The following is a 288,251-nucleotide window of genomic DNA, read 5'->3' on the forward strand; positions in this document are numbered from 1 at the left end:
CAAGTGGCAATCAAAAGATCCTAGTCTAATAACACAACACCCATAGCATAACCCCAGAGAATACAGGCACTCCCACCTAGTCTTCTTTAATTTTCCTGCAATATGAGTTATAAAAATCTTTTTTGTTGTTTCAGTTATCAAATAACTATTCAACCATATGCATGTATACATCCTCTATAAAGAAAGATGAATGCTTGCCAGGCATGGTGGCACACACCTTTAATCCCAGCACTCGGGAGGCAGAGGTAGGAGGATCGCTGTGAGTTCTAGGCCACCCTGAGATTACATAGTAAATTCCAGGTCAGCCTGGGCTAGAATGAGACCCTACCTCAAAAAAAAAAAAAAAAAACATAAAAAGAAAGAAAGAGGACTGGAGAGATGGCTTAGCAGTTAAGTGCTTGCCTGTGAAGCCTAAGGACCCCGGTTTGAGGCTGGATTCCCCAGGACCCACGTTAGCCAGGTGCACAAGGGGGCGCATGCATCTGGAGTTCGTTAGCAGTGGCTGGAGGCCCTGGTGTGCCCATTCTCCCTCTGTCTTTCTCTCTCTGCCTCTTTCTCCCTCTGTCTGTCACTCTCCAATAAATAAATAAAATTAAAAAAAAGAAAGATGAATTCTTGAAAAAATATACTCTATTCATACAATATTTTCTCAACATGATTTTTTGCAGACAATATTTTTTAATGATAAAGGAGGCTATCTTAGATGAAGGTAAAGTTTTAAGAACAACATTAAAGTAATTAGAAGGAACATTTAAAACACAAGTATTTGAGAAATATATCATTATGTGAATGGAATAACCACGGAGACACACCATGGATTTGAGCAAAAATGGAATATTGCACCCAATTTAGTTTACAAGCATATAGTTTAATGTCAAATGTAATCTATATTACCTGTAGCCATTTCAACAAATTAAAAATATGAAAGTAATTTTAAAATGTACAATCAGGGCTGGAGAGATGGCTTATCAGTTAAGGCGCTTGCCAGGTTTGTTTCTCCAGGTCCCACAAAAGCCAGATGCACATGGTGACACATGTGTCTGGAGTTTGTTTGCAATGGCTAGAGGCTCTGGTGTGCTCATTCTCACTCTCTCTGTCTCTAATAACTAAATAACATAAATCTTTTAAAAATGTGCAATCAAAGAGATTCAATGGAGGGGGCGCAAGGGAGGAAAAAGGAGGGAGGTGAGAGCGGATTATGATCATGCTATATTGTGTGTATGTATGAAGGTCAATAAAATCTTACAGAAAGTGCAATGAAAAGAATTTTTCAGGCCAAAAATAAATTTACTAACAACTGCTATGGATAGAACAGTCTTCCTGTGGTTAAGTGGAACCAAAGTGTTGAAAAACACAGAATCACTATAATTCAACTGACTTGGCAAATAGCCTAATGATTATATCACATTAAGCACTTTTAATTTTTAAAATTTTTTATGAGAGAGAGAATTGGCATGCCAGGGCCTCCAGCCACTGAAATCAAACTCCAGATGCATGTGCTATCTTGTATGTATGTGCAGTTTTGCACACTTGCATCACCTTGTGCATTTGGCTTACATGGGATCTACAGAGTTGAACATGGGTCATTAGGCTTAACAGGCAAGTGCCTTAACCACTGTGCTATCTTTCCAGCCCTCATTAAATTTTTAAGACCTTTCTGTAAAGGGCTGAAAAATTTGACCTCACATAATAGAGAGCTATAGAAACATAATCTCAAAACAAAGAATCACAAATAGTTTAATTTTTGTTTTTACTTGCAAGCACACAGATACAGAAAGAGACAGAGAGAGAGAACCAGATGCTAATGAATTCTAGATATATGTGCTACTTTGTGTATCTGGCCTTGTGTGAGCACTTGAGAACCCAACCCAGGGCCATCAGGCTTTGCAAGCAACTGCCATTACTGGCTGAGCCATCTCCCTAGTCCAGCTAATACTTCAGATACAAATGTTATTTTTTATAATATAATTTTAAAATTTATAATATAATGTAATTTAAAAATAATAGTTGCTATGTATCATCACACATAAAACAGAAGAGGTCTTATTTAATAAGAATAAAAGTAAAAGTTAAGAAAGTCACAAAATTAAAGCCGGGCATGGTGGCGCACGCCTTTAATCCCAGCACTCAGGAGGCAGAGGTAGGAGGATCACTGTGAGTTCAAGGCTACCCTGAGACTCCATAGTGAATTCCAGGTCAGTCTGGGCCAGAGTGAGACCCTACCTCAAAAAAAAAAAAAAAAAAGTCACAAAATTAAACAAAAACAGCACATGCAAATATGAAAAATATAAGAGAAAACTCACTAGGCAGATCATTACTCATCCCAATTAGCTAGAGAAAAGATGCCAAAAGCTTGACACATGTACAAAATCAGAAAGATAAAAACAAAAATTATAAGATAATTCTCATAACCGATCAATATGCAAATTAATTTGAATTGTACAATTAAAATAATACTTGAGCAGGGTGTGGTGGTTCATTCTTTAATCCCAGCACTTAGGAGGCAGAGGTAGGAAGATCACCATGAGTTTGAGGCCACCCTGAGACTACATAGTGAATTCCAGGTCAGCCTGAGCTAGAGTGAGACTCTACCTCAAAAACAAAATAATAATAATAGTTGATTAAAGCAAAGATTAATACAGTGAAACAGGAGCGCTGTAATGAGGACTTAACAGTCATCAAAAGAAAAGATCTAGATGGCCGTCAACAGAGGAGCAGACAGAAAAAATGTAGTTAATAAACATAATGGAATTTTTTTTTCAGTTGTAAAAAATAATTTCTTTCAGTTTATAGAAGAAGTCATATTGGGATGGAGAAATGATGGCCCAGTGGTTAAAGGTGCTTGCTTGCAAAGCAAGTTTGATTCCCCAGTGCCGACACAAAGCCAGACACATAAAGTGGCACATGCATCTGGTCGTTGTTGGCAGTTGCAAGAGGCCCTGTTGTGCCCATTCTCATTCTCTATTTCTCTGTTTGCAAATAAATAAACAAAAAGTTTTAAAACAATAAAAAGAAGTCATTTTGTTTGAAGGAGTAAAATGAATGTAACTGGAGATGTTCATATTAAGTGAATTCAGTCAACCTCAGAAAGATAAATATCACGTTTTCTCTCATTTGTGGGTTCTAGTCTCTATAGATACATAAAATCGTATGTGTACAGATGACATGAAAGTAAGTATCTATCTAGTAGAACGAAGAGGAGAGGGGAGAAATAATAGGGTAGCAAAGTATGGGGGAAAACGAAGGAACAAAAGTAAAGATCTGCAGGGAAAAGTGAAAATATAACAGACCTTGAAGCAAGAAAAATGAAAATTAAATTAGAATTATATTCTATTTTCTAGGGCTATAGCATAACCTAATTTTCTTCTCTGTTTTTTAACTTTTTTATTGACAACTTCCATAATTATAGACAATAAACCATGATAATTCCCTCCCCTCCCCCACTTTCTCCTTCACAAATCCATTCTCCATCATATCCCCTCCCGCTCTCCATTAGTCTCTCTTATTTTGATGTCATTATCTTTTCCTTCTACTATGAGGGTCTTGTGAAAGTAGTACCAGGAATTGTGAGATTCTGTCTCATTTCACTGGAATCAGGTAGTGTTTGTCCTATTTTGAATTAGTTTTATACTCTACAGAATGTAGTGCAGCTCCCGCTGAGACATCTTTTCTTCCCAGTCTAGAATTCTTGAAACCTGCCTACTACATTTCAACACATTGTTTAAATTTGACTTCTTACAATGCATTAAGAAACATAATGCAATACTTTACTTAATTTATTAAATTGGCATTATATTAAAGTTGTAATTTTCTAAATGGATTCTCTATTGCTAAAAATGTCTTTCTTTTAAAAATGCTAAATATTTGGCCGTGTCTTAGTATTTACTGACTTAAAAATAAGGATAAGGAAAACATGGTCTTATAATTGAGTACACTCTGTTACCAACTTTTTGTTTGTTTGTTTTGTTTTGAGGTAGGGTCTCACTGTGCCCCAGGCTGACCTGAAATTCACTATGTAGTCTCAGGGTGGCCTGGAACTCACAGCGATCCTCCTACCTCTGCCTCCGGAGTGCTGGGATTAAAGGCGTGCACCACCATACCCGGCTGATACCAACTTTTTTATATAGAACATATAATAAACAAAATAGAGATGGGGAGGGGATATAATGGAGAATGGAGTTTCAAAGGGGAAAGTGGGAGGAGGGAGGGTATTTTTTATAATCATGGAAGTTGTTAACAAAAATTTGAAAAAAAATAATAAAATAAAATAAAATATACCCATAAGGAAGTACTGTGGGAATAAATAAAATAAGATGCTTCAGGCAAAAACTGTATGCCATGATTGGCACATAGTGCCTCATTAAACATGTTTGTGTATGTGTGTGTTTGTACAGCCTCGGAAGGACGTTGTCAGTCCCTGAAATAGGAAAGAAGGATGATAAGCATTCTTTCTCCGTGTAATCAATTAATGTAGTTCCTTAACCCTTTCCAGTAAACATGTAAACATACTGATGGATTGCCTCAACACTTTGCAAACTTGGCAAGCAATCTTCCTCTGTCCACAAAAAGGCAGAAACTAGTAGAGTTTTGTGCTTAAGTGTTGTTATCTAAAATTTATGATCTTTTTGTTTTGTTTTTTCAAGGTAGGGTCTCACTGTAGCCCAGGCTGACCTGGAATTCACTATGTAGTCTCAGGGTGGCCTCAAACTCATGGTGATCCTCCTACCTCTGTCTCCCAAGTGCTGGGATTAAACACACGTGCCACCACACCTGGTTAAAATTTATGATTGATGAATGATATACAAAAATTTATACAAACTAATCTGAATTATCTGTAAGACATGATACAGACAATCATAAAATGTAATCTGTTAAATGTAATTGCTGTGAAATCTGAGATAACAAGATAACAATTGTAAAGACATGATAAAGGACTTGAGGAGTGGTAGCAATTGCCTATCATGTGCAAGGCCCCAGGGTCAATCCTCAGCAGCCTCCACTCCCTACTCCCTCTCAAGAGATTAAGGTGTATAATTTACACTTCACATGATTAAATAATCATAAAAAGGCTATATTTTAGCTGGGTGTCATGCCACACATCTTTAATCCCAGCACTCCGAAGCTGAGGTAGAGGATCGCCGTGAGTTTGAGGCCAGCCTGAGACTATGTAGTGAATTCCAGGCCACCCTGGGCTAGAGGGACCCTACCTCAAAATAACAACAATTACAACAACAAAAAGGCTATGTTTTCTTATGGCAGAAAGCATAGAATTTTTTTTAAAAGTACAATAGTCTTTTCAACAAATGATGCTAGGACAAAGGTACAGGTATAAATATATTTCTGCACATACCTCACACCTTACAAAACATTAGTTAGAAATGGATCATAATATCCCTCAACTGATGAGTTGATAGTGAAGATTTTCTATTCAGCAGTAAAGCAAAACAAAACTATGAAATTTGCAGGGAAATGGATGGATCTAGAAAGGATTATACTTAGGGAGGTATCCCAGGCCCAGATAGCCAAGCGCCACATATGTAGATCCTAGCTACAAATGTTTACACTTGTATGTGACTTGGAATAAAACTTGATAGCAGAAGCCAGTAGACTAGAAAGGGACTATAAGGGAAAGAGGAGTGGGGAGGACTTAAGGGGATGGTATTGTATATATGTAAGTAGATGAACAGATTACTGGGAGTGGAAAGGCCTAAGTGAGGTCAGGGGAAGAGATTGAGTAAAGGAAGGGTTGGGAGAGGGTTAATCAAAATCTAAGAGGGTATGAATAAGCTGTATGGAAACCTACATTTTTGGACAATGTTGTACCCAGAAGCCATAGATTGCATTTCAGTGCCAGGGATGGATATCTTCCAGTGAGTTGTTGGCCAGGGAGGTCCCTGATACCTCCAAGACATTACAGGTCATTGCCAAGGCTTTTGGTTTCCCACTAGGAATAGATGGTAAGACCCTACTGCTGAAGACTCCACAGGCTTGAGCTGCAAGGTCACTGAGAAATCTTGCCGGAGCTGAGCTGAAAACCTCTTCCCTATAGACTAGCTGACAGAAAACTGGAAAAAAGCTATGCTGCTTGCAGCCCTATGGGAGAGAGAGAAGTCATCAGTGGAGATAAACAACAGTGAACACTGCAAGCCTTATATTGGGCCAGCCAGGCCAAATAAGCCAATGGGTGCAATAGTGGTATGTCTGTTATGGGGGAAAACAACTGCTCTCTAAGGTGGACTGGAGGCCTGCTCCACAGGAGGAAATAACATGCCTGATACTGAAAGCCTACAATGGGGAGGTCATGAGCTCCAAGGGTGTAACACCTGCTAGTGTCTGGTTAAATGTATATATTATGCTCACCAAACTGCTAGGTAGGCACTGCTCATAATGTTCATACCTATATATTAATGCTTCTCTCACTTTTGGTTAGAGAACCTTCTCTTTTCAGATGGCAGTGACCTCTGGGGTAACCCAAAAGTCATCATAGTTCTGAAAAGAAGTGACAGAGGAGTGCTCAGCACTCCAAGGTTCAGGGTCCATTGCAGAAGAGGTTGTAGAAAGAATGTAAGAGTCAGAGGAAGAGTATGATTCCTTACAATGCGGTCTCCCAGACACAAAATGTCCTGGATATCCATGACCTTGCAGTGCCTGGAACTACCTACACAAGACCCTCATAATAGAAGGAAAAGATCATGACATCAAAATAAAAGAGAGAGCCGGGTGTGGTGACACACGCCTTTAATCCCAGCACTCAGGAGGCAGAGGTAGGAGGTTCGCCATGAGTTCGAGGCCATCCTGAGAATACAGAGAGAATTCCAGGTCAGCCTGGGCTAGAGTGAAACCCTACCTTCAAAAAATAAAATAATAGCTCTCCCTTCCTGACCCCTGGCCCTTCCTCCTCTCCCGCCTCCTTTGCTTGTGGCGCTGCGGCTCGCAGAGGAACTCCAGGCACGGTGATGGGGTCCCGGGCCTCCTCGTTATTGCGGGACGAAGAGCTTGAGGAGATTAAGAAGGAGACTGGCTTTTCCCACAGTCAGATTACTCGCCTGTACAGCCGGTTCACCAGCCTGGACAAAGGAGAGAACGGGACTCTCAGCCGGGAAGATTTCCAGAGGATTCCAGAACTTGCCATCAACCCCTTGGGAGACAGAATCATCAATGCCTTCTTTTCAGAGGGAGAGGACCAGGTAAACTTCCGTGGATTCATGAGAACTCTGGCTCATTTCCGACCCATTGAGGATAATGAAAAGAGCAAAGATGTGAATGGACCAGAACCACTCAACAGCCGAAGCAACAAACTGCACTTTGCTTTCAGACTATATGATTTGGATAAAGATGACAAGATCTCCCGTGATGAGCTGTTGCAGGTCCTACGCATGATGGTTGGAGTAAATATCTCAGATGAGCAGCTGGGCAGCATCGCAGACAGGACAATCCAGGAAGCTGATTAGGATGGGGACAGTGCCATATCTTTCACAGAATTTGTTAAGGTTTTGGAGAAGGTGGATGTTGAACAGAAAATGAGTATCCGATTTCTTCACTAAAAGGGCAGAGACACATTGTCCTTGCTTTCTAGTATTTAAGAACTGGAACCTAAGCATCCTCTTCTTCTCCAGCCCCACCCACCTCACCTTATTATCTCCTTCCTCCCAGGGTATGGCTCTTGCATGACAGCCCCAAATCTCTTCTGTCCACATAAACCTACCTTTGGTGTACAAACAGGGTGTTACAGAGTGGTGCCCTCAGTCCATGTCTGTTCAGGATCCATCACCAGCAAGTGCATCTCTCCCTGTTCAGCTGCTGAATGACATCTGTCCATCCAGTTGAGGACATGGGAGGGACTCATGCCAAGAGCCAGCTGGCACAGCTTCCAGTGGCTGGAGACTGCGGCCATGCTGCCTTCCCTGCAGTGAGGCTTCAGCGTGCTCCTGCATCCTTCTTACACATCCTTTGCTTCCTACTTCCCTGCCACACAGCCTTTCGTTCGCTCCTCTTTATTGCGCCTTGAGATTCTCTCGGTTGTACTGGAAACTCCAGGCTCTGCTGTTAAACCCATTTCTGACTTGGCAGAATAGTTCAGGGGCCTGGCACTTTTGTTCTCTTTCACTTAGTGGGTCTCTGAGTGTTGCCTTTCAAGGAACTATTGAGTATCCAGTACTTCTCTTGGAAGAATGAGGCTCTGTCTTGGTCCCCTGCACAGCACTGTTGTCAAAAGGCTTTTGGGTGGAGATGTCCCTCTTGGAAGGTAGCCTTTAGCCACGTTTCCTAGGTGGCTTCCTAGGTCACTCTACCTCCAGCCGCTGATTCTCTGCTTACATCCTTACACGCCTCCTTATGCAAGTATAGTGTTGGTGATCCCGAAAAGAGGCATTGCCTGCAGGTTTGCTTCACTTTGGGACACCGTCTTCACCAGTGACTGCTGACGTGTGCTGGGGAACTGCTCATGGCAGAGTGAACATGGAGGTGAGGCACCCTGTAAAGCTGCCTGCATCCACTCTGCAGCAGACTAATGTGCTACAGAAGTGCCTGACTTACCCCAGTGCAAAGAAGGAAAGATTGTCCTCAATGTCCCTAACATTTTGTTCAAAATTCTTTGTGAGTTTGAGACATGCAAACGATAATGTTGGAAGCCATATTCAGCCCCTAACACAGGTCAGAAACATTGAATGTATTATCTCATTAGTTTCTTGGTCACATGACCTCCCTTGCTCCTTGGGTAAACCACTGCAAATCCCTTAGAAGCTCAAATGCTAGCACTGGTGGCACTTCCTAATATAGCAGTACAGGTCTTTGAGTAAGCTAGAGCAACTTTTCTGCTAAAGTCAGCTTAGTGTAGACTTCGTGGAGTCAGGCTCTTCCCACCCTGTGTCTGTATGAGTCTATTCATCTATGTGCCCTTGGCTGGTACTTTCTCTGATGTATTACTTCCTTGCTTGCTTGTTTCCTTGCTTTGGAAGGCTATCCAAGATATGGAAACAGTTATTCAGCAATTAAGTTGCTTAAAAAAAATGGGTAAATGTGGGAACCGGGGATTGGCCAGGTTGAGGGGCTTAAGTATATATGAATGAGTAATTCTTCATGAAATATCAGTCTGACTTTGTGATCAAATAATGTATAGGAATTGAATTGTCTGATACTGATGTGTTATCGAGGTACGTCAGAGGCTTCTTGATTTACATATTTAAGGTTCCTAAAATTATGCCATCCCTTTGGCTGTATAGCAAACTGTTTTAATCCACAGTTGTGCCTTATTGTCCCATTAATTGTGTTCCTCAGTCCATCAATAAATACTTGTGGTTAAAACAAAAAATAAATAAATAAATAAAATAAAATAATAAATAAATAAATAAATAAATGACAGACTAATTGAAAGGGGGAAGAGATATGAAGGAGAGTGGAGTTGTGAAGGCGAACATGAAGGGAGAGGGAATTATCATGGCTTATTGTCTATAATCATGGGAGTTGTCAAAAAAATTAAAAAATGTATCATAAAAAGAGCTGGAGACAAGCTAGATACAGGGGTACATGTATGTAATTCCATCAGTCAAAACACTGAGGTAGGAAGAACAATATAGTTTCAGGCCAGTTTAGGCTAAAAAGAGAAACTCAGTCTCAAAAACACATCAGGAGGATCTTGGGTCATTAGGCTTTGCAGGCATGTGCCTTAATCACTGAGTAATCTCTCCAGACCTGGCTTAAACATTTTTGCCCAAAACTGATGTGGGCTTTTGTCCTCAGCATAAGATATGACATTTACACACAAGGTTTGGCTTCAGGCTGTACTTTCAGCTCTCCTATTATTCTGCCTCTGTACTCAATAAGCTTTTGTCCAGTATTTCCTACTCACAGGGCATCACATGACATAACAGAAAAACTGGAGAATGTTGTTCATAAGAAATTGAATTTATATGAAAAACCTACCATCTACTAATTATAAAAACAGGAGGTAATTACTTAGCTCAGGTAACAGAATTCCATGTTCCTAATAAGAGTTGAGATTTAATTAGTAGCTTGAGATTGTGTAGATATGACGTTTTTTGACATTTCACTCATGAGAAGCTGGATTTTAGGTAAATTGATCGGTCACAGAAATCATGAAGTAAGCTTCGGCCAAATTGACTTCAGAAGTAATATTTAATTAAACAATTTCAGGTGTAGCTTTTTGGTTTTGCTAGTTTAGAAAGATTAATTTCAGATGAAAACCTCATTCAGCCCTTACTCATGAGCTATCTCTGCTACCTGGGCATGGTGCATGGTAACACACTTGAGAGGCTGAGGCAGAAGGAGCATGAGTGCAAGGTCAACCTTGGGCTACATAGTGAGGCATTGACTCAAAAATTTAAAGCTATCTCTGTTACCCCAAAGACTTGTTAAATACACATGAATAAGCCACCTGTCCCAGACTAATTCTCTAGGTTTGGGATGTGAGCAGGGAAACTCTAGTTCTAATGTACTTCCAAGTGATGTTGACGCTGCCAGCAGGGGACAGCACTCACAGAAAGAAATGACAAACTAACTGGAGGTTGTTATTTGGAGGGCATCACAGCACAGAAGGGGACTTTATGCATGGGTTAGCATTGACAAAATCAGAAACTGCCTGATAGACTGCTGGGAAAGTAGCTTAAAGTGTTTGGAAACTGAAGACCCATGGAGGGGAGTCCCAGCAGGAAAGACAGCCCTTATAAACAAAGCCAAGGAATTTGGTATATCACTACAGGCTTTGAGTACTAAAGGATGTGATCAAGCCAAGAGAGAAATAGTAATAATTTAACCATAATGCTCCTTTGACTCCCATAAAATTTAGTGTTAGAATGGGAAAATGGCTCAGTGGATAAATTGTTTGCGGCACAAACATGAGGACCAGAGTTCAGATCCCTGATGTGGGTGTGACAGTCCTCCTGTAATCCCAGTGCTCAGGAAGTGGACATGGAGATCCCCAGGGCAAGATGGCTAGCTAAATTAGTTCGTGAGCTCTGGATTCAAGTTGAAAGACCCTGCCTCTCAGCAAATTAAAGTGGAGCACATACACACATGCACACCCATATACATACCCCCCCCAACACACACAGCAAAAAACAAGAAGACAATAACAGACTTCAACAGAACTAAGAACAATGATTCCTAAATGATTGTTTCCCAGACAAGTGTCTGGCAGTGGACTGCACAGAGATCCTATTAGACATTTTATATTAGACACTCAAGACAAATTTAGTTAATGCTGTCAAAACATTTACATAGAACCATTTCAGGTTTTTCTTCATTTCTACTTATAACTAAATATCTGGGATAGGAATATGATTGATTATTCTAAGCTGATTTTTGACATTTTAAAATCATACATAAGCCCAAGGGGTAGAAATTTTCATTACTTAGGTATACTTTCAATAAATCAAATGACTGGCTTATATAATGTATCTAGCAGAATTTGTTCCATATTATGAACAAAAAGAACATTGTGAATGGATATTCACAATACCTCAAACACCTTTAAGTTTTAGCATGGAATTAAATTCATCATGATAATAATTTGCATTTATGAGTAAGTATATTGACATAATGTTCATAAGTACTTCTAGACAAAGTAGAAGATGCAGCTAAGAATAAGAGTTATGAGTAGAAAAATACATATAATAATTTAAATAATTTAAAGAAAATTCATGTTCTAAGTACAACTATGAGATAAGAATTGACTTTGCACTGTTTAATCCAAAGCTATAATTCAATATTGATGTCATTCAAACCCCTGTATGGTAGGTCTAGTCTGGGAGGGGTACCAGACATAAGCAGCATCCACAAAGGGGAGATTGTGTTTTAAAGATTGTATATCACAGAAGAAATATGCATGTTCTAGAGTTGTTAATAACACAAGTGTAAACACCCAATTCACATGAACAATAGGTAGAAGGGACAGTAGTGTTCAGAAAACAAAGGAGGTAAATACCCAAAGCCAAACAAATGTAATAATGAAAAATCATGTGAACATCAAATGAAGTATGTACATGTTTGTGCATGTACATGCATGTGTATGTGTGTTGTTTGGGGGAGTTTGGGACTCATTTCAGCATATAACAAGTTTCCCCCATAGCAACTAGCTTAATTCTAAAATAAGCAACATGCAAATAAATAAAATTCAGGGGGAGAGAGATTCAGCAAGATGAAATATGAGGGCTGGAGAGATGGCTTAGCGCTTAAAGCACTTGCCTGCAAAGCCAAAGGACCCAGGTTTGATTCCCCAGGACCCATATAAACCAGCTGTACAAGATAGTGCATGCATCTAGAATTCATTTTCAGTGGCTGAAGGCCCTAGTGCACCCATTCTCTCTTTGTCTACCTCTTTCTCTCTCTGTCTCCCTCTCTCTTTTTCTCTCAAATAAATAAAATGTTTGAGAAAAAATGTACTAAGTGAAGGAAAACATTTAGTAAAAGCTGATAAACTACTAAGACCTTAATTTTCCCTTCTCTTCTTCAAAGTATATCTACTCATTGTAAAATATGAAATTCGATAAAATACAGTTAAGGAAACAGATCCATTTAAACTTTATTTTCTCTTTCTCCTTCAAGCTCTTTCAGTCTCTCCATCTCTCTTTTTCCTCTCTGTGTCTCTACAGACACAGGACAGGGAGAAATTATCTTTTGGCATGGAGAAATGTGTATTTGTACATTAAAGATTGTGAAGTCTTTTTCACAGTATTCATAACATTTACCATACACAGATTATAAACTAAGACACTAGCTCCTACTTGTAGTAAGTAGACATTTCTCTTTGTTGTGGTTGCTGTTGTTTGGTTTTGATTTTTTTTTTTTAGTAGGATCTAAGTATGTAGCCCAGGCTGGTCAGGAAATTATGATGTTGATCAGACTGGCCTTGAGCTCATGCAATCTTCCTGCCTCTGCCTCCTGAGTGCTGGAATTACAAGTATGCACCATTATGTTGGGCTCCCAACGAGCTATTTCTTACCTGAATTAGTCTTTCATCTTTCCCTGCCAAGCATTTGCTAAAACAAATAACCTACTTGTATACTGTCTGGGATTATTTTAAGAAGAAAAGAATATGCAATCAGGGCTACCTCTTCTGAGGAATCAACAGGGGACCAAATAGTCTAGGGAGATGAATTCAATGGCTATTAAACCTGTCTTTGCCTTCTTGCCCTTGGTTCTTAAACAAAGCATTTGTTCATTCACTTGATTATTCCTTTTGTACTCAGAAGATAACAGCAGGAGAGAAGTTGCAAGGAACAGCTCATTGAATGATATGAAAGGACTTTGTTAGCCTGGGGATATGGCTCTGTGGGAGAGTGCTTTCCTAGCACTCATGAAGCCCTGAATTTTTCAACATAAAATGCTACATTTGATAATTTCTTTAGAAATTTAATTATTGCATATAACTTATTTGTTTAATTATAGTTCTATTATACAAACCAACCCTTAACCATAAGAAAATGTAGCCCGCCGTGGTGGTGCACACCTTTAATCCCAGCACTCGGGAGGCAGAGGTAGGAGGAGCGCCGTGAGTTCGAGGCCACCCTGAGACTCCCTAGTGAATTCCAGGCCTGCCTGGGCTGGAGTGAAACCCTACCTTGAAAAACCAAAAAAGAAAAAAAAAAAGAAAATGTTTATAAGTTACCTTTTAGAGGTAGTATAATCTTGTTTTAGGTTACTCTCAGGAAAATCTGTCTCAGACTCCAAACTGATATCCTTGCTGTTAGAAAGTACTGTGATTTCCAAATAGAAGAAAACAGGCTTATTCCATGTAGTCACCTGGCGAACATTTATTGAAATTACTGAAATGTATGAAAATATAGTTATTTTCTTGAAAATTAAGCACACAGCAATCTCTGGCTATGAAAACACTTATGAAAGAAAAAAACCAGAAAAGAATGAAAATAATTTTCTTCCAAAAACCTATAAACTTAAGTGGCAAAATCTACTTTCAGACATAGAGAATAGTTTGTGATTTGTGTGTTCACATGTGCAAGTACAGCATATGCATTCTTGCCTTCCAGCACGTTTGAGGCAGACAGAATATTATGTATGTGTGTGTGTGTTCACATGTGTGAGTAAAGCACACACATACTTGCCTTCCTCCATGTTTAAGGCAGAGAGAATATTATGAGTGTGTGGTGTGTGTGTTCATGTGTGTGAGTACAGCACACAGCTCCTTGCCTTCAACCATGTTTGAGGCAGCAGCTCTTCGTCACTGCTGCATCCCCAGGCTGGGCCACAAGCTTTCAGGCAATTCTCACTTCCCTCCCTAGGCATGTTGAGATCACACACTGTAGCACAACTGCTTCCAGCTTCACATGGGTACTGGAGATCCGAACTGAGTTTCCTAAGCATGCAGAGCAAGGGTTTTACCCGCTGAGCCATATCTCCAGCCCCGGAAATAAAACTTTTTCACGGTGCTGGGGATGGATCTTGGGGCCTCGCTCATGCTAAACATGGGCTCTACCATGAAGCTATATCCTCAGACACCTAAAATAATTCCATTTCTCCAGTCTGCAAATCACATGTGAATTATCTGGATGGATAACCTGTTTCAAGTTTTGGAGTACACTAAAATTGTTCTTTTTATAACAAAAGTAATGCTAAAAATTTCAAAAATGGGCTTGGCGTGGTGGTGCACACCTTTAACCCCAGCACGTGGGAGGCAGAGGTAGGAGGGTCACTGTGAATTCAAGGCCACCCTGAGACTACAGAGTGAATTCCAGGTCAGCCTGAGCTAGAGTGAGACTCTACCTTGAAAAACAAACAAACAAACAAAAAAATTTCAAAAATGGAAGGTAAAAAATGGAAGTCTTTTCCCAATAATGATTGAAGATTTTTCCCATCAACAGAGAAATAAGCCTGTTTCCATGTTCATATATCTAGACTTCCCCCGCTGGGCACTAAGTTATAGTAGAAGATTCAAGAAAGTAGAAATTTCCAAAGTCCTGGGAAATTTAATAGTTCAACTTCTTCTGGTTGTAATGATAACCTATAAGAACCTTAAGTTACCCAACCAGTTTCTCCTTGTCCCCAGTGCTCCATGTTCTTCAGTGCTTGTCTGCCATCTTAATGCCTAAGTAGCAGGGTACAGAACATTCATCTATCTATTCAGTCTCTTCCTGGCCATGTGGATGTCCATAAAGGTAGAGTTGAAAACTTCAGTACTCTCACAGTTGAAGTTTGATCACCAGTCTACATAGGACTTTATATCATCCTGTTAGTGATCCTAACACTGGGGCTGGGACACTACATGTTAGATATTTCCAGGAGGAAAGCCTTCAACATGTGTCCAACCTAAGCCAGTCCTCTCATTTATTGCTGTCAGAGAGTTACTTATAATTCTAGCCTAACATACATGCAAATGAATGCCAATACTTATTCCTTCACTGAATTATTTGAATATGTGCTTTATGTCAGTGAATATTAAAAAACAATTGCCCTGAGAAGAAATTAAAGTTAAAATTTTTATTTTATATTCAAAGGTAAAAAAGACTGTTACAAAATTATATAGCTGTATATGTAAGCAGAGCCAATTCAGGACCTGAATCTATATCTAGGTGTTATCAGGACAAAATATCTACATGAAAAATATAATCTGTCCCCCAAGAAAATAAAAAAATTAAGAAGACATTTTAAGGGGAGGAGAGATTGCTCAGTGGTTAAGACGCTTGCCTTCAATACCTAATGACCTGTTTGATTCACTAGTACCCACGTAAAGCTAGATGCACAACGTAATGCATGTATCTGGAGTTCGTTTGCAGTGGCTAGAGGTCCTGGTGCACCTATTCATTCTCTCTCTTTCTCTCCTTGCAAATAATTTAATCTTTTCTGAGAAAAGCATTCTAAATTTACCATTTTGAGTAAACTGCTCATGAGAGCTTTTATATCAAAATACTTTCCAACTGCTAGAACAAGGACAAAAGAACAAAACCCAGTAAAAAATTCTAGGCATGTAACATGAACCTGTTGTGCTAAACCACTTAGATTAGGCACTATTTTTGTTAAGAAATATGTGGTGGTACATGCCTTTAATCCCAGCACTGGGGAGGCAGAAGTAGGAGGATTGCCAAGAGTTAGAGGCCACCCTGAGACTACATAGTGAATTCCAGTTCAGCCTAAGCTAGAGTGAAACCCTACCTTGGAAAAACCAACAAAAAAAAAAAAAAAAAAGAAAAAGAAAAAGAAAAAGAAAAAAGAAAGAAATACTGAATTGTCTCTGTCCAAATGCTTTTTCTTTTTATTGCATATCTTAGTGAACAAATGTAAAATTGTAAAAATAAATTATGATGGAAATAAAAGCCCATGGATATTTTCATTCACATGTTAAGTGACCTTACAGATTTTTTTCCAGAGTGATGTTGACATTGTCGTTCTCCCTGAGTGACAAGCATCCAACTTTCAAACACTCATGATAGAAAAACCGGCAGTTAGGCCATCCTTTTGACAATAAAACATTGGGCTAGATATGGTGTACATCTCTATAATCCCAGCACTTGGGAAGCTGAGATAGGAGAGTCATGAATTCAGTGCCAGTCTGGGCTACATTGTAAGATCCAAAGTCATAAATGTTGGGGAAAATGTTTTTGTAAGTTGGAGTCTGCTGTCATGTGAAAGATACAGACAAGAAAACATTTTACAGTTTTCTATACCATTGGCTAACTTGTAGTTTACCTATCAATATAGAAGGCAGCTAAGTGCATGAGACAGTCTTATGTAACTTAGACATACCCGCAACTAGTGAAGACATGTGGCAGTAATGAATGCATCACAAGTCTTTTATTTTAGTTTTAGTTTGTAACTTACATCTAATGCTTCAATTTGAAAATTAACAATTCATAATCATCTACTTGGACTTCAAGAAGATTTTGAGGACTGGAGACGAACTGCAGTGGTAGAGCACTTGCCTGGCATGTGGGTTTAATCCCAGAAGCACATGCACACACAGAGAAAAAAGAAAAGAAATGGTCAGCTGTCTGATGCTGTTGCAGTGAGACAAATTCCTATCCCAGAAAACTTCATTGGAATGTGTGAATGAAGAGTAAAATCAGCCAGGCATGGTGGCACACATCTGTAATTCCAGCTACTTGGGAGGCTGAGGCAGGAGGATTCCATCTTAGGTAATATAATGGGATCTATATAAACATTAAAATAAGGAAAAAGAGTTAGTATTGTAGCCTAGTTATAGAGCACTTGCCTAGCATGTGCAAAGCCTTGGTGTTCTCCCCCCACACAGGGGTAGGACTGCTATATTCCGCTTCATGCTAAAATATTTTTGTATTTGATGGTGGTGTCCTTTGCGCAGATAATTTTTTTTAAAAGGCAGGGCTTCACTCAAGTCCAGACTGACCTGAAATTCACTATGTAGTCTTAGGATGGTCTCAAACTCATGGTGATCCTCCTACTTCTGCCTCCCAAGTGCTGAGATTAAAGGCATGCGCCACCACACACAATTTGTTATGTGTCCACTAATTAACTCTTGAAGTGGATATCCTTCTTAGGTTCCTATGGATCTAGTACAATTATGTAGATCTAGATTCCACTTCAGGTTTTTTTCTACCTCCTTTGCTTCAAGAGTTACTGTCTATAAAAACAGTAGCTACACTTTGCATTCTGCATGGTGAAAAGTTTAGGCCTATCTGTGAGTTCACTAAGGAAATAATCACATATCAATTTTCTATGCAAAGGCTTAGTGAAAAGTAATTCTACAGTAGCACTCACAGTAGGCCAGGCTGGCCTTGAACTCACTGCAATTCTCCTAATTCAGTCTTCCAAGTGCTGTGGTTGCAGGAATGGCCCACAGCATTCAGCAAAGAGCATGTTTGAGTATAAATGTAAGTCATCTGATGAAACAGCATGTAACTTGAAGAGCACAGGCTGTGCCCTAAAGGTGTGAATGTCTGCATGGGGACTTGGGTCTGCTGTGGACAGAGTTTTGGGGCTTGAAGACCTCATTTTGCACCTCAACAATTGTTTATTTTTGGTATGAGAGATGGAACTCAGGGTCTCTCACTTGACAAGCACATACTCTACCATTCAGTTCTTCTCCCAACGACCCTAGCATTTTATACTAAGAGTGATACATAATGTTCTGAAGTCTTCATAGCAATATTTTTGTGAAGATCGACTGAGCTGATTAAACATAAGAATATTTTATAAACTGTAAAGTGCTACACAAAATTAGAAATAGAGTAATAAGTATTTATTAAAAACACAAAGTTCTATTTCATTCATTTATTATCTTGAAAACTGGGGAGATTTAGAATGCCATTTTACTTTTAGCTTGATTCATTTTATTGGACCTTTGTTATACAACTCAGATTTGAAGCAAGTATTTTCTCTTCTGGATTTAATGAAAGAATATCATATGTATTGTTTCTTTAAAAGTGTGCATATTCCACTCTTAATATTTTTGGGGGGACTGTTTTGAGGTAGGGTCTCACTCTAGCCCAGGGTGACCTGTAATTCACTATGGAGTCTCAGGGTGGCCTGGAACTCACGGCAATCCTCCTACTTTTGCCTCCAGAATGCTGGGATTAAAGGTGTGTGCCACCATGCCCCACTTCTACTCTGGAAAGAAATATAGGACATACTTTCCATGATATAGCAATGGAAAAAGACTTCCTGAAGAAAACCTCAGTAGCTCATGATCTCAAACAGTCACTCAACCAATGGGATCACATGAAGATGAAGAGTTTCTTTACAGACAAGCATGCAATAAGCAAAGCCAATAGATTACCCACAGAATGGGAGAAAATATTTGCTGGTTATCCAACTGACAGAGGCCTAATCTCTAGAATCTACAAGGAACTCAAAAATCTAAACAGTAAAAAGTCAAACACCCCACTCACAAAATGGGGCAAAGAGCTCAACAGGCAGTTCACAGAGGAAGAAATACAAATGGCAAACACACACTTAGGAAAATGTTCATCATCCCTAGTCATCAGGGAAATGCAAATTAAAACAACTATGAGATTCCACCTTACCCCAGTAAGGATAGAAAAATTCAAAAAATCAAATGAACATAAATGCTGGCAAGGATGTGGAGAAGTATGAACACTCATCCACTGTTGGTGGGAATGTAAGATGGTACAACCACTTTGGAAAGCAATATGGAGACTCCTGAAAAAGCTGACTATAGAGATACCAACAGACCCAGTAATTCTCTTAAGAATTTTAATCAGCTTCAAACAAACCCGTGGGTTTGTGCTTGCTAAGCAAGTGCTGTACCACTGTGCTAAATCTCCAACCCCGTCAACTTTTATTGTATGTTTGTATGCAATTGTGTGTGCGTGTTCACTGTGGGGGTACATGTGTGTGTACATCCATGTGAAAGCCAGAGGACAACCTTGAGTGTTGTTACTCAGCCATGATCCCTTTTTGGAAACTAGTTCTCTCATTGGCCTGGAGCTCACCAAGTAGGCCAGACTAGCTGCCAAGTGAGTCCCAGGAATCCTCCTGTCTCCACTTTCTCAGTGCTGGGTTTACAAATGTACACCAACATACTGGGCTTTCAAAACCCATAAGTTCAAGGCTGGAGAGATGGCTTAGCAGTTAAGGTACTTGCCTACAAAGCCAACGGACCCAAGTTTGATTCCCTAGGACCCACATAAGACAGATGTGTAAGGGGGCACATGCATCTGGAGTTCATTTGCAGTGGCTGGAGGTCCTGGCACGCCCATTCTGTCTCTCTCAGATAAATAAATAAAAAGATAAATTTTTAAGAATGGGTTCTAGAGATTATGAGGCAAGTACTTTACCAACTGAGCTATTTTTCCAACTTTGTCATACTTTTTAAAGAAAAACATAAAGACCACCACACATAAAGACAGACTGTCATCTTGATTTAGAAAGCAGTTATTAAATATATTTTGGGATTGAGTGGGAATATTATTCAGTGACAAACTCCATGCATAATGTGAAGGAGACCCTGGGTTCAATTCCTAGCAAACCTCTCCCCACACACATATGCACACATGCACACATACAGACACACACACACAGGCTAAATATCTTCTGGGAAAAATCTAGAGAAGATTATTGTACCAAAAGTTAAGGACATCCAATCTGAAGTACATAAAACCTTCAAATAAAATCAAAGAAAAGCCTCCAGGGAATCCTCAAGTCAAGGAAGGTGTACTCAAAGCTTATTTAATAGAGAGAGGAAAGAAAGAGCTATTACTGTAATAAGAATCATTGATGTGAAAGAATATAAGAAAAGTGTCAAGGGAGTGAAGCAGGCAAGGAAGATAAGACAGCAAATGTACAAGTGTTCCTAAGGGAGAGAAAAATTGAAAAAAAATGCTTTATGAAGAGAGAAAAAGGTAATAATCTTCAGATATCCCTGAAGTTACATGTGAAAGAGTAATCTATTACCATGTCTCCCTGACACTAGATTTAAGCTCCTTAAAGCAAGATACCACATCTTATTCATTATTGTATTCTCCATTCTCCAGAGCAACTAACTTAGTTTGTAGCTCACAGAAGGTGTTCATGGGTGGTAAGTTGAACATGAAAAAAGTGACCTGTACTGAAGCTTACATGCTGGCTATGAAACACAGTGAAGGAGACAAAGACAAACAAAACTTTAAAAATAGTTTTATTTATTGACTTGTGTGTGAGACAAAAAGAAGAGAGAGAAAGAGAGAGAGAGAGAGAGAGAGGTCGAGTTTGAACAGGTCAGGGCCTCTTGCCACTACAAATGAACTCCAGACACATGTTCATTGTGCATTTGGATTTACATGGGTACTAGAGAATCAAACCTAGGCAGGCAGGCTTTGCAAGGAAGCATCTTTAACCACTGAGCAAATTTGCCAGCCCTCTTCTATAAATTCTTAGTAATACCATGTGCTAGGAAGGCTCCATGGATTAAAACAATGAATCACGTGTGTTAGGATTTTGCTTTTCTTTCCAAAAATACAGCCCAGATCTTTCAAGCTCAACATTAGAAGAATTTTCAGATGATCAAGAGACAGGCAAACCATGTGGTCCTGTCATTTTTCCTAGCTTAGCCTTGTCTTTGGGATCTTGAAGCTATATACTATTGAGACAAACATACTGAGGAGGAATGGTGGAAGATCCTGCTTTTGGAATTCTGAACCAAGCACAGACAAATGGCCTTCTCATGGTTTCCTGCATTACAGCTAACATAGTCTATCAAAGATTGAGGAAGGGAGTCAGCTGGATTGGTACCTACCTATAACCTCAGCAAGCTGTGAAGCAGAGATAGGAAGATCACTTAAGCTCAGGAATTTGAGACCAGCCTGGACAATATGTCTCTAAACAAACTAGCAAACTAACTAATTACATAAATAAATGACAGGAGGATGTGATTAAAATGCTTCCTATACAAGCATGAGGCCCTAAGTTCAGATACCTGATACTTATGTAGAGTTTGGGCATGGTTGTATATACCTGTAATTCTAGAGCTGGGGAGACAGAGACAGGAGTGTCCCGAAGATTTGCTGGCTACCTAGCCTAGCCAAACCAGAGAGCTCCACATTCAGGGAAAGAACCCCTTTCAAAAATAAGGTGGGCAGGGGCTGGGGAGATGGCTCAGCAGTTAAAGGCACTTGCTTACAAGGCTTTCAGGCCCAGGATTGATTCCCCAGAACCCACATAAAGCCAGATGCACAAAGTGGTGCATACATCTGGAATTCATTTGCAGTGGCAAGAGGCCCTGGTATGCCTATATAATCTTTCTCTCTCTAAGAAATAAATTTTTTTTCTTTTTAATTTTTATTAGCATTTTCCATGATTATAAAAAAAATCCCATGTTAATTCCCCCCCACACTTTCTCCTTTGAAATTCCATTGTAACAATTGTTTTTTTTTTTGCAATATTAATTTTTATCTAATCTCAAAGCATTTTTCACATTAATTACAATCTTATAAATTAAATAACAAAATTTAAACAAAATAAAAATAAGATGGACAGCAATTGAGGAAGGCACCAGACATCGACCTCTGGCCACCATGTGCACACACTACATACAAATCCATGCAAAACAAAATACATTTAAAAATTGAAGTGGAGAGCTAGGGCTATAAAGTAGTGAGAACACTTCACTTACTTAGCATGTATTAGGCGATGGGTTCACTATCCAGTTTGACCAAAAAAAAAAAAAAGATTAAGGGTTATAAAAAGGGAAATAGTCAAGCAGTGTTGTCCAATCTACTCCAGTGGCTGAGGCAAGATGATTGCTTGAGCCCAGGAGTTTTGAGGCTAGTTTAGGCAACACAGTGATACTAGGCAATGAACCTAAATAACAGCATGAACTTTCAAAACCTGCAATGAATTGATACAACTCTCCCAAATCCATGTACTACTTTGGTGTGTTGTGAGGGGCAGTTAAAAAACAAACAGATATTATCTGTGTCCTTAGTTCTTGACTTCCTCTTTGCTGCCATATGATAGATGAGGGGCATTATCTTTAATAGTTATTACTTAATAGTATACTTCTAGACACTCTGCTTTCTTGACCTTTAGAATAAAATCTCATATCAATTCTGGCTCACTAGGTAAAACTATCCTGTCTAGGGACTACACTCTTTCCTTGGAAATTACCAACAAGAAAGCAAATTCTTTAGACAAGACTCTACTTGCAGGTTTGAGGACATTTCAAAACATTTGCATTATGACAAGACATTTGGAGATGGTTGCATCATAGCGTTCCTCTGAAGATACGCACATGAATAGTCATAGTATGAGTGGGAAGATTAGCTCCATACCATGGAAGTACAGCTCTTTCATTTATAACTCGAGCAATGGACTTTGTATATATTTCAAAAATAATCACTATAGAAACCTAAAAGTGGTGAATATGTTCAGCTATCCCACCAAATTCTATATACCTATAATCCAGAGGAACAAAAAAATTGTGTATATGCAGGTTCAAAATTGATCTCTTTTGAAAATCACTCTGGTTAAAACATTTATATTAGTCAGCTTGTCAGTACTGAAATCAATAATTTTATAATGAAGTTAGTTTAGCTCACGGTTTTAAAGACTAGAAGTCCAAACAGAATTGTACAGATTCTGGCAAGTGTCCTGATAGATTGAATCACATCATAGCAGGAAGGAGAGGGAAAAGCAGCTCCTCGGTGCTCTGAAGGGCCTCCTGTGTGCTACTGTAATTCTACCATCACTCACAAATATTATCTCATGGAATCCTAATAGCAATCTCCCAAATTAGAAGCTATTATGCTATTTTATAGGTGCAGAAATGAAAACACAATGGTTATAAATTAAAAGTATATTTGTAAGCTTTCCATTACTTAAAAAAATTCCTCATGATAATCAGCATTTAAAGGGAAATGTTTATTTTGGCACATAGTTTTAGAGGTTTCAGTCAATGATCAGTTGGCTTTGCTGCGTTGGGGCTGTGACAGCATATCATGGCAGGAACCTATGGAGGAACCAAAATGCTCATCTCACAGCCAGCAAGTAAAGGAAAGAAAAAGCAAGAGACTGGGGTCACGCAAGCCCCTTCTTGCTTTTGAGAGCTTGTTTGGAGGTTCTACCAGGGGAACGCAGCTACTCATATACACTTGACTTAAGACCCATCCTCCTGTATTCGGAGAAGGGCGTCCTCTTGGACCAACCACGCAGCTTCGGGAGGGATGCACGTAGAATGATGAAGGAGGAAGGGGACACCGGCCTAGCCAGCCAGATCAGCCGAATCAAGCCTGGTTATCAATGGGGTGACAGATATTGCAGCCAGATTGCCCTCACATCCCCCTTCTTGCTTTTGTTTAGTTGTTTAATTTTTGTTTGTTTTATGTGTTGTTTTTGGTATGTGCTAGGGATTGCTGAATCCTGGGCCTCATGCATGTATGCTACCAATGAATTATACCTCTAGGTCCCCAAGTACTCAATGACCTCCCGCAGCACCCACCTTTAAAGTTTCCACAACCTCTCAACTGGGACTAAGCTGAGGACCATGTCTTTTACTCATGGGCCTTTGCGAATCCTTCAGTATTCAAACTATAGCAAAGCCTGTTCATCACAAATTTTGAGTTAAATTAGATTAAATTTAACCTCATGTAAATCAGTCAAGAGATAGTTACTGAGAATTTATTATGTATAAGCCTTATGGTGTCTCACAGAAGAAACAAATTAGTATACATTCTCTGTCCACCAATTGCTTCCCCTCTAATCATGCAATGGAAAAAACACTTCACTAATGAGGAGGTCACTCATAAGCAGGACAATAAGCTCAGATGACAACAGTGAGATAGCAGCAGACATTCAGTCGCTTAAGAAGTGAATAGCTAAGAAAAAAAAATGTGAATAACTAGTGAGGGAAAAGAGGTAATGAATATGAAACAGTATACTCCCTGGGCATGTTGGTTCAGGTTGAAAATTCTCAAGCTCCTTTGAAAATTGAATTTGCTCAGTTATATTGAGTCATTCATTCAAAGACAGCCTTAGGGGAGGGACATTAATTAGAACCAATTTTAACAGATCCAAATGCCACACAGATCACATTAAAAAGCAGGAGAAGGTGAGGAACAGCCTCCTGTGTTCCTAGACAGGAATCCTTCCACAAAGATCAAAAGGCGAAGGCATTTACAAAGAGAAGCTATATCAGAAGGTAAGGAGAGTATGAATAGAAAGAGCCCAGATACTCTAAGAAGAAATAGAAAATTCGGTTTGGCAATATGTTGTAGTGGCTAAACACATGATTTAAGTATCAATGCTGGTTCTGCTGAAGAAAGTTACCTGACATTTCTGAGCATCAGGTTTTCTTAGTTGTATACTTCCTTGTATAGTGACTGTGTAGGTTAAATATGCAAACACAATCACAAATAAAATATCTAAGAAATGATGAGTACTTAGTAAGTCATTCTTATTGTGATCATTCCATGATTTAAGGGATTGATGTTGAATTTAATGAATAGTTGGCAATTCATTCATGTCATTTTAAACCAATAGAACTTTCGAGAGACTGAGGTAGAAGGATTACTGTGAGTTCAAGTCCAACCTGGAATTACAGAGTGAGTTCTAAGTCAGCATTAGCTAGAGTGATACCCTACTTCAAAAAAAGGGGGGAGATTCAAATATTCAGGTTGAAGAGATGACTCAGCAGTTAAGGCACTTGCTTGCAAAGCCTAAGGACCCAAGCCAGATGCACAAAGTAATGCATGTATCAGGAGTTCATTTGCAATGCTTAGAGGCCCTAGTGCACCCATTCTCCCCCCCCCCCGTGGTGTCCCCCATAAACTCAGGTGTTCTAGGTTCCCAGCTGATGGAGATTTGGGAATTAACGCATCCTGGAGGCAGTGTATTGTTGTGGCAGTTTCTCCTTGCTAGTGTTTGGCACACTCTCCTGTTGTGGTGATCCATCTGTTGTTGGCCAGGAAGTGATGTCCACCTTCTGTTCATGCCATTGTTTTCCCTGCCATAATGGAGCTTCTCCTTGAGTCTGTAAACCAAAATAAACCTTTTTTCCCACAAGCTGCTCTTGAAGGCAACAGTCTGCCTCTTTCTCTCTCTTACTCTCTAAAAAATAAATCATAAATAATAAATAAATATTTTAAAAACCATAAAATGCTATCTGTAATAGCAGTTCATAACTGGTGTATCCCCACTCACAAACGGGAACACTGTGGGAGTTATTAGGGAAGGTTTTTTCAATATTGCAATCACAAGGAATGGGAGTGGTGGAAAATGATATCTGAGATGAGTGAAGACACTAAAACTACCAGCGAAGTTCTGCACACATCAGTTGCAGAGCACTTGCCTACCATGTGAAAGGCCATGGTTCAATCCTTAACACCAGGGAGAAAAAAAGTCCCTCTGGACAAACAGGAAAAATGTGTTTACAGTGAGCTGAATCTAGAACCAACTCTATTTTAACTATAAAAAGCATCCAGTTTTTTTGCGGGGGTGGAAGTGGTTTTAATATAAATGTTTCAGAAATGTGACTATTATGGAAATTTAAGAAAGAATGTTTTGCTTGGAATTTTACCAAGGGTAGTTTGCTATTTTAGAAATAAGTCACTTTTTTTGATACATCACCACACTTATCAGTCTATTCATAAGTCACAGGATGTGCATTAAAGCTACATGTAGATACAAGCCTTTAATTTCTTTATTTTTGGCATCTAATGCAGTCCTGCCTGGGCATTTTATTACATTACATTTCGTTACATTATACTACATTACATAACTTTGCTTTTAATTATCTTATAACTAAACCATTATATTCTAAAGACATTATTTATGTACATACAACATATTTATGCATGCTAAATAAAGGCAGGTCAAGATAACACAGAATGCATTATAAATTATTTGCTATTAAAACAGCAGTGGAGCTGGGCGTGGTGGCACATGCCTTTAATCCCAGCACTCAGGAGGCAGAGGTAGGAGGATCACTGTAAGTTCAAGACCACCCTGAGACTCCATAGTGAATCCCAGGTCAGCCTGGACTAGAGTGAGACCCTACCTCGAAAAAATGAAAATATAAAAAAAGATTGGGTGGGAAAAATAAATTTCACATGATCACCACACATACACAGCATAAGAATTCATGTTTTTTCTTTTGTAATATCTTGTAGATTAAAGAAACAAGAGAGCCAGTATCCCAACTCAACATCTCTTCTTACATAGTCTACAGTTCTGAGCATTTTACAAACATATATACATTTATTTATTTATTTGCAAGCAGAGAGAAATAGAGCGAAGAGAGAATAGGCACACCAGGGCCTCCAGCTGCTGCAAACCAACTACAGATGCATGCACCACTTTGTGTATCTGGCTTTATGTCGGTACTGGGGAATTGAACTTGGGTAGTCAGTTAGGCAAGTGTCTTAACTGCTTAGCCATCTCTCCAGCCAAGTTGTGAACATTTTGATTAAATAATTCATGCACTTTATTTAAATTGGAGAATTATGGCAGTATATTGTTTGGATTTCCAGACTTCAGATGGGAAACAAAACATAGGTTCCAATCCTAAATAATCCTTTAACTTTTCTTTTCATGTGAATATGTTTTATTGTTCTTTAAAAGGCTTCAGAGTGGTTTTAAGTCAGGATGCACACTGTTCATTTGTCTGACATTTCTCACCATGTCAAGCTGGCTTCAGCTAGCAATGCTTCACTAAACACAAACGAAAAAAGTTTTAGTTTTGAAAAAAAAGTCCAGATCTGACAACAATAAACATTAGTCTAATTTAAAGCAAAATAGGATGTTTCATGTTCCTTTACACACCCTCCTCCTCACAGAACCAGGAATGTAATTCTCCCAGCTCAGGCAGGCACTGTTATTGATGGACACTGCATGCATGCACCCTCACATGCACATGCATGTGCACCCCCCTCCCACACATACACACAGACAAAATTCAGAGTATGTCAAATGAAAAAGATTTTGTTCGTGTTTGGATTGATCAAAACCCCTGCAGTCAACAGTTTACAATTTAAAGGGTTAGATGTTCTGATTGTGAGTCTATGTTAAAGGAATCTATTGTCATTCAAAAAATAAGAGGCCCAGGCATGGTGGCACACGCCTTTAATCCCAGCACTTGGGAGGCAAAGGTAGGAGGATAGCCATGAGTTCAAGGCCCCCTGAGACTACATAGTGAATTCCAGATCAACCTGAGCTAGACTGAAACCTTACCTCAAAAAAAAAAAAAAAAAAAAAAAAGAGGATTTTGGATAGTACCATCGTTATTTACTTTAAAATTCCAGAAACAATATCAAAAAGCATTATTTTTCATTTTCTGGAATGAGAGAAGAAACTACATATTTGCATTGAGTTAGAAATCAAAACAACTCCAACAATAAGAAATAGGCAGTTCACATAGCCAGCCAACCTGAGGTATCATCAGTGTGAGACAACATCCCAGTCCATTCCTATTGACCTAGCTAATAGCATAGAAAGCCTATGGCTCTGCACAGCAAATTTAAGTGGGACATGATGACTTGAGGCCTGTATTCAGGGCCTTAGAATCAGGATGATTAAGTATGTGACATTAAAGTGAAGAGTTCAAGAGCTCCCGATTGTGCCCCTCCGTGTGCTTTGTCAGTGCAGCCTGGTCACAGCAGTCACCACAGATAAGAGAACAGCAGCTTCTCCAGATCAGCAGGCTTATCCCAGCAGAGAATTTGCAGGTGTTACCACTACACACATCACAAGCTACATAGCCCCTTTGCTATTCCCTATCACAGCCTGTGGGCACGTACTTAGTACACATTACTAGTTCTGACCTTGACTTTCCTTCTTCCTTGGAATTTTTTAATCTCTAAAGAACCCAGTAGTAACAATGCCATCAGTGGTTAAACTGAACTGTACAGATAGGAAGCAGCTTGTAAAATAACAAAAGGCAGGTCTCAAGACCAGAATATTTTGAATTTGATGTTGTTCCTTTGACTGAAAATGCAGAGTACAAATACGTTCTAGAAGTACTCATTTAACTTCTATAGGTCTGTTTTGTAATTGGAAAAACAGTGACTTTACATGAATGGTTGGACCCAGCTCTGGACCTTGTATGTTTCCACAATCGATATTATAGTTAAGATATGTCCACTGTAACAGTAGCATGACTACTATGCGGATAACCAAGGACTTTCTGAGTGAATGTGAGGCCCAATCCACAGAAGGGAATTCATGCCTGGCATATGAAATCCTGGTCAAAAGCCTGGCTTTGTGGCACACACATTTAATCCTAGCATTCAGGAGGCAGAAGTAGGAGGATCCCCGTGAGTTCGAGGCCACCCTGAAACTACAGAGTGAATTACAGGTCAGCCTGAGTTAGAGTGAGACCCTACCTGGAAAAACAAACAAAAAAGCCTGATTCTGGTAGTCATAGGCTCTAGGGGGAGGGAGGGAGGGAGGGATGAGAGGTTCCTATTCTTGTTGTTATGCTAAACTGACAGGTTGTCAAACTTCCTTCTAATAACTTCTCTCTATACCTGTTGATCAGTGCTGCTCTTAGTTTTGATCACAGGTTTCTTTTTGCATTGGACAAAGGTTATTGCAGAGATGCATTGCTGGTGAAAATGCTGAGTGTGTGATTATTGTGTGCTCAACCCTATATGGGATATCTATGTTGTCCGGGAAGCTCAGGGAATATCTTGGAAGAGGGACAAAAAGAAGGCAAGAGCCAAAGTCCGGTAAAAATGTGATAGAATGATGTCTTCTGGACATGACATGGCTGTCACACTCATGAATTCACAGCAACTATTTTTTTTTAATATGCATAGGATCAAACCAGTCAACATTGCATAATAGATGGAAGAGGTAATGAGATTAGCTATCAGCACTGTATGGTTGCTGGGAAAAAGGAGTCATGTTTTTCAGGGATAAAGTCATTGGTAAGTTGTCCATGCTCCAGTATATAACCCCCTCCTCCATGCTCATACAAACAACCCTAAGTAAACTCAATGGTCACAAAAAACAAAAACATGAAAGTGGGAAGAGGCTAACTAGGGAGAATAAGGAGGCTGGTACTAGTGGGATTAAAGAAGGACTGGGGTGAATATGATGCAAATATATTATATATGTATGAGGTTGTCAAAAAGAAAATAGTGACTTAAAGTATGTATTAGTTACTTTTGCATCAATGTAACCCTGATTAAAATACATGACAGAGGGCTGGAGAGATTGCTTAGTGGTTAAGGCACTTGCCTGCAAAGCCTAAGGACTCAGGTTCAATTCCCCAGTGCCCATGTAAGCCAGATGCACATCTTAGATGGTGCATGTGTCTGAAGTTTGTTTGCAGTGGCTAGAGACCCTGGCACACCCATACTCTTTCTCTATCTGCAATTCTCCCTCTCTCTTTATCAAATAAATAAATAAATAATTAAAATATTTAAAATGTATATTAAAGATGGATGTGGTGGTGCACACCTTTAATCCCAGCACTCGGGAGGCAGAGGTAAGAGGATAGTCATGAGTTCAAAGCCATTCTGAGACTACCTAGTTCCAAGTCAGCCTGGGCTAGAGTGAGACTCAACCTCGAAAAACTGAAAAACCAATATATACGTGTGTGTGTGTGTGTGTGTGTGTGTGTGTGTGACAGAAAGGGGAGAAAAGGTTTATTTTATTTTGGTATCATGACTTCAGTCCATCATGGCAGAGAAGCTATGGCAGGTGTAGTTTAGTTTGTGGGTGGAAGCATGTGTTCACATCATGGTGGACCAGGAAACAACCTAGGTCTGAATCAGAGAAAACTTTCAAAAGGTCCACCCCTACTGACTCATCTCCACCAGCTCAGCCTTATCTCCTAAAGGCTCCACAGCCTTCAAAATAGTATCACAACTGAGGGAACCAACTGCTCAAAACATGAGCCTATGGGGGAACATTTCAGATTCAAACCACAAGTTATATTATTAATAACATATGATTTCTCCCTTAATAGGCTGTGATCCTGAAACAGAGCTTTGCTGAGGATAGATTTAAGTAGTATTTTCCAAAGTGTGCTCTAAAGAACCCTGGTGTGTAGGATAGACATTTATGGGTGTTAATAGATATCTAAAGTCAATACACACACACATTAGTTACTTGTCTAGTTGATGGGATCAAATACCTGACCAGAAGCCACCTTAGGGGAAGAAGGGTTTATTTTTGGTTTGTGGTTTGAGAATACAGCCCATCTTGAAGGGGAAGGCCTGGCAGCAGGGGCAACTCATAGCTGGCTGGATTAGGAAATAGAGAAGAAAACCCAGATCCTTGGCTTCTTCATATTTTCCTTTTTATTCAGTCTAGGACTCTATCCTTAGGCATGGGGTTGCCCATATTCAGGATATATCTTCCTTCTTCAGAAAAACTTCTCTGGAAACATCCTCACAGACATGCATACAGGTATATATCATAGGTCACTTTACATCTAGTCAAGTTAACAGTGAAGATTAATCATCAGAACATATTTGAGAAAGCGTGGGGAGAAAGTATCACATGTTGCTTTGCTATATGTGGTGTGTGTACAGATGTATGTGTGTGTGTGCACATGCATGTGGAAGCCAGAAATTGATGTTAGGTATTTTCCTCAATCGTTCTTCACCTTATTTTTGTTTTGACACGGGATCTCTTCACTGATCCTGGAGCTCACTGATTTGGCTGGATGATCATCTTTTTTTTTTTTTTTAAAAAAAACTTTATTTTAAAATTTTCGTTACAGTTGCATTTTTTTTTTACTTAAGAAGTCTACTGTTTACTTTCTCAGGATTAAAAAAAAACAATTAAGATTCTAAAGAATTAAACAACAAAGGAATGTCAAGGGACAGACACAACTGTCCCATTCTTAAGGGTGTAATAGCTATTCCAGTTTAATGTCTAGCTTCAAAACAAAATTAATTTTCTTATTTCTAAATGAAATAATGTACAACCACCATCTGCATCTATGCGTGTTATAACGTTCAAACACAAAGCTTCGTTTTAAGCTTGGTTAAAAAAAAGTAACAGGAATGATGGCCGACCTTAATATGTAGTGTATACCTTACAGGAAATATTGTTAACAATCATAACACAGTAATAATGCCATTAATAGTGAAGTCCTCAATTTAGAATCTGGAACATTCTTCCATCAAGGGGGTAAGGGGAAATTCAGTCCAATGAGTCTGTCTCAATATCTTCATCTCTTGTTTGCTCCACTTGTATTCTCTTTTCAGTAACTGGATTAATGCTTTGAGCCCAAAATGAGATATATTTTTTATTACTGTAGATTACATGTTGTTTGGTGTTCTGTCTCCATTTGTTCCTCCTGCTTGCGTTTTCAATCTGCTGCTTCTTTCTCATGCTGCCCTTTCAACATATTCCTCCTGTGAGCAGTCGGAAAGTTTCTTCCACCCTTCCTCTTCTTTTCACCTTCTTGATCATCTCCTTCCTCTTCAGAATCAGAAGTTGATGCAACCCCAGTTTTAGGTAAGTTTTTCCTTTTTGACTCAACTTCTTTCTTCCCCTCTTTTTTATCTGGTTCTTTTCTTGGCTTATCCTCTTCCTTTTGGCCTTCCTCTTCCTTTTTAAGTTGCTTTTTAGGTTGTTTTTCCTCTTGCCCCCTTTTCTTACTTTTATCTTCATCAGCAACCATGTCACTCTCTGAAGGACAGGGCTGTTTTACTATTTTAGGTCTGTCTCTTGGTTTTGGAATCTTGACCTCCGTAGCTGCAGGTCGTCCTCTTTTAGGACTCACCTTCAGATTAACAGATGCTGTTGCTGCTGTTACCACTCCTGCCTCCTCAGTTTCTACTTGTTTTTCTGCCTTTCTCTCTCTTCCTCGTCGGGCAGCTTTTGGAGTGGTTATGTCAATAGCTTTTGTCATATCTTCATTGCTGGCTTTTTCTTCATGATCAGTATCTTCCTTTGAAACATTAGTTTCTTTTTCTTCCACTTCAACATCAGATGATGCATTTGATTGTTTAGTTGATGTCTGCTGACTTGAAAATTTCACTTTTGGATTGTTATCTATCTCCCATAAACCTTCATTAAATCCTTTTCGTTTATTTGGTTTGCCATACTTCTCCTTATTCTCTGAGTATGGAAATATATCCTTTGGTCCTAAAAATGCAGTCTCATGAGTTCCAAAAAAGAATATGGGTAGTTTGTTTGTAGTGGCTTTACAGCTCCATCAGGAACTTCATCTACCCGAGCCGGCCAATGAGGGTAACCTTTCATCTTGGTAAAGATGAGGTCTCCAGGTTTGAAATCGCGAGTCATCTTTCTGGGGGCGAAGCCTGGGGTCCTGAAGCCAGAAGGTGGTGAGCTCGGGTGGGGACCTAGAGGTGCGAGGGCGGATGGAAGCCCAGGATCGGGGGGGCCGGGGACGGATGCCTCGGGGTGTTGAGACGCGGCTGCTGCCGAGGCGCGGGTGCTGGGGCTGCGGTGGCGGGCTGGCCGCCTCTGCCCGCGTCCACGAGAGCCACCTGCGCCACCAGCTGCCGCAGAGGCGTCTCAACGGCCGACACTAGCCACCGCCACTGCCGCCGCCGCCGTCGCTGCGCCGCTCTGGATGATCATCTTATCTCTGCTTTCTCAGTGCTGTGATTATAGTCATATAACTGTGTGCCCAGATTTTACATGGGTGCTGGGGATCTGAACTCAGGTCCTCTTGCTTGCATTGCAAGTACTGCCTTATCAGCTGAGCCATCTTCACATCTTCATGTTTGTGGGGCTGGAGAGATTGGTCAGTGCTTAAAGCACTTTGCCTAGAAGACCTAATGACCCAAGTTTGATTCCCCACTACCCACATAAAGCCAGATGCACAAAGTGGTACATGTATCTGAAGTTAGTTTGCAGTGGTTAGATGCTCTGGCATGCCCATTCTCTCTGTGTGTCTGTCTCCCTTCAATCTCTCTCTCTTATTGCAAATAAATAAATAAATAAATAAATAAATAAAATGTTTGCCATGCAGGGGATCAAATATAGAACATTATGGATCTTGGGTAATTACTTTGCCAGTAAGTTCAATTACAGACCCAAGATTTCTTAATTTTCTTATTCAGCTTGAGTATTATAAACTTTTTAAAAAATATTTTTTGTTTTATTTATTTATTTATTTGAAAGTGACAGACAGACAGAGAAAGAGACAGATATTGAGTGGCCTCCAGCCACTGCAAATGAACTCTTGATGTGTGCCCCCTTGTGCATCTGGCTAATGTGGGTCCTGGGGAATCGAGCCTCAAGCCTAGGTCCTTAGGCTTCACAGGCAAGCGCTTAACTGCTAAGCCATCTCTCCAGCCCCTGTATTATGAGCTTTTGATAAAAAAAAAAAATGCATGGAATAGCATTCCCTATTTTTATTTGAGCACACAATCTTCCCTCTCCGTATACATTGACAATCTTATGGAGAGTAGTGTTTCACATAGTAGGTGTTGTGATTGACTAAAGTCATGTAGGGAATTTCAGAAGTTTTTATTTTCAAAGAACTAAGTTTCCATGGTGAATTTTCAGGCATTACGCACGCAAAAGGGAAAACAGTTTTGTGTAGTGATTCTCGTGTCACTTACCATGTAATCCTAATTTGTAAATTCATGTTGACAAAAGGAAAGAAGAGGTTAACCAAAGAGCACAGATTAAAACATGTGATACCTATGAGTCATTTCAGAATGAAAGAGTGAAACAGAGGCTCCATCTTCATATGAAAAGATTTGTCACATTTCCTGTATGTGTGGGGAAGCATGGCTGGCCTATTCAGTCAAATTTGAAAACTGATTGTAGTAGAACAGCGAATGGTATAGATAGAACTACTACTTCAAGAGGACATTAAGTGCAGCAGTTAGAATAGTTGAGATATTAGAAATGTTGTTCTGCTGTATTTGGGGAATGGGCCAGTGATAGAGACAAGCTAAATAAAGAAGACAAGTGACAAGATTATCCCTATGTAGAAAAGAGAATAATTGCTTTGACCAATGATCATCTTAAAGGTCATTTGGTGGAAGTTTGCCTAATTTGTTTGCTATAGGTTTGTCAGCATTTGCTTCCTACCTCCCTCCCTCCTTCTCTCACCCCTCCATCCCCCCTTCTGTTCTTCGATATTTGTGTGAGGGACTGAATCAAAGGCTTTGTATATATTAAGCATATGGTCTATTATTGAGGTGTCCGCACCCTCTCATAACATAGGGAGTCCCTTGCAGCAAAAACAATAGCAAATTCTCTATTTTACCAAAAAGTGTTAAGTTCCTGCATGCACAAGTCATTGAGGTTGGTTTCTGGAGAATGAGTGTGGGACATCACCCAGGACTCAAACTCATTTACTGTGAATGGGACAAATGTGAAGTACAGAATGTATCTATGACGTGTGCTAGTTAAAGTGCATGTTTTTAATCCATTAAATCTTGAGCTATAACATATAGTTTACAGAAAAAGGAATTAGACAAAGCAAAAATTTGACATTGCTCAAAATGATTGTGCCAGGCTGGGCGTGGTGGCACATACCTTTAATCCTAGCAGCTGGGAAGCAGAGGAAGGAGGATCACCTTGAGTTTAAAGCCACCCTGAGACTACATAGTGAATTCGAGGTCGGCCTGAGCTAGAGTGAAACCCTACCTCAAAAAACAAAAAAATAAAACAAAAAAAAAAAAATCAGGAAAAAGGGACAGTACTAGATGAAATAAGACTAAATACCCCATCAACTGGATGCACTGTGAGATCCTGGATTGGAGGCTAGTTTGGAGAATATAGTACTCAAGGGCCTTTTGTGTCATTAAGAGTATATGTGTATATGCATGTGTATACATAGTATTTGTTATATAAAATAAAATTCTATTGAAAGAAATAGGTGAACATTATTGACTACAAAATAAATCAGGCTACAAAATAGCACACATAGCATAAGTAGCTAAAATTGAGAAAAACAATTGGAAAGCTATTAATCATTTATGTTCAGTAGAAATTTAACACCCCCATACACATATCTGTGTGTGCATATGTATATAGATATATATACTTTATTTTCATGGGGAAAGTTCCTGGGCTCAATCACTTCCAACCATAGCCTCCTGAATAGATGGAACTATAGGAACAGACTATCCTGACCAGAAAGTTTTTATTTATTTATTTTGTTTGTAGTATCTAAATTCCACAAAGAAAGTTCACTAATAAAGGGCCTACCAAATCAGAGAGCCAGAGCCTCAGAGGCCTCCAACACCTCATCACTGAAGGAAAATGAACCCAACATGGCTCAGGGAAATTTTGTGGAAGAGGGGGTGGAAAGAATGTCAGAGCCACATGTTGGGTCTTCATATGCAGAGACATTTATCATACCAATAACTGTGGGCTAACTCCACAATGCACGACCCATATACCTCAACAAGGAGGGGCCAATGGGGGGGTAGGTCACGGATGAGCCTAACAATGGTACCAAACTGCCTGTATTTGCTGAATAGAAAACTAATAAAAAAATTAATTAATTAATTTTTTTAAGAAAAAGGGCCAGTAGGAGCTGGATGTGGTGGCGCATACCTTTAATCCAAGCACAGCCCTCAGGAGGCTGAGGTAGGAGGATCGCCATGAATTTGAGGCCAGCCTGAGACTACATAGTGGATTCCAGGCTAGCCTTGATTAAAGCGAGACATTACCTTGAAAAAACAAACAAACAAACAAAAAACAAAACAAACAAAAAATAAAAAGGTCAATAGGAGCAGATAAATAACATACATGCCTCTTTGGTGGTTTGATTCAGGTTTCCCCATAAACTGATGATTCCAAGCTGTGGTGATTTAAGAATTGGAACCTTGTTGGAGGAGGTGTGTTGTTGGGGGTGGGTTTATGGGTATTATAGCCAGCTTCCCCTTGCTAGTATTTGTCACACTCTTCTGTTGCTGTTGTCCACCTGATGTTGACTAGGAAGCGATGTCCAGCCTCTGCTTATGCCATGTTTTCCCATGCCATAATAAAGTTTCCCCTTGAGTCTCTAAGCCAAATTAAACCCTTTTCTTCCAGAAGTTACTTTGTGCCAGCAACATCAAGGTAACTTCAATAGCTCCTCAATGAAAGGAATTTTCCTTTAACTTATCAGGTTGTATAATCATGAGGGAATTGGAAAAAAGCCAAATTTTGTAGGTTCTTAATTCTGTGAGTAAATGCTTGTAAAATATTTCTGTTTCTTGGGTTGGCGAGATGGCTTAGCACTTAAGTGCTTGCCTATGAAGCCTAAGGACCCTGGTTTGAGGCTCGATTCCCCAGGACCCACATAAGCCAGATGCACAAGGTGGTATGGTACATGCATCTGGAGTTTGTTTGCAGTGGCTGTAGGCCCTGGTGCACCCATTCTCTCTCTCTCTCTCTCTCTCTCTCTCTCTCTCTCTCTCTCTCTCTCTTTCTCTGCCTCCTTCTCTGTCTGTCTCTCTCAAATAAATAAGTAAATAAAAATAAACAAAAATTTTAAAAAATATATATTTCCATTTCTTTCCACAGCTATTACTCCATTCCTCTAAGTCAAGTCTAAGAGTCTTTGACAAGATGCACATCAAGTCTTTCCTTTCTTCTAAAGACCATAGCAGAAAGTATTTGGGCTGCTTTCATGGTTCTAGGAAATCTGGTATGTAAACTTTTCTCTGAGGGCTTACTTGTGAGTACCCCAAGGAAGAGGCAGTAATAAATCCTATGGGCTAGACTTGACATTCACTAGAACTCACTGAGAAGGTTGCTTGGTCCTATGTTGTAACTCTGCACTTTCTCTTGCTCTTCAGATACAGTGGGCTGTGTTTCAGATCACACTTGAGCATGCAAGCATATCTGGACAGAGCCTCAGCACCATTTATCTTGGGGACAGGGCCTGACTGACATTGTCTCTGCCCAGGTAGCTGCCTGTTCACAAATCTCACAGGTTCCAGCTTCTCACATGTGGCAGGATAATCAGCCCACCTAGCCTCTGCATTTCCATACAGAGGGTATACTTCACTTTGGCCTCAGTCCAGTGAAGTAGCTAGTTGAGAATTTTCAGATTGTGAGACTGATGCAATACCTATGGTGTTAAGAAGGCAACAAGTTGAGCATTTTCTTCTGTATATATAAGAAACATCTTCAGGGCTGGAGAGATGGCTTAGTAATTAAGGCACTTGCCTGCAAAGCCAAAGGACCCAGGTTCAATTTCCCAGGAGCCACGTAAGCCAGATGCACAGGTGGCACATGTGTTTGGAGTTCATTTGCAGTGGCTGGATGACCTGCTGTGCCCATTCTCTCTCTCACTCTACCTGCCTCTTCCCCTCTCTCTCAATAAATAAATAAAAATGAAATATTTTAAAAAGTATATATCAGATGCTGGACCAAGTGTGCTTTATTGATGGAAAAATTCTCTGGAAATGTACTTGGTTTTTGAGCTAGATTTGGAAATGTTTGAGTATAGGTTATAAAGACCCTTGAATGGAAAGACAATGGAGAGCCTATACTACTAATACTAGCTTAGAAGCAGAAGAATAAAATACAGTCCTAATATTTCAATGTTATCTGGGTATAGTAAAGGACCTTACTCTTTCTTTCCCTTTTTCCCTTGTTTTTTTTTTTTTTTTTTTTATAGTTTACGGTAGCTTGGAATTTACTGTGATCCTCCTACCTCTGCCTCCTGAGTGCTGGGATTAAAGGTGTGCACCGCAATGCCCAGCTTGTTTTTTTTTTTTTTTTTTTAGCTAAAAACCTGTATTTTTAAGTCTAATGTAATGTTTAACAACCTGCGGTTAATCAAACATTAACTTAGGTAGCTTATCCAAATGGATCTCGCCCATCAGGGCATCACTCGACCACTGAGCACATGGTCAGCCTTTCCCCTCCTTTTCCATCAGGGTTCCCATAAACTGCCTGCCAAGGGTGGTTAATTACAGACCCGAGTCACTGCCCATACACTTGGTTTCAAGTTATGTTTGGGCTGAGGTGGCTTAACGGTTAAGGCGCTTGCAAAAGTCAAGGAGCCTAGGTTCGATTCCCCAGTACCCTAGGCGGCGAATGCATCTGGAGTGAGTTTGTAGACCAAAGGCCTTGGCGCGTCCATTTTCCATGTGCCTTTCTCTTTCAAGTAAGTATGAAGCTCCTGTCCAATCCAACTTCCAACCTGATCGCACATCCCAGTTGGGTTGGAAATCACCCAGGCCAGCGGACATGTTGTGGAAGGGAAAAGCGTGCGAATACGCGCGCCCTGGGCACTTTAGCCCTGAGTGAACACCGCCTGCCCGCTCCAGGCCCAGGAACTGCGATGTGGCTCGCGGTTAAAGGGGCCGCCCACGGCGGGCCAAGCGGCCCCAGTTATGCGCGAGCGTGTACTGTGGCGCCGCAGCTAGACCTCCGCGGCCACGTGCAGGTGCGGCGGGGGCTCAAAGGCAGCGCGATGTTTGTTTTTTTTTTCTCAATTTTTATTAACATTTTCCATGATTATAAAAAATAATCCCATGTTAATACCCTCCCTCCCACTTTCCCCCTTGAAATTCCATTCTCCATCATATCCCCTCCCCATCTCAATCAGTCTCTCTTTTATTTTGATGTCATGATCTTTTCCTCCTCTTATGATGGTCTTCTGTAGGTAGTATCAGGCACTGTGAGGTCTTGGATATCCAGGCCATTTTATGTCTGGAGGGAGCATGTGGTAAGGAGTCATACCCTTCCTTTGGCTCTTAACATTCTTTCTGCCACCTCTTCCGCATTGGACCTTAAGCCTTGGAAGGTGTGATCAAGATGTTACTCAGTACTCCAGTCACTTCTTTCCAGCACTATGATACCTTCTGAGTCATCCCAAGGCCACTGTCATCTGAGAAGAGAAGATTCTCTACCCAAAGTGAGAGTAGTGTTAATATAAAGGTATGACTATTAAGAGAAGTGCTTACTGGGCAGTTTGACTAGCATAGTATATACATTTATCCAGACATCAGCAGATGTTACACCCCTAGGGTTCATGACTACCCCTGTTTTAAGTTTTCAGTATCAGGGATGTATTCCCTCCCATGGATCAGGCCTCCAGTCCAATTGGAGGGCAGTTGGTTTCCACCATGATAGACATGCCACTATTGCACCCATTGGCTCATTTGGCCTGACTGGCCAATTATAAGGCTTGCATTGTCCACTGTTGAGTATCTTCACTGGTGGTTTCTCTTTTTCCCATTGAACTACATGTAGAATGGCTTCTTCTATCTTTCTGTCAGTTGGTCTACATGGAGGAGGTTATCAGCTCATTTCCAGCAGGATTTCTCAGTGGCTTTGCAGCCCAAGTATGTGGAGTCTTCAGCAATAGGGTTTTACCACCTATTCCTGGTGGGAAACTAAGGGCCTCGGCAATGGCCTATAATGTTTTGGAGGCATCAGGGACTTCCCTGGCCAACAAGTCACTGGAAGGTACCCCATCCCTGGCACTGAAAATTTTCTAGCAACTGTCTACGGCTCCTGAGTATTCTACTGTCCAAAACCGGAGGATTCCATATGATTTATTTATATCCTCTTAGATTTTGATTAGCCCTCCCTCCACCTTTCCCTTACTCAAACTCTTCCCCTGACCTCACTTTGGGCTTTTTCACCCCCATTACTCTATTCTTCTACTTATTATATATACAATACCAACCTATTAAGTACCCTTCTCCCTTCCTTTCTCTTCCCTTTACATCTCTTTTTACTGGCTTACTGGCCTCTGCTACTTAGTTTTTTTTTCCTTCTCACACAGAAGTCCAATCATCTGTAGCTAAGATCCACATATGAGAGAGAACATGCAGTGCTTGGCTTTCTGGGCCTGGGTTACCTCACTTTGTATAATCCTTTCCAGATCTATTCATTTTCCTGCAAATTTCATACCTTCATTTTTCTTTACCGCTGAGTAGAACCTCATTGTATAAGTGTGCCATATCTTCATTACCCACTCATCAGTTGAGGGACATCTAGGCTGGTTCCATTTCCCAGCTATTATAAATTGAGCAGCAATAAACATGGTTGAGCAAGTATCTCTAAGATAATGAGATGAGTCCTTCGGATATATGCCTAGGAGTGCTATAGCTGGGTCATTGTTTTTTGTTTTTTGAGGTAGAGTCTTGTTCTAGCCCAGGCTGACCTGGAATTCCCTGTGTAGTCTCAGGGTGGCCTTGAACTCATGGTGACCCTCCTGCCTTTGCCTCCTGAGTGCTGGGATTAAAGACATGCACTACCATACCCAGCACCTTTTTCCTTTCCTTCCCTTGTGTGTGTGTGTGTAGGGTCTCTTGCTGCTGCCATTGAATGCTTGCCTGGCTTTATGTGGGTGGCTAGGGAATTTAATTTGGGCTGGGCTGGAAGGATTTGCAAGCAAGTACTTTTGACCATCGAGCCATGTCCCCAGACCTAAAGACCTTATTCTTTAGAAGAAACTTCTTTTTTTTTTTTTTAAAATTTTTAGAGTAAGTGAATTATTCTACTTGACAACTCAGATTTAAATATAGAGGATCTTCAGGATACAAAACAAGCTCCACTGACCTTCCAGAGAGAGATAAAGAGACAGAGTGATTATGAACTCTTTAAAAGCAGAACATAAAGTTTTGTTGAAAAAACCTTGCTTGTAGATAAGCATACATAACAGTATGCTAGCTTTACGAGAGTTAAAATGTTTGGTTAAGGGCTGGAGAGATAGATAGCAGTTAAGGATCCAGGTTCAATGCCCCAGTATCCATGTAAGCCAGCTGCAAAAGGTGGCGCATGTGTCTGGAGTTTGTTTACAGTGGGTGGAAGCCCTGGTGTGACCTTTCTCTCTGTCTGCCCCCCCCCCCCCGCCTCTTTCTCCAGTAAATAAAATATTAAAAAAAAAAACTTTTGATTGAGATTAAATGCCATATTTTAGCCATTATTTCTTTGGACCCACCAATCAGTCAATGTTGAAGTCATGGATTATACCTATGCAGTCTAGGAGTTTATTTATGGTGCTCATATGCTTAAATGAAACCCTGTTTATGAGGATTTTTTTTTCTGACTAGTTAAGACTTTAAGACTTTGACTGGAGAGATAACTCAGCAGTTAAAGGCAGTTGTTTGCAAAGCCTGGTTGTTCTAGCTTTAATTTCCCAGAACCCATTTAAAGTGGTGCATGCATCTGGATGGAGTTTGTTTATAGGGGCAAGAGGCTCCAGAGGGCCCATTCTCATTCTCTTTTTTTCCCTTTCTTCTTTCTCTCCTTGCCAATTACTAATAAAAATTAACAAAAAAAAAAAGATGTTTCATTTAGTTTTTGGTTAGTGGAATCTAAGGAAGTAATTTTGGGAGGGTCTTCTAAGAAAGTTCATGGGGTTTATTGTGTTTTGAATGCTGTTACAGTCAGCTCCTCATTGCTGGCAGAAAACACTCAAACAAAAGCAACTGATGGGAGGGAAGTTGTTTATTTTGGGTGACAGACTTGACTGGAAGCTCCATGATGGCAGGAGAAAACATGGTATGAGCAGAGGCTGGACATCACCTTCTGGCCAACATCAGGTGGACAATAGCAGTAGGAGAGTGTGCCAAACACTGGGAAGAGGAAAGCTGGCTATGAGACCCATAAGACCACCCCAGCAATACACTGCCTCCAGGAGAATCCAATTCCCAAGTTTCTACCAGCTGAGGACATAGCATTCAGCACACATAAGTTTATGGAGGACACCTGAATCAAACCACCACAAATGTAATATTCCCCATTGATTCTTGTGTTTGAACACTTGGTTCCCAACTAGTAGTGCTGTTTGGGAAGGTTGTAGAAACTTTAGAAGGTGGAGGCTTGCTGTAGGAAGTAGGTCACTGGGTGTGAGCCTTGAAGTTTTTAAGCCTGACTCCACTTTCTGTTCATGCTCTTCTCCTGTTCATCCTGACTAGCTGCACTGTGACCAGTAGCCTCCTTCTCCTGTTGTCATACCTTCCTCACCATGATGGAATTATTCCCCTTGAAACTGTAAGCTGAAAAAAAAACCCTTTCCTTTCTTAAGATGCTTCTGGTTAAATATTTTGTCCCACAAATAAGTTTTGAATGTAGCAACTTGGTACCAAGTAGTGGGACTGTTGTTGTGATAAACCTGACCATGTATTCTGTAGGCTTTTGGAAGTGGTTGATGGGAGGATTGTGGAAGAATTTCAGTCTCTGGGCTATAGAAGGCTTACAATGTTGTAAGCAGAGGTTAAGAAGCCATTCAGGTGGGAATTTGGAAAACAAGAATGGTGAAACACAGTCACAGTCTGCTTCACGAGGTTTCAAAGGGGAACAAGGACTCCATCAGGAACTGAGCTGCCGGTAATTCATGTTATATTATGGCAAAGAAATTGCATTCTGCCTGTGTCCTGAGAACCTAAGTGAGGTTGAACATAACAGTAATAGATTAATTTTACTAATTTTTTGGAGAATATTTCAAGGCAGAATAGCATTCCAGTTGTGGTGGCTAGTATTGACTACTCTTATTTGGATCTGCAGTGAGATAGAGTAATAAGTAGAACAGAAAAAATATGAAAAATGTGGTTTGGAAGGAAAGGCATGTGAACAAGTTTAAAGTTCTGGACAAGAAGACTCCAAGTGACCACACACCTGTGATTGTTAAATTAAAGAGATTAAAGAAAACCTCACTCTCTTCATTGGGACTATAGGAAAGGTGCCCCATGGGTAAGACTCCACCTACTGAAAGAAAGCTTTAACTTGTGAGAACATAAATTCTTCTGAAAAGAAAGCCTGAAGTGGGACTGCTGAAGAAGTTTCCTGCTCCTGGAAAGCAACTGCCTGGGGAAGTGTTACCCTAAATCAGCAGACAGAGGTCATAGAGGTCTAAGAGGGACAGGTTTCATCCTGAACTGGCAGCAGAACTTGACATCATTGTCTACAAAGTATTGGAATTGCAAGCATGGAAAAAGACAGGATTGAGAAGGTCATAGAGTCAACTCTATGGTTTCAAAGAGCTACTGAGGCTGGGAAATGTGAAGCAGGGTCATATTCACTGCAAGGAGACCCTAGAAGATCAGTGAATGAAGCAGTAAAGACAAAGCCTAAGTTTTCTTTTTTTTTTTTTTTTTCTTCTCTTTTCAAGGTAGTGTCTCACTCTAGCCCAGGCTGACATGGAATTCACTATGTAGTCTCAGGGTAGCCTTGAACTCATGGCAATCCTCCTACTGCCTCCCAAGTGCTGAAATTAAAGTCATGCACCACCACACTCAGCCCCCAACCTAAATTTTAATGGAGGCCCCAGGATGTTGGAGATCCTGAACCATGGATATGTGCCAAAGAAATCTATAGACTCAAAGCAGAGCTAGTGCAAGACAGAGGCTATGTGTGCTATAGGCAGCAGAGCTGTAGGGGGAAGGGCTATCCAAGTGTTAGATACCAGACATGGAGCTACAGGATTTGGTGTTTGCCCTGCTGGGCTTGTCTTTCTTTAGTCCAGTCTTTCCTTGCTATGTCCCCATTCCTCCCTTTTGAAAGGGAATGGTTACTGTGTGCCATCATGTGTTGGAAGTATGTAAATTGTTTTTTGATTTTACAGAAGGTCCCGGTTAAGAGATTTCTTGAGTCTCAGAATTGACTGGATTTTTTAACAGTGTTAAGACTGCTAAATACTATGGAGACTTTGGGACTGAATTCATTTGTTACACAAGATAGCCATAAGCCTATGATGGCCAGGGATGGAATTTTGTGTCTTGAAGTAGAATGTCCCTCATAGGTTCACGTGTCTCAGCACTTGGTCCCCAGCAGGTGGTGTGGTTTGTGGAACTTTTAGGAGAGGCAGCCATGTTGGAGGAAGTGGGTCACTGGGTGTGTTCTTCAGGTTTGATCACATGGCCTCACTTCTTATTTACTGTTTCCTGACTGTGGATAAGTATGACCAGCAGCGTCACTCCTGTTGCCATGCCTTCCCCACCATGATGGAATGTAGCCTCTGGAAACTATAATCCAAAATAAACTCCTTCCTTGGGTTGCTTCTCCTCAAGTATTTTATCCCACAAATGAGTAAAGTAACTAATACAGAGGTGAAGGTAAAGTTTTCTTTGCCAGAAAAATGGATTAGATAGCTAGAAACAGTCATAGTGTTTTCAGTGCCTTTGAACAACAACAACAAAAGCCCCCATCCTTGCATATGAGTTTGGAAAATGTACTCCTCTGGGTACATGCTTCAGAATATACAGTACCCACTCACTTTCCTTTCTTTCTTGCTTGCTTTTTTTTTTTTTTTTTCCAAGTAGGGTCTTGCTCTAGCACAGGATGACCTGGGATTTATCTTTCAGGGTAGCCTCGAATTTATGGCAATCCTACTACTGCCTCCCAAGTGCTGGGATTAAAGGAGTGTCCCACCACACATAGCCCCACTCACATTTTGTTAGGTTCCTTTGCAGTGAACTTCACAATCCTATGGGATGGCTTTGACAGCTATACTGGATTATAGAACAGGAAAGGAATTCATCCTCTAAAGGCAGCATGACCCCTGTTGACTATAGGTGTCCCATAACACCCCTGAATTGACTATTTCCAGAATGACTTTATATGAGAGAAAAATAAAATTTATTTAAGCAGCTGTTGTTTCTGATTTTTTTAAAAACAGCAGCTAATTGTTAGCAAATTAAAATAACATGGGACAGGTGTGGTGGCACATATCCCTAATCTTAGGAGGTGGAAGCACAGAGACTGAGTTCGAGGTCAGTGTGAGTTGGGCTGCATAGTAAGTTTCAGGCCAGTATGAGCTAAAAGGTGAGACCATGTCTCAAAACAAAACAAAACAAATAAAATTAAAAAAGATGTGGTGTGTTTTGAGGAGTGCTATCATTTATTAAATATTCCTTGAGAATTATATGCCAGGCATTCTGTGATGTAATAAGGACAGAGCTCACAGTATAGGCTGTAAAAGATAGGTGTGTACATGCACAGGTAATTAAAGCATACTGTCATATAGTTGTTTAGTTTGCATATTGCATAGAGACATCTGGCAAACAGCAAGTAGGGGACTGCTTTGACAGACTGCATGCACAAGACAGGGGAATCCTTAATTCATCTTCACAAATGGGGTGCAGGTATTTTTTTTATTTTGAGAGTAACAGAAAGATAAAGAGGTAGATAGAGAATGGGTGTGCCAGGGCCTCCAGCCACTGAAAATGAACTCCAGATGCATGCACCCTCTTGTGCATCTGGCTTACATGGATCCTGGAGAATCGAGCCTCAAACAGGGGTCCTTAGGCTTTACACCAAGTGCTTAACTGCTAAGCCATCTCTCTAGCCTGCCTGTATGATTTTTAGACTCTGATTCAAGCAATAATGATGATGATATTTTAGTGTAGTTTTGTTCAATGCTTTTCAAACTTATTTAACAGTAGTCTTTTTTGAAAGATATTGTCATTCAGAAAAGCACAACATTGGCCAGAAGGTTTAAGAGGTCACCTCCTTACACTTACACTAGATATAGAAGAAAGTATACCAGGTAATTTAACCATACTTAGTATAACAGAGGTGGGCACAGTGTGCTTAGGAAGTCCTAGTCAGGTTTTAGAGAAAGCTTCATGAAGGAACTGATGCTTAAGCTAACTCTTAAATATTTTTATTTATTTACTTATAAACACAGAGAGAGAGACAGAAAGAATGGGTATGCCAGAACCTCTAGCCGCTGCAAACAGACAAAGATGCATGCGTCACTCTCTGCACCTGGCTTTTCATAGGTACTGGGGAATCGAACTCAGGTCATTAAGCTCTGCAGGCAAGTGCTTTAACCACTGGGCAATCTCTCCAGCCCTTAAGCTAACTTTTTGAAGGATGATTCCCAGAGGACAAAATGGGCAAGAGCATGTCATGCTAAGGAAAAATCCTGTGTATAGAGATCTAAGAAAGCATGTCGTATTCCAGAGATAGCAAGCAGTGCACTAAAGGTGGAGAGTGGGAGAGGGGAGAGTGGGGAGTCTTTAAAGAGCAGGGCGATGGGAATAGACCCTCTTTGGAGGATGTAAGGTTTATATGTGCTTGGAATACCCTAAAAGAAATAAATATAAAAATCATATGAAATGTTAGTACTGAGTTAATGACAGTGAATTGGGATGACAAGAATAAAGAGAATATTTAGTAAGTAGAATTAATGGCTCTAGGAGAGGACGGAGGAGAAAAATTAAAGATGATTCCTAGGTTTCTCAGAATACGTCAACTTATGATACATGATCTTTAGCACAATAGTGCCCTTTTTAATGAGTTTTGCAAGGTCAGGAATAGATTCTGAAGAAAAAATGATGAGCCAAGTTTCAGATATATTGCTCTTGAAATATGTGTAGACTGTCTGGGTGGAAACGCCCTGGATAAAACTGACAACATGGATCTTGATAAGTGGTAAGAATTCTGTGGAATTTGGTTGATAAGAGATTTGAGGGTCATGGGTGTAAAAAAGGTAGGTGAAACTTGTTGATGTGACCATCTAGGACTCAAAGAGTGTGTTCAGGTTCAACATAAAACTCTGGATAGGTTCAAAGAAGAATTTGGGTCCACTATAGCCTCCATGGCACCAATATCTTCCTATTAAACTTTTAGTATCATAAGTATTTTCATGAGTTCCAGGCCAGCTTGGGCTACATAGCAAGAATGAGACTAACCTGTGCTATACTGTGAGACCTAGTCTCAAAACAAATAAAACAAAACAAAACATGAATGGGGAGAGAAATGAAAGCATAGAGAATATAATTCAGTTAAAAGTAGATTAAGTCATTGTCACTGAGATATAGTTTGGAGCCCTATCAGGAAGTCTGGAAAAGTAAAAAAAAAAACAAAACAAAACACCACAAGTTCAATATTTATCTTAAAAATTAAAGTTATTTATTTACTTACAGTGCTAGGGATCAAACCTATGGCCTTGTTTATGCTAGGCAAGTGTTCTAACACTGAGCCACATTCTAGACCAATACTAAAGTTAGTATTATTTTTTAAAAAGAGAGAGGGGTAGGGGGGAAAGTGAAAATGGGTGTGTTGGGACCTCTAGCCACTGCAAACGAACCCCAGACACATGTGCCACCATGTGCATCTTTCTTATGTGGGACCTGGATAATCACACCTGGGTCCTTAGGCTTTGCAGGCAAGTACCTTAACTACTGAGCCATTTCTCCAGTCCAGTAAAATTATTTGATAAACACAAATATGAGGGAAACTACAATGAAATGTTTTACTAATTATATTCTATTGCATACATTTAAATGTGACACTTCTTGAATAATCAGTGAAATAAAATTCAATCGACAGTACTTTAATTAAAAAAATCTGGGCTGGAGAGATGGCTTAATGGTTAAGGTGCTTACCTATGAAGCCTAAGGACCTAGGTTCGGTTCCCCAGAGTTCACATTAGCCAGATGCACATGGTGGCGCATGCTTCAGGAGTTCGTTTGCAGGGGCAGGAGACCTTGGTGCACCCATTTTTTCTCTCTCCCCTTTTCTGTCAATAAATGAACATAAAATATTAAAAAAATTGAAATTGGGGCTGGAGAGATGGCTTAGCAGTTAAGCGCTTGCCTGTGAAGCCTAAGGAGCCCGGTTGGAGGCTCGATTCCCCAGGACCCACGTTAGCCAGATGAACAAGGGGGCGCACGCATCTGGAGTTCGTTTGCAGTGGCTAGAAGCCCTGGCGTGCCCATTCTCTCTCCCTCTCTCTCTCTCTGTCACTCTCAATAAATAAAAATGAACAACAACAACAAAAAAAAATTTAAAAAAAATTGAAATCTTTGCTTTTGAGTAAGTTGCTAAGCAGAATTTGAAAAGGAGACAAAAAACATAGTTGTAAGGAATCTTACAGGACCAGTAGTTACCTGTGTGACCAAAAAAACCATCAGGAGATTACGCCGGGTGTGGTGACACATGCTTTTAATCCCAGCGCTCAGGAGGCAGAGGTAGGATCACCATGAGTTTGAGGCCACCCTGAGATTACATAGTTAATTCCAGGTCAGCCTGGACCAGAGTGAGACCCTACCTTGAAAAACAGACAAACAAACAAACAAAAAAAAAAAAAAAATCAGGAGATATAAAGATTTATTCATATAAAAATTAATTTTTCTTGAAACTTCTTTTATTGACAACTTCTATAATTATAGACAAAAATCCATGATATTCCCTCTCCTACCCCACTTTCCCTTCACAAATCCACTCTCCATCATATCTCGCACAGCTTTTTTTTTCAAAAATTAATTTCTGATTGGGAAAATTTACATTGCCTCTAGAAATGTACTTTTTTGGGGGGTGGTGTTTCGAGGTAGGGTCTCTGTAGCCCAGGCTGACCTAGAATTCACTATGTAGTCTCAGGGTGATCTCAAACTCATGGCCTTCCTCCTACCTCTGTCTCCTGAGTGCTGGAATTAAAGGCATGCACAACCACACCCAGCTAGAAAATTACTTTTTTAATTGAGAAAAGATGATTCACTTCTGCAATAAAACAGACAAACAAAAGGTCTTCAGAACTAAAACTGTACATATATATTGCTGGTATTAAAACAATTTAGTTTTAGCTTTACTGAAAAAAGAGGCTTCGACTGGATAAATCATTTATTTACAAACAGGTTTTTCCTTTTTTTATTAACACATTAATTGTACATTTCTATGGAATACATTTTTAAAATATATACATTGTATAATGATCATTTCTTTATAACTAGTTTATTGAGCAACATAAAAATCACTCCCATGTTTAGTATAGCAAGGTAGAGGAGATTTTCTAGTGCCTTTTATTTCATGTTTTTCTTTTCCTTTTTGTTTTTTTGAAGTAGGGTCTCACTCTAGCTCAGGCTGACCCGGAATTCAGTATGTAGTCTCAAGGTGGCCTCGAAACTCATGGTGATCCCCCTGCCTCAGCCTTCCAAGTGCCAGGACTAAACACTGCACCACTACACCAAGCTCATTTTTTTCTTTTAAATCACAGTGTCTGGGACAAACATGAAAACTGTTCAGAAATGTGATATTAAAAGCAGGTAAATGTTCTACCGTGGCACATATGTGCACATTCGTGTGGAGGCCAGAGTACAACCTGGGTGTCATTCCTCATGTAAGCTGTTCATCTATTTTGAGACAGGATCTCTTCTTGGTCATCAAGCCCCAGGGATCACCCTGTCTCTACCTCCCCAGCGCTGAGATTACAGCATTTGATATCACACCTAACTTTCTTTTAGGGCTCAACCTCAGGTCCTCATGCTTACATGGCAAGCACTTTACTGACTGAAGTATCTCCTCAGCTGTTTGTTTTTGCTTTCTTGAGACAAGATCATGCCATGTAGCCACTGGCTGGTCTGGAACTTGCTATGCTGACTAGGTTGGCCGTGAACTTGCAGTAGTCCTCTTGCCTCTGCCTCTCAAGTTCTAAGATTACATTTATGTGATACCAAACAAGGCTTTGTAAAACTGCTTTCTAAAAATGGTCAATGGAGCTCAGCATGGTGGCACAAGCCTGTAATCTCAGCACTTTGCACGGCCCAGACAGGAGGATAGCTCATGGCTAGGCTAGGCTATTTAATAAGACCTTCTCTCAAACACAACAAACCCAATGGCTAAGGCTAAGGATGAAGATCAGTGGTTGAGCACAGGTTTTGCAGGCTTGAGTCCCTGGATTTGAAATCCTGGGGCCAGCGAGTCAGTCCACTTGATATAAAGTCTAGAAAACATCTCTGAGAGTAGAAATTATTTGAATTTAATTTGTATTCCATTGAGCTTCTTATAACAACATTCACTATTTGTAATTGTAATTGTCATGGTCATCTTTCTCAATGGGTAATGATGCATTTACTCTTCAAATGCCAACAATGAACATTTACCTATGTAAATCTGAGTTTCAGGATTAATTTAGCATTTCCTTAACATCCACAAGGACCTACCATTGTCCCCATACTAGTTCCTTGTTAGGCAGCCTGTGATAACAGATGAAGTATCCAGTGAAGTAAAAATGCCAGTGCTACTCCTAGACATTGTTGTGACTATTTTGTGTCATCTTTCATACTTTCACTTCTGGCTTGTTCTGTGAGAATTTCCTGTTTATGAGTGAGCTACATAAACAGAGGGACTGTATCTATTTGACTGTGCAGCTCTCAGTGCTAAGTAGTGTCTGGAATACAACCCCGCCCCCCATATGTCTGTTTATTGTACATGAGTGAAAAGCTAGAGAGCTATCAACAGGTGTTTGAAGAAACCTACGTTTATGAGGCTATCACATTTACACTCTGAGGTATTTATTTCTCTGTTCTTCAACATTTGGTAGTATTTTTCCTTGGGGGGGTGGGTCAAGAGGAAAGGCTGTTGGGCTGGGGAGATGAGTCAGCGGTTAAAGGTGCTAGCTTGCAAAGCCTGTCCACCAGGGGTTGTTTCCTAGTGCCCAAGTAAAGCTAGATGTATAATGTGGCGCATGCATCTGGAGTTCATTTGCAGTGGCAAAATGTCCTGGTGGGCCCATACTCACTCTCTCCAATAAACTAAAAACAAAACAAGAAACAACAGACTTGATGGAGGAAGGGCACTCTTCTGAGTTCTGTTTGGCGTTGTGGTTAGGAAGGGACATGAAAACGGAACTCAAGTGAAAAACCTGGGTGGCTCGTAGATCTTTTTGGTCTACAGGGGTTTTTTCATTCACTCACACTTCCTGGTGAGAAGATGAGAGTTTTGTTCAGTTTTGGCTGATGATTTGCATTTTTTTGGCATCTTCCTCCCCACCTTGTGTGATAAAAGGCATTTTACACTCAGTAATAGGGCCCAAGATAAGCTGCAAACAACATGATGTGCTTAGGGTGCTAAAAATGCTAAAGCACTTCTGAGGGTAAAACACTGAACAGTGTAATAGAACGAGGACAAACAATGGTAAAAAACACAATCCCGGGACATGCACGGAGGAGACTGAAGTCGTGCAGAACAGTATTCCGCAGAAGAAACATGGCTAATTTGCTTTTTGGACTCCTCATAGGTAGTAAAAATGCACCTGGCCCACAAAACAAAACGAAACCGCTCAAACTTAAAAATATGGCCACATTTACATACACCATTTCTAGTTTACACTTCAATGTAATTTTATCGCGAGAAGGAAAAATGAAAAAAAAAAAAAAAGAAAGATGGTTTTCTAAGCTTACTTCCCACTCTGCAGCTTCCACATGCTACCCATGGGGAAAAAAAATCCACCGATGATGTGAGAAAAACCTTTCCTTCGGTCAGGTCACTTCGCCTTACCTAGCATCGCATCATCCATCCATCACCTACACCTGTCCCTGGCTTTCCCGTCACTCTTGAACAGCGCTTAGACTGCGCGACCACTGGCGCGAAGCTCTTTCGCCTTACGGACGTGAAATTCTGATAACCTTACGAGGATCCTCAGCTCGATTTTTTTTCAGCTCAAGCGCATGAAAAAGGAAAACACAGCAAGGGAGGCGAAGGAAGGAAGGGAGGGGGGGAAGCCGGAGCCCGCACCTCCGCTCGCGCACGCGCACTCCAGCGAAGCGTCGCGCTCGCGGGGCGGGGCCGAGACCCGCGGAGGCGCAGGAGCTCCGCCCACTCCGACGCCCCGCCCCTCCGACGCCCCGCCCCCTCGGCGCCGGGGAGTGACTGACTCCCGCCAGCCCCTCCACGTCAATCAACTCTCCTCCTCGCACTCTGTGCACCTTGTTATTAAATCTCCAAACCGACGTCGCCCGGACCTCCTAGCTCCCCCCGGCCGTCGGGGGTGGGGTGTGAACGCGTGTGAGCGTGAGCGAAGGCACCGTAAAAGCCCAGCGTCTCTCGTTCGGCCCGGGCCTCGGCAGCGCCCGGCTCAGCAGCAACCCCCGCAGCAGCGGCAGCCCCGGCTCCGGGAGGCCAAGGCCAAGGCCGGGCTTGTGAGGCTCTCTTGGGTGGCTGCGGGGGCGCCGTTTTCCTCCGTCTGCTGCGGCTGCTGGTGTGTGTGTGGTGTGTGTGGGTGGGTGGGGGGAAGCTCGGCGGCGGCCGCGGGGCCTTTTCCTGAGCGCCTCGGGTCACCCGTCCTCGAAGTCCGGCGGGGCGGCCCTCGTCCCCCTCCCCGCCCCCATCCGTCTCCTGGGTCGCTGCCGTCCGCCCGCCGTCACCGCCGCCGCCTCTGCCATTACTCAGGCCGGCCCGGCCCGGCCCGCCCGTCCGTCCCGAGTCCCCTCCGGCCGGTGCCTCTTCCTCCCGGCGGGCTGCCTGCATGTCTTTACTGCCCTCAGCCCCGCCGCCACCGCCGCCGCCGCCTCCCCCGCCGCCGCAGCTCCAGCAGCAGACGCCCCGCCGCCGCCGCCGCCGTCGTCGCCCGGACCCTGGCGCACTGAATGCAGGTGAGGAAGGGGCGCAGGTTGCGGGGCTGGGGGTGGGTGGAAGGGCGACCCCCGGTTCCGGGCCCGCCAGCTCCGGCCCTCTCCCGCCGCTTCCCCTCGGGGCGGGCGGGCGCGCGTGTTTGTGTTTTGCGTGAGCGGCGGCGGCTCGGGAGGGGAAGCATCTGTGCGGGCCTGGTGCGCGCGCGTGCTGTGTGTGTGTGTGCGTGTGTGTATATGTGTGTGCGCGCGTGTTTCCCCTGCCGCGGGGAAATGGCTGCTGTGGCTCCTCCTGGGCCCGGGGAGGAGAATGAGGTAGAGTGGTGTTTTCGTGCCTCGGGCTAGCGCCGAGGGTGGTGGGGCGAGAGGCGCGCGTCCCCCCCGGGGTGGGGGGGGACGTGAGGTGGGAGAGGGCCGAATGTCGTGTGGGTGTGCTGTGGGCACTTTGGCGGGCTCGGAGGCGGCCCGAGGACCCGCGGCGAGTGGGTGTGTGGCTGGGGGGCGGCGCGCCGCGGGCGGGGGGTGGCGGCGGCCCGGGGTTCCGGCCAGGGGCTCCGGGGGGGAGGCGGCGGGCGCGTGTTCGGGGCCCCGGAGTGGCGTGTCCCTCCCCCTTTGTGGCCAGGCTCCCGAGCCTCGCAGGTGAGAGACCGACCGACAGACCGAGCCGCTCGCCCGGGCCCGGGCCGGAGGTCCGGAGTGGAGTGTGTGAGCGCGGGGGCCGCGAGGACGGCCGGGGTCGGCGCCGCGCTTCCCCAGGCTGGGTTGCGGCCGCGGCAGGAAGCGCGCCGGCCTGCAGCGCGGCCTAACCGCCTTCGCGCCCTCCCCGTGCGCCCGCCGGCCAGCCCGCCCGCCCGCTCCCGGGACCCGGAGCTCGCGCGGGTCCCGGGCTCCGCGCTGGCCTGGGCAGGTGAGGGCCGGAGGCGGGACGCGCCGACCAGGGTCTACCCGGCCGCCCGCTCGCCTGCGCGGCTCCTGAGGGGAGGCGAAGGCGAATTTTGGCGTTCCAGCTGCAGGCCTTTCCCGGCCGGCCGGCGGGAACCTGAGGAAGAGTGAATCAAAGCAGTAAATCTCGGAATACGTGCTCCCCCCATATCTCCTCTTTACACCCTTCTTTTTTAAGGCTGTGGTTCGAGAGACTGTAAATATTCTCCCTTTTGTTTGTTGTTATTGTTGCAAATACTTTGTCGTTGATAAATGTATCGCCTCCCCCTCCCGAAAACCTCCCTAGAGGAGTAAGGGAAGAGAGGAAAACTGGCTTTCTCCTAGCCTACCTATTGGTGTTGGTAGGACAAATTGGTTTTGTGCTTTTGAATTCGCTTTATCCTGCCTCCTATGGGGGAGAGGCTTGCACACGTTGAACTGAGGTCAGCGAGGAAGAGGAAGTTACTGAAGCTGTCATCTTAACCCAGCCAGCTTATTTAGCTTAGGCTGTTTAGGAAGATTATGTTCAGGAGCTAGGCTGAGCTGTTTGTACACACTTGGAAGCACACAGCCACATTTTAGGAGATGCTACCTTATTACTTCCCGTTGTTTGAATTGTCCATCAAGATTGTGGTGCACAGCCAAACATTTTCTTCAGATCAAGCAGCTTCTATAGTATACTCACAGTGTGTGTGTGTGTGTCTGTGTGTGTGTGCGCGCGCGCGCGCGCGCTCCTGGAAAGCTGTTTTAGAGGAATCAAAGCAAAAGGCGGTTATAAAGATAAATCGCTGCCTATAGGCTCACAGTGCATTTCAGATCCAAATGTAAATGGCATTAGGGTAATTATTTGCTGATTTACTCTACTTTTTATAGTTGTATTAGCCCATATATTTAGATCCTGACTATGGATAAACTTATAATACAGATTTGGTGTTTTTAGGACATGGTCTATGTAATGGCTAGAGATTCCTCTTTTCTAAGAACCTGGGCTTACAAAGAAGCAATATGCTGTTCACTGGGAAGCGGGGAGGAAAGCTAAGGGAAGGTAAAAAAGCTGTTTTCTGTTCTTGACTAGAAACATTTTAAGACACAATTTCGTGGGAAGACTTTAAAGGCTGCAGACCTCAATTGGAACTGTAACCATGTCCCTTCTTTAAAACTGATAAGAACAGGTACTACACTTGATCTTAGCCAAAAGGCCAAGAAGCAGTCCCCTCCCACTTTTTTTTTCTAGCTGTTTGGCCTTAGAAAAAGTGTCTAGTAGTTGTAAAACCTCTGTAGTAGAGATGGTACCATTCAGTAATGTGAGAATAGGTTGAGAAAACATGTTTGTCACCTAGTAGATGCTTAGTTAATGCTGGCACCTACAACCCTGAATTGTCAATTTTGAAATGCATTTATAAGTACAAATGCTTATTACTTGTCCAGAGCCATATTCACTGTGAGTTAGAAATCAAGATAATAAAGTTGAGAATGTAGCTCTGTGGTGGACCACTTGTCTAGTGTGTGTGAAGCCCTGGATTCAGAACTGGGCAAAAACAAAACAAAATAGAATATCCTATAGTGCTTCGATAAACATGTAAACATGAAATATACTTTTTAAAAAAAAACTTTTTGTTCATTTTTATTTGTTTATTTGAGAGCGACAGAGAGAAAGAGGCAAATAGAGGGAATGGGCGCATAAACTCCACAGATGCATGCACCCCCTTGTGCATCTGGCTAACGTGGGTCCTGGGGAATCGAGCCTCGAACCAGGGTCCTTAGGCTTCGCAGGCAAGTGCTTAACCGCTAAACCATCTCTCCAGCCCGAAATATACTTTTTCTAAAAATAAAATTATTATGGCCTTGTATATTAGTGAGTAGAAAATAGCTATATTTATGTTTTTGAATAGTTCATCTCTGTTTTATTACTTCTGTGAGTTTTTTTTTTTATGCAGTCATGACAATCAAACATTAGGAGGAGTCAAGGAACCAGATTATATATAGATTCACAAAGACCAAGTGTTACAAAAATGCTATATAATTTGTTTAGTTGATGTTGACTGATTCTGGTAAATAAAACCTAGGAGTATTTTTCTGAATGAAAGCAAAACTTTTCTGTCAAGTTACAATCGCTTGCCATTTTTATTATTTTGTGTGGAGTAGTAACTGTTTATTAAATTTTAAGTATGTCGTGTGGAAAAAAGTGCTAGTAATCTTACTTATCTATTTTTGAGATAGGAACAAGCTCTGTAGCCCAGACTGTCCTCTTGACTTAAAATTCTCCTGCCTTAGCCTCCCTAGTACTGGGGTTATAGATAGGTGCCACTGCACTCAACTTAAATTAAAAGATTTTATTTTTATTTCCTTTTTTTGGTTGGGGAATGGGAGGGAAAGGGCAAAGAGAATATGGGAGCAGTTCAATTGGCTTAAATTTGTGTCCTGTTTTACATATGCCAGTTTGGGCAGTTAGCTCTTAAATTTAGACTAACAATAATGATTTTTTTTTAAAAAAAAAAAACCTCTAGATTTGTGCTGGAGAAATGGCTCAGAGGTTAAGGCACTGCCTGCAAAACCAAACCACCTGGGTCCAATTTTCCAGTATCTGTGTAAAGCCAGACACACAACTCATGCGTCTGGAGTTTGCCATGTCTAGAGGCCCTGACATGCCTATTCTCCTTCTCTCTGTCTGTCCGTCTTCTCTTTTTTCTGTCTCTTAAAATAAAAGAAAATAAAATAGTTTTAAAAACTAGATTTTTCTAAATTTTCTTTTTTAAAGGATTTTTTAAAGGAGCGGTTATGGGTGCTCATATGAATGTGAGTGCTTGTGCCTGTATAAGACCAGAGATCAACCCCAGGTATTGTGCTCAGGAACACTGACATTTTTTTTTTATTTTCTATATTTTATTATGGGGGGGAGGGAGGGAGGGAGGGAGAGAATTGGCATGTCAGTGCCTCCAGCCACTGCAGACAAATTCCAGACACATGCACCACCTTGTGCATTGGCTTACCTGGGTCCTGGGAAATCAAACCAGGTCCTGTGGCTCAAGCGCCTTAACTGCAGAACCATCTCTCCAGCCCCAAATTTTCTTTTTGTTTTTTTTGAGGCAGGGTCTCACACTAGCTCAGGCTGACCTGGAATTCACCATCTGTTCTCAGGCTGGCCTCTAACTCACTGTGATCTTCCTACCTCTACCTCCCAACTGCTGGGATTAAAGGGGTGCACCACTACACCCAGCCTAAACTTTCTAATTGTTGTACAGTGAATTTTCTTAAAATTTCAAAATATCTAGTGAGATGTTGCATATAAACATAACTGGCTATCTAAATTTCTAGGACAACTTTATTAGAATGTAAAGTATACTAAAGTTAGTGTTATGGGTGTGTATATGGTTACATAAAAATCATCTGTCATATGGCTGTATTTAAAGGAAGTATTCTTACCCTAAATGTAGTTTAAAAAAATATTTTATTATTTATTTATTTATTTGACAGAGAAAGGGGCGGGGGGGGGGAGAGAATGGGCACGCCAGGGCCTATAGCCACTGCAAATGAACTCCAGACAAATTTTCCCCTTTGTGCATCTGGCTAACATGGGTCCTGGGGAATTGAACCAGGGTCCTTTGCCTTTGCAGGCAAACGCCTTAACCGCTAAGTCTTCCCTCCTAATATAGTTTTTAATTATTTTTTACTTAAAAATATATATTTATTTACAAGCCTGGAGAGTGGGAGAGGAGTGTGTGTGTGAGAGAGAGAATTGGTGTGCTAGGGCTTCTTGCCACTTCAAACGAGTTCCAGATGCATGCATTACTATATGTGGCTTTATGTGGGTACTGGGGAGTGGAACTGAGGTTGTCAAGCATTGCAAGCCTGTCCCTTTAAAACGGAGCCATTTCTCCAGCACTATTTTTACCTTTTTGGTTTTTCGAGGTAGGGTTTCACTCCAGCCCAGGCTGACTTGGAACTCACTGTGTAGTCTCAGGGTTGTCTTGAACTCATGGCAGTCCTCCTAACCCTGCCTGCCAAGTGCTAGGATTAAAGGCATGAACCACCATTTCTGGCTTTTAAAAAACTTTTTTATGTGTATGTTTATGTGTATGGGTGCTCATATGAATGTGAGTGCTTGTGCCTGTGTAAGACCAGAGATCAACCCCAGGTATTGTGCTCAGGAACACTGACTTTTTTTTTTTTTTTTTTTGAGACTGGGTCTGTTGTTGGCCTGGAGCTCACCAAGTAGGCTAGACAAGCAGGGCAGTGAGTTCCAGGGATCTTCCTGTCTCTACTTCCCCAATTTCAGATTAAAGTATACATCACCATGCCTAGCATATTTATGTGGATACTGGGGATAGAATTTAGCAAGCACTTTACCATCTAAACTATTTCTCTACCTTAATATTTTTTAATAATTTAATTGAATAAGTTTTGCCTTACTTGGTGTGGTGGTTTGATTCAGGTGTCCTCCATAAGGTGTTCTGAATGCTAGGTTCCCAGCTGATGGAGATTTGGGAATTAATGCCTCCTGGAGGGAGTGTATTGTTGGGGGTGGGCTTACGGATGTTATAGCCAGTTTCCCCTTGCCAGTGTTGGGCATATCCTCCTGTTGCTATTGTCTACGGTATGTTGGCCAGGGGTTAATGCCCAGGCTCTGCTCATGTTGTTTTCCCTGTCAGCGTGGATCTTCCCCCTTGAGCCTGTAAGCCAAATAAACTTCTTTTTTCTCCCCTCCAACAAGCTGCTTGCTCTTGTTTGGGTGATTTCTACCAGCAATGCAAACCTGACTTGGTATTTAGTAGTTTTCATATTGAAATTATGAATTGGGAAACATTGTGAATTACAGTATTTTAAAATCCTGTATAGTTTAATTTGGGAGAATTAAGGAAAACATTTCTCTGTAATCATGAAAACACATGATACCGCACTGTTAAAATTTTTGGGCATCCAGCCTAGTGGCACATGCCTGTAATCCTAGCACTCTGGAGACAGAACTGTTGAGTTCAGACCAGTCTGGCTGTGAGACCCTGTCACAGAAACCAGACCAACCAAATAAAATGAACCCCTCCTAAAACGACAAACAAAAAGAAAAGATATGTGGAAACATTGTTAGCAGTGGAAATGCTCATGCTACTTCTATTTAAAGGAATTATGTTGCAACCAAGGCAAGATAGAAGTATTATTTAGGTTTTAAAAATTTAATGTTACTTAAAAGAACCTTTATACAATCTTTCCAAAATACTTCTTAGAAACATCTATAACTAGAAGGAGTTGAAATATTTAGGGATTTATGAATGTATTTTGGGTAATTCTAATTAGGAAAATAAATGAAAAAACTTAAGTGTCTTTTAACACAGAGTTTGTTTATGTATTGCTTACATGACAGTCCTGTACAGGTGGTTAGCAGGCTTGTCTTCCAGGGGTAATCTACTGAGGATGGTTCTTTAGATTTTTGTGACTTCACCCTTCCTAGGGTCTTGAAATCCTGCCTACTGCCCACAAACCATTTTTTGAGAGACTTTAGACTGAAAGGGACAAACATCTCCCCAAATTTCAATGGCAAAAATTTGCCCCAGAGGATTATTTGAATATAAGGATATGGTAATGAAAAACTGGGTAGTGGACATCTTGTCTATGTTTTCTGTGGAGAACATTTTATTAGTTTAGGTAGTAGCGTTATTTATGAAATTATATCCAAAAGTTGAACTATAATCCATAATAATTGCTTTCTAGCTGGGTGTGGTGGTGTATGCCTTTAATCCCAACAACCAGGAGGCAGAGGTAGGAGGATTGTCATGAGTTTGAGGCCATCCTGAGACTATATTGTGAATTCCATGTCAGCCTGGATTAGAGTGAGACCCTACCTTGAAAAATCAGAAAACAAAACAAAACAAAAACAGAATTTCTTTTTTTTTTAAGTTTTATCTTATTTTTATTTATTAGAGAATAGGTGAACCAGGGACTCCAGCCTCTGCAAATGAATTCGAGACACATATGCCACTTTGTGCATCTGTCTTACATGGGTCCTGGGAATAGAATTGCTTTCTAACTTCAAAGAAAAATTGTTTCTGTGGGGAGGGGAGGAAAAGAGAGGAGGAGAAAGGATAAGATAAGAACCATAAGAAAAGGGGGTGGAATATGGAGCTCTGATATGTGAGGGGCTTGTGAATGACAAATGATTTTACTAGCTATTTAAAGGCTTACAGTTTTGTGTAAAGGCATATGCCACCATGCCTGGCTCAACTTCAATTTTAATTGAATCATACTTTCATCTTTTATTATACAGGATTATTGAAATGTGCCATCTCAATTTACCTTTACTTATTTTTTTCCCTAAGAGTGACTGTCCATCTGTGAGTTGTCTCACTTCCTTCTCCTTCCCATCCCCAAAAGATTTTTGAAAAATTTATTTATCTGCAACTAGAGAAAGATAGAAGAGACAGACATAGACAGACAGAATGGACACACCAGCTACTACAAATTAATGCTAGTTGCATGCCCCACTTTGTGCATCTGGATTTTTGTGGGTACTGGGGAATCGAACTCCCTTAGGCTCTGCAGGCAAGCTTAACCACTGAGTCATCTCTCTAGCCCAGATATTTTTGCTAAATAGTCTGGTTTACTTCTCCGTAGCAATCATTCCCAATATCTTGCATCTTGAAAGTTAAAAGCCTTATTTGAGGACCCACTCCATACCCAGTGTTATTCCCAAGTCCAAAAAGAAGTATGAAATAAGCAGAAGACATTCTTGTAAAGTTTATAGCTTAAAAGAGATTAAGCATATAATTTATTCATTTAAAAACAACAAATGAACTAGTGCAAACAACACAGTATGATTGATAAATGGACATTGTAAGATGAAGAAACAAAATGTAATGGTGAGTTGGTCAAAGTACTGAGAAAAAAATTTAAACATCCCTTTCATTATTTTTTGTTGTTTGAGAAACAGACATGAGACAGGCAGGTGTGTGTAGAGAGTGTGTACTGGCACTCTAGGGCCTCCTCTTACTGCAAGCAACTCCAGATGTCTGTGCCATTTTGTGCATCTGGCTTTATGTGGGTATTAGGGAATCAAACCAGGGCCATCAGGCTCTGCAAGCAAGTGCCTTTAACCACTAAGCCATCTCTCCAGTCCGTAAGTAACTTTTTTCCAATGTTTGCATACTTCAAAAGTAATTCATTAATAGTTTTTTAAATAATTTTTTTATTAACATCTTCCATGATTATAAAAAATACCCCATGGCGATACCCTCCCTCTGGAGTCCCATTTTCCCCTTTGAAACTCCACTCTCCATCATACCCCCTCCCCATCTCAATCAGTCTCTCTTTTACTTTTGATGTCTTGATCTTTTCCTCATCTTATGATGGTCTTATGCAGGTACTATCAGGCACTGTGAGGCCATGGATATCCAGGCCATTTTGTGTCTGGAGGGAGCATGTTGAATGGAGTCCTGCCCTTCCTTTGGCTCTTGCATTCTTTCTACCACCTCTTCCGCATTAGACCCTGAGCCTTAGAAGGTGTGATACAGATATTGCAGTACTGAGCACTGCGGTCATTTCTTTCCATCACCATGATACCTTCTGAGTTGTTCCAAGGTCACTGCCATCTGAAAAGAGAAGATTATCAACCAAAAGTGAGAGTAGCATTAATATAAGGGTGTGAACATTAACAGAAGTGCTTACTGGGCAGTTTGATAAGCATAATATATACATTTGGCCAGACGACAGAAGACGTTACACCCCTAGGGCTTATGACTACCCCTGTTTTAAGTTTTCAGTATCAGGGATGTATTTCCTTCCCATGGAGTGGGCCTCTAGTCCAATTAGAGGGCAGTTGGTTTCCCCCATAACAGACGTGCCACTATTGCACCTGTTGGCTCATTTGTCCTGACTGGCCAATTATAAGTCTTCAGTGTCCGCTGATGAGTATCTTCACTGGTGATTTCTCTTTCTCCCATTGAACTGCATGCAGATGTCTTCTTACAGCTTTCTGTCAGCTGGTCTGCATGGAGGAGGTTATCAGCTCAGTTCCAGCAAGATTTCTCAGTGGCCTTGCAGCCCAAGTATATGGAGTCTTTAGCAATAGAGTCTTACCATCTATTCCTGGTGGGAAAGCAAGGGCCTTGGCAATGGCCTATAATATAGTTTTGGGGCATCAGGGATCTCCCTGGCCAACAACTCATTGAAGGTATCCCATCCCTGGCACTGATAATTTTCTAGCAACAATCTACAGCTCCTGAGTGTTCCATTATCCAAAAAGTAGGTTTACATATGTTTTATTTATATCCTCTTAGATTTTGATTAGCTGTCCCTCCACCTTTCCTTTACTCAATCTCTTCCCCAGACCTCATTTTGGGCCTTTCCATTAATCTTCTATTTACATATATACAATACCATCCTATTAAGTGCCCCCCTCCCTTCCTTTCTCTTCCCTTTCTATCTCTTTTCTAGCTTACTGGCCTCTGCTACTGAGTTTTTAATATACTGAAAGTTGTTACCCTTCACAGTTAACTTTTGGGATGTTTTTGTATAAAATATAGTAATCGAACAGTCTTTAAGAGACCCTTGAGTAGTTAGGAAGAAGGGGGTTTTAGTGGAGTAGGGTTGAGAGAGAAAGAGCAAAAGGTAATGGGGTTGGGCGTGGTGGTACATGCCTTTAATCCCAGCACTTGGGAGGCAGAAGTAGGAGGATTGCTATGAGTTCAATCATGGCCAGCCTGAGACTTCATAGTGAATTCCAGGTTAGCGTGGGCTTTGAAACACCCCCACCAAAAAAAATAATGGGAGGAGGGAGGATTATGATCAGATTACTACAGTGTTCATGTATTTTCATACATTCTCAATAAAAATAAAAATGTTACCCTTTATTCTCTTACAGCCCTAAGTAATCATTGTGTTTGTATCACTAGATATGCCTATTCTGCATTTTTGGTAAAAATGAGATATGTCATTTGTAGTATTTTAGGATTTTTTGCTTTCCATGTTGTCAGGCTTCATGTGCTTCATTTTTGTGGTTTATTGATTGGTTGATGGACATTTGGGCTATTTCCATCTTTTGGCTATAATAATCATCCTGTGAGCATTCATGTCCAAAATGTATGATTGTTTTCATTGTATCCCTAGGAGAATAGCTGTGCCATGTGGTACCTCATTTTTAAACTTATGAGGAATTTCTAGACTACCTTTCAAAGCTGCTATAGTGTTTTACATTTTTATTATTAATACCTTAGACACCTAGCTTCTCCACAGGCTTGACCAAAAAAAAAAAAAAAAAAAATTCTAGTCTTTTTCTTGTGGTTGTGAAATGACAGTTCTTGGTTTTAAAGTGCAGTTCTCTGATAATGAGCATCTTTTCATGTGCTTATTAGCCATATAAATTTTTTCTTTGCAGAGAATTGTGTGAATACATTTTGAGTTCTTTGCCTGTGTTTATATTTTTTAAATTACTGAGTCTACTATATATAATTGATGCACCCATTATCATATATGTGATTTTCTCATTATTTTCCCTCAGCCTGAGTTGCCTTTTTTACTTACCGAGGATGTTCTTTGAAGCATAAAAGTTTCAGGTCTGGGCTGGAGGGATGGTTTAGTGGTTATTAAAACGTTTGCCTGCAAAGCCAAAGGACCCAGGTTCTTCAGTTCCCCTTGCAAGACCCATGTTAGCCAGATGCACAAGGGGGTGCACACATCTGGGGTTCGTTTGCAGTGGCTGGAGGCCCTGGTGTGCCCATTCTTTCTCTCCCTATTTCTCCGTCAAATAAATAAATAATTAAAAAAAAAACTTTTCAGATCTATCTGAATGTGTGTGTGTGTATACTATTTTTATTTATTTGAGAGAGGGAAAGAGGCACAGAGACGGAAAGAGAAAACGAGTCCTCGATATTGTTAGTTTGTGTATGCCTGGTCTGATAGGAGTTTAATAATCCTTTCATGTGTTTGTTTGTTCCAGTCTTATTTGTTGAAGACATTATTCTTAATCCATTTAATAATCTTATCCTTGTCAAAAATCAGTTAACTGCATATGTGAGAGTTCATTTCTGGATTTTCTCTGCTGTTCCACTGATCTGTATATTTGTCCTTATATCAGCTAATAGAAAGTTCTTGGTTTTTTTTTTTGTTTTGTTTTTCGAGGTGGGGTCTCACTCTGGTCCAGGCTGACCTGGAATTAACTCTGTCATCTCAGGGTGACCTTGAACTCATGGCAATCCTCCTACCTCTGCCTCCTGAGTGCTGGTGGTCTTTTTTTTTTTTTTTTTTTAAATGCTAGATAGATAGAAAGAATTGGTGTGCCAGGTCCTCCAACCTCTGCAGTCAAACTCCAGATGCAAGTGCCACTCTGTACACATGTGCAACCTTGCATGCTTGCATCTGGCTTACCTGGAACTTGGAGAGTTGAACATGAGTCCTTACTTAGGCTTTGCAGGCAGGAGCCTTAACAGCTAAGTCATCACTCCAGCCCCTCCCCCTTGATTTTTAAAAGATTATTTCAGCTTGTTTGTGACTTGGTTTTTTTTCATACTGATTTTAGGATCAACTTGTCACTTTGTCAGAGAAGACAGTTACGATTTTGATGTTAAATCTAAGATGAATTTGAGGAACATTGCTATCTCAGTAAAACTTACCTTCTGACCACTTATTTAGTTGTTCGATTGTTTTTGCAAATATTTCATCCTTGTCAGAGTGGTTTCACATTTCTTTTATTGCATTTATTCCCAAATATTTTATTTTACATGCTATTAGAAGTGAAATTGTTTTGAAATTTTCTTAACTTTTTGAGTTGTTCATTACATGTGTGTTTATATAAAAGTGCAGTCATCTCAGTGCAACTTTGCTGAACCTGCTCAATTAGTTTTTAAGTTGATTCTATAGAATTTTTAAATGTAAATAAGAAACATGCCACCTATATATAAGTGAAGTCTTTTATTAGAACCTCCAGTATATTTTGAAAAGAAGTCAACAGCCTGAAGTTTACTTGCAACAAATTCTTGTCTTGCTTCTGATCTTAAGAGGAGAACTTTCAGGCTTCCATCATTAAGTATGAAGTTACCTGTGGCTTTCTGTCTGTGTATGTGTGCATATGTGGGTCTTATGTGCATGTAGAGGCTAGAGAGTGACATGATGTAGCTTCCTCAGTCACCTTCCACCCTTACTGGGTACTGGTGGTGGGAGGAATCCTGCTTTCACTACAAACACTTTAGTCATAGAGCATATTCCCAGCCCCCAAACTGTCTTTTCATAGATACTTTTTATCACACTAAGGAAGCTCACTTCTGTTCCTTTTTGCTGTTTTTTTTTTTCCTTGCCAAAAGACTTCAGTGTTGAGTTTGGAGGGAAATGTAACACTTGACTGACATAATAATAATAATTTTTTTTTCTGTGTGTAGAAGAGGAATTGGATTTTTTTCTTCGTCTCTGTTTCAGTCAGGTTCACATTGCTGGCAGAGAACACCTAACCAAGAACAGCTTGTGGGAGGAAAAGGTTTATTTTGGCTTACAGACTCAAGGGGAAGCTCCATGATGGCAGGAGAAAACGATAGCATGAGCAGAAAGTGGCATTACCTCCTACCCAACATCAGGTAGACAACATCAACAGGAGAGTGTGCCAAACACTGTCAAGAGGAAGTTGGTTATAATACCCATAAGCCTGCCCCCAACAACACACTGCCTCAAGGAGGCTTCAATTACTAAATTGCCACTAGCTGGGTACCTACCATTCAAAACACATAAGTTTATGGGGGTTGCCTGGATCAAATCACCACACTATCCTTCCCTATTATCTCTTTCATACTTACTAATAATTTTCCCATCAATTCATATGCACATTTGAAGAATTTTTTCAATTAGTTTGATAGGTTTGAAGGGGATCACAGGAAGCAGAGGAAAAGAGTATAGTTACAAATGAAGTGCTAACCATAGGATTTAAAAAGTAGACAAATTCTTGCTGTTTTGAATGTATGGTTCCATGTTTAGTCTAATGTAGTTTGATCTTAGTTGTCCATTGACCTAACCCCTCAGAACGTTTCACCATCAATGATTTTGTTTTTGTATGTTATTTAAACAGTGTAAGGTCTGGAAGGGATAGCTCAGCTGATAAAATGTTTGCTTTGAAAGCATGAAGATCTGAATTCAATTCCTGGTACCCATATAAAAAAAGTAAAACAAAGATAAATGATCTTACAAAAACAGAATGTATGGGGCTGGGAAGATGGCTCACCAGTTAAAGATATTTGTTTATAAAGCCTGCTGGCCTGGATTCAATTGCTATGTCACTAATGGAAGCCAAATGCAAAAAGCAAGGGTTTGGTATTTGTTTGTAGTGGCAAGAAGTCCTGGTGCATGTGTGCATACATACATGTACTCACAAAAAATAAGCAAGTAAATAGAAATTAAAAATCTAGATTTTTAGGTAAATTTTCTCTAAAGAATAAAGAAATGTTTTGTGGGCTGGAGAGATGGTTTAGCAGTTAAGGCATTTGCCTGCAAAGCCAAAGGACCCAGGTTCAATTGCCCTAGACCCACTTAAGCCAGATGGACAAGGGTGGTGCATGCATCTGGAGTTCATTTGCAGTGGCTGGAGGCCCTGGTGTGCCTGTTCTTTCTCTCTATCTTTTTCTATATATATCTCTTTCTCCCTATCTTAAATAAATAAATAAATAAATGTTTTGTTTGTGATATTTACCCTTTTTAATTTTTGAAATTTTGCTTGTATTTAGCTCTAGTCTGATAAAGTATTTCCCTGAAATTATTTTTTTGTCTGTGCTAGACATGGAACCTCAGGCCTGTGTGTTAAGTATGTTGTTAGTCCTTAAAGTTACATTAAATTTAAGAATTTTCCTATTTATAATGCATAGTTGCCAAGTAGTAACAGATTTTTTGTTTTTGTATTTTTCATGGGTTTATAGTTTCTAACTTTCTGTTAACTTGTTTGGTCTATTTTTGTTCAGATAAAATTTATTTTTTATCTTTACTTATTTATTTGATAGAGAAAGAGGAGGAGGAAGAGGAGGAGGAGGAGGAGGAGAGAGAGAGAGAATGGGTACACCAGTGCCTCCAGCCACAGCAAACAAATTTCAGATGTGTGTGCCCCCTTGTGCATCTGTCTAATATGGGTCCTGGGGACTCAAACCTTGGTTCTTTGACTTTGCAGGCAAACACCTTAACCTCTAAGCCATCCCCCCAGCCCTAAAATTTTATTTTTTAAAGAAACAAGTTCATTTTACTGTGTGAGACACACATCTTTTATATTGAATTAGAAGCCTAGTAATTTAGACTTTCAAATACTCTTTTATTTCTTAAGAGTTGGCATTGGTGACACAAAATAAAGGTTGTAATACCTTGCTTATATTCATTCTTTTTTTTTTTTTTTTCAAAGAGCAACACTCTCTGAACTTCTGGTTTAAATTCTTATATTTCTCTTTTTACATATTAAATAGATTTCTCAAATGAGTAGCCAAGAGCAGGGTTATATAATACAAATGACAAACACTGCTAAAAGAATAGAATTAAATTTGGATTATATAAACTTTAACGTCACTCTATACAAAACCCTTAGTATTTTTACATATGCCTATTTATGATTGTAATTTTTATTATGTTTAAGTAAAGCACCCCCCCAAAAAATTACCTAAAGGGTTCACACTGTAGTTCATGTTTAGTACAGCATCTACACATAAATTTATTTAAAAAATGTGAATTATATACAGAATAATGTTATTCACTTTTTGTCACCATGACAAAATAACTGAGAAACAAAGGATAAAAGATTTATTTTAGCTCATGATTTCAGAAGTTTCAGGTCATGGTTGGCTGGCTCCATTGCTTCTGGGCCTGTGGCAAGGCAGACTCATCCCATGACAGGAAAACTGTTTCCTTCAGGGCAGTTAGGAAACAGAGGGAGGGAGCTGGGGACAAGATAAAACTCCTCCTAGGGCAATCCTCAGTGACCCTCTTCCTCTAGCTGGGGTCCACATCCTAATTCCTATCATCTCTCAATACCACCATCAAATTATGAATCCATTGAAGAGGTGAATGTTGCCCTGATGCAATCACTTCTCAAAAGCCCACCAGCATAGGTAACCAAGCTTTGAATACAGTATTGTGGGACATTCCAGAATCAATCCATAAGAGTAACTTTCAAACATTGAGAATTTAAGTCACTAAAAGTTCATCTAGTTGGAGCCCAGCCTGGTGGTACACACCTTTATTCCCAGCACTCTGGAGGCCTAGATAGGAGGATCGCCATGCGTTCAAGGCCACCCTGAGACTACATAGTGAATTCCAGGTTAGCCTGGGCTAGAGTGAGACCCTACCTTGGTAACCCTCTTGTCCCCCAAAAGTTTATCTAGTTGGGCATGGTAGTACACAACTGTAATCCCAGAATTTGGTGTATTGAGGTAGGAGGAATTCAAGGCCTGCCTCTGCTACATAGCAAGACTGTTTATGGTGGAAAATATTTTTTTTAAAGGAAGAAAAAAGTATATTTAACCTATTAACGTCTATATATTAAGTCGGTAATGACTATAATATATGGTGTTTATGCTTCTGGAGTAAAAAAAGACATTTGAGATGTAGTTTTGTGTGGTGGCTTTGAGCATGCTCTGATCATGCTGTGTATGTGTTCTACAACTGAGCCATAGCCTTAACCTTTAGGAATGGACCTAATACTGGATAATTGAGTATCAAGACTGAAAATCCCTTTCCCTTGCCTTTACATGTATAATCTAAATCATAAAAACCCTGTGCTATAGTATTGTTTTCAGTCCATAGTAAGTTAAGAATTTGAGCCTTGGATTTTCCACTTTGTAGCTGTCTGGAATTTCATTTAACTTCTCCATGTCTCAGTTGCTGTATAATAGCGAGATAACAGTTGTGTATTGATTAAATGGTATAACATTTGTAACGTTCTTACAGTAGTACCCAGCTCATCTATAATAATAAAAAAATTACCCCAGCATATGTTAGCTATTTTGGCTTCTTATTAGAAACATACTAATTATTTAACAAATCTAAGGTTACAGTGGAACCTGTTTGACTCCAAATGCTTGTTTTGCTTGTATGGTTAAGTGTGGTTATAACAAACAAGTGAGGCAGAGTATGCTCAGCAAGAGTAACATTTAATGCTGTAACATACAGAGAGTTTGTAGCAGTTTAAGCCCCCAGGGTGATAATGAGAACAGGGAGAAGGCTTTCTTGAATTTTTGATGACATAAAAGAAAGGGAAGAAAAAGAGGTTATTGAAAACTCTTTCTTCTGCCAGTTTCTCTTCTCTTTTTTGTTCTTTTCAAGGTAGGGTTACACTTTTGGATTTTTACATGATTATTTAAAAATGCAAAATCATTAATTGCTGTCAAGTCAGATTGTAAGCAGGTTGATTTGTGTGCTTGAATATTTAAATGGAATTGCTCATTTCTTATTACAGTCCTTGTAAAGCTGATGTTACTAATAGGTATTTTACATTTGAGGATCCTGAAGTTGAGCAAATTTGATGAAGGTCACATAGCAGGTGACAGGTTCAGAATTATATTATTAGAATTCTTAAACCTGTGTACTTTCCAGAATATCTTTCTGCCTCTTGTGTTTTTAGAATAAGATGCCAATGTCATAGCCATTATGAGTAAGGCTGTCAAGTTCTTTTCTTTGCTCCCCTCTTTCTTTAGTTTTGTTACTAATTACTCTTCCTTCTATTATATTCTCTACCTTTGCTGTAATGAGTGACTTAAACCCTAGCCTGTCCTTTAAATGTGTCTACAACACTTTATGACCTCACTGACTTCTTTAATAAATCACCCCAGGTGCTCCTTACTCTAGGAAATTACCTGACACTTCTAGTCTAGGCTTTATTATCTTTTGTGCATTCCTTTAGAATGCTGTGTATTTATTTTCTCTTTGATAAAATTTGCCTCTGGGTCTTGTAATTACCTGGTTTATGTCTTGGCTTTTCTGTTAGCTTGTGTGATTTTTTTTTTTTTTTTTGAGGGTGCTGAGGATGTATACTATATCTCAGACCATAGGGCCATTATAGTGTTTGTTGTATAGTACATATTTAGTAAATGTGTGTTAAATTTATAAATGGCATAGCATACTGTGGAAACTATATTAACAGCTGTGTATTTGCAGAAAGATGAATCCAGATGTTAAGTGTGTGAGAAGTCATGTTAATTTCTAGGACTTGAGTGTGGTCCTGGATGCTGTTGATTGCCTAAGTAAGGAATTTTAATTGTGTTCTTTTTTATTAAAGTATCTTTAAAAATATCTTTATTTCTTTGAGAGAGAAAAAGAGGCAGAGAGAATGGGCATGCCAGGGCCTCTAGCTGCTGCAAAATGTACCCAGACACATACGCCACCTCATGTATCTGTCTTATGTGGGTCCTGGGGAATTGAGCCTGGGTCCTCATCTGTCTTATGTGGGTCCTGGGGAATTGAGCCTGGGTCCTTTGGCTTTGTAGGCAAGCACCTCAGCCGCTAAGCCATCTCTCCTGCCCTTTATTGTGTTCTTCATGTTACTGATATGGAGATTTCCACTCTAGAGCAGCAGATGTTTTCAAAATTCATGAACTGTGAACTTTATTAATACCCAAACTTTGTGTTGTAATTTTTTTTTCATATTTTATAGGACATTAATTAACTACACTCTTATAGTAGATAATGCAAACATGGGCTCCAAAATATCATAATTATCAATACTGTTGAAGACACTGGGAGCCACTGACCAACTTTCACTAGATTGGTGTTAGTTTGAAGTTAATTAATTTCTTTTTCAGAGCTTGGGATTGAATGTGGATTTGAAATGTGTTAGATGAGTGCTGTACCATTGAGCCTTCTGAAAATCTCAGCCTTCTGAAACTTATTTTATTTTGCTTTTTTTTGGCAGCTGTTAAAATATTTTATTTATGAGAGAGAGAAATTGGGAGAGACGGTGGGAGAGAATATGGAATATAGGTAAGCTAGGGCCTCCAGCCACTGCAAACCATCACCAGATGTCTGAGCCATTTTGTGTATCTGGCTTACGTGTGTACTGGGGAATTGAACTTGGGTCCTTAGGATTCGCAGACAAGCACCTTAACTGCTAACCCATCTCTCTAGACCCTGAAATTTATTAGTTTTTGGTTTTCTGAGGTAGGGTCTCGTTCTAGCTCAGGCTGACTGGAATTCATTATGTCGTCTCATCCAACTCACGGCGATCCTTCTACCTCTGCCTCCTGAGTGCTGGGATTAAAGGAGTGTGCCACCATGCCTGGTGTCTGAAATTTATTTAAAAAAATTTTTTTTTTGTTCATTTTTTATTTATTTGAGAGCAACAGACATAGAGAGAAAGACAGATAGAGGGAGAGAGAGAGAATGGGCGCGCCAGGGCTTCCAGCCTCTGCAAACGAACTCCAGACGCGTGCGCCCCCTTGTGCATCTGGCTAACATGGGACCTGGGGAACCGAGCCTCGAACCGGAGTCCTTAGGCTTCACAGGCAAGCTCTTAACCGCTAAGCCATCTCTCCAGCCCCTGAAATTTATTTTTAAGATGATTAATCTGATATGAAGAATCAGGTGAGAAGATGAGAATGGGTGGAGAGAGACTTTCTTTTTTGAGTTAAAATATAAAGTGTTAAGTTTAGAAATAAGGTCTGGCAGCACATGTTTATAATCCCCGTACTTGAGAGGCTGAGTGAGAAGTAGGGCTGCCATGAGTTCTAGAGTTCAGGTCACCTTGGTCTAGAATGAGATCCTATCCCAGAAAACAGAAACACATCACTAACAAGAAGAAAGATACATATTTTGGTTAGGATGAAAAGAAAAATTTCAAGTCATATTGGTTATTGAGTATGACAGGGAGAAGCCATAGATTTAAATGGGAAGGTGAAAGAGAAATCGGGGATTTTGTGTTAGACAAATAGGAAAATGGAAGAGAATTCAGGGAAAAAAAACCCTGAAAATTGTGTGGTAGACAAATGGTTTCTACTGGAGTGATTTCTGTACTTGGCTGAATTTAGGTCCTGATTAATTAATGCTTGGTTAATTTGAGTATTTTCATGATTGGCTTCCCTGTCTGCCTGTACTTCATGGTTCTTAACCTTTGCTCAGTTCTGTAAACACTATTGAATCTGGAGAAGGCAATAGCTCTTTTGTGGAATGGTAAGTTAAGATAACTAAAGTAACTAACATTGAATTAAAAACAAACTTACTGGGATGAAGATGTAGCTGAATTGGTGGAGTTCTGTTCTGTGTACAAGGAGCTAGGTTTGATCCCAGCATTGTGTGAAACCAGGTATTGTGATACACACTTGTAGTTTATGGTTCAGCATTGGGGGGGGATTGAGGAAGGAGGATCAGAAGTTGAAGGCTATCACCCTGAGATGACAGAGTTAATTCTAGGTCAGCCTGGACCAGAGTGAGACCCTACCTTGAAAAACCAAAAAAAAAAAAAAAAAAAGAAAGAAAGAAGTTGAAGGCTATATATATAATTTGAAGCCAACCTGGGAGACATGAGACCCAGATCAGGAGGGTAAGTAAGATAGAAGGATTGCCTTGAGTTTGAGGCCAGGCTGGGGCTACAGAATGAGTTCCAGGTCAGTCTGGGCTAAAGTGAAACTTTTCCTCTAACAAACAAACAAGCAAACAAACAAAAAGCAGAAACAAGAAGAAAGAACCTGTTATAATGAAGTATCAATACATACAGAATAAGTTTCTGATACAGAAGTGCATGTATTTCTTTATAGCTAGATTTATGTATGAAGATCTAACAGTGAATCTAATAACTACCTTTATTGTGAAGTAATGATTCATATAGAAGATATCTGTGATCTTTGCAACAACTATAATATGATATGGAAATGTAATTGTGATAAAATTCACAAGCATTACTAACTACAGTGCAGATTATCTAGGTCTATCTGAAAAAGTTACTGCATTTCAACTAGATGTTAGTGAAAGCAGTGATGTAATATTCTTGCTATACAGATTTGCATGTTCCCTAGTATTTATGAATGCCAGTCTAGGTTAATAACCTGTGCTTATGTTGTCTCCTAGCTTTACTCTATTTTGTATTCTTTTGTCTTAGTAATTTTATTTATAGGTGGTAATACTGTTATTACCTCATACCTGTTTTGGAAGTAATATGTATTATTTTAAAATGAAAAGTTCAAATGATACCAGAAACCATCATTTTGTTTTTCATGTGTCATGTATTTCATGGTAATTAAGACTGTTAGTATAACACAGTGCTATTTGTTAGTATTATTATAGATAGTATTATTTGAGCACTGTGTTCTTACATAACTACATAAACAGTATAAATAGAATCATACTGATATTGCTTGTTTATGTTATTAAAACATTTCCATCATTCCAAAAGGAAATTTTATGTATCAATCTGTTTCCCTGTCTGCTGGCAGCTACCAACTACTTTGTTTTTATTGGATTGAGTAGGCATTTTTAAAGATTTTATTCATTTATTAGAGAAGAGAGAAAGAGTAAGAGAGACAGGGTGGGAGGGAGGGAGAGGTAGAGGGGGACAGAATATGGACATATCAGGGCTTCTAGTCATTGCAAATGAACTCCAGATACATGCTCCATTTTGTGCATCTGACTTTACGTGGGTACTGGGGAATCAAACCTGGGTCTCATTCCCTATCCCCCTCAGGTAGGCAGATACCTCACCTGCTTGAGCCATCTCACCAACCAATTTTAGGCATTTTATGTAAATAAAATTATACAATATGTGATCTTTTTGTCTGGCTTTTTTCACTTTTTGTAATTTTGAGATCAGTCCATGTGGAAGTGTGTAATAGTACTCCATGCCTTTTTTTTGTTTGTTTGTTTGCTTTTTCGAGGTAGGGTTTCACTCTAGCTCAGGCTGACCTGGAATTCACTCTGTATTCTCAGGGTGGCCTCGAACTCATGGCGATCCTTCTACCTCTGCCTCCTGAGTGCTGGGATTAAAGGCATTCACCACCACGACCGGCTCCATGCCTTTTTATGGCTGAAGAAAGTTCCTTTTCTGTGCATATAGACCCTTTTGACTATTGTAAATACTTTTGTGAACATTCATGTGCATATTTTTGTGTGGGCATGTTTATATATTTTTTTCTTGAATATGATAGGATCTATGGTAATTCTCTGCTAAACTTTTTTAAAATTGAGAAATTTATTAATATATTGCAAATTGATCATATTCCCATAAGGTTATATGCTTATGTTCCCTATGCCCTGCCCCCATTCCACGGAGGGCTTTCCTCAGAGGGGTTATTGGTAGCTACTGTGGGGTCATGAATACACCAATTCCTGTCTGTGGACACTGATTCATAGTACACCTTTCCATCCTGTGGGTCTTAAATTTTTTCTGCCTCCTTTTCTACAGTGTGCCTTGAGCCTTGGAGGGTGTGTTACAGGTCTTAAGTGTTGAGCTCTCAGCAGCATCTGATGTTTTTCTTTTTTCTTTTCTTTTCTTTTCTTTCTTTTTTTTTTTTTTTTTTTGAGAAAGAGAAAGAAATAGACAAGAGGGGGAGAGAGAATTGACAGTGCCAGGGTCTCACACTGAAATTGAAATCCAGATGTTTGTGCCACCCAGTGGGCATGTGCAACCTTGAGCTTGCCTCACCTTTGTGCATCTGGCTAATGTAGGATCTGGAGAGTCAAACATGGGACCTTAGGCTTCACAGGCAAGCGCCTTAACCACTAAACCATCTCTCCAGCCCTGAGTTTCTGTTTTGATGAGTGTTGAGTCTCCTCAGTCTACTACCATCTCCATGGAGAAGGTTTTCTGGTCAGCAGTGAGAGTAGCTTTCATATAATTAAAAAAAAATACTTCACTTGTATTTGTTTTTTTGAGAGAGAGGGAGAGGGAGTGGGAGCGGGAGAGAAGGAGGGAGAGGGAGAGGGAGAGGGAGAGGGAGAGAAGGAGGGAGCGGGAGAGGGAGAGGGAGCGGGAGAGAGGGGGAGGGGGGAATGAGAAAGGGCGTGCCAGGGCTTCTAGGCACTGCCAGTGAGTTCCAGGTCCATGTTCCACCTTGTGCATCTGGCTTATGTGGGTTCTGGGGAGTTGAACCTGGGTCCTTAAGCTTTGCAGGTAATCACTTTGACCACGAATCCATCTTTCTAGCCCAAGCACTCAGATTTAATGTGCTATTTCCTCTGTGATGTTTCCTGGGCCCTGGCAAATAAGAGATGACTCGTTTTGTGACAGGCCCTCACCCTTCTTTTTATTCCTTGTCAAACTAATGGGTTCCTGTCATCTGGACCCCTAGTGGCCAACTCAGTTCTTGCAGTTAGGAGTGCTATCAACAACCTTTGTTGAACTTTTTGAGGAATTTATCTATTTATCTACACTGTTTCTTCCTAGTTTATGAGTTTGTTTTTTTAATAACCTTGTTGCCCATTTAATAACCTTGTTGCCCATCAATTTTTCTCTTTTAAAGGTAAGGTCTTGCCCTAATCCAGGCTGATCTGAAATTCACTATGTAGTTCTAGGGTAGTCTCGAATTGACAGTGATCCTCCTACCTCTGCCTCAAGTGCTGGGATTAATGGCGTATACCACCATACCTGCCCATTAAATATTTTGGAGAGTTTGTTCTAGTTTTTAAGTTACCTTTGGCTTTACTATTAACCTTATTAATACTTGTTATTTATGATGTTTATCTCATTTTTATGGCCTTGGTCTTGCTTAGAAGAGTTTTCTGTATACAGACCCTATAAAATTCTTTTTATGCATTTTATTCCAAGGAATGTGTAGAATTAAACTTGGAATAGCTTATAGGAGGTTAGCTTTTGTAGTTGGACTTAACCTGAAATTATAGTTGTGAATTATTTTGTTATGTTGATGGTTAAACCACATGCTAGGCAAGTATTGTAATATTGGGCCACATCCTCAACACTTAACCTATGTTTAAGAAGTCTAAAACTGCTTCTTGGTCTTTTGCCAAGACCAAGTATAACCTCTGTTCTTACTAGTTTAATTTCTGATAAATCTTACATCCTGGGAAATATTGATTACTGAAGCTGGTAGATGGAATAAGACCTGGTATTGCAGTAATTCCAGGAACTGTTCACCCCTTAAAAAAATTCCAGTGTAATAATCTGTGAGGTATTGGATGCTTTATAACTTACCTGTATCTAAGATTCTTTATCTGTAAAATTGTACTTAGTGTGTAGTTGATAATTTTAGTGAAATTTAACATGATAGTATATGCAAATGCTTTATCAAACTGGGCACATACTGGGCATTTAGTGCATGTTTTCTTCTCTCTTCATCTCATAAACCCCATGTTCCTTTACTCTACTTAATATCTAGTCCAAAATATGAGGCAAGAGACAGTTTGAAGATAAGAGTATGGCTCTCAGTCTTTTGGAATGAATACCACCTGAAAAGGAGAGTGACTCTTTAGTTTACTTTTAGTGGTGACAATTTTTTAGTAGCCATGCTTCAATTGGCTAAGGACTAAATTAAGCCATGCAACTTACATGAAATATGTCTTACATATATCTATCAGTATTGTACTCAGGAAATGCTAGTGGAGGATAAAGATAGCCATACCAAGACAAGGTATTTTTATCTAGTATATAAATTTGGGTTTTTTTGTTTGTTTGTTTGTTTTGTTTTGTTTTTTTCGAGGTAGGATTTTGCTGTAATCCAGGCTGACCAGGAATTCAATATTTAGTGTCAGGGTGGCTTTGAACTCATGGCAATGCAACCACTTCAACCTCCCAAGTGCTAGGATTAAAGGCATGCACCACCATGCCTGACTTGTCCTGTTTTTTTTTTTTTTTAAGGTAATTTTTATTAGTTACAATATTTTTAACACTTTACGTCATCAATCTGGTTAATAATACCACTATTCAAAACTTGTTTGGTGGCTCTTTTATGATACATATGTTATTCGTTAAATTACAGAGATTAGTGAAGTGTTCTTTTTCCTTTGTGGAAAGTAGCAAAGTTTGTAAAGTGATGATAAGTATATTTTCCATCTTTTCTAAAGTCTAAGTTTTTATTTTTATTTTTTTTTTTTAGGGAAAGGGAAATATTTCTACAATGGGTTTTGGATAATTTTTTTTTTTCTTTTTGGTTTTTCGATGTAGGGTCTCACTGTAGCCCAGGCTGACCTGGGATTCACTATGTAGTCTCAGGGTGGCCTGGAACTCATGGCAATCCTCCTGTGTCTGCCTCCCAAGTGCTGGGATTAAAGGCTGGCATGGAATTTTCTTATGGCTTGGAACTCAAAGGGATCTTCCTACCTTGGCTTCCCTAGTGATTCAGTTAAAGGTATATACCACCATGCCTGGCTGCATTTTTGTCTTTTGATAAGTTAACTTCAAAATAAAGTTTTAAAATGTCATTTTTTAAGCCTATTCTCAGTTGTAATAGATGTGAAGTATATGGAAGTAGATTTCAAAAACTGATTTAAAAAGTTCTATTCCTTGACTCTAGCTAGCTGCCTATTATTTCTAGTATGCTGGCTTATATATGCTGTTATCATTTGTGTATTTAGCTCAGCAGAAAGGTAATGATTTTTAAGTAAGGAAGCTCAAACCTCTGATAAGTTCATTACACTGGCACTTTGAGTCTCTCACTGAAATATGGAAGAACATTATATTTATTGTGTTTTAATGGAATGTCTTCTTGCCAAGAAAACAGAAATGTAAGTTAAAGGCTTTATTGCCTTTTTGTGCACTGATGAAATAATACTCTTTTTTTTTTTTACTGACAAAATATGGAAATCTCTTTTCAGTGGCTGGCTTTTGCTTCTCTGTAGAGCCATAGTATTGAAACAGAGTTGGCTCAAGACCATTGTAAGTTGTAATGTTATTTATCCTTTGGAACAACTATTTTAAAGTTTATACCCTCTTTCTTAAATTTGGGAGAAGGAAAAAGATGAAGGATTTTGTATGAATTGTTAGGATATTGCCTCCTCCACCCCCATTTAAACATGTTGGGCTAAATCTAATTTTTCTTTCCTTCTGTCATTTTAGTTGTTTTGAAGGAGGATCTCACTCTAGTCCAGGCTGACTTAGAACTCTTACTATGTTTCCTTTTTTTCTTTAATGTCTCTTTTCTGGCTAGTATGCAATTCCTTGCAGCTTGTCTAGACCACTTTATGCATCTGGCTTTATTTAAGTGGATACTGGAGAATCAAAGCAAGTGACTTTAACCCCTAAGCCATCTCCCAAGTCCACTTATAGGCTTTTCTTTGGTGCCATTTGGCAGGTTGAGTAGATTCCCCTTATTTCATTTATTGATTTATTTTTATTTTTGTTTTTCATTTTTATTTATTTATTGTTTATTCATTTGAAAGAGAAAGAGGCAGATGTATAGAGATAATGGGTGTGCCAGGGCCTTTAGCCACTGCAAACAAACTCCATGTGCATCTGGCTTATGTGGGTCCTGGGGAATCAAACCTGTGTCCTTATGTTTCACGTGCAAGTGTCTTAGTCAATAAACCATCTCTCCAGCACTATTTTTGTTTTTTTGAGGTAGGGTCTTCCTCTAGCCCAGGCTGATCTGGAATTCACTATGTAGTTTCAGAGTGGCTTTGAACTCAAGGTAATCCTTGTACCTCTGCCTCCTGAGTGCCAGAATTAAAGGTGTGTACCACCATGCCTGACCCCTGTCTTTTTTTGGTTTTCTGAGGTAAGGTTTTCTGAGGTAAGGTTTTCTGAGGAAAGGTCTTGCTGACCAGGAATTCACAATGTAGTCTCAGGGTGGCCTTAAACTCATAGCAATCCTCCTACCTCTGCCTCCCAAGTACTGGGATTAAAGGCTTGTGCCACCATGCCTGGCTTGCTTTCATTTTTTTATTTTTGGTTTTTCGAGGTAGGGTCTCACTCTAGCCCAGGCTGACATGGAATTTACTATGTAGTCTCAGGGTGGCCTGGAACTCACAGCAATCTTCCTACCTCTGCCGCCTGAGTGCTGGGATTAAAGGCGTGTGTCACCACACCCAGCTCCTTTCATTTTTTTTTAAAAATGAGACCTATATTTTACTTATATTAATTTGTACTGGAAGTGAACTTAGTAGTTTGTATGTTCTGCATATATGCTGTCTACCACTGACATATAGCCTCCCCTTCCCCACCTTTCAAGACAGGGCCTCAGTAAATTGTCCAGGATGGCCTTCAGTTCAAAGTTCTGTCTTAGATTCCTGAGTAGTCAGGGTTACTGTTTTTTTTTTTTTTTTTTAATTGTTAAAATTTTATTTGAGAGTGAGGCAGGGTGGGAGAATGGGCATGCCAGAACCTCTAGCCACTATAGACAAACTCCAGATGCATATGCCATCTTGAGCATCTGGTTTATATGGGTGCTGGGAATCAAACCTGGGTCCTTTGGTTGTGCCAACAAGCTGGAATTATAGGTTTATGACATTGTGCTTAGTGAGTTTTCTTTTAAAATAGGAAGGGCTGTTGGATTTGTCAAATGCATTTCAAAAATCTATTGAGGTGATACATATTTAAAGTCTGTTGATAGAAGAATTGGAAAAAAATTCACACCCACACACCCATATATATATATATATATATATATATAGTTTTTTTTTCCTGGATTTTTGAGGTAGGGTCTCACCCTGGCCCAGGCTGACCTGGAATAATTCACTCTGTAGTCTCAGGGTGGGCTCAAACTCCCGGCAGTCCTCCTACATCTGCCTTCTGAATTCTGGGATTAAAGGCGTGAACCACTACGCCCGGTCACACACACACACATATATTCTGTTTAATTTTTTGTGGTAGGGTCAAAGTCTAGCCCAGGCTGACCTGGTACTTACTCTGTAGTCCCAGGCTAGCCTCAAATTCACAGTGATCTACCTCTGCTTCCCAAGTACTAGGATTAAAGGTGTGTGCTGAGATTAAAGGCATGAACCACCATGCCATTTCTTACAGTGATATATTTTTTTAATGTTTTGTTATTTATTTACTTATTTGACAGCGACAGAGAGAGAAAGAGGCAGATAGATAGAGAATGGACACACCAGGGCCTCTAGCCACTGCAAAGGAACTCCAGATGTGTGCGCCCCTTGTGCATCTGGCTAATGTGGGTCTGGGGAATTGAGCCTTGAACCGGGGTCCTTAGGCCTGACAGACAAGCACTTAACCGCTAAGCCAATTCTTCCAGCCCTATATTGATATTTTTAAATGTTAGAACAGCCCTGCATTCCTGTGATAATTAGCACTTGGTATGATATATCATTGTCTCATAGTAGCTTTTTTGTGTCTGAGAATTTAAACTGATTAGAATTATAGATTAGGGTGTCATTTTTTTCAGTATATATTTTTATATCTGCTACTGTTTTTTCTTTGTAGTTGTTGTTTGTTTCTGGTATGGGAAATGTGGGAGATCATTTGTAAGTGTGCACCAAAGGGGTTCTGTTTTAATCTCCCTTGTTTCCCTCCCATTAATACTTTAATTGACCAACAGATCATGCTGTCACACTTTTCCAGAGTTAAAAACTTACCTGTTTTCTCTGGATTGATGTAAACATCTGGGTTACCTTTGGAAAGCCATAAAACAAGCCAGGCATGGTGCCATATGACTTTAATCCCAGCACTTGGCAGGTGGAGGTGAGAGTTCAAGGCCACCCTGAAACTACAGAGTGAATTAAAGGTCAGTCTGGGCTAGAGCAAGACTAACTCAAAAAAACAGGAAAAGGACTGGAGAGATAGATGGTTTAGTGGTTAAGGCTCTTGCGTGCAAAGCCTAAGGACTGAGGTTTGATTCCCCAGTACGCACATAAGCCAGATACACAAGGTAGTGCTTGCATCTAGAGTTCTTTTGCTGTGGCTAGAGGCCCTGGTGTGCCCATTCTCTATCTACCTCTTTCTTTCTCAAATAAATTAATAAAATATTTAAACAAATTAAAAAAGATGAAACAAATCAACAGCTGGTAACATCTTTTCATCTTTAGAAGCTTTATTGCCTTATGTGCCTATGTATTTTGTTTGGCTAATTGGTTTCACTTTGGATAAGAAGTAGATCTTGTTGGGTGTGGTGGTGCATGCCTTTAATCCCAGCATTCCCAGAGGTAGGAGGATTACTGTGAGTTCCGAGGCCACCCTGAAACTGCATAGTGAATTACAGGTCAGCTGGTGCTAGAGTGAGAGACCCTATCTAAGAAAAAAATAAACCTTTAAGAAAAAGCCTAGAAGAAATAATGCATTGAATGTAATTATTGTTAAAGCTCCAAACATTCCTGTTACTATTGTTATCTAATTATTTGCCTTGCTAATAAGGATCATAGGAAAACAAAGTGTCTAGGATAGGAAATCATTACCTGTCACCTTGAGTTAAATACATCAGTAAGTGTTTAACCTGATTATTGTAGTCTTACTGGAAAATAAAATATCCTTTAAGAATGAACATGAGGTGCTGGAGAGATGGCTTAGTGCTTAGGCGCTTGCCTGTGAAGCCTAAGGACCCCAGTTCGAGGCTTGATTCCCCCAGACCCATGTAAGCTGGATGTACATGCATCTGTTGTTCGCTTGCACTGGCTGGAGGCCCTGGTGTGCCCATTCTCTCTCTATCTACTACTTTCTCTCTCTGTCATTCTCAAATAAATAAATTAAAAAAATTTAAAAAAATGAACATGAAACTATTTGATGAAAGGGGGGAGAAGCAGAAGAAATGGCAAGTAACTTATATTTTTATGAAAAGTAAAATGCTCTATAATTTTCTATTTCAATTAATGCCACATTGAAGCATTCTGTTCTTCTCTACCTCTACCCTCTCCATTCTTTGAGAGCCCTTCTTTAGCCCAGCCTGGCCTCCAACTCTTGATCCTCCTGTCTCAGCCTCTCAAGTTCTGGGTTTACAAGTGTGTACTACCATGTTCATCAACTAAATATTTCTTTCTTTCTTGTTTTTTAAATTCACAAGCAGCGATTTATTGGGTCATAATTTTGAAGGCTGGGGAGTTTGAAGGCTGAAATCTGATGAGGGGAGAAGGACAAAAGAAAGGAAGAAGGCTGGAAACATCTCTCCTTTAACTGTCCAGCAGTTAAAAGCTCTTGTTTGCAAAACCTGAGGGTCCAAGTTAAATTCCCTAGTATCCACATAAAGTCAAATACACAGAGTGGCTCATATATCTGTAGTTTGTTTGCAGTGGTAGTAGACCTGTACCCATTCTCTCTCTCTCTCCTCTCTCAGATAACTACATAATTTTTTTTATCTTTTCACAATTTTTATTAACATTTTCCATGATTATAAAAAATATCCCATGGTAATACCCTCCCCCCCCGCACTTTTCCCTTTGAAATTCCATTCTCCATCATATTACCTCCCCATCTCAATCATTCTACTTACATATATACAATACCAATCTATTAAGTACCTTCCTCCCTTCCTTTCTCTTCCCTTTATATCTCCTTTTTAACTTACTGGCCTCTGCTACCAAGTATTTTCCTTCTCATGTAGAAGCCCAATCATCTGTAGCTAGGATCCACATATGAGAGAGAACATGTGGTGCTTGGCTTTCTGGGCCTGGGTTGCCTCATTTAGTATAATCCTTTCCAGGTCCATCCATTTTTCTGCAAATTTCATAACTTCATTTTTCTTTTTTAAGTTTTATTTATTTATTTATTTATTTGAGAGCGACAGACACAGAGAGAAAGACAGATAGAGGGAGAGAGAGAGTGGGCGCACCAGGGCTTCCAGCCTCTGCAAACGAACTCCAGACGCGTGCGCCCCCTTATGCATCTGGCTAACGTGGGACCTGGGGAACCGAGCCTCGAACCGGGGTCCTTAGGCTTCACAGGCAAGCGCTTAACCACTAAGCCATCTCTCCAGCCCAACTTCATTTTTCTTTACCGCTGAGTAGAACTCCATTGTATAAATGTGCCACATCTTCATTACCCACTCATCTGTTGAGGGACATCTAGGCTGGTTCCATTTCCCAGCTATTATAAATTGAGCAGCAATAAACATGGTTGAGCATGTAATTCTAAGGAAATGAGATGAGTCCTTAGGATATATGCCTAGGAGTGCTATAGCTGGGTCAGCAACTAAATATTTCTTGAGTAAATGTTAAATTGGTCAGAAACCTGAGACTCAAAAAGTCTGAAGGTTATTTTATTCATAACAAGTGACTTTTACCATCATAAAACACAGGTTTTGTTTAAAGTGGTCACAGAGCTGGACTTACTCAGAAAAATTAGGAATAAAGTCCATTTTACTGGGCTGGAGAGATAGCCCAGTAGTTAAGGCACTTGCTTGCAAAGCCTAAGTACCCTGATTCGATTCCCTACTACCCATGTAAGCCATATGCACAAAGTGGTGCATGTATCTCGAGTTCATTTGAAGTGAGTGGCGGCCTTGGTGCACACGTTCTCTTGCTATATATATATATCTGCCTCTTTCTCTAAGAAATACTGTTTAGAAAGTTGGTTTTATTATATATTTGAGGGCAAGGAAAGGGGAGGGAAGAAAATTGGTATGCCAGGGCCTCCTGCTGCTGTAATGAACTCCACATGTGTGCACCACTTTGTACATCTATCTGGCTTTCCTTGGGTACTGTTGAATAGAACCTGAGATCAGGCTTTGGAAAGCAAGTACCTTTAATCCCTGAGGCATAGATCTCCAGTCTAAAGTTCATTCTGAAAGTTTGTATCATATATAGACTTGGTTGAATATCTAATTAATCACCAGTCCTTTGGGATGCAAATAGAATTGCTAAATTGTTGTCTTAGAGTGTCTTTCAAATCAATCTTTAATTTGATTCTAGGATATGTAGTATAATTTGCTAAGAGCTTTTCTTTTTTTTTTTTTTTTAAGTATATGCTGATCTAATGGTACTGATTAGTAGGGTATTTTCATGTAAGGTAGAGGTTGTATTGTAATAATGGCTCATAGTTATGTACAGTTATATGTGTTGATTAGGAAATAGAAACATAAAAATGTTACATTGCAAGTGTTTCTTAGCTTGTTACCTGGACACATTTTCTTAGGAAAAAAGATTATAAAGTTTGTACCAGATGCAAACAATGTTGATGTAGGTTAGTATCAAGTAAAGAGGAATTGATGTGTTTCAGCCCTCCTTATTTATTTATTTTTGAAACAATTTCATGTAGTCCATGTTGGCCTCAAACTCACTCTGTAGCCTGAGGCTGACCTGGAAACTCCAGATTCTTCTGCTTCTACTTTCTGAATGCTGGAATTACTTGAATGTATCACTACATTACATGTGTTTTTCCTTCTTTAACTTTGGTAGCAATTTCAGTTTAAGACAGATTTATTTGAGAAGGTATATGATGTAGCAAACCATTGGGATTTATTTACTCTTAAATGTAGCAGAACTATCTAATATTGTAGGTTAGTTCCTGCTAGACTCTGCAGCGGAGATGATCACTTAATAGCTTGTTAGAAACAAGCACGTGTTTCATGATTTGTATTTTACAGTTGGATTAATTGTTAGAAGTCTATTTTAATCATAATGTACTTTTGGTAATTGTACAATTCTCTCTTGATCTTTATCCTAAGAAATAGCATTGATTGTTCCAAATTAAAGGCAGAAACAGTATGGTGAGAGAATGTTGTGGTTTAACACTGTAAGATTTAGATTTTTACATAGACTGAAGCCCACCTTTTTATAAGCTACTGTAGATGACCAATATATAGGTAAATTGAGTTCTGATTTGCAGTAGGTTGTTTTATCATGTGAGTGTTTATGCTGCTTATTTTCTCAGCCCCAGATACAAAAATCTCAGCATTGGGATTCTTCAGTAACAGGATAATAGAATGCATTCAATATGGATTTTGTAATGTACTATTCTTTTTTTTAATTTTTTTTTCTTTTTTATTTATTTATTTGAGAGTGACAGACAGAGAGAGAAAGACAGATAGAGGGAGAGAGAGAGAATGGGCGCGCCAGAGCTTCCAGCCTCTGCAAACGAACTCCAGACGCGTGCGCCCCCTTGTGCATCTGGCTAACGTGGGACCTGGGGAACCGAGCCTCGAACCGGGGTCCTTAGGCTTCACAGGCAAGCGCTTAACCGCTAAGCCATCTCTCCAGCCCTAATGTACTATTCTTGAAACAACACAATTATGTAGGTATCTTTTATTTTACTTGCAGTTTTGGAAACTCCAGTGTGAATTTTTCTATGCAAAGTAGCATGTTATTATGTATATGTGTCTTGCAATTAAAATAAAAAGCTTTTCTAGAAAGTTAGTATTTTATATATTTACTTAAAGTTTTTGCCTTGTGGAAAAGAGATGTGTGTCAATTAATTTTCCCTGTCTTTTCTATGTGGTAGTGTTTAATTAGATGTTAGTGATAGAGATTAAAGCTTTTTACATTTAGCCTAGTTCATATGGCCACTTAACAGTAGCAGTCAGGTCTTTTTTCTAATAATGATAAGTAGCTTCAGAAGTGTTACTGTAGAGAAGCCAAGGACAGCAAAGATGATGTGGTAAAGAACAAAGTGGATAGCAAGCTCAAAAAGCTTGTGTAGTTAGTATTTAGAGAGCTGTGTGAGGCATTTTTTCATAGTGGTGAATGGGCTTTAAGACTGAGAAATTAGAGTGTTGCTTAGGGGTTTTTAGTTTACTTTGTTTATGTAATCAAGATCTCCAGTATAAATCTTTTTTATATAATAGGTAGATCTTTTGGGAATTGGTGTAAGTTATTGTACAAATTAAGAACTCTTTGCAAAATGAATTTTAAAAATTTACATCTGGGGCTGAGAATGTAGCTTAGAGATAAACACTTGACAAGAACATTCAGATATTTTGGGGGGGAGTTAGCGGGCATAGTGAGGAAAAGGGAAAGGAGGGAAAAGGAGAAAAAGAAAGGGAAGAGGGAAAAAGTTGGAAGGAGGGCAAGGAAGGGGAGGGGTAGAGAGGGAGGCAAAAACCAACCAAAATTAAAAATAAATTGTATCAATTTTATATATGCTACATTGCAACTTATGGCTAGTATGCAGGAGTTTAGACACATATATTTGTGTCTCTTGCTATTTTTGTTAGATCTGAAGTGGATTTTATCTTAATTTTTAAAGCAGTAATTTTTGTAATGGACCCCTTGAATAAGGTTTCTTTTAGGGCCATTTGTCATTGCCTTTTATATAAAGTACATTTGAATAGTTGTATGCCTAATGTAGTTATTCATTCATTTGTGTTTTGACTATGAAGAAGACTGCATAATGTTGATATTGGTTGGGATGGCAATGTACCTTACCCAGTAGGGCGTATTTAATAATAATAAGGAGTGATGTTATTATAATTCCCTCAGAACAGCAGGTAAAAATTAATATTGGCTATGGCCATCGAAGATATGCAGTCATCTAGTTAGGTGCTTTTAATGGAAAGTAGAAAATAAACCAAATACTTTAGAATATTGCTTACAGCTGCTAACAAGTTTGGTTCAGTGGAAACTGGCCTTTTCTGTTGTCTTCTTTCTAAGGCTGGCTTCCTTTATAGTTAGTTGGCTGCTTGAGTGATCTGGGCTGCATTTCTTTTTATGATAAGTGGGAGAAAAGCCTACTTCTTCCGTAAACATAGAATGTTTTGAGCATCATTTAAACTAATGTCTGTGTTAAGAGGAAAGTCATATGCCCATAGTCTTAGGCATGGGATATCAGAGTATCTCTGAAACAGGAGCATAGAATTACCTGATTTCTCTTAGACTAGTTGACATTCATTCAGGAAATTGGCTATAGGAGTAGGATCAGTGTTTCTAGGAAAACAATGCAGCTAAGTGAAGGGGAAGGGAAAGGATTGGGAAGCAAGCACAGCTAGTGTTCTTTGCAGAGTCTAGTGTGGTTATTTGCATTTTCCCTTAAGCATCTGTTAATGAACTTCTCTAAAACTCTAGAATACTATAGATGATGTTTTTTCTTTTCAAATGAGAATTTGTAGCATAAAATACCTCACTGGCTTGGCAACAGGAAAGAAAAAGAAAATCCTCATTTTCTTTCTTTCTTTTTTTTTTTGCTATGTAACTATAATTAAGATTTACTTTCCCCTTACTGATTCCCTTCCTTCTCCTTAAATGATTATAACAATTATTGATCTAATTTTTTCACAGACTAATAGGGATGCCAAAGGAAAAATATGATCCTCCAGATCCTCGCAGAATTTATACCATCATGTCAGCAGAGGAAGTAGCCAATGGGAAAAAATCTCACTGGGCAGAATTAGAAATCTCGGGTGAGTGGAATCTACTGCATTTTACATGGGTTGTAATAGTAACAAAAATGCAGAAGTACTGGTGTTTATCTGCTACTAAATACTTTTGTTCCCCACCCTCTCTTATTCAGAGTACTGAGTTTACTTGCCATGAATAACCATTTGAAGTTAAAACTATTGATAGGTTATATAATACAGTACATTTTGATATGACAATTCCATATATTTTTTTCAAGGTAAGGTCTCACTGTAGTCCAGGCTGACTGGAACTCACTCTGTAGTTCCAGGCTGGCCTCAAACTCACAGCAATTCTCCTACCTCCTACTCCGGTATGCTGGGATGAAAGGTGCACTACCACACTCAGTAATTGCAGAACATGTTTAAAAAGATACTTATTTGCAAAGGAGCAAGGGGTGGGGGAGAGAGAATGAGGATGAGAACACTAGGGCCTGTTGCCACTGGGAACAGACTCCAGATGCATGTGTAACTTTGTGCATCTGGTTTTATGTGGGTACTGGGGTATTAAACCTAGGCTGGCAAGCAAATGCTTTTAACCACTGTGCCATCTCCTCAAGCCCCAGAATGTTTTTGCAAATTAAAACCTTTGCCATCTGTTTATCATCTATCTCAGTGTTGGTAAGGAAACCTAAAGGTGATCTATCTGTCATGGCAAATTTGTACTAACTCTATAGGACATGTTTGTGTTTTGAAGTAAAATGTGACATAGAAAGACTTGTAATCCAGTCTGAAAAGGAGAAAAACATCAAACTCACACTGGAGGACATTTTATAAAATACCAATTGGTAACATTTAAAATAAACAAGACCATGAAAAGCAAGGAAAGATTTGAAAATGCCACAAACCAGAAGAGACTTAGAAACATGATGTGTAATTACAAAACAATAGCCTGAATTAAATTACAGAGCAAAAAGGTGGGGAAGTTGTTGAAATATGAGTAAAATGTGGGGTTTATATAAGAGTAATGGGCTTCCTTCCTCCCTCCCTCCCTCCCTCCCTCCCTCCCTCCCTCCCTTCCTTCCTTCCTTCCTTTTTTGTTTTTTAGGTAGGGTTTCACTCCAGCCCAGGCTGACCTAGAATTCACTATGTAGTGTTAGGGTGGCCTTGAACTCACAGCAATCCTCCTACCTCTGCCTCCAAGGTACTGGGATTAATGGCATGTGCTACCATGTCCAGCTCTTACTTTTGTAAAAAATTTATTTTCAAGCAGAGAGAGAGAGAGAGAGAGAGACAGAGCACATGGGTACACCAGGGCCTCTAGCAAACAAACTCCCGATGCATGTGCCACTTTGTGCACCTGGCTTTACTAGCATACTAGGGAATTGATTACCAGGTCATTTAGGCCTTGTAGTCAAGCATATTAACGGCTGAGCGATCTCTCCAGCCCCAGTAAATTTATATTTATGTAAGTATGCGTGTGTGTGCGTGTGTGTGCGTGTGTGTGCGTGTGTGTGTGTGTGTGAGAGAGAGAGAGAGAGAGAGAGAGAGAGAGAGAAGAGAAGAGAAGAGAAGAGAAGAGAAGAGAAGAGAAGAGAAGAGAAGAGAAGAGAAGAGAAGAGAAATGAATGGATGCCCCATGACATCTTGCCACTGCAAATGAACTCTAGATGCATATGCCACTTTGTTCATCTGGCTTTACATATGTACTGGGGTATTGAACCCAGGCTCGTAGTCATTGCAAGCAAGCACTTTTAACCACTGAGCATCACTCCAGCCGTGGTTTCTTACTTTTGATGAAGATAGCATGATTATGTAAGAGCCTAATATCAGGGAACTTAAGGTGTGTAAAGTATAATATTCTAACTTCTCTATAAATCTAAAATTACAAAAAATAAAAGATAACATTTTGGGCTGGAGAGATGGCTTAGCAGTTAAGCGCTTGCCTGTGAAGCTTAAGGACCCTGGTTCGAGGCTTGATTCCCCAGGACCCACGTTAGCCAGATGCTCAAGGGGGCGCATGCATCTGGAGTTCGTTTGCAGTGGCTGGAAGCCCTGACGCGCCCGTTCTCAATATCCCCCCCCCCGTCACTCTCAAATAAATAAATAAATAAAAAATAAACAAAAGTTTTAAAAAAGATAACATTTTAATGAATTGTTACAATATAAATTATATGTAGAATACAGTTTTCCCCCAGTAGGCTTTCATTTGGAAGCATTAAACTCACATTATTGTTTCAGTCTCAAGATTTACTTATACATGTAAGTAAAAGGAAAATGGATGGCTACTTAAGTGGTACTCATTCTAATGTGAGCAATTCCCATTGATTTCTCAACCTTGGCATAATCCTTGGGCCACCTTGTGGTGGAAGGCTGTTGTGTCGTGTAGGATGCTTAGTAATTGCATCCGGCTTCTACCTATTAGATATAGTAGTACTTTTTTTTTTAATTATGATAACCAAAAAATGCCAAAGATTGTTGGGGAGCAGATTTCTTCCTGATTGAGAACTCTGTTAAACCCATTTATCCAGAATCTCTTCACTTGAATATTTTGCTACCCTACTACAAAAATGCAAAATCCTAGTTGACAATTTGTGTCTCATCATAACCCGCAGGAAAGATCTTATGATAGAAAGAACCCTGAATAGAAAGTTAAATTGTGCCTCTAATGCGTAATAGCTGTATGAGAAGAGAAGTAAGTAGTATTTCCTTTTGAGATTTTGTTCTTATTTCCTATTGCCTCTTATCAAAACCTATTTGGAAAGCGGCATATAATTAAAATACTAGTTGACATTTGTAAAATATATAATCATATAAATTATGTTTTATAGTTAAAATTTATAAATAGGTATAATAGGTAAGATTATAGAAACTGAGGTTAGATGATTTTCCCCAGACTTAAATAGTTAATCAGTGGTGAAAGTTAAGACTCTGCATGAGGTTTTGTGGTCTAGTACATGTTCCTTCCAGTTCCTGGATGATATAACTTGAATTTTTTTCTTTTTTGAGTATGTTGCTGTGGTTGTTTGATTCAGGTGTCCCCCATAAACTTCGGTGTTCTGAATGCTAGGTTCTCAGCTTACAGAGATTTGGGAATTATTACCTCCAGGAGGCAGTATATTGTTGGGGGCGAGCTTATGGTTATAGCCAGCTCCCCCTTGCTAGTATTTGGCACACTCTCCTGTTCCTGTTGTCTACCTTATTAGGTTGGACAGGGGGTGATGTCTACCCTCTGCTCATGCCATTGTTTTCCCTGCCATTGTATAGTCTATAAGTCAAAATAAAGCCCCTTTCCCACAAGGTGCTCTTGGTCGGGTGATTTCTGCCAGCAATGTGAACATGACTGCAACATTAATGTTGGTACTGAGGAGTGGGATTGCTGCTAGACACCTGAAACTGTGGCTTTGGCCTTTGGAGCTGATTTTTTTTTTTTTTTGTTTTTTGAGGTAGAGTCTCACTCTGGTCCAGGCTGACCTGGAATTAACTCTGTAGTCTCAGGGTGGCCTTGAACTTACGGTGATCCTCCTACCTCTGCCTCCCAAGTGCTGGGATTAAAGGCATGCGCCACCACACCCGGTGATTGGAGCTGATTTTCAAGAGGAATGTGGATGAATTTGAAACCTTGGCCTAAGACATGCCTTACAATGCTTTAAGTACAGCTTGATGGACTATTCTGGTCAAACTCAGACCTGAATGAAGTAAGAACTAAGGACTGTGAGGTTTGGCTTATGAGGGTGGAAAGGAGCTTTGTCTGGATCAGGCAAGAAGCAGTTTGTATGAGAAGCTTCCTCTTATACCTGTGTCCTGAGAACTTGTGCAGTGTTGTAGTGCATAGAAATGGACTGGTGTGTGCAGAGGCATATGGCACAGAAAGAAATCTTTGGGCCCAAATTTCTGCCTGTTCAGCTGCAATTGTATGAGAGATTACAACCATTCAGATTGGACCAGCTGACATGCACTGGGACAACAGGAAGTATGCAGAGTCTTCTGAAGCGGCCTGAATGCTGAAAGTGTCCTGTTCTTCAAAGTCTGCTTTATCCCCCACTGGATTAACAAATTGGTACCCTAACTGGTACTATGGAGTATAACAAATGCAGGAAAGAGAGGGTCATTGAATTTGCATCATAGTCTTGTGTTTTGGAAACAGTCATGGGCAATGGTGTAGCATGTTGCTGGATTGCCTGCATGGAGAACCCTCATGGGGCCATGAGGATGGACCATGGGTTGCAGTTGAGACCCAGTGGAGATGCTGGGACCAGGAGATGGCTCCTAAGAAAAGCTGCTGGCCCTGTGAAGTTTTCCAGGACTTTTAGTAGTCTAGCTGCAGGGGTGGATAGGAACTCCAGAGACTTGTTGCTGGTTAGTATTGGACTTGGAGATATGTAAGATATGTAACTGACTTGGAGTTGCTGGACGTGGAACTATAGAGTTTGATATTTACTCTGTTTAAATCTTGTATTGGTTGAATATTTCTTTACTATGCCCAGTGCTATCTTTTGTAGTGTGAGTGGCATTATGGTTTTTTTGAGGAATTTTCCTCTTGGTATTATGGCTCAGTTAAAAGACTGGGGATGTTTGAACATCATTAGGGTTGATAAAAACTATGGGGCCTTATAAAGTTGGACTGAATGCATTGTATTTTATATCATGGATGGTTATCAGTTTATGGGGGCCTGGTTTGGAATGTGGTGGTTTGATTCAGGTGTCCCTCATAAACTTAGGTGTTCTGAATGCTAGCTTCCCAGCTGAGGGGGGGGGGGATGAATTTGGGTGTACCAGGGCCTCTAGCCACTGCAAGTGAACTCCAGTTGCATACATCCCCTTGTGCATCTGGCTTACGTGGCTCCTGGGGAATCGAACCAGGGTCCTTAGATTTGCAGGCAAATGCTTTAACCACTAAGCCAGCCCTGAGAAATATTTTTTTTATGACCATTAAAAAAAAAAAATCTTATTACTGTTCTCCTCGTAAAGCTGTATTCAGCCTTAAGCTTAAGATCTGATTCTAAAGACCTCTTCTTCATTTTGCCACATCCCACAAGAGTGGTTATTAGTTGAAAATGATGTAAAATTTAAAGAGATGAGATGTGTTAGCAATTGTGGCATTAAATACAAAATATAAATATCTAAAATGTAATATCTATGTGATTTTTCAGCATTTTGTACCACTTGTTAGTTCATGGAGTTCATGTTTTGTGCTTTTTTTTTTGCCTTTTAGGTAGAGTGCGGAGCTTAAGTACATCACTTTGGTCTTTGACACACTTGACAGCACTGCACCTAAATGATAATAACCTTGCTCGCATTCCACCTGATATTGCCAAGCTTCATAATCTGGTTTACCTGGATCTCTCATCCAATAAACTCAGAAGTTTACCAGCAGAACTAGGAAACATGGTGTCTCTCAGGTGAGAAAAGTATAAAGACGTGGCTCATTATGTGAAGTTATACCAAATCAGAAAGCATGGGATGTCATTTTACAGCGGGATTTCCATGTTTGTGAAAAATAAGTGATAGAAACTGTCTTAAGTACAGTGCTTCAGTTGACCTCTAGTGCATATTTTTTCTTTGCATTAGTAGGTTCATGTTACTAGTTTTTCTTTATTTTTGTATGATAATTATTGGGAACTTTTAATATATATATTCAAATATAGTATATATACAGTATATACACATGCACACAGTATGTATATGTGTATGTATGTGTATATGCATATACACATACACACACATACATACAGTGTAATATATATGCTTCATATTGGTGATGTTCCCATTCAGTTGTCCTTTGTGCCCCTCTTCCCTGCCTTCATTCCACTGAGAGCCCTCCTCAGTGGGGTTATTGGAAATCACTTATAAATGTGCTAGCCAGTCTCTGTGGGGAAACAATGCCTCACAGTATACCTTTCTATACTGTGGCTCTTGTATTCTTTCCACCCAGTCTTCTGCAATGTTCCCTGATCCTTGGAGGGTATTGATCATAGGAGATTTTGTACATATTTAGAAGACTGTTGGTTGTCATGACTATCCATTTGTAGACTTGAAGTTAAAATGTGTTACTTTTGAGTCAAGTCTGCTAAGACTCACCAGAAACACTTTGTAAAATATGATTTGCTTCTAAGCAAAGCTTTTAGGAGCATGTTTCTGTTATATAAGATAATGTATATTTATGTTTTATATTATAACTCCTTAACCCAGAATTTTAATAGAATGGAGTTATTTTTAGTATCTTAAGATTTTTAAGATCTAATTCATTTTACCCCCTTCCTTTCCTCTTCCTGTTCTTTGTTTCTTCCTTCTTTCCCTCTCTTCTTCCTTCCCTCCCTTCCTACTTGTCCTTCTCACTTTTTGGGGGGAGGTGTTCAAGGTAGGGTCTCACTCTAGCCCAGGCTGACTTAGGTCAATTTCAGAATTAGCTCTGTATTCTCAGGGTGGTCTTGAACTCATGGCAATCCACCAACCTCCGCCTCCTGAGTGCTGGGATTAAAGGCGTGAGTGACCACGTCCGGCTCCTTCTCACTTATTTTTTGGAGGTAGTGTTTTGGTACATAGCTCAGGCTGGCCTTGAACTCATTAGCTCAAGTTGGCCTCAAATTTGCAGCAACACTCCTGCTTCAGCCTCTCAAGTGCTGGGATTTCAGGCATGTGCCACCATATGTCCAGCAAGCATTTCTTTTAGGAGAAAAATTTTGAGGACTTTTATGAACTTAGATATAAGTGTTCCCAGTGAAAACAAGTATTGGCATTCCTACCAATAGTTTTTAAGAAGTTGCTCTCACGTTTAAAATTAAATTCCAGTTGTCTATTTTTTCTATAGTCTGCTCAGAATTTTAGAGTCAATTATAAACAAAGGTCTGCCATGCTGTCCTTATCTTTTCCAATTTGTGCTTTATTTTAATGCTTATTCTGTGTCAGTGATTGCTCATCAATGTGCTTATTTTGTCTTCTTCTGTCTTTAATTATCATTTCTGTGATGTACTACTTCGTTCTATATTTCTTAGGGTTGTTTTTATACCCTTTTCATAATATTTTGACACGGTTAGAGTTGTAATTACTAAAGATGATGCAGGCAATTGGCTATAATTGTAGCTTAGTCCTAAAAGTTTGTATATAAAACTTGCTTCCTTCTGTAAGTTAAACTAGGTTCAATGGCTACCTGCTATCTTGTCTTTAGATACTAATATGTCATTCTCATTTGCTTCAAATAAACATTGTGGATAAGAGAAAGAGGGTTTATTTAGTCCTTTTGGCAGTTTGGACTTTAATTTTGCTAGATAATGAGTAAATCATAGAAACATTGCTAGTAATTGTGTCAAATACCTTTTATGTAATACTTTATTTATTTATTTATTTATTTATTTTTTGGTTTTTTGAGGTAGGGTCTCACTCTGGTCCAGGCTGACCTGGAATTAACTCTGTCATCTCAGGGTGGCCTTGAATTCATGGCAATCCTCCTACCTCTGCCTCCCGAGTGCTGGGATTAAAGGCATGCGCCACCACGCCCAGCTCTTATGTAGTACTTTATAATCATATTATGGGAATGGAATGGAGAAATGCCTTGAATCTAAATGTAACTCAGGATTTCGTAGAAGGAAGTTAAAAATACAAATGCAAATGTTAATAAAGCTTGGCTTATTGAATTAACATCATTTTTTATTTCAACAGGGAATTGCTTTTAAATAACAATCAGTTACGGGTTTTGCCTTATGAACTTGGTCGGCTCTTCCAGCTACAAACTCTAGGTTTGACAGGTGAGTGACTCTTTTTTAAAAACAAATGTTAAAACTCAGTATTGGGTGTTATGATACACTTAATGGCAACTTTGGTTAGAGTATAAGCCATGTTTTAGTATGGTTTTAAAAATTGTAGGAGGAGTAGCTGAAGACGTTTTAAATATATTGGTTGAATCATTTTATCTTCTGTTCCTCCCACCCTGACATTTTTTTTCTTGCTTCCCCTACCTTGAATTTGTAGTATAACTGGACTGACCTTGAATTCACTTCCAAGTGCTGAGAGCCACTGCTCCCAAGTTATTTATTTTCTTTGTGCTCATCTTACATAGTTGAAGAGGCAGAGTAGATATAAATCTTTTCCTCTTCATTGAAAAATTATGGAATGGTTGTTTTTTTATAGATTCATGAAGTCTAAAATTGATACTTTTTTACTGTTGGTTTTCGAAGTGGGGTCTCATTCTAGTCCAGGATCACCTGTAATTTATGTGGTTTCAGGGTGGCCTTGAATTCACAACCATCCTCTTACTGTGGCCTCTAGAGTGTTGGGATTGAAGTGTGTACCACCACACCCAGCTGAAATTCATACTTCTTACTGATTATGATCAGAACAGCTTTTTTTTTTCTAGCTTCTGATATTATTGGTAGCCCATCAGTAATAAATTAACATTTATGGTTTAATCCAGTGAATTTACTCTTGAATCAGGCAGCATTCCTGAAAAATCAATTCGTAATATTTATTATTTTCACATGACTTGTTTTGTGCTACCTAGGATAGAGACATGTTCTTAAGAAATTTCTAGTTCAGTAGCAACTGAATGGATTATTCTGATAATTTGTTATCTTCAGTTTTTATTTATTTTATTTTACTAGTATTAGTTAGAAAAGTCCTATCTTTAGGGCTAAGGATATAAATTAGTGGTAAAGTGCTTGCCTATCATGCACAAGGTCCTAGGTTTGACTTCATTGTTACCACCCCTTTCCCCCCAGAAAAGTGACAAAATAACTGCTTGTGTTTGAATGTTATCCCATTATATGGCCTTTCTCTCCTCTACCAACACATATTCATTAAAGTCTCTCTTCATATGTCTAATTTATTAAGTCAGGTGCTAACTTTCCATCTCCATCTGTAACAGTTTTGTTCATGCCTTCAGTTTTTTGGGTAAATTTAGATTGCTCAATTTCTTTTGCTAATATGTATGAAGAACTGTGAAGACTCAAGTGTTTACTCTGGTAATAAGCTATTAAGTTACCCAGTTTTCATGCAAACTAACAAATACAAAGACGTCTGGGTCAGCAACAAAAAACATGATTTAAACTGCAAAATGGGCCCAGATGCATGCTAATGACACAGTGAATTCTTGGAATTGAGTAATCCAGGCAATGGTTCAGTATGTTTCAAGCAAGTAGCAAATATTGTAGCAAAGCTAGCCCTGTTTAACTAGGGAAACAGTTACACAGTAGTTAAACTGGTTGCCTTGACCTATTTTGTTGCCTACACACAAGTAGCTACAGAAATTCTTTAGTATCAACTGTCACATAAATTTGGGAATAAGTGATATCCACTAACTGTGCAGAATTGCATCTCACAACAATATTATTTAAGATTTTTTTTCTGTATAAGACTGTGAATGAAGTCATCCTATAGTTTTCTTCATCATCATCATTACTTTATTTTTTAAAAAATTGTTTGCTTGTTTGCTTATTTATTTATGAGAGCGAGAGAATGGGCATGCCAGGGCCTCTAGCCACTGCAAATGAACTCCAGTTGCATGCACTGCCATGTGCATCTGGCTTACGTGGGTTTTGGAGAGTTGAACCTGGGTCCCTTGGCTCCATAGGCAAGCACCTTAACTGCTAAGCCATCTCTTCAACCCATTATTTTGGAGTTTTGAGGTAAGGTCTCACTCTAGTCTAGGCTAACCTGGAATTTACTATGTAGTCTCAGGCTGTCCTTGAACTCATAGGCATCCTCTTACCTCTAAGGTATGTACCAGCACACCTGGCTTTTCATTATTTTTATATAAGCATGTGTAAAGTTTATAGTGATGTTAAGGACAGTAGGAAAATTCTATATTTTTCACTTTTTGTAAAGAATTAACATGGTCCCTTGAAATTTTAGTAGTTCAGTTCTGTAAAACTGTCATTGCCTGTGTACCCTTTAGCAAAGTGCTGTTTCATTATATTAGTTACAGGAATTATTGAGATTCTTTTCTTATTTTATTTATTTATTTGAAAGGAGGGGAGGGAAGGAGAGGGCAGGAGGGAGAGAATAGGCATGGTAGGGCCTGTAGCCACTGCAAAGGAAGTCTAGATCCATGTACCACCACCTTATGAATCTGGCTTACGTGGGTCCTAGGGAGTTGAACCTGAGTCCTTTGACTTTGCAGGCAAGTGCCTTAACTGTTAAGCCATCTCTTCAGCCAGAGAAATTTTTTGTTGAGAATTTTTAATGGTTAATGATTCCGTTTTGATAGGCCATGTTTGTATTGGCATTAATATTTTAATTAAAAAAAGTGTAGCCCAGGCTGGACATGAACATTAGATTTTCCTGCCTCTCATCCATTACAGTCCATTGACTACTGGTGTGTACCACCCAAACTTTAAAAAACTTGACTAGCATATCCAATAAATGGAAAATGAAAAAATTATGCTTCCATAAAAGTGTCTATAATCTTCTCTTAGTATGTTTTTAGGCTGTGTTGTTTTATACTTGTATTCTTTTCAATTTCAAACTTACTCTTTTTTTATTTTCCCCTTTTCTCTTAAGATATGTATATAATCATCCATAGTGAGGTTTACCTGTTTGTAAATACAAGTATTTAAGGCTACATGTTATCTTGTTTTGCTGTTTATTGCATACATATTATATACACTATTTGATGTGCACTTTTTTCTTTTTGAAACAATATGTTCTATGTTGCTGAGGCTTGCCTTAGGCATCTGGGCTTAATGTGATTTTGCTGCCTAGATATCAATCCCTTATTGGCTGACTAGTTTGCAAATATTTCCACCCATTTTATAGGTTGTCTCTTTTTAAATTATCTTTAGTAAGATGTAATGCCATTTTTCATTTTATTACTGCCTGTGCTTTGGGATCATATTAAAAATACCTTTTCTCATATCCCTGTCCTGAAGCAATAACTTTGGATTTCTTCTGGTATTATCATAGTTTTGTGTCTTACATTTGAATCCTTTTTTTTTTTTAAATATTTTTTTTTTGTTCATTTTTTATTTTTGAGAGTGACAGACAGAGAGAAAGACAGATAGAGGGAGAGAGAGAGAGAGAATGGGCGAGCCAGGGCTTCCAGCCACTGCAAACGAACTCCAGACACGTACGCCCCCTTGTGCATCTGGCTAACATGGGACCTGGGGAACCGAGCCTCGAACCGGGGTCCTTAGGCTTCACAGGCAAGTGCTTAACCGCTAAGCCATCTCTCCAGCCCTGAATCCTTTATTTTGAGTTGATTTTTAAAAACATACTTTATTTATTTATTTATTTATTTATTTTGAGGTAGAGTCTCACTTTAGCTCAGGCTGACCTGCTATTCAGTATGTAGTCTCAGGGTGGCCTTGCACTCATGGCAGTCCTCCTACCTCTGCCTCCAAGAGTGCTGGGATTAAAGGCATGTACCACCATGCCCTGCAATGCTTACTCGCTTGCTTTATTTATTTATTTATTTATTTATTTATTTATTTATTTATTTATTTGAGGGAGAGAGAGAGGAAAGAGAAAGAATATGGGCATGGCAGGGCCCCTAGCCACTACAAACGAACTCCAGACACATGCACCACCTTGTACATCTGGTTTACATGGGTACTGGGGAATTGAACCTGGGTCCTTAGGCTTTGCAGGCAAGCACCTTAACTGCTAACTAGCCCCGAGTTGATTTATTTTTTATTGATGAGAAACAGAGACCTAGTCTAATTCTGATTATTATTGATAGGCCATATGTGTTCAGGAATTTTTTTTTTTTCAGGCTTTCCAATTTGTTTTGCCATATTATTCAGCATAATCTCTCACGTTTTGATTTTCTGTGGTATCAGTTATATTATCTTTTTCATCCTTATATGTAGTTTTTGAGGTCTTATATTTTCTTAGCTAGCTAAAGTCTTACTGATGTTTTAAAAAAGTATTTATGAGAGACAGAAAGAGTCAGAGAAAGAGAATGGGTGTACCAGGGCTTCTAGCCACTGCCAACAACCTCCAGATATATGTGCCATCTTCTATGTCTGGCTTATTTACATGGGTACTGAAGAATTGAACCTGGGTCTTTAGACTTTACAGGCAAGCACCTTAACCACTAAGAAATCTCTCTGGTCTGAGACTTACTGATTTTTATTTTTCCAAAAAAACCCTATATTTTATTAATCTTGTATTTTTTAAGTCTTAATTTTAATTATTTTGACCTTAGTTTTTTCTTTTCACCTACTAATTTTAAGTTTGGTTTTATTTTGCTTTTTTCTTTAGTTGAACATTAATTTTTATTTTATTTTTTAACTTTTTTTTTTGAGGTAGGGTTTCAGTAGTCCAGGCTGGCCTGGAATTCACTATGTAGTCTCAGCTGGCCTTGAACTCACAGTGATCCTACTTTTGCCTCCCAAGCGCTGGGATTAAAGGCATGTGCCACCATGCCCAGTTTATTTTATTTTATTTTTTTGGATTTTTGAGGGAGGGTCTCACTCTGTAGCCCAGGCTGACCTGCAATTCCCTGTGTAGTCTCAGGGTGGCCTTTAACTCATGGTGATCTTTCTACCTGTCTCCCAAGTCCTGATAATAAAGGCATGTACCAACACAACTGGCTATGGTAGATTGTTTATGTAAAAAAATTTTGGGGGCCTGAAGAGATGGCTTAGAGGTTAAGTGCTTGCCTGTGAAGCCCAAGGACCCTGGTTTGAGGCTCGATTCCCTAGGACCCATGTTAGCCAGATGCACAAGGGGGCACACATGTCTGGAGTTCGTTTGCAGTGGCTGGCATGCCTATTCTCTCTTGCTCTCTGCCTCTCGCTCTCTGTCACTCTCAAATACATAAATAAAAATAAACAAAAAATAAACAAAAGATTAAAAAATAAAACTATTTGAGGCAAGCCCAACAGATGACTAGACTTTTCTTTGTGCTGGGGGTGGGGAGGGAGGTAGAGAATTGGCATGCCAGCCATTGTAATCAAACTCATGACGCATGTGCAATCTTACACATACGTCACCTTGTCCACCTGGCTAATGTGAGATCTGGGCAGTCGAATATGGATCCTTATGTCTTGTAGGCAAGTGCCTTAACCGCTAAGCCTCAGCCCTACATACAATATTTTTACTTTATTTTTCCCTGGCGATCCTCCTACCTCTGCTTCCCAAGTGCTGGAGTTAAAGGTGTGCACCACTACACCTGGCCTATTTTTACTTTTTTGATGTGTAAATTTCCTCTGGGCATGTTTTTGTTGTATCTAATAATTTGATATATTTCCATTGTTTGAACAAGCTTTAAAATTTCTTAAAACTTAGCCAGGCATTGTGGCGCATGCCTTTAATCCCAGCACTCGGGAGGCAGAGGTAGGAGGATCGCCATGAGTTCAAGGCCACCCTGAGACTACAGATTTAATTCCAGGTCAGCCTGGACCAGAGTGAGACCCTACCTCGAAAAAAAAAATTTTTTTCTTAAAACTTAAAGGTTGTTTGGGTGAGTGCTATATTCCATATATTCATGCAATTTCTGTAGTTCTTTTTAAAAATTTTCCATGTAATCAGAAAAGATGCATAGTCTTGGATATTTGAAATTTGTTGAGTATTGTTTTGTTGCCTAACATATGGTCTATCCTGGAGAATGTTCCATGTTTTGTTGAAAAGAATGTGTATTTTTCAGTAAAGTGACATATTCTGTAAATATCTGTTAAGCCCATTTTTTCTAGTGTTACTTGTTTTCTCTTTGGATGATCTACCCATTGATCATGAGATACTAGAATACCCAACTGTTACTAGATTTTAGTCTATCTCTTCCTTAAGGTCTAATGAAATAGCTCCTGTATGTATTTGCATGGCCTGATGTTTCAGTACACATGTATTTACAATTGTCACATCTTCTTGAGAAATTGATCTTACTGTCTTTATATAATGGTTTTGTTTTCTTTTGTAGGTTTTCTTGTTTTGTTTTGAGCTAGTGTCTCACTGCAGCCCAGGCTGACCTGAAACTCACTCTGTAGTTCCAAGATGGTCTCAAATTGACAGCTATCCTACCTCTGCCTCCTGAGTGCTGGGATTAAAGGCGTGTACTACCACGCTGACCTTTCACAGTTTTTAATTTAAAGTTATTTTATAGGAATATAGCTATCTATTCTCAGTCATTTCTGGGTGCCATTTCCTTGGAATGAACAAACAAATATCTCTTTATTTTTTCCCCCCACTCTCTTCATTTTATTGGTGAGGTGGATTTTCTTTTTATAGCTATTTTAGTTCATAAACTTAATTGAGAATCTGGCCATCTTCCTAGCTACTTTAATATCCTTTTTGTTTTTCCTATTTTATTACAATTTGTTTAGATGTTTATGTCCTATGTAGCATCATCTTTGAAGTTAGGTAAGCTTGGATATGTATATTTTTTATCAAATCTCTGATGCTTTGGGTCATTATTTCTTTTTATTTAGTGCATATGTGAATACGCATGTACAAGTGGGTTTGCATACATGTGTGTCAAAGTGTGAGAGCCCGCAGGATGCTATTTAGCTTTTTTTTTTGAGACAGGCTCTCATTGGCCTGTAGCTCACTAATTGGAGTGGCTAGACAGAGAACCTTACCAACTCTCCTAGCTCCACCTCTGCAGCACCATGGGTGCTCATAAGGGCACATCACCATGCTTATTGTGTTTTTTAAAGTTTAGAGAGACTTTATTTGTTTAATAGAAGGGAGATAGTATGAAAATCTCTTGCCCTTGAGAAGGCAGGAGGGTTAACACCCACCTAGAGAGCCAAATTGGGGTCATTATAGGCTCTGAATGGGGGTTGAGCTTACCTGCCAGCCATCATGCCAAGTTTTGTGGGCTGACATGCTCATCAGTTTTATGTGACTATTGGAATAGAACTTATGTTCTTATTTTTGTGTCACTAGTCCTTTATGTCGCTGTCTTTCCAGCTCACTAGCTGTTATTGTTTTCCATTATTTTCTAGCCTTATCTTCTGGGGGACTCCTGTTATGTTTATATGCCTAACTGGAACCTTCAGTTCACTACCACTGTTAACACAGGAAAGAATCACATTCTACCTATTGTTAGCCTACTAAAGGATCATAATTTGAAGTATGATTACTGTTGAATGCTTATTACTATTTTTTGTTTTTGTTGTTTGTTTTTCATGGTAGGGTCTCACACTAGCCCAGCCTGATCTGGAATTCACTATGTAGTGTCAGGGTGGCCTTGAATTTATGGTGATTCTCCTACCTCTGCCTCCCGAGGAAGCCATGTGTCACCATACCTGGCACATATAACTTTTGAACCATCTTAAGGATGACTAATTCTAAGTTGAACAACCCATGCATGGTAAGGGACAGTTTGTAGGTTTTTTTTTTTTTTTTTTTAGGCAAGCCCAACAGACTGGCCTTTATTTATGTGAGACTAGGTAGGGGGGAGACGGAGGTAGAACTGGCACGCCAGGTCATGCAGCCATTGTAATCGAACTCCAGATGTGTGTGCCACTTTGTGTGCTTGCATCACCTTGTGCATCTGGATTAGGTGAGATCTGAAAAGTTGAACATGGTTCCTTAGACTTTGTAGGAAGCACTTTAACTGCTAAGCCATCTCTTCAGAGTTTGTAGTTTTAAGTAGCTGACTTACACATTTTTTTTTGTTTTTTTTTATGTTTGTTTTTGTAAATCCCAATTTCTTCTCTCAGGGACATTTGTATTGCTTTTTTAAAAATCTCTTAGCATGGCTCATACATTACTGTTTTTTTTTTTTCTTTTTGTTTTTTCAAGGCAGAGTTTCACTCTAGTTCAGGCTGACCTGGAATTCACTTTGTAGATACAGGGTGGCCTCGAACTCACAGTAATCCTCCTACCTCTGCCTCCCAAATGCTAGGATTAAAGATGTGTGCCACCATGCCTGGATTACTATTTCTTAATGTGTTTCATAATTTTTTAATGTAGAGTTAGACATTTTATTTTTTTAAGTATTTATTAGAGGGAGAGGGAAGAGGAAAAAAGGCATGCCAGGATCTACTGCCAATGCAAATGAACTCTAGATTTATGTGCTACTTTGTATATCTGGTTTTATATGGGTACTGGGAATTCGACGCTGGGCCAACAGATAGGCTTTGTAAGTAAATACTTTTAACCATTGAGCCATCTCTCCAGTCCAAGACCTAGACATTTTAATTTAAATAAATGTGATAACCCTGAAATCAGAATATCACCTTGTATCACTTCTTTTTGCTTTGTTTTGTTTGTTACTTGTATGTTTTTATTTTTAAATTGTTGTTCGTTTTAATTTATTCGGGGCAGGGGAGAGAATGAATGAATCAATGAGTGAATGAATATGGGAACGCCAGGGCCTCCAGCCACTGCAGACAAATCCTTCAGACATGTGTGCTGCCTTGTGCATCTGGCTAATGTGGGTCCTGGGTAATTGAGCCTTGATCCGGGGTCCTTAGGCAAGTGCTTAATCACTAAACCATCTCTCCAGCCCGCTACTTGTATCTTTTGTTCATGGCTTAGTGACTTCTCAAAACTACGTTTATAATGTGGCCACTCAAGTCTTTATTCAAGTATTCATCAGCTAATGATTGGAGAAAGATTTTGTTAAACTGATAAATCTCCCCTCTTTGCCATTTAGTTCTGTGTTTGGAGCATACCTTCACTTCTAAGCTAGAATGTTTATAACTGTCTCTTTCTTGCTTGGGTATAGCCTCAAAGTCATAATAAAGGTAAACGTTTAGGCTATTTTATTTATTTATTTATTTGACAGGGGTGGGGGTGGGGAGGATGGCCACAGCATAGCTTCCAGCCACTGCAAATGAACTCCAGATGCATGCGCCACCTTGTGCATCTGGCTTATGTGGGTCCTGGGGAATTGAACCTGGGTCCTTTGACTTTGCAGGCAAATACCTTAACTACTAAGCCATCTTTCCCACCCAGTTTAGGCTATTTTTAAGTCTTTCTGACTATGTACATAGCCCTCTGCATATGGATGGTGTTTTAAAAACTTCCCAGTAATATGTTTGAGCTTTTCAAAGCCCATGTGGACATTAAATACCCAAGATTTTATTGTGTTATCCTATTGTTTATCCCAGCTCTTACCATCACTTACATGCTCCAGTGTTAAAACTTTCCAGTAATGCTTTTCTCCCAACATTGCCCCCACATACTCCAGGAAAGTCTTCTAGCTGTGGACAGGAAGAGTCAGAGGACCACCCTGCAGATAAATCATGACTATTGAACAGCGGAGTCAGAGGACCTCTGTTGTAGCTCCTTCTCATTGCTGGGATAAAGCACTGGAAGGAAAGCAGCTGAGGAAAGCTTTTTATTTTGGCTTATAGGGTAGGGGGGAAGCTCCATGATGGCAGGGGAAACTATAGCAGGAGAGTGAGCTGAATTCTGGCAAAGGGGAGCTGGCTATAACACTCCTAAGCTTGCCCCCAACACACCACCTCCAGCAATGCTCCACCTTGTTAAATTCCCAACTACTGGAGCCCAAGCTCTCAGAATACATGTGGTTATGGCGAACATCTGATTCAAACCACCACAACCACGATGCATATAGGTCATGATTGACGGAAGACTCAGAGGACTGCCTTGTAGGTAGTTCATGGCCATTGGACAAGAAGAGTCAGAAGACTGCCATGAAGACAAACAGGATTGTGTGAGGAGACTTTGGAAGAGCTCCATGGCAGTTTGGATCCATCACTCAATTGGCTGTCCTGACAATGTGGGTTAGAAGCAAAACCCACACATCCTTTTGTTAGAGTCTATCATTTTTCGTAAGTGAGTCCTTCCCTGGTTACTGTAGTCTTTTGGTTAATTTTTAAAGTTCTCAAATACAATAATGTATTGCTTAAGGATAGGGATATATTCTGAACCTTGATGATGTGCCCTTTTAGTAAAATGAGATGTTGAAGCTATTGTGATGGCTATATAACAGGGCATATATTTTACAGTAAACTTTTGTATAATTGAAAGTAATATGCTCTAGGGTTGGAGGGATTGCTCAGTGGTTAAGGCATGTGCCTGCAAATACAAAGGATACAGGTTTGATTCACCATTGCCCACATAAGCCAGATGTACAAGGTGGCGCATGTGTCTGGAGTTGTTTGCAGTGGCTGGAGGGCCTGGCATGCCCATTCTGTCTCTTTCTTTGCTTCTTTCTTTCTGTCAAATAAATAATAAAAAATAAAATATTTTATAAAACATGCTCTATTATATGAAGATAAGGCATAGGATAGTAAATACATGAACAAATAACAGTTTATCATTATTATCAAATATGTACTGTACATAATTCTGTGTGCCATACTTTTATGATGGTACCAGCACTGGTCTGTTTTAACACAGCATCACTACAAGTAGGATTGCTGTGTCACGATACAATGTAAGTAAGGAGGGCAGTGATGTCACTAGGTAACAAGATTTTTTAAAAATAAAATTTATTTTTATTTATTTGAGAGCTACAGAGAGAAAGAGGCAGAGGGGCGGGGAATGAATGGATGCACCAGGGCCTCCAGTCACTGCAAACAAACTCCCCTTGTGCATCCAGCTAACGTGGGTTCTGGGTAATCGAGCCTGCAAGGGGGGTCCTTAGACTTCACAGGCAAGTGCTTAAATTGCTAAGCCATCTCTCCAGTTGATATTTTTTTAAATTTAATTTTTAATTGAAAACTTGATAATTGTAGGCAATAACCCATGGTAATTTGCTCCCTCTCCCCCACTTTCCCCTTTGAAACTCCACTCTGCATCATACCCCACCCCCCAATCAGACTCTCTTATATTGATGTCAATTTTTTCCTTCTGTTATTATGGTCTTAGGTAGGTAGTGTCAGGGGTACTATGAGGTTATGGATATCCAGGCTATTTTGTGTCTGGAGGAGCACATTGTACGGAGTCCTACCCTTCCTTTGGCTCTTACATTCTTTCTGCCACCTCTTTTGCAATGGACCCTGAACCTTGGAAAGTGTGATAGAGATACTGTAGTGCTGAGCACTACTTTGTCACTTCTTGTCAGCACCATGATGCCTTCTGAGTCATCCCATGATCTGAAAAGAGAAGCTTCTCTACCCAAAAGTGAGAGTAGCATTAATATGAGTGTGAATATTAAGAGAAATGCTTACTGGGAAGTTTGGTGAACATAGTATATACATTTAGCCAGACACCAGCAGACATTATACCCTTAGGCACATGACTTCCCAAAGTATGTGTATGTATGTTGTATTCTTGTTATCATTTGTTTCTGAGTTTTTTGATTTCCTTTTTGACTTCTTCATTGACCCATTCATCATGTAGTAGTGTATTGTTAAGTTTCCATGGTTTTGTGTATGTTCTGTAGCTTTTCTTGCTATTGATTTGTAGTTTGATCCCATTGTGATCAGATAGAGAACAAAGAATTATTTCAGTGTTCCTGTATTTGTTAAGATTTGCTTTGTGTCCTAATATATGGTCTATTTTAGAGAATGTTCCATGTGCTGCTGAACAGAATGTGTATTCTGCAGCATTTGGATTTAATGTCCTGTATATATGTTAGGCCCATTTGTTTTATGACCTCATTTAATCCAGATGCATCTTTGTTTATTTTTTGCTGGGATGACCTGTCAGTTAATGAGTGGGATGTTGAAGTCACCCACTATGACTGTGTTTGTTGTTATCTGTGCCCTTAGTTCCAATAGCATTTGTTTGATGAAATTGGGAGCCCATATATTTGGGACATATATGTTTAGGATTCTGATGTTCTCCTGTTGAAATCTTCATTTAATCAGTACAAAATGACCTTCTGTACTGCTCAGGGTTCTCTAGAGGAACAGATCTGATAGAAAGAATTGTATTAAAAGGTAATTTATTGGATTAGTTTACAACAGTCCAACAACAGAAGGTTACAGGCCTGAGCATCAAGGAACCTAGTAGCTGCTCAGTCCACACAGCTGGATTCCTCAGCAGTCCCAATTTGACACTGAAGGCCTGGAGGTTTCCTGGAGAGATACTGCTCTTCAGTCCAAGCTGCTCTTCGGTCCACACCGGAATGCAGCAAAAAAGCTAACAGCAATCAGCAAGCAGCACAGGCAGCCAGGTGGGAGGGTGGAGAATACCTTTCTTTCCAGAGCTTCTTTTGATAAAGTCTCCCCTCTGAGAGGGGCCACCCACTCTGGGGGAAGGTCTCACCATGGGGGAAGGATTCCTTCTTCCAGGAAACAACCTCTGAGACCCACTCATGAGGAATGTCTGTGGATTCTTAAACAGATCAAGTTGACCCGAACTTACCCATCACAAATCCACTCCTTGTCAACTTGACACCAAATCATATCTCCTTACATCATACTTAATTTCCAAATGAAGACAGTATAGGTCATAACCTTGCCTAACCTGATAAAACTATCCATCCTACAATCAGAAATGCACAATCTCCCAACTCTGCCACACAAAGAAAGGTTCCATGAGGAATGCTCAGTCTCTAATAAATCAAATAATAAACTCAGCAGTATCTAACTAGCAGTATGACCTTAATCAGTATTAATTACCTAATAGAGAAATAGTGGGAGAAGAAAAGCATCTTAATGTTGGTATAGGTATGTACAAGCATTCTTATCAAGGTAAGACAGAAACACTGCAATTACAGTCCACGTTTTTGTAGCTGGTACATGGCCTTAGCTGGTATTTTTATCTGCCACCTTCTACTACCCATTCTGTATTTCCTCTGCCTTCAGCAAGTACCTCAACAGGTCTTGGTTCTTTACCTGGAGGAGTGACCCATACCTTTATTCCTGAAGGATCTGGGCCATTTATCACATTGCCTTGATTGGGTTGCTGCAGTTGTCCATTGACTTTGGTAGAAGGGCATGGTAACATCAAGAGATGCACTAAAGGATCTCCTGCACTCAGACATACTCTTCCTTACCTCCATTGTGGAGGAGCAGTCCAATTTCCCTCTGGTAGTTTAGATCAATCATTCCTGCTACCACTGTGTAACTCCTTTCTTAGCTTGTTCACTAAACGGCATCAGGAGCCCAAAATGGACAGGGGGAAGTCTTAGCTTCCACTTCTTGTCTCCTGGCAAAAGCACTCTCTTCTGTGGAAACAAGACCTCTAGGCCAGCAGAGCATAAGGTTGTGGGAACAGGAAGCAAAAATTTGGCTAATGTGTCACTTGGGGTGATGGTAAGTGGGACCATTCCCAGTTCCACCCCTTGATTCCTGGACCCATGCGTCCAGGCTATAGGAGAAACAATACCATATATAGGATGCTGATTGAAGGTATATATAGCCTGCTGGAGGATATTCCTCCAGCTCCCCAAGCTATTGCCACCTAGTTGGCGCATTATCTGTTTCTTTCAAAGGCCATTCAACTACTCTGTCAAGACAGCTGCTTCAGGGTGGTGAGGCACATGGTAAAACAACTGAATTCCATGATCATGAGCCCATTGCTATATATTTCTTTGGCTGTGAAGTGAGTTCCTTGGTCAGAAGTGATGTTGTGTGGAATACCATGATGGTGGATAAGACATTCTACACCATGTGCAGGAAAGGCAAGTGCATACCCAGAGTAAGTGTCTATTTCAGTAAGAACAAAATGCTGCTCTTTACATGATGTAGGTGGTCCAATGTAGTCAACCTTCTGCCAGGTTGCTGGCTGATCACCCTGAGGAATGCTACCATTCTGGGGGCTCAGAGTTGGTCTCTGCTGCTGGCAGATTTGGCCAGGTCAGCCTTAGTGGAAGTCCATGTTGTTGGGCCCATGCATAACCTACATGTCTGCTACCATGGCCATTTTGTTCATGTGCCCATTGGGCAATGGCAGGGATGGCTGAGGAAAGAGGTTGACCACTATCCACAGAATGGATCAGTTTATCTACTTGATTATTAAAGTCATCCTCCGATAAGGTCACCTTCTGATGATCATTACCATTGGACACAAGTATCTCTGTCCTTTGCTCATTCAGAGAGTTCTATCCACATACACCAATGTCCTTCTCACCAGTTTTCCAATTTTGCCTCTTCCAAGTCCTGGACCATCCAGCCAACCATTGGCCACAGCTCATGAATCAGTGTATAACTGCACATCTAGCCATTTTTCCTTCTAAGCAAAATGCACAACCATATGCACTGCCCGAAGTTCTGCCCATTGTGAAGACTTTCCTTCACCATAGTCCTTCAGAATTGTCCCAGAAAGGGGCTATAATGCTCCAGCTGTCCACTTTTGGGAGGTGCCCGCATAACATGCTGAACCCTGTAAACCATGCCCTGGTCTTCTGTTCTTCAGTTATTTGGTCTTAGAGCACATCCCATGATGCCATAGGTGCATGCTTAGGGGCCTAAGGCCATTGTAACAGGAGTAGCAACCATATGTATTTGGGCCTATTTGTCATGTAACTTACTTGTCCTTCAGGGCCTGCTCGAGCTTGATCACGGATATTCCACTTCTACTTGTTGATGGACTGCTGCTGTGCATGTCCAACTTTATGGCCTGGTGGGTCAGATAACACCCAGCTCATAATGGGCAGCTCAGGTTGCATAGTAACTTGATGGCCCATTGTCAAATGTTCAGTTTCCACTAAGGCCCAATAGCAGGCCAAGAGCTATCTCTCAAAGGGAGAATAATTGTGTGCAGATGACAGCAGGGTCTTGCTTCAGAATCCCAAGGGCCTCCGCTGTGATTCACCTATGGGGGCCCCTGCCAAAGGATCCGAATGTCATCCCTGTCCACCACTGACACCTCAACTACCATTGGATCTGCTGGATCATAATGGCCCAAGGGGCAGAGCAGCAAGCACAGCAGCCTGGACCTGTTGAAGAGCCTTCTCTTATTCTGGGCCCCACTGAAAACTAGTAGCTTTCCTTGTCACTTGGTATGTGGGGACAGAGTAACACACACAAGTGAGGAATGTGCTTTCTCCAAAATCCAAATAGGCATACTAGACGTGCTTCATTCTTAGTGGTAGGAGGGGCCAAATGCAACAACTTATTCTTCACCTCAGAAGGAATATCACTGTATGCCTCTCACCACTGAACTCCTAGAGATTTCACCGAGGTGGAAGGTCCTTGAATTTGGATGGATTTACTTCCCACATATATACTGTGCCAACAGCTCCAGAGAGGTTACCACTACCTGCTCATTTGATCCAATCAGTGTAATGTCATCAATATAATGGACCAATGTGACACCTTGTGGAAGGGACAGGCTATCAAGGTTCTTGCAAACTAAGCTATGACACAGGGCTGGAGAGTTAATATAACCTTGAGGTAAAATAGTAAAGGTGTACTGCTGACCTTGACAGCTGAAGACAAATTGCCTCTGGTGGTCCTTATGGACAGGTATGAAGAAGAAAGCATTTGCAAGATCAATAGCTGCATACCAGGTACCAGGAGATGTGTTAATCTGGTTAAGGACAGAAACCACATCCGGTACAACAGCTACAACTAGAGTCACCACCTGATTAAGTTTCTGATAATTCACTGTCATTCTCCAGGATCCATCTGTCTTCTGAACAGGCCAAATAGGAGAGTTAAGGGGAGGCATGGTGGGAACCACCAGCCCCGCATCCTTCAAGCCCTTTATAGTGTCATTAATTTCTGTAGTCTCTCCAGGGATGTGATACTGTTTTTTGATTCACTATTTTCCCTGGCGGAGGGGGCTCCAATGGCTTCCATTTGGCCTTTCCAACCATAATAGCCCTCACTCCACAAGTCAGGGAACCAGTGTGGGGGTTCTGTCAACTCCTATGCATATCTGTCTCAATTATGCATCCTGGGTCTGGGGAAATAACCACAGGGTGAGTTCTGGGGCCCACTGGACCCCTGTCAGTCTAACATTTGCCAAAACTCCATTGGTCACCTGACCTCCATAGGCACCTACTTTAACTGAAAGGCCACAGTGCTGTTTTGGGTCTCCTGGAATCAACGTCAATTCAGAGCCAGTGTCCGTAACACCCCAAAGGTCTGATTATTTTCTTTTCCCCAGTGTACAGTTACCCTAGCAAGGTCCCTCTGAGGAAAGATAGGTCTAAGGTTAACATTGAAACTTTTGGGGATTGTGTGAGGGTCCTTCTCAAAGGCACTCAGCTACCCCTTCAGTCAAGGGGTTCAGGATCTGTAAACTGGCTCAAGTTTGGAAACTGGTTAAGAGGCCTTTATTCTCTGTTGCTGTAATTCAAAGTGGCCTTTTGTTCCTTTGCTTAGTCAGTACCAAAGGTTTACAGGAGTCATACTATGAAGAACATTGTTTTGCCTATGCTGTCCATTATGGTAAACAGGCTCACCTTGCCTTTGGAGATTCAGCTCTGCCACTTGGCCCTGGTTATACTGAGATCCACTTATGCCCATTGCATCTAAATCACCTAATGAAGCAACTGTAGCTCCCACTGTGATGTCTTCTTTACAAAAAAGACCAATTATGGGGGACTTTAAGTATGCTGGTGCTCCTCTCACAAGTCTGTTTCTTTTTTTTTTTTTTTTTAAAAATATTTATTTATTTAATTATTTGAGAACAACAGACACAGAGAGAAAGACAGATAGAGGGAGAGAGAGAGAATGGGCGCGCCAGGGCTTCCAGCCTCTGCAAACGAACTCCAGACGCGTGCGCCCCCTTGTGCATCTGGCTAACGTGGGACCTGGGGAACCGAGCCTCGAACCGGGGTCCTTAGGCTTCACAGGCAAGCGCTTAACCGCTAAGCCATCTCTCCAGCCCCACAAGTCTGTTTCTTATATTCTTAGTGAAGAGCACATCTGGATGCTCCCATTGTGGGGACAAAGATGATTTTACATGGCAAATCCCCTCCAGTATTCCAAGTTCCCTGAGCTTTATAATCCTTTCATCAACATTCAGCCAAGGGATATTAGGCAGCTCAAGCTCATTCACAGTAGGCCATCTTTGGATCCACATTTCAGCCAACCACTCAGATAAACTCTTGGCACCTCTTCTAATTGCATGAGCTGCAGTGTTAAATCTGAAATCTCTGCTCAATGGGCCCATTTTAATAAATTCAGCCTGATCTTATGTTCCTTCCACCATCATCCCACACCCTTAAAATCCATTCCCACAATATTCCCCCTGCTTCTGCCTATACAAGTTAGAAAGCTCCTGAAGTTCTTTAGGGGTGTACCTTACCTTCTCTTGAGTCACACTTTCTAGCTCACCATTAGGGGCGGGCCTAGCCTTATGGCTGGTTATAGGCCTAGAGGAGAAGATGGGTGGGCACTGAGAAGTATCAGCACCTCCTGCAAGCAGGGTCATTGCTGGTTCCTCAGACAAAGAAGGATTAATTCCCCCAGGCAAGGGTGGAGAGGGGAAGGTTTCTGGGTGTGAGGCTGGGGGAGGGGATGCAACTGCCCCTAAAGGAGAGGAGGCCACATTCTCAATGTACAACAAAAACTTCAGAATCTGACAGTTCCGTGTCTCCAGATTCTTCAGTGTCTTCCCACGCATCCCCACCCCAACTCATAGGGTCCCATTCTTTTCTAAAGAGTGCCCTCATTTTGATAGCATGTGAGGCTGGGAATTGAGTTTATGTTGCAGTTCTTACAGTTAGAGCCTGGGTTTGGTTTTTTGCAATTTGAGCTCTTCTGGCTAGAGAGGAGACTCTCTTCCAGGGCTCCCTTATAACCATTCAGATCATGTATGTGGGTCTTAAGCTTAGAAATTTACTTTCTGAGCTTCTGCTTTTCTTTCAATAATTTATCCAGAGATGATAGGAAGAACTTCCCAGCATCATCATTTGTCTTACTTTTCCACAAATACTCAAAAATTCTAGATACAGAATCACTAAATTCCTTGCTCTTCACAAGATATGACTCAAGATCACCAAATACATCTATCTTAAGGAGTTGTTTACATAGGTCACATCATGGGTTATTAGTGGCCTCCTTATTACCAGTAAAAGCACTCTCTTTATTACCAGTAGGACCTGTAGTATCACCAAAAGTGGAGAACTAACTCCAGAGAGCACCAAGCCCACTAGGGAAATCCATCCTTACAATTCTGTTTCTCTAGGATCACTCTGGTGCCAAAATCTGTATTAGTCAGAGTTCTGTAGAGGAACAGAACCGATAGAATGAATTGTATTAAAAGGGGATTTATTGGATTAGCTTACGACTGTCCAACAACAGCAAATTACAGGCCTGAGAGTCAAGGAGCCTGGTAGCTGCTCAGTCCATGAGGCTGGATGCCTCAGCAGTCCCAATCTGACAGTGAAGGCCTGGAGGTTTCCTGGAGAGATGCTGGTCTTTGGTCCACACTGGAATGCAGCAAAACAGCAAACAGCAAGCAGTAAGCAGCACAGGCAGCCAGGTGGGAGGGGAGAATACCTTTCTTCCTAGAGCTGCTTTTGAAAAAGTCTCCCCTCTGAGAGGGGCCACCCACTCTGGGGGAAGGTCTCACCATGGGGGAAGGATTCCTTCTTCCAGGAAACAACCTCCAAGACCCACTTATGAGGAATGTCTGTGGATTCTTAAACAGATCAAGTTGACCTAAACTTAACCATCACACCTTCCTTACTTTCCTAACTGTTGGTCTGATATCTACCCTGTCAGATATTAGGATAGTGACACCTCTTGTTTCTGGCGCCATATGCTCGGAACACCATCTTCTAATATTTGCCCTAAGATAGTGTCCATCTTTTTTCAAAAGGTGAGTTTCTTGGAGGCAACAAATTGAAGGATCCTGCTCTTTAACCCCGCCTGCAAACCTGTTTGTTTTGGTTGGGGCATGAGGCTGTTGATACTAAGAGTTTATTATTGAAAGGTATGAATTTATTTTTGCCATTTTTCTTGTTTTATATTTCTTTTGGTTTTGCCTTTGCTCTTTTTTACTTACTAGTATTTGAGTATGTTTTGTTTTTCCAGGTTCCTTGTGTGTGTGCTTTTCTTTCTCTTCAGCATGGAAGACCCTTTCAAGTATTTTCTGTAGAGCTTGTTGTATCTTCAAATGTTCCTTTAGCCTGCTATTGTTGTGACATGTCCTTATTTCTCCCTCTATTTGAATGGATAGCTTTGCAGGATAAAGTAACCATGATTGACAGTTTTTCTCTTTCAGAACTTTGAATACATCATTCCAAGCCCTTCTGGCTTTTAAAGTTTGTGTTGGGTAATCTGATGTGATCCTGATGAACTTGCCTTTGTATGTGACTTGATTTTTCTCTCTAACTGCTTTCAATATATTTCCTTTGGTTCGTGTTTTTTTCTAGTTTAATTATAATGTGGTGAGGAGAGGTTCTTTCTTTCCAGGTTTTGTCTGTTTGGTGTTCTAAAGGATTCCTGTATCTGCATTGGCATCTCTTTCCCAGTTTGGGGGAAGTTTTCTTCTATGATTTTGTTGAAAACACCTACTATGCCTTTGGGATGAAATTCTTCTCATTCTACCCTGAATTTTTATGTTTGATATTTTATTTTCTTTCTTTCTTTTTTTTTTTTTTTTTTTTTTTGGTTTTTTGAGGTAGGGTCTCACTCTAGCCCAGGCTGACCTGGAATTCACTATGGAGTCTCAGGGTGGCCTCGAACTCATGGCAATCCTCCTACCTCTACCTCCCGAGTGCTGGAATGTTTAATATTTTCATATTTCCTAAATATCTTGAAATTCTCATTCATCCCTTCCTATAAATTTGTCTTTCTCTTTGTTGGGCTGTATTAGATCTGCCACTTGGTCTTCTAGTTTAGATATGTTCTTTCCTTCATCCAGTGTACTGGTAACACTTTCTACAGAGTGGTTTTTTATTTTTTTAATTTTTTATTTTACTGGTTTTTTTTTTTTTTTTTTGAGGTAGGGTCTCACTCTAGCCCCTGCTGACCTGGAATTCACTATGGAGTCTCAGGGTGGCATTGAACTCACAGCAATCCTCCTACTTCTGCCTCCTGATTGCTGGTATTAAAGGAGTGTGACACCATGCCTGGTTTACCGTGTTTTTTATGGCTGGTTTTTCTGTATAATTTCTATTTCCTTGTTCATGTATCTTCCTCCTTATTTCATTAAATTTGTTTCCTGTGCCTTCTTGATTTCCTCTTTGATTTCTTTGAGCATATTTATAATCTCTTCTTTCTTCTTGTTTTGTTTTGGTTTTTTGAGGTAGGGTTTTGCTCTAGCCCAGGCTGACTTGGAATTCACTATGTAATCTTAGGATGTTCTCAAACTCACGGCAATCCTCCTACCTCTGCCTTCTGATTTCTGGGATTAAAGGCATGCACCACCATGTCTGGTTTATAATCTTTCTTTTGAAATCTTTCTTAAGCATTTCCTCTAATGCAATCTCACTGGAGGTAATTTCTGATGAATTTATAATTTTTGGTGGTTTTTATTGTCTTGTATTATAATGTAGAGATTTTTGCATCTTGGATTAATTAAATCTTGGGTTTTCTAATTATCTGCAGTATTATTAGATGTATCCATCAGTCAGTGCATCTGATGTTATATATCTTTGGAATAGGAGCTTAAGGTGCTTGGTGTGGCTCTAAAATGCTCTCAGAGTAGCCACAAAAATGACCTTAGGTGGTGGGTTTGCCTGCTGTGAGAGTATTCTAATAGGCTTGATGGAACAAAATATAGGCAGATTCTAAAATTTTAACTGAATGATACACACATTCAATGAAAACCAGCACAAATTATTTATGCAAGAGTTGGTATTAGGACAAACAGATCCTCTAACAAAGTCAAAGTCCTTTAGGATGTATGTTGCCCCACACCCTTAATTCTGTCAATTGGGCAGCTGAGATTTCTGGTCTGTAGAGGGTTCCCAGGTCAGCTTGTGCCTGAGTAAGACCCTGCCCCAACTAATGACAGGAGGAGACACAGACCCTATAAATAAGGAAGCAATAAATGACAAGCCCAAAATATAGCTTATTTAAATATGGCAAATGCGACCATCCATCAGATTTAACATGGTGCAAATAGCAATTCTGATGGAAGCCTTACCAGGTACTTCCCTGCTCCTTCTGGTTGGTCTCCTACTTATCCTCAAGTAGTCCTATCTTCTGCTTTCATGTAACTTTTTTTGAATTAGCTTTTGAAATTTTACAGTTTTGTCCTCCTTCCCACTTCTGTCCTATAGTCATTATAGTGGGAAGGTGAACATGCTTTTTTTTTTTTTAGAATTTATTTGCAAGGATAGAGAGAATGAATGAACGAATGGATAAGTGAGTGAATATGGGCACACTAGTGCCTCTAGTCACTGTAAACGATCTCCAAATGCATGTGTCACTTTGTGCATCTGGCTTTATGGGGGCACTGGGGAGTTGATTCCAGATGTAGGCTTTGCTGACAAGTGCCTTAACCTCTGAGCTATCTTTCCAGCCCTACTGTTTTTTGTATTTGTTTTATCAGAGGCTTTTTTGTTTTGTTTTGTTTTGTTTTGCTTTATCTTTTGTTGCCGGGCTTGCCTAATGCTTCCTTATCCTTATTAATGGCAGGGGTTTGGCATTCTTGTAGCAGCCATCTTCTGTTATTATACAGGAGCATTTTTAATGTAGTTATTGGTGTGGAGAGAGAAGAGTTGATGAATTAGTATCTGGGTTTTAGAGAGTCTGATTTATGTATTTCCTTACCTAGTATTGAAAAGTAGAAGAAGCTAGGTGGGATATTTTTCTTCCTCCAGATATATTAGGCTTTATCATTATCTTAAGGGCAGGACCTATTAACAGTATGCCTCTAGATTTGGGTTAACAATTTACTTTTTGGCCATAGTTGAAAGACAGGAGTTTCCTGTCCCTTCACATGTTGGAATAGAAATCCAAGTTCTGTACACTTTTTCCAGAGTTCTGGTTTCACATGGAAGATTTCTTTCTCTCTCTCCCTTGGTTTTTTTAATGTATGGTCTCCTTCTAGCCCAGGATGACGTGGAATTCACTATGTAGTCTCACGGTGACCTAGAACTCATGATGATCCTTCTGTCTCTACCTCCGGAGTGCTAGGATTAAAGGCTTGGCCAGCTTCATTCTCTTTTTTATATAAAATATTTTATTTATTTGTTTGGCAGAAATTTTTATTTTTTTCTCAATTTTTATTAACATTTTCCATGATTATAAAAAAAATACCCCATGGTAATACCCTCCCTCCCCCACTTTCCCCCTTTGAAAGAGACATTGTGTGTGTGGGGGGGTGGAGGGATAGAATATGAATATGAAAATGAATAGGCATACCAAGGCCTCCTGCCACTGCAAATGAATTTCAGGTGGATGCGCTACTTTTCGTGTCTGTATTCAGGTGGGTACTAGGGAATGAAACACAGGCCATCAGGCTTTGCAAGCTAGCACCTTTAAATGCTTAGCCATCTCTCAAGCCCACAATTTCTTGTTTTTTTAAAAATTTTTAAAAATTTTTATTTATTTATTTGAAAGTGACAGATCCAGAAAGAGGCAGGCAGGGGGTGGGGGGGAGAGAATGGGTGAGCCAGGGCCTCCAGCCACTGCAAATGAACTCCAGATGCATGTGCCCCCTTGTGCATCTGCCTAATGTGGGTCCTGGGCTCTTAGTTTTCACTGGCAAGTGCTTAACTGCTAAGCCATCTCTCCAGCTCCAAATTTCTTGTTTTAAGTACTATCTTTTCCTCTTCAATGTTTGTCATCTTTTTGAGATTTAGTGATGCATTTTGTATTTCTTTAAATATGTTTTTTCTGCTCATTGGTTTTCAGTTGTGTCTTATCACAGCTTCATTTGTCAAATGTGGTACTTAAGTTATAATTATACTTAAGCTATAATTACATACTACCAAGTATTCAGAATACTTAAAAATCCAACATTACTCACTATCCATGTGAAAGTAGCACTTAGATGAAGAGGCATCACTGCAGGATGTCTTCTCACTTTTAAGTTAATTGAGAACTCCCAGTAGACTTAAAGTACAGATTTGTTATTTTACACTAAACTAGTGTTTTATGAAAGTTACAGGTAATCCACATTCTTTCTAATCTGACCACTTAAAAATGAATTTGGGTTTGTATGTGAAGTATGGATGGCTTTAAGTTCATATTTTGGAGTTCCATGGTTTTTATTTTTTAAAGTTTTATTTATTTATTTGAAAGCGACAGAGAAAGAGGCAGAGAGAGAGAGAGAGAGAGAGAGAGAGAGAGACTGGGCATGCCAGGGCCTCCAGCCACTGCAAACGAACTCCAGATGTGTGTGCCCCTTGTGCATCTGGCTTACATGGGTCCTGGGGAATTGAGCCTTGAACCGGGGTCTTTAGGCTTCACAGGCAAGCGCTTAACTGCTAAGCCATCTCTCCAGGCCCTGGTTTTTACTTTTACATCAGGATTCTGGATATTGCTGCATGTTTTTAATATACATCAATGCATATTCTTCATTTATTTCTATTTTTTAAATTAATTTACTTTCATTAACAACTTCCATGATTGTAAACAATATCCCATTTAATGCCCTCCTTCCCCTACTTTCCCCTTTGAAACTCCACTATCCATCATATCCCCTCCCTGTCTCAGTCTCTCTTTCATATTGATGTCATGGTCTTTTTCTCCTATTGTGATGGTCTTATAGGTAGTGTTAGGCACTGTGGATATTCAGTGTCATGGAAATCCAGGTCATTTTGTGTCTGGACTAGCACGTTGTAAGGAGTCCTACCCTTCCTTTGGCTCTTTCTTACATTCTTTCCGTCACCTCTTCTGCAATGGACCCTGAGCCTTGGAAGGTGTGATAGAGATATTGCAGTGTTGAGCACTCCTGTCACTTCTTTCCAGCACCATGTTGCTTTTTGAGTCATCCCAAGGTCACTGCCATCTGAAAAGAGAAGGTTCTGTACCAAAATGTGAGAGTAGCATTAATATATGGGTATGAATATTAAAAGAAGTGCTTACTGGGAAATTTGAACATAGTATATACATTTGACTAGACAGCAGCAGAAGTTACACCTCTAGTGCTCATGATTACCCCTGTTGTAGGTTTTCAGTATCAGGGATATGTTCCCTGCCATGGAGCGGGTCTCTAGTCCAATTAGAGGGCAGTTGGTTTCCACCATGACAGACATACTACTATTGCACCCACTGGCTAATTTGGCATGGCTGGCAAAATACAAGGCTTGCAGTGTCTACTGTTGAGTATCTTCACTGGTGATTTCTCTCTCTCCCATTGAACTGCATACAGAATGGCTTTCCAGCTTTCTGTCAGCTGCACTACATGGAGTAGGTTTTCAGCTCAGTTCCAGCAGGATTTCTCAGTGGCCTTGCAGCCCAAGTATTGGGGTCTTCAGCAATAGGGTCTTATCATCTATTCCTGGTGGGAAGTCAAGGGGCCTTGGCAATGGTCTGTAATGTTTTGGGGGCATCAGGGACCTCCCTGGCCAACAACTCACTGGAAGATTTCCCATCCCCGGCACTGAAAATGTTCTAGCAACAATCTATGGCTTCTGAGTGTTTCATTGTCCAAAAAAGTAGGATTCCATATGATTTATTTATATTCTCTTAGATTTTGATTAGCCTTTCCTCCACATTTCCTTTACTCGATCTCTTCCCCTGGCCTCACTTGGGCCTTTTCACCCCCATTAATCTATTCTTCTACTTATATATGTACAATACCATCCTACTAAGTAACCCTCTCCCTTCCTTTCTATTCCCTTTATATCTCCTTTCTAGCTTACTATCCTTTGCTACTGAGTTTTCTTCCTACTCTCACACAAGTCCTATCATCTTTAAGTAGGATCTACATATGTTGTTAGCATATAGGAAGGCTACTGATTTCTGTGTGTTTATTTTATATCCTGCTACATGGCTATAGGTGTTTATCAGATCTCACAGTTTGCTGGTAGTCTTTAGTGTCTTTATGTATAGAATCCTGTCAAGAGCAAATAATGATAACTTTATCTCTTCCATTCCCATTTGTATCCCCTTTATGTGTGTTTCTTGCCTTATTGCTATGGCTAAGACTTACAGTACTATATTAAATAAAAGTGGGGATAGTGGACACCCTTGTCTTGTTCCTGATTTTAGTGGAAAAGCTTCAAGTTTTTCCCCATTGAGAATTATGTTGGCTTTAGGTTTGTCATAAACAGCCTTAATTATACTGAGATATGTTTCCTCTATTCCCAGTCTCTGTAGGACTTTTATCATGAAGGGATGCTGGATTTTATCAAATGTTTTCTCTGCTAATGAGGTAATCATGGGACTTTTGTCCTTCAGTCCATTTATATAATGTATTACATTCATCGATTAGTGTTTGTTGAACCATCCCTGCATCGTTGGGATAGAACCTACTTGGTAGGTGGATGGTCTTTCTGATACATTCTTGTATTCTGTTTACCAATGTTTTGTTGAGACCTTTTGCATCTATGTTCATGAGGGAGATTGGTCTGTAATTTTCTTTCTTTCTTTCTTTCTTTCTTTCTTTCTTTCTTTCTTTCTTTCTTTCTTTTTTTTTTTTTTGTTCTATTTTTGCCTGGTTTTGGTATCAGGGTGATGCTGGCTTTGTAGGAGTTAGGTAGGATTCCTTCTTTTTCTATTGTATGGAAAAGCTTGAGAAGCAATGGTGTTAATTCCTCCGTGAAGGTCTGGTAAAAGTCACTAGTGAATCCATCTGGATGTGGGCTTTTTTTTTAGTTGGGAGATTTTTGATAACTGCTTGGATCTCCATATTTGCTATACGTCTATTTAAGTAATTAATCTCATCTTGATTTAATTTATGTAGGTCATGTAAATCAAGGAAATCATCCATTTCTTTCAGATTTTCATACTTAGTGGAGTATATGTTTTTCTTTTAAATTTATTTATTTGCAAGCGGAGAGAGAGAGAGAGAGAGAGAGAGAGAGAGAGAGAGAGAATGGGTGCACCAGGGCTTGTAGCCACTGCAAATGAACTCCAGATGTGTGCACCCCCTTGTGCATCTGGCTAACGTGGTTCCTGGGGAGTCGAGCCTTGAACCGGGGTCCTTAGGCTTCACAGGCAAGCGCTTAACTGCTAAGCCATCTCTCCAGCCCGAGTGTATGTTTTTATAGTATGTCCCTATGATTTCTTGAATTTCTCTGGTATCTGTTTTGATATTGTCTTTTTCATCTCTAATTTTATTAATTTGTATCTCTTCTCTGTTTGTTTTGGTTAGATTTGCTGAGGGTTTATCAATCTTGTTTATCTTTTCAAAGAACCAAATCTTTGTTATATTGATTCTTTGGTTTTTTTTTTGGTTTCTATTTCATTAATTTCTTCCCATCTACTGATTTTTGGTTTGCTGCCTTCTTTTGTTTTCCAAGGCTTTAAGGTGAAGTATTAGGTTGTTTACTTGAGACCTTTCTGATTTCTTACTATAGGCACTTACAGGTATAAATTTGCCTCTTAGGACTGCCTTCATTGTGTCCCAAAGATTTTGGTATGTTGTGTCACATTATCATTTGACTCCATGAATATTTTTATTTCCTCATTGACCCATTCATCACTTAGTAGTGTATTGTTTAGTTTCCTTGGTTTTGTGTATGCACTACAGCTTTTCTTGCAATTGATCTGTAGTTTGATTTCATTGTGGTCAGATAGAATGCAGGGAATCATTTCAATTTTCCTGTATTTGTTAAGATTTGCTTTGTGTTGTAATATATGGTTTATTTTAAAGAATGTTCCATGTGCTACTGAAAAGAATGTGTATTCTGCAGTATTTGGATGGAATGTCCTGTATATATCTGTTAGGTCCATTTCTTCTATGACCTCATTTAATCCAGATGCTTCTCTGTTTATTTTTCCTGGGATGACCTGTCAATTGATGAGAGTGGGGTGTTGAAGTCACCCACTACAACTATGTTTGGTGTTATCTGTGTCCTTAGTTCTAATAGCATTTGTATGATGTAATTGGGAGCCCCTGTTGTGTTAGGTGCATATATGTTTAGGATTGTAATGTCCCTCCTTTGTAGAAAGGTGAGTTTCTTGGAGGCAACAAATTGAAGGATCCTGCTTTTTTTTTTTTTTTTTTTTTTTTTGGTTTTTCGAGGTAGGGTCTCACTCTGGCTCAGGCTGACCTGGAATTCACTGTGTATTCTCAAGGTGGCCTTGAACTCTCGGCGATCCTCCTACCTCTGCCTCACGAGTGCTGGGATTAAAGGCATGCGCCACCACACCTGGCTTAAGGATCCTGCTTTTTAACCTATTCTGCAAACCTATGTCTTTTGGTTGGGGCATTGAAGCTGTTGATATTAAGAGATATTATTGAAAGTTTTGCCATTTTTTGGTAGTTCTTCCAGTTTTGCCCTTGCTGACTTGTATTAACTAGTATTTGAGTATGGTGATTTCCCCCCCCCCCCCCCCCCAGGTTCCTTGTATGTGAGCTTTTCTTTCTCTTCAGCATGGAAAATTCTTCAAGTATTTTCTGTTAAGCTGGTTTTGTCTTCAAATATTCCTTTTGCCTGCTTTTGTTGTGGAATACCCTTATTTCTTGGTCTGTTTGAATGATAGCCTTGCAGGATAAAGTAACCTTTGTTGACACTTGTTATCTTTCAGAATTTGGAATACATCATTCTAAGCCTTTATGGCTTTTTAATAATTATTTTAATTAATAAGTTTTGTATTTAGCAAATACAGTCAGTTTGGTACCATTATTAGGCTCATCTGTGACCTGCCCCCTCCCCTTGGCCCCTCCTTGTTGAGGTATATGGGTCATGCATTGTGGAGTTAGCCCACAATTGTGGGTAAGATAAATGTTTCTGCATATCATGACCCAGCATGTGGCTCTGACATTCTTTCCACCCCTTCTTCTGCAAAATTTCCTTGAGCCATGTTGGGTTCTTTTTTGGTCTGCTTCAGTGATGAGGTGTTGGGGTTTCTCCGAGGCTCTGGCTCTCTGATTTGGTAACAGTTGATTTTTCTCTGTGTTGATCTCTTTCACCCTTGTGCTGGTACCCAGTTCACCAGGCAAACAGCACCCTTGCTTGTTTCGCCAATTATTCTTAGTTTCACCTGGGTTCCTTTTGAGGTATGATGGGGTGGTTCTCTCCTTAGGATCTACATCTATCTGAAAAAGAGAAGCAGATTCTCCAATGGAGAGTAAGTTAACACCAGGACAAATGAGATAACCCTTCCTTTTTGTTTTATAGAGAATTTAATAGGTGCAGGGAGAGGGAAAGGGAGAGGGAGGGAAGCTCTAGAAGATTATGGTTGGTCTTCATCATACCCTCTCCAGTGTCTTGTGGTTGAGGTGTTCCCTCTAAGGACCTGGTGAAGGTTCAGCCATTTGGTCTGCCTTTTAGGAAGTAGAATTTTATGGTACCATTGCCATTTGGGTTTAGATTTGTGTGTGCCCTCCCTCCAGTGCCCTCCTCTCCCTCCCCACTTATCCTGTTGTCTAGTCCATGAAATGCTTGCTGGGTATGTAAGGTATCTTGGTTAGATTCAGGTTAGGTGCTGTAGATGAGTGAGACTATGTAGTGATTTTTTTTCTGTGATTGGGTAAGTTCACTGAGAATGATCTGTTCCAGGTTCAACCATTTTTGCTCAAATTTCATTGTGTCATTTTTTCTTAATGCTGTATAGAATTCCATTGTGTAGATCTTAGTTATCCATTCTTCTAGTGATGGACATCTGGGTTGATTCCAGCTCTTAGCTATTACAAATTGAGCTGCTACAAACATGGTTGAACAAATCTCTCTGGCCTGTGGTTTGAAGGTTTTAGGGTAGATGCCCAGGAAGGGAATAACTGGGTCTGTTGGTACCTCTATAGTCAGCTTTTTCAGGAGTCTCCATATTGCTTTCCAAAGTGATTGTACCATCGTACATTCCCACCAACAGTGGATGAGTGTTCCTACTGCTCCACATCCTCGCCAGCATTTATTTTCATTTGATTTTTTGAATTTTTCTATCCTTACTGGGGCAAGGTGGAATTTCATAGTTGTTTTAATTTGCATTTCTCTGATGATTATGGATGATGAACATTTTTTTAAGTGTGTGTTTGCCATTTGTGTTTCTTTCTCTGTGAACTGTCTTTTGAGCTCTTTGCCCCATTTTGTGAGTGGGGTGTTTGACTTCTTACTGTTTAGATTTTTGAGTTCTTTGTAGATTCTAGAGATTAGGCCTCTGTCAGTTAGATAACCCACAAATATTTTCTCCCATTCTGTGGGTAATCTATTGGCTTTGCTTATTGTATGCTTGTCTGTAAAGAAACTCTTCATCTTCATGTGATCCCATTGGTTGAGTGATTGTTTAAGATTGTGAGCTACTGGGGTTTTGTTTAGGAAGTCTTTTTCCATTCCTATATCATGGAAAGTACTTCCTAAATTTTCTTGTAGTAGTAGTAGTTGAGTTTCTGGTCTTATATTGAGGTCTTTGCTCCATTTGTGCTTGAGTGTAGTGCATGGTGAAATGTGTGGATCAAGTTTCAGTTTCCTGTATGTGGTTATCCAGTTTGTCCAGCACCATTTGTTGAAGATGCTATCTTTTATCCAGCCTATATTGTTTGGGCCTTTGTTGAATATCAAGTAACTATAGTTTCTTGACCCAAAGTCTGGGTCCTCAAGTCTATTCCATTGGTCTATACTCCTGTTTTTATGCCAGTACCATGCTGTTTTTATTACTATGGCTTTGTAATACAGCTTTAGATTAGGTATGATGCCTCCAGAGGTATTTCTTTTGCTGAGGATATGTTTGGATATGTGAGGCCTTCTGCCTTTCCATATGAAATTTGAGATCATTTTTTCTCTCTGTGAATAACACTGTAGGGATTTTAATTGGAATTGCATTAAATGTATATATTGCCTTTGGTAGGATTATCATCTTCAACATGTTAATTCTGCCTATCCAGGAGCATGGGTGGTCTTTCCATTTCCTCAAGTCCTCCTCAGTTTTTTTTTTTTTGAGTGTTAATATGTTTTCATTGTATTTCCTTGCTTAACGTTATTCCAAGGTATTTTATTTTTATTGTTGCTATTGAAAATGGGACTATGTCCCTTATTTCTTTCTCTGTATCTTTGTCATTTGCATATGGAAATGCTACTGATTTTTGTGCATTGATATTGTATCCTACTACTTTGCTATACTATAGGAATTAATCACCTTCAGTTGTTTTGGGATGGACTCTCTCAGGTCTCTTATATATACAATCATTTCATCAGCGAATAGAGCTAACTTAACTTCTTCCTTTCCAAATTGTATCCCTTTTATTTCCTTCTCCTGTCTTATTGCTTGAGTGAGGACTTCCAGTACTATATTGAAAAGCAGAGGTGAGAAAAGACAACTCTATCTAGTTCTTGATCTTAATGGGAATTCCTCCAGTCTCTCTCCATTAAGTATTATTTGGACCTTTGGAGCTTTTTATGTTGCCTTTATTATGTTAAGTTATGAACCAACCATGCCAATTCTCTGCAAGGTTTTGATCATGAAGGTGTGTTGTATCTTGTTAAAGGTCTTTTCTGCATCTATCGAAATGATCATGTGGTTTTTATGTTTAACCTTGTTTGTGTGGTGTATTACATTGACAGATTTCTGTATGTTGAACCACCCATGTGTTCCTGGGATGAATCCAACTTGGTCAAGGTGGATAATGCTTTTGAGGTGTTGTTGCTTTTGGTTTGTGAGGATTTTGTTCAGGATCTTTGCATCTTAGTTCATCAGGGAAATAGGCCAGTAATTTTCTTTTCTTTTGGCATCTCTGCCTGGTTTTGGAATTGGGGTGATACTAGCTTCATAAAAGGAATTGGGTAGCTTTCCCTGTTTTCTAGTTGTGTGGCACATTTTGATTTGAGTTCTTCATGAAGGTTTGATAGAATCAGCTAAGAAGCCATCTGGTCCTGGCCTCTTCTTTTTGGGGAGTTTTTTTTATTACTTTTTCAATCTCCATGAGTGTGCTGGGTTCATTGAGGTGATTAATCTGCTCTGAGTTTAGCTTTGATAGATGGTATGCATCCAGGAATTTATCCATCTCTTCCACATTATCCAGTTTTGTGGAGTAGAGGTTTTTGAAATTAATCCTAATGATTCTCCCAATTTCACTTATGTCTGTTGTGATCTCTCCTTTTTCATTTTGAATTTTGTTAATTTGAAGTTTCTCTTTTTTTTTTTTTTTTGCTTGATCAAATTTGCCAGGGGTTTGTCAATCTTGTTTAGTTTTTCAAGGAACCAGCTTTTGTTTTTTCAATTGTCTTAACTGTTTCCTTGGTTTCCACTTCATTAATTTCTGCTCTGATTTTAATTGTTTCTTTCCTTCTGGAGCTCTTTGGGTTGGATTTTTCTTGCTTTTCCAGTACCTTTAGGTGGATGGTTAGGTTATTGATTTGGGATCTTTCTGTCTTTTTTATGAAGGCATTGAGTGCTATGAACTTTCCCCTGGGGACCACCTTTATTGTATCCCATAAGTTTTGGTATGATGTGTTCTCATTGTCATTCAATTCTAGAAAATTTGCAATTTCATTTTTTATTTCATACTCTATTTATTGTTTAGAAGTGTGCTGTTCAGTTTCTAAGTGCCATTGGGATTCTTTTTTTTTTTTTTTTTTTTTTCCGAGGTAGGGTCTCAGTCTAGCCCAGGCTGATCTGGTGTTCACTATGTTGTCTCAGGGTGGCCTTGAACTCACAGCGATCGTCCTACCTCTGTCTCCCAAGTGCTGGGATTAAAGGTGTGCGCCACCATGCCCAGCCTGTTGGGATTCTTGTTGGGTCTTTTATTGTTGATTTCTAGCAATAAAACATTGTGATCTGATATTACGCAGGGAATTAAGTCAATCTGTAATTCTAAAAGCAGCTAGTGAAAAACAGCACACCACTTTCAAAGGTTACCCCATTAGAATTACTCCAGACTTCTCAATGGAAACCATGAAATCTAGAAGGGCTTAGAATGAAACACTGCAAAGTCTAAGAACCTTATGGCTTCCACCCAAACTACTCTACCCAGCAAAATTATCCCTCATAATAGATGGTGAAAGAAAAACTTTTCATGACAAAACTCAGCTTTTCAATTATATGAACACAAAACCAAGCATGCCGAGAGTATTTCAGGAAATCTGCACAGAGAAGAAACAAATAATCAAACTCAAATGCCTACAAGAAGCAGATCACATTAACCAAACTCAGAGTAGGCACAAAAAACTTCCACATCCATGAAAACACCAACCCACATATACCATCACAATATGGCAGGGATCAAATCAAATCTCACAGTCATTACCCTAAATTTTAATGGCCTTAATTCACCCTTTACCCATTACGAGACACAAGCTAATAGGATGGATCAAAGAATTAGAGCCTTCAATCTGTTGCCTTTAAGAAACCCACCTCACCACTAAAGACAGACACCTCAGGTGGGAAACAATATTCCAAGCAAATGGGAATAAGAAACAAGCAGGCCTAGCTATATTATTATTGGATAAAATTTACTTCAAACAAAAAACAATCAAAAAAGGAAAAGAAGGCCACTTCCTACTTGTCAAGTGAATGATCCTTCAAGAGAATATTCTAATTATAAATCTTTATTCACAAAACACAAGGGCACCACAGTACATAAAACAAAACCTACTTGGCAATGAAACAGAAATAACCAACAACACCATAATAGCTGGGGACTTTACATTATCAGTAATAGACAGATCATCCAAACAGAAATTCACCAGGGAAATATGAGAGCTCAAGAGAACCATAGATCACTTAGACCTAAGGGATATCTACAGAAATTTCCATCCCAATTCTACAGACTACACATTCTTCTCAGCAGCCTTTCTGGCTTTTAAAGTTTGTGTTGAGTAATCTGTTGCGGTCCTGATGGGCTTGCCCTTTGTATGTAACTTGATTTTCTCTGTAACTGCTTTCAATATATTTCCTTTGGTTTGTATGTTTGCTAGTTTAATTATAATATAGTGAGGAGTTGTTCTTTCCAGGTTTTGTCTGTTTGGTGTTCTAAAGGATTCCTGTATGTGCATTGGCATCTCTTTCCCAGTTTTGGGCAAGTTTTCTTCTATGATTTTGTTCAAAATGCCTACTATGCCTTTGGAGTGAAATTTTTCTCCTTCTACTATACCCTGAATTCTTTTATTTTTATTTTTTTTTTTGTTAGGAATTATCTTTTTTTTTTTTAATTTTTATTAACATTTTCCATGATTATAAAATATATCCCATGGTAATTCCCTCCCTCCCCACCCCCACACTTTCCCGTTTAAAATTCCATTCTCAATCATATTACCTCCCCATTACAATCATTGTAATTACATATATACAATATCAACCTATTAAGTATCCTCCTCCCTTCCTTTCTCCACCCTTTATGTCTCCTTTTCAACTTACTGGCCTCTGCTACTAAGTATTTTCATTCTCACACAGAAGCCCAGTCATCTGTAGCTAGGATCCCCATATGAGGGAGAACATGTGGCGCTTGGCTTTCTGGGCCTGGGTTACCTGACTTAGTATAATACTTTCCAGGTCCATCCATTTTTCTGCAAATTTCATAACTTCATTTTTCTTTACCGCTGAGTAGAACTCCATTGTATAAATGTACCACATCTTCATTATCCACTCATCTGTTGAGGGACATCTAGGCTGGTTCCATTTCCCAGCTATTATAAATTGAGCAGCAATAAACATGGTTGAGCATGTACTTCTAAGGAAATGAGATGAGTCCTTTGGATATATGCCTAGGAGCGCTATAGCTGGGTCATATGGTAGATCAATCTCTAGCTGCTTTAGGAACCTCCACACCGTTTTCCACAATGGCTGGACCAGATTGCATTCCCACCAGCAGTGCAGAAGGGTTCCTTTTTTTCCACATCCCCGCCAACATTTATGATCATTTGTTTTCATGATGGTGGCCAATCTGACAGGAGTGAGATGGAATCTCAATGTAGTTTTAATCTGCATTTCCCTGATGACTAGTGACGTAGAACATTTTTTTAGGTGCTTATATGCCATTCATATTTCTTCCTTTGAGAACTCTCTATTTAGCTCCTTAGCCCATTTTTTGATTGGCTTGTTTGATTCCTTATTAGTTAACTTTTTGAGTTCTTTGTATATCCTAGATATTAATCCTCTATCAGATATATAGCTGGCGAAGATTTTTTCCCATTCTGTAGGTTGCCTCTTTGCTTTTTTCACTGTGTCCTTTGCGGTGCAAAATCTTTGTAATTTCATTAGGTCCCAGTGGTTAATCTGTGGTTTTATTGCCTGAGCAATTGGGGTTGTATTCAGAAAGTCTTTGCCAAGACCAATATGTTGAAGGGTTTCCCCTACTTTTTCCTCTAGCAGTTTCAAAGTTTCCGGTCTGATGTTAAGGTCTTTAATCCATTTGGACTTAATTCTTGTGCATGGCGAGAGAGAAGAATCTATTTTCATCCTTCTGCAGATATTTATCCAGTTTTCAAAACACCATTTGCTGAAGAGGCTGTCTCTTCTCCAATGAGTATTTTTGGCATTTTTATCGAATATCAGGTGGCTATAACTACTTGGGCTTACATCTGGGTCCTCTATTCTGTTCCACTGATCTACATGTCTGTTTTTGTGCCAGTACCATGCTGTTTTTGTTACTATGGGTCTGTAGTATAGGTTAAAATCAGGTATGGTGATACCACCAGCCTCTTTTTTGTTGCTCAGTATTATTTTAGATATTCGAGGTTTTTTATGATTCCAAATGAATTTTTGGATTGTTTTTTCTATTTCCATGAAGAAAGCCTTTGGAATTTTGATAGGGATTGCATTAAATGTGTAGATTGCTTTAGGTAAGATTGCCATTTTCACGATATTGATTCTTCCAAGCCAGGAACAAGGGATGTTTCTCCACTTTCTAGTGTCTTCTGCAATTTCTCGCTTGAGTGTTTTAAAGTTCTCATTGTATAGATTCTTTACTTCCTTAGTTAGGTTTATTCCAAGGTATTTTATTTTTTTTGATGCAATTGTGAATGGGAGTGATTCTCTGATTTCATCCTCTATGTGTTTGTTGTTAGCATATACGAAGGCTACTGATTTCTGTGCATTTATTTTGTATCCTGCTACATTGCTGTAGGTTTTGATCAGCTCTAACAGCTTGCTAGTAGAGTCTTTAGGGTCCTTTATGTATAGAATCATGTCATCTGCAAATAATGATAACTTGATTTCTTCCTTTCCAATTTGTATCCCTTTTATGTGTGTCTCTTGCCTTATTGCTATGGCTAAGACTTCCAAAACTATATTAAATAGAAGTGGAGACAGTGGACACCCTTGTCTTGTTCCTGATTTTAGTGGAAAAGCTTCCAGTTTTTCCCCATTTAGTAATATGTTGGCTGTAGGTTTGTCATAAGTAGCCTTTATTATATTGAGATATGTTCCTTCTATTCCCAGTCTCTGTAGGACTTTTATCATGAAGGGATGTTGGATTTTGTCAAATGCTTTCTCTGCATCTAATGAGATGATCATGTGATTTTTGTCCTTCAACCCATTTATGTAATGTATTACATTTATAGATTTGCGTATGTTGAACCATCCCTGCATCTCTGGGATAAAGCCTACTTGGTCAGGGTGAATGATCTTTTTGATATACTCTTGTATTCTGTTTGCCAATATTTTGTTGAGAATTTTTGCATCTATGTTCATGAGGGAGATTGGTCTGTAATTTTCTTTTTTTGTTCTATCTTTGCCTGGTTTTGGTATCAGGGTGATGCTGGCCTCATAGAAGGAGTTTGGTAGGAATCCTTCTTTTTCTATTTCCTGGGAAAGCTTAAGAAGCAATGGTGTTAGCTCTTCCTTAAAAGTCTGGTAAAATTCAGCAGTGAATCCATCCGGGCCTGGGCTTTTTTTAGTTGGGAGATTATTGATAACTGCTCGGATCTCCATGTTTGTTATAGGTCTATTTAAGTGATTAATCTCATTTTGATTTAATTTAGGTAGGTCATATAGATCAAGGAAATCATCCATTTCTTTCAGATTTTCATACTTTGTGGAGTATATGCTTTTATAGTATGTCCCTATAATTTTTTGAATTTCTCTGGAATCTGTTGTGATGTTACCTTGTTCATCTCTGATTTTATTAATTTGTGTCTCTTCTCTCTTTCTTTTGGTCAGATTTGCTAAGGGTTTATCAATCTTGTTTATCCTTTCAAAGAACCAACTCTTTGTTTCATTAATTCTTTGGATTGTTCTTTTTGTTTCTATTTCATTAATTTCTGTCCTAATCTTTATTATTTCTTCCCGTCTACTACTTTTTGGTTTGCCTTGTTCTTCTTTTTCCAAGGCTTTAAGGCGAAGCATTAGGTCGTTTACTTGCGACCTTTCTAATTTCTTAATATAGGCACTTAAGGCTATAAATTTACCTCTTAGAACTGCCTTCATTGTGTCCCAGAGATTTTGGTAGGTTGTGTTCTCATTATCATTTGACTCTATAAATTTTTTGATTTCCTTTTTGATTTCTTCATTGACCCACTCATCATTTAGTATTGTTTAGTTTCCATGATTTTGTGTATGCTCTATAGCCTTTCTTGCTACTGATTTGTAGTTTAATTCCATTGTGGTCAGATAGAATGCAAGGAATTATTTCAATTTTCCTGAATTTGTTAAGATTTGCTTTGTGTCCTAATATATGGTCTATTTTAGAGAATGTTCCATGTGCTGCTGAAAAGAATGTATATCCTGCAGCCTTTGGATGAAATGTCCTGTATATATCTGTTAGGTCCATTCCTTCTATGACCTCATTTAGTCCAGATGCCTCTCTGTTTATTCTTTCCCTGGATGACCTGTCAATTGATGAGAGTGGGGTGTTAAAGTCACCCACCACCACTGTGTTTGGTGTTATCTGTGACCTTAGTTCTAATAGTGTTTGTTTGACTAATTTGGGAGCCCCCATGTTAGGTGCATATATGTTTAGGATTGTAATGTCCTCCTGTTGTAGTGTGCCCTTAATCAATATAAAGTGGCCTTCCTTATCTTTTTTGACTAACTTCGGACTAAAGTCCACCCTGTCTGATATTAGGATAGCAACCCCTGCTTGTTTTTTAGGCCCATTTGCTTGAAACACCGTCTTCCAACCTTTCACCCTAAGATAATGTCTATCCTTTGTAGAAAGGTGAGTTTCTTGGAGACAACAAATTGTAGGATCCTGCTTTTTAACCCAGTCTGCAAATCTATGTCTTTTCGTTGGGGCATTGAGACCGTTGATATTAAGAGATATTATTGAAAGGTGTGTATTTATGTTTGCCATTTGTGTGTGTGTGTGTGTGTGTTACTTGTTCTACCTGTGCTCTCTTCTGTTAACTGGTATTTGAGTATGGCTGGTTTTTTCTAAGTTCCTTATATGTGTGCTTTTCCTTTTGTTCAGCATGGAGGATTCTATCAAGTATTTTCTGTAGAGCTGGTTTTGTCTTCAGATACTCCTTTAACCTGCTTTTGTCATGGAATGTCTTTATTTCTCCATCTATTTGAATGGATAACTTTGCAGGATAAAGTAACCTTGGTTGACAGTTGTTATCTTTCAGAACTTGGAATATATCACTCCAAGCCCTTCTGGCTTTAAAAGTTTGTGTTGAATAATCTGCTGTAATCCTGATGGGCTTGCTTTTGTACTTGATTTTTCTCTCTAACTGCTTTCAATATTTTTTCTTTGGTTTGTGTGTTTGGAAGTTTGAGTATAATGTGGCGAGGAGAGTTTCTTTCTGGGTTTTATCTGGCTGGCGTTCTAAAGGCTTCCTGTATCTGTATTGGCACCTCTTTCCCCATTTGGGGAAAATTTTCCTCTATGATTTTGTTGAAGATGCCTACTATGCCTCTGGAGTGGAGTTCTTCTCCTTCTACTATGCCCTGAATTCTTATATTGGATCTTTTCATAGTGTCCCGAATATCTTGAAATTCCCACTCATACTTTTCTTTAAGTTTGTCTTTCTCTTTGTTAGACTGCATTAGGTCTGCCACCTGATCTTCTAGCTTAGATATTCTGTCCTCTCCCTCATCCATCCTACTGGTGAGATTTTCTACAGAGTTTTTTATTTCATTAACTGTGTTCTTCATTGCTAGTAATTCTGACTGGTTTTTCTTTATTATTTCTATTTCTCTATTTATGTCTTGTATTGCCTTCTTTATTTCATTAAATTGGTGTCCTGCCTCTTCTTTGATTCCTTTGATTTCCTCTTTGATTTCCTCTTTGATTTCTTCTTTGATTGTTTTCATGTGTTCTTTGACCTCTTTGAACATATTTATAATTATTCTTTTGAACTCTTTCTCAGGCATTTCCTCTAACTCTTTCTCACTGGAGGACATTTCTGATGCATTAATACTTTAAGGTGGATTTATATCGTCTTGCTTTTTAGTGTTTCTTGTGTTATAATGTATATATTTTTGCATCATGGATTAAGTTAATGCTTGGATTTTCTAGCTAGCTGTGTATTCTTAGCTGTATTGATTTGATTTGATGTAATATATTTTCAGGATAGGACCTTAAGGTATTAGGTGTGGCTCTTAAGACTCTCAGAGTATCTACAAAGATGTTCTTAGGGGTTGAGTTTCCCTGCTATAGGAGTATTCAAGCAGGCTGAGTGGAATAAAATACTGGTAGATTCTAAAATTTAACTAAACACTGTACACATTCAATCAAAAACAGCCCCGAGTATGTATGCAAGAGTAGTTATTATAATGACCAGATCCTCTATCAACAAAGAGGTTTAGATTTCTGGTCTGTTGAGGGATCCAAGTCAGCTAGTGACCAAGTGAGACCCTTCCCTGGTGCAATCCCAGTTACCTTGGGTGATTTTGGTCTCAGTCAAGTTGCTGCCTGGGTCGTCGGGCTGCTGTTCTGATTTCTGGAGCTGGGCACTTGCTTTTCCTACGGGGCAAACTGAGCCGCTGGTGCCGCCTCTGCTGCTGTTGTAGCTGCCACCCCCGGAGCCACCACCGCTGCTGAAGCTGCCGTTGCCGTGTCCACCGCCGCTGCTCACCCCGAAGCCCCTGCTGCGGGATCTGCCGCCGCTGCCGCTCCTGGGTCCGCTGCTGCTGGGGCCGCTGGTACTGGTGCTGGAGCCGCTGAAGTTGCTGCCGAATTCTGCTCCTGCTTGGGTCCCGCCGTCAGCCCAAGTTGGCGTGGCCGGGTCCCGGGCCGCTGCTGTGTTCGCTGGAGCTGGGTTCAGGTGGCGGGGGAGGGGAGGGAGCTGCAGCTGCTCTGGTTGTATCGCTTCTCCACGTGTGCTTTTACCTCGCGGTCTGCTCCTCCCTCCGTTGCTCGCTGCCGTTCTCCCCTCACGTTTCCCGAGTTGCGGAGAGCGCAGTGTGAGGGGAAAATCCCGCACCTGGCTTGTCATGCGGCTCGAGCCGAGAGTCCGGCGGTTTTCTGCCGCTCCGCGGCTGCGGCGGGTGGCCGAGCCGTCCCGGAGTCGCTGTTCCCGCCTGTGCAGGCTCTGGATACTCTATAACTCTTCCACTTCTCCGCTGCCGCCTCAATTTCCTATACACCTCACTTTTTAGTAAAAGTGTGTATTTTGCTGAGTTTTTTTTGGTCTTTTTCCCCCCTAGGCTGCTTTGGCGTGGTACCTACGCCGCCATCTTAACCGGAAGTCTGAATTCTTTTATTTGATCTTATCATAGTGTTGCGAATATATTGAAATTCTCCTTCACGCTTTCCTTTTAGTTTGTCTTTGTCTTTGTTGGAGTATATTAGATTTGCCACCTGGTCTTCTAATGTAGATATTCTGTCCTCTCCTTCATCCATTCTACTGGCGAGATTTTCTACAGAGTTTTTTATTTCATTGACTCTTTTCTTCATTGCTAGTAATTCTGACTGGTTTTTCGTTATTATTTCTATTTCCTTACTTATGTCTTGTATTGACCTCTTTATTTCTTTAAATTGGTGTCCTGGGGGTCATCTTTGATTCCTATCATTTCCTCTGTCATTCATTTGATTTCCTCTTTTTCTTCTTTGAGCATATTTGTAGTCATTCATGTGAAATATTATTTCTCAGGCATTTTCTCTATACCATTCTCACTGGAGGTAATTTCTGATGCACTAATACTTTTTGGTGGATTTATATATTGTCTTAATTTTTGGTGTTTTTTGTGGTATAATGTGTATAGTTTTGCATCTTGGATTAGTTTAATGCTTGGCTTTTCTAATTAGCTGTAGTTTTATTATGTCTGTCAATCCATCAATCTGATAGCATATCTCTTCAGGGTAGGAGATTAAGGTGCTAGGTGTGGCCAAGACTGTCAGAGTATGTACAAAAGTGACCCTAGATGTTGGATTTGCCAGGTATGAGAGTATTCATGTAGTTTGAGTAGAAGAAAATACAGGCAGATTCTAAAATTAACTAAACAATGCACACATTCAGTGAAAAGCAGCACAGAGTGTTTATACGAGAGTAGATATGACAATCAGATTCTCTAACAAATCACCATCTCTTAGGATGTGTATTGCCCCACACCCTTAATCCTGTCAACTAAGAAGCTAAGATTTCTGGTCCTTTGAGGGTTCCATGTCAGCTTGTGAGCAAGTGAGACCCTTCCTTAATGAACAACAGAAGAGGAAACAAAGCCACTATAAATCAGGAAGCAACAAATGACAAGTGCAAAATATAGCTCATTTAAGAATGACAAATCAACCATCCATCAGATGTAACATATAATTTATCCTGATATGGAAGGTGCAATTACCACTTCTGATTCAAACCTTTATTCCATGCTTATTTGGTGGGTACTGACCTGGTGTAATCCCATGTACCTTTTGCGATGATTTTGGTCTCAGTTTTGTTGTGTTCCTGCTTGGGTCCCTCTTCGCTGCACTCTGGGTTCAAGTAGGCTGGGTTACTGGATAGCTGTTTTGGTCTCTGGTGCTGTGTGCTCTGAGCTCTCTTCCTCAGGTCTCTGGTGCTTGCTTTAAATGTGTAGCTCAGGCTGGCCTCAAACTACTGATCCTCCTGCCCCTGCCTTCTTCAGCAATTTCTTACCTGTGTGTGCTACCACAACTGGCTCTAAATTTCTTAAGGGAGTCTGTTAAAAATAGCTTGTGGGCTGGAGAGATAGCTTAGCAGTTAAGTGCTTGCCTGTGAAGCCTAAGGACCCTGGTTCAAGGCTCGACTCTCCAGGACCCATGTTAGCCAGATGCACAAGGGGGCGCACACGTCTGGAGTTCGTTTGCAGTGGCTGGAGGCCCTGGCGCGCCCATTCTCTCCCTCTCTCTCTCTTCCTCTCTCTCTCTCTGTTGCTCTCAAATAAATAAAGAAAAATAAACAAAATAAATTAAAAAAAATAGCTTGTGTTTTGGGCTGGAGAGATGGCTTAGAGGTTGAGCGCTTGCCTGTGAAGCCTAAGGACCCCGATTCGAGGCTCGGTTCCCCAGGTCCCACGTTAACCAGATGCACAAGGGGCGCACGCGTCTGGAGTTCGTTTGCAGAGGCTGGAAGCCCTGGTGCGCCCATTCTCTCTCTCTCCCTCTGTCTTTCTCTCTGTGTCTGTTGCTCTCAAATAAATAAATAAATAAAAAATTAAAAAAAATAGCTTGTGTTTTGATCCTTGATAAATCTGTTTTCTTAATATTCTGATATTTTAACTCACTGTCATAATAAAATTCATATCCCCGTACATTTCATTAGTTGAACTTACTGATGATAGATTTTCTTCTTATCTGTAATTATTCTCTTTTCTCCATATGATATTTAACAAATTCTTTAAGAAGACCTACACTCTTAACTCATTCTTATACAGCACTGTTTCTATCAATTAACCATCTCAATTCAAAGGTAAATGTAGAACATACAGAGTTATAGGAAAAGTGACCATAATTAACATATATGTATTTATGTACATACATAATTATGTGTATTTGCTAAGCCCAGATTTTAGGTTCATGTTTATAAAGAGTGAAATATCTCTTTAGAAGTTATTATTTATAAATTCTGTTCTTTAAGAATATCTTAAATTATTTCTTTACATTCATATAATTTCTTTAGATATTTATAACAGATTAAAATGGTAGCATTCAATTTAGAAAATTAATCTTTTGTTCCATAGTGTACATTCTTTCTTGTCCTGAAATTATAAGTCTTTTTTGTTTTCTGCTTTAGGCAATCCTTTATCACAGGATATTGTCAACTTATACCAGGACCCAGATGGAACCCGAAAGCTACTGAACTTCATGCTTGACAATCTTGCAGGTAAATAATAATGAAAGGCAGTAAACTCTACATATATTATTAGTAGCTAATATATTACAGGTTGGTTACATAACTGCTTATAGTTTTGGAGTTTGTGCCTTAAAAATCGCATGGTAGTTCTGGTGGTTTGAATGTAAAATGACTCCCATAGCCTCATGTGTTTGTGATTAAGCCTCATGTTCTGTTTCTGTAGATTACCTTGAGTAATACAGTAGCCAAATATTCTTTTTCTATACTGACTGTTTTCTGTTTAATAAGTAATATGTTAAGAGTATCAGTTATATTATGTTTTTTATCTGAGGTAGTTAGAATTTGTGCATTTTATAGATAATTTTGAGATTTAGAGACTATTTACAAATAGCTTATACCATGCTTTTTAAAATTTTTTAGTTGATAACTTTCATACATAATGTATTTTTTAAATCATTTTATTTTTTTAGAGAGAGGGAGAGAATTGACATTTCAGTGCCTTCAGCTGCTGCAGACAAGCTCCTGACACATGTGCCACCTAGTTTACATGGGTCCTGGGGAATCAAACCTGGCTCCTTTGGGTTTGCAGGCACTGCCTCAAATGCTAAGCCATCTCTCCAGCCCATATATAATGTATTTTGATCATAGTCCCCTCCCATTACTTTTTCCCCCTCCCCTGTCCTTTTTCCTCTGAACCTGGTTTTCCAAGTAGCCCTTCTTCTGTTGTTGGGTTTTTTTTTTTTAATTAAAAAAAATTTTTATTTTGGCTCTCCTCCATTGCTCTTGACAACACGTTGATTGGCCTAATACTATTGCAACTCCTGCTTCCCTGGGGTTATAAATGCAACCACCACATTGTGTGCTTGGGAGACAACATTACAGAGCTCTCCTATCTACCGTTTGGCTTTTATATTTCTCGTGCCTCCTCTTCGGCAGTGGTCATTGAGCTCTGGAGGGTGTGGTAGAGGTGTCTTATTTAGTGTTGAACACTCAACTAGAATTTCTTTTCAGTACGTTGAGAATTTTGAGGCTCCCCAGTAGTCATTGCCATCTGAAAAGCAGAGCTTCTCTAGCCAGAAATGAGAAGAGCACTATTATATGGGCATAAATATAAGCATTTAGAGGGACATTTGCTGGGCATAATATATCCATTTAGCTAAACAGTAATAGCTTCTTTACTAGGACTTTTGACCTTCCTAGCCAGAGGCTTTTTTTTTTTTAATTTTTAAAAAATTTTTTTATTTATTTATTGAGAGCGACAGACACAGAGAGAAAGACAGATAGAGGGAGAGAGAGAGAATGGCGCGCCAGGGCTTCCAGCCTCTGCAAACGAACTCCAGACGCGTGCGCCCCCTTGTGCATCTGGCTAACGTGGGACCTGGGGAACCGAGCCTCGAACCGGGGTCCTTAGGCTTCACAGGCAAGCGCTTAACCGCTAAGCCACCTCTCCAGCCCCAGAGGCTTTTGACTTGCTTTTCAATACCAGACATGAATTGCATCTTATGGAGTAGGTCCCAAATCTAATCAGAGAATAGGTGGTTACCCCATAATAGACAAGCTACTATTACACTTGTGGGCACATCTTGTTTGACCAGTTGTGTAGCTTGCAGTGTTCCCTGCTGGTTAAGACTTGGTGCCTTCACCCCCTCCCCCAGCAGCCTTCATAGCACTTATCAGCACGTCACAACCAGGCAGCAGAGAGCAGGTTATAACTCAAGTCCAGTATAATTTCTCAGTGTCTTGCACTTGAAGTATGTGGTATTTTTAGCAGTAGGGTCTTGTCATCTAGTTCTGTTGGTCAACTAAGAGCCTTGGCAGTAGCCTGTATTGTTTTGGAGGCTTTAGGGACTGCTCTGACCAATACTAACTCACTGAGAATTATACCATTCCTAGCACTGGGGTTTTTCTGTAACAACATGTGACTTCTATTCACTGCTGTAGATTACTTTTGCTTAACTCTCATTTTAGAAATCCTTTTTTTTGTTTAGTTATCGAACAAGTAGGTTACACTTGACTGAACGCCTTTAGTTTTGATTAATTCTCCTACTCCCTCTTTTCTGTCTTCTTCCTCTGACCCCTCACTTAGAGTTTTCCACCCCCCCATGTTCTGTCCCTTTACTTATATATCTCCTATCCTCTCCTTTAAAACCTTCCCCTGTCCTCCCTCCCTCTCTCCCTTCCTCTCTCCCTTCCTCAGGTCTTCTTTCTAGCTTCCTGGCCTCTATTTCTGACTCCAAGTCCAACTCATGTACAGATCTAAAATTTGAAGCTAGGATCCACGTATGACAGAGAACATGCAGCTTTTGTCTTTCTGAGCCTAGGTTACCTCACTATGTTTTCCCATGGTTATTTATCTATTTTCCTGCAAATTTAACAATTTCATTTTTCTTTATACCTGAATAAAACTCCATTGTATAAATGTGCTGCATCTTCATCAGCAGTTCATCAGTTGCTGGGCATTTAGGATAATTCCATTTAGCTGTCTCAAAAATCTCCACCCTGGTTTATATAGTGGCTATACCAGTTTACATTCCCTCCAACAGTGGATAAGAGTTTCTTTTTTCCCCGCTTGTTGCCAACATTTATTGTCATTTGTTTTTCTCTATATTCATGAGTAAGAGATTTGGTTGTGGTTTTCTTTTTCTTTCCCAATTTTGGTGCCTTTATCTGGTTTTGTTATCAGGTTACTACTACTGGCTTCATAAATGGAGTTTGGTAGTTTGTCTTCCCTTTTCATTTTACAGAATAATTTGAGATATGCATTGGTTCTTTTTTTTTCTTCCTTGTTTTTTTTGGGTTTTTGAAGTAGAGTCTTGCTCTAGTCCTGGCTGACCTGGAATTCACTATGTAGTCTCAGGGTGGCCTCCAACCCACAGCCATCTTCCTACCTCTGCCTCCTGAGTGCTGGGATTAAAGGTGTCCACCACCCTGATCTGCTCTTTTTTAATTTTTTCTTTTTAATTATTTGAGAGAGAGAGAGAGAGAGAGAGAGAGGAGAGAGAGAATGGGTGTGCCAGGGCCTCCAGCCACTGCAAACGAACTCCAGATGTGTGCACCCCCTTGTGCATCTGGCTAACGTGGGTCCTGGGGAATTGAGCCTCGAACTGGGGGTCCTTAGGCTTCACAGGCAAGTGCTTAACCGCTAAGCCATCTCTCCAGCTTGCTCTGCTCTTTTGCTGGTTTGGTAAATTCGTTAGTGAACTTACCGAGATTTGATTTCTTAGGTGTCCCAAATGTCTTGAAATTCATGCTCATGCCTTTTCATTGATTTTTCATTCTGTCTGTTGGATGTTCCAAATCTTTCATCTTAGCTTTTTTTTTTTTAATTTTTATTAACATTTTGCATGTCATCTTAGCTTTAATTTATACATTCCCTCCTATGCCCCAAATAAAGTTTGCAATGAAGGAAAACCAGTCTTTGTCATCTCATTTGTATCAACGTACTTTAAATACCTCTCCTGTAGCTAGTTAATTCTGCCATTGATATATATGCCCTCCTTATGCTTAATTTATCTTTTATTTTCTTTTCCTTTTTCAAGGTATTCACTAGGTAGTCTCGGGGTAGCCTCCAATTAATTTATCTCTTTTGGTTTGTTTGTTTGTTTTTGTTTTTTTGAGGTAGGGTCTTAGGCTGACCTGGAATTCAGTATGTAGTCTTAGGGTGGCCTTGAACTCATGGCGATACTCCTACCTCTGCCACCTGAGTGCTGTGATTAAAAGTGTGCACCACCATCCATGCATGACTTAATTTACCTTATAACATGAAAAAATTACTGATTGTTTTTGTTATGGTTATTGCTGCTGTGTGTCCCCTTAAGAATTTTCTCTACTACGTGATCTCTTGTTCATTTTACTTGCAACTCTTGAAGCTATAGCATTCCTGGAATTGATGTTTGCATAAGGTAGAAGTAAAGATCCCTGTCTTTTCCATATACATATTGTGTCCTTCCATTACATTAAAAAATATATTTAATTTATTTACTTATTTGAGAGAGAGAGGAAGAGGCAGAGAGAAAGAGAGAATGGCCACACCGGGGCCTCTAGCCACTGCAAATGAACTCCAGGCACATGCGTCCCCTTGTGCAGCTGGCTTACATGGGTCCTGGGGAGTCGAACCGGGGTCCTTAGGCTTCACAGGCAAATACATTATCTGTTAAGCCCCCCGTCCCCCTTTTATTTTGAAATAAGGTCTCACTCTAGCCCAGGCTGACCTGGAATTCACTATGTAGTCTCAGTCTGGCCTCAAAGTCATGGCGATCCTCTTACCTCTGCCTCCCAAGTGCTGGGATTAAAGGTGTGTGCCACCACGCCTGGTATTACTGTTTTTTCAGTCTAAAAAAGTTTTATTTATTTGAGAGAGCAGGAGGGAGGAGGCAGATAGAGAGGGAGGGACAGAAGGTGGGGGTGACGGAGCATGGGCACACCAGGACCTTCAGCAACTGCAAACAGACTCCAGGAACATGTGCCACCTGGAACATTTGGCTTACATGGGTCCTGGGGAATTGAGCTTGGGTTCTTTGGCTTTGCAGGCAATGGTCTAAACTGCTAAGCCATCCCTCCAGCCCCATTACTTTTTTTTTTTTTAATTGTTTGAGAGAGAGAGAGAGAGGTAGGTAGTGAGAGAATGGGTGTGCAAGGACTTCCAGTCATTGCAAACGAACTCCAGACACATGCACTTCCTTGTGGATCTGGCTTATGTGAGTCCTGGGGTATTGAATCTGAATCCATTGGCTTTTCAGGCAAGTGCCTTAATGGCTCTGCCATCTTTGCAGCCCTATTACTTTTTTCTTAATGTCAAGTCAGAAATCAAGTGTCAATGCATATGGAATTTTGGATTCTATGATTTTCTTAGTCTTTATGGTAATGAAACATTATAATTATGGTACCAATATAAAAAGTCTTCAAGTACAATATAATTCCCCTTTTGATCTATTTGTATTTTGCTTGTGTGGTTTTTCATATTTTTATCAAAATTTTTAGAATATAGGTTATTATTTGGAGTTATATTGAATGAATCCACAAATTTGAAAAGAAGTGACATGTTTATAACATTAGATTTTTTTATTTCCATTTACTGTATCTTTTAGAGTTTCTGTCTATTGAATTTTAGGTTTCTGTGAGAAGGTCTTCCACATTTTATATTAATTGTAATTTTGACCCTTTGGCATTCTTGTAGTCTATAAAAAATAAATATTGTTAAATATTGTTGCTGATTTATTAGGGAATGGATTGTATTTATATAATTATTGATATTGTCACATCACTCATCACTGGGTAAAAATGCCTTGATAGGATACATTATTTTTCTAAGTGGTTTTTAAAATGTTTCAATATTTAGTTATTTATGTGAGAGAGGAGAGACTTTGAGAGTGAGTATGAGCATGGTAGGACCCTTGGTCCTGTAAATGGACTCTAGATTCATGCACTACTTTATTTTTCTGGCTTTATGTGGATACTGGGGAATGAAGCCCAGGCCAGCATACTTTGTAAACAAGCACGCTTTACTTCTGTTTTTAATCCTAATATACTTTCTTTTTGTTTTTTGATTTTTCGAGGTAGGGTCTCCCTCTAGTTCAGGCTGACCTGGAATTCACTGTCTAGTCTCAGGCTGGCCTCGAACACATGGTTGTCCTTCTACCTCTGCCTCCCGAGTGCTGGGATTAAAGATGTGTGCCACCATACCCGGCTTCTGTATGCCAATAGTTAAAATTTCACTATTCTTTCTAGTTTTTAAGTATTTTGTTTCTTTATCTTTGTTTATACTTGCAAGGACCTTTGATAAAATGCTAATTGGAAGTGGTAGCCATCCTTTTCAAATTTTATAGCTTACTAAATTTTAATTATTAAGTATGCTATTCATCATAATTTTTATGTAGACAGTATTATTCTATGAAGAATTCTTTTATTAGTAATTTACTAGAAGTGGATAAGTTTTGAATGTTTTCAAGTACTTATTCTTTTTTAAAAAATGGCACCTGTGTGTGTGTGTGTGTGTGTGTGTGTGTGTGTATACATACATACATACATAGAGAGAGTGAGTGGGGGGGGAGGGGAGGAGAATGAATATGAATATGGGTGCGCTAGGGGCTCTAGCCACTGCAGACCAACTCCAGATGCATGTGCTACCTTGTATATCTGTCTTACATGGGTACTGGGGGATTGAACCTGAGTCCTTAGGCTTTGCAGGCAAGTGCCTTAATGGCTAAGCCATCTCTCCAGCTCCTCAAATGTTTATTCTTGATTGAAATATTTCATCCTGTGTCCATTAAAATTGTAGTTATTTTGATTGCTTTTTGTATGTTCTACCACATTTGTAAATAAATTCAAGTAGATTGTAACATTATAATTTTTTCACATCTCTAGGTTTACTTTGCTAATGCTTTTCTTACATTTTGCATTTGTTTAATGAGTCAAGATTAGTCAGTAAGTTTTTCTTCACTGTTGTTAAGTAGATGTTGAGGTTATAGTAGCTTCTTAAAATTTGTTGGTAACTCTATTTGAAAGAGGTTAGGTTGCTGTTTTTTTTTTTTTTTTCTTTCTTTTTTCAACTCTTGGAAGATTACTTCTGGGCCTGAAGTTGTTTGCAAGACATTTTAAATTGCTGAGTTAATTTTTATTTTGTGATTGTATGTCTGTGTATTGTGTGTGTGTGTGTGTGTGTTTATGCATGTCACAGCACACATGTGGAGGTCAGGGCACAGCTTTTGGTTGTAGAGCCTCACCTTGCACCTCATTTTATGCAGGGTCTGTCATTCTTGTTCTTGTTGTTTACTGCTGTGTTTATCAGCCTACCTGGTCCTTGAGCTTCCAGGACATTCTCCTATCTTCACCTCCCTATCAGTGTGCTGAGAGTGCTAAAGACCATCATGGCTTCCAGCTCTTTACAGGGGCCTGGGGATTGAACTTGAATACTCAGGCTTGAGCAGCAAGTACTTTATTGAGAAAGTATCTCCCCAGCCTGCTAGCTTAATTTTTAAAATAATTGTAATACAATTCTGAATTTGATTTATCAGTTTCTCAACATTGAATTTTCTGGAAATTTGAGTATTTTATCTAAATCAAGCATGTCTAACTTATGGCCTGCAGAGGTTGCATGTGTACCAGGATTGCTATGAATATACATTAACACATTTATATATGACATTATGTTACAATGTCAAAAGGATGGACATCCCAGATATAATATTCAAATTTATTGGTATTAATATTGTTTAGAATATCTGTTATGGTGCACTCATGTTCATAGGATATATAGTGATGGCTTTTTTATTTATAGTAATTTATTTGTGTTGCCTCTACTTAGTTCATAGAAAGTCTTGCCCCCTACATTTTCTTTGAAAAACAAAGGACCAGCTTAGTGGCTTTAGTGATTCTCTTTATTATATATTTGTTTTCAGTATCACGAATTTCTTAGTTTTATTACTTATGTTTTTTCAGATTTCATTTAATGTTCTTTTTCTAACTTTACACAAAATCTAAATCACTATTTTTCTCTAGTGTATTGATTTGTGTCTTTCTCTAAGGCTTTTAAATGCTCCCCCACAAGTATTAATTTGCATTTTTATTATCATTAAACTCAGCATAGCCCTCTAATAACTTTCTTTTATTCTTTGGATCATTTAGAAGTTTATCTCTTAATTTTTAGAGACAATCTGGTTTCCTAAGTCAAAAATAAGTAGCTTAATTCTGTTGTGGTCAGAGAATATGCTCAGATTTTAAAAAGTGTAAAGATGCTATTACCCAACACATACTTAATTTTTGTAAACATGTTATTACCCAGTACATACTTAATTTTTATAGAGTGGAATTTTTATAGTGTGGAAGAGAATATGTGCTTTCTGTAGATCTTTAGTATAGAAATATATCTACACCATATTATATTTCTTAATTGTTTGAATGTGTTTTTTATATATCTAATGGTTACTTTGGTCTTATTCATTATTGGGAGAGCTATGTTAAAAATTCCCTATTTGAATTGAAGATTTCCCTTTCCTTATTTCAGCTGCTTAATTACATATGCCAAGGGTACATTTTTGTGTTTCATAATACTTTTTTGCTTAAACCTTTTGTAATTTTGTTCTTTAAAATTTGCTTCCATATCAATGTAATTATATGAAAAAATAGATACATGAATTCTCCTTTGCTTTAAATCTTCATTTGTCTTTGTTTTTTTAAAAATGTAACTTTTTTGTACTTCTTTATCTTAGTGTTCTTTCCTCTACTTATTTTGGATTATTTTCTTTGTTTTCTAGTTAGAAGTAGAAATGCCATAAGATTTGAAAAGTACCAAAATGTTGACTTTATTTTGATAAGCATTTTTCAAAAATAATTATATATTTTAGAGAAGCAGAGAAAGAGAGGGGAGAGTGAGAATGGGTGAACCAGGGCCTCTAGCTACTGTTGCAATTGAACTCCAGACACATGTGCCACCTTGTGTATCTAGGTTTATGTGGGTGCTGGAGAATTGAATTTGCATCCTTAGGATTTGCAGACAAGCGCCTTAACCACTGTGCCATCACTCCAGGCCTGCAAGTGTCTTTTTTGAATTTTTCCCAGATGAGCTTAGATAGGTTTTTACGAGTAAGGATCCCAATGTCTCGAATGTTCTTTGTTTATTGTTTATTTGGAGAGTTGCTGTGATTGTAGCCTGGCACTCCTTATAGACATGATTATTTTCTGGGATTGAATATGTTCAACCAGTTGTAGGAATTTTTTTTTTTCTTTCTTATTTCATTGTAATAGTTATAGAGCAAAAGTCCTGGCTATAGTCCAAGCAGCCCCAACAGGTTAGGCTTGGCTGCTTGTCCCAGCACACCAATTAAAAGATACCAGTAAGAATAAAAAAAATAGAAGATTAAGCTTACAGTGTACCCATTGGGAAGAGGGACAGGAAGAAATCAATGACCCCAGTTCTGTGTTGGAGTTTCGACATGTGCTTCAGGATTTAACAGAGGAAGGATTGGGGCAGAGGGAGGCAAGAGTATGAATAATTAAGTAGTCATAGTCAAGGTGTGGTCTGGTTGATCATTGTCTCAATTCTGGTTCTGTAAGGTGGTCTGAAGAAGTCCTTATTGCTTGAGGGGACAAGCTGGTTCTCAGGAGATGATCCTGCTCCAGGTACAGCCTCGCCATCATAGATTATTGCCCTCTTCTTGGGGGGTGGTTTGTCTTCCAAGGCACTGCTGTTCCTGGAATCCAAGGTGACTGCAGGTTTAGGACAATGACCTTTAGCTGTATTTTGGGGATCTGGAACAGGACATTGCAAAAAGTTGACAGTAAGATGCCTTAATCTTACCATTATTTCTTTAGCCTTGAAGAAGAATGAAATAGGTTAGGTTTGTGTTTTTTAGGTCGATATCCCTAGAGTGATTCACATGTCTATATGCAGAGATAAGCAGGCCAAAAGTAAGGGGGAGTAAATATATTTAAAAAAAAACAAAGCAGAAATGTCTGGCTTTATTCTGCTTTTTGTTACCTTGTTGGCTCAAGTGAGGTTTTTTTTTTTTTTTTTTTTTAAAGCAAATGCAGTTTCTAAGTACCTATCTTATTATAACATTCATTTCTTTCCTAGCAAGTTATACTCTTCAAAAGTATGGTTGCTTAAAGTAAGACATATTTTGTGTAGACTTTTAGATCACTCAAATGGTTATTAAAGTGAGTCTTTAAGCTCTGGGTTACTCTGGTCAAAATATCAAGAGCTGGATGAAGATGGAGTATCTTTATTTTAAAAGAACACATTTGTTAGCCACTAATACCACAGGAAAATCTATAAACTGGAGCCATGCTTTGCTGTAACTTCCAAGACTTTTAAAAGGAAGAAGGAAATGAAGTAGTTAAATCTTAACAGTGAATTCTTTCATCTGTTAATTTGGTAGTATTTATTACATGATGTTGATAACCATATCTGAACAATTAATGTTTAACAACTGCCCTACTTTTTTTTTCTGCAGAATGTAGTTCTGGTCTTATCTCTTCTATATCATTGACATAATACAAGCAGAAAGAGCAGGGAATGAAAGGTTCATTAGAAACTTCAATATTTTTAATTGTACATTCATATTTAAAGCTAATGGGATTTTTTTTTTAACAATCTATCAGTATGTTGAAATTTGACATAATATTGATTTTCCAGAAGGGAAGACTGAATCAGCACAATCTTTGTAATTAAAACACAAGATTTTGTTTAAGTCTTAAATTTAAGGTATTTTTATTAATGCCATACAAGTGGAAATGCCATTACTGAATTTCCTAATGTCCTTTTCCTTTTCTGATAATAATTTTATGTTCTCTGCATAGATGTTCTTAAATTTCCCATGTTTTTTAAATCTTTAAATTCCAGGATTGGATTTTTAAGTCATTTTGTGGTCCATTATAGCTAAAAGTAAAATGAGCTGATTTGCTATCATAAGCTTAACTGATACTGAATTTGCAAACATGAATTATTTTATGCTGATTTTTAAAACTTAATTAATTTATCTGAGAGAGATAGAGGCAGATAGAAAGAGAGAATGGGCACACCAGGGCCTCCATTCACTGCAAATGAACTCCAGACACATGAGCCACCTGTGCATCTGGCTTATGTGTGTCCTGGGGATAAGTACCTGGGTCCTTTGGCTTTGTAGACAAGTGCCTTAACCACTAAGCTATCTCTCCAGCCCTGATAATTGTTTTTTAATTTCAGTTCATCCAGAGCAGCTTCCTCCGAGGCCATGGATTACATTAAAAGAACGAGACCAAATTCTGCCATCAGGTAGTTTTTCTCATCCTTGCCCTTTGTCAGAAATACATAAATATCATTTGAGCTTTGTGATTAATAGGCCTTCACTTTATTCTTTTATCAGTAGTAGATGGATTCACAAATACTGATGGATAGATGAGCAAAATCCTCATAAAATAGGCCAATGTACATGTATCTTGGATCTTTCACATTGACCCACCAGATTTCTATGCTATAAAATTATTTTTTTAATGCAGCTTTCTAGAGGTTTTAGGTAACTTAAAATAAGTGAGTAAAATGAATTTTCTTGTGAAACATTTTGAACTTAGGTACTTTATATTTCTTGAGGTAGGCTTGTAATGGTGATGCTAAGTTAACTTACTAGAAATGGAAATGGGATTGTAGAAAAGAATAGTGAGTAATCTGATCATAACCTAGCATGTCTAGATCAGTAGTAATATAGAAAGCACAAACTTTTATGTCTTTGGGAACCAGTAACACTTTGACATTTATAGGTATGTTTACTATATATGAGACTTTAGGATTGAAATAAGTTCTGAATTAAATTAAGATTAAAGTAAGTTGTGAATTATTGTTTAAGTGCCCTTTTATTACATTAGTAATAATTTTCATATTTAATTTCCTTATAAAATTAAGGAAAGGCTTTACTGTTTGCATCTAGCTTAGACTACTTACTTAATACTGCTACTTTAATAACATGTAAAAGTTATATCACAGTTAGAAATTATTGTGTACATTTTGAATGATATAAATTCCTGTACTTATGAGGTTTTATCTTTTCTTTTTAAATATTGCTTATTTATTTGAGAGAAAGAAAGAGAAAGAGGCAGATAGAGAGAAATAAAATGGGTATGCAAGGGCCTTTTACCACTGCAAAAGAGCTCAAGACGAATGTGCCACCGTTGTGCATATGGCTTACATGGGCACTGGGGAATTGAACCTGGGTCTTTAGGCTTTGCAGGCAATCACCTTTATATCTAAGCCATCTCTCCAACCCAGTCTTAACTTTTCTAAACATTGCTTTTTCAACATTTAGTAAGGGGATTGAGAAGAAAACACTTGTTTCGTTCTTGTGAAAGGTGATAGGCATAACTTCATGCAGTATTGTGGAACCACAGTATCAGCCTGTTATCGTAGCCACTGTATCAGTGCTATTACCAATAACCTTTCTGTTGAAAGAAAGTACATTGATGATCCAAGTAAAAAGAAAAGCGTAAGGTTTTCTACAAAGCCTCGAATTAGATGAATTTATTTTATAATTGACTTTCCCTAATGTGTCATTATTTTTTATAACCTAACAACATTTTTCTTGTAGAGGTCTTTCACTCTTTGATAAGATTTCATCATGTATGTGAAATAAGCCAGATGTAGAAAGTCAAGTGCTGCATATTTTCCCTTGTGTTTGACATTCAGATTGAAGATTACTGCCCCCCCCACGTGCAAACACACACATATTAAATGTAAAGTTTGTTTACAGTTCTTTGATACTCATGGACTTTTAAAATGAAACTTTTACTTCAGAAAAGAATATTTGGCAAAAAGAATTCGTATCACTAAATATTGTTACTCTATTGTCTTCTGGCTCAGGGTGGAAGGTATGGTAAGAGACCCTAAAATTATTAACTGAATATTTTGGTAATAAGAAGTAATGTAATTATAATCTTTAAATTCTAATGAAACCAAAGTTTACTTTTGTTTCAATTATTAAAATTTTTTTCTCACAGATTATATGCAAACAACATTCTGATTTAAGAATTTGAGTATATTAAATTTTCTACAAAATTTCAAATATAGTCTATTTCTAGACTATTAAACAAGCACTGGTATGATGGTTTCCAGTAACGTTGTTAGATAACAGTGTTACCTGAAATAAAGTTGGCTTGAATTTAAAAGGTGAACTTAAAAATAAAAGATCCTGCTGGGCGTGGTGTCACATGCCTTTAATCCCAGCACTCAGGAGGCAGAGGTAGGAGGATCGCCGAGAGTTCGAGGCCACCCTGAGACTACATAGTGAATTCCAGGTCAGCCTGAGCCAGAGTGAGACCCTACCTCGAAAAAAAAACCAAAAAGTAAAAACATAAAAAATAAATAAAAGATCCTACCTCTGGGAGAGATCCTGCATCCAAAGTAAAACTCAAAAGGAATATATATATATATACATAATCTTTTTTTTTAAAGGAATAGTTTAACAGAATATTACTGCCCCCATGGGGTTTTATAGTCTTGATGATTTGGAGTATATGTGTGTGCTTTTACAGTGATTATTTGGGGTATATGTGTATGTGCTTTTACATTGTGTACTCTTTACTTTAGAAAATGTTGCCTAATTTTATTCCCCCCCTTTTTTTCCCCTCTCACTTCTTAGCATCATTCACAGTTATGTGTTACAATGTGTTATGTGATAAATATGCTACCCGGCAGCTATATGGCTACTGCCCATCCTGGGCATTAAACTGGGAATACAGGAAAAAGGGAATAATGGAAGAAATTGTCAACTGGGACGCAGATATCATTAGTCTTCAGGTAACACCATAGAAATTAAATTGTCTTTAACTTAAAGGTGAACTAAAAGTAATTGATGATCCTACCTCTCAGAGAGAGCTCATGTTTCAAGTGAAACTCAGAAAGAATGATTTTTTTTCACTGAGGATGTAGCTCAGTTGGTAGCGTTCTTGCCTACCATGCCTGAGGCCTTGGGTTTGATCTGTGGCACCTCAGATACCACAATATGGTGGCATATAACTGTAGTCCTAGCACTAGGGATGTCAGGGTAATAGGATCAGGAGTTCAAAGCCATCTTCTACTGCATAGCAAGTTCAAGCAAGACCTTCTTGAACTATGTAAAACCCTGTTCAAAAAAATTGTTTTTGAAACAAAACAAAGCAGAACAATTTTCTCTCCTTTCCTTCAAAAAGAGGGCAATTGTAATAAGCATCTGAAAGATTTCTACAATGAAACTATTTTAATGAGTACAGCCATGCATTTATATTCATCTGCTGTTTCCTAAAGATTAAATAATCTTACCCATTATTCATGTTTATAATTCACCTCATAAATCATTGAAATTGCTGAAAAAGTAAACTACAGAAGGTTACCAGTCTTTTAGGAATATAAATTTAACTTACAATAAAGTTTGGAGAAGTGCAAATGTTTGCTTACATTGGTTCCTTAAACATTTAAAAATATTGCACTTAATCATACATTTTTACAACCTAATTAGTCTATAGACAACCTATAAAATTTAGATCCATCTTTTTCCTTTTTTTTTTTTTTTACTTAGTAAATATGTTTTTTGTTTTGGGAAATTTGTAATTTCTGTTGCACTTATCAAAACAATGAAAATATAAAAAATTCTCATTTCCTTTACTCCCTAAGGTTAGATTTCCTAGCGTATGAACCTCTGATGAACAGTCTCATGAAGCAGTACATGTTACATATCTTTGAATCAGACAGAGTCTTTTGTTTAATAGCAGTTTATTATAGTAAATCAACTGCAAAAGAAAAACATACTATTACAAAGTATTTATCTTCAATATTTAATTAATAATTAACTCAAAAACTTGTGAATAGTATTTGCAGTTTCATTCCTTCAAAACATATTAAGTACTTTTAACTGTTTAGAAATTTTTATTTTACAAATAATAATTGTATATACATACTAATTAAAGTTTGGTAAGTATACAGTGTAGAATGGTCAAATTGGGCTCATGAAATCTTATTTCTTTCTTCAGTGTATTTTATTTATTTGTTTATTTGAGAGAGAGAAAGAGGGAGAGAGGGAGGGAGAGATAGAGAATGGGCGTGCCAGGGCCTCCAGCCACTGCAAATGAACTCCAGATGTATGTGCCCCCTTGTGTCTCTAGCTTATATGGGTCCTGGAGAGTTGAACCAGGATCCTTTGGCTTTGTGGGCAAATGCCTTAAATGCTAAGCCATCTTTCCAGCCCTCAAATCTTATTTCTTAAAGGTGATTAAAAATTGTTTTAAAAAAGGTTTTGTGGTTTATTTCACATAATTTCAGCATATTCTGAGGAAAAAACCTGATTGCTTTAAAATATTTTCTTGGTAATAGAATAGCTTGGTAATTTGCCTGAGACATAACAAATAAAAATCTCCAGAAATTAAATTTTCTTATAAGCACAGAGATTGACACAAAGTTCTGAAGAAGAAACAAAATCATACCCTAAGTATAAGTAATATATAGTTTGAAAATTATATCATAATTTGAGAAATAGTTTTATAAAAGCACTGTATGGGAGGCTGAGAAAGTGGCTCAGTGGTTAAACATGCTTGCATGCAAAGCCTGTCAGTTCAGGTTCAATTTCCAACCCACCTATTGTAAGCTGGATGCCCAAAGTAGTACAAGTGTGTGGTGTTTGCAGCAGCAAGAGGCCCTGGGTACACAAACACATAAAAGTACTACTAGATTATATGGTGTTAATTCTAGAACAGTTGAAGGAAAACATGCTCCTGTACCCTAAAGGTAGTTGCTTTGGTAGAGCATGTGCCCCTTTGTGCATATGGCTTTATGTGGGTACTGGGGAATCAAATTCTGGTCATCAAGCTTTGCAAGCAAGTGCACTAACTGCTGAGCCATCTCTCCAGCCACAGAGTATTTTATTGTACACATTTTTGTTAATTTATTGACTTACTTACAAATACATTTTGCAAAAAAAATACAATTGAGATTATGCTATTGGCATATTTTTTATTGCATTTAATGCATTTTCATGTTACTAAAATTCTTAAAAACCAATTAATATGAATATATAATAATTGACTTAGCCTTTTCCCTACTGTTGGGACATTTAGTCAGTTACAGGTTTTTGCTGCTACAAAATTTGCTGAGATGAGTACTTTTATACATCAGTCATTGCCTATATTCATGTCTCTTTCATTTTGAAATATTTGTTAAAAATATTTTATTGCCAAGCATGGTGGCACACATCTTTAATCCTAAAGTCAGAGGTAGGAGAATCACCATGAGTTCTAGGCCAGCCAGAGGTGGTCAGCCTGGGCTAGAGAGAGACCCTACTTGAAAAAACAAAACAGAAAAATGTTTTATAGATTAAATAATTAATTTTATTTTTATTTTGGAGAAAGAGATAAAATTTGTGTGCCAGGGCCTCAGCCACTGAAATTCAACTCCAGACGTTTGCACCACCTAGGGTCATGTGTGACCTTGCACGTGCCTTTGTGTGTTTAGCTTACATGGGTTCTGGAGAGTTGAACATGGGTCCCTAGCTTTGCAGGCAAGTGCCTTAATTGTTAAGCCATCTCTATAGTCCAACAAACTTAATTATTGAATGATCAGCAACCAATGGATAATATGTATTCCTAAAAATCCCTTAAAGTAGTTTTTAAAAATATTTTATTTGTTTCCAAGGAGAGAGATTGAGAGAAAATCAATGAATGGGCCCACCAGGGCTTCTAGCCCCTGCAGATGAACTCCAGGTGCATGCACCACTTTGTGCATCTGGCTGTACATGGGGACTGGGGAATTGAACTTGGGTTGTTAGGCTTTGCCGGCAAATGCCTTAACTGTTGAGCTATCTCTCCAGCCCCCTTGAAAGTTTCCCCCCTCCCCTTTTATTGATTGGGTCTTCTTTCAGTCTTTGGGTTTTATTCCTCTTCACTAGAGTTCAGAAGAATAAATAATTATTCTTTTCCTATTTATATACAAAGTTTACTATTTCCCCCCACCTAATCTATGATATGTGCTCTACTTACTTTAATTACTAGTTTTGAGGAAGTATATTGGACTAAGCTTCAAATTGGGAGACAGAAGTTTTGGGATGCAATTGTACTGTTATTAACTCTGATTAATTAGTTCTGTGAGCATGGGTAAATATCAGCTGTCTACTTCTATTATGCTTAAAATGCTACCTGTATGAAATGTCAGTGTAATTGGTAGTAATAAGGTAAGATGGCTAGATACTATTTGTTAAGTGTTTTAATCAGTTTTTATTAAACATGATGAATATTTTTATGTCTTAATCAGAGTGTTTTTTCCTCTGTTGTGTAGATAACAAATTTTCTTTCATTTTAGGAAGTAGAAACAGAGCAATACTTCACTCTCTTTCTGCCAGCATTGAAGGAACGAGGATATGATGGGTTTTTTTCTCCAAAGTCACGTGCCAAAATCATGTCTGAGCAGGAGAGAAAGCATGTGGATGGTTGTGCAATATTCTTCAAAACTGAAAAGTAAGTTAAGAAAGCAAATCACAATAGTACATGTATATTTCTTTTAATTTTCATACAATTTAAAAGAGTCTTTGATAAAATATCTATTTATCTCTATCTCTATCTATCTATTTATATATATATATATATATAAAATAAAATGCTAGACAGCAAGTACTAAAGAAGTTAAATTTGTTCTTACAGCCTTATTTCTTAGGCTCTGTTTTGGAAACAAGCATTTATTTTTATTGCCAAACTACACAAATCTCACTGTAAAAGTTAGGTCCAGCAGAAAAAGAGAGGAACATAGAATGATCACAATATAATATGGAATATATAAGAAAGATGGATAAATAAATAAGAGAGACAGAAAAGTGACACAGGGGTTTTGGAAGTAGGAAGTTCAAAGATTGAAACCAAACAATGGAAAGTAAAATGAGTAAAAGTCTGAAAGAAGTCAAATCCTTTGATAAACAGTTTGGGCTTGGTACATTAGAAGATTATGTACATGTAGGGTAACCATGTATGTGCTTATGACTTTTCCAGTATTTCCCTATTTAATCCCTATTATAACAAAGCCATTGTTTTTCCAGTATGTTTTTATTTTCAACATGACATACTATTTTAAACTTTTTTTTTGATTTATTAAAGTATTTATTTATTTGAAACAGAGTTAGGTTCAGAAAGAGAGTGAGTGAGAATAGGTGCACCAGGGCCTCTAGCCATTGCAAACCAACTCCAGATACATGTGCACCTGGCTTCTGTGGCACCTGGAGAATCGAACCTGGGTCCTTAGGCTTCACAGGCAAGCATCTTAACTGTTAAGCTCTCTCTCCAACCCATGGGCATACAGTTTTAAGTAAAAAATTCAGGGATTTGAAAGATAGTTAATCCACTTCTCATTTATGTGTACATCTTTTCCATGAAGTTTTAAAATAATTTTATTTATTTATTTATTTACTTGCAAGCAGAGAGAGAGAGAGAGAGGAAGGGAGGGAAGGAGGGAGGGAGGGAGGAGAGGAGACATAGACAGAAAGAGAATGGGCATGCCAGGGCCTTCAGCCACTGTAAACGAACTCCAGATGTGTGCACCCCCTTGTGCATTTGGCTTACATAGGTCCTGGAGAATGAAACCAAGGTCCTTTGGCTTTGCCGGCAAGTGCCTTAACTGCTAAGCCATCTCTCCAGTCCCCATGAAGTTTTAATGGAGATAATCTCATTTTGGTTAATAGTTAGTATAGAACACTATTGTACTTAAGGGCAGAATATGCTCAATTTGATAATGTTTTAACAAATTTTAAGATAAGAATTGCTATTATTTCTTAGTGTTTAATTATTTATGTGGATTGCCTTTATAGACAACTATCAGAGGCAGCTACACACATTTTCTCATTTCTTGTATATAAGGGAACCAAGGCAGGTTTAGTAACAAGGTTACACCCTAGTCTAAGTTCATAGTTCATGTGGTTAACTACATAATGCAATCTTTATCTCCTTTTTGTTTTCCAGCTTCAGCATTATTTATACCACTTTTAAGGCTACCTTACTTGGACAAATTGTTTTGAATTAGATATTTTTTACCTATGTTCAAAGAAAAATTTATTTAAAACAGTGCCAATTTAAAAAGTATAGGAGAACATTACGATATCAAATAAGCATCAAGCTGTCTTTTTTTTTTTAATTTTTTTTATTTATTTATTTGAGAGCGACAGACACAGAGAGAAAGACAGATAGAGGGGGAGAGAGAGAGAATGGGCGCGCCAGGGCTTCGAGCCTCTGCAAACGAACTCCAGACGCGTGCGCCCCCTTGTGCATCTGGCTAACGTGGGACCTGGGAAACCAAGCCTCGAACCGGGGTCCTTAGGCTTCACAGGCAAGCGGTTAACCGCGAAGCCATCTCTCCAGCCCTCAAGCTGTCTTTCTACATGACATTACCTCTTCCTCTCTCTCCCTCCCTTCATTTTTCAGCCTTATTCTCTGACCCCTCCATACTGCCCTGTCTTCCTATACTGAGTTTGTCTTCTGTTTAATTTATTTATATGAATTTTTTTAAATTGGAAACTTTGTATGAACACATCATGTTTTGGTATCATTTCTCTCCTCCCCACCTCCATACCACTGAGGATACTCCTCAATGGTATTGGTTATGGGTTATGAGTTGTGAGAGCAGCAGTCAGTCATGAGAGGGGCAATGCCTTTGTATATTCTGTCCTACCCTGTGGCTTTTATAATCTTTCCACCCTTTCTTCTGCAAACTTTCCTGAACCTTGGTGGGTGTGATTTAAGTCTACTTTAGCCAGCAACTTCTGGATTTCTGTTTTGGTGCATTTTGAGTATCCTCAGTGTCTTGTCATCACCCTGGCACAGGTTGTCAGGCTCATCATAGAAACAGCACTTTTGCTCATCTCACCAATCTCTGTAGTTTTACCTGGGCCTTAGCTGCTGTGCTAGGGGTGGTTCATCTCATAATATGGAATCAGTTATCTTTTCTTGTTTTGTAGATAGATTTTGGTTGTCCTTAGTTTTTGGTGCCTAATGTAAAAGTAAAACATTCCCCAATAGAGAGTGTGGTCAGCATAGGTTAAACGGGATAAGCATTGTTACTTAGGAGAAATTTTGATGGGTGTAGCCTCTCTTTTGGCCAAAGACTATTGGGAGCTTCTTGTTGCAGTCATGATCCAGGTTTCCATGGGATTCTGACTTGGCTCCCAGCTATGGGTTCCTTTCCACTGAGCCAATCTTTTAACCAATCAGAGAGCCATTGGTTACCCACCTAGGCTGGGTGCCACTATTGCACAGGTGTCGATTTCTTGTCAGACTGGTTGGTTTCTTATAGTTGTTTCCCCTGCTTATTCACAATGTTGTGTTCCATTTCCCCCAGCCGTTCATGTAGCACTTTAAGGCACTATACAGGCAGATTGTTTGGGAATTGGCTTCCTCCAAGATTCTAGCCAGATCTCTTGATTTTCTGTGTTGGCAGCATGTGGTGTCTTCAGTAATAGGGTCTTTCCTTTTACCTCAGGTGGGTAATCAAATGCTTTGATAGAAACATGTCTTGTTTTGAGGACCACGTAGGTCTCCAACCAATAGCTGCATGTGGGTTGCAACCTATTTATGGTACTGGGCTTCGTAAGCCTGAGTCAATTGTTTTAGGATTAGGCTTCTCCCACCCTTTCCAGGGCCCTTTTTATCCTTTTTACCATACTCCTATTGAGGGTTGTATCTTTTAGTCTGTTATCAGGAGGAAGGTTTCTGTGGTACCGATACATTTTGGGTTTAGTTTTGTGTATATCTCTACCCACCCTCAAATTCCCCTTACCTCACACTCTTCCATCTCTACTGTCTGTCCCTTGAGTTGTCTGTCAGGTATGCCTGCAACTCAAGCTGTTCCAGGTTAGGAACCACATATGAGGGAGAACATGTGTCATTTGTCTTTCTGTGTTTGCATGAATTTGTCAACTATTATCTATTCCAGGTTGGTCCATTTTTCTATAATTTTCATCATTTCATTTTTCCTTAGTGCTGAGTAGACTTTCATTGTGTACCACATCTTTATTATCCATTCATCAAATGATGAGCATCTGGGTTGATTCCAGTTCTTAGCTATTTTAAATAGAGCAGCTTATAAACACGGTTGAGCAAATATCTCTGCAGTGAAGAGTGGAGCATTTAGGATAGATGCCCAATAAAGGAATAGCTAGGTCAGGTTAGTAGCTCTATTTTCATCTTTTACAGGGGTCTCCATACTGATTCCCACAGTGGTTATACAAGTTTACACTCCCACCAGCAGTGAATGAGGGTTTATCTTTCCCTACATCCTCAGCAACATTTATTGTCCTTCCTTCCTTCCTTCCTTCCTTCCTTCCTTCCTTCCTTCCTTCCTTCCTTCCTTCCTTCCTTCCTTCCTTCCTTCCTCCCTCCCTCCCTCCCTCCCTCCCTCCCTCCCTCCCTTCCTTCCTTTTTTTCCGAAGTAGGGTCTCACTATGGTCATGGCTGACCTGGAATTCACTATGTAGTCTATGTAGGCCTTGAACTCATGGCAGTCCTCCTACATCTGCCTTTCAAGTGCTGGGATTAAAGGCGTGTACTACCACACCCAGCTTTTTTTTTTTTTAATGCAAGAGAGAGAGAATTGGTATGCCAGGGTCTCCGGTCACTGCATTTGAACTCTATAGACATGTGCACTCCTTTCTGCACATGTGTAGCCTTGCATACTTATTTCACTGTGCCTCTGGCTTATATGAAATCTGGAGAGTAAAAAAAAAAAGTGAGTCCTTTGTTTCACAGGCAAATGCCTTAACCAATAAGCCATCTCTCCAGCCCTGTCATTTCATTTTTTAATGGTTGCCATCTGGACTGGAGTAAAGTGGAATCTCATTTAATTTGCATTTTGTTATGTAAGGATGTTGAACATTTTCTTCAGTGAGTATTAGCCATTTGTATTTCTTCCTTTTAGAATTCTCTATTCAGTTATCTACCCTTCCCCTCTTTTTGCCCCCGTCACTACTTCCTTTTAGAATTCTCTATTCAGTTATCTACCCTTCCCCTCTTTTTGCCCCCGTCACTACTTCCTTTTAGAATTCTCTATTCAGTTATCTACCCTTCCCCTCTTTTTGCCCCCGTCACTCCAAGGTGGGTTTCACTGTAGCCCAGGCTGAACTGGAATTCACTATGTAGTCTCAGGGTAGATTCAAACTCACGGCGATCCTCATACCTCTGCTTCCCAAGTGCTGGGATTAAAGAATGTGCCACCACAAAGGTTGTTTGATTTTTCTTTTTTGCTTTTGTTCAAGGTAGGGTCTCTCTGTAGCCCAGGCTAACCTGGAATTTACTATGTATTCTCAGGGTGGTCTAGAACTCATAGTGATCCTCTTATTTCTCCTTCTAAGTGCTGGGATTAAAGATGTGCAGTACCACACCCAGCTTTATTTTTTGTTTTAATTGCTTAGTTTTTTTTTTGAGTAGATTCTAGTTATTAGACCTCTGTCAGTAGCATAGCTGGCAATGGTTTTCTCCCACTCTATGAGTAGTCTGTTGGCTCTGTTTATGGTATGTTTATATAAAAGTTTTGTAGCTTCATGAGATCCCACTGACTGAGTGAATGTGTAATTTCCTGGGCTATTGGTGTATTCTTAAGGAAGTTTTTCCTAACTCCTATGTTTTGGAGAATTCCTCTTATTTTTTTCTTCTTCAAGAGTTTCAGGTATATTGAGGTCTTTAATCCATTTGGAGTTGATTTTTGTGCATGGTAAGAAATGTCGGGGCTGGAGAGATGGCTTAGCAATTAAGCACTTGCCTGTGAAGCCTAAGGACTCTGGTTCAAGGCTGTATTCCCCAGAACCCACGTTAGCCAGATGCACACAGGGATGTACACATCTGGAGTTTGTTTGTAGTGGCTGGAGGCCCTGATGTGCTCCTCCCCTCTCTCTCTGCCTCTTTCTCTGTCTTCCTGTCACTCTCAAATAAATGAAAAGAAGAAATATCAGTCTAGCTTATAATTTTTCTACATGTGGTTATTTGGCAGCACCATTTGTTGAAGTGGGAATGGAACCCAAATCGTTAGGCTTTGTAGGCAAATGTGTTAACCACTGAGCAATCTCTCCAGCGTGGAGATGATGACTTTTTGAGTGTGGTATATTATTTCATTAATTCTCTTCTGAATTATTTGTTGGAATGGCAGGAATCTTTTTCTATAATAGAATAAAACCATCCTCTGTTCCAGCACCAAGTATGTCCTCTTGTCATATTAACTTCAAGGATCCCGTTTCTATTTCTTCTTTCTTCAGATTGAAGAGAATAATGCAGATAATACGAAGCTAGGTAACTCTTTTTAGCTATATAATCTTGAATGGCTCGGTTTCTAGAACTATTTCTTCATTTGTTTATCCTTATTTTATAATATAATTTTATATTGTTTACAAAGTGAATAGTCATAAGATAGCTACAGAAGAATATTCTTTTTCAAAGTCCCATTCCTTTAAAATGAAGAAAAGTTAATAATTTTTAAGCAAATACTTAAATGATAAAAGGACAGAGAGTTGCTTAGTAAAAGCTAGAAATTAGAGAAGATATAATAAAATATTGTAGTGTTTGGTTTGGGGGACTTGAGGTTTGGGAATTGAGCTCATCAAGCATGTCCTCTCCTACTGAGTTACTCCCCACCACTTGCCCTATCTAGCTCTCATTTTGGAAGACTTAGAAGGTACCTTTTGATGGGATAGCACCGTTGAGGTAGCATTATAGACATCATTTTTCTTTGGTAATTAGATGTGTATCTGTAAGAAAATGAAATTTTGATGGATAAAATGACAAATACCTTTTTAAATTTTTAAAAAACTATTTATTTACTTGAGAGAAAGAAAGAGGCAGAGAGAGACACAGAAAGAGAGAGAAAGGGCACGCAGGGCCTTCAGTCACTGTCAACAAACTCTAGATGCATGCACCTCTTTGTGCATCTGGCTTATGTGAGTCCTGGGGAATTGAACTGAGGTCCTTTGGCTTTGCAGGCAGGCACCTTAAGCACTAAGCCATCTCTCAAGCCCACAGATACCTTCTAAAAATTTTATTTATTTATTTATCTGTTTGTTTGTTTGTTTGTTTGTTTGTTTATTTATTTATTTATTTATTTATTTATTTATTTATGTGAGAGAGAGAGAGAGAAAGAGAGAATGGACACACCAGGGCCTCCAGCTGCTGCAAACAAACTACAGATTCATGCGCCACTTTGTGCATCTGGCTTCTGAGGGTCCTGGAAAATTGAACCTGAGTCTTTTCACTTTGTGGGCAAATGCCTTAACTGGTAAGCTATCTTCTCCAGCCCGACAAATACCTTTTGATGTGTTTTTATCTCAGTTATTATCTACAGTCACATGCATTTTATAACATACATATATATTTTTAATATGTGTATTGTGTGTGTGTATATATATATGTAGATATTGAGTAAAATAATTTTAGATTGAGAATTTCTATTTGTTTTGTCATGTTTTACACTGTAGACTTAACCTTTAGTAGAAATGGGATCTTAGAACAGATACAAAACTTTATGAAATCCAAATTGGCAAAAATACCTATACTTAGACCCTAGAATAACCTGCTGTTCCTGAGTTAGCAGTTCTGCTCTTCTGATCATGCTTGATTTTAAATCAAATAGAAAGGGAAAGAGGAGAACAGCAATTTAAAACAGTTTGTTCTTCATATATGAAGAAGCAGTATCTTGTCATAGGATTGGGAATTTAGGTTATCATGGTCTTAGTCCTTGCTGCATTGACTCACTTTCTAACCTGCTTATAGTCTCAAAGGTACCAGGTAAGACCACGCCCTCACTTTTTCTTCCAATAGAGTTAAATATACTTTTGTGTTTGAAAAGAGAACATACAGAAATTATAGCACTGTTCCAAAGTGTTACATCTCAGAATAACGTTTGTGATACTCTTGTCTCAGTGATCTCTGGGTTATTAATTTCTTCTTTCAGAGGTAGTAGTTGCATTTAGAAGTTGCCTGTGATTTTTTAAAATGACACTTTGATTTCTGGCTTTTATTGTTAACTTCCCATTTAATGGACTGTACAATGACTTTGTGCCACAAGTCCCTTACTTTCCAAATATCTGTTAAAAAAAACTGCTCCATCTAAATATTTAGAGTAATATTATGGGGCTAAAACGATGAATTGGAAATTCCTGTACAAATATATAAGTTGGTTCTTAACTAATTTCCCACCTATTTATTCTCGTGTATTAGTTTGCCTCTTCTAGTTAATTTTCTTGCACTCATGATTAGTGGGAATCAAGGACATCATTATATGTATTTTATGCTGAATATATATTAAGAACTGGTATTTGACTTGGTTTTTAAAGGTACAAAGATGTGATCCTTGGGCTGGAGAGATGGCTTAGCGGTTAAGCGCTTGCCTGTGAAGCCTAAGGACCCCGGTTTGAGGCTCGGTTCCCCAGGACCCACGTTAGCCAGATGCACAAGGGGGCGCATGCGTCTGGAGTTCGTTTGCAGTGGCTGGAAGCCCTGGCGCGCCCATTCTCTCTCTCTCCCTCTGTCTGTCTTTCTCTCTGTATCTGCTCAAATAAATACATAAATAATTATTTTTTTTTTTAAAAGGATGTGATCCTGAAGAGGAAGGTATAAGTTAACTTGAGTGATCATACTGTCTTTCTGATGCTGTGTTCTGTTCCTTTTTAGTTGTAAGTTTGGGATGGAATACTACTTAAGTCCCTGAAGAGTGCTTTACTTACTTAGTGTGGGAACTTGATGTTCTTTTCTCTAGCATTAGTGTAATCACTTGGGAGCCCATTAAGTTACTTTTATCCCACAGGTTAGTAAGAAGTTGTTATTTCCTTGAGGGTTTATTTTGGACATGTTCTTCCTTCATATAAAACATTGGACACCAAAAATCTTTATTAAACTTATAAGAAGTTTTGTTGTTGTTTCAGACCTACCAAGCCTTGATCGTTCCATATGTCTTTCCTTATACCCATTTGAGTTTTTGTTTTATATGTTCCCAGAAGGGAATATACGAAAGACTTAGACTAAAATAGAGGAAAATATCACCAGATATAATGCATATAACAGCCAATATATAAATGCTAAATGAATTTTAAGCATTATAAAATGGGTCTAAGATTTTACATATTACTAAGGATTGGTGGTTTAGATTAATGACTGAAAAGTAATGATAAATCAATATGTTTTAGTTAAAAAAAATTCTCCCAAATAGAGGAAGGCCTACCTCTATAATTTAAAAAAATTTCCTCATGAAAATCTGACACAAAAGTAGAAACAGTGTGGAATATACTTGGAGTATATAGGGAAGAGAAAGTAAGAGGTAATGTTAACTTAGTGTGAATAGAATATAGGTAATTGTCTCTTAATTGTATTTAACAATAAGCTATAATACATATGTCACACAAACAGAACCAAAATAAATTGTACAGGAATATAGCTACCAGCATTATTGCTGAAATCATTCTTTTAAATAGCAGGAAGGGCACTGGAGAGGTGCTCAGTGGTTAAAGATGCTTTCTTGCAAAGCTTGATGGCCTGAGTACCATTCCCCAGTACCCATGTAAAGCCAGATGCACAGGGTAGTACTTGTGTCTGTACCTTGTTTGCAGGGGCAATAGGCCCTGGTGCACCCATTCTCTCCCTCAACCTCTATCCCTCTCTCTTGGCAAATAAAGTCCCCCTCTCTCTCTCTCTCTCTCTCTCTCTCTCTCTCTCTCTCTCTCTCTCTCTCACACACACACACACACACACACACACACACACACACACACACACAGAATGCCTGAGAAATTATTATGGTCCAAGAACCATATCAATATTTTCATTGACTTCTTTTTAGAAAATGGAATGAGGCTTCACCAACTGTCTTACATATTTGGGTACCCTGCATCCCTGTTTCCACTTTCCAAAAATCTATAAGCAGTCAATTTGGATGAGAACTATTTGCCATCAGTTAAAACTACTCCCCAAGAAAAGAAAAGAGCTATATAATTTGTATTTTGCTTTCATTGTCTCTGTTGTAAAGCATTGACTTCTAGGCTGGAGAGGTGGTTCAATAGATAAAACACTTGCTATTCAAGCTTGAGTACCTGAGTTTGCTATTCCACGGACCCCATGCAGAAGCCATGACAGGCTTTTTTGATCCCAGCACATTGTGAGATGGAGGCAGAGATATGAGAATTTTCCAGAAGCTTGACAAGTTCAACAACAGCAACCAAGAAAAGCAGGGTGAGATCCAGAGAATAAAATCCTGAATAAAATGAGGTGGAAAGGCTAGGACCAACACAAATTGTCCTATGACCTCCAAATGGGACCCGTGGTACACATGTGCTCACATACTCACACACAAGAAAAGCATTAACTTCAAAGTAGAAACACGAAGATAAGGAGAAGGGCTTGTAAACCAAAAAAGTCTATGACCTCCAAATGGGACCCGTGGTACACATGTGCTCACATACTCACACACACAAGAAAAGCATTAACTTCAAAGTAGAAACACGAAGATAAGGAGAAGGGCTTGTAAACCAAAAAAGTCTAGTTGGGAAGCCAGGAGGCACTAAACCACCTTAAGGTTTTAAAATGAAGGTAGTTATTATCTCACTGTAAAAGGCCTTACAAAACTGTGATTAAGGAGTTGGCATGAATAATCTCTTATCAGTATTGTAATAATTGGAAAGTTCTATGATTTTCAAGATGAAAGAAATGTCTCATTTTCAGTCAGATTTCCCCAGCCTTATTAGTTTATAATGGGAATAGTAATATCTCATGCTGCAATTTGAGTTTCCCAAAAAGAAGGCAGATGGTTTAAGTATCTTATTAGTAATCAGTATGTGTGGAAAGGAAGGAAACAGAATTCAACATCAAGAGAAATGAAGTTGAGTTGCAAGTCGGACAGCCTCAGCTACATATCCAGTCTTGGAACTAATATGGCTTATGGAAATCACATGAAACTCAAAATCCCTAGACTTTTTTGATTTGCAGTTAGATATGTGTACACAGGGTGTATAACATTGAATTGGCAAGCAACTGAAATACTTCCTAAAAGGATTGACAAGAGATACAAATTTTAGGACTGACATGTATAAAGAACCTATTAATTATGTCTGAAAAAATTGCATGCATATACTATTGATGGATGCCTAAAAGCTAGCAAATTTCTAACCTGTTTGAAAACAGAATGAGATTTCAAAATGTTTCTGATATGAATTTCTTCAGCCAAAGCTCAAGAAATGATACATAAGAAAGCTTGTGACTCTTAGATTGTTAGTGGAAAGGATAATATTCAGGGATTGAAAATCAGTACAGAGGATGCTGTGTGTTCATTATTTCATTAGCTCATAAATGTCCAACAAGAATAATCAACTAGGTAAATAATTTACAGTGATTATGTTTGCTTTTAAGGGATTAGGGTCTCACTGGTACCCAGGATCACTTGAATCTAGGCTCAAGTATTCTTTCTGCCTCTGCTTCTTAAGTTGCCAAGACAGTAGGCAGACACTTTCACCTGGCTGATTTATGGTGGGAAAAATATATATAATCTCCCCCTGCTTCTCTCTATATGTATATCTATTTAGGTATGTTTATGTTCTTGGGTACCTTCCATCCCTGTTGATACTTTCCAGAAATCTATAGTCAATCAATGTGCATGAGAACTATGATTGTCAAAGTTAAAAACCACACCTCAGTTAAAAAACAAAAAGAGCTCAGAGCTATGTAATTTGTATTTTGCTTTTATGATAGGGCTGTGTGTATGTGTTATAATAGTCATAAAATTGATTTTGAATAATATTTAATGTTACACAGAAAATTGTTTGATAAAATGTTCATTGGTAAACCAAAATACAGAGCTGAAGAGATGGTTCAGTGGTGCTTCTTTTTAAACCAAAATGCAAATTCATCCAGGTTATGGAGTGTATGTAGAAATGTATGTGTATAGAAAATGGGCTTGGGAAATATGTTGATGTGTTAATGGAAATGGGTTATAAGTGACTTAATTTTATAAATATTTTTCTTTGTTTCCAAGTTTTTATAATAAATATTTAACTTCATAAGATATTTTTTCACTTTTATGTTTATGTGCCTGTAAATATTGTACTTGAGGAGACCTGATTTAAGAGAAGGAAAAAAAAACACAGAAGTTTTATATACACATTAATTACTTTGGGGCTGATAATTAAATAATCAATATGATTGTTCCCAAAAGCAACTTTAGCTTTAAAAAATGTAGTAAAAAACATGAAGCAACCTATAATTCATTTATGCTCAATTTGAGGCATGTCACTATAACAGTCTGTCTTCCATTCCTATATTAAAAATACTTGAAGCTGGGTACTTTATAAAAAGATGCCTCTTTAGCTTGCAGTTTTGGAGTCTTACTGGCATGCTATTGACATTAGCTTGGCTCTGCTGACCTCATGACAGATATAGCATTGATGACAGTTGGACCTAGAAGAGGAAGAAATTGTATGGTGAGGCAGGAAGTCAGATTTGGAGAGGGCGTTCAGGTTCAAGCATTCTCTTATGGCGTTTTTCTGAAAGTGACTAGGCTCCCACAAGGGAGAACTGCCTTAATCTAGTCTAAGAACAGTGTTTTCAGTAACTTTTCACTAGGCTTTACTTCTCCAGTAGATTCACATCATCCCGGAAACAAAGGTAACAAACCACATCCAAACCATGGCATGCACCTTTAAAAGTTAACTTCTATTCAAATAACAAACTGCTTTGGCATCCTGTTTTATAAAGAATAGATCATTTCTTTTCTGAGTAAGATTTGGTGGTAGGTGAGTACTGACATCTGATATTAAAAGTGCCACATGAAAGAAAAAAAACAGATTTACTCTATATTCACACCAAGAAGAGATTTAAATGTAGGTTTAAAGTGAGAAAGATATTGGGAAGCAAATTTTAATTAAGACATTTTTAATAGAGCACTGATCTCCTCCCTCCCCGAAGAGAGTTGTCTAGTTTGGGTAGAAATAAAATTATTCCAGTCATAAAACTATTGCCATTAAGCAGAAAGCTTGTATAGAATTATTTCTATAAAATAAATCTTAGAGGCCTGGAGAGGTGGTTAAGCACTTGCCTGTGAAGCCTAAGGACACCGGTTCAAGGCTCAATTCCCCAGGACCCATGATAGCCAGATGCACAAGGTGGCATATGCATCTGGAGTTCATTTGCAGTGGCTGGAGGCCCTGGTGCACCCATTCTCCGCCCCCCACCTCTCTCTCTGTCTCTTTCTGTCTGTTGCTCTCAAATAAATAAATAAAAATAAACAAAAAATAAAAAAAAAAACCTTAGAATTTCTGTGTAGAAGCTATCTCAAAAATTAAATGCAGGCCTGGAGAGATGGCTTAGCGGTTAAGGTGCTTGTCTGCAAAGCCAAAGGACCTCGGTTTGATTCGCCAGGACCCATGTAAGCCAGATATAGAAGGTGGTATATGCATCTGGGGTTTTCAGTGGCTGGAAGCCCTGGTGCATCCATTCTCTCTCTCCCCCCCCCCCCCGCCCTCCCTCCATGCCTCTTTCCCTGTCTCAAATAAAAATAAACCTGCAAGCTTATTTAAAAAAATTAAATGCAAATAACTGTAATTTATTGTGTCACTCAAATATTTCACATACAGATTTTAACACTTTAGAACTCACTGCCTTTTTCCTGATATGCAGCTTAGCTGACATATTGTGGTGACTTTTGAGTCACGTTTCTGCCTGTTTGTCTTTTGTGTATGCAAGGTGATTTATTTATTACATATCTCTACTTGTGTGAAGATCAGGACTTTTATTAATACTTTGTAACAAAACAAAATACATAATTAATTGGATACAAAGACTGGTTGCAGGAGTACAATTATAGATATGTTCTGATTTCAAGTTTTCTTAATTCATCAAAGCAAGCCCTTTCAGTGATAATCTATTCTGACTCAGTATTGCTTTGATTCCCCCCCCCTTTTTTTTTTGGGGGGGGAGAGAGGGTCTTGCTCTATCCCAGGCCGACCTGGCATTCACTATGTAGTCTCAGGGCAGCCTCAAATTCACCATGATCTTCCTACCTCTGCCTCCCAAGTGCTGGGATTAAAGGTATGTGCCACCATGCCTGGCTGCTTTTATCTCTTTTATAGAGTCTCACTAGAAAATGTTTTCAAAAGATACTTTATTGCTTAAAAAATCTTTGAAGAAGTCTGAGATGGAAGATAGTTGATTCTATTAAATGTATTTTGAAAATATTCTTTATTTCTCTTAACCTTGCCCAAACTATCATCTCTCATTCAAACCATCTCAAAAACTTCTTCAGTAGTCTCCTAATTCTAACTATAGCCATTATAGAAAAATATACTATACTACTCTTCAGCTGTTCCTGTTTCTTTCATTGCCTGTATTGTTTCATATTTTTATTTTTTTCCTTGTATTTTGCAAAGGTGTTTGCTGTTTCAAGACTTTTTACTTTATCTGGATGAAATGCTCTTAGCCCAATTCTTAGCATCACTGTTTGCTTTTCATATTTCAGCTTAAAAAAAAACTACCTCTGTACAGTAGAGGGTGAAAACTGTACTTTAGGTGTGAGATAGGCCACATGTGCAGACCTTTCCCACTTTTAGGCACATTTAAGACAATCGAAATTGTAGTGTGAAGGGGTTGAGAAGTATGTTCTTCTAGTACAGCTTCTGTGGCACAGTATACTTTTAGTCTGCAATTTGGAAGTGAGGAGAAGGACACATAAGAGATGAAAAATACCTTCACTTAGTGAAAAGGTATGGTAGATCATGCTTGTAATCCTAGTACTAGGGAGGCAGAAGCAGGGGGATCTGCAGTTTTGAGGCCAGTCTGGTCTACATGAGCCCCAGGCTACTCAGGGTCTTCTCAACTCTCCCTTTAAAAAAAAAAAAGTAGTGTATTTAGTTGATTTGGCTTTCTGCAAATATTTGCCAAGCCAATAAAGTTGTGTCAAAAGAGGTTAAATGGCCTGAGCAAGCTCACCCTATTGTGAAACGTTGGTACTAGGCTAATTTCTGTTATTAAACCATATTAATGTATAATGCTTAATAATTACTATGGAAAGCAAATAATTTAGTTCTGAAGCTGTAATCACAGCTTTTGTCATGCTACAGACTGTTTCTCTGAATTAGTCAGGAAAATGTGATGTGATTTTCCTTAGCAGAGACAACAGTTATATCCCTGCATTTTCTTGACAAATATGATATAGTAGAAATAAACTGCAAATGGGGCAGATAGATTTTATGCTGTTCTTTTTAAGTTGCTCACTCAGTTAAGATTTTTCATATACCTTTACATTGTCAGAACATTCAAACAGCTTAAATTAATTTTCACCCACAAAAACCAATCTAAAAACTACCTGGCTCAGCTACTTCCCCATCTATAGAAAGTTGGCTTTTGTCCTCTAACTTTGGAGTCCTAAAAGATGATGAGTATTCCTCAAAGCACTAGTTAGAAAGGCAAAAGATGTAAAAGAGTGTAGGGGAATATATGCTACCTTTGCTAGGTGGACCTTGTTAAAATTTTTATAGAAACTAGACTTCTTATATCTCATTGGCCAAGCTGTATTGTGACCATTTGCAGCTAGAAAGTGACAGATGACCAATGGTGCCTGTAACTCTGGCCCCCTTCACTTTACTGTCTTTTAATGTGTCAGTCCAAGTACCTTAATCATTATAAGCAATGCATTGTACCTTGTAGATTTACCTTGGTGCAGAAGCATACAGTGGAATTTAACCAGGTGGCAATGGCTAATTCAGATGGATCCGAAGCTATGTTGAACAGAGTGATGACAAAAGATAACATTGGTGTCGCTGTGGTATTAGAGGTTCACAAAGAACTGTTTGGAGCAGGTGAGTGAAATTTAATGTATTTATATTAAAGAACACCACGCCAGGTTTTCTTACCTTTAAACAAGAGGCAAGAATCTTACTGTTATATAATTAGTTATTTTCTTGTCTTTTGTGGAATATATGAGATGTTGTAATTGCATTTGCATTGCTGGAACAAAGCACTTGACCAAAAAGCAGGTAATGGGAATAAGGGATTTATTTTGGCTTATAGTCTTTAGGGGAAGCTTCGTAATGTCAGGGGAAAGCATGGCATGAGCAAAGGGTGGGCATCAACTCTGCTGCAGCAGGTGGAGAACAGCAGCAGGAAAGTGAGCTTAATTCTAGCAAGGGCAAGATAACCATAACACTGATAAGTCTGTCCCCAATAGCATGCCACTTCCAGCAAAGCTCCTCCTTCCTGGGGACCAGGCAGTCAGAATACATGAGTTTATGGAGGAACATATGATTCAAACCACCACATTCTGCCTCTGTTCGCCATAAACTCAAGATCGTCTCAATGTAGCATGCATTCCGTCCAATGTCAAAAGTCCCTGTAGTTTTTCTCAATCCCAACACTATTCAAACATCCCCATAGTCCAAGGTCTCTTAACCGTAAAGCATAAAGTTGTAAAACTGAAAATACTTAACGGCACAGAGTAAACATTTACAACAGCAAAAGATGGCATTGCAAGAAAAGATCAAACCAATGCAAGATCTAAAACAACCAGGGAAAACTATCAAATCTTGTAGTTCCAACTTTGACATCTATAACCAGTGACAGCATCTCTGGGAATTCCAATTCCACCCCTCCAGCTGGGTTACTTACAGCCTGGGGGAAACTTCATCCGGAGCCAGCAACTCTCATTGTCAGCTACTGTATAGCACTGTTGTCATTTTGTAAATCCTGAGGTTTCTACTGCAACCCACAGTTCATCCTCATGACTTCACTGGGCCCTCTTTCTGAGCCTCCCAACAACTCTGCCTCATATTGCCCAGTAGCCATTTCAAAAAAAAAAACAAAAAAAAAAACAAATTGCATTGAATATTCAGTGACCTTTTCTTTTCTGTATTTGTTATACTTCCATAATACCAAGTGAGCTACCAAATTTGTTAATACAGGGGGAATAAGGACTACTTGAAAAGTAGGAAAACTCTCTCAGTATTCTTCTTTGAAAGCTATCTTTGTTCCAGTTGATCAGTATTCATCCTACTGTTCCAATGAAAAACAGGTGGTCTAATCTCAGTGGTGGTCATCTTTTAAAACATTTACAACTGAAGTGGGCTGTTACCTCCTTTTTTTTTTATTTGAGAGTGAGAGAGGGAGGAAAGGAGGGAGAATGGGCACGCCAGTCCCTCTAGCCACTGAAAACGAACTCCGTAGACATGTGTGCCCCCTTGTCCTGGAGCCTCAAACCGGGGTCCTTAGGCTTCACAGGTAAATGCTTAACCGTTAAGCCATCTTTCCACCCCTGCTATCTCCTTTTCAAAACTTTATTTCTGTATGTTGCAGTTAGTTCAATGTTACTGGAACAAACATCCAACCAGATAGCTCATGGGAGGGAAGGCATATATTTTAGGTTTAAAGAGTCCAAGGGAACACCATCAGTGGCAGAAGAAGCTGACTGCCTTTCATAGATCCAAGTAGAGAGAAACATTTGCAGCAAACACAAATTGCCAGAGCTCAAAACTGCTCTGAACACACCAAGTAGGACTGGATTGAAGGTCATCCCCAAACACTCCAGGATCTGCCTGCTAGGGTCTTTAGTAGGGAGTTTAATCAAAAATGACTGAGGCAGCCAGTTGTGGTGGCCCACACCTTTAGCACTCCAGAGGATCACTGAGTTTGAGGCCAGCCTGAGACTACATAGTGTATTCCAGGTCAACAGGATACAGTGAGGCTTATCCTTGAAAAAACAAACAGAACAAAAATTACTGAGTCTATGAGGGCATATATTCAAACTGTCACATTCCAACTACCACACCGTGCCATAACCTTGTGCTCACACCAGTCCATATTTTCTAAGCTCACCCCTGTTTAAATTCTCAGGATACTACCAGAACACGACTAGTTTCTCAAAGCCTGTAGTCCAGTCCTGACAAAGTTCTTTATTCTGATAAGCCAATTCTTATTGAATTTAGGGCTTTCAAACTGACCAGAATGGTCCATCAAATTCTGCTTACAGCACTACAAGGCATCTCTTAAGAGTCCAAAGTTTCAAATCCTTCAACATTCTTCCTGCAAATCAGTTACAAAAGATTAAAAGCTACACAGGTTTCTAGCAGCAAGGACCCCATTCCTCTTTTTATGTTGTAGTTATTTTGATGTGGCTAGATCAACAGCAGTAGATAGGAGAAAGAGTTTTATTTTGGCTTACAGTCTTGAGGGAAAGCTTCATGATGGCAGGGAAGGCATGGCATGAGCAGAGGCTGGATATCACTTCTGCCACAGGAGATGGAAAACGGGAAGGTCAACCAAGCTCTGGCAAAAGGGAGCTCGTTATAATACCCTTAGACTCACCACCAACAACACACATCCTGCGGTAAGTTTCTACCTCTCGAATTGCTACTAGCTGGGGACTAAGCATCACGCATACTTATGAGGGTATCTGATTCAACCCACCACAGCGAGATGAACAGGAACGTAGTACTGATTATGAAAAGTATCAAATATTTCTTGGTTTCGTTTTTTGAGATATTCTCTGGTCTTTTATCAGTCATTTATACTTACTATGTAATCTTTGAAGTATTTTATAGTGCACCATTAGTTGAAAAGATTCTGTGAAAAAGGGTTTATTTTTGTTAGAATGAATATACAAATCATAATGACTTAGTCCTTTATCATGCCATAATTTTAGCTTCTTTTTTTTTAAAAATTTTTTTTTATTTATTTATTTGAGAGCGACAGATACAGAGAGAAAGACAGATAGAGGGAGAGAGAGAGAATGGGCGCGCCAGGGCTTCCAGCCTCTGCAAACGAACTCCAGATGCGTGCGCCCCCTTGTGCATCTGGCTAACGTGGGACCTGGGGAACCGAGCCTCGAACCGGGGTCCTTAGGCTTCACAGGCAAGCGCTTAACTGCTAAGCCATCTCTCCAGCCCAATTTTAGCTTCTTAATAGTGGATCTTTTGTCTTTACAGTTAAATAGTTGGAATATTTAATTTCTTTGTTATATGTCATTCATTGTCAGGGTAAGAATAGGATCTTTTATTTATGTGATACTTTTCTTTGGGGTTTTAGATTACTTTTAGCTTCCTTGGGAATCAGAAATTCATTGTGTACTTAACACTTTCCAGTTCTTTGTTACCCTTTCTACCTCTTGCCTTGGAACATTGTATTGGTTACTAGGATATTTTAAGCAAGAGCAAGGAGGCGGTAAGGCCATCAGGGCTTTTTTCCCTCCTTGTACTTTGTAGAAGACATTTTTGATTTGAGTATTATTATTCAGATTGCATATGTCAAATTTCTTTTTTCTCCAGTTCTTCAGTTTATCCATAAAGACAATTAGTCTCCCATAGAAAATTTCATTTTTTAAGTCTTTCCATTTTTATTTCTTTTGTAATCCCATTCTTCAAATTTTGGTATCTTTTGTTCTGGTATCATAAAAATTGACTATTGGGCTACAGAGATGGCTTAGCAGTTAAGGTGCTTGTCTGCAAAGCCAAAGGACTCTGATTTGATCCCTAGGGACTCACATAAGCCAAATGTGCAAGGTGGCACATGCATCTAGAGTTTGTTTGCAGTGGCTGGTGGCCTACTATACTCAGTCTCTCTCTCTCTCTCTCTCTCTCTCTCTCTCTCTCTCTCTCTCTATCTCTTTTTCTTTCTCTCAAATAAATTAAAAAAAATTTTTTTAAATTGACTTTCTTTGGAGTTTACGGCCCTCTTAACTTGGATAATAATTTTAAATTTTATAGTAGACACTTCTTCCTAAAATAAGTCTCATACATCTAGAAGAGATATTTGGTAATAGAGAAAGTATTAATGGCTCTTTTGGGAAATTTTTGTTTTGTTTTATTTTCAAGGTAGGGTCTCACTCTAGCCCAAGTGACCTGGAACTCACTCTGTAGTTCCAGGCTGTCCTCAGATGCACAGTGATCCTCCTGATCTCTGCTTCCTAAGTGCTGGAATTAAAGCCATGTGCTACCATGCCCCACTAGTTTTTTTTTTTTTTTTTTTTTAATATTTGTATTTATGTGTGTGAGAGAGAGAGCAAGAGCAAAAGAGTGCACATATGGGTGCATCAGGGCCTCTGTTGTAGTCAGGTTTGCATTGCTGGTAGAAATCACCCAATCAAGAGTTGCTTATGGGAAAAAATAGGTTTATTTTGGCTTACAGGCTCAGTTCGAGGGGGAAGCTCCATGATGGCAGGGGAAAACAATGGTATGAGCAGACGGTGGACATCACCCCCTGGCCACCATAAGGTGGACCATAGCAACAGGAGAGTGTGCCAAACACTGGCATGGGGAAACTGGTTATAATACCCATAAGCCCTCCCTCAACAATACACTTGCCTCCAAGAGGCTTTAATTTCCAATTGCCATCAGCTGGGGAACCTAGCACACAGAACACCTAAGTTTATGGGGGACACCTGAATCAAACCATCACATTCTGCCCCTGGCCTCCATAAACTGTTAACCACCCATGATGCAAAATGCAATGCATTCAGTCTTATCTTCAGCAGTCCCCATAGTTTTTATCAATCCTGATGATGTTTATACATCTCCATAATCCAAGGTCTTTTAACTGAGTCATAATACCAAAACATAACCTCAAAAACTCCATAATAGCACAGAATAAACATTCACACTACACAAGAGGACACTGGGTATAGCAAAGAAATATTCAACCAGTGCAAGATTTTAAACAACCAGGGCAAACATCAGACTCTGTAGCTTCAAGTCCAACAACTCTAGCCAGTGACAAATCTCCAATTTTGATAATTCTAACCAGCAATAAGTCTCTGGGATTTCAATTCCGCCCCTCCAGCTAGGCTACTCACAGCCTGGGAAACTTCATCGGGGCCAGCAGCTTTCCTTAGCAGCCATGTCGTGTTCTCGGCAACTCCACTGCATCTCTACTACAATCCAAGATTCATCCTCATGGCTGCATGGGGTCTCCATGCAGGCATCCAGCAAACCTGCTTCACATTGCCCAAGACCATTTCCAAAACACAAAGCCGTCTTGCAAATTCAATGACCACCTCTTTTTTTTGCATTTTTTATACTCCACAATACCAGGTAGGGTGCCAATTTCAGGGAGAAATAACACAGACTTTGAAGAATAGGACACTCCTTGAGCTCTCAGGCCCCTTCAAAAGAGGCTACATTTTTCCTCTTGCCCCAGTGCAGTTTAGCTGGTCTAATCTCAAAGGTTGTATCTCTCAAACAATTGCAGCCGAATGGGCAGCAGTTCACCCAAAGATTTTTCTTCCTGTGCCATATCCCTCTGCTCACACCAGCTCATTTATATGCAAAGCAACCCTGCACAACTTCTCAGGACATGGGCATAACTGCAAGCTTTTTATACAGACTGCTAGCCCAGTCCAAGCAAAGCTCTTTCTCACCCTCATAAGGTAACCTTCACTGTCCATAGTTCTTACTGCATTTAGGTCTTTCAACTCTGACTAGAATAGTCCATCAAACTGTACTTACAGCACAGCAAGGTGTCAAGGCCAAGGTTTAAATCCTTCCACATTCCTCTTGAAAATCAGCTCCAAAAGGCCACAGCCACACAGTCAGGTGTCGAGCAGCAATCCCACTCCTCAGTACCACTCTACTGTAGCAGTCAGGTTAGCATTGCTGGTAGAAATCACCCAACCAAGAACAGCTTGTGGGGAAAAAAAAAAGAGGTTTATTTTGACTTACAGGCTTGAGGGGGAAGCTCTAAACTGGTGGGAGAAAATGACAACACGACAACACCCCCTGGCCAACATAAGGTGGACCATAGCAACAGGAGAGTGTGCCAAACACTGGAAAGGGGACACTGACTATAACACCCATAAACCTGCCCCCCAACAATACACCACCTCCAGGAGGCTTTAATTTCCAAATCTGCATATCTCCATCAGCTGGGGAACGTACATCCAGAATGCCTAAGTTTATGGGGGACACCTGAATCAAACTGCCACAGCCTCCTTACACTGCAAAGGAACTCCAGAAGCATGTGCTGCTTTGAGCATCTGGTTTACCTGTATAGTGGCGAATCAAATGCGGGCCATGAGGCTTTGCATGCAAGCACATTTAATGGCTGAGCCATCACCAGCCCTCCGTTGGGACAATTTTTTTTTTTCAAAGTAGGCTCTCACTCTGGTCCAGGCTGACCTGGAATTCACTATGGAGTCTTAGGGTAGTCTTGAACTCATGATGATCCTCCTACCTCTGCCTCCCAAGTTCTGGGATTAAAGGTGTGTGCCACCACGCCTGGCTTGGGACAAATTTTTAATAGTTAATATGGTGAGCATTTGATTTATAGCCGGAAGTGACAATATTATCTTATATGAGATTACTTCAGTAACTTACTTTCTTTTTTTTTTTTTTTGTTTTTCGAGGTAGGGTCTCACTCTGGCTCAGGCTGACCTGGAATTCACTATGTAGTCTCAGGGTGGCCTCGAACTAACACAGCGATCCTCCTACCTCTGCCTCCCGAGTGCTGGGATTAAAGGCGTGCGCCACCACGCCCGGCTAGTAACTTACTTACTTTCTTTCTTTTTTTTTTTTAATAGCTGGGCGTGGTGGCACACACCTTTTTTTTTTTTTAATTTTTTTTTGGTTTATTTTTATTTATTTATTTGAGAGCAACAGAGAACGGCGCAGAGAGATAGAGAGGGGGGGGGGCGCACCAGGGCTTCCAGCCACTGCAGACGAACTCCAGACGCGTGCGCCCCCTTTTGCATCTGGCTAACGTGGGTCCTGGGGAATCGAGCCTCGAACCAGGGTCCTTAGGTTTCACAGGCAAGCGCTTAACCGCTAAGCCATCTCTCCAGCCCGTAACTTACTTTCTTAATACTGAAGAAAATCATATTTTGTATAGTTAGAAGGAAACAGTCCTACCAAAATGTCATACTTAGAAAATTAGGTCTCCCCCCCAGAGTTTATATTTCAATAGAAAAAAAGTAAATTTGAGTTATTTACTGGTAGTCCAGCAGTTCAAAAGTACATAAACTTAAGAAGCAAGAGACCGCTTTATCTCATTTATACACTAGGGATAGCTCTTGTTCTTTTCTCTACATAGGACATGCAGAATACATGCATATGGTTTTATTATGGTATCATATTGAACTTTGTGTTTTAACTATTTTAAGAACATCTTTTTGCCACCACTTCAAATGTAATTTTCACAGTTCTATCTGCATTACTCTTTCCAACATTTTGGAAATCTTCATAATCTCCCTACCTCCCATAGTGTCTAAATCTAACTCTAGCCTAGGCTAACCTAGAACACACCCTGTAGTCCCAGGCTGGTCTTGAACTCATAGGGATCCTCCTACCTTTGTCTCCTGAATGCTAGGATTAAAGGTGTACTCCTTTATGCCTGGTTTGGGAATCTTAATGTTTGTTTGTTTATTTTTATATTTTATTTGTTTATTTATTTGCTTTGTACTCAGTGAATACAGTCAAGTTGGTACCATTGTTAGGCCCGTCCATGTCCTAAACCCTCCCGCTGGCTCCTCCTTGTTGAGGTATATGGGTCATACATTGTGGAGTTAGCCCACAGTTATGGGTAAGAGAAATGCCTCTGCACATCATGACCCACTGTGTGGCTCTGACATTCTTTTCACCCCTCTTCTGCAAAATTTCCCTGAGCCATGTTGGGTTCATTTTGGGTCTGCTTCAGTGATGAGGTATTGGGGGCCTCTGTGTCTCTGGATCTCTGATTTGGTAGGAGTTGATTTTTCTCTTTGTTGATCTCCTTAACCCTTTTGCTTGTACCCAGTTCACCAAGAAAACAGCACCCTTGCTTGTTCGCCAATTATTCTTAGTTTCAGCTGGGTCCCTTTTGAGGTATGATGGGGTGGTTCTCTATTTTCAATTTAAGTGTGTGAGAGAGAGGCAGGTAAAGAGAATGGTCACATCAGGGCCTACAGCCACTTTAAATGAGCTCCAGATGCATGTGCCACCTTGAGCATCTGGCTTATGTGGGTCCTGGGGAATTGAACTTGCAGGCAAGCATCTTAACCACTAAACCATCCTCCAGCCCCTTAATGTTTATTTTTAACAGAATTTCAGGGAGGAAAAAAGCAAATAGTTCTTGCACTTAAGTATACCTTTTTCCAAATACCAAAAAGATGAAGTGACTGATTGGCACAAGATCACACGAAGTGATTTGTAATAAACCAGGTATAAAATTTTAAGAGCATACTACTCTCAAAATTTCATTTTTAAAATAATTTATTTGGATGTGCGGTATGTATGTGTTTGAGTAGCAAATTTGCTTCCTTACTTCATTTTTTTTTCCCTGAGGTAGTGTCTCACTCTAGCCCGGGCTGACCTGGAATTCACTATGTAGTCTCAGGGTGCCCTCAAACTCTCAATGATCTTCCTTCCTCTGCCTCCCGAGTGCTGATATTAAAGGCATGCGCCACCACATCTGACTCTATTTTATTTTGTATAGGTCAATATAATGTTACTTACATACTCATAAAATGAAAGAGACCTTCCATGGATATACTCATGAAATGAAAGAGGAATGAATATTGGGTAATAGGGAGAAATTGAATTAATGTTTGGTTAACTCAAAAAACTGAAAGCCTGTCTCACTAGTTTATCATTCAATTTAAATGAAAGATATTTAAAAATACTTGCTTAAACTAAAAGCATATGAAAGGAACTATAAATCAGATGTTGATTATAGCATGAAATGATTCCTAAATTGGTCATGTAGAGCAGGAACCAACAAAGTATGTTTTTTTTTTTTAAATTGAGAACTATAATATATGAACATATAGTGATTTGATCATGTTTCAGTCCTTTATCTTTTTTTGTCCCCTTCACCCTACTCCCATGCCTCTCTATTTTCACAGTATACCTGCTGCTATTTGTTGTCACATTCCTTTTAGGAGTCAACACCGTTTTTCTGTAGTGAGCTGCCTAGTATACATTGGTTTATTTATTTGCTTGTTTGTTTGAAAAACTCTTTAAAAGTATAAAACCATTCTTAGCTTATATGGACTGTACAGAAGCAAAGTAAGTGAGCTTACATCCATGGACTACCATTTATTAACTTGATCTAGAAGAACAATTCCTTCATCAGGATTAGCAGAATCATAACCCCTTGGCTTCTAAGCTAATTTGAGGTAAAAAGAAAAGTTTAAGTTTATGGAACTAAACTTTTATGGACAAGAGTAAAGAAGTGGCTATTGACCTTTCAGAGAAACATTATAAGGTACCATTTTTGTAGAAACAAAATATAACTTTCTGTATCTTTTTTATTGTATTCAAATTTAGGTATGAAGCCTATTCATGCTGCAGACAAACAGCTGCTTATAGTGGCAAATGCCCACATGCATTGGGACCCAGAGTATTCTGATGTGAAACTTATTCAGACCATGATGTTTGTCTCAGAGGTTAAAAACATTCTGGAGAAAGCCTCCAGTAGGCCTGGCAGCCCAACTGCAGATCCTAATTCCATCCCGCTGGTGCTATGTGCAGATCTTAATTCATTACCAGATTCAGGTATTTATAACATGATTTCCTCCTTACTTACACTTTTGTTTTTAGTCTTGCTTGAAAAGCCAGCCAGCTCCTAACTTTTAAATAGAATTTCTTTTCTAAGGTAGGATCCATATAAATTGTTTTGTTTTGTGGGTAAGATAGTGAGTAATTAAGAAAATCTCAGTAAACAAAATATTTCTAAAGGTATGTTTAGGGATAAGGGAAACAAAATAATTAATGCTCTTGTACTCTGCTCCTAGAAGAGTTTGAGTCCATTTATTGTTCCTATTCCTAACTGGGACAGAAGTGGGAACTGACAACAAAACTTGCAAAAGGTAGTTATAGGAGTGATGGCTTGGAATTAGATGATATAAACAGTGCCTGCTAATGTAACAAGAAAGGACTTGAAGGAAAATATTCCCCCCTTCCTCACTCTTCTCCTGTAACTTCTGATCTCTGCCACTACCCATTGGCTAAATCCTACTAGAAGCCAGAGGGGTGGGAGGAGTGTACATTAAGGCAACAAAAATCAGCCTCCCCAAGGCACAGGGTACAGTGGAGATGGGTGATAACCAGTGTTCATCATAAATGTTTGTCTTTTTTAATATCTTTGGCAAGTTTTCAGTGATTGAATGAGCAAAATATTTGTAGGATTATGTTATTACTCTTTTGCTTTCACTGAGCCACTTTATGCCCAAACATTATCTTTATAAACTCAGTTTTAAAAAAAATATTTTTATTTATTTGAGAGAGAGAAGGAGAATATGAGCACACTAGGGCCTCTATTTGCTGCAAGTAAACTCCAGACTCATGTGCCACCTTGTGCATCTGGTTTATGTGGATCCTGGGGAATCAAACCTGGGTCCTTTGTCTCTATTTAATTGTCTCCCCTCCCCAGTGCTGGGTATCAAATTCAGGGTCTAGTGCATGCTAGACAAGTATTGTACCGGTGAGCTACATCCTCAGACACCATTATTAGTCCATTCAAAATAATCATTCACAGTAAATAGCCCAAACACTCCTACTTGGATTACTCAAAAATACTACAAGTTAAAAACTATCTTGTCCACAACAAGTAAATGCTGAAATCTTAGTTTGTAAATATTTTTTGACCCTCATGCCAGATGGCACCTTGCCCACATTCTTCTTCCTTAGACATTTTTGTTTTTTGTCTTTTAATTGAATTGCTTTAAAAGTGCAAGTTTTTATTGTGTTTTAATTGATTTCTTTAAGCCGTTTGGCTGCCATTTGTTAGTACAGCATAGTGAGCTGAATCATTTCAGATTATCAGGGTCAGATCCTAGTTCTGTTTCTTAGGAGCTTGCAAGGTCTGTCCAAATTCCTCTTGTTAACAAGAGGACAGTCATTTTATTTGCCAGTGAGTTGTTTGTTTGCCTGGCTTCTAAGGGCTAGGTAAGATAGTTCCTTTTCAGTCCTCCATAATACTGATGTTTATTGCTTGTTCACTATACTACTATCATTCTTCATAATTTTTGAAAGCTGCTACCATCTTCAGATTTCTAGACACGTCTGAAACTTTGGGCCAAGTGTTATATATAACTAGCATATGATGTAGCTCAAAATAAAGAAGAATAATATCTCACGCTAACACAAGACATTAAAATGTTGAGGGTGCAAAATTTGTTTTTGTTAAAAAATTGTTTTTTGTTGTAAATGACTTTTATTTTGTATGCTGTGTTTATATATTCATAAAGTTAATGACTGACTACTACTGAAGAGATAGTGCCGTGTGAGCCCTAGAAGTCACCGGAGCCTAAAGAACCACTAAGACTGAAGATATTCCTGGGGGATTTTGTTCTGAAACAGGCCAATGACCTTCAGTTTTGTTGAGTCATATAAATTGCTGACATTTGACTTTTCTTTCAAATAACAATTTAAAAAAAGGCGACTCCATAATACTTTTCCTAATTAAACCACTCTAAGCTGATGCATCTAATGTGGAATAGGTCTTAGTTATATACATATTTGTGTAAAGACTAAATGTTTACTGGTGGTGTTCCTTACTTTATCCTCACAGGTGTTGTGGAATATTTAAGCAATGGGGGAGTAGCTGACAACCATAAGGACTTCAAGGAGCTAAGGTACAATGAGTGTCTTATGAACTTCAGCTGCAATGGAAAGAACGGAAGCTCAGAAGGAAGAATCACACATGGCTTCCAACTTAAGAGCGCCTATGAAAATAACTTGATGCCTTATACCAATTACACCTTTGATTTCAAAGTGAGTAGTAGTAGTCTTGGAGTTGGCATGCAGATCATTTCAAATTTAAACATGTGAAAAAAAGTATGAACTTTAGTTTGTTGTATGATTAAGAATTTTTAGATCCTCAATGTAAGGATACACCTAACCAAAATGAATTTTGTTAGTTTTTGAGGTGGTTTGTTTTTTTTTTTTTTTTTTTTTTTGCTACCTTGTGAATTCATTTTAAACCTTCATTTCTTCATATTTCAAATAATACTGAAAATAGTAAATATTTTTAAAATGCTTGTTATGTGTCAAGCACTGTTTGAGGCACTTGGGTATATATTAAAATAGTTAATGCTTATCTGCTATACCTTCCCATCTTTTTATTGAGTACATAAGGTTAGCATGTAATATAGGCAAACATTATTCTATCAAGATTTTTCTTAGGAATGGAGTTGTAGGTTGTACTTAATGTCTATCTTATATTCATGTAGTCATACTAATGTATTCCCAGGCAGTGGCACATAATAGTTTTAAGAAGGAAAAGATTTTTTTTTTTTTTTTTTTTTGGTAAAGCAAGGAAAATTTTGGGTGGAGAGTTTAGCTGACAAATAATTTAATTACTAATTTTTTGGAGAAAGAAAAAAGGAACTATAAATTTTAGTATTTCCTGATTTCAGTGTTTCTAGTACTTTCCTCATCTCCTAATGTACAAAACCAGATTTTTTAAAAATAATGTTTTGGTGGTATTGGCTTTCTGTCATTTATCCCTTTCCCATTGATTATTTTCTGATCATTTTATCTACCTGTAGCTCATCTATATTACTTTTTTGGACTTTCTGTCATTTTAGGCATGTATACTAATACCTTTTGCAAGCTTAAAAAAATGTTAGAAAGTGGTTTACTATAGGAAACTTAGAGAAGATTTAATAACAGTACCAAAGGGAAATTATGAAACTGGCCTTTCATATCACCAAAAACCCTTTTTCCATTTTTAGTGTTTGTTTACTTCTTTCCAAGACACACATAGTGGGAAGAAAAAGATACATATGCTGATGTTTTTAATGAGCCTTTGTAATTAGGAAGTAGAAAACAAAATTGCTTAGCAGTTGATATGGTGTTTGATGGTTAGATAATTCTATCCAGCGATTGGGCATCTTGTTTAAATCATTGATATGCAATGATGTGCGGGTCAGTATCTAATAGGTAGCTTTCTAGGGGATAAAGAAACCTTGATTTGTAATGTTGGCTGATTTCAGTGGTTTAAATACTTTTTCAGGCTTGTAATGTGATGCTTTTGAGTGCAGTATTAGGAAGGGGTACTGTATTAATGTTGTTACCAATCACCTGTGGCATATCACTGTTTTGTGTAAGCTTAAAGAAACACTTCTCTATGTATTGATACACAGTGCACTGTAGGTAAGTCCTATCTTAATTATAGTGATGTCTAATATATTTGCCAGCCTAACTCAGAAAAGCTGTAGTAGCAGATCCCCATAGATTAACAAAAATAAGCCAGGCGTGGTGGCACACGCCTTTAATCCCAGCACTCGGGAGGCAGAGGTAGGAGGATTGCCATGAGTTCGAGGCCACTCTGAGACTCCATAGTGAATTTCAGGTCAGCCTGGGCTAAAGTGAGACCCTACCTCGAAAAACCAACAACAAAAAAAAAAAATTACGAAAAATAATACAACTATTACTATTGTCTTGGTAATGTATGCATGTTCCTGTGAGTGGGTACTTTTGGAGGCCAAAGGTCAATGTCAGATGTCTGACTTAGTTGCTCCTTACTTTATTCTTTGAGACAGGGTCTCTCTCTGAACCTGGAGCTCACACTGATTTCAGCTAAACTAGTTAGCCAGTGAGCCTGGGATTAGAGATGTGTGCCACCATGCCTGGTATTTTTACTTGGGAATCCAAACTCAGGTCCTCATGCTTGCGTGATAAATGCTATGAAGCAATCTCCCCAGCTCCCCACCTCACTTTTTTAAAGGTTTTTTGTTTAACTGGTCCAATAAGCATGTCAGAGAAATAAAACCTGGCTTATTAGTCTAAACAATCTTTCTCTATATTCTGAAGCGGTCTGAAATTCTTTGTTGATGTTTCTTCAGAATATCTTTCATTTGCTAGTTGTGGTGGCACACACCTATAATCCCAGCACCCAGGAGGCTGTGGCAGGAGGATCTTGAATACAAGGCCCTGCTAGTTGATATTTTGCTTCAGTTTCACTATGTAGCAAGGAAATCTGAACTTTGTACCAGGATTTGTGGAAAACAAGTATTTCAAACTAAATGGATTAGAATAGTTAATTGCATTGTAGTTGGTAAGTATATAGCAAATCTGGGAAAACAGAGCAACTAGGTTTCCCAAATGGCTTTGCTCAGGCCCTTTCCCTTCTTCACTCTTCCCTTTCTCCCTCCCCTCCCCTCCCCTCCTCTCCCCTTTCCATGTGTGTGTGGTATGTATATAGACCAGAGGCAGACATTCTATATGTATTTCTCAATTGCTGTCTACTTTTTTTTTGAGACAGGATCTCTCTCTGAACCCAGAGCTTACCTGATTCTGTTAGACAAGCTAGTCAACAAGTACCAGTGATCTTACTATCTCTGCTTCCCCAATACTAGGATTAGAGACATGTGCTACCACACCTGGCTTTTCTGTGGGTGCTGGGGCACTGAACCCAGGTTCTCATGCTTGTGCAGCAAACATTGCACCAACTGAACCATCTCCCTAGTCCTTTGTTTGAATATCTTTATTGCAAATAACTTTATGTAACTCTTCTTATTTTCTACTTACTGTAGAAACTGACAGGGTAGTTTCTTAATAGATTTGTATATTACATTTCATTAAATGAAGAAGGTCAGTTTTAAAGGTGCCTAGATATAGTTTGGTGTGTTTATTTTATCACTTAAGGTACAAAATGTGATGCTTTATGATTTGGTAGGATGCTGTGCTTCCCTGTTGAGTCACCTTTATTCCATGGCTATTATATTGAAGATTTGAATCTTGTTCAATCTACAGATAAGTTACCAGAAGTATAGGTTGCTTAGTTATGTAGCATTTCCAAATTATGAATTGTTCTTTATTTAGAGTTTTTCTCTTTTCTAAGCACATATTTTTCTTTTCTCCCCTCAAACCCTTAATCTCTTTCCAGGGCGTGATTGACTACATTTTCTATTCCAAGACTCATATGAACGTGCTTGGTGTCCTGGGGCCTTTAGATCCTCAATGGCTGGTTGAGAACAACATCACTGGGTGTCCGCACCCTCACATCCCTTCAGACCACTTCTCACTGTTAACACAACTTGAACTCCACCCTCCACTTCTGCCTCTTGTCAATGGTGTTCACTTGCCTAATCGGAGGTAGTGGAGTACTGCCCCCGCAGAGACGGGGATCTGTTGCTATGGACCTGTATAGTTGTAAATCAAAGTATGTAGGAGTGAAGTATGGCCATCCTTAAGCTGCTTCTTCAGGTTCCTTTCATTATGTGTTTGCTATATGACTTTGTATATTTTTGTGCATACTGATATCATTTGGCACTAGGGCTGGAACCAAAGTATTACTATCTATCTATATCCAAAATACTAATTAAGCATATTTTTTAATTGGATTTCTTCATATTATATTAGGAGCCAGCATCCATAATAATCACTAATTTGAGGTCCAGTGTAATAACATTTCTCTTGAATGATTTCAAATAAGTCAATCATTTTTATAAAAGGCAATTTTTAAAACTATAAATGTAAGGTTTTAAATTAAATGATGGCATGCCTTGTAGGGAAAACCTTCTTGAATTTCTGTTTTTCTTCATAACAAACTAATTGGTGGCTCTCAAGTCATTTGCACATTTGCAAAGCACTTAAATTTGCTTGATCTGTACATAAGATGATATAGCCACTAGCCATACTAAGAAAATTTGAGAAATGAAAGATAGTTGCACAATATGCTTTCAGAATCAAGCATTTAGCAGTATGTGACAGTCTATTGGCCAAATGCTGGTTGTTTTATTTTGGTTAATGAATAACTCTTATTTTTTGTTCACCTGTTAGTTACAATCTCTGTAGAAGTATTAACTCTAAACCTGTCCCTCCAGTTTATTTATAGAGAAATAGCAAGTCTATACTGCCATTTACCTTGAAAATAGGATTTGGTATGTTGAGAATGCCCACAAAATTAGTGTCTTGTATTTTCCATTTTTTTTTTTTTCCTGTCTACCCGTATTTTTTTGCCTGGTTGTACTGGAAAAAGATATTTTAGGATCTATGTCATTTTTGCCACTATAGTCAAATGTTTAAACAAAATTGCTAAATTAAAGGGCCCTGATCAAAGTTTCAGAAAGGGAAAGCCATATACGTATTTATTTCATGGATTTCCCAAAGTAAGGCAAGTGGCTATTGGTTTTGTTTTCTTGAGGTAACAATGGAAAGGATTTCTGGGAGAGGACAGATGTGGGGCAGTAGTTGAAACCCTGGGATCTTTTTTCCTTACTCTAGCTGCCAAATGGCCATCATATGCTTTTTAATCCTTGTTTCCATTCTTTGTCAAGATTGAATTAAGCTACTGTTTATTCCCAACTGTTGATGCCTCTAAATTTGTTGCAGTCCTGTTGTTTTTCTCCCAGGAGGGGGCCACCTGAGTATCTGACCCAAGAGGCAACGAACATAATGCCATTTTGGAGGGTTGGGGGAGAGGCAGAAATTGGTTGACTACTTGATGTTAATTATGGCACAGTAACAGGAAAAGGTGTGTCTGTGTTTTTAAGTTTTTCTTTATTCTGCTTTTTTGCTGCTATAAGAGTTTTTCTGAAATTTATATTTTAAACTTTTCATGCACTTTACTGTTTCTAGTATCAAAATGTAATATTTTTAATAAACAAGAAATTTTCCATTATGTGAATGAAATTTTAAAGAAAATAGCCTATATTTGTGTCTAACTAATATATAAAGTACAACTCAAATTTAAATTATTTAATTAGTTTTAAATATATACAAATTATCTCCTTTCAATCCTGACATCTTAGGCTGTTTTATTACTCTTAAATAATACATTTCCTGTGGTCATTTTGTACTAATTTTCTTCCATAGTAAATTAATCAGGCTATATCAAGTAGTATTTCCCCTGAAGAGTAAGTGTAGTGGGATGAGGGTGGTGGGATGATGTAAGGTCATATAGGATTGCATCCAGAAGGGTTCTGTAAAGCCTAAACTCCCTTTTAAAAGTGCCTAGTAATTAGAGGCGTTGTGTGTCATCTGTTATAATTGGAATGTCATTGTAGCTCAGTGAAGTTTGGTGTAAGTAAAATACTTTAAAAAATACTAAAGCACCCTAATAAACAGACAAGACGCAACCCTTAAGATGACAGATTATCCTCAGTGTGCAGGTATCCCTTCTTATATACCTCAAGCATCCAATATCTAGCCATGCAAATTGATTACCTGAACCATAGTACTGGAAAGTAGAATAGCATGAAAAACTTAATTTTGTGGACATTACCTTTTTTTGTAATCCGCTACTGTATGTTTTATTTTAGATCTTTTGTTTTAGGTGGGTTTTTCTGCTCTGGAGGTATATGCACTAACAAAACATTTTCCTCCTTTCATATACGCATGTTAATTAGCAATGTGAGCAATATTTCCTACCATACTTCACTCCCAATATTTTTTGAGATGTTTGTATAAAATGGAATTTAAAGTTCACTTATGATTGTATATGAACCACAGAGGAGCCCATTTATTAATAAAAATCTTTTTTAATAGTTAAATGTAGAGGGAAAAATAAAAAAAATTGGGAAACATTGTAAACAGCTTAAGTTTATTTTGTGTATGATTGAGGCACTCTGTTGCAGGAAGGTGTGTAATTGGGTTTTCTCTGCTTCCAAATGCACTCTTTCAAACTATTCATTATCCTGTGTATTTTTAATGTGGTTTTAGTAAATGTTGATAGTAGCTCTGTTGAAGTAGGTGATCGTGTTATGTTTTGGGTGGCACACACACTTGGGGCATGGTAACCCAAATTCCATGTGCACGGTTTCCCTTTTAGCCTTTTGCCGAAATTTCACACACTGTTTACCCTTTGTTCCCTTTGTAAAAGGAGTGGTATCTGTTTTGAGCTGCCAGTTCAGATGATCAGAAATGCTGCTGTCCTCAGCATTGTTAAATGCATGCCATTTAAAACTTTGGCAGTTAGAAGCCCAAAGGAAATGGTGAATGACATGAAATTCAGTGAGGGTGAAATATATATATGCTCACATACTTTCTAGTTCTCAGAATAAGTTAATAAGCTTTATGCCATTGGGCTGCTGCATATTTTATCTGAAGAAGAAAATTTGGGTATGTTTAGATTGCAATATGTGGTTTTTTAAAAAAATTGTTAAATATGATTTCTGATAATTGTCTACTGGCGTGTTTTTTTTTTAAGTTTATTATAACAGTGTTGTTTGAGGAAGGGGAAACTGCACTGTTTGCCATTATAAGAGTCATACAAGTGCATGTCAAGTCACCCACTCTCAGGCATCAGTATCCACCTCATAGCTTTATACATTTTGATGGGGAATATTGCAGCATCCTCAGGACTGACATCTGGAAAAGGCTCAGATCCACTTACTGCTCCTTGCTTGTTGACTTTGTTTTAAAATATTGTGCCTGGTGTCAACTTTTAAGCAACAGCACTGCCTAAAAGCAAGCAGAGAACAGAATCCCAGCACCATTCTATAGGCAACTTTTTAGAATTCAGATATAGTAAATCTGTTCAAGATTTATGATGTTTTATGTAAAAAAAAATTTTGTACAACATAGCTGAATATTTTTGTTTCATTTCTTTGATGTAAGGCATGTGAACATTCTACTTGAATATCACATGTTAAAGTCAGGTATGGCACAATGGGTTCTGAGACCAGCTTTTTTCTCCCCCTTCCCATTTTGCCTGTTCTAAGCTTTCTTTTCAGATTACTTTTCTGATATTCATAGGCAGATATTTAATTTTACTAATAAGCATCTTATGTGAATGTATTTTAAAAGCCACTGTATCTTAGTGTTGTAGTTTGCAGAAATATAAAGCTCCATTTCTTATTTGACCCTATTTTTTGGTGTCTTAAAGCTATATATTCATTCACTAAGAAGCAAAGGAGAAAATAGAAAAGTGTCCAAGACTCATATCACTTGATTCTGTGGCAGATTATGTTAAAACTGAGGGTGTGGCATATCAAAGGTAGAACATGGACAGCAATTGATCCATTTAAAAATTCTATGTTCTGAGTATATCTTGCTAAACGGGTGAAATTTTAAGTTTGTATTGCATTTTTAAGAAGCTTTAAGAAATCAATACTATGTGTACGTTCAGTATCAAATAGGTAAAAGTGACGAAAGCACAAGGAAAAGTAGTTGAATATACTCTTTGAAGGAGCCAGAGGCATATCGTTTGTCATTCCTAATACAAGGCTAGATTTTCTAGTGTTAAAATTGACTATGTCCCTATATTTATTTGACTAAAAGCTTTTATATTCTGAGTTTATGAAGTATTTTAATATTACCAGCTGATCACTAACTTCAATCACAGGAAACATGATCAGTTTTTATTATAGCAATGGTTTTCTAGCAAGCAAAAGCTGTCACATTTTTGAAATAACATTGTTGTGGCTGAAATGGGAATTGTCACATTTGTAAAGTTTTCTCCACCTCTCCAAACAAACCAAAAACCCAAAACATCACCTTTCTAATGTATTAAAGTAACTTTGCTTATAAATTGTATCATATTTGTAGAAATCTGTCAACTAGAGGTAGAAGAATTAACTAGAGAATGTAGACTATTTTTTTAAATCGGAAACTTCAAAGGAAGTTTCGAGTTTGTAGACAGATGAAAACTTGTATGCATATGATTGCTGTAGGAGATTTTAATTTTTGTAATAGCACCGTATCTTCAAATTCAAACATTAGTAAACTAACACATCATTGACTTGGCTCATTTACCAAATTTGTAATCTGTTTTAAGAACAGGATGCCCAGAGATAATTATCACTTGCAAGCTTAAGAGTAAAAAGAAAAAAAGAAAACCCTTTCACGTATACCGCAGGTTATTCTGAACAAGGGCCATAAAAAAGAAGGGAGGAAGGAAGGAAGAAATGGAGGGAATCTGTTTTCAGGAAGATAGTGAAAGAAGAGTATGTATATTTCTTATTTTAACCAGATACCTTCTTTAAGTAATTTCTTTGTTAAATCAAAAAGCCTACAGGAAGAAATAGGGAATTACCAGAAATACATACCAAGTTTTATTAACATAGTAGTTGGGTAGACTCAGTTTACTCTTGGAACCAAAAGGGGGGGGGGAATTTTGACATTCAAAGCGTATGAGTTGACACTTTTTTTCCCAATGTTAATTCGTATGGCACAGTCTACAACATAGCATTGGACTGAAAATATTAAAAATCATAGTACAAGAAAGGTATTCAATGCTAGGTGATATGACTCTTGACATGGTACACTCAACTTTTAGAATCTTTTAAAGGCATACTTGGCTGCTTGTTAGTTATTTTGGCTAAAGTTATTTTGGCTAACAATCTCCATCAATTAATATCATTTCTCTGTTTGTATGTCTGCCATCTTTAAAAGCATATGGATCATGGGAGCCCTCTGAAAAGTGATTCTTTTAAGCTCATTTCAGTTTTGTGCTTTCAGAACACTGATATATTTGCTTAGCCATCCATTGTTCTGTGAATCACATATGTTTAATTTGCTTGTAGTTAACTCAATATTGGCTCAGCATTGATGTGCCAAACAATGGCTTTGCTTTCCAACTGAACCAGACTAGTATCCTGCTGCTTGTTTCAATCTTGATGCAGTAAGTGATGCAGTATCTGGGTTTATAGTTATTCATAAACTGCACTGTCCTTTGTGCTTGATTTGCTAAAACTATTTCCTTACCTGTGAAAATCCTGAGCGGTGCTCTGCCAACCTTTGATCAGAGGGGCTTGGATGGCTGTGTCATTGCACACTGGATCAGGAATTATTCAGTGTTGTGAGTGGCACATTTCTTAAACACCAGCAGCACTGCAAAGTGCACTATGAACATTAGTACAGTTGTCCAAATGCAAAGTTTTTTCATCTAGGAGAAGCTGAGGAATAGAGTTCAATAGGAATGCTTGAAGTATTTTGAGGAAGATGAATGTTTAGTTCTGTTGACTCTGAAGTGGAGTAGTAGTAGAGGTTTTTCCAGAGAGAAAATGTCTATGTTCCTTATATCTGAAAAAGTCAGAGTGTTTGGTCAAGTTCACCAGAGATTAAGTTATATTCTTTCAGCCATGCAAGTGCCAAGTAATTGTCTGCAGTCTATCTACTCTTCCACTCAGTTTACTATTTGAGTAGGGAAGGGCTTATTTATTTTTCATTACCTGGCATTAAGTTGAGTAATTTATTGTTTTGCATACATTTGAGTCATTCTGTGGCCTATATAGTGTTTTGTAACTAATTCTAATGATCAAAAAGCTAAGCACATGATTTTACAACTAAGCAAGGTGTTTTGGTAATCTCTTCCTAGACTTGAGTAATTTCTGGTAATACTACTCTAAGCAAATTCTACTGTTTTAGGTTGTGCATTTACTTTGATTTTATCCTAAGAAAATGCCAAGCACTAAATCAGCTTCTTATTGTGTTCCAATCAATTTAAAAATATCTTAATTTTTTCCTTTTTTTAAGTAGAAAATTTAATGAAGTGCCATGTAATTGTAGATTGCTAATATTTAATGTTTAATAGACTGGCTTTGTGATATTCTAAACATTTAACACTCTCTTGTCATCCCTGGAGAACGTGGTTCTACTCATTACTGAACACATTCTGATAAATCACCAGCTGCTTTATTTTTCTATTTATTGAACAGTTGATGAGGTCTGAATCTTGACCAAACTGCTCAGCTGAGATGCTTTTCACAATAGACACTGTACAAAATATGTGTGCAAAAGGACACAGTTGGGTGGTGGTATTTTTTTCATTAATGTGAACATTGACTAAACAAAGCAGTCCTGCCTTTTAAATCTTGTGGCAGCTCAGAAGGGAGGTGCTTTAGAACCTTAACTATTATGTCAGATGACAAATTACTTTTTTTTCCATTTTGGAGATTGGGTACTGCTCACACATGATGTATAGGGCTAAATATATGCTTGTTTCCTTGCACCTGTGTACTTTCCTCTTCTCTCCCTTCTTTTCTTTCCTGTGTAGGCAATAAATGGCCATTTTGCAACTGCATACTTTTGTCTTGGTTTTTGATTATTTGGTTAAGGTAAGTTTTTGCTTTTATGTTGGTACTGCTCTAAGAAGTTGAAAAGCCAAGGTAATTGAGGTAAAATATTTACAAATCCATACTACATTATTTTTCAGGTGAAAATTACTTTAAAAAAGATTTTTTAGAATAGATTTTGAAGTTAGGTATGTGCCTTGTTTTGACAGAAGAAATCCAGTTAAAGGGACCTAATTATTTCCTAGTAATATGCCATATTCCATTTTCATTCCATTTGCTGATCATGGATGCCTGTTGAAATGGAACTTCTCATCCTAGATCCTTATGTGACCTTGGAGAACAGAAGTTCCTGCTGACCTTTGGACATACAGTATGTGTAATAAATACCTGCTGGATCTTGGTATCCTTAAAATAATAATGGTTTACAATAAGGGTATAAATTTAGCTTGACCCAAGTGACAACCATCAGACTAATCAGCTGAGTCATGAGTATCATTGAGAGTAGATGGCTAGACCTGCCAAGACCTAGAGTAGCTTAGTTTGACATTCAGCCTTCTCATAAAGAAGGTACTGTAGTGGATGTAAAGATGCAAGGCATTTTGTCTTCTAAATACTCTTCTACTTATGGCACTAAGAAAGATAAGACTTAAAGATAATATTAAATTTAAGATCTTGGAAGCATGTGATGAGCTAGGTCATACAGTGAAACTAGAAACTGGGTCAAGAAGCAAAGCACATGATTTGGGGGTTGTTCAGAAAAAATGATTAAGATGTATGATTCAGAATGTCATTTTTTCACACAGTAAAATAAGCTGAGCTAATTATTTTAGTAAATACTTAAGACATTTCAGATTATTTAGAAGAGATTCCCAAAGGTGCCTACTTACTTGACCTTAAAGATTCAGTGTGAGTCTGTCATTTACTCTGAGGGCCTTCACAAAAGCCTTGATGTTGGCCAGCCTGTGAGATGTCCCCATCAAAAAGAATCACTCACCTTTGAAGTGGATCTTAAAGTTCAGGGGTCAAGATAATTGTCTTATGAATAAGGAACTCCTGAGATGGCATTGGAAACACCGCATGCCCTCTTAACACGCCACTGGTTGACCCTGGGCTCAGTGGTAAAGGAGATGATAAGCCAAGTCTCACAAATTCATTTTTTTAAGAAGTAAACTAAGGGCTGGAGAGAGAACTTAGTGGTTAGGGCACAGGCCTATGAAGCATAAGGATATATGTTTGATATCTCTCCAGATCCCATGTAAGTCAGACACACAAAGCTGATACAAGTGTAAAGTCACACATGCACACTAGGTGGCACACATCTGGAGTTTGATTTCAGTGGTTGAGGCCCGGGAGCACCGATTCTTTGTTTCTCTCTCAAAAAAAAAAAAAAAAAAAAGCAAACCAAGAAACGAGTTCACACAGGTAGTTAATTTGGGTAAATGATCCAAAAAGGAATGGAACACTAAGAAAAATTTCATAGGGAAGGAAAAGCCAAGCAGGGAATCATTGCTTACCTCTGTGGGCAGCAGGAACAATACACCTAGGAAGGATCCTCCCAGGAGCCAAATAGAGTGTTAATGTCTCCATGAGGCATGGGAAAGGAGAGAATATACTTGTGGATTTCTGTCTCCCATAAGAAAGGTTACTACATGGGGTTTAACTGTTCCTTTTTTTTTCTATGTATGTTTGTGTGTATATCAACTTCACATTCTTACAATGAAAGTGGAGAAGTGGGTAGTGTGCCCTGCAAATGAGAGAGAAGTGTTACAGAGACATGCAGTAAGTTAAACTTGTAGGTGTCCAGTTACTAAGGCAATAGTAAGAGAAAGGCAGTGAGGGTACGGCTGAGCACAAAAGGACTCTGATACACCTGTACCACTGAGACAGTTAGGTCCATTTCATCACAGCCTAACAAAATATGCTGTAATGTCCAAGAAATAGTGTAACCAGAGTACAACCCAATACTTGTAGTCTGAGGCTGTAATATTTGAAATAGTGTCTTCCATCATATATTCCATAATTTACTCAGTTTTATACCAACAATTCAGTGGCAACCTAAGGGTTGCTTCCATGAGATTTGAAGCCAAGTCTTAATCTCTGTGAGGTTATTTTCACTTGGTGGGTCGTTGTTGCTTTCACAGGCTTGAAAGAATCAAGAGATGGTTAGTCAATCTTCCTGGATTCCAGACATGCTACTTCGTTCCAGTGGGTTGGAGCATTCCTGCCTTTTTATGTTAGTATGGTAAGTCTTTGCTTGTATAACGGCTTTATGAGCACAAATGGCCTCTTCTTGACAGCGTATTATGAAGTCCGCTCATAGTCCATCTCTGAAGCACCATCCTCTGAGAACATCAGAGTTCTTAGGATACCTGAGTTCATTCACACTGCTTTTCTCTGTCCAATCTTCCTTCAGCAAATCCCAAGTCCTTTCCTTCCTTTTTACAGTGTTTGATTCCAAGAACACTCAGACTCCATTCTGTACTGGGAGGGGCCATACTGACTATTGTTACGACTGCTCCTACTACTTGGCTAAGACTTTCAGTCTCTGGTCACCAGACTTCCACCATGTAAATGAACACAGGCTTAGTTGTATCTCTAATCCACATTTTGAAGATCTACTTTTGCATGTTTCTCTAATTCCTAGTTAACATGTGAGCTCAGGTCTGAGTTCTTTTGCTGAGTCAACTGTTGTCTTTTGGTATCAGTCCCATATTTCTGTGCTCAGGCTGTGCTGTGATGTGACTACAGTAGCTGGTTACCAGTCAGTGAGAGGTGATAGGATCTAAAGGAAACATTTTTTTTTGTTTGATTGTTTTTGGTGTTTCAAGGTAGGGTCTCACTTTAGCCCAGGCTGACCTGGAATTCACTGTGTAGTCTCAGGGTGGCCTTGAACTCAGCAATCCTCCGACCTCTGCCTCCCAGGTGCTGGGATTGAAGGCGTGCACCACCATGCCTGGCAAAGGAAGCATTTTTGTGAGCTATCTGTTATATATCTGTTATCTGTTGTGAGAACTTGGTGGGTTGTCCAGGCTATGGTTTCCTTCATTTTGCAAGACAGAGCTCTCAGGGTTGATATTTGGAGATTCAGACTTCAAGTTTTCATGTGCAAATGTTGTCAGATTTCAGGGTTTCATGCCCCACCTTGAAACCATGCTCATGCATTTTTAAATTTTTTTATTGACAGTTTTTTTTTTTTTTTTTTTTTTTAGTTGAGAGAGAAAGAGAATGGGCACACCAATACTTCCAGCCACTGCAAACGAACTCCAGATGCATGTTCCACCTTGCGCATCTGGCTTATGTGTGTCCCGGGAAATTGAACCGTAGTCCTTTGCATGCAAGTGCCTTAACTACTAAGCCATCTCTCCAGCCCTATTGACAATTTTCATACCTGCACATAATCCCTTCCCATTTGATCATAAACTCCTTTTACCTTCTTTTTGTCTCCTGATGCTACTCCCTTCCACTAAACTTTTTTCGAATTGATTCTAGTCTGTTTTTTTTTTTTCTCTATGTCATCCATATTGAAATATTGAAGAGCCCAAGTACAATTCTTGTGAGATAGCAACACCTGCTGTTAGGTCACAAATGCATTGGCTAACTTAATGTCCAGAAGATAGGGTTCCAAAAATACTTTACCCCCACCCTCTGGTTCTTTCATTCTTTTTGTCCACTTTCCTTCAGTATTCCTGAGCACTGAAAGGTGTATTGGTTAGGGTCCTCTAGGGAAATAGAACTGATAGAATGAATTGTATTAAAAGGGAATTTATTGGATTAGTTTACTGCAGTCCAACAATAGCAGTTTGCAGGTCTGAGAGTCAAGGAACCCCGTAGCCGCTCAGTCAACAAGGTTGGATTCTTCAGCAGTCCCAATCCAGTACTGAAGGCCTGGAGGCTTCCTGGAGAGCTGCTGGTCTGCAGTCCACACTGAAAGGTAGCAAGCAGCACTGCAAGCCAGGTGGGAGGAAGGGTTTCTTTTTCTCCAAGAGCTTCCTTAGATAAAGCCCCCTTCCAAGAGGGGCCCTGCACACTCTTGGGGAAAGGTTCACCTTGGGGAAAGGACTTCCTCCTTCAGTTAATCCTGGAAGCAACCTCAGAGACCCACTCATGAGGAATGTTTATGGGTTCCTAAACAGATCAACAAAACAGGGCAACAAAACTTAACCATAACAGAGCAGGTTATAAGGATGTCTCATGTAGTGCTGAGCACTCTACTGTTACTTCTCAGCACTTTGACAAATTTTGAATCTCCCCAGAGACTTACTGCCATCTGCAAAAAGAAGTTTCTCTAAACCGGGTATGGTGGCACATGACTTTAGTTCCAGCACTTGGAAGGCTGAGGTAGGAAAATCACCATAAGTTTGAGGCCAGCTTAGGCTAGATAGAGTGAGACCCTACTTGACAAAAACTAAAACATTTTAAAAAAGATTTATCTGATCAAAGGTAAGAGCAGCACTAATAACCTATGAGAATAAACACAAATCTGTAGAGTACAGTTTGATGGGCACAACATACCTATTTAGCTAAACAACGGTACTAGCTTTTCCCCAGAATATATGACAATCCTAGTCATAGGCTTTTGACTGGGTTTCCAAAACCAGGCAAGAATTTCTTCCCCCTGGAGCAGGCATCAAATCCAATTTGAAAGGAGTTAGTTATCCCCTTAACAATCATGTCACTATTGTGCTAGTGGGTACTTCTTGCCAGGCTGGTCAGTTGTAAAGCGCACAAGATGGATCTGCTGCTTAATGCCTATGTTTTTTTGTGGCTATTTCTAATAGGAAAATTCTGAGCCTGCTCTTTAATGTTTGTCTTGAAATAATGCCTACTGGAATAGTGATTGTTAAACATTATGCATGCATTCTGACTTTCACAGTATGCCTTGAGGTATGGCTGGCTGCTCTGAGCTTATCTTTCCTTCAAGGTCTCTGAAGTCAAGTTTTGAAAGTCCCACAGCCCCATAATTAATTAATTTATTGTTGTTCCAAACTTTAAATGCTACTGCTTCTCAAATAAGACAATGCTTGCCTTCTGCCTCCATTTCAAATCCATCCATTGAGCACCCAGCATCATCAACCAGTAATGAGCTGATGAGAAGGATGATCCAGGTCCAGAATCCCATCTTGACCTTTATTTTCTTGAGTTCCTTCTAGGACTGTATTAGCTTGGTTTTCAGAGATAGAGACAGTCAGTCAACCTAAGAGATCCTCCTTGCAGATGGGTAGAACTACCCAAATGACACAACTGTAGTGTGTCAAACAGCAAAGGAAAGAAAGGCAATTCATTGGTGGGTTCCTCAGCTAATCACCTGAAGCAACTGAGGCTTGCTCCTATCAGGAGCCTTTTCAGGAGCCAAGCAAAGGTACTTCTAGTGAAATGTTCACTGGAGGAGGACAAGAGTCTATCCAGTGGTCCTTATTCTCTATTGGTCAAAGCTCATTTGCCTGAATGTTAACCCTTTACAAATGGAGGTTTAGCTCTTCTTTCAATTTGACATAGGGAGAAATTTTGAATTTCTGTTGAAGCAAGTCAAGGAAATACAGTTAATTATAGAAGAAAATGATAAATTATTACTGAAATAAGTTTAGACATTTTCCTGTTTTCAAAACACGCACACACATTTCTATCCCTCATTTGTAGGTCTTATAAGTAGAAATTACCTCTAAAGGATTTAAGTCCAAGACATATTACTTTTGTTATTATATTACTCATTGAATTTTCACAACAACCCAGTAAAAATACCTACTTTCATTTTCTTCATCTTCCAGATGAAACAGTCTTAGAAAGGTTGGTGTGATCTTAGGTACAAGTTGATGCAGGAACAGGCTATGGAGGGAGGATAAGTGGCTCTTCCTACTGAACCATGGGTATCCATATTGTTTTAGTGGTTCAGCTGTTATGCAGTGAGGGGCTGTTGAACACCCAAGGGTACACAAATCAAGTGACTGAGGTGCTGGTGTTGTATACTGTTTCTGTTCCCTTCTTTGAGATTCAAATACTAATTGTCTCATTTGCTAAGAGTGTAGGAAGCTGGGGCTTCTCTGCTCCCTGAAGAGAGGAGAGGAGAGGAGAGGAGAGGAGAGGAGAGGAGAGGAGAGGAGAGGAGAGGAGAGGAGAGGAGAGGAGAGGAGAGGAGAGGAGAGGAGAGGAGAGGAGCCCTGCGCTGCGCTGCGCTGCCTTGGAAGTGGTTATTTATAACCAGTAAGTGGTGACTGGCACTAAGCTTACCTCCCTTACATCAATGTGGGAGCAATTCTAAAGACTTAAGTGCTCCCTGTGTAAGTGGCTAAGGCTGTTAAGATGGCATTGCTTCCTTTACAAGTCGACTCTGTGCATTACAATAAAAACTTCATGAATGCCAGTTGCTATCTCCAAAATAGTTTTCAAGGGGATTTATCCTGTGGCAAGGAGAAAGAGGTTCCACATGGCAGTTAATTGTGGCAGTGTTTCTGGACTATAGAAAACTTGCTATAGAAACTCTAATCTTGGCATAAGGTAAATTCTGTGTTTGTGTATGTGTATACGTAGTTCAAATATATACTGTATGCTTCAAACTGCAAAACAGGGAAAATATGTAGGCCCCCACTGAAGAGTCAGCATAGACCAATCTATGGAGATTTGTGATCTGTTCATGTGGATTAAAGTGACTCCAGTAAGGGATTGCATTAGTCAGAGTTCACTGGGAAAAGAGAAGCTAACTCCTTCAGTCAAAATAAATATAATACTTGGACTCAAGTGGTTGAGAGAAAGATTAAATCAAATGGTGGGAAGGCAAACCAAAGATAGCCAAAATTTAAAAGCCATTACAACTAATGCAATAAATTGGACATTGGGAAGAGATGGGGTTACCAGATCCAAGAGCCATGTTCACCTATCTCAAGCTAGAACATGTCAGAGGTTTCTGGGAAGAGGCAGTGTCCCAGAGGGATGGGACTGAGAGCAGAGAGGAGACTTAGAGTGGGCTGAAAATGATATCTGAAGCAATTATAGGAGGAAAATTTCCCTAGCTTTCTCTTCCATTCTTCATTCTAGTTTTCTTCCATGTCTCCCAGTGGCCGAACCTAACCAGAAGTAGTTGGCAATTGGTAAAAAAAAAAAAAGCCTGGAAAATGTGTCTTGATCCATTCAGAACAGAGGGACAGGTCACAATGGTGCATGCATGTGAGAGCAAGCAAGCAAAACAATCAGCACATACACTGTTTTTGCTACTCAAATCCACCCTCACACTTCCACCAATTGTATCTCCAGTACAGTCATAACAATGCTGCTGTGTAATGGGTTCAGTTACTCTATGTATGAATGTGCCCCCCTTGCTAATTCATTTCTTAATACGATTGTATGTCACTTTATGTAGATAATTCTGAGTAATGTGCCATTAGGCGAATTTGTCATTGTGTAACCATCAGAGAATATACCCACCCAAACTAGCACAGCTCACTATACTATGGGCACTGGTGTAGTGCATGGCTGTACCTTAGTGGAAAGAGTTCCTCCAGCCCTTCCAGATAAGTTGAGAATGGCCAAGCAGATTATGAGCCCATTCTAAACTTCCATATCTAAGACTCTCCAGATTCCCTTGCCTGTTCTATGTTGTCCAGTATAGTTGCCAGTCACCTCCCTACTTCCCTTCTTTTGTCACATAGGTAAAAGAAACACTTCAAGACATTGGTGCAGGCAATGATTATTTTTAGAGAGGACTCTAAAAGCATGGGTGATAAAAGTAGACAAATATAATTTTGTCAAGCTATGCAGCTTCTGCACAGCAAAAGAAATAATGGAATTAAGAAACAACCTATACAATGGAAAAAAATGTTTGGAAATTATCACTTGATAAGGGATTAATACCCAGAGTATATAAAGAACTCAAAGTAGTTGAGCCTCCCCAAATTACCAGCTTAAAGTGAGCTAGAAAAGTAGGTACTTATCAAAAAGATGTACAAATAATCAGTGAGCACTTAAGAAATGAATGTCATGAATTCCAAATCTATGCAGAAATATGGAAATTCAGATTAAACCCACAATGAGATATTTCATCCTACCTAAGAATAGCTACCATCCAAAAAAGAGTAAGCTGGGCATGGTAGCACATGCCTTTAAAACCAGCACTTGGGAGGCAGAGGTAGGAGAATCCCTGTGAGTTTAAGGCCAGCCTGAGACTACATAGTGAATTCTTGCTAGAGCAAGACTGCATTTGGAAAACCCCTTCCCCTACCTATCCCCCAAAAGAATAAATATTAGCTGGGCACCTTTAGTCCCATCACTCACAAGGCTAAAGTAAGAGGATTGCCATGAGTTCAAGGCCAGTCTTGTGTTACAGAGCACATTCTGAGTCAGCTTGGATTAAAGTGAGACCCTACTTCAGAAAAAAAAAAAAAGGAAAGAAAAGAAAATGCTGCCAGGGATGCAGAGAAATTCTTTTATAATGTTGGTGAGGATATAATACAACCACTGTATTTTCATACTATTGTGCATGGAATTTAAAAACTAAAGACTCAGCTGGGTGTGGTGGTGCATGTTTTTATTCCCAGCGTTTGAGAGGCAGAGGTGGAAGGATCACTGTGAGTTAGCAATCAGCTTGGGACTACAGAGTGAGCTCCAGGTCAGCCTGGGCTACAGTGAGATCCTACCTGGGAGGGGGGGTTGGGGGAGACTTCCATATAATCTGGTAATCCTACTCTCAGGTATATATCCAGAGGAGATGAAGTTATGCCAAAAAGATACATATGTTTCCAGGGTTATTTCTGCACTATTCACAATAGGTAAAATAGAGAATCAATCTGGATGCCCATTGGTGCATGAATTAATAAAGAAAATACAGTTTAGATACATAGTGAAATACTATCAGCTATATTATTATCAGGTAAATGAAACCCTGTCATTTGCAGCAACATAGAACTGGTATCACTATTTTTTTTAATTGAATTAAAAAAATTTTTTTTTGTTTATTTTTTATTTATTTATTTGAGAGCAACAGACGGAGAGATAGAAAGAGGCAGAGAGAGAAAGAATGGGCGTGCCAGGGCTTCCAGCCACTGCAAATGAACTCCAGACACATACGCCCCCTTGTGCATCTGGCTAATGTGGGTCCTGGGGGAATTGAGCCTCGAACTGGGTTCCTTAGGCTTCACAGGCAAGCGCTTAACCGCTAAGCCATCTCTCCAGCCCTGGTATCACTATTTTTAAGTGAAGTAAGGCACAAACATACAAATCTGTGTTCTCATATGTGGAAACTAATGAGTCATTCTCAGAAGAATTGAATGCAATAGTGATTTCTAGATATTGCAAGGACAGTGAGGAGGGGGACATTAAAAAGTTCCACAAAGGTCTGTCAAATAAGAAAATAAAATAAGGGCTGGAGGGATGGCTTAGTAGTTAAGGCGCTTGCCTGCAAAGCAAAAGACCCAGGTTTGATTCCTCAGGACCCACGTTAGCCAGATACACAAGGGGACACACACATCTAGAGTTCATTTGCAGTGGCTGGAGGCCCTGGGATGCCCATTCTCTTTCTCTTCCTTTTTCTCTGTCAAATAAATAAATAATTTTTAAAAGAAAATGAAATAAGAGGGCTGGAGAGATGGTTTAGCAGTTAAGGTGTTTGCCTGAAAAGCCTAAGGACCCATTTTTGACTATCCAGATCCCATGTAAGCCAGATGCACAAAGGTGAGACAAGTGCAAGGTCACACATTCCCACTAACTAGGTGGTGCAGGCATCTGGAGTTGAATTTCAGTGGCTGAGGACCTGGGCATGCCAATAATCTCTTTCTAAAATAAAAATAAATTAATTAAAAAACTTTTAAGTTGCACAACAGAGTCACATACCAGAGAACAGGAATTTTGCTTTTTTCATTTCCTCCAGCACAGTAGGATAACTATTTGGCTAAAACAATTTATGATGTACTTCAAAAGGACTAGAAGAGTATAAAATTTCCAACAAGAAAAAGTATGGTAAGAAGCCATAGAAATGTTTGTTACCCTCACTTTATTATTGGAGTGTGTATCACATTACCATAATCTCCATAAAGATACACAAATATGTCTGAATATAAAGGTATATTGTGGGCTGAAGAGATGGCTCAGTGGTTAAGACACTTGCCCATGAAGCCTAAGGACCCAGGTTTGACTCTCCAGTACCCGCGTAAGCCAGAGGTACAAATTGGCTCATGCACCTGAAATTTGTTTGTGGTGGGTGGAGGTGGTGGCATGCCCATTCTCTATCTGCCCCCTCTTTCTGCCTCAAAATATTGAAAAATAAAAAGTAACATTGTGCTTAAATGTAGGTGTTAGAAAACTTCATATTGCATATGTTGCTCACACTGTAGTTCCATCTGACAGCATAGTTTGCCAAGCACATCCCCATTTGATACCTTTGGGTCTTAATTTTACTAAGCTAGAAGATAATTAATGCTGCATCTGGTGCTTGATACACATTTAATGCTGAATCCCAGATAGATGTGACATGTCCATTCTTTATTTCATCTTTATTCTTAGAATATATCCCCATACCTGGGTTCAAGATTTCTTCAAATACAAACCAACAAATTTCTGCTTCTCCTTTTGTGTGTCTCATTCTGGAGCATTGGTGAACTTTTCTAAAACCTGATCTATGTTGACATAAGACTCATGTTAGGATAACAGAGACAGTGGTGGTTTAAATGGTTTGAGGAAAATGAATACCCCCTTCTAAGGCAGCTGCTACAAAGGGGAATCAGATCAGGTTTTTATGAAAGAAAGGGTGGGGTACTAAACTGACAAGGGAGCACTTTGTAAGTGATTCAGAGCCTCATCCTCTCTACCTTAATGTCACTGTTCAAGCTCTTTTTTCTAACCAGGGCACTAACCTTAGTATAAAATAGCCAATGGGACTATGTACTTAAGTTTTATCAAGCCCTGTGCTTGATTTTCAGTCTGTCTGCCCTATGTCTACAGAGCTATGGATCATAGCTATACGGTTTGGTTTGGGATTGAAAGTTCAAGTCCTTGGGCTTTCCTTTTGCTTTGTGTAGGTTCTTCATGGACAGCCAGAAGCATCATTAGTCCTTGTTCAGCATAATTACTGCCATAATGGTTAGGAGCTGTTATTAACCAAAGCTTTGCCTTCAACTGGTACCATGATTCAGGAAACCACAGTATACAGTTTAAACAATTATGATGCCACTGCATGATATACACTTGTCTCACTTCTTGCTTTAAGGAGGTTATTACTACATTCAAAGAGATTGCAACATAGTGTTAGAATTCCATGTTGAATGTTTCTTGGGACTATTTCTCATATAAAGAGCTTTATCAATAGAGAGCCATTCAGAAAAGAAAAAATTGTTCTGGGTCTAACAGAAGCTATTCAGTGCAGAGGACTTCTCTTAAAAAATATTTTATTTTTATTTATTTGAGAGGGGGAAAGCCGGGGAGAGAGAGAATGGGCACACCAGGGCTTCAATCCACTGCAAACAAATTCCAGATCTATGTGCCTCCTTGTGCATCTGGCTTATGTAGGTCCTGGGGAATCAAACTGAGTTCCTTTATCTTTGCAGGCAAGCTCCTTAACCACTAAGCCATCTCTCCAGCCCCAGAGGAGTTCTTATATAGGTCATGGAAGAGCTGAGAAGTAAGATGATGTCGAGGCAATCCTGAAATTAAAACCAGGAAGCTGCTATCACTATTTGGTCTGGCTGGGTGGAAGGGAGGAGATAGTGTTGTTACCAGAGCTCAGAAACAGCACCACCTCACAGCATCTGTCTTAGGAAGTCTGGAAATACATAGGAGTATCTCATAGGACCTGATGTTACAGAGAGAACAGGGTGTAGGCTTGTTTCAGAGAAGCTTGCAAATCTAGGTGTATATTACATATACTTATGAAGTACATGTATATCATTAGTCACAACAACATGAACATTGGTTTTGTATAATCCTAGCATTATTCTTGGCAAGCCACATACATATTTTTATATATGGAGATTTTTGTAAGAATTTTATAAAGCTTGTTATAACAAACTTTTAATAAATTTCAACTTAAATACTCTTTTTATTCTGAAATCCAAAGAAAAGCATATTTTCCTTACTCTTAAATTAGTTTTCTTCATGTGTATCTATGTAACCAAGATGATTTGTTTATATTTAGTAGACCACAGACAATTGTTTTGTCTTGTTTTTTTTTTTTTGTTTTTTTTTTTTTTACGAGGTAGGGTCTTGCTTGAGCCCAGGCTGACCTGGAATTCACTAGGTAGTCTCAGGGTGGCCTCGAACTCACAGCAATCCTCCTACCTCTGCCTCCCAAGTGCTGGGATTAAAGGTGTGTGCCACCATGCCCGGCTGACCACAGACAATTGTGAAAATGAGGTATAAACATATTGGAAGGAAAGAATTTGGTGAATCCTGCTTTGAGATATTAATTTCTGCTAAAATCTTAACTTTTCATTTTAGTGCTTTCATATCTATAAATATTCTGTGGGGGTGTGAAGGGAACCTCGTTATAAGAGTCATGTTTTAAGCCAAAAATATTCTTGCCAATTTTCTTTCTTATGCACTAATCATTTGTGAAGTAATGGTTTGCCTATAAAAGTTAGATAAGCTAAGAAAATTTGTGTTTAAGAAGTAAAATGACTTTATGTTCTGAGCATATGAGTGATTGGGAAGTCAGGTTCAGGCATTCATTGACTTTAAGAAGTAAACTAAGTGTCTGTGTGTGTGTGAGTGTGGAGAGAGAGACAGAGAGAGATGGATGAATGGCAGGAGGACTTGAAAACTTGTAACTTTCTCTCCATTCTATTACTTATAGACACATTGTTACTAGTTGATGGTCTGGTTACTATGATACTGTTTTTTTGAAAGACCTTCTTTAAGTTTGGCATTAAACTCAAGGTCTGTCAGCCCTGTTTATGATTTAGGCTTTTAAGCTTCTTTATTTTTTTTATTTTTTTGGTTTTTCGAGGTAGAGTCTCACTCTAGCCCAGGCTGACCTGGAATTCACTGTGGAGTCTCAGGGTGGCCTTGAACTCACGGCAATCCTCCTACCTCTGCCTCCCGAGTACTGGGATTAAAGGTGTGTGCCACCATGCCTGGCACTTTTAAGCTTCTTAAATTCAATTTCTACCCTACAGATACTCAGGAACTTAATGTGAAGCATGTGTGTGTTTCCTATAATAGAAAGAAGAAAATCAAATAAAGTCAAGTATGGGGACTCATAAAGTTAGAAAACTCATCAACGAAGTTGGTACATGCCTCTAATCCCAATACTTGGGAGGCAGGGGCAGAAGAATTACCCACGAGTTTGAGGCCAGCCTAGTTTACATGGTGAGTGTTAGGCTGGTCAGGACTATGTATCCATACCTTCTCTTAAACCCCATACTGCTAATAAGGAGAATATACTGTGGTAGTTTGAATGTGAATGTACCCCATAGTTTTGGGGAGTTTTGATTAACATTAAGCTTCCTACTTAAGTCTCCAGCAGCCAGCTGGAGGAAGTGTCACTGGGAGCAGATCTGGCAGTCCAGCCCTATGATGTGTTCAGAGCCAGTTGAAGCTGTCTGGCTGTTGGTCCCTGCTGGTTGTTGTCTGTGTCTCTTTGCGATGGAAGTTAGCCAGTTTTTCCCACCATGATTGAACTTCCTCTGGAATGTGTAAGCCTGAATTAGTCTCCTCCCATAAACTGCTTCTGGTCAAGTGTTTGTCCAGCAATGAGAAAGTAACTGCAACACTTACCAAAGAATTAAGTAATCTATACTTTTCTATATACTTCTTCCCCAATTCCAAACCACTGTGGATGGGCTTAGGGATTTTTTTTTGGTAATGTTAGCTGGGGATATTCCTTAATCTAATCAAACAAGTAGAAATGGCTTTTTGCCTGACAAGACTGAACTGTGTTTTGAATGCCTGTTTTCTAAATACACATTAAAGAAGCTCTTCCAAGCATATGCCACAGTCTACCCATGGAAATACTCAGCTGTCTGGAAACACAAATGCAATGTCATGTGGGCTCTCAGTGACTCTGAAAACAAATTCCAGAGTAAGAAATAAGGAAAGACTTTTAGCACTCAAAGAACTGAGATGCCTCATGGTTTTTAAAAGCAAGCACAATATTTTACTCATTTTTCAAAATTATGCGATCAGTATACAAAGTTTTCAGAATTGCTCTAGTGAGACTGTCATCTTCCAGTGGAATCTTGGATTCGTGGCCCAATCGGTGACTTGCATCTTTTGCCTTCCTTTTCGCTTTCTTTAAAGGAAGAGAGTCTTGATGAGGAAGAAATGTTTGTTGTGTTCTTTCAGCCCTTTCTGTGACTCAGCGAGATGAATGAAAATGACATAAGTGCACTATAATTTTTGCTTTCCAATCTTGAAACTTACTTTGCTAGTATGTTCTAAGAAGTATTCAGATACTGTGGAACTTATACCTAGCTATGTGTGAAAACTTGGGTTTCTAATCTGTTTCTTCCCTTAAGTTCAGGAAGCCAAGAGTTAACTCCTAGCAGATGGTATAGCTGCTAATGCTTCTGACTGAGCATGCCAGGAATTTAAAGAGTTGCTTAAATAGGGTTAATACATGGCCTGTGGGAAGACAGCTGTGCTATAGCAAATTAGAGGTGAGGAGGTTAGCCACATTTCTCTGAAAACGGAGAACATGCCAGAGTCAGGATCAGCCAAAGCCATTTAGGGAAAGGAAAAAGCAGGAAGGTTCTATTTAAGGGAGAAATTGCACGAGAGGGTACATGGTGGTAGAGTAGAACAGATTAACTACCAAATACGGAGAAGGGGATGGGGAAATGAAAGAAGACAGAAATACCCATGGCAGAATGCTGCCTCACTCTATTCTCTCCACAGCACCTCTAGCCTGCCTCTCAGCTGCAAGGGTTTGGTTTCTCATGTTTCCAATAGGGTGGATGTGGGTTGGAGCCTGGCTAGTTTGCAGTGCTGTAAAAGGCCACAATGGAATCTTCTCAAGTCAAAGAAAGACTATTAACCTCTTGCAATTAAAATGTCTAGTAACAATTCTTATCACAGAGCCTGTCATATTCATTATTTGTGATGCTGCTGAGTACCTCTCACTTTTTTTTCAGTGCTGGTAATCAAATCCAGAACCTCACTCATGTTAGGCAAGCACTGTGCTACTGAACTATATCTCCAGCCTTAAAATTTCCTAAAGGAAAAAATGGCTCTCATCTGTTGTAATCCAACTTTGGCAAGTGCTTTCAGGGTATGTTCATAGTGGAGCACTGTGAGAGATGTTAGATGCTTGACATTATGAACAAAGAAAGACAAACATACAAAGATGGTAGAGGACAGATAAGCCCATGATTGTAAACCAGGTGATACAGAAAACTGGTACAAGGACTGTGGTGGGAAGAGCAAGAAAAACAAAGGACAGACAATCAGTGAAGATGACAGGTTTCAGGGAGTTTGTTAGATAAAAATACAAAAATGCAAGTCATTACTAATGAAAGGAATCTCACAAACACATGTACCAAGGGCTACAGTCCTCCCCTCTAATACCCTGAGGTTTCTATAGAGTATGCTTAATCTGTCATGTTCAATTTCTGGCATAATTCAATGTCCAATAAATACATATGGAATATTAAAAAAAATTTTTTGTAAAGCCTGCATAATTGTACAAAGAAAGCCCTGGGCTTTTAATACAAGATCAATTTGGATGAAAATTTCAATCAGTTTCTTTGCTGTGTGACCTTAAATAAACTATATTTATCATCTCCGAGTACTTCACTACAAAAATGAAGAATTTAAGAAAGGCCTTTCTAAAACTGTTGTAAGGATGAAACAAAGTGTCCTAAAGAACTTTGCTCAGCCAGAGTTGTCTGTTCCTCCTGTCCCGACCCTTTCCCTGACTGGCTCTGAACTGCTCACTACCTTCCTAGAAACAGTAGAGGGCAACATCACCCCATTCTTCTTTCAGACGTCTCCAGGACTCAGTCCTGTTCATGGGAGACAGAGTTTTTAAAGTGCTTTGGCAAGGGTGAAAATAGAAGCTCCGTGTTACCTCAGGTGAACAGGGTAGTAAGGGACAAACCCTGGAAGAAGTTGGGAGAAGCTGTGTATGACAATGCCATATGAAGGGACCGTTCAGCCAACCTGTCTGCCAGCTGGGTCGGGAGAACTTCCGGTAATAATAGCAGGTTTCACCTCAGCTTGGGAATCTTAATGAATCTGCTGACTTGCTTTTGGAAAACTCCTGTCCTGGCATGGTGTCTCTGAAATGGCTGCTAGAATTTACTTGCTGTGCAGAACTGTGGTGACCACATGTATGCCCGAGACAGTCCTGTGTTCTGCCTGTGGTCCTGGAGTAACTATTAATAGGCCATTTTACTCTCACAGTGTCATTATTTTCATAGTAAGTTATGTGACCACCCTGTTGGGAATATTTCGATGAATATTCACTCTGAGGGAGTGATCAGGCTCTAGTCCTCTGGTGAGCTCTGGAGGGTTCATGTCAACCAGCTGGCTTGGCCTTACCTCTGCTTTCAGTATCTGGTCCCTGCTGGCTCAGAAAGTGCCTTCTCCAAGAGGGCCCAGGGAACCGCAGCCTAAGTGAGAGGGGCTGAGGCACGGGTGCCCTTCTGTGAACTGGGTGGAACTAGGGAGCATCTCCCAGCTGACAGGGCCTGCTGTGATTGGGAGCTCTCCAGGGACAGAGAGAGAGAGAGAGAGAGAGAGAGAGAGAGAGAGAGGGGGAGGGAGGGAGGGAGGGGAGTAAGGTTTCTGGGGACTGGTTCTTGTGGTGAAGAAAGGCCCTACCACTGAGGTTTTATCATTTCATATTATTGAGAAATCAAAGAAAGCATTTTACAAGTTTTTTTTCTTTAAATCTGACCCAGCAAGCCTTTGGATCTGGCTAACGTCTTAACATGTAGGCTTAAATGGGTATGGCTCAAATTCTGCTTTGTTTAACCTGGTAAGCCTCAGTTTCCTGATGTATAGATTAGAGATAATAACAAGACCTAAATGCCTTGTTCTGTTTAACCTTCCAGGTTCAAAGTGCTGCTAAGAATCTCCGGCACAAAGTAATAACATAGTTGTTATTCTTTCTTACTGTTTGTAAGACACTGCTAGACTCTGGTGTCACCTTAGCTATATTGATTGGTTTTCTGTAGGCTAAAAAAAAAAAAAAAAAAAAAAGGTACAGAATGAAATAAATCGCCCAAGGTCACAAAGGCAAATTGATGGCCAAAGCAAGCATCCATTTCTCAGAACTCTTTGTGCAGCATACCAAGAAGGCTAAAGTGTTAAAGATGTGACTTACGCTCGGTCCTGAAGCCTTTGGTGAATACTGGGCACAATGTCATACTGGAACTGTTTTATTGCAAGCTGTTTCTAATGCATACAAACAATGCAGACATTTCTAATGTATAATATAAAGATAGACACCAATGTATTCACCTCCATCAAATTCTAACATTCCATACTTGTTTAGATTTATTTTTCAAATATTTCATAAATAGGGCTGGAGAGATGGCTTAGCAGTTAAGCGCTTGCCTGTGAAGCCTAAGGACTCTGGTTTGAGGCTCTATTCCCCAGAACCCACGTTAGCCAGATGCACAAGGGGGCGCACGCGGCTGGAGTTCATTTGCAGTGGCTGGAGGCCCTGGTGCACTCAATCTCTCTCTCTGTCTCTCCCTCTTTCTCTGTCTGTTGCTCTCAAATAAATAAATAAAAATAGCAATAACAAAAAAGATATTTCATAAATATACCTAAGGTCTCCTGTGCAGGACCCCTCCTCTTTTCTTATCTATTAACTGCTGCCATTTAAAAGGTGGGTATAACTACAGTGGACTTACAGCATGAGCATATACATCTTTATTCAACATTGCCAAAATTAGCCAAAAGTTTTCTAAATTGTTTATTCCAATTTATATTTTTCTCAAAATATATTAACTGGGGCTGGAGAGATGGCTTAATGGTTGAGCACTTGCCTGTGAAGCCTGAGGACCCCGGTTCAAGGCTTGGTTCCCCAGGACCCACGTTAGCCAGATGCACAAGGGGGCGCACATGTCTGGAGTTCATTTGCAGTGGCTGGAGGCCCTGGTGCGCCCATTCTCTCTCTCATCTCCCTCTTTCTCTGTCGCTCTCAAATAAGTAAATAAAAATAATTAAAAAATATATATATTTACTAACTGGTTAAAATTTAAAAAGGTGCCATAATTATTCCTATAATGAAGTATTAGGGATAGTACTTAGTTTATGCACATTTAAGACTATTGATTGAATGCCTGTGAGCTAGATGAATTATAATTGCTTTTTTTAAAACTTAATTTATTTATTTGCAGGCCAAGAGGGAGAGAGAAGAGGGACAGACAGAATGGCTGTGCCAGGGCCTTCAGCCACTGAAAACGAACTCCAGATGAATGTGCCTCTTTGTGCATCTGGCTTTATGTGGGTACTGGCAAATCAAACCTGGATCATTTTGCTGTAGGCAAGTGCCATAACTGATGAGCAATCTCTGTAGGCCTAGATTCGCTTTTCAGTGAATCCTGTTATCACATCTTAGTCTTACTTATTTGAAAAAGAAAAACTCTTTTTAAAAAAAATTTTTTTTTTAAATTTTCACTTATTTATTTGAGAGCGATAGAGAGAGAAAGAGGCAGATAGAGAGGGAGAATGGGCACGGCAGGGCCTCCAGCCATTGCAAACGAACTCCAGATGCATGCGCCCCCTTGTGCATCTGGCTAACGTGGGTCCTGGGGAATTGAGCCTCGAACCAGGGTCCTCAGGCTTCACAGGCAAGTGCTTAACCACTAAGCCATCTCTCTAGCCCCCTCAAAAAACTCTTAAATTCATCGTTTCCTTAAGTTTTTTTTTTTTTTTTAAATACAGGTGATATTTGCTGGTAAATGCAGTTAATCTTGCTTCCAGTCTTGGCCCTCACCAGTCTATCCACTGCACGTGTCAGAATTGTTTTCCTAAAAGCACACATGAGATCCTGACCTGTCTGACCATGGAAACTTTTTAGGGGTTTCCAACTGGCTAGAGGATAAACTAACAGCTTTGAAGGATTTTTGCCAGAGAGCTTTTTACCATCATAATCTTTTTGGGGGGGGGGTTCGAGGTAGGAATTCACTATGTAGTCTCAGAGAGTGGCCCCAACCCCTCCTACCTCTGCCTCCCAAGTAAGTGCTGGGATTAAAGGCATGCACCACCACACCCGCTTACACTCATCTTCTTGCTGACTCTTTGTCCTTCCCTTCCCTGACTCCTAAGGTGGAGTTATTCCCCACAGAGGATGACTCATAGCCATGGTAGTGTGGATGTCCTCCCTCTGCCTCACCTCAGGATAGTACTGCATTCAGCTTTGTGTGGTCCCTTCTGTCTGCAGGAGGAGAGGAAGAGAGATGGAGATGGACTGCTACTGAAAGGAAAGGCTGGTTGGATTATTCAGCTGTCATCATAGATAATTCCAGATAATTAATACAACAACGTGTGTAGCACATGACTTGGGCTAGAGATCGAGGTCAGTGGTAGAATGCTTGCCTGGTACATGTGACAGTCTGGGTTTAATTCTCAGCCTGTAAGCATACATGTACATGTATGCACACGCACACACGCATGCATGCACGCACATACCATGCATACATTTTAAAAGATATTAAAGTCCTTAAAATTGCTGGGCATTGTGGCACAAGCTTTTAATCCCAGCACTTGGGAAGCAGAGGTAGTGATAGGTGGGTAGAGTTAGGGTGACTGGATCCCTGAAGGTAAAAAGGGCAAAAAGTTTGTACTTGCTGGAAATCAAAGATTATCTAATTATCTCTCCTGCCTAGTCACAGTCAGGATCACTCCTAGGAGGGAGGTCTTTCATAGGATTTAAACATTGTGGTTGGTCCAGTTCAGGCCCCAGATCAAACAAACAAACAAACAAAAAAACTTAAGAAAAGAGATGAAAGATACCTTTAATGAAAACTTTAAGACAGAAGGAAGGTGTTAGAAGCTGGAACCTGTCATGTTCATAGATTGGCAGAATTAATATTGTAAAAATTGATATATTACACAAACTCCATGAAACTTTCAATGACATTAACACAGAACTAGGAAAATAATCCCAAAGTTCATATGGGAACAGAGAACACCCTGGATAACCAAAGCAACTCAAGACAGAAAGACTGCTAGTGGATATGTCACAATATCTAATCTCCAATTATTCTACAGAGACACAATAAAATTATATGGCACTGGCACAAAAACAGACTAATACCAATGGAATGGAATTGAAGAATCAGAAATAAACACACACAGCTATAGCCACTTAATTTTCAAAAAAGATTTTAAAACATCCATTGGAAAAAAGACAATTATGGTAGAATAAAATTAAATGGAGTAGAAGACTAACATTTAAAAATGCCAAGAAGTAAAAATTTTCTAGATTAAAATTTAAATAATATGAAACTAATAAAATTTAAAATAACATAAATATTTAAAAATAAAGTTTCTCATTTTTGTATATTCAAGGAATGCATGGCATTAATGAGAAAGTAAAAGTTTACTCTAAATAAGTTATACTTCACTGGCTAATATGTTATCACTAACCCTGAAAGCTGCATATTATAAATTGCCTTCTTTGGGTCCAGCATTTACATAATAGTGACTAACTTTTTTGATTTTCCTAGAAAGAAACACCTTGTCTTTTTGTTTTTAGTTGAGCATTCTATTTAGGTATAATTCATCAACTTTACAGAGAAAAATGTATATGTGTAAAGTTCATTTATTTGCATATCATATCCCCAGCATGATAAACAGCTCCTCCCCAAGAATAATTGTTATCTTGGCATTAGGTACCATCATCTAGCATTGTCTGTTTCCAGCTTTATGTAAATTATATAAAAATACATCATGAGCTTTTCTTGTTTTTGGCTCCTTTTCTAATATGTTTGAAATTCATCCATGTTGCATAAAATAAGAGTTACTTCTTTGCTCTAAAATATTCCTTAGTGTGAATACCACAATTTATTTAGCTACTCTACTGTATTTGTGTTTCTTCCCAGGTTTTGGCTACTATGAAAAAATACTGTTATGAACTATGAATGTATATATACTGTCCATAACAGTATTTTTTTAAAATTTTTATTAACATTTTCCATGATTATAAAATATATCCCATGGTAATTCCCTCCCTCCCCACCCCCAGACTTTCCCGTTTGAAATTCCATTCTCCATCATATTACCTCCCCATCACAATCATTGTAATTACATATATACAATATCAACCTATTAAGTATCCTCCTCCCTTCCTTTCTCCACCCTTTATGTCTCCTTTTCAACTTACTGGCCTCTGCTACTAAGTATTTTCATTCTCACGCAGAAGCCCAGTAATCTGTAGCTAGGATCCACATATGAGAGAGAACATGTGGCGCTTGGCTTTCTGGGCCTGGGTTACCTGACTTAGTATAATACTTTCCAGGTCTATCCATTTTTCTGCAAATTTCATAACTTCATTTTTCTTTACCACTGAGTAGAACTCCATTGTATAAATGTACCACATCTTCATTATCCACTCATCTGTTGAGGGACATCTAGGCTGGTTCCATTTCCCAGCTATTATAAATTGAGCAGCAATAAGCATGGTTGAGCATGTACTTCTAAGGAAATGAGATGAGTCCTTTGGATATATGCCTAGAAGCGCTATAGCTGGGTCATATGGTAGATCAATCTCTAGCTGTTTTAGGAACCTCCACACTGTTTTCCACAATGGCTGGACCAGATTGCATTCCCACCAGCAGTGCAGAAGGGTTCCTTTTTTTCCACATCCCCGCCAACATTTATGATCATTTGTTTTCATGATGGTGGCCAATCTGACAGGAGTGAGATGGAATCTCAATGTAGTTTTAATCTGCATTACCCTGATGACTAGTGACATAGAACATTTTTTTAGATGCTTATATGCCATTCGTATTTCTTCCTTTGAGAACTCTCTATTTAGCTCCATAGCCCATTTTTTGATTGGCTTGTTTGATTCCTTATTATTTAACTTTTTGAGTTCTTTGTATATCCTAGATATTAATCCTCTATCAGATATATAGCTGGCGAAGATGTTTTCCCATTCTGTAGGTTGCCTCTTTGCTTTTTTCACTGTGTCCTTTGCGGTGCAAAATCTTTGTAATTTCATTAGGTCCCAGTGGTTAATCTGTGGTTTTATTGCCTGAGCAATTGGGGTTGTATTCAGAAAGTCTTTGCCAAGACCAATATGTTGAAGGGTTTCCCCTACTTTTTCCTCTAGCAGTTTCAGAGTTTCCGGTCTGATGTTAAGGTCTTTAATCCATTTGGACTTAATTCTTGTGCATGGCGAGAGAGAAGAATCTATTTTCATCCTTCTGCAGATATTTATCCAGTTTTCAAAACACCATTTGCTGAAGAGGCTGTCTCTTCTCCAATGAGTATTTTTGGCATTTTTATCAAATATCAGGTGGCTATAGCTACTTGGGCTTACATCTGGGTCCTCTATTCTGTTCCACTGTTCTACATGTCTGTTTTTGTGCCAGTACCATGCTGTTTTTGTTACTATGGCTCTGTAGTATAGGTTAAAATCAGGTATGGTGATACCACCAGCCTCTTTTTTGTTGCTCAGTATTATTTTAGATATTCGAGGTTTTTTGTGATTCCAAATGAAGTTTTGGATTGTTTTTTCTATTTCCATGAAGAAAGCCTTTGGAATTTTGATAGGGATTGCATTAAATGTGTAGATTGCTTTAGGTAAGATTGCCATTTTCACGATATTGATTCTTCCAATCCAGGAACAAGGGATGTTTCTCCACTTTCTAGTGTCTTCTGCAATTTCTCGCTTGAGTGTTTTAAAGTTCTCATTGTATAGATTCTTTACTTCCTTGGTTAGGTTTATTCCAAGGTATTTTATTTTTTTTTGATGCAATTGTGAATGGGAGTGATTCTCTGATTTCATCCTCTGTGTGTTTGTTGTTAGCATATATGAAGGCTACTGATTTCTGTGTATTTATTTTGTATCCTGCTACATTGCTGTAGGTTTTGATCAGCTCTGACAGCTTGCTAGTAGACTCTTTAGGGTCCTTTATGTATAGAATCATGTCATCTGCAAATAATGATAACTTAATTTCTTCCTTTCCAGTTTGTATCCCTTTTATGTGTGTCTCTTGCCTTATTGCTATGGCCAAGACTTCCAAAACTATATTAAATAAAAGTGGGGACAGTGGACACCCTTGTCTTGTTCCTGATTTTAGTGGAAAAGCTTCCAGTTTTTCCCCATTTAGTAATATGTTGGCTGTAGGCTTGTCATAAATAGCCTTTATTATATTGAGATATGTTCCTTCTATTCCCAGTCTCTGTAGGACTTTTATCATGAAGGGATGTTGGATTTTGTCAAATGCTTTCTCTGCATCTAATGCGATGATCATGTGATTTTTGTCCTTCAACCCGTTTAGGTAATGTATTACATTTATAGATTTGCGTATGTTGAACCATCCCTGCATCTCTGGGATAAAGCCTACTTGGTCAGGGTGAATGATCTTTTTGATATACTCTTGTATTCTGTTTGCCAATATTTTGTTGAGAATTTTTGCATCTATGTTCATGAGGGAGATTGGTCTGTAATTTTCTTTTTTTGTTCTATCTTTGCCTGGTTTTGGTATCAGGGTGATGCTGGCCTCATAGAAGGAGTTTGGTAGAATTCCTTCTTTTTCTATTTCCTGGAAAAGCTTAAGAAGCAATGGTGTTAGCTCTTCCTTAAAAGTCTGGTAAAATTCAGCAGTGAATCCATCCGGGCCTGGGCTTTTTTTAGTTGGGAGATTATTGATAACTGTTCGGATCTCCATGTTTGTTATAGGTCTATTTAAGTGATTAATCTCATTTTGATGTAATTTAGGTAGGTCATATAGATCAAGGAAATCATCCATTTCTTTCAGATTTTCATACTTTGTGGAGTATATGCTTTTATAGTATGTCCCTATGATTTTTTGAATTTCCTGGAATCTGTTGTGATGTTACCTTGTTCATCTCTGATTTTATTAATTTGTGTCTCTTCTCTCTTTATTTTGGTCAGATTTGCTAAGGGTTTATCAATCTTGTTTATCCTTTCAAAGAACCAACTCTTTGTTTCATTAATTCTTTGGATTGTTCTTTTTGTTTCTATTTCATTAATTTCTGCCCTAATCTTTATTATTTCTTCCCGTCTACTAATTTTTCGTTTGCCTTGTTCTTCTTTTTCCAAAGCTTTAAGGCGAAGCATTAGGTCGTTTACTTGCGACCTTTCTAATTTCTTAATATAGGCACTTAAGGCTATAAATTTACCTCTTAGAACTGCCTTCATTGTGTCCCAGAGATTTTGGTAGGTTGTGTTCTCATTATCATTTGACTCTATAAATTTTTTGATTTCCTTTTTGATTTCTTCATTGACCCACTCATCATTTAGTAGTGTATTGTTTAGTTTCCATGATTTTGTGTATGCTCTATAGCCTTTCTTGCTACTGATTTGTAGTTTAATTCCATTGTGGTCAGATAGAATGCAAGGAATTATTTCAATTTTCCTGAATTTGTTAAGATTTGCTTTGTGTCCTAATATATGGTCTATTTTAGAGAATGTTCCATGTGCTGCTGAAAAGAATGTATATTCTGCAGCCTTTGGATGAAATGTCCTGTATATATCTGTTAGGTCCATTCCTTCTATGACCTCATTTAGTCCAGATGTCTCTCTGTTTATTCTTTCCCTGGATGACCTGTCAATTGATGACAGTGGGGTGTTAAAGTGACCCACCACCACTGTGTTTGGTGTTATCTGTGACCTTAGTTCTAATAGTGTTTGTTTGACGAATTTGGGAGCCCCCATGTTAGGTGCATATATGTTTAGGATTGTAATGTCCTCCTGTTGGAGTGTGCACTTAATCAATATAAAGTGACCTTCCTTATCTTTCTTGACTAACGTCGGACTAAAGTCTACCCTGTCTGATATTAGGATAGCAACCCCTGCTTGTTTTCTAGGCCCATTTGCTTGAAACACCGTCTTCCAACCTTTCACCCTAAGATAATGTCTATCCTTTGTAGAAAGGTGAGTTTCTTGGAGACAACAAATTGTAGGATCCTGCTTTTTGACCCAGTCTGCAAATCTATGTCTTTTCGTTGGGGCATTGAGACCGTTGATATTAAGAGATATTATTGAAAGGTGTGTATTTATGTTTGCCATTTTTGTGTGTGTGTGTGTGTGTGTGTTACTGGTTCTATCTGTGCTCTCTTCTGTTAACTGGTATTTGAGTATAGGTTGTTTTTTCTAGGTTCCTTATATGTGTGCTTTTCCTTTTGTTCAGCATGGAGGATTCTATCAAGTATTTTCTGTAGAGCTGGTTTTGTCTTCAAATACTCCTTTAACCTGCTTTTGTCATGGAATGTCTTTATTTCACCATCTATTTGAATGGATAACTTTGCAGGATAAAGTAACCTTGGTTGACAGTTGTTATCTTTCAGAACTTGGAATATATCACTCCAAGCCCTTCTGGCTTTAAAAGTTTGTGTTGAATAATCTGCTGTAATCCTGATGGGCTTGCTTTTGTAGGTAACTTGATTTTTCTCTCTAACTGCTTTCAATATTTTTTCTTTGGTGTGTGTGTTTGGAAGTTTGATTATAATATGGCAAGGAGAGGTTCTTTCTGGGTTTTGTCTGGCTGGGGTTCTAAAGGCTTCCTGTATCTGTATTGGCACCTCTTTCCCAATTTGGGGGAAATTTTCCTCTATGATTTTGTTGAAGATGCCTACTATGCCTCTGGAGTGGAGTTCTTCTCCTTCTACGCCCTGAATTCTTATATTAGATCTTTTCATAGTGTCCCGAATATCTTGAAATTCCCACTCATACTTTTCTATAAGTTTGTCTTTCTCTTTGTTGGACTGCATTAGGTCTGCCACCTGGTCTTCTAGCTTAGATATTCTGTCCTCTCCCTCATCCATCCTACTGGTGAGATTTTCTACAGAGTTTTTTATTTCATTAACTGTGTTCTTCATTGCTAGTAATTCTGACTGGTTTTTCTTTATTATTTCTATTTCCCTATTTATGTCTTGTATTGCCTTCTTTATTTCATTAAATTGGTGTCCTGCCTCTTCTTTGATTCCTTTGATTTCCTCTTTGATTTCTTCTTTGATTGTTTTCATGTGTTCTTTGACCTCTTTGAACTTATTTATAATTATTCTTTTGAACTCTTTCTCAGGTATTTCCTCTAACTCTTTCTCACTGGAGGACATTTCTGATGCATTAATACTTTTAGGTGGATTTATATCGTCTTGCTTTTTAGTGTTTCTTGTGTTATAATGTATATATTTTTGCATCTTGGATTAAGTTAATGCTTGGATTTTCTAGCTAGCTGTGTATTCTTAGCTGTATCAATTGATTTGATGTAATATATTTTCAGGGTAGGACCTTAAGGTATTAGGTGTGGCTCTTAAGACTCTCAGAGTATCTACAAAGATGTTCTTAGGGGTTGAGTTTCCCTGCTATAGGAGTATTCAAGCAGGCTGAGTGGAATAAAATACAAGGTAGATTCTAAAATTTAACTAAACACTGTACACATTCAATCAAAAACAGCCCCGAGTATGTATGCAAGAGTAGTTATTATAATGACCAGATCCTCTATCAACAAAGAGGTTTAGATTTCTGGTCTGTTGAGGGATCCAAGTCAGCTAGTGACCAAGTGAGACCCTTCCCTGGTGCAATCCCAGTTACCTTGGGTGATTTTGGTCTCAGTCAAGTTGCTGCCTGGGTCGTCGGGCTGCTGTTTTGATTTCTGGAGCTGGGCACTTGCTTTTCCTACGGGGCAAACCGAGCCGCTGCTGCTGCCTCTGCTGCTGCCGTAGCTGCCACCACCGGAGCCACCACCTCTGCTGAAGCTGCCGCTGCCGTGTCCACCGCCGCTGCTCCCCCCGAAGCCGCTGCTGCGGGATCTGCCGCCGCTGCCGCTCCTGGGTCCGCTGCTGCTGGGGCCGCTGGTACCGGTGCTGGAGCCGCTGAAGTAGCTGCCGAACTCTGCTCCTGCTTGGGTCCGGCTGTCAGCCCAAGTTGGCGTGGCCCGGTCCCGGGCCACTGCTGTGTTCGCTGGAGCTGGGTTCAGGCGTTGGGGGAGGGGAGGGAGCCGCGGCTGCTCTGGTTGTCTTGCTGCTCCACGTGTTCTTCTACCTCGCGGTCTGCTCCTCCGCTGATCGCTGCCGCTCTCCCCTCACGTTTCCCGAGTTGCGGAGAGCGCGATGTGAGGGGAAAATCCCGCACCTGGCTTTTCCTGCGGCTCGAGCTGAGTCTGGCGGCTTTCTGCTGCCCCACGGGCGCAGCGGTTGGCCGAGCAGCCGGAGCCGCTTTTCCCGCCTGTGCAGGCTCTGGATGTTCTATAACTCTTCTACTTCTCCGCTGCCGCCTCAATTTCCTGTACACCTCACTTTTTAGTAAAAGTGTGTATTTTGCTGAGTTTTTTGGTCTTTTTCCCCCCTAGGCTGCTTTGGCGTGGTACCTACGCCGCCATCTTAACCGGAAGACATAACAGTATTTTTTTGCTGAAACTTTTTGTTGGACAAAATGTATATATACGCTTTTTAGACTCCCTGGATCATAGAGTAGCTGTCTGTTCAGCTTTAGTAGATATTGCAAAACAGACCACCTGTGACTAGGCTGCTCAGGCTGTACTTCTCATACTCGTTCATGTATATTTTATCCCTGTTTCCCACCTTTTCAGTCTATAGGCCTGCTATTTGTAGGCATCTTTCAGGCCCAGGGACCAACTGCTGCTTAATTAGCTTACAGAGCAACTGGTCATTTATAGGACTGAGGTATACTTGCTGAGTTCTTCCAGAAGCTCAAGAATGGTCAGTGAGGTGAGCAAAATGGTGGATGGTGGTAAATGTGTGTCTCTGGAGACTGCCATCTCCTATCCTAGAGGGATGTGCTCTCTGCCACTGGGCTTGTTGACCTGCTTGCATTTGAGAAAGAGAAACACAAGGAGGGGTGTCTGAGAAGAGACAGCATGAGTCATGGCAGGCCAGGTGAGCAACGTGTTTACAGGTAAGTTCAGAAAATGGATCTGGCTTGTGCCCGTGAACTCGAGATGAGACTATGGAGCACAGTGAGGATGTAGGCAGTATGATAGGCTTGCTGCTCCAGTGTGGTACTGTGGGGATGCATATCAGGGTAATATGGCAAAGGGCCACCAGCTGGAAGATATGGGAGAGGCTCTCCAGAGACCACTGAAGGGAGGGAAGCTACTTGGAATAAGTCATCATCAATGAGCATGTGAGGGCACTGGCTCCCCACCACACTTCTGCTAAGGCCATGACTGCATGAGGAAGGAAGTGTCAGCCATTTCCTGGTGTGTCTCACAACCAGACTTATTTGTGTGTTCTTGGTTGAGCCTAGAAGGAGTGACTGTGCAAAAAGGCGGGTATGAAATTAAAGAACTAACTCTATCCAAAACTCTTCTAAGCTGTAAGTCAAGTTACACAGGAAGAAATATAAATTGACCAAGAAAGTAACATCAATTAAACTGTGCATTAAGCAAAAGCATTCTGATTTAATAACTGAAAAGGACATCAAATTATAACTTAGAACTAAGATCATATTAGAGGTCTTGCTGCCCAGGAAAAAGGAGGATTAACAGCAGAGTTAGCACTTATTGGAAAAATAAAAGTTTTGGTTCTGGTTTATAATTAAGTTGTTGATACTCCTCAGTCAAATTAGTTATATAATCTGACACAATTCACTAATTAATGTCCCTCTGCTCTGCAGCAAGAGGACAGATCCCACATCTGTTGTGTTCCCCACTGTTCCTAGCTCTGAGCAAACATAGAGCCTGGGACATAGTAGATGTTGGCTCAATATTTGTTGTATCTTGTAGCACAAGTGACCTATTTCCTTGTTACTGCATTCATTTATTCTAATTAAAAAATTGCACTCACTCCTAATCATAATTAAATCCTCTCTGAAGACAATCATCTGTAAAAGAATAACATCATATTATTCAATTTACAACATGGTTCTGAAAAAAATCTAGCTTTCCATTTTAGAATTAAGAAGCAATTGAAGCAAAAGTTACAGAGGTTGTCTTATTGGAAACTAGATTTAGCCAATTTATATTATTATATTATCTAAATCAGGGGAACAAATAGAAAAAAATGTAGTTAACATATTAAGCAAACACTTTATTTTGCAAATTGTGATCTTCTTTCCAAATTTGTTCACCTCTCTGTAACTGGGAACAGATTGAGTAAGAATTGACTATTGCTATGCAGGATTCAATGATTGCTGGTATTATTGTTACATGGAGAAAGTTTTTCGTAACCAGGAAAATGCAATGTTAAAGGCATTAAATTGTATGATTGGGCTCAGTAACACACACCTACAACTTCAGCACTTGTGAGGCCAAGGCAGAACAGCTGGGAGTGAAAGGCTTGTCTAGGCCACACTACGACCTTGTCTCCAAAAATCAAAACAAATCAAGGGCTGCAGAGATGGCTCAGTAGTTAAAGGTACTTACTTGCAAGGCTTCATAGCCCTGGATTTGATTCTCCAGTACCGAAGTAACGCCAGGTGCACAAGGTGGTACAGGTGTCTGGAGTTCATTTGCAGTGGCAGGAGGCCAAAGCCCACCCAAAGTCTTTTAATCTCTCACTCTCTACCTGTTTGTGCCTCTTTCTCTCAAATACATAACAATATTTTTAAAATAACAACAACAACAACCCCTTCAATACTAGTTGGGAAGAAGAAAGGATTTAGTGGAAAGAGGGTAGTGAAGGGGTGGGACAAGAGAAGTAATACAAGGGGATTATGATCAAAGCACATTACATACATTTATGGAAGTTGTCCATCAAACAGTTAAAAAAGGGCTGGAGAGATGGCTTAGTGGTTAAGTGCTTGCCTGTGAAGCCTAAGAACCCTGGTTTGAGGCTCAATTCCCAAGGACCCACGTTAACCAGATGCACAAGGGGGTGCACGTGTCTGGAGTTTGTTTGCAGTGGCTGGAAGCCCTGGCGCGCCCATTCTCTCTCCCTCTCTCTGATACTCTCAAATAAATAACAACAACAAAAAGTTTTTTTTAAAAAAAGGAGGGCTGGGGAGATGGCTTAGCCAGTAAGGTCCTTGCCTACAAAGTCAAAGGACCTAGGTTCAATTCCCCAGGACCCATGTAAGCCAGATGCACAAGGTGGTGCGTGTGTCTGGAGTTTGTTTGGAGTGGCTGGAGGCACTGGTGTGCCTATTCTCTCTCTCTCAAATAATAAATAATTTTTTAAGTTAAAAAAATGGTAGCCAGGCATGTTGGTATACCTGTACTCAGGAGGCAGAGGTAGGAGGATTGCCATGAGTTCAAGACCACCCTGAGACTGTATAGTGAATTCCAAGTTAGCCTGGGCTAGCTAGAGTGAGACTCTACCTCAAAAAAAAAAAAAAAAAAAAAAAAAGGAAGAAAGAAAGAAAAAGAAAAGAAAAAGCATTCAGTGAGTTTAGGCCAGTATTAGAATCAATCTAATAAACTAGGTTAAAACTTAGATTAAGTTCATCAGAGCTTTGTTTGGGGATGGTGGAGGGAGGCTTTGTGGGTCATCAAGAGAAACTTATTCAAAAATGTTCTATCTTACGGTAGTTCCATAGCACAAATTGAATATTATTCCTGCATAATATAAGTTCATAATAAGTCATCTATATGCATTTCCTTAATAATCTATTAGAGACCTGCATTAGAGAAAACAAGCAATATTTGTATTTATTTTATTTTAAAATAGAATCATTTATTTCAGAGAGAGAGAGAAAGAAAGGGTGCACCAGAGCCTCGTGCTCCTACAAATGAACTCCAGGTGCATGAGCCACTTTGTAAATCTGTCATTAGATGGTGTTGCAGTCATTACCTCTTTGCTAGGATAGACATCCAATCTGACACAGCTTGTGGGAGTAAGGGGTTATCTTGGGCTTACAAGATCCAGGGTAACACCATTAATGGCAAAATTAAAAAAAATAATAATGGCTGGCTCCCTTTTCAAATATCCAAGCAGAGGATACCACCAAACAACCAGTATCACCAGCAAGCACCAACTGCCAGAGATCAAACTGCTCTCTCTGTACCTTTGGCTGGATTTAGATCTGTACTAAACTCACTTTAGAGCTGGACTCCAAGATCCACCACCAGTGAAACACCTCCAATAGCCAGATCTGCCTGCTAGGGGCTCAAGCAGGAAGCTTAGCCAATAATTCCTGAGTCTATGGGGCCATACATTCAAACTACCACACATGGATACTGTGGAAGTGAATGTGGGCCTGCATGCTTTGCGAGTTAGTACATTTCACCATTAGGCCATCTCTCCAGTCCAATATAATTTGTTTGTGTGAAAGAGAATTGTATTTATTATAATAACATTTAATTTTGGAACAATCTTAGGGTAACATGGGGACAGAGTTTTCATCTTATGTTAGTATAATAAACTTTTCACATTTGATGAGCCAAAATTATCGTCAGTTCATAACTTACTCAGATTATCTTATTTGTATTTATCCTGTTCTTAAATCCACATTTCATTTATTTACTGCATCTTCTTAGGCTCTCTGTGGCTCTATTATCAAACTTCTCTTGTTTATATATTTTACCCTAATGACTTGACCGAGTATTGGTTAGGTATTTTGTAAAATGTCTCTTATTTGGATACTTTTTATGCTTAGACTAGGTTTAGAAGTATTTATAAAGTTACCACAGACATAGAGCCTAAGTTCTATAAATATGAATTATCACTATTTAACTTGACCATCACTGCCTGCCTGCAAGTGCTTGTCAGGTTTCTCCACTGTAAAGTTACTGTCTTTCTCACATTCTACTCTATACTCTTTGGAAGTAGGCCAGATTCACCCATTTTTGAGAGCATCCCAGGGCTCTGAAATTCCACTTTCATTTTAATTTTATTCTGACATTACTTTCTGTATCACTTTCAAACACATGTGTATATATGACCAAATACTCACACACAAACTCTATCTCATCATCTCTACACAGAGAGATTCAAGGTCTACATAGAGACCTCATCTTGACCATGACTATCTGCCTGAGGTCATTTTTGTCAAGTTTTCCCACTGTAAACTCCTTTTTTCTCCCTTACCTTCCTGTACTGTTTGGAAGTCAGATTCACATATATTCAAATTCTAAGCTACCAACCACAAGATCTGCTCCCTTTTTTTTCCACAATTTTTATTAACATTTTCCATAATTATAAAAAATATCCCATGGTAATACCTCCCCCCTGCACTTTCCCCTTTGAAATTCCATTCTTCATCATGTTACCTCCCCATCTCAATCATTGTACTTACATATATACAATACCAACCTATTAAGTACCCTCTTCCCTTCCTTTCTCTTCTGCTCCCTTCTTACCAAGTTCTATAGATTAAAATGGGATTCACCCCCAGCCCCATATTTAGGCACATTCAATGAAGAAACTCAAAGATAAAATCAAGAGATAAATCACCCTTTGACAGAATGGAGATAAATAATAGTAAATAACAGTTCCCTCACTTCCATTCTTTGTTGGAGAAAGAAGGGGGTTTACAACTCTAAGATGCCAGCTTGGGCCCCTGAAATGGTTGACAGTTTTTCTCAGAAGATGCCAGGGGTATTTCTATTTGCCAGCTGGATTGTGCTCTCAGTGAATCCCAGGAGGGAAACCTAATTCCCTCTCACCTCCAAAGGAAGGCATATATTTACCATCTTCTCTTTCCTATTATTGCTAGCGATTGTGACTTGTCAAAAAAGTATTTAACAGCATGGGGATGGGAGAAGTGGGAAGAATAAAGTAATGGGGATTATGATTCATTTATAGTATATTTGTATATGAAAATTTTCAATGAAAACAAGAACAGCCAGGTGTGGTGGTGCACGCCTTTAATCCCAGCACTCGGGAGGCAGAGGTAGGAGGATTGACATGAGTTTGCGGCCACCCTGAGACTATATAGTGAATTCCAGGTCAGCCTGAACTAGAGTGAGACCCTACCTCTACCTCAAAAACAACAACAAAAACAAAACAAAGCAAAACAAACACACAAACCAAAACCAGATAATTGCTAGATTCTCTCCAAACCCTGTTACTAGACTTCACTGAAATGGATGTGGGTATGTCATTGCATAGCCTCAAATTCTGCTTAGCAGACTAAATCTGCTTTTAGAAGCCCAGTGTGCATTACACTTCAGATCCAGTTCCTTATTAGTTATACACATCTAGCAACAGTGCTAACGCAAGTCCATTGCAGGTGTGCTACTGGAAGAATTGAGTACAGAACGGCTCTGGTAGAAGTAAATAAGCCATATGTTTAACTTGAAATTTTGTACTGACCACCTAAAAGACAAAGTAAAAGGAAATAGTTAAAACAAGTATAAATATGTAAGTTAATATATCTGAAACATTTTAATAAGTTATCAATGTAATGATTTTTTTTGTTTGTTTGTTTTTTGAGGTAGGGTCTCACTCTAGCCAGGCTGACCTGGAATTCACTATGTAGTCTCAGGGTGGCCTCGAACTCACAGTCATCCACCTATTTCTGCCTCCTGAGTGCTGGGATTAAAGGCATGTGCCACCACACCCGGCTAATGTAATGATTCTTTAAAAATATGTTTTATTTATTTATTTTAGAAAGAGGTAGAGAGAGAGAGAGACAGACAGACAGACAGACAGACACAGAATGGGTGTGCCAGGGCTTCCAGCCATTGCAAATGAACTCCAGATGCATGAGCCCCTTGTGCATTGGGCTTACATAGATCCTGGAGAGTCGAACCAGGGTCCTTTGGCTTTGCAGGCAAATGCCTTAACAACTAAGCCATCTCTTCAGCCCTCAATGTAATGATTGTAATGAAATATTTTACATTCTTTCCCCATCTTTGAAAGTCAGTATGTATTTTACTCTTACAGAATATCTTAATTTAGATATTAGATTTTCAAAAATTAAGTGAAAAAATCATGCTAAAACAGAAAACTTGTGTCTATCAAAGTATTTTACACAGCTTCCTTTCTTGGAGTTAAATGAAATAAAATTAAATTATATTTCAGTTCCTTTTCAGCACTAGACATTTTCCAAATTTCAGTTCCATGTGCAGCTAGTGGCCACCAAATTAAAGAGTTTTACTAATAGATCCTGCTAGAATACTCCTTTCTTGCCCATGATACATAGTACTTTTAAATCAGAGAGCTTGAGAGGGTAGTCCATGTCATTGATACAAAACAGACCAACAGTATGGGTTGAGAGTGTGAGCAAAGGAATTGAGGCTAGAATACATACAGTGAAAGTGGATTAAGAATTGAATGCTGGGGCTGGTGAAATGGCTTAGTTGTTAAGGCTCTTGTCTGCTGAAGTCAAAGGACCATGGTTCAATTCCCTAGGACCCATGTAAGCCAGATACACAAGGTGGTACATGTATCTGGTGTATGGTTGTAGTGGCTGGATACCCTGGCATGCCTATTCTCTCATTCTTCCTATCTCTACCTGCCTCTCTCTCTCTCTCTCTCTCTCAAATACATAAATAAAATATTAAAAAAGAATTGAGTGCTGGATAAATAAGGCCTGCTGATTCATACCAGGGTCCTGATGAAGCTTTAGGACTCACTCAATAAGGAACAATTCAGCCCAGACTTGTGAGATTGCCCTGAACTTTAATATATGAACATTATAAGTTGTTCATATTCAGGAGAAATGACTTAGTGCCTAAAGCACTAGCCTGCAATGCCTAGAGACCTGGGTTTGATTCCCCAGAATCTTTTGCAGACAGATACACAAAATGGTACATGCATCTCTGCAGCAGTTGGAGTGCCCATTCTCTCTTCTTTCTCTTTTTCTCTCTGTCTGCTTGTACATAAATAAGTAAGTAAATAAATGTACTTTTCTTTAAAAAAAGAGGAAAACCCATGATTTCTCATATATTAAGAATTTATTGGAGAGTTAATGTGCTTCCAGGAAGGCCAGAATATGTACCTGAATTTTCAATCCCCATGTGGATGCCAGGTGAGGGAGACTTGAGTCAATTTGAGAGCTTAACATGTGCTGAGTGAATAAACTTTAAGCTGGTTCATGACGTCACTGGAATTTGGATGATACAGGGATTGTTCCGAAAGAAAACAAGCTTCTGCCCTGTCTTTAAGATTATTTAGTTTTATTAAAAAAAATAATAGGAACTGGGGAGATGAGCAAGAGTGCTGCTTCCATGGTGGGCCTGATAATCAGTGCCAGGTTGAAGGAAACAGACTCTGAGGATATGCAACACTTATCAAAGCAGAGATCCAGAGGCTCCTGAGAGTTCACCACTGAAGTAGACTTAAAACTCACTTACCATGGCTCAGGGAATTTTGAAGAAAAAGGAACAAAAAGATTATAAGAGCCACAGGATTGGATGTCATGCCCAGAGGCATTCCCTTCCCCCAATACCTGACTGCTGCTCCCCATAACCCATAACCCCATAGGAAATGCCAGCAACCCCACTAAAGTGGGCCCCCTGCATAATGGGGGCAGGGAGGAGGAAAAAGATGGTTCCAACACATAATGTATCCATACCAAGTATGTTCTTAATAAATAAAAAAGTGTTTGATTGTGGAAGAGGGGGTTGAAAGAATATAAGACCCATAGGGTAGGAATGAGGATCTCTGAAGCATTGTGCTCCCTCAGAGAACTGATGGGTGCATTCATGGCTCCTCTGAGGAGGATCATCATTGGAATGCAGGCGGGGAGAGGGAATATGAGGGTATAATCTTATGGAAATATGACCAATATGCAATGTTCCTACAGAAAAGTTCATGATCAATAAAAAGTAAAAAATTTAATAATGGAAAAAATAAAATATATATTAAAAAAGTAAAAAAAAAAAAGTAAGTTTAAAAAGTAAGGCAATTGTTTCATTTTAAAACACAAATGACAAATTTAAAAAGTAAAGAAGGGCTGGAGGGATGGCTTAGCAATTAAGGTGCTTGCCAGTGAAGCTTAAGGACTCATGTTCAACTCCCCAGGTCCCACATAAGCCAGACACACAGTGATGTAAGCATGCAAGGTTGTACACGAGCATAATGGAGTGCACGTGTCTGGAGTTTGATTGCAGTGGTTGTATACCCTGGTGCACTAATTCTCCCTCTCTTTTCCCTCACTCACATAAAAACAAAACAAAAAAACCCTAAAGAATTTATTTGGCCTTTGTTGCAGTCAGGTTCTCATTGCTAGTAGAAATCTCCCAACCAAGAGCAGCTTGTGGGAAAAATAGGTTTATTTTGGCTTACAGACTCAAGGGGAAGCTCCACAGTGGTAGTGGAAAACAATGACATGAGCAAAGAGTGGACATCACCCCCTGGCCCACATAAGGTATACATCAGGAACAGGAGAGTGTGCCAAACACTAGCAAAGGGAAACTGGTTATAGCACCCATAAGCCTGCCCCCAACAATACACTGCCTCCAGGAGGCGTTAATTCTCAAATCTCCATCAGCTGGGAACCTCACATCCAGAATACCTAAGTTTATGGGGGACACCTGAATCAAACCACCACATTCAGCCCCTGGCCTCCATAAAATGATAACCATCTATGATGTAAAATGCAATGCATTCTGTCTATCTTCAAAAGTCCCCATAGTTTTTTTTTTTTTTATCAATTCCATTGATGTTCATATATCCCCATAATCCAAGCTCTTTTAACTGAATCACCCCCAAACCCAGAATGGCACAGAATAAACATTCACACTGCAAAAGATGGCATTGGGCATAGCAAAGAAATACTCAAGCAATACATGATTTAAACAGGGCAAACACCAAACTCTGTAGCTCCAAGTCCAATAACATTAGCCAGTGACAAGTATCTAAGTCCAATAATCCTAACCAGCATCAAGTCTCTGGATTTCAATTCTGCCCCTCCAGCTAGGCTACTCACAGTCCTGGAAAACTTCACTGGGGCGGTAGCTTTCTTTGGCAGCCATCTCATAGTCCCATCATCTCCACTGGGTCTCCACTGCAACCCATGGTTCATCCTCATGGCCCCATGGGGTCTCCATTGCAGGCATCCAGCAAACCTGCTACACACTGCCCATGGCCATTTCCAAAACAAAAGACCATGTTGCAAACTCAATGACCCACTCTTTCCTGCATTTCTTATACTCCACAATACCAGGTAGGGTGTCAGTTTGTTAATCCAGGGGGAAATAAAGCAAATTTTGAAGAACAAGACACTCCTTGAGCACTCAGACCCCTTCGAAAGAGTCTACATTCAGGCTGGAGAGATGGCTTAGCGGTTAAGCGCTTGCCTGTGAAGCCTAAGGACCCCGGTTCGAGGCTCGGTTCCCCAGGTCCCATGTTAGCCAGATGCGAAAGGGGGCGCACGCGTCTGGAGTTCATTTGCAGAGGCTGGAAGCCCTGGCACGCCCATTATTTCTCTCTCCCTCTATCTGTCTTTCTCTCTGTGTCTGTCGCTCTCAAATAAATAATTTTAAAAAAAGAGTCTACATTCTTCCTGTTTTCCCAGTGCAGGTCAGCTGGCCCAATCTCAAAGGTTGTAATCTCTCAATTGCAGCTGAATAGGCATCATTACACCCAAAGATTTCATTTTTTCTGTGCCATATCCCTCTGCTCACACCAGTCTGTTTCTATGCAAAGCAACACTGAAAAACTTCTCAGGACCCGGTTATAACAGCAAGCCTCTCACACAAACTGTAGCCCAGTGGAGGCAAAGCTCTTTCTAACCCTCATAAGCCAACCTCACAGTCCATAGTTCTTACTGCATTCAGATCTTTCAACTGTGACCAGAATAGTCCATCAAGCTGTACTTACAGCACTGCAACGAGTCTCTTAGTCCAAGGTTTCAAATCCTTCCACATTCCTCTTGAAAATCAGCTCCAAAAGGCCAAAGCCACACAGTCAGGTGTCTAGCAGCTGGTACCACTTTGCTGTTGCAGTCAGGTTCACATTACTGGTAGAAATCATCCAAGAGCAGCTTGTGGGAAAAAGAGGTTTATTTTGGCTTACAGACTCAAGGGGAAGCTCCACAATGGCAGGAGAAAACGATGGCATGAGCACAGGGTGGACATCACCCCCTGTCCCACATAAGGTAGACAACAGGAACAGGAGAGTGTGCCAAATACTGGCAAGAGGAAACTGGCTATAATACCCATAAGCCCACCCCCAGCAATACTCTGCCTCCAGGAGATGTTAATTCCCAAATCTCCATCAGCTGGGAGCCTAGCATTTATAACACCTAAGTTTATGGGGGACACCTGAATCAAACCAGCACACCCTTTATTATAGTCTTTGTGGCTAAGGGTATATGTATATTGTCTATACTACTGATACAGGAACATTGACTCATATGAATTAAATCCAATATGTTCTTTATCATCAGGCACTTGTTATACTGTCCTGTATATATGTTTCATGTAGTTTTTTTTATTAATTAGTTTTGTACTCATTGAATACAGTCAAATTGGTACCATTGTTAGGCTCATCCATGACCTACCCCCTCTCCCTGGCCCCTCCTTGTTGAGGTATATGGGTCATGCATGCTGGAGTTAACCCACAGTTATGGGTAGGAGAAATGTGTCTGTGTATCATGACCCAACAAGTGGCTCTGACATTCTTTCCAACCCCTCTTCCGCAAAATTTCCCTGAGCCATGTTGGGTTCACTTTTGGTCTGCTTCAGTGATGAGGTGCTGGGGGCCTCTGTGTGTCTGGATATCTGATTTGGTAGGAGTTGATTGTTCTCTGTGTCAACCTCATTCACCCTTGTGCTGGTACCTGGTTCACCAAGAAAACAGCACCCTTACTTGTTTTGCCAATTATTCATAGTTTCAGCTAGGGCCCTTTTGAGGTATGATGGGGTGGCTCTCTCCTTAGGATCTGCATCTACCTGAAAAAGAGAAGCAGATTCTCCAGTGGAGAGTAAAGTTAGCACCAGACAAATGGGATAACCCTTATTTTTTTATGGAGAATTTAATAGGTGTAGGCCCTTTTGTAGCCCACAATTGGTGGTAGCTTGATAATAGAGAGCATGCTCATGTTTGGATATGGTTCTGACTTGCTTCTCAGCTTCAGCTATGGGTCCTGTTCCAAATCAAGAGCAGTTGGTTCCCCACCATGGCTGTGCACCACTATGTTTCATGTAGTTTTGTCTTTATGTGTAATATATGTCCAATAAGTGTTGAAAGTACATGGATAAACTTTAAAATAATACTAGATTGCTAAAATAATTTATCTCTAAGCTTTTGGCTTTATGCTTGTTCATGCTTACTACAACAATTTTAAAGTAACCTTCTAAATCATATATTATGACTTAAATCTTTAAAAAATTAATTTGAGTTTATTAACAAACTACAAGGCTGTTAATATATTTTGTCTATAATTGTTATACTTTCTGTAAAATATAGTTTCCTAGGTTTCATTTTAATTTCCAAATTATAGCAATAATAATGATAATAAAAATAAAGAGATCACTCAATATAAAGAGATAAACTTACAAATATAAAGTATGTTTCAATTTAAAAATACATGTTTTTAGATCAAGAAGGACACATGGTATATTTTAAAAAGTATGTTATTTAAACAAAAAGAAAGGGAAATAAGGGCTAAGACCAAAGTCACCCATGACCAAACCACATGCTACTATCATTACTTTCAATGTTTTTTAATGTTCAAAAAGGGATTGGAGAGATTGCTTAGTGGTTAAGGTGCTTGCCTGCAATGTCTAAAGACTCAGGTTCAAATTTCCAGTACCCACATAAGCCAGTTGCAAAGGTGGTACATGTATCTGGAGTTCATTGGCAGTGGCTGGAGAAACTGGTGCATCTGTTTTTCTATCTCTCTCTCTCTTAAATAAATATTAAAAATAAAAAATTAGTGTTCAAAAAGGTGGTCTTGAAGCTGCTGAAACTTGGAGCAACCCAAGTTGACCCTGCCCAGCCTTCTGCTTCTGCCACAGAGCAGGAAGGCCCCATTGTGGCCTGAGTGAACCTGAAGAAACTTCCCCATCAGAATGAGGTGGATCTATGTCCAGATGATCTAGTGTCCTGCTACGGTGCTTGTGGACACAATGGCAGTCATCTCCCATGCAGTAATGTATCCACCCTGGGGAAGAGGGAATGTCCATTGGGCTTTCATTGGGGGCCTCCCTTTATGGGAACCCATTACATGGATGGATCTGCTTTTTCCTACTTTCAATAGCATCACTTCTTGGCTAGGAGGCATATAGCCCCCTGAAATTAACACCCAATTTCATCTTAGCCACATTTCACCCTCAGAAGTCAGTTACAGGTCTACTTATTTGTCAGTATGCACAGGTCCTAATAATTTATGTCTTACACTGTAGCCAAACTACAGGCTTGGCTCCACTTAAAAACCAGCCAAGCTGAAATTTTGGGAAGTGGTAGTTATACACATGGCAAAGAAGCAATTTATTTTAGCCTCCCATACCCCATTGCTTTGTTCATACAAACCCTCATTCTGAGCATCAAGAAATCCTATGAGAAATATGCTGTGGCCCTATAGGGCATGTTAACAAACAGGGAAGTTATTCTATTATTGATTGGGGCCCCAAAGGTTGGGTTCATGACATAACTGTCCCTCATCTGTTCATATTTCTATCAGTGGCTCAACAGTATATAACAATGATTCTATTATACGGGGAGAAAGAAGGTTACCCAAGCCCTGACCCATTTTAGGGAAAGGACCACCACAAGCCTCTGTTTGGTGACTTGGCTCTACCTTTTAAAAATTATTCAGTGTGGAAAAGTAAATTTACAAACTTAAAAAGTGTCTCTTCACTTACATTGCTACCACACTGAACTAATTCACCTTTGAACTCACCATCCATATGTCTTTTTATTGATCCTTTTAATATTACACAAAAAAGAAAATCTATTTCATAGTCTATGCTCTTACAGCTGCTACTATGCTGCCTGTACTACCTGCTTGTTTCTTAATAAAAGTGTAATTATGTGATGTGAGGCCTATGCCTTATTCTAGTTAACTGCACTCACTGAGCCTTAAAAAGAATCCAGGGCTCTCACTATAATTAATAGTAGTATAATGCTGGGCGTGGTGGCACACACCTTTAATCCCAGCACTCGGGAGGCAGAGGTAGGAGGATTGCTGTGATTTCGAGGCCACCCTGAGACTACAGAGTGAATTCCAGGTTAGCCTGGGCCACAGTGAGACCGTACCTTGAAAAACCAAAAAAAAAAAAAAAAATAGTAGTATAATACTTCCACAAACCTAAATGGTTTTGGTATGCTTATAGCCACTATAGTCACTGCTATTTTTATCCTCGCTGCTTCTGTCATAACAGTGACAAAGTCACCTAATCTACTCTAACAACACACTTTGTATATCAAACTGTGTGTAATGTAAGAAGTGCCATTACTATATAGCAAGAGATAGACAAAAAACTACTAACCCAATTACAACTTATAAAATCAGCAGTAACATATGTTAAAGACCACATTTATGCCACTAGGCTCCAGACTGCTTTAAGTTGTAATTGGAGACCTAAGTCCATATGTATGACCCCACATCTTTAAAACAAATCTAACTATACAGGGGACAAAATTAAAAAATATGTTCAAGGATCCCTACTCAATAATATCATAGATTATGTTTTATAGTGTTTATTTTTATTTCTTTATTTAAGAGAGAGAGAAAGAGAGAATGGGCATGTCAGGGTCTCCAGTCCCTGCAAACAAACTCCAGATGCATGTGCCACCTTGTGCATCTGGCTTATATGGGTCCTGGGGAATTGAACCTATGTGCTTTGGCTTTGCAAGCAAGTGCCTTAACTGCTAAGCCATCTCTTCAGCCCTTATTATAGATTATTATCATTATTATTACTAATTGATTACATGACTGTGGTGGTTTGATTTAGGTGTCCCCATAAACTTAGGTATCCTGAATGCTAGGTTCCCAGCTGATAGCAATTTGGTAATTAACACCTCCTGGAGGCAGTGTGTTATTGGGGGTGGGCTCATGGGTATTATAACTAGCTTCCTCTTGGCAGTGTTTAGCACACTCTCCTGTTGTCCATCTGATGTTGGCCAGGAGGTGATATCCACCCTCTGCTCATACCAGCGATTTCCCCTGTCACCATGGAGCTTCCCCTTGAGTTTGTAAGCCAAAATACCCACCCCCCTTTTTCACAAGCTCCTCTGGGTCAGGTGTTTTCTGCCAGCAATGTGAACTTGACTGCAACAGTAAAGTTGGTACCAGAGGACCGGGATCATTACTGCTAGAAACCTGATTCTGTGTCTTTGGCCTTTTGGAACCACTTTGAAGGAAGATTGTGGAAGAATTTGAAATCTTGGCAGAAGAGACACCTTGCAGTGCTTTAAGTACAGCTTCATGGGCTATTCTGGTCAGATCTGACAGACCTGAATGCAGCAAGAACTATGGACTGTGATGTTTGGCTTTTGAGAGTGAGAAAAAGATTGGTTTGGACTAGACTGGAAGCAGTTTTTGTGAGACGCTTGCTGTTATGCCTGTATCCTGAGAACTTGTGCAGGGTTGTAGTGCATAGAAATAGACAGGTGTGAACAGAGGGCTATGGCACAGAAAAAAATGAAATCTGGATGGGAAGGAGGCTAACGATGGTACGAACATGGCTGTGTACACGGTGCTCATAACTACTACTAATAATAATAAAGTAAATGGAAAAAAATAAAATCTTTGGGCCAAAAATGCTGCCTCTTCAACTGCAATTGCTTTACAACCTTGAGATTGGGCCAGTTGGGCTTGCACTGGGGCAACAAGAGGAATGCTCTTTTGAAGGGTTCTGAATGCTAAAGGAATGTTCTGTTCTTCAAAGTCTGCTTTATTTTCCCATGGGTTAACAAATTGGTAGAACCCCTGGTATTATGGAATATAACAAATGCAGGAAAGAGAGGATCATTGAATTTGCAACATGGTTTTGTATTTTGGAAGTGGCCATGGGCAGTGTGAAGCAGACTTGTTGGATTACTTGCATTGACAACCACTGGAGCTATAAAGATGAACCATGGGTTGCACTGTAGACCCAATGGAGATGGCAGGACTATGGGATTGCTGGCATGGAGAGCTGCCAGCACTGGATAAAGTTTTCTAGGACTGTGAGTAGCCTAACTGGAGGGGCAGAATTGGAACTCCAGAGACTTGTCACTAGTTAGAATTATCAGACTATGAGATTTGTCACTGACTAGAGTTGTTGGATTTGGAGCTACAGAGTTTGACATTTTCCCTGTTTACATCTCATATTGGTTGAATATTTCTTTGCTATGCCCAGTGCCATCTTTTGCAATGTGAATGTTTCTTCTGTGCAATTATCAGTTAGAAGACCTTGGACTATGGGACTGTTTGAACATCATTGGGATTGATAGAAACTATGGGGACTTTTGAAGCTGTGCTGAATGCATTGCATTTTACATCATGCATGGTTTTCAGTTTATGGAGGCCAGGGGTGGAATGTGGTGGTTTGATTCAGGTGTCTTCCATAAACTTAGATATTCTGAATGCTAGGTTCCCAGCTGATGGCAATTTGGGAATTAACACACTCTGGAGGCAGTGTATTGTTGGGGGTGGGCTTATAGGTGTTATAGCCAACTTCCTCTTGCCAGTGTTTGGCACAGTCTCCTGTTGCTGTTGCTCATGTGATGTTGGCCAGGAGGTGAAATCCACCCTCTGCTCATGCCATCATTTCCCCTGCCATCATGGTGCTTCCTCTTGAGGCTGTAAGCCAAAATAGCCACCCCTCTTTTTTTTCCCCACAAGCTGCTCTTGTTTGGGTGATTTCTGCCACCAATATGAACCTGACTGCAACAATGACCTAATTAGTCAAACAGTGCTTATATTACAAAACAATATTAAAAAGATTTCTTGGGAGCTGAGATTTCTTGGGGGGAGAGATGGTTCAGTGGTTAAGACATAGTACAGTACCCACATAAAGTCAGATGCACAAGGTGGTGCATGCATCTGGAGTTCATTTGCAGTGGCTACAGTCTGTGCTCATTCTCTCTCTCTCTCTCTCTCTCTCTCTCTCTCTCTCCCACCCTCTGTCTTTCTCACATTCTCTCAAATAAATAATAAATAAAAAATATTTTAAAAGATATCTAAGCCAGGCATGGTGGCACAAACCTTTAATCCCAGCAGTTGGGAGGCAGAGATAGGAGGATCGCTGTGAGTTCAAGGCCATGCTGAGACTACATAGTGAATTCCAGGTCAGCCTGGGCTATAGTGAAACTACCTCAAACCAAAAAAAAAAAAAAAAAAAAAAAAAGATATCTTACACCAGGATTTCAGCAACAATTTGTCTTGGCTTCCTGGTTTTCAAATACTTGGCCTTCCACTTTGGTAAACCTTGTATTAATTATCTGTACTTTGTTCTTTGTACAGTTGGAAGGATCAACCGAAAAATATTTGCCAGTGACAACATGTCTGGTTCATCAGAAGGCTTTTGAAAGAAAAAGGGGAGGTATGGATATCAAGCTAATTGTCAAAAGGTTAATCTTTGCGCAGCCTAAGCCCAGAGACATAGAAGACTATACTATGCACCTTGGGTGGAGCTTCTTGAAGACAGAAAACCCAAAGGTTCTCCAAAGATATCCTGATAAACGTAAACAACTCATGGTCTGATCTGATGCAAACTAGTGATCTGTCTTATGCTCAGACTCCCTCCCTATAGCTTTGATTGCCTGAAACTGAATAAAAGCTATGAGTACTGTCGGTTCAGGCAGCACTTGAGTGCATCCTCCTGACCCTCCATTAAGTAATATTCTGAGTGTTGTGTGTTCATTTTGCATTCTTCCAAGAACTGGATGGTATGAACAGGCAGTTGTGTGAAAACATGCTTTAAGCTGGTTCATGATGTCATGCCTACCAAGTCTTACTGATTTAATTAGCTATTATAAGATCTTAGACCTCAGTGCTTTGGAGATGGCTCAGTGGTTAAAGGCACTTGCTTGCAAGTCCTGTCAGCCCAGGTTCACTTCTCCAGCACCCACATAAAAGCAGACACAAAAAGTGTCACATGCATTTGGCATTCATTTGCAGCAGCAAGAGATCCCGATGTGTGCACGTTCACACACACGTATAAATATTTTTAAAGGTCTTAGACATAGTAAACAACACATAAACCTTTAAGACATGACTGGTATGTATGTATGTAGATATGTATTTATGTGTGTATGTATTGGAGTGGATTAGAAAGGCACAAAAGAAACAAGTTCTGAGAAGCTGAGAGGCCACAATGTTAGCTGCATGGTCAAGTTTGATACTGTATTCCAACTAATAAGCAAGTGAGGAGAGGAATGTCATTGGAGTGAAAACATGCATTTCATATCTAAAAAGTTAAAGGATGGCCCTGGAGGCTGACTTACAACAACCATAGGGATGTTGGAAAATCCTGTAAAAGCTAAGAAAATAGGATTATTAGTACACTTTGGAGCTATGTTCCGGAAACTTCAGTGAGAAGTATGCAAATCATTGCTTGATTTTGTGTTCAGGTATTAGAAGAGAAGTCCATTAATTAAGAGACTTATGGAAGTATATGGTCAGTAAATGGAACTTCCAGGGAAGAATGAAGAAGTCAGCAAGGCATGATAACAAGCCAGGAGAAGCTAAGAGTTGTGGGGCATGGATGGGGCTGAGGGGTAGCAAGTCTGGAGGGTCAGAGAGTGGCCTGTGATTTCAGAGATGATGAGCTGGGGAGGGAGAAGACAGGGAATCAGAAATAACGAAGCTGATGACAGAATTACTACTTCGTTTTAAAATTTCTGTTGTACGTTTGATGAATTGGCATCCTCAACCTGGCCATATGAATAACAGCCTCATTATTAAGTTTGAAACTCCCAGTACCATACTAAGAAGAAGTTGAGATTTCTATGATCAGTCACTTTTTATTGAGAAATTCTTCAGTTTGAAAAAGGGACTTTCCAATGGAAATAGTAAAATGCAAATTGTTTACTTGGCAAAGTACCAAGACTAAGCTAAGGACCCTCATATACAGGGATATAATACCACAATAACCTTCCAAGTACTTTTAGAATGAGATAGCAGGGAAATTTTTCCTGACTAGAAAGATCAAAGAAGCCTGAACAATGTTGTATTTTACACTTAAGAAACCTAGAGCTATAAATAAGTGGGGTAAGAAATCTTGGAACATGAATACATTAACTAGGAATCAAGCAAACATGTTGAGCCCAGTTTTAAGTTGCTAACTGATGCTATAGCCTTTAAATTGGCACAAGTAGGGAAGGTACTTTATGCTGCTTTGTATAGATTTAGTGTCCCCATTTTTCTTCCAGGAAATATTTAGTACTGAAAAAGGACAGAGAAAAAGATATATGTGTGTTTGTGGGGGCTACTGACGATTAAAACGACAACAGAAAAATTAAATGTTAAAATACTGAAATACAAACATAAATTTGTAAAAGTCTGATTCTGCTGTATTATCCAAATATAGTATAATACTGAAGCTTGATTTTGCATCTAGCACTATACTGTGTATGTACTATATGTGACTCAGCAAAAGAATTCAGCATGTGCCTACCTTTGTGGAGCATCCATGTTCTTAGACAAAAATCTACCACAAAGAGGGAATAATACAAGAAGCTTTGGAATAAATTACTGCGTTGAATATTATCATGCATTTTCACACATGAAACAAATAAGAACTTCATGGTTAAAACAATATTTTCTGGATTGAAATATGTTTAAGAACACATCTTGCAAGGTGCTGTTTGACTGTACCTACAAAAAATTAGCTTTGAATCTATGTATTAAGACTCAATTCACACTCAAAGTTAGGCAGTCTATGATACTTTTTCCTAAGATCTACTCTATGGAACAGCAAAAATATCCTGCACTTTCTTGAGGAAAGGGTTCCTGTGGTTAAATGTGAGCAATATGACATGCCTTATCTTCTTGAAGAACCATAGTACTTATATGCATAGTAAAAACTTCCAAAAATCTTGCAGTAAAGCATGCATGTTAAAAACTATACAACCATGCACATTCCATTTATCTGACTATAGAACCCCCTTTACTTACAAGTACTAAATCCACTTTGAGAAATGCTGTGGACCTAGTACATAAGAGACCCTTGGGAATTGACTTGGAAAAGTAAACAGACAGTAAAACTAGTTTGTACCTGAACAAAATGTTTATTTATCAATATTCAGAATATATGCCAAGGCCCTAGTACCAAACCTCTGCAAACTCACAGGAAATAAAACATAAATATGGCTGCAGGTGCCTTGAGGAATAATAGAGACATTTACTGCAAGAGTTTACTTAGCATACTATATAGGAGGTCTTCCCAGTGATTTTCTCTAAAAATTGTATCCATTCTCTAAAAGTTTACATTCATGCAGCCATTGAAAATATCTCTCTTGCTTTATTTCATGGATATGTTTCTGTCACCACCTTGCTCCTCCAACCTTGCTTAGTTCTTCATCTTTGTTCCTTTTTTAACCTTTTTAACTCAGCCTTCCAGTTAGTGATTGCACTTGCTGGGTATTCTATCCCATGTAGGAAGCTATAAAAACAGGCTCCATTCTTATATTTCTACTCTCATTTTCCATGGAGGAATGAAAGAGGAATCTCTCTTCACTTCTACTCCTAAAGTTTTCCTTATGAAGTTTTAGAGCATTTTCAGTGATGAACTCCCCATATATATCAAAGACAACACTTCTAATTGCACTGAATGTTCTTAAAGGTATTGTATGTTTTTAGATAATGCTAACAAGAACAAGAAGACTCTTTGTAAAGATGGACTCGGTCTGGTAATCAGTCAATTCCCAAGGAACATTTTGCCAGATTTACATCTATAAAATTGCTTCCACTCTGCATTTAAACTTAGACAATATTTCCCTTTTATGTTTCAACAAAAGAAATAAACAGAACTGCTTTGCTTCCCACACTCAAATCCAAATCCAAGCCTAAATGAACCACAGAAGTAGAGGGTAAATCAATGAGATGGAGTAATGAAGGTATAATCAAAAGGTAGGTGAGTCCTGGAGTTAGAAGATAAGGGCACTTCAGTGTAGAAGAGGACCTACTGCCTCCAGGGCGGAGAAGCCAGGGAAAAACTATGTCCTGTACACCGGAAGGGTAAAGACAGTGCAGGCCCATGAGTCAGTGATGTCAGTGCAATGTTGAGGTTTGGCAGGAGTGAAGAGGACAGCAGCGATAACCACAGACCCCAGTCTCTGGTTGAATGGGTTGAAAAATACTTTCAATGACATTCAATAGCACATCAAATGATCACTCACCATGATCAATTTGGTTTCATCTCAAAGATGCAAGGATGGCTTAACATATCCAAAACAACAAATGTAATACTTCACATCAACAGAATGAAGGATAAAAAGTATATGATTATCTAAATAGATTGCAGAAAAAGTATTTTTTCCCTCCAAATGCCTGGTTTAATAAGGACTGTTTATTTTGAGAAAAAAAAGGTCCCAAACACCAAGATGTTCACAAAATAACCCACAGTATCAACTTTAGAAAACAAATATTAAGACTATTGTACTATTTTTCTAAAGGATGCCTTTGACATGCCAACTCCCATTCACAAAAATACATATATGTGTTGAATACTCAACCCCAGAGTACATGGGGAAGGTCACACATGTACCGCTAACTCAAAGATGCTCTGATGCTACAAGTAAATGAGAATGCTTTTGCAGTCAGGGAAGCAACTATTGAAACCATGTGTGAATGGAAGAACTGTATTCCCTGAATAACAAGAGATTATTTTGGAGACAGTTGATAAAACCATACATTTTTTATTGTTAAGTCATAAAGAGGTATCAAAAGCAAAAATTACAGGGTAAGACTTAACACAACTACTTCGAGTGTCAAAGGAAGTGAATGTGGAACTTGGTACTGGGCAGTATAGCATGAATTAATGAACGTGGGTAGGACAAGGAAAGGGAGAACAACAGTGAAAATGTGCTGAAGATTCTAGGGGAGTGAATCTGGTGTAATTTTGATCTTGGACAAACACCTAGGTAAAATAACAATTGGCAAGATTTTTAAAACCTGCTAGGTGCTTAAGAGTCATCCTCTTCTTTCTCAGTCTCTGTTTCATCATCTTTGATCAATTCCAGCTGGTCTTCCCCTCCCCCCATGATCTTCATCATCATCATCCAGCAGATCCCCTTCCTCAGCAGTCCTCTGCACCCGCCTCGACTCCACCTTCGCATTAGTCTCGTCTTTCTTCACGGAGGTGCTAGTCTGCTCCTCTTTGGTCTTTTCATTCTTTACCTCTACTGGGGTTGATAAGGGCAAGTCTGCTTGTTTACTCTGTTCCTTTTCTATTTTTTCCAAGCTTTCCAGTAGAGAATCCACTTTTTGTTTTATCTAGGTAAGTTCCTTATCTAGGTAAGTTCCTTCTTAATGGCTCGAAGGTCATCTCCTTTTAACTTTCCAGACTTAGAAGATGATCCTCGCTGTCCACTCTTAGAATTAAAGCCACTTTTGCCCCTTCATGAAGTGTTTCAGATGCCTGCTGGCGTTTAGAGGGCACCACAGCACGAGCAATAGGAGGAGGAGGAACACGTGCTGGATAACTGTACATCCTGTCACAATAATCACGCTGAAAGTCATAATCCCAGTCAAAGGAGGAGCTGAGTAGAAGGGACGGAGAAGGGTGTTCTGGTACTGACCCATATATCTCCGCTGCAGATCGTCTTATACCTGTTTTTCCTCGGTTCGCTTTTGGCTCTGTAGCCAGATTAGTATCTAAAACCTGGCCAGCAATCATCCTCCCCTCCTCTCCTGCTACAGCAGCTCGGGCATTTCTCTCATCAATGTACTGGACAAAGGCAAAGCCCTTTTGAACAGAGCAGCCAACAATTTTTCCATACTTTGAGAAGTTGCCTCCACATCAGACTTGACCACAAGATTGTTGAGATTCCCAATGAATACATGGGAATTCATAGAGTGAGGATCTGTCTTGTTGGTAACATTGTTAGCCATTTTCTTTGAAGTTAAGGTTCCTCACAAAGCTGAAAAAATGTAGCTGAAAATAAAAAACAAAAAAATCTCACAGAATGAAGGAGACAAGATTCAACCCTGCATCTCCTACTTGGGAGTCCTACGTGAGAGACTGGGTAGGCCAGAGATGTGCACACAACTATCGTGACTTCATCTCTTCACAAAATGGCCCCCGATCTCCTCGGCCACTGAGACGAAGGCCTCAGAAAAAGTATTTGACAAAATTTAATGTCCTTTCATAATGAAATCCCTAAATAAATTAGTCCTAGAAGGATTATATCTCAGCATAACCAAGGTGCATATGGCAAGCCCACAGCCAGCATCATATAGAGTGAAAAAAAGGAGAAAGCCTCTCCTATAAGATCAGGAACAGGACCGGACAAAGGCATTCATTTTCACTGCTATTATGCAATGCTAGAAGTATTAGTACTAGGAAATTTTTGTGTGTATGTGGGATATACTATATATGTGTGTACAAATGTGCATGCCCAATATGCATGTGTATGGAGGCCCAAGTAGAAGGTTGGGTATCCTTCTCTATTACTTCTTTGCTTTGTTCTCTTGAGACAAAATCTCTCACTAGTCTGGAGCTATTGTTTTCAGATTGGCTAACCAGAGAGCTTCAGTAACTCTGTTTCTGCCTCCCTCAGGATGGAGGGTTATAGGCATGCATGGCCATGCCCAGCTTTTTCTGTGGGCATTGGGGAATGAACTCAGGTCCTCATGCTTACTCAGTAGGCACTCTTACCTGCTAAGAGGTCTCGAGTTCATAATTAGAAGTTAGAGCCAAAGCAATTAGGCAAGGGAAAAAAATAAAAGGCATATAAATAGGAAGGTAGGATTCTCTTTGCATGTGATATGATTCCACTAAAATTTTAGAATTAGGGCTGGAGAGATGGCTTAGCGGTTAAGCGCTTGCCTGTGAAGCCTAAGGACCCCGGTTCGAGGCTCGGTTCCCCAGGTCCCACGTTAGCCAGATGCACAAGGGGGCGCACGCGTCTGGAGTTCGTTTGCAGTGGCTGGAAGCCCTGGCGCACCCATTCTCTCTCTTTCCCTCTATGTGTCTTTCTCTCTATGTCTGTCGCTCTCAAATAAATAAATAAAAAAAAATGGAAGAAAAAAAAATTTTAGAATTAATTAGTAAATCAATAAAACTAGAAGGTTACAAAATCGATATATAAAAATGAGTAGTTTTTCTATATAACTAATGAGAAAGTTGCTGAGGAAGAAATATTGAAAGCAATATCATTCATAATAGTAATACAGAAATATTACCAAGAAATAAGCTCAGTTAAGGAAATGAAAGCCACTAGAGTAGACACTATAAAATATTGATAAGATAAATTGAAAAGAATACGACAGAAAGAAAGATCTTCCATGCTTATAGATTGGAAGTATTGACCTTGTTAAAACATCATATTATACAAAACAAGCTATAATTTCAATGCAATCGCCATCAAAATACCAGTGATGTTTTTCATAGAACTGGAAAAAGAAATGCTAAAGCCATATGAAAACACAGAAGATCTCAGAGAGCAAAATCAATGTGGAGGAAAAACAAAGTTGGAGACTCACTACCTGGTTTCAACTTATTCCACAGAGCCATAGTAATTAAAAAGCATCATAATTAGCATAAAAACAGACATAGAGACCTAGGGTATAAATAGGATTCCAAGAAATAAACTTATGTGTTTATAACTGTGGTGGTTTGATTCAGATGTTCCACATAATGTAGGTCCCCAGCTGGTGGTAATTTGGGAATTAAAGCCTTCTGGAAGCAGTGTATTGTTGGGGGTGGGCTTATGGGTGTTATAACCAATTTCCCCTTGCCAGTGTTTGGCACAGTCTCCTGCTGCTGTTGTCTTCCTGATGTTGGCCAGGAGGTGATGTCCACCCTCTGCTCGGGCCTTTATTTTCCACCACCATCATGGAGTTTCCCCTCTAGTCTGTAGGCCCAAATAAACCCTTTCCTCCCATTCAGCTGCTTTTGGTCAGGTACTTCCTTCCAACAATGACAGGATAACTGCAACAACAACTGACTGTTGACAAAGGTATAAAAAATACACTTTGAGAGCCAGGCATGGAGGTACATGCCTTTAATCCCAACACTAGGGAGGCAGAGGTAGGAGGGTCACTGTGAGTTTGAGACGAGCCCGAGACTATATAGTGAATTCCAAGTCAACCTGAGCTAGAGTAAGACCCTACTTCAAGAACCCAAATATTCAAGAATTCAGCGCCCACATCGACAGCTGGGTGTGACCATGTATGCCTGTAACCCCAGTGCTGTGGTGAACCGAGACTGGAGAATTGCTGGGACTGCTGATCAGCCAACTGAACTGGAACAAAACAGCCAGCATTCTGAGTTCAGTGAGCAACTTTGACTTAAGGCAACATGTGGATAAGCAATAGAGGTGGACTGGCTTCCACTAGCATGTGCACAGGGCAAACACATCTGCACACACATGTGCATACACTATAAACATGCAAACTACACACATATGGGCAAATTGTTTTCCAGTTCTCTACAATTCTACAATTTAATTTTAGTTTATTTATTCATTTACTTGTTTTGTTTTTGAGACAGGATGTCTAGCCTAGTGTGGTAGTTTGAATAGATGGCCCCAATATATTCAGTGTTTTATTTGTAGTTTGTAGTTTGCATCTGCAGCCACCTGGCTGGAGGTGGTTTCACTGGGTGGATCTTAAGGTTTGGGGGTGGGTTTCAGATTTCAATCTAAAGGTATGCCAAGAGTGCTGTGCTGGTGCTTCCTTTCTCTCTCTGCTTGGTCCTGTGAAGGCAGGCCAGCTTCTTCTGCCATTATGGAACTTCCCCTAGATCTGTAAGCTTCAATAAATCCTCCATAACTGTGCCTGGTCTGGAAGTTCATCTCAGCAAACCTGAAGCAGTCTGCTATACCTAGACTGGTCTTCAATATGTTATGAAGCTGAGTGTGACTTTGAATTTTTGACTCCCCTACCTCCAGCCCCCTAGTGCTGGCACGACATGCATATACCACCGTGCTTGTTTGTGCAGGGCAGGGAATCAAACCCAGGGTCCTGTGCATGCTGCGTGAGTACTGTACCAACTGAGCTACATCTCTAGTCCTTAAATTTCTGATTATGAAAAATTTAAATATTTATAGAAGTAGAGTGTTATCAACACTTTCCTGCCCTCAAAAAAGTCAACATGTAGAGGTAGGATTTATAAACATTTTGTCATTTTTTTTCTATTACTCCTTTTCCTTCACTGAAATATTTTAGAACAAATCCAGGACATGACATCATTGTACTTTATTTCACTATATTTCTAAAGAGTGTGGACATCTTACATGATCCCAATACCATTATCACCCAATAAAAAGAATGACTCCTTGGTATTTAGACCATAGACAATTTTTCCTTCAAAATGTCTTTATCTATTTGAAGTAGGATCTAAACTAGTCCCACACATTATGCTTGGCTATATCTCCTCTGCCTTGATGAGTCTAGTATTCTTAGTGGAACATGTGCACATAAGGAGGAGTGTTATTGCCAATAGCCAAAAATTAAAACAAATGCCTATGCACAGGTGACTAGGTGAGCAAATTGTGCTTTATACACCCAATTAAATACTACTAAATAGGGCTGGAGAGATGGCTTAGCAGTTAAGCGCTTGCCTGTGAAGCCTAAGGACCCTGGTTCGAGGCTCGATTCCCCACGATCCATGTTAGCTAGATATATAAGGGTGCATGCGCCTGGAGTTTGTTTGCAGTGGCTGGAGGTCCTGGTGTGCCCATTCTCTCTCTCTCTCCCTCTCTCTCTCTCTCTCTCTCTCTCTCTCTCTCTCTCTCTCTCTCTCTCCCCCTCTATCTGCCTCTTTCTCTGTCTGTCACTCTCAAATAAATAAATAAATAAAAATAAAAATGAACAAATACTACTAAATAATAAAAAATGAATAAACTTTAAATCTATGCCAAAATATGTCAGGATCTTAAAAAGATTTCACTTGTAGTGTTGTTTAATTACTCATTTTCTTAAATCTTCAATGTAACATGTATAACCATTTAAAAAGACAATCAATAGTTTAATATGCATTTTAATCCCATTATGTCTAGCAAAAATTCTTCAAGGATTCTTACATGTAAATAGTGATTCGAGGTATTATGATGTTCCTATAATTTTTTTTTTCAAGCTAGGGTCTTGCTATGGCCCAAGCTGATCTGGAATTCACTATGTAGTCTCGGGGTGGCCTCAGACTCACAGCAATCCTCCTACCTTTGCCTTCCGAATTGGGATTAAAGGCGTGCACCACCAAGCCTGGCTTGTTCCCATGATTTTATAATTGGCCCTTTGCTTTGAAAGACATTTTAAAGTTAGTCGGAGATAAGAGTGTCTGTCTTCATATGGCCTGATATTCTCTATTGTGTTTAAAACATCATTTTTCCTCCAGAATTTCTAATTCCACATAGCAAAATGCTGACTTTAACAAATTCGATCCAGATGTTTCAAGTACTCAGAAGGGTTGCATGACCTTCTGGTCTCAAGAAGGTAAAAATAAAAGTCATTATTCAGTGTGTATGTGTGTGTGTGTGTGCATGTTCATGACTGTATGCATGTTCTTTTGGGTATGAGTACACATTTATGTATGTAGGTATACCTTCCTTGTGTGTGTGTGTGTGCAAGCTCACACACATGCATGTAGAGGCCAGTGGTTGAGAATGGGAATCTTACTTAACCATTCTTACTTTTTGAAACAGTGTCTCTCACTGAACCGGCAGTTTACAGATTGGGATAGATTGTCTACCTAGCAAAACTACAGGAGTCCTCCTGTCTATGCCTATCCAGTGCTGGCATTGCAGGTGTTCATCAACATGTCCGAGTGCTAGAGATCCAAACTCAAGTCTTCGTGTTTACCTAGAAAACATTTTACTCAATGAGCCATCTCCCCAGCCCCACAAGATGAAGCAATATGAATACTGCATTGATGTTCCAGGAGAATCGACGTGAATTGTATTTTTGAGAATAATTACATGAGATAATATCAACATTTATGATAATATATATGTATTTTTTTTTTCATTTTTTGAGGTAGGGTTTCACTTTGCCCCAGGCTGACCTGGAATTCACTATGTAGTCTCAGGGTGGCCTTGAACTCACAGTGATCTTCCTACCTCTGCCTCCTGAGTGCTGGGATTAAAAACATGAGCCAGTATGCCTGGCTTTATGATATAATATTTTTAAAGCAACATAACAGTGAAGTAACTTAGGGCATATTGCTCTAGTCATAACTTTTCCTAGGAAAATAATGTCTATGAGAATTTCATCAGTATATATTTATTATTCTGTCTCCTTTACAACATCACTACAAAAAGTTCAGAAGGAACAAAATTGCTTTGAAATGTTTTAGTTAATGGGTACTTCATGGTGTCCAGATCCAACTACAAATATTTTGCCTCTTAGTGTTCTGTTACAAGAAACTGTATATCATGGTGGAAAAGAGTTTAGACTAAAAAGTCAGACTGCATGAGGTTGAAATACTAGTTTAATCTGAGTACTTGCTGTGCATCCTCAACAAAGTATCTAATATTTTAAGTTAAAATTGCTTAAATTTAAATGCCAAGAATATTCATATGTAAAGTAGAGGTGATAATAATACTTTTGTCATAGGGCTACTATGAAAATTAAATGACTTAATATATGCAAAATTCTTCAAAGGGCGTCTAGCACATTAATGCACTTGGAAAAATATTAACTTGAAAAGGGTAAGTACACAAAGTAGTGAGCAGCTTCTAAAATGAGACCCAGTGATTCTGACTGTCTTCATACCTATCTAACCAGAGCTGCTTCAGTGGGAATTGGACCAAGAGACTTATTTATAGTAAGTGGCCTGTGACAAAGATGGTAAGATGACATTTCCATTATGAACGATGGTGATCTGTGTCTTCCTTGGATTCTTTGACTCTTCCATTCTTCACTCTGATAAAGTAAGCTGCCATATTGTGGACCACCCCAGTATAAGAGCCACATGGCACAGACTGTGTATGTCTTTTAGCCAACAGACAAGGAAGAACTGAGACCCCTCCAGAGGCTGACAGCTGCAAGTGACTGAATTCTTCCAACAACCATGTGAGGAATATTGAGGCCCCTTCTGACACCTAGACTAGATGGAGCTCATGACAGCCTAATCAGAGGACCCAGCTACGTTGTACAGGATTCCTGATCCACAGAAACTATGATATAATGCTTAATCTACTAAGATTGAAATAATATTCATTCAGTAACATGTAATGTGGATGCTGCTGTGCTGAAAATGTTGGAGCTGCTTTGTGACATAGAATAAGACTGGAGGTGTTTGAAGAACATGATAAATAAAGGCAAATTACCTCAAACTATTAGAAATCTGGCCCTGAGCATATTGCCCCAGAGCCCAAAGTGAGACACTGTATATGAAAAGAATTAAAAGCAGGGTCTTGAAGATGTATTTGCATATGTGTTTTTATAATAGCATAGTTCTAATAGTTAAAGGAAGTGAATCTTTAAAGGCACAATAGGATAGGACAGGTGTCATAGTTAAAGTAATTATTTTGACTTTCAGTTAACAATATTTTCAATCTGATAAAATATTGAGGGAACCAAAGGTCATACCAATTAGGAGGGCTAGGATACTGGTGTGTGTGTGTGTGTGTGTGTGTGTGTGTGTGTGTGTGTGTGTGTTGTGTGTGGACAAGTGTAATAAGAAAGCTTAATCTATATCCTACATGGTTGGAAGTCAATAAATATTTCCAAAACTCTCCAAAGTCAAAGCCAGGCATGGTGGCATGTGCCTTTAATCCCAGCACTTGGGAGGCAGAGGTAGGAGGATCACCATGGGTTCAAGGCCACCCTGAGACTACATAGTGAATTCCAGGTCAGCCTGAGCTAGGATGAAACTCTACCTCAAAAAACCAAAAAACAAAACAAAACAAAACAAAAAAAAAAAAAAAAAAAAAGAAACCTCTCCAAAGTCAAAGCTGTTTAGGTATGCTATTAAAAATATGGAGCTAAGCTGGGCATAGTAGTGCACGCCTTTAAACCCAGTACTCGGGAGGCAGAGATAGAAGGTCACCATGAGTTAGAGGCCATCCTGAGACTACACAGTTAATTCCAGGTCAGCCTGGACTAGAGTGAGACCTTGCCTTGAAAAACAAAAACAAACAAACAAAAAAATATGGAGCTAGCAGATGATTGGGCTTCTGTGTGAGAAGGAAAAAGCTCAATAGCAGAGGCCAGTAAGTTAAAAAGGAGATATAAAGGGAAGAGAAAGGAAGGGAGGAGGGTACTTAATAGGTTGGTATTGTATATATGTAAGTAGAATGATTGAGATGGGGAGGGGATATGATGGAGAATGGAATTTCAAAGGGGAAAGTGGGGGGGGGAGGGAGGGTATTACCATGGGATATTTTTTATAATCATGGGAAAGGTTAATAAAATGGAGCTAAATAAGAAAAGCATAATAAAATGTGATTTTTTTGTTTTGTTTCTGGGAGGTGGAAGGAGGAGGTCAACATGAGAAAGATGGGGTGAGAAACTGTTTTTAAAACATGTAACTCCACAAGAATGAGCTCATTTTTTTAACCATCCATATTTTTATTTTTATTTATTTATTTGAGAGCAACAGACAGAGAAAGAGGCAGATAGATAGATAGATGAGAGAGAGAGAGAGAGAGGGAGAGAGAGAGGAAGAGAGAGAGAGAGAGAATGGGTGCGCCAGGGCCTCCAGCCACTGCAAATGAGCTCCAGATGCGTGCGCCCCCTTGTGCATCTGGCTAACATGGATCCTGGGAAATCAAGCCTCAAACTGGGGTCCTTAGGCTTCACAGGCAAGCACTTAACTGCTAAGCCATCTCTCCAGCCCCAGCCCCCATCCATATTTTTAATTCTGGAAGCACCACATTTAATGATAACTCTGGTCAGTAGGAAGAGCTTTGCACAACATAATCTAACACCTCCAGAGATAGTGACTGTAATGGAGATTTTATGAGGGAGCATTATAACACATGATGAAATCAGGAATCCCATCATGTAGGCTATATTCTGCATTAAGCATTTTATATTTTATCTTGAACGATCTTAAGGAGCTCACAGGATACTGTAAACAGGACATTGACAAACTCAATCCTCCTACCTCTGCCTCCTAAGTGCTGGGATTAAAGGCGTGCACCACCATGCCCGGAATGACATATTTTTTTTTTTAAATTATTTTTATTTATTTATTTCAGAGAGAGAGAAAGGGATAGAGAAAGTGATAGACACAAAGGATTGGGTGCATCAGGGCCTCCAGCCTCTGCAAATGAACTCCATATGCATGCACCACCTTGTGCATCTGGCTTACATGGGTCCTGGGAATTTGAACCTGGGTCCTTTGGCTTTGCAGGCAACTGCCTTAGTTACTAAGCCATCTTTCTGGCCCCTGAAATGATTTTTAATGTAATCTCTGCTCACAGATCTAGGCCCACCTAACTGACATCAATAGTGTAATTTGGAAAATTAATGTAAGGAATGCTTCATGAAGAACACTGTATTTGGTTCAGAAGATATTTCTTCATAGGCCACTTAGGAGAGAAATAGATTTGAAGAGGTCCAAGTGCAGGCAGTGCCTCCTATTGCAAGATAAAAGGACACCTTTTTCTAATTTTGCTAAGAACATTGGGGAGATCGGTGAATCAGAGATGAGAGAGGATGGAGTGAAGTTTATGTCTGTTGACCAAAGTCTGACTTTTCTACAGTCCTCACAATTTATGTTTATAGTTAGAATGTTTGGCATGGGCCAAATTCAACATATGTCTTCTACTCTGAACTTAAAGTAAATAAAATGCTCAGAAACAATATAATTTTTATAAGTATTTTCATGTGTTTGTTCTCATCAAGTGATTTGATGTGTTTCTGAGCATTCCACATTCCAGTACTTACAGTTTATGTGTGACCCTAGCTGAACAGTATGTGAAAGCTGTGGACCGTTGCTTATTCCAAAGCCAATGAACTTTGGAGGTAAGATCAGTTTACAGAGCAAAAAAGCAATAGAGGGCTGGAGAGATGGCCTAGTGGTTCAGGCGCTTGCCTATGAAGCCTAAGGACCCAGGTTCAATTCCCCAAGACCCACGTAAGCCAGATGCACAAGGTGGCATATGTGTCTGGAGTTTGTTTGCAGTGGCTAGAGGCCCTGGTGCACCTATTCTCTCTGCCTCTATCTGCCTCTTTTCCTATCAAATAAATAAATTAAATCAAAAGTTTTAAAAAGGCAATAGAAAATGTTGAAAAAGGGGAAACCAGTTGGAAATGAGAAGAATGAAGCAGCCTTTGGTTAGTCAAGTAGAAATAAGTCTAGGGTGATAACAATGAGTGGAGAATATTGGAAGTACATTTTTAGTAGACTGGGATTATGTAGCCACTGCCCACCAGGTCTAGAGTTAAACATTAATACCAAACTGCCTAATATAAGTAAGACCAGTGCTCACGGTGCTGTCTGCAATTGGGCAAGAGCAGATATATATTATTTACATAGGATTCTTTGTCTCTGGAAACCAATGGAGTCACACATCCCTTACGCACCACTGGAGATGCCCTCAACCTCACCTGCATTTGCTTCTGATTCTGCTCACCCCCCAGCTGACGCACACAGGAGCCATCTGGCAGTGTCTGCTTTCTGCTTGGACCAAGTCCCTCTTGTCTTCCACCCTTTTGCTACACAATAGAAATAACCAAGCTAAAAAGCACTACTTCTTATAACTTAAGAGTATTGATTAGCATGAAGGAGATGCAGATGCAAAGTCCATGAAAGAGGTTATCTTCTCCTCACCCAAATCCCAAAAGTGAAAATTATTCTATTTTCTTGATACAGAAAGAACATTTGCAGGATTGGCTCAAAGTCACCTGGTTCTTGATGGAATAGAGGTTTTTTGTTTTTTTTTTCTTTTTTTGTTTTCAAGGTAGGGTCTCACTCTAGCCCAGGCTGAGCTGGAATTCACTATGTCATCTTAAGGTTGCCTGGAACTCATGGCGATCCTCCTACCTCTGCCTCTTGAGTGCTGGGATTAAAGGTGTGCACCGCCACTATCGGCTCAGCATAGAGTTTTAACTAGATACGACACTGAACTATTTTTTTCATATGGCATATTACCCCTCCCCCAAATATTGATGAAATTAGTAGCTGAGGTTGAATGTATAGATTTAAAAAATAATTTGATGATTTTATGTAAATACATAATCTATTTCAGTCATATTTACTTTCTGTCATAGTTTGAATCAGATGCCCCCCCAAATTGGTTTGAATGCTTGGTCCCCAACTGTTGGCAGTTTGGGATGTGGGAGCTTGCTGGAGGAGGTGTGTTGCTGGGGTCCAACTTCTCTCTAGCTAAAGCTCAGCTTACATTCTTGCTGTTTTCTGCCAGCTGCTGTGGCAAGAAGTGATGTCCAGCGTCTGTTTTATCATTCCTTTCATGCCACCATGAGGCTTTTCCTTGGGATGGTCAGTCAAAACAAGAAACCACCCCTTCCACTTATCAGCTGCTTTGGGCAGGGAATTTTATCCCAGCAACATGAAGCTAGCTACCCCACCACCCATTAACTTCTCGTGTCTCCCTCCACCTGGACTGAACCCCTTTCTTCTACCCAAGTAGTTCTGTTTCTACTTTGAGGTTTTTCTGTATTGTTTGCATGAGGATGAGTGAGTGTTTACTTACAGAAGCATGGGCAACTTGCCATGACCCTCTTCCATAAACCATGGGGGTCTTATGAGCTTTGCCACTATCTGTGACAGAGATCTCATGAGCCCAGTCTTGTGTAGGTCTTACACAGGTAATGGCAGCCACTGTGAGGTCATGAACGTCAACATCCATGTCATGTCCAGAAAAGTGAATTTCATAGCACTCCTCCCCATCTTCTGGCTCTTAAATTCTTTTTGCCCACTCTTCTGTAATGTTCCTTTAACCTGGGGAGGAGGGGTGATAGAAGATGTCTCACTTAGCACTGAGCACTCAACCATCACTTATTCTCAGCACTTTGATGCATGCTGAGTCTTTCTAGTAGTTGCCATCTAGTGCAAAAAAGAAAGCAACATATCATAAATATTTAGAGGTCAATTTGATGGGTAAAGCATATCTGTTTAGCCAAATAACAGTAACTTTTCCTTTTAGGGCCTATGACCTTTCCAGCTGTAGGCTTTTGAGTAGGTTTTCAGTAACAGGCATGAATTCCTTATAGAATAGATTTCCCCTCAAATCCAATCAGAAAGCAGATGTTTACCCCCTCCTAACAGGCACACCATTATTACACCAGGAAGCACATCTTGCCTAGTTGGTCATTTGTGTAGCACTCAGGCAAGATTATTGATCACTTTTCTACCCCAGCAGTCTGCATAACCACCTTCCAGCACTATGAAAGCTAGCCAGTGGGGAAGAAGTTTCTAGTTCACTTCCAGCTTCATTTCTCTGTGTCTCATAACTCTGTGTCTCATAGTTCTGAAGGGCTAGTAAGAGCAGCAGTAATAACCTGCATTGTTTTGGGGGCCTCAGGAGCCTGCCTGGCTACTAATAGGTGTCCCACCCCTGGACCTAGGAGTTTTCTTTAATAACCCATGGTTTCTGGGAGCTCATCCATGCAGGATACTTCTTTTTTAAATAATATTTTTAATTAGCTGACAAAGGAGTAGGTTTACATGTGGTTGTTTCATATATGTTTTAGTTTTGGTTAACCATTACCACTTCTTCTAGATCCCTCACCCCATTCTCACTTAAACCTTTCAGCCCCCCAGTATTTTAGCCCTCTACTTTTATGACTAGTTTTTTTTTGGGGGGGGGGTTGAGGTGGGGGGGTCTCACTCTAGCTTAGGCTGACCTGGAATTCACTATGTAGTCTCAGGGTGGCCCTGAACTTGTGGCAATCCTCCTACCTCTGCACCTCAAGTGCTGAGATTAAAGGTGTGTGCCACCATGCCCAGCTTCAAATGGCTAATTTTTAATGCGTGAGTGCTTTTTTATTAGTATAAAGCAATTTTTCAATTTAATAATAGAATTCAACTTTAGATAAAAGGTCACTCAACAGAAAAAATAATTGTGTAATAGAAACAAGAATGGAGAAGCTGTAAAATGGAGCTGGGGTTGTGAAATGTGAGTTTCAGCTGTGGTTCTGTTAATCATCTGTGTAGCCCAAGGCAAGTCCCTTAAAGTGACAGAATTCAGATGAGAGCAAGATTTCAGATGGCATTTTGTTCAGTGTGCTCATTTTTTCCACTAAGAAGCTGGCACCCAAAGAAGTGCAGCTAAAATGTGCCAACATTGTGCAAATGGTGGTCATGTCACAGAAATACTAGTTGCAGAGGTGTTTTGTACTAGGTGACAAAGTTTGTGTCTTCAAAGCTTTGTAAATTACATTCTGATCTTTTCTCCTTGTTTTCTGGTTTGAATATGAAATATGCCTCATGTGCTCTGTATTGGAGGTGTAGTTAGACTTTGGGAAAGTAATTGGATCTGGAGGCCTCTGACCTAATTAGTGGGTTAATTCCCTGATAGATTTATGATATGATGGCATTGTTGGGAGGGAGGTGAAAAACAGGAGTTGGAGGAAGCATGTCACTGAGGGTATATCTGAAAAAATGTGTCCTGTGCCTTGCCCTTTGTCCTCTCTCTGCTTCCTGGCTTCCATGAGGTAAGCAGGCTCTATTATACATTTCTTCCATCATGATGATTTATCTCACTATGGTCTAGAAACAATAGAACTATGTGGACTGGTGTCTTTGAAACCATGAGCCAAAATTACTCTTTCCTCCCTTAAAATTTTCCTTTGGGTTATTTATAACAGTGATAAACAGCCTGGCCAAGCCAGGCATGATGGTGTATGCCTTTAATCCCAGCACTTGGGAGGCAGAGGTAGGAGGAACACCATGAGTTCAAGGCCACCCTGAGACTACATAGTGAATTCCAGGTCAGCCTGAGCTAGAGTAGGACCCTACCTAGAAAACCGAAAAACAAAAACAAGCCTCCTTTTTAAAATTTACTTACAGATGTAGTACTGATTATTATCATATTCACCTTAAAGAGAAGGAAGATGAAGTACAGAGAGGTTAAGGGACTTGCTTAGAGTGGCATAGCTGAAAGGAGTCAATGAGTAGGGGTTTCCCTGTGGAGTATGCCAGGGATGTTCTTGGAGGTTTAGCTGTTCTAGACCTCAGTCCTCATCTGTGAAATAAGTTGCAAAAATTTTTTTTCATGGCCTCCTGCCTCTTAGTCAGTGGTATATTCCCTGTGGCATCTGAAGTATGTAATTCTTTCATATTGTCCTTGAGATGTCAATTTGAACTATGCTTCACAGAATTTCTATTCTGGTGACACATATTAGTGTTAGCGGGCAAAAATAATGAAGACAACACAACAAAGATTGGATACCCAAACTCCTTTTGTTCCATAATGAACATCTTAGAAATTGTTTTTACTAGGGATGGAGAGATCGTTTAGTAGTTAAGGCACTTGCCTGCAAAGCCTAATAACCTAGGTTCGATCTCCCAGTATCCATGTAAAGCCAGATGTACAAGGTGGTGCATGCATTGAGTTTGCAGCAGCTGTAGGCTCTGGCATGCCTCTCTCTCCACCTCCTCCTCCTTTCTTTGCTTTCTGCTTGCAAATAAATAAATATTAAAAAGTTGTTTATCTAGATAAAACCATAGACCTTATTAGTTGTTTTAAGTATGAGAAATTGGAAATCAGACCAAATAATTAGTCAACTTATTATTTGTTTTATATCTGTCTCAAGACCTTTGGTGTGTGAAGGATTAGGGGCAAAGAATTCAATACACTGAAGCTACTGAAAGCCAGGAGTGTCTTTGAATAGGGAACTATTTATTTCATTAGTATGTACCTGTAGCTCCTAGTTCATTGGTTTTCAAATTTATATTCTGTTACAAACTCTATGTCTAGACTTGATTGTCTTTCACTTTATTTTTTAAACTGAGAGTAGCATATAGTGACATAAATATCAGTCGATGAAAAAAATAGGAGCCATTTCAGTCCATGACTTTAGTGTTACATGTGCTAGTTCTAAAAGCTCAGGCAAGCCTACCAATCAACTTGGATTTCTCATTCTTCATCTGAAATATTATGAAATTTGGTTAGATACCTTCTACTGTCCTTACTCTGGGAGTCCATGATTCCATGTGGTTTCCTTCACATCGCTTAGGACTGGATATATTTCAAATTCTAATGAGAAAAGTGAATGAAAGGAAGAAAACTTTTTTTTTTTTTTGAGAGAGAAAGAGAGAGAGAACACCAGGGTCTCTAGCCACTGCAAATGAACTCCAGATGTATTTACCACCTTGTGCATCTGGCTTATGTGCGTCCTGGGAAATCAAACCTGGGTCCTTTGGCCTGGCAGATAAGCACCTTAACTGCCATCTCTCCAGTCCTGGGAACTTCTTAGGATAGGGTGAGCTAAAGATTTAAAAGCAAGCATGTATGAAGTCACACATTTCTGAACCCAGTGCTGACTTTATTTTCCTGCATACAAGAGTTTCAGGAAAAAGAAGCTTATCTTGAACCTACAGTACTAATAGGTCACTTTGCTTCTATTGGTACTTAAAGAAAAAATCTCTCTGGCTGATTAGAGAGCTAGCTCACCATAGTCTTAATAATAGAGCAGTACTCTATGGTTGGCAAATTCCTCTATGGCAAAAAAAAAAAAAAAAAGAGTTCTGAGATTGATTTTTAAAAAAAAATTTTTTTAGTTTATTTATTTATTTATTTATTTATTTGAGAATGACAGACAGAGAGAAAGAGGCAGAAAGAGAGAATGGGCACACCTGGGCCTTCAGCCACTGCAAACGAACTCCAGACACGTGCACCCCCTTGTGCATCTGGCTAACATGGGTCTTGGGGAATTGAGCCTCAAACTGGGGTCCATAGGCTTCACAGGCAAGCACTTAACGACTAAGCCATCTCTCCAGCCCCTGAGGTTGACTTTTTATAGCATCCTAGATTCAATATTGACAATTGGCCATTGGCAAATAGTAGCTTTAATAATTATTACTGCTGAACACTAAACAAATATGCCTTGGTCAAATGTGCAGATTCACAGAGTACCTTCTTATGTCTTGTCCCTCAAACAATAAACAAATGAGTTAGAAATGTAATTTCCATCTAAATCTCATCTAAGACCTTTTGGTTCTTGTTGTAATAATCAGTTCTCAGAAAAGAACCCAAAGGCATAAATACAATGGGTGAAAGGGAGTAATTGCATTGAATGTTAGTTTAAAAATCTCATAACCCTTCAAGTGGTATTGCTAACTAGCCTCATGAATAGCTGGTTACACCATGATTCTTCAAAATGAGAAATGAGGAAAGAGTAGGGCACACATGATTGGTCATTTTTGCTGGGACAACACAGCCAAAGTGCCATTCAAGGACAAAGGCAAAAAGATAGTTTGACATGAAGAACTCATGAGTTAATGTCTACAAGGGCTCTTCTTAAGAAATCTTCTGGAGCTGGAGAAATAGCTTAGCAGTTAAGGTGCTTGCCTTAGATTCAGATTCAATTTCCCAGTACTCACATAGCCAGATGCACATGGTGGCACATGTTCATTTGCAGTGGCTGGAGGCCCTGGCATGCCCATTTTCTCTCACTCTCGTTCTGTCTCTCTATCTCTCTCTTCCTCTCTCTCATATACACATAAAAAAATAGAATATTAGAGAGTAACTGATATATATGTCCCAAATGGTGTCTGGGAAGTAGCTGGCTACAGGTGACCTTTAAAAGACAGACAGAAAGGAAGAAAGAAGGAAAAAAAGAAACCTTCCAGACGGCAACTGTTAGCTAAGCAAGGGGTACCTGGACCAAGGACCAGTGCAGAAATCGTTAGCTACTATTACTGCTGCTGAGGTTCATCAAGATGCTGTGCTGATCTGTTTGGTGAGGCCTAGTACACACAGTCTGCAGTCTCTGTGACAATGACAGGGATAATGTAGTTTGGTGCTGAACAAGAAAAGAACATTGTGCCACAAAACCAGAGGATGGAAACATCAACCAATACAATTCATGCAGTCTTCTATTTGACTCAAGTTCTGAGTGAATGGTTGAATGAAATGATTGCTAAAATCCTTTTCAGTGGTGATACTTATTTCATGGTGTCTTTTTTTTTTTTTTTACTTTTTATTTTTTGCATATAATGAAACAGTCAGGACTTTGGGCAAATTGTTACTATTTCCCCAAAACTGCCAGGAATAATGAAGTTAATGCTGGCAAAATTCATTTTTACACCAGAAGGGCTATGTTACTACTCATGTAAGAATGGCTGGTCCTGCAGTCACCAACTTGTGATCTAAGAATTCAGGGTTGAGTCATTGAAAGCCGTTCCAGTTGTTTGAGTCAACAGAGGATAGACCTTTATTTACATCCTAAGAAGATCTTAAGAATTACTTACTGGAATTCTCTTATTCTTCCAGAAGATACTGAGGCAGATGAAATTGAGATTTAGTGGAAATACCAGAGGAAGCAATTTGCTAAACTAGAAACTGTATCAAATTCCTGGCTTTGATTTTTTTTTTTTTTTTGAAACAGACTTTGTTCTATAGCCCAGGCTAGAAAATTTTCATTTCTTCCTTTTGAGTGCTGGGATTGCAGGAGTGCACCACCCTGCCTGGCCATCAAATGGCTTTTTGATGCTGGGTGTGGTGACAAATGCCTTTAATCCCAGCACTTGGGAGGCAGAGGTAGGAGGATCTGTGTGAGTTCAAGGCCAACCTACAACTACATAGTGCATTCCAGGACAGCCTGGGCTAGTGTGAGACCCTACCTCGAAACACTAAAAAAAAAAAAAACAAAAAAAAACAAAAAAAATAGTAGTAATAACAAAAAAACTGAAAACCTTGCCTTTTGTCTACTGCACAAAGGCTTCTTCATGATATTCTCAGGTTTCTTCAAGGTCCTGAGCATCTTCCGTATCAGACTCAACATGTAGACGTGTTTAAGTGGCCTTTATCTCACAGAAACAAACTAAAACAAGACAAAAACTTTCTGCCATTTACAGAGTCTTCCCTCCTGCTAACGTAAGCCATTTACTTTTTTTTTTTTCCAGAAGGCTAATACCCCCACCCAGTGCTATGTCACCATTCCCCCCCCCCTCAAAATTTCCATAAATCACCAATCACCGCCCAGAGACTTGGTCAACTGACTTTCTGCCTGCTCTGCTGTGTCTTCGATTTCTCTTCCTTGCTTATTCCACTCCCAAGGAAACGCCAGCTTTACTGCTTATGTTTTATGCCTTTCAATGAAAACAACAGCAAAATAAGATGTGAAGTAAACATGACTATTGATAATATTTGTTGAATCTGGTAGTTTGCTTAAGGAAATTTATTATTAAAATCTATACATTTTGTATCAGCATGTTCCTCAGGACAAATGCAGACACATGCACACACAATGAAAGCAGCAGCATGGACTCAGACCAGATCAGAGGCCACAATTGCGAACTGGTCTCCATCTATAATGACTGCACGAGGTCATTGCTTCCCTCTAATTTTCACACTGAATATGAAGTAAGTTTTGGGTCCAGCTGGCTGAGGTTTAAAAAAAGTGAATTGAAAAGAATGTTCTGTTTATATTTGAGTGGGGGATTTCCAAACTCTGCTGTAGCAACTATGAAATGATTTATTTATAGGTGGCCCCTAAAGCTAGCTGGAAGTGATCATTTGGAATTTTTTAAACCTTTTCAGCCATTTTACTAAAAACAATATCAACTGTTATGCAAACATAGAGCATCAAAGTTCATCTATCTATTAGGTTTTCAAATATTTGTTGGCAATTAGTGCATAAAATAGAATCAATAAGCAGATAGGTTAACATTTTATTTTCTACCTTATTGTTCCTAACATAATAACTAAGATCATAGCTATTCCAGAAAAAAAAAATGACTTTACTTTCTCATTTTCAGATCTATCTCTTCTCCTGCTGGATGTATGCTGTCATTTTCTTGGTCTTAATTTTCTTGACATGGAGCAAGTGCCCTCCCTTCCCATGCAGGACCAGTTCCACCCCAACTCCATGGCAGGGACTTCTCCTTGTCCTTTCTTTATGGAATTTTAAACCATGTCTTCCTTCTTCTATCATCTATCCTTAATCTTACCTCTCTGAGTCATTCCCATACTATTTAAACTTGTTTTCCTTTTAATCTATGCACACACACAGATACACACACACACTTCTTTCTTTGATCTTATAACCAGATGACTCCTAATATCTTCTTTTATCTTCATGACCAAACGTCTCAAAAGTGAATTAAGAAAAATACATTAAAGAACACTTTCTACTTTCTATTTCTCCTTCATTTCTCTCACTCCCTCATCTACTCCTTGCCCTGCAACTTACTGCTCATGCCACCTCTGCCTACAGAGCCCCCAATATGGGATGTGTACTTTGGGAGGACAAGCTAGTAAGTCCAGATTCTGGACTGTTTTCTGTCAGGTCATTTTGTCCTTGATGTGAACTATTCTTTTTGTGAAACAAAGGCACTGAGATGGTTGCATGGCTGGGATTGGAGTGAACACAGGAAGAGGTGTATCTCCCTAACTACAGCAATAGCAATACCTAGATTAATGTTTAAATTATAGCTGGTCATCAAAACTGGTTATCACACCCATAAAACTAACAATCACTCCCTTCTATTCCGAAGAGGGCAGGATGGGGATTCACAGCACATTGACAATATTACCAGAATTTTAGGTGCAAAAGTCTGGCCTCTAAGTGAGGCTTGGCCAACCATCCCCAGCTTACCAAAAAATGAGATCAGTAATGGTGAAAAGCAGAGAAAAGATTTATTCAATGTGGCCACACTGAGAAGAGAAACAAGTAAAGGTTCTAGTTGGCCTCAAGTCCTTCTTTAGAATGTGACATAAGAATTTAGTCTTCAGGAGAGAAAGAACTGAGGCAGGGGAAAGAGGTCTGCATAATTAGGCAGTTCTGGGGGAGGTATGGTCTGATTGATCACTGTTCCAGTTCTGGTTCTGCGAGGTGATCAAAGTCCTTCTAACTGCCATTGATCGAGGTAGTCAGTCTGGTTCCTACAAGATGATCTCACTCATACTCAAGGGCTCCAGAGTGCAGCCTCTGGTCTAATTATCATAGACAACTGTCCTCATTCAGAAGTATGTGTGCCTTGTCAGGTGACTGCATGCTTAGGACAAAGGTTTATCTCTATGCCTTCAGCAAAAGTAAATGAGACAGGCAGAGACAAAATGAAACCAGAGATGCCAAGCGTTTAGCCTGCTCTATTCCCTTGTAGGCCAAGGTGAGGAACCCATGCTTTACAGCAAAGTAGCCTCTAAGTGACTGTTTTGACAATGAATTACATTTTATTTATGTATTTTTATTTTATTTATAACAATTTTATACATGTACATAAGGCATTTTAAACTTATTCACCTCCTATTGCCCTTCTTTATCCCCTCTTACTACTGCTAAACCCTTTCTTCTTCCCTACGAATCCTCTTCCTACTTTCACAGATGTTTGGTTTTGAGTGTATGTAAGAGAGAGATTGAGGGAGAGAGACTTACTAAGTTAAGATTGACTGCATGAGCATGGGCGTTCTTTTTAATTTCTTTAAAATTTTTATTTATTTATTTGAGAGAGAGAAAGAGAGAGAGAGAGAGAGAGAGAATGGGCACACCAGGGCCTCCAGCCACTGCATATGAACTCCAGGTGCATGTGCCATCTTGTGCATCTGGCTTACGTGGGACCTGGGGAATTGAACTGTGGTCCTTTGGCTTTGCAGGCAAGTGCTTTAACCACCAAGTCACCTCTCCAGCCCCCCTTTATTTTTTTAGCTGGAAAATGGGCAAGTTACCAGTGGATACACCACTGTAGAACATGACTGCTCCTCTCCCAGCAACCATTAACTGCCAATAGCTCCTCTGGGAGGAGTGGGGTCTCATGGGCTTCTCCCCCATCTGTGGCAGAATATTGATGGACTCACTATTGTTCTGGAAACCACAGTTTGTATGTATTAATGAGTGTAACAGTCATGCTGTGTCCAAATGATCACTTTCTATAGCACCCCTCTAGCTCTTACATTCTTTCTGCCTCCTCTTTCTCAATGTTCCCTGAGCCTTGGAGGGGGTAATACAGACCGTCTGTTTAGGGCTGAGCACACAACAGTCATTTATTCTCAGCACTTTCACCACGATTCATATCTGCATTAATCTCTGCCCATGACAAAAGGAAACATCTGTGAGTGAGGATGAGAGGAGCACTAATTTATTTATAAGCATAAGTATTTAGGAGGCAGTTTGACAACGTGTTCATTTAGCAAAACAACAGCAATAGGCTCCCCACTAGAGCCTATGTGACCATTCCAGCCATGGCCTTTTGATCAGGCTTACTACAACAAGCATGAAAGCCATTCTGTGGAGAGGGCTTCAAATTCAGTCAGAATGTGGTTGATTACCTTCATAAAAGTGATAGTACTATTGCACGAGTAGGCAGATGTTGCCTGGCTTGTCTGCAAGTACCCAGGGTCCACTGCGGAGTGAGATTGTTAATGACTTTTCTTCTGCAGTAGTCTGCAAAGCACCTCCCAGCACCATGAAAGCTTGTTGGTAAGGAAAGCTTCTATTTCAGTTCTAGCTTGATTTCTCCATTCCTGTGACTAAAGCATACAGTTAGTGTCTTTTGCAATGAAGTGGACCATGTAGCTCTGGTGGGTAACCAAGAGCAGTGGCCTATACTGTTCCCAGTGAATTTTTAGCAACTCCCCATTTAGTTCTGAGATAGTACTAATGGTAACAGATTTTTTTTTTAATTATCCTTTTTTTTAAAACTAGTATACAGAGAGTCTAATGCTTTGGTTTAAAGTTTGAGACATGAGGTGCAAATGATTGAAATATGTAGGATGTTAGGTCATTGGAAACTTTAAAGTTTTCATCTTTCATAATTTCCCTGCACCAGTAGACTAGGGTTGATCCAATAAATGACTTGGGGGTTTCAGCTTTACTAGCATAATTTACAACTGTGATGCCTTATGTTAGCCTCAATAATATACACTTAAGAAAAAGAGCTTGTTCTATAAATTCTACCCTAAATTTTGCCCCATACTACTTTCCAAACAGAATGAAATCTCTAAATAAGGCACGATTATGAAGACACTTGGGATTGGTCACTGCATTTGACATAGACATCACTCTCATTCTGAAAATACTATCTTTCCAAAGCTTTTCTGACATCTCACTTTCCTCTGCCCTTCTCTGTTACTCAACTGCTAATCCTAAGAGTTTCTCCTTATGCTGTCTTAAGCATTCTTCTCTTACTTTTCTGCCCTGGGAAGCAGTCTTTGAAATGGAGACTTGCAGATTGGAAATTTAGTAGAAGGTCTCAGGAGAGCTCTTGGAATGGTGGAATGGACACACCTGGGGAAAGGCAGTAGAGTGACTTAGTAGAGGAAGTCAAGCTGGTATGCGCCATAGAAACCCAGAGTGCTGTGTGGAAAGTTCTCAAGCTGAGAGGACATCTCTGCCCATTAATTTTACCTGCCAACCTAACTATACTTGGGGGCTAGATTATATGTCCCCCTCCTCTTTGAGGATAATTCTGCATGAGATTAGGATTCAAGTTGGTAGGCTCAGTAGGTTGCCTTCCCCAATTTGGGTCCATCCATTGTGTACGTAAAAGAGCAAAATGTAGAGGAAGAAAAGATGCAACCCTTTTGTTTCCTGTCTGCCTGCTTGGGACATGAGTATTTGCCTGCCTGTCCATTGTGGTTGACACCATTGGCACTCCTAGTGCTCAGATCTTTGGACTTGGGCTCTTCCTTGGTTTCCTTTGGTCTTCAACTTTTAGGTGGCAGAATGTGCAGCTTCTCAAATTCTATATCACATGAACCAATTTCTTAGAATCAACCAATATCTGTCTCTGTTTCTCTCTCTCTCTCTCTCTCTTTCTATCATCTATCTATCTATCTACAATAGTTCTCTAGATGCAAGTAGTTGTCTTTTCCTCTCTGTGTGGATGTACATACCTCTGCTTCTCTGAAAAGCTTTATTTTTACTTGGTGGCAGTATTATCCTGGGCTTGGTGCTTCAGTGTGTTTCTCTTGGATGATTCTTTTTTTTTATTTTTACATTTTTAAAATTTTTTTATTTATTTATTTGAGAACATCAGACAGAGAAAGAGGCAGATAGAGAGAGAGAGAATGGGCACGCCAGGGCCTCCAGCCACTGCAAATGAATTCCAGATATGTGTGCCCTCTTGTGCATCTGGCTAATGTGGGTCCTGGCGAATGGAGCCTTGAACTGAGGTCCTTAGGCTTCACAGGCAAGCGCTTAACCACTAAGCCATCTCTCCAGCCCTTTTTTTACATTTTTTAAGGGTACATTTTATTTATATCTTCTTTTCACAATTTTTATTAACATTTTCCATGATTATAAAAAATATCCCATGGTAATACCTTCCCCTCCCACCCCCTGCACTTTCCCCTTTGAAATTCCATTCTCCATCATATTACCTCCCCATCTCAATCATTGTAGTTACATATATACAATACCAACCTATTAAGTACCCTCCTCTCTTCCTTTCTCTTCCCTTTATATCTCCTTTTTAACTTACTGGCCTCTGCTACTGAGTTTTTTCCTTCTCATACAGAAGCCCAATCATCTGTAGCTAGGATCCACATATGAGGGAGAACATGTGGTGCTTGGATTTCTGGGCATGGGTTACCTCACTTAGTATAATCCTTTCCAGATCCATCCATTTTTCTGCAAATTTCATAACTTCATTTTTCTTTACCACTGAGTAGAACTCCATTTTATAAATGTGCCACATCTTCATTATCCACTCATCAGTTGAGGGACATCTAGGCTGGCTCCATTTCCCAGCTATTATAAATTGAGCAGCAATAAACATGGTTGAGCACGTATTTCTAAGGAAATGAGATGAGTCCTTAGGATATATGCCTAGGAGTGCTATAGCTGGGTCATATGGTAGATCAATCTTTAGCTGTTTTAGGAACCTCCACACTGATTTCCACAATGGCTGGACCAGATTGCATTCCCACTAGCAGTGTAGAAGGGTTCCTCTTTTTCCACATCCCCGCCAACATTTATGATCATTTGTTTTCATGATGGTGGCCAATCTGACAGGAGTGAGATGGAATCTCAATGTAGTTTTAATCTGCATTTCCCTGATGACTAGTGACGTAGAACATTTTTTTAGATGCTTATATGCCATTCGTATTTCTTTCTTTGAGAATGCTCTATTTAGCTCCATAACCCATTGTTTTGATTGGCTTGTTTGATTCCTTATTATTTAACTTTTTGAGTTCTTTGTATATCCTAGATATTAATCCTCTATCAGATAGATAGCTGGCGAAGATTTTTTCCCATTCTGTAGGTTGCCTCTTTGCTTTATTCAGTGTGTCCTTTGCAGTGCAAAATCTTTGTAATTTCATGAGTTCCCAGTGATTAATCTGTGGTTTTATTGCCTGAGCAACTAGGGTTGTATTCAGAAAGTCTTTGCCAAGACCAATATGTTGAAGGGTTTCCCCTACTTTTTCTTCTAGCAGTTTCAGAGTTTCAGGTCTGATGTTAAGGTCTTTAATCCATTTGGACTTAATTCTTGTGCATGGAGAGAGAGAAGAATCTATTTTCATCGTTCTACAGATATATATCCAGTTTTTCCAACACAATTTGCTGAAAAGGCTGTCTTTTCTCCAATGAGTATTTTTGGCATTTTTTATTGAATATCAGGTGGCTATAGCTACCTGGACTTACATCTGGGTCCTCTATTCCGTTCCACTGACCTACATATCTGTTTTTGTGCCAATACCACGCTGCTTTTGTTACTATGGCTCTGTAGTATAGGTTAAAATCAGGTATGGTGATACCACTAGCCTTATTTTTGTTGCTCAGTATTATTTTAGATATTGGAAGTTTTTTGTGATTTCAAATGAATTTTTGGATTATTTTTTATATTTCCATGAAGAATGCCTTAGGAATTTTGATAGGGATTGCATTAAATATGTAGATTGCTTTTGGTAAGATTGCCATTTTCACAATATTGATTCTTTCAATCCAGGAATAAGGGATGTTTCTCCACTTTGTAGTGTCTTCTGCAATTTCTCGCTTGAATGTTTTAGAGTTCTCATTGTAGAGATTCTTTACTTCCTTGGTTAGGTTTATTCCAAGGTACTTTATTTATTATTTTTTATGCAATTGTGAATGGGAGTGATTCTCTGATTTCATCCTCTGTGTGTTTGTTGTTAGCATATATGAAGGCTACTGATTTCTGTGTATTAATTTTGCATCCTGCTACATGCCTGTAGGTTTTTATCAGCTCTAACAGTTTGCTAGTACAGTCTTTAGGGTCCTTTATGTATAGAATCATGTCATCTGCAAATAATGATAACTTGATATCTTCCTTTCCAATTTGTATTCCTTTCATGTGTGTCTCTTGCCTTATTGCTATGGCTAAGACTTCCAAAACTATGTTAAATAAAAGTGGGGACAGTGGACACCCTTGTCTTGTTCCTGATTTTAGTGGAAAAGCTTCCAGTTTTCCCCATTTAGTACTATGTTGGCTGTAGCTTTGTCATAAATAGCTTTTATTATATTGAGATATGTTCCTTCTATTCCCAGTCTCTGTAGGACTTTTATCATGAAGGGATGTTGGATTTTGTCAAATGCTTTCTCTGCGTCTAATGAGAAGATCATGTGATTTTTGTCCATCAACCCATTTATATAATGTATTACATTTATAGATTTGTGTATATTGAACCATCCCTGCATCTCTGGAATAAAGCCTACTTGGTCAGGGTGAGTGAGTATTCTGTTTGCCAATATTTTGTTGAGAATTTTTGCATCTATGTTCATGAGGGAGATTGGTCTGTAATTTTCTTTTTTTGTTCTATCTTTGCCTGGTTTTGGTATCAGGGTGATGCTGGCTTCATAGATGGAGTTTGGTAGAATCCCTTCTTTATCTATTTCCTGGAAAAGCTTAAGAAGCAACCGTGTTATCTCTTCCTTGAATGTCTGGTAAAATTCTGCAGTGAATCCATCTGGGCCTGGGCTTCTTTTAGTTGGGAGATTATTGATAACTGTTTGGATATCCATGCTTGTTATAGGTCTATTTGAATGATTAATCTCATTCTGATTTAATTTAGGTAGGCCACATAAATCAAGGAAATCATCCATTTCTTTCAGATTTTCATACTTTGTGGAGTATATTCTTTTATAGTATGTCCCTATGATTTTTTGAATTTCTCTGGAATCTGTTGTGATGTTACCTTTTCCATCTCTAATTTTATTAATTTGTGTGTCTTCTCTCTTTCTTTTGGTCAGATTTGCTAAGGGTTTAGCAATCTTGTTTATCCTTTCAAAGAACTAACTCTTTGTTTTATTAATTCTTTGGATTTTTGTTGTTGTTGTTGTTGATTGTGTTTCATTAATTCTTGCCCTAATCTTCATTATTTCTTCCCATCTTCTGATTTTTGGTTTGCCCTGTTCTTCTTCTTTCTTTCTTTCCTTCTTTATTTATGTATTTATTTATTTTTTGGTTTTTTGAGGTAGGGTCTCACTCTGGCTCAGGCTGACCTGGAACTCCCTATGTAGTCTCAGGGTGGCCTCGAACTCTCGGAGATCCTCCTACCTCTGCCTCCCGAGTACTGGGATTCAAGGCGTGTGCCACCATGCCCAGCCCTGTTCTTCTTTTTCCAAGGCTTTAGGTGAAGCATCAGGTCATTTACTTGCAACCTTTCTAACTTCTCAATATAGGCACTTAAGGCTATAAATTTACCTCTTAGAACTGCCTTCATTGTGTCCCAGAGATTTTGGAATGCTGTATTCTCATTATAGTTTTACTCTATAAATTTTTTGACTTCCTTCTAGATTTCTTCATTGACCCATTCATCATTTAGTAGTGTATTGTTTAGTTTCCATGACTTTGTGTATGCTTTATAGCCTTTCTTGCTACTGATTTGTAGTTTAATTCCATTGTGGTCAGATAGACTGCAAGGAATTATTTCAGTTTTCCTGAATTTGTTAAGATTTGCTTTGTGTCCTAATATATGGTCTATTTTAGAGAATGTTCTATGTGCTGCTGAAAAGAATGTATATTCTGCAGCCTTTGGATGAAATGTCCTGTAGATATCTGTTCAGTCCATTCCTTCTATGACCTCATTTAGTCCAGATGCCTCTGTGTTTATTTTTTCCTGGGATGACCTGTCAATTGATGAGAGTGGGTTGTTAAAGTCACCCACCACCACTGTGTTTGGTGTTATCTGTGACCTTAGTTCTACTAGTTTTTGTTTGATGAATTTAGGAGCTCCCATGTTAGGTGCATATATGTTTAGGATTGTAATGTCCTCCTGTTTGAGTGTGCACTTAATCAATATAAAGTGACCTTCCTTATCTTTCTTGACTAACGTTGGACTGAAGTCTACCTTGTCAGAGATTAGGATAGCAAACCCTGCTTGTTTTCTAGGCCCATTTGCTTGAAATATCGTTTTCCAACCTTTCACCCTAAGATAATGTCTATCCTTTGTAGAAAGGTGCGTTTCTTGGAGACAACAAATTGTAGGATCCTGCTTTTTAACCCAGTCTGCAAACTTATGTCTTTTGGTTGGGGCATTGAGGCCATTGATATTAAGAGATATTATTGAAAGATGTGTATTTATTTTTGCCTTTTTTGTGTGTGTGTGTGGTTCTGGTTCTATCTTTGCTCTCTTGTGTTAACTAGTATTTGAGTATTGCTTGTTTTTTCCAGGTTCCTTATATGTGTTCTTTTCCTTTTCTTCAGCATGGAGGATTCTATCAAGTATTTTCTGTAGAGCTGGTTTTGTCTTCAAATGGTCCTTTAACCTTTTTTTTGTCATGGAATGTCTTTATTTCTCCATCTATTTGAATGGATAGCTTTGCAGGATAAAGTAACCTTGGTTGACAGTTGTTATCTTTCAGAACTTGGTATATATCACTTCACGCCCTTCTGGCTGTTAAAGTTTGTGTTGAATAATCTGCTGTAATCCTGATGGGCTTGCGTTTGTATGTGACTTGATTTTTCTCTTTAACTTCTTTCAATATTTTATTTTTGGTTTGTGTGTTTGGTAGTTTGATTATAATATGGCGAGGAGAGGTTCTTTCCAGGTTTTGTCTGGCTGGTGTTCTAAAGGCTTCCTGTATCTGCAGTTGCACCTCTTTTCCAATTTGGGGGAAGTTTCCTTCTATGATTTTGTTGACGATGCCTACTATGCCTTTGGAGTAGAATTCTTCTCCTTCTACTATGCCATGAATTCTTATATTTGATCTTTTCATAGTGTCCCGAATATCTTGAAATTCCCACTCATACTTTTCTATAAGTTTGTCTTTCTCTTTGTTGGCCTGTATTAGATCTGCCACCTGGTCTTCTAGCTTAGATATTCTGTCCTCTCCTTTATCCATTCTACTGGTGAGATTTTCTACATAGTTTTTAATTTCATTTACTGTGTTCTTCATTGCTAGTAATTCTGACTGGTTTTTCTTTATTATTTCTATTTCCTTATTTATGTCTTGTATTGCCTTTTTTATTTCATTAAATTGGTGTCCTGCGTCTTCTTTTATTTCCTCTTTGATTCCTTTGATTTTCTCTTTGATTCCTTTGGTTTTCTCTTTGATTTCTTCTTTGATTCCTTTGATTTTCTCTTTGATTTCTTCTTTGATTCCTTTGATTTGTTCTTTGAACATATTTACAATCATTCCTTTGAAATCTTTCTCAGGCATTTCCTCTAACTTGTTCTCACTGGAGGTCATTTCTGATGCATTAATACTGTTAGGTGGATTTATATTGTCTTGCTTTATAGTGTTTCTTGTGTTATAATGTATATATTTTTGCATCTTGGATTAAGTTAATGCTTGGATTTTCTAGCTAGCTGGATATTCTTAGCTGTATCAATTGATTTGATGTTATATATCTTCAGGGTAGGAGCTTAAGGTGTTAGGTGTGGCTCTTAAGGCTCTCAGAGTGTCTACAAAGGTATTCCTAGGGGTTGAGTTTCCCTGCTATGGGAGTATTCAAGTAGGCTGAGTGGAATAAAATACAGGTAGATTCTAAAATTTAACTAAACACTACACATTCAATCAAAAACAGCACCGAGTATTTATGCAAGAGTAGTTATTATAACAACCAGATCCTCTATCAACAAAGAGGTTAAGATTTCTGGTCTGTTGAGGGATCCAAGTCAGCTTGTGATCAAGTGAGACCCTTCCCTAGTGCAATCCCAGTTACCTTGGATGATTTTGGTCTCAGTCAAGTTGCTGACTGGGTCGTTGGGCTGCTGTTCTGATTTCTGGAGCTGGGCACTGGCTTTTCCTGCGGGGCAAACTGAGCCTGGCAACTGTGGGCCTGCAGATCAGCACCCCCACTGCTGGAACTGCTACTGCTGCTGCTGAAGCTGTTGCTGCTGCTGGATCCACTGCTGCCGCTACTGTAGCTGCCACTGCTGGAGCTGCCACTGCTGCCGCTGAAGCTGCTGCTGCTGAATCTGCTGCTGCTGCGTCTGAAACTGCTGCTGCTGGATCTGCCGCTGCTGCTGCTACTGGATCCACCGCTGCTGGGACCGCTATTTCCGGGTGTCAGAACCACTGATGGTGCTGCCGGACTCTGCTCCTGCTTGGGTTCCACTGTCAGCTCAAGTTGGTGTGGCCAGGTCCCGGGACTGCTGCTCTGTTCGCTGGGGCTGGGCACAGGTGGTGGGGGAAGGGAGGGAGCCACAGCTGCTCTTGTTCCCTTGCTGTTCCACCTGTTCTTCTACCTTGTGATTTGCTCCTCCGTTGTTCACTGCCGCTCTCCCTTCACGTTTCCTGAGTTGCGGAGAGCGCGGTGTGAGTGGAAAATCCCCTCACCTGGCTTTTCCTGCGGCTGGAGCCGAGCCTGGCAGCTTTCTGTTGCACTGCCACCACTACCGCGGTCGGTGGACCTGCCGGGGCTGCTTTTGCCGGCCTGTGTGGGCTCTGGATGCTCTGGATCTCTTCTACTTCTCCACTGCCATTTCAATTTCCTATACACCTCACTTTTTAGTAAAAGTGTGTATTTTGCTGAGGTTTTTTTTTTTTTTTTTTTTGTCTTTTTCCCCTCTAGGCTACTTTGGTGTGGTACCTACGCTGCCATCTTAACCAGAAGTCCTCTTGGATGATTCTTAACCTGGAAGGCATTCAGCTATAGACTAGCAACCTAGTGAGATATAAAATAGAGGGGTCAAATACATTTGATGAGTTTTATGATCTCAAGAAAACTTTTCAGTGATTTTATACTTTTGTTGGCCTCACCGTATCTCTTCCATTGAAGGTCACTTATAAATGTGGCTCACAATACCTGCCTTTCTTATTTCACAGGACTTCTTGAAAGTTACTTGAGTCAGTGTTGTAGAAATAAGTTAATAAACCAAAGTCTTATGTGAGTCATTGTTTAGGTGAAAGTAGTTATTGTTATCATCATCAAAGTGAGGCAGGATGGAAAGACAGAGAAGATTTTGGGGACTTGGGAAGGAAAAGGAGCCCCTCACTGGGGAGTGTGGTTGAAACCTCTTACCAGCCTCATTCACGAATTCCAGCACAAAACTTGCTGTGAAGATTGCTCATGTAGAGATAATATTCCTTTTATAGACAGATGTTTTCAAATAAGAATTTGAAATAGCAATAAACAACGTCTTGTAATCGGCTTCAAGTTGCTGGGATCAACTTCCAAACACACACAGTTTATGGGAGGAAGGGTATTTTTTTTTTCAGGCTTACAGATCCAAGGGAAGTTCCATAATGGTGGAAGAAGCTGGCTCCATTCATAAATCCAAACAGAGAGACATCACCAAACAGCCAGCACCACAAGCAAGCACATATTGGTTGCAAAAAGCAGGGGAACAAGCAGCCAGCAGCAGGAACCCAGGCTGAGCTCAGACTGCTCTGCATTCCTTTTGGCTGGAAATCAGATCTGTCCCCAAACACTTTAGGGCTGAGACCCAAGATCCATCCCCAGTGACATCTCTTCCCACTAGGTGGCTGGATATCCAAGTTACAAGCTTTAATAAAACAGCTTAGTCTGTTGGGGGACATACACTGAAACTACCACATGATGCTTAAAGCCTGAGTTTATGTAATCTTGAATGTGGCCTTGTTCATGTCAATGCAAAATACACACTTCTCACCTCAAAGGGGATAAGAGATTATTGTGGAGCTGAACTTGCATGTCTATGGCCTGGGAATGCACATTCAGGTTACCCAAAATTCCATGCTTCAATGTATTAACTATTTTATGAAGGTTTTATAGTTACAGAGCAAAAGAAACTTGTAAACCTAGGTACTTTTCAAATACATTGGTGTAATAGCAAAATGGGGATATCTCTGCCATAGGCTTCAGATGTTATCTGATGGCATTCTTAACCTTAGGGTTGGTGGAAGCTGGTGATCTGTTAGTGTATTCCAGAAAGGTCTCACATTATGACCTGATAGTCACAGGATGTTAGGCCAGACAGAGGTGGGCAATACATTGTTATTAAGGGTCTAAAGGTAATTGGGCTCTATTGCAATATTCCATCTGTCACATGAGTTCTATCAGTCTTCTCAGTCTTCTTCTTCTGCTTTTGGGGAACTTTTATAAAGACAAAAAGTACATTTCCTTTGAGAATTTCATGGCTGCAGTCTTGGGTATGTCTTACCCTTTCTCTGAATGCTTTTCTTTCTGTTAACTCTGCACTTAAATCTACATTAAATAAAATCTCTTTTCAATAAACCACAACTCTACTTCATACTGGCTCATCCTGCAATTCCTTTATGCCACCAAGGGTCCAGCTTTACATAAGTGGAGGTCACTAAAGGGTAAAGAAATGCCTCAGGCCACTGTGGATTGGCAGTGTCTCCTAGTGTAGCTCCACTGACAAAAGTATACTTCCCGATGAGGGATCTGCCAACAATTGCATGTACTCTTTACTTCAATATCTCTTTTGAGAAAACAAAGAGGGGTCAAAGACTAAAGTAGAGTGGTACAGAAGCCCATTTAATGAGTCCTTAATCATGGAAACTGAGCTACCACTGTCTTGAGAGGAAGAAGGGAGATACTTTAATTTTGCATAGGATTGTTCAGTTCTTAGAATCATAACCCAAAAAGAAATGACCTAATTGCCCCATTTCCCAGCAATATTCTAAGAGATCTCTGGAAATCTCATTGCTCTACCCCCTTCTGATCTCATCTTTCCATTCAGCATCAGTAGAATAAAGGTTGAAGTTGATATAAACTATTGGTACGATCTTTTATTTCATCATGAAAACTTATGTTGGGAGCAGTGATAAAGTCCCCTCCTCCTTCAATTTGTCATATGCCCTGCCACAGCACATGAGAAAATGGGTCAATTTCAGACACCATGAGTGTCAGGTTCAGGGTTTGAGGCACAGAGGTCTAGAGACAAACTGTTTCATTGGCCCAGTACTTTATTTTTCCTTAATTTTATTTTTATTAATTAGAAACTTTGTTGTATGGGCAAATCATTGTTTGTGCCATTCTCATATTATCCTATTATATCCCCTCCTCTCCACCCCCATTCCACTGTGGGCCCTCCTCATTGGGCTTATTGGTATTTGCATGGGGATATTGGTTATGAATGCAGAAGTCAATCACTGTTGAGGGGCAATGAGTCTGAATACTCTTTCCCACCCTGCAGGCCTAAGACGAATTTAACACTAGTATAAGATGATGAGATCCATACTGAAAAGGGAAGAAGCTCTGGAATGCTAGGTAAGGAGAGAGAACGTGTCTTAAGGGTTTTCAGGGAGAGGAGGAGGGAACATGAACGTTGAGGGAGGGGCCTTGTACAGGACATACCTGGGTTGGTGACTAAAGGAAGAGTTGACATTCATTCCTCACAGCCCAATTACCATAACAGAAGGAGCTTCTAAAACTCCACTTCTAGTTTTAGCAGAACTGGTAGAGGAGCAAAGAAGGGGAGGAGAGAAGGAGATAGCACTTCTGAAATCTTACAATGAACAAACCACATCACCAAGTAATCCAGGTTCTTCTCTGTCCTATCACTGCCTTTCTCCTTCCATCTCTGCCCCAAGAGGCTTGCTTCCAAAATGTGTTACAACTGAGATGCTGGTCCTTCTCGTAACCTTGAGCCAATGGAAGGAAGGAGTTGTCAGATCTGAGACCAGGGAGCTGCTCCCCACTCCTCCCCTGCTGGGCTTCTATGCAGCCTTCTCCCATGTCTCCAATTCTTCTTTCAGGCCTGCCCAAAACAGCATAAAGACCACAAAGAGTCTTCACTAAATACTTCATTCAAACCCTTTGTGTGTGGGGAGGGGCGGGGTGTTCTGTGAGGGTTCTGATGATGACTGCCTCTGCAAACCTTATTTTCTTCACCCATTGCAATGTAGTAGCAATAAAGAACCTAACATACTAGGTAGGAGTGAGGATTTGGTGAGAAAAATTTTGCAAATGTTAGCTAGTTGTTTTCTAAAATTAATTAATTAATTTGCAAGTAGTAGAGAGAGATAGAAGAGAGACAGAGAGAATGGATGCACGAGGGCCTCCTGCCACTACAAACAGACTCCAGATGTGGGCACCACTCTGTGCATCTGGCTTTCCATGGGTACTGGGGAACTGAACTCGGGTTGTTAGGCTCTACAGGCAAGCAAGGGCCTTAACTGCTGAGCCATCTCTCCAGCTCCTTGCTAGTATTATTTTTATTATTATTATTGCTTGCCAAGCATTGGTGAGTTAAGATAACTTGGGGCAGATTCTGACTGGAAATTAATTTGAAATAGTGATTAGCAGATCATGAAGCCCAGTGTCCTAACTTGTCCCTCATCCTCCTCTGCTTCATCACAGCCTTCAACAACCAGTCCCATGTGTTTCCTTTGTCACGTATGTGACTTCACCAAAGCTTCTCTCAGCTAAGGCTACATTTTTTTTTTGTTTATTTTATTTATTTATTTGAGAGTGACAGAGAAAGAGGCAGAGAGAGAGAGAAAGAAATGGGCACACCAGGGCTTCCAGCCACTGCAAACGAACTCCAGATGTGTGTGCCCCCTTGTGCATCTGGCTAATATGGGTCCTGGGGAATCGAGCCTCCAACCGGGGTCCTTAGGTTTCACAGGCAAGCGCTTAACCGCTAAGCCATCTCTCCAGCCCAAGGCTACATTTTTAAATCTTCAAATCATGAGACTATTTTGTAACTTCTTTGGGAAAAAAAAAAAATCTACTGATGAGAGTTTCAAGGGTTTGGGATATTGTCAATAGCTACAAGGATTTGACATTTTAAGAGATGAATGGCCATCATGAAAACTGACCTTGAAGTTCTTTTACTCAAGTAGCCTTTGGTGATTTATTTTTTCCAACACTACATTTTATCAAGTGGATAAAATGAATGGGGAATAGTCAGGAAATAGATAATGACCAACAAGGGAGATATTAGTAGGATTAAGTACTAAATGTTATTAATTCTCTCACTTTGGATATAATTTTAAAATTAACATAAAATCAGCTCTGCAGAAATGGATCATGCTCTTAAGTCTCAAGCTGCCATAAAATTATCAAGTAAAGTAGGATGGCTCTAGCCCTTAAATGGAATTTTAAAGATACTGAGAATAAACAGATTCCAAGTGGCCTAATTAATCCCCACTGTGGCTGTCACTTTGTTCCATTCAAGCACATTGCAGCAACAACAGTGCAATACTATGCACTTGGGAAGCCTTTGCTGGTAGTTTCACAGAATCAAAACCCCTGACATGAATGAGGCTCCTAGCAATACCGTTACAGACTCTTTCATAACTTTTGGGCTTTTTTAATATTTTATTTTTATTTATTTATTTGAGAGAGACAGATAGATACAGAAATAGGCAGGTAGCGAGAAAGAGAGAGAATGGGAACACCAGAGCCTCCAGCCCTGTAAACGAACTCCAGAGGCGTGTGCCCCCTTGTGGGCTAGCGTGGGTCCTGGGGAATCAAACCGAGGTCCTTTGGCTTTGCAGGGAAGTGCCTTAACCACTAAGCCATCTCTCCAGCCTGCTTTTGGACTTTTGAAATATTAACAAGTTTTTTTTTTTTTAAGGTAAGTCTAGTTTATTCATCCCCCAATTGTTTCCATTGGTTTTTATTTTAGGTAGGGTCTCACTCTAGCTCAGGCTGACCTGGAATTTACTACATAGTCTCAGGGTAGCCTTGAACTCATGGTGATCCTCCTACCTCTGTCTCCAGAGTGCCACGTTTAAAGGCATGTGCCACGACACTGGCTTTCCCAAAAATATATTTTTGAGCAAAAGGTAATGGGCGTTCATTGACTGCCCTGTGTGCTTAGGGTTTTTCCAGGTGCTTTCATATTCTTTGATTAATGCCAGTCTATAAGTGAGGAAAATGAGATTCAAAGAGTTCCAGTAACATAGCAAAGACCATAAAGACATTGACTGGCTGAATGTTACCCCAGTCTTCTTTTTTCCACACAGATTATTTCAATGTTCCTCTTAGAAGCTACAACCCACTTTGGGGACAGTCCCAAATCCATCCCTGATGGATTCCTGAGTCCTTACACCTTGTGATGTGTTCCTGCCTTCAGGAAGCTTCTCAGCCCACACACAGTGAAGAAAGAATGCTACAGTGTCAGAACCTCCATAGCTCAGGATATGAAGGGACAGAATCTACAGACAAATATGCTGTTATTCCCCAGTGGGAAAATTTTGAGACATCTTTAGCATAGTCTTTGAGAGGATGCTGTCAGAAGCATTGAGCCTCCATGGTCCACAATAGCAATATTTTCATTGATGGATTAGAAACATTTTTGCAATTTTTTTTTGAGGCAGGGTCTCACTCTAGCCCACACTGACCTGGAACTCACTCTGTAGCAAAGACTGGCCTCATACTCATAGTGATCCTCCTACCTCAGACTACTGAGTGCTGAGATTAAAGGTCTGAGCGACATGTGCAGCTATCAATGGACTTTAGTAGTATTTGTTTGTTTGTACGTATGTGTACATGTGTATACATATTCATGTGTGAGTGCAGGCATGTGCATGTTATGCCATCTGTGGAAGTCAGAGGACAACTTTAGGATCCATCTTCATTGTCTCTCTCATCTTAGGCACAGTTTCTTTCCATTTGCTCTGCTGTTGCTCTTTTTGCTGAGTTAGCTGAGAACATTCAGGAAATTCTCCTGTTTCTGCCTCCCATCTTGCCATCAGAGAGCTGGGATCACAGAAGGCACTACAGATTCTGGCTTTTTTATTTGATTTATTATTATTTTTTATTGACAGCTTCCATAGCTTCCATAATTATAGATAATAAACCATGGTAATTTCATCCCCCACACTTTCCCTTTGCAAGTCTGTTCTTCATATCTTCTCCCCCTCCCAATCAGTCTCTCTTTTATTTTGATATCATCATCTTTTCCTCATCTTATGATGATGGTCTTGTGTAGGTAGTGTCAGGCACTGTGAGGTCATGGATATCCAGGCCATCTTGTGTCTGGAGGAGCATGTTGTAAGGAGTCCTACCCTTCTTTTGGCTCTTACATTCTTTCCACCACCTCTTTCCACAGTGGACTCTGAGCCTTGGAAGGTGTGATAGAGATGTTTCACTGCTGAGCATTTCACTGTCACTTCTCAGCACTATGGTGCCTTTTTACTCATCCCAGAGGTCACCACCATCTGAAAAAAGATTCTGGCTTTTTCTGTGGTGTTTGAGAATTGAATTTGGGTACTCAGGCTTGAGCAACAAGAGCTTTATCCATGGGCCATGTCCCTAGCCCTCAATGAAATTTTCAATGGCTTTCCTTTTTACCATTTTGTTGTATGTTGGGATTCTTAGACACCTAACCCTGGGAAGGGTATTAGTATTTGGGAGATTTGCTAAAATGTGCAATAAGGATTAATTCTTGTGTGAGAAAAGAAATGAAGCTAGGACAACAGAGAAGTTTGTATGTAATTACAAAAAAAAAAAAATACCCAAACACTATTAGCTATCCTAATAATAACGTTCAAAGCTTTAATGGTTCTTTACAGTTGTCTGAGCAGGGATGAGATGCAAACTGCAATGGCCTGGCACTGACAAGATTTTTGAAATTTTATATCTAGGCTGCATCCAGGTATGGGAGTGAGTTTATGTGGTGACTCTTTTCAGCTGAGGACAATTTTAGAGCCAACAGCTGAGGAATGCTGTCTCCCAGCACGATTAGCATCCTGGAGAGACTAAACCTTCCAGTCATGGAGGGGTCCAGGCTATATAGCAAAGTGCCTGCTACATTCTGCCCCCTGCTCCTTCCACAGTCACTTCACTTAAGTTTCATGCTGTAGACAGATTCCATAGCTATCGCTAACTCAAGGGCATAACTGATGCCCACTTTCTCTTTCCTCTGTTCTCCATTTTGAAATTCCCTCACCCTTAATTAGTCAGTTTGCATTTCAATAACATAAAACCCCAGAACAGTCTATTTTGGGGATTGGTGGGGAAAGGTTTATTTTTAACTCACAGTTTCAGAGGCTGAACGTTCAAGATGGGATATACCCCACCTTGTTCAGTCTTTGGAGAGGGTTAATGGCAGGTGGCTTCTTGGTGGGAATGTATGTGAGATGATGTAAAGATGGCATGGCCAGACAAGAAGCTAGAGAGCAATGTGGGTGTTGCACTCCCTTTTATAACAACTTGCTCTCATAAGAACTATCGTAATGCCTTCTGAAGGCATGTCTTAAGTGACCTAAAGACCTCCCACTAGACCCCACTACTAAAGGCTCCCATTCCTTCCCAACCTCTCCATTCTAAGGACTAGCTCTCCACCACATGAGCCCCGGGGAATGCATCCAAACTACGTTAGAACTACAGCGCTCAGCTGACATTGCTGGTCTTGTTCAGTTATTAGCTCGTCATTGTGGGTCTTTGAGCCTGGCTATCCTCCCATCCTCAAGCAGTAGTTGCCACAATTATCCATTTACCAACAAAATCAGGTAAGGAAATGTAAAGAGCTTTCTAAGTGAATCATTTGGGTATCAAACAAGTATGTTCCTATATATTCTTTTGCATGCATCAAGGCAGTATGGCTTTTCTTTGATTATGAACCAAGGTAGTGACTCTTCTTGGTTATTTGTCCTTTGAAATGATGGCGCAAAGTCCCTAGGGATTTTTAATAACTTGAACTTACTAGGATTCTGGCTATATCCCCTAATGGAAATATTTTCATCCTGAGGTTTAGTTTTTTTTTAATCCATAAGCCACAGGGCATACAAGTGCAACATCTGCATTTGTTTACTGTTAACCTCCCAAAAGTCTCCAGGAAGGTCAGTGGGAATAGTGGCACATCCATCTCCACTTACTTCTCTCCTGGTTCTGGAACCATATATTCTGTCTGTTGTAGATATGACACACACAGGGACCATTGGTTTGTACTACATCCCTGAGAGTGTGCCTTTCTTTCATTGTCTGCTTTCTATGAGCTACCATCTCAGTGATGTCTTCAAAAGGACCTCTGTGTCTGTATTAGATTGACACCATCTGAATGATGTGCTATGTGAGACAGTAGGTAGACAGTAGACAGATGTAATTCATGCATTCACTACCACACTTCTTTTCTGAAAAAGTGTCTGCCTTGTCTAGATAAAATTTTACACTGTTCACAAACTCTGAACGCTCTTGTTAGTGGTGCTGGTTGGGACTTCTGGGTAGAAAAATGAAAATTCTCATCAGAACTAATGTTTTTTTAAATTTTTTTATTTATTTGAGAGGGAGAGAGGCAGAGAGAGAGAGAGAGAGAGAGAGAGAGAGAGAATGGGCACACCAGGGCCTCCAGACACTGCAAACAAACTCCAGACACATGTGCCACCTTGTACATCTGGCTTACTTGGGTCCTGAGGAATCAAACCGAGGGTCCTTTGGCTTTGCAGGCAAAGGTCTTAACCACTAAGCCACCTCTCTAGCCCAGAACTATGTTTTTATTCAAGACAAAACTTGTGCAAATTTTAGTGTGTAGAAGGAATAAAGTGTGGTCACTTGGACACCACGTGATTGACTGGTCTTTTCAAGGGATGGTACTCTATCTGGAGTCCGGATTAGTTTCTGTTATTGGCAGGGTAGTTATTTAGAAGCCATAAGATCTAGGTCAGTATTGTTGAGTGGAAGCTTGTGGTGCTAGTCTTGTGCTTACTTTCAATCCCTATTGCCATCAACACTGTATTCATGTAGTAGCTAGCACTCAGGTGCCAATGGGAGCTGGATGATATCATCTGACAGACTCATTCCATTTGCTTGGGTCTTTGGTGCCCCTTCCATAGTAGAGGCACTTTGGTAGGAGTTACCAGATGATACAGAGTTCTTCACTGTCTTGTGCCCACTCCTATATATCCACACACCCTTAACCTACACCTCCATATTTGCTCTCTTTCAGTTTTAGCTTCCGAGGCTTCTGACCAACCAGTTAAGCTAGTCACCTCTAAGTTAATCCATGCTTTAGTCAGTTTAGGGCACTAGAGTAAAAACCATGGATTGTTTTTAAAATGTTTCATTTACTTATTCATTTGAGAAAGAGAGAGATAGAAAGAGAGGGAGAGAATGGGCATCCTAGGACCTCTAGCCACTGCAACTGAACTCTAGATGCATGTGCCCCCATGTGCATCTGGCTTATGTGGGTCCTGGGGAATTTAACCCAGACCCTTAGGGTCCTCAGGCAAGTTTCTTAGGCTCTAAGCCATCTCTCCAGCCCATAAAAACCACAGATTTGATGACTTAAATAACAAAAATTTATTTCTCAGAGTTCTGAAAGCTGGGAAGTCCAAGACCAATATTCTAGCAGAGTTGGTTTCTGGTGAGGGCCTTTCCTGGTTTATAGGCTGCTATCCTCTGGTGTCTATTCCTCAGCACAAAAGAGAGTGTTGTTTTGATAGAATATCGGTGGATTATAGGAACAAAACTAACCGAAGGCTTAAAAATTAGGCAAGAGATCATAATGTTCATTAGATAGCTAAACTTAGCCTTATGCCTAACCATTATTTTTGACTTTCATTCATTTATTTATTTGGAAGGGGAGAGAGAAAGAGAGGGAGAGAGAGAATGAGAATGAGTGGGTGTGCTAGTGCTTCTTGCCACTGCAAGTGAACTCCAGATGCATGCACCACTTTGTTCATCTGGCTTTACCTGGGTACACTTTATGTGGGGAATCAAACCTGGGCCATCCAGTTTTTCAGCAAGGCCTTTACCACCTCTCCAGCCCCTGCTTATCCATTCATTATTATACTTTTATGTAAAGTATTGGTTGATTGATGGACAGCCCACCTATCTTGTCTTTATGAATCATCCTCTTAAGCATTTCTATGTGAATCATCTCCTTCCCATGAATACTCTGCTGCCCTGACTTCTCACTAAAATTATGTGCTCTTTGCTTCTCATGGTTACTTCTGCTGCCTCATTTCTATTATTTCTGGGACATTCCATTCGCACTTTTTATCAGGGTGCTCAGTTCTGTAATGAACTCTCTTAGGAAGTGCTCTGACCTGCAGAGAAGAAGAGCTCAGTGACTCAAGAGGCCTTCTAAGCAGCATTGCCTTCCATTTTAGCAAACTGAATATCCTCTAGGGCAGGTTTCTCACCTAACATACCCATGTGATCAATTTTCCTGTATACTATTTTCACTTTTTTTTTTTTGCCTTCTTTGATGAGCCTTTGGTTCCCCATTTTACTATGTGCTACAGCAGTTCTAGAATTTACACTGTACTTAGAAGCTTGCAGAGTGATGGCTGCAGCATGGGTGACTCTCTTTCAACCCATAGCTATACCAGTAAATACCTACTCATGGGTTAATTCCACCCCAAAATCAGAAATGACAAGAGAGGTTCCCACGTACCAGGCAACTGAGAAAATATTCATATAAGATGGGTATTACAAGCCAAGGCACATCCAAGCAGATACACCCTAGACACTACTGTACATTTTGGAAAGAATCCCAATACTCCTAAGGAGACAAAGTATGGACTATATGTATTACATCTTACCTCAAAGGCTTTCCATGGTTGGGCTCCTAATTCACCAGCTGAAATGGAAGGTATTATGCATAATGAATGCTCCTACCAGAGGGGCCCACAAACACTTCCCAGAACTTCATACCCTGGATAAGAGAAGAGGCTAACACTCAAAGGTTCCAGTTTCTCTCTAGAAAAGATTCTCCAGCATACACTGCCAACAGTCAATCTTTGATCCAGCCTGTATCAGGGAAATAAATTGGCAAGCAAAAGTAGGCATTTGGCAGCCTGAGTAAGAACTTGGCTTTTTCTGTGCCTTCCAAAGTGGCTCCCTACAGTGGTAACTCCCAGTGCAGCAGCTCCTCCTGAAAGGAGTGTGTCTACCCATGAGGCTACCAAATTTGTACGGCATCCCTGCAAAGGACTGAATTCCAAACCTTGTGTCTCTGGGAACAGAAAAGAGTCTCCAGGTAGCATACAACAAAGGTATGCTCAACAGGCATAGATCTACTGCTAGGAGCTGGAGCTCTTATGAGCAGTGCTGATCACCAGAAATTGACCCTCGTGATGTAGAGATATGTGATTTACACAGCAGGGAATTTTGAAAAAGGAACATAAAAAGGAATGTTGAGGTTGAGGTAGAAGTACAATGACAAATTTAGAATTTCAACAAAGATGCACAGAGTATCAAAGAGATCTAAACAGAAGTAAGAAAGCTGGGCTGGAGAGATGGCTTAGTGGTTAAGGACTTGGTTGAAAAGCCAAAGGTCCCAGGTTCAATTTCCCAGGACCCATGTCAACCAGATTCACAAGGTGGCACATGTGTTTGGAGTTCATTTACAGTAGTCAGAGGTCCTGGTGCACCCATTCTCTCTCTTTCTATATCTGACTCTCTTTCTCTCCCTCAAAGAAATAAATAAAAATAAAAGAAATTAAAAAAAAAAAGAAATAAGAAAGCCAAAGAATACTGTAACTGAAGTAGAAAATGCATAGAGGAATGCAACAAAAGCTAGAGTAAGCAGAGGAAAAGACCATTGTACTCCAAGACAAGTTACTGGAAATTACTGATTCTGAGCAACAATAGGGCAAAAGAATAAAACACAGTGAAAATATCTTAAGGTTTTATAGGATGCCATAGAGTAAAATATATATCCATAAGGAAAGAGTTAACAGAAAGAGAGAAGGGAAGGGACAGAAAAACATATTCAGAGAAGTAATGGCACAAAACCTCTCAATTTTAGACAGGCATGGTGTGGTTCATGCTTATAGTGTCAGCACTTGGGAGGCTGAGGCAGGATGATTGCCCTGAATTTGAGGTCAATTTGGGCTATGTGAGTACCAGGACAGCCATAGCTATATAGCAATATCCTGCCAAAAATATATAACCAACCAACCAAACAAACAAATAAATGTCTCAAGCCTGTGGAAGGAAAAAGAAATCTAGACACAAAATGCCCAAGGATACTCTAAAGAGACCCAACCGAGACGAAGTGTCAAAAGTTAAAGCCAGAGAATTTTAAAAGAAGCTGAGGAAAAGTATATAGTTATATACAAACTCCTAAGACTATCAGTAGCTTTTTCAGCAGAAGCTATAGGTTTGAAGGGATCAGATTCCTAGAAGAGATAATCAAACACCTGTCAACAAGAATAATACAATGCAACTCTGCCTTTCAAAAATGAAGAGGGCTGGAGAGATGGCTTAGTGGTTAAGGTATTTGCCTGCAAAGCCAAAGGATCTCCACTCAATTTCCCAGGACCCACGTAAGCCAGATGCACAAGGTGGTGCATGCATCTGGAGTTCGTTTGCAGTGGCTAGAGGCCCTGGCATGCTCATTCTCTCCCTCTCTCTCTCTCTCCCTGACTCACTCAAGTAAATAAATAAATAAATAAATAAATAAATAAATAAATAAATAAATAACTTTTTAAAAACGAGGAGGAAGTAAAGGCTTTTTCAAACAAAATTGGTGGGTTTATCACCCCTAGACCTACCTTATAAGAAATGCTTAAGGAAGTTCTTCCAGTTAGAGCAAAAGAATGTGAATTAGTAACATAAAAACATACAACAGTATAAAACTCACTAGTGTATGTAATGCCACTTCCAAAAGCACTTAAAATACAAAACATCCTAATACTATGATGTTGGAGAGAAAAATCAAGTGCATGTGTAGTATAAAGTTTAAAAGACAAAATTATTAAAAACAGGTTTAATAGCCTGGGCCACAGAGTTCCAGGTCAGCTGGGGATAGAGTGAAACGTTGCTTCTAAAAACCTAGTTATAAAAATAAAATGACATGGAGGATTTAATTTGCATTGGTAAAATCATTTCCTCCCTGAAGTTAGCTCTTAAACCAGGAAAAGTTAGTGCTTTAAGTTTACATGATAGTGTTGTTCTTGAGGATTTTTCTTTACTACTTTTGTGACAAGGCTTGCTTTTTTAAAAAAATATTTAAATGCTTATTTATTTATTTGAGAGAGCAGGAGAGAAAGGGAGAGGGAGAGAGAGAGAGAGAGAGAGAGAGAGAGAGAGAGAGAGAGGGAGGGAGGGAGGGCACCAGAGCCTCTAGGCACTGCGAACGAACTCCAGACACATGTACCACCTTGTGCATCTGGCTTATGTAGGTCCCAAGGAATCGAGCCAAGGTCCTTTGGCTTTGCAGGCAAGCGCCTTAACCACTAAGCCATATCTCCAGCCCCAACAAGCCTGACTTTTTGGCCCATGGTTCTTTCATTTCTCTTTTGCTTTCTGGCCAGATACTCATGCAGTGTTTAGTGAATGTCACTGGCCCTGAAGATAGGAATCACCATAGAGCCAGTTAAATGGCTCCCCTGCCTCCAAGAGAGTTGCCTGAGATCCTGTTGAGGCAAATCAATTGTGGGGTCACATCTAGAGGAGCCAACATTGTGAAACCGTACAGACTGCATCCAAACACTAGGAATGGCCACTTTAATACTTGCTTTTGATCCCGAGCCTTAAAGGCATTCTTCAATCTTCCTAGTTCACCTTCTTCCTCACGGAGCTTGTTCCCTGCTCTTGGAACTTTGCTCTCTAGGAAGCTAGCAGCCTCACGTTCCAGGAACTCTGCCTATACTGCCACCTGGGTTATGGTTTGAGTGTAAAATGTCCCCCAAAGGTTCATGTGTTTGGATACTTGGTTCCCAGCTGGTTGCACTGTTTGGAAAGTTTATAAAAATATTTTTATTTTATTTATTTGTGAAAAGGAGGCATACAGAGAAAGAAAGAGAGAATGGGCACACCAGGGCCTTCAGCCACTGCAAATGAACTCCAGACGCATGTGCCCCCTTGTGAATCTGGCTTATGTGGGTCCTGGGGAATTGAACCTGGGTCCTTTGGCTTTGCAGGCAAGTGCTTTAACCACTCAAGCCATCTCTCTAGCCCTATTTGGGGAGTTTTTGAGTCCTTTAGCAGGTAGAGCCTTGCTGGAGGGGATGGGTCACTAAAGGTGGGCCTTGAGGTTTAACAGACTGGCCTGACTTTCCGTTTGCCCTCTGCTTATTGACTATGGCTGCAAAATAAAAATTAAAAAATGAACAGATTTAATCACTGTTAAGGTTATAAATTGTAACATCAAAAATATAAAATGTGGATACAAGGGAAGAGTGCACATGCTTTCAGTGTAAAGTAGACTTCTATCAGTATACATTTATGTAAACCTCAAGGTAACCATAAATCCAAAACCTATAATAGATAGATAAAAGAACAAGGAGGAGGAAGAATATAATGATAAGGTGGAGGCAGGGGAAAGGAAGAAAAGGAGGAAGAAAAAAGAATGAGAAAGAAAACAAAGGAGAAGTTTAAAAATAGGAAACTACCAAATTACAGAGGAGGAAAAGCAGGTAAAGAAGAAAAGGTTTATGAAACAGTCATAAAAACAATTAACAAAACACACCAGTAAGGGCTTCTGGATAAGATTCATTGCCAAAGAAACCCAGAAGAGAAAGGCAAGATAACACGTAATGCACTTTCTTCTTCTGCAAGAAACAAGAGTTTTAAAACCTTATTGACACTTTATATATATATATATATATATATACAAAATGTACATTGACCACAGTTCCCTCCTATCCCTCGATCTTCCCCTACTATGCTATGCCCCTTCTGCTGAGCTCCTTTCTCCCTCCAACCTGTCTCTCTATTATTTTGATGTCTTAATTTATTTTTGCCTTCCTCCATGATCCAAGACAACATGATGGGCCCAACACTATGCATGGAAGGACAGTGCTGTGAGGCCATGAATGCACCAGCCCCTCTATGTCCAGAATACCACAAAGAAACAAGATTTGTAAAGGAACCTATGAAGTCAATTGAGGTCCCTGAGGAGAAACGGGAGGATGTTGCTACCAATCAATGTGCATTGGCTGTACACAGCAGCCAGGAAGGGTTTTTCCTTGCTTACATCAACCCTATCCTACCAGCAACAGTGAGAGCCTTGAAAACTGCAGAGAAGTGTCTCCCTAGTCATACCAGCCCTAGAAAATCAGAAGAAGCTAAAGGAGAGGACAGGGAACCAGCTGGACTTCTAGAGAACACTCCAGGTGCCTTGATCTCATAAGAATACAGCTGATAAAACAAACTGAAGCCGGGCGTGGTGGCACATGCCTTTAATCCCAGCACTCGGGAGGCAGAGGTAGGAGGATCGCCGTGAGTTCAAGGCCACCCTGAGACTACAGAGTTAATTCTAGGTCAGCCTGGACCAGAGGGAGACTCTACCTCGAAAAACCAAAAAAGAAAAGCAAACAACAAAAAAAAACCCCTGAAAATCCAAGCAATGAAATAACCCAAAACGTGAAAATCCCAACACAGCAGTGTTTTTAGACTACATTATTATATATTGACACAACTTCTGGGTAAGACAGTGGCACAGTAGCCATGGCAGAGTATCTTAGAGGGCAGTGGGGGGAATAAGCAGAAAAATCAGCAACATATACTCTTCTGCTTAGAAGATATTTATTGATAACCCCCACATACTTTACTTTATTTTCTCTCACCCTCTTGATTTGACACTCTTAGAAAGTTTTTTCATATCTACTGTCTCTGGCTTTGCTGGTGTATGTTAACCTGGTCCCACAGGCACTGGTCCCCTCCGTGCCTTGGCAGGCCTGGCACACTCACCTCAGTGATTAGATGGTCCAGAGGAACGCTGGGCAGAGTCCAAAGGAGCACACTGTCTTGCAAGGCCTAGGGTGTAGCTTCCCACAGACCTATGCAAGTCTGCATCACTAGGGCCTTCAGTGAAATCTGGGATTTAACACCTTCAAGTGCATAAATGAAAACGTGCATTTATACCCCACCCCAATTTATGGAGTTCCATTCTTTTCCAATCAGCATCCTAACTTGGGATTTTAGACCTGGCTAGGATGAAACTGCAGCGTTCTCTGGAGCCCCACAGTGGTTATGGTTAAATCCTGGCCCTGGCCCCATATCCTACCAGCATTCTCTTTGTCATTACTAAGATACTTGGCAGCTCCAGTGTTCTACCATCCCATTTTCTGCTCAACACTATCCCCATGTAAATCCTGCCCCTGTTTTCTCCTGGGGACCTGTGTCTATTGGCAGAAGGATGAGGTAGCAAAGAGGGTAGGAGAGGGGCTTAGCTATTCCACCTCACTTATTTCATAACACACAACAACCAGACCATCATATTGCCTTTAGTAAAATGTCACACGGCAATGCATCACATGCCACGCGACTTCACAGGTTGGGTATAAGGATGAATGTCATCAGCTGTCTTATGGCTTGTCCAAAGGTTGCAGGACACAAAGCAGCATTTTGTTGTTAATTTATATTGAGTTTAGCATTACCCAAAAAACAACCTCAGATTTTGGCCAGGGTTTCCTCAAAGTTGTACAAATTGTTCACTGTAGTAAAGAGGATGGATGATCTTATGAGGTGGGCGGCCGGTACTGGGGTTGCAGTTTTGCAGAAGGAACTGCAGAGTGCGAAAGCAGAGAACATGGACAATGGAGAGGGCCAAAAATAAAAAAGAGCCGGGAGACTTCCTCATTTTTAATCTTCCTTGGAATTTTAATTTTTACAAGGAAAAAATATCTTCCTCATTCTTCTTAGTGTGACAAAAGAACACTCAGAGGGACATTCAAGGACCCTACCAGTCAGTAGTTTGAGATGTCTGGAGTTTCCAGGCATCACATGCCTGCATAGAAAGTTGGTTCCAGCTGGGCGTAGTGGCACACGCCTTTAATCCCAGCATTTGGGAGGCAGAGGTAGGAGGATCGCCATAAGTTCAAGGCCACCCTGAGACTACAGAGTTAATTCCAGGTCAGCCTGGACCAGAGTGAGACCCTACCTCGAAAAACCAAAACAACAACAACAAAAAAGAAAGTTGGTTCCTCTGTCCTGCCTGTCACACAGCCGAACTACACCTAGAAGCAGATACCGTCTGACCTGACCTGCCTTACTGAGCAACTAAGTGGGCTACCCAGTGAGTTAGTTGATCACATACTCAAGAGTCTCTAAGAATTAGTGATGGAGCCCTCTAAATATTTATGCTTATTCTCATGTTTGGATAGAGAAGCTTCTTTTTGAAAATGGCAGTGACTATTTGAGAAACTCCAAACTAGTCAAAGTCTGCAGAGTAAGTGTCTGTTGAATGTTCATCGCTCAGGGAACATTATGGACTATGGAACAGAAGTATAGAACATCACGAAAATATGGAAGAGTGCTTTGGAATGCTATCATCTGGACATTTGGACAGCTGTACTTATAACCTTTGCCTATATCAAGCACATTGATCACCTCAGAGGGAATAGGAGATAGTTTATTCTGGAGGTGAACATGAGTGAACATGAGTGACTATGGCCCAGGAACACAGATTCAGGTTACCCCAGATTCCATGTTCTAATGTGTTAGCACTGTCATGATCTTTTTTAAACTTATAGAACAAAAGAAAGTCATAAACAAAGCTACCTTTCAGGTATATTGGTAGAAACAGCAGGTAGGTGGGTATGGCAAAGCACAAACTTCTCTTCTAGTGGTCTCATGCTATCTGTTGACATTTTTGTCTTTCAGGCTGGTGAAGCTGGAGAATATTTTAATAGGATTTATTTGGTCACAGGATGTTAGGTCAGATGCAGAGGTGGATATGAATTGGCCATAAAGGGGATAAAATAGCCAATTTGGATGTGTACTTGTAATATCCTAATCTTTCTACATTGAAATTCTAATTAGGTGCATAGTCTTGTAGGATATTCAAAGGAGGCTCAGCTTTTTCCCCCAGGAACTTTAGTTTACAACCCTCAGCAGCTGTTGCTGCCCTCACAGTATTGGGCCTGACAACATTTCATCATGAATGATGAAGAACGGACTGAGAGAGAGAGAGAGAGATCAAAATAAAAGAACAGGGAGTAATCAGAAAGAAGGGCTTCATGAAGGTGGAGGAACCGGACTGGGGAGACAACAGAAGGTAATGAGAGAGGATTACAATCAAAATGAGGCAGTTATGGTTACCTCTTTAGAGTGGGGAGTGGATTAGAAATTGGCTAGGCATTTGATAGTAAAATAAACAGTTTCTTTTTTCTTAGATAAAAAAGAAAATGTTTTTGAGCATATAAGGGGGAATCTGAGAAGTGAATAAGATCACAGTGCACCTAGATACATGGCATGGTATCTGGCTTTTCCTTATCTCTTCTTCCCAAAAGTTCTCCTTGCCTAGAAAGCTGTCGTAATCTGTTACTAAGACTTCTA

The 288,251-nt window shown here is 39.5% G+C and overlaps 2 protein-coding genes, 1 non-coding gene and 4 pseudogenes across 6 annotated transcripts; 3 read left to right on the forward strand and 4 right to left on the reverse strand.

Moving 5' to 3' along the window:
* Positions 1-6,874: 6,874 nt before the first annotated feature.
* LOC101613593 (calcineurin B homologous protein 1) lies at positions 6,875-7,769 on the forward strand. Its single transcript, XM_004653374.2, has one exon. The coding sequence runs from the start codon at positions 6,957-6,959 to the stop codon at positions 7,449-7,451; it is 495 nt and encodes a 164-aa protein (XP_004653431.2). The 5' UTR covers positions 6,875-6,956; the 3' UTR covers positions 7,452-7,769.
* A 23,354-nt stretch (positions 7,770-31,123) lies between these two features.
* On the reverse strand, positions 31,124-32,844 carry LOC101604949 (annotated as a pseudogene).
* Positions 32,845-38,609: 5,765 nt separating this feature from the next.
* LOC123459175 lies at positions 38,610-38,742 on the reverse strand. Its single transcript, XR_006636078.1, has one exon. It is a non-coding gene; the product is annotated as a small nucleolar RNA SNORA76 (small nucleolar RNA).
* Positions 38,743-52,502: 13,760 nt separating this feature from the next.
* Positions 52,503-190,694, forward strand: Cnot6l (CCR4-NOT transcription complex subunit 6 like). 4 transcript variants are annotated; one of them, XM_045142809.1, is made up of 13 exons: positions 52,503-52,601; positions 86,460-86,581; positions 91,731-91,917; positions 94,175-94,260; positions 136,290-136,379; positions 145,401-145,466; positions 147,031-147,099; positions 149,453-149,610; positions 153,136-153,290; positions 168,474-168,625; positions 178,049-178,276; positions 180,294-180,496; positions 183,615-190,694. In XM_045142809.1, exons 2-13 carry the CDS (start codon positions 86,470-86,472, stop codon positions 183,825-183,827), a joined length of 1,719 nt encoding a protein of 572 aa, XP_044998744.1. In that variant the 5' UTR covers positions 52,503-52,601; positions 86,460-86,469; the 3' UTR covers positions 183,828-190,694. The 4 variants fall into 4 exon arrangements, with proteins under 4 accessions (XP_044998744.1, XP_044998743.1, XP_044998746.1 ...); XM_045142808.1 differs by lacking the exon at positions 52,503-52,601 and adding an exon at positions 52,822-52,892; XM_045142810.1 differs by lacking the exon at positions 52,503-52,601 and adding an exon at positions 53,128-53,216.
* Positions 54,548-54,709, reverse strand: LOC123458896 (annotated as a pseudogene).
* LOC123458894 lies at positions 75,358-75,512 on the forward strand (annotated as a pseudogene).
* Positions 190,695-239,658: 48,964 nt separating the features above from the next.
* LOC101610113 lies at positions 239,659-240,595 on the reverse strand (annotated as a pseudogene).
* Between the last annotated feature and the right edge of the window lie 47,656 nt (positions 240,596-288,251).

This window comes from Jaculus jaculus, chromosome 2 (assembly GCF_020740685.1).
Source record: "Jaculus jaculus isolate mJacJac1 chromosome 2, mJacJac1.mat.Y.cur, whole genome shotgun sequence".
NCBI classification, from domain to species: Eukaryota; Metazoa; Chordata; class Mammalia; order Rodentia; family Dipodidae; genus Jaculus; species Jaculus jaculus.

Coding starts and splice junctions, on each gene's coding strand:
- Cnot6l (XM_045142808.1), top strand. Junction 91,918..94,174: donor GGAAACATGGTGTCTCTCAG/GTGAGAAAAGTA, acceptor TTATTTCAACAG/GGAATTGCTTTTAAATAACA. Junction 168,626..178,048: donor CAAAGAACTGTTTGGAGCAG/GTGAGTGAAATT, acceptor ATTCAAATTTAG/GTATGAAGCCTATTCATGCT.
- LOC101613593 (XM_004653374.2), top strand. CDS start 6,957: ATGGGGTCCCGGGCCTCCTCGTTATTGCGGGACGAAGAGCTTGAGGAG.